This window comes from Lepisosteus platostomus, chromosome 1 (genome assembly GCF_059453375.1).
Source record: "Lepisosteus platostomus isolate fLepPlt1 chromosome 1, fLepPlt1.hap1, whole genome shotgun sequence".
NCBI classification, from domain to species: Eukaryota; Metazoa; Chordata; class Actinopteri; order Semionotiformes; family Lepisosteidae; genus Lepisosteus; species Lepisosteus platostomus.
Genome location: NC_142611.1, coordinates 62627649 through 62910084, shown reverse-complemented (window position 1 = coordinate 62910084; position 282436 = coordinate 62627649). Strand labels below are relative to the sequence as shown.

The following is a 282436-nucleotide window of genomic DNA, read 5'->3' as shown; positions in this document are numbered from 1 at the left end:
TTTTCCTGGGGCGTATGGCCAGAGTGGTGCTGTGTCCCAGGCCGGAATTGCCAATTGGGTTTTCCAGCAATGGAGTTGAGGTTCATATCCCAGATTCATCCTGGAAGCAGGGCTTGTTTTTTTAAGTGGTGGGGTGTATCTCTGGCCACTTCTGTTGACATGCGTGAACCGCAGTTGGGTGGGGGGGGTGACTTTATTTTACATGGGAAAGGGGCACAGTTGGGTTTAGAGATTCAACAGGCTGGTCCTGTCTAAGTTATTTTTCCATTTCAAGTTTTAGGGTCAATTGTCCCCCCCCTTCTCTCCCCCACAAGTTACTAGAGGTGGGAGGGTGTTTCCTCCCAGTTCTTCAGCGTTTTCCCACTGGAGTCATTTCATTCTGGAGCTGTGTGGGTGGCCCCTGTGACCTTTGACTTCAGGAAGTGATTTGCACAGACTTGGGTTCTTTGGGCATACACTGGATTCTTCCTGAGAGGTGCTGGCTAGCGAGAGGTTTTTGGGGTTTGGAATGAAAACTTTTCCCCCCTTTTTTACAGGAGGGACAAATTGCAAAAAAGGGAGGGGGGGGGGGAATGTCAACCTTTCATTGTAGCATTCAGCTCCTAGCATCTGCTAATGTCAAGCCAATGGCTGTACATATCCTGTTTTCTAATCTTTGTAGAACTTCTGGAAGAATGTTGGGAAGAAACGTGAACAATAAATTGTGTGATTTGATGTAAAATAGCTTAATCTAATTTATTAATAAACTATCTGGTTAAATGTTGCTATTTTGGTTTGTTTTACATGTACATTTGTAATTGTTTTTATTTTTGGAATCTATTTTTTAAATGGACATTTAAAAAAGCCATTTTTCCTGTCACTTTATTTTAATAAAGCCTGCCTTGTTCAAAATCGGCTGATACTACCATTTTTTTTAATCGGTGCGGGGGGGGGGGGTTGTGCCTCAGCCTTTGCTTGGTCCTGGGTGTTTCCGCTGTAGACCAGCGGTTCCCACTGGTGACCCACTCACCTGCTGGGTTTTGTTCCAGCTGAGCCCTCCGTTACACACTCGAGCCCTCCTTTGACCTCATACCAATATTAATATGAATTTTGTTCCCAGCTCTTAAACGCGTTTTGCAGGGGAAATAAAATCCCAGACTTGCGACTAGAAACAAAATATCCAATTGAAGTAGGTTCTTGGGTCATTTCTAAGATCTATTATGTACTGAAGGTGGCGTGGGGCACATGCAGGTGGGTGTGTGCCTCCACATGCTGATGCAGCGGTGTACTTGAACTTCATCAGTGCGAGAAGTCAAGAGCTAATAAATCGGAGGACCTGATCCAGGTGTTGATGGAGGAAGGATGGGATGTAGGCTTGAAAAAGGCCTGGGTGTCTTGTTCCATTTTTCTCAGCCTTTGCAAGCTGGGTTTCTGATTCTTCAGACATGCTCAAGAGTAGTTCAAGTACATAGCTGCACCAGCATGTGCAGGCTATAAAGGAACAGGTAAAGGTTTCTTCAATGCCAAAAGGGAGACAACGTTTCGGTGCCGTACCTGAAGAAGGCTCCATAGCCAAATCCGTTTTTTTTTAGCATGGAATAAATCTTCAACGTGTTCCTTTGCATGCTAAAGACTAGTTGGGTGCTTCCTGGGTGTAAGGGAATGGCCTGTCCTGATTGTCTTCTGTTCCAAGTCTAACGTTTCCTGACTTCAGTAGCCTGAGCAGGGCCCCGACTTAATTCCTCACTATCCTTGACGATCATTCAGCATTAACGCCAATGGGCACCTGAGTGTACAAACTTCTGGGAAATGCATCGGAAATGGAGACCAGGAGGCACTCTACACAAAGAGTGGTGGGGGTATTGAACACGCTGCTCTCTCATGTTGAAGCAGATACCTTGAATTCCTTCAAGAAACAGCCATTGAAGATCCTCTAATCAATGACCGCTACTGTCTACCAGAAGAGCAAGTGTAGCACGTTCCCCCTCTGTAAAAAGATAAGCCTTTTGTCATGATTGGAGGACGTGGGAGTCATTTTTTTTTTTTATGGAAGTCAGGTTATTGGCTTCAATGTAGCTGTTCCATACTCCTGCCACCCTTTGTGCGAAGCGCCATCATGCTCACTTTTAAAAGCACTACCCAGTCACTTTCACTTGTGTCCTTAGATCCTCATTTCACTGCTGATGCTGAAGAAGCCCATTGTCTTGGTGGGTTTTGATGATAACCGAACAGTAACTGTTCACCGGTGGTGTCTGCCATTCAATGGGCAGGAGAGTTCAAGCCTCATACTGGCACAGCTGTGACTTGTTGGTGTGCCGTGGCTGCAGGCCTGGACAAGACGCTGGCCGGTGTTTTCAGGATCTCTCTCTCCAGAGCAAACTATACTCCAGCGTTTCTCCCCAGATCGGCGCCCATTGTATCCCTACGAACTCCGGCTGCGAGAGCGTCGTTTGTTTCTACTGCCTCGGGCCGCTCCGGCCACCAGCTCGCCTGGCTTCTGCGCTCCTCTCCGATACGCTTCCAGCAGCTTGAATAGAGCGACTGTTTGACAGTTCTGAAAGCCTGGAGGAGGCTCATGGCCCTCTCTGCTTTGAAAGCTTGTTCTCTGTGCCCACTGCAAGAGACCTGTGTGCCTCTCCGCTGGCGGTATCATTAACGCCACCGTTTCGAACGCTCCTACAAAATACACCCTTTCATCCGTTCGTCCTGTACGTACGTTCCTTCTGGTGACCTTTAACCTTTAAGGGTGCAGTTTCCCTCATTCTCATTCCGATCGATTACTTTGGTCTTTTGCGTTTCAGGTCTCTACCCTCTGTCCTCTGCTTGAAAGAGCAAAGTTGTGCGTGTGCGTTTGTGTGTGGAGGGGGGGGTAACGGTGTGCTTCCCTCTCTATTTAAAACTCCTCCCCCATCATAGAGAAGACACTCACCAGCGTCGCTCGGTGGCATGGGGAAGGCCTCAGACAGCTGTCTGAAGACGCAACATCTGGACAGGAGCAGTCTCGGAGCTGCCTTCACCGCCCGGGAGCGGCTCATTCCCCGCCGGAGTGTGGGGCTGGGATTGACGCGGAGAGGAGGGCGCCTGGCCAAGCACAGCTCCCAAGGAATGTCACCTCTCGCCTCCACTGGAGACGGGAGACGCACATTCCTGAGGCCTCAAGGAGACTTCCTGATGCAGGGTTCCAGGTTAGCGCTTTCTGGAACCTGCTGGTGTTACTCGCGCCAGAGACTGTAGTAGTTGTGCTGTTAGTATTTTTTTTACACTATAGACTTAGACTTGGCAGTGCTAAGGACAGTTAATAGGTGCACATGTGGGAGGCAGGAATAAATGTATTTCTGCATATTTCTCGTGACTGTAGAATGAACTGAAGGAAACTAGACTCCCTTCCTGAAGCTGTAGATCCAGTTCAGATGTTGGCAGAGAGCTCACCCAGACACAAACAACACAGAAATGTGCATGTGCCCAAATTGAGATCAAAGTCTCGTCTGCAACATGCAGATCATTTTGGTTGGTTTTAATTCCAAGAGCAGGGCAGGTGGTATAAACGCAGTGGCTCAAACTGCTGAGCAGGAGGAGTCATCTCCCTTTTCCACAGTCAACTGGGATGACCATGTATACCCTGCTGTAAATCCATCCATTTTCTAACTGCTTCATCCAGTTCAGTGTCACTGGGGAGCCTATCTCCCAAGCAACGGGCACAAGGCAGGATACACCCTGGATGGGACGCCAGTCTTATCGCCGGGCAGACTCGCAGACACTCACACTCAAGTCAGTTAACCTGCCAGCGTGTCTTTGGACTGTGGGAGGAAACCAGAGCACCCGGAGGGAATCCATTTGAACACAGAGAGAACATGCAAACTCCACACGGACTGGACCCAGAAAGGGAGCCCAGGACCCCATTGCTGTAAGACACTGAGCCACCGTGCTGCCCTATTTGTATATGTTTTAACATCTAAGAGGCAAGCACATACAGCAGGCCCTGCCAGTCGTCCTGCTGAGGCAGTGAGTGTGAACTCCCCTGTGCGGGCTCCCACCTCCAGGCGCTGGGGTCTGGCCAGACCACTGCTCCACACTGCACATGCCTGCAGTCTCCACAAATTAGGCCAACATCTGGAAGGGCGCAAAGAGCAAATTGCTCTCTGAGCCGTGGGTGCCCCCTGCAGCCTCGGGGCTGCGTCGAGACAGGCGGGATTCGGATCGGAGCGGCAGAACTGTCTGTCCGTCCGTCCGTCCGTCCGTCCGTCCTCGAACCGCTTTTGCCAATGCGGCATCGCGGGGAAGCCGGGGGCCTATCCCAGCCTGCACCAGGCGCAAGACAGGGTACACCCTTGACGGTACCCCCAGTCCATCACAGGGCACAAGAGTGACAAAACCTTCCGTGGGTAATGTTGCATGTGTCCTGTCCTGTATCCAAAGCCGGGCTTGGAATTCCTCTGTGCAGACAGTGGTATGGATCATGGGAATGAATATTAATGAGCTCTTGCAGATATCTGCACCGTAGGTAGGTTAAAACCATCAGAAATTATTTTTCTCTACTTCATTGGGCTTTATAAGGAGGGGCATCATCACGGGGCCTGTGTGTCCGAACGGGGGATTAAACAAGGGTGGGCCGTGCACAGTGCACAGTGCCTCTTTCTAAACCAATGTAGGAGCAGGCGGCATGGTGACGAAGGGGTCAGCACTGCTGCGGTCCTGGGTTCGATTCCTGGGGTGCTGTCTGTGTGGAGTCTGCATGTTCTCACCGTGTTCATGTGGGTTTCCCTCTGGTTCTCTGATCTCCTCTCGTAGTGCAAAGCTCGTATGTTAATTGGCTTCTAGGAAAACTGGCCCTGGTCTGTGTGTGTTCTGTGATGGACTGGTGTCCTGTCCAGGGTGTGCCCTGCCTTGTGCCTGTTGCTTGGTGCGGTACTCAGGCCTCCCCATTGACCCTGAATTGGAAAAAGCAGAAAGAAAATGGATGGACAGATGGAATAGAGGAGCTTGTTCCTCATCTCATCAGTCTATGCAGGTTCAGCCCTCTGGACTGAGCAAGAAACAGGCAACAATGCGCCTAATTTTGTCCAGGGGCATAATATCTGCATGAGGGGTGAATATTAATCACACACTAATATATGCACACATTCTGGGCTATCTCACAAATGATTACGAATCGTCCACTTTTCCACCCTGTTCTTCAAAAGCAGATCTAAGGGTTTTGCGTTTCAGCCAGGGTTTTAAATCTGGTTTCAGTGCAGTGACTAACGATTCTCCAGCGTTTTCCATTACTGAGGCGAACTATAGTGACGGAGGCGGTCGGTATTTTTGGAAGGAATCTACACAATGAGAAAAATTCGGGGTCTGGATCAATAAATCATGTGGATATAGAGGAGAAACTATACTAGAGTAAAAGTGAAATGCTAGGTTTTTGGAAACTCCTTCACCTATGTGCTAGCTAACAGTCATGTACACTTCGGTTTATAATCTTTAAATTACCTTTGTGCACAGGTTTTACTGACTTGGTTCACGGTTTCTAATTCAGAATGAAACGGGTGTAAACATAGCTTGCCCGTGGTTTTCCATGTTTCTGAAAGGAAAGATTGTTCGTATATTTTTCATTACATATCTCCGTAAACTGATACAGTTTTCCTCTTTAAATGATAACGTCTGTCTCCGTCCATGTGTGAATTAAATAAAGACCTCAGGGCAAACACCGACACAAATAAGCACATTTAAAAATCAGACTTTTGACACATTAAGCAATGATGATGAATTGTTTTTGACTGCCTGCTTTTTTTTTCCCAGGCGCCCGTGGTAAGGAGATGTAATCCAATTTTTTTTGTGAGAAACGAGGCATATAATTTTACACATGCCGCAGCGTCCCAGGCAAATGCTGTTCTGGTTAGAGCGATCGAGCCTGCAGCTTAGCGAAAAGATAAATAAATTAAATAAAATAAGATCACACCGCTCTTTTCAAGCCGCACAGCTCCTGCCCCCTCGTTGCTAGGTAACCGAGCGCAGGCCCGCGCGCAGCCGCCTTCCTAATTACCTCGCGCAGACAGAGCTGGATCGGCTTTGTCGTTAAGTTTCGCGCAAGAAACCCAGCACTGTCGCTGGTGCTTTTCCCATCCCCGTGTCCTGTCTGTTAAAGCCGACAGCCCGCCGTCACCAAGGAGGAAACCAGCGCGTTCGGGCCTATTTTGGGCCACAGAATACCTTGCACTTTGCTTCTGTAGTTCAGAGATACGGACATTCTCGTGTACCCTATGTTTTTCAGTGGGACTGTACAGATCACGTAGGCTTGCACCATGGAACTAACGAAAAACAAGGGTTTTTGATATCAGCCACGGCAGTGAAGGAACTGAGAACTGCCCCTACAATAGAGAGCGCTGGACAAAAGATGTGTCCTCTGTAGTTTTCACAAGTGCCGTTGTCATGCACGCAAATATTCGCTATGCTTTTGCTTACAACATACTGCGCGCAGACGACACGGAAGCCCCACTGTCTCAAATAGTTAAATGCTAGGAAATCGGAACTTGTATGCACACAAAAAAACCTTAAAAAGCACTGGTCTTTGTGGCGTTAAAACCTTTCTTGTGTGTGTGTGTGTTGGGGAGGGGGTGGTGAATCTGAGACAGCAGGCAATGTCTTTAACACACGAGTGCGCGAGATGCTGCAATGCTCAGGATTCCGAACAGCTATGTAGCCCGTGCCAGTCCCCCCCCACTCCCGCCCTCATCTGCGGTTGCCAGGCAACAGCACACAATGCAGAGCCGGCAGAGATCCGGTGCGCTTCGTGTGACAATGGCGCAGCCCGAGGGCCCGGGACGCCGTGTTCTCGCTGAACAGACCGTGAGACGCACAGTCTGGCCGCCTCCCCTGTATCGGCAAAGCGACGCAGGCGGAGCGGGGCCAGGACTGCACGCCTCTGGGGGGCTCCTCAGCTGCAACGGCTTCCTTATAGAACCCGCCGCCGCCATGAGTGTGGTGTTTGTTAATTATTGGGGTTTTTTGAACACCTGCAGGCGAGAGGCGTGTGTTGCTGGTTCCCCACCTGACTCCAGCGAAACCCCAAGACTACATGACAACGGAATACGTGCGGCCCCCCGTGCATTGCTGCAAAAGAGATTGTTCGTCCAAATCCAGGAATGATCACACCAGGATCCTCTGCGCCCTGCCGGGTTGCTGCGGGGCACTGCGAGCACGTCACGTCACGGGCACGGCCAGCGATCAGCCGGGCTGCTGGTGTAGGTCGTCCCACGCGCGGGAGGGAAACCGGCTCGTGCTTAAGTTGTATTTTCTCTGACTTTAATGAACAGGTCCCCCTGGCTGCAGATCCTCTTCTAACCCTAACCCTAACCCTACCCCCCCCCCCACACACACACACAAGACTCACAACACTGAGCTTAACACACAAACACGCGGCAGCGCTGTCCGATCACTTTTGGGCCGCTTTATAGGAGACAGCGAGACGAATAGCAAGCGGTTTGGGGGCGGTGTGGAGGTGCCCACTGGTTTCCTGTACGACCAGCATCACTGTTTTGATCAGAGCAGGCACGTGAAGAAATCTGAGTCTCCGGTTTCAGTCACATTCCGGTCTCACGCTCTTGCCCAGCACACTAGCAGACGAGACCCCCCCACAAACACACTCTCTCCTGCGACCACCCCCAGACTCACTGCTGTACAGGGCACGCCGTTCAATAAACACTGGAAATAAACACTGGAAATGCTTGTTACTGTAGTGAGAGAGCTCAGCAGCCTCACATTTCTTAGTCACCTCTGTTAAATCTGATATCGTTAGACGTGTCCCTGCAGGTAGAACTGGATTTTATATCGCATTACTACGCTAAGATGGGTTACTTCACACGACATCACACGACATGCGCACGGTGCCACGCGCACCGCAGAACAGCACGCGCAGCCTGACCCGGAGCGCCAGGTCCGCGGTTTCTCACAAGCGCGCGAGAGGCGCAGAAAAGGTGATCTTACTGAAGCAGGAAGCGATGGGAAGTGGAGGGGGGCTCTGATTTTTTTTTTGCTTTGTTTTTCAAACCTCGACACTGTTTCTGCCTGCTCCAGCAGCACTTTTTTGGTGGGGTTTTGGTGCAGAAGCATGATTGTCATGGCAACGGCTGCTCCGTCCTCCTGCATCTGTACCGCGTGCCTACATGCCTGTGTTATCTTTCGCGCCCCCGGTTATTGACATATCTGAAAGTGTCGCTCTATAATAACCCACTGGTGGAGGTTCGCCAGGGTGTGTGTCTGGCACGCTCTCACCCTGCTGGTGCTGTGTATCAGCTTTGTGTTGTGGTGCTTTCCCACATTTCTCCTCTTGAGCTGTCACTGGAAAGAATACTAGGAACCCCGGCCTGTGTGCGCAGCTGGGACAGGCTGTGGCCTGAGGGATTCCTCAGGGATCTGAAGTGTCCAGCGCCCCATCCCATCCCACTCCTGAAGCAGGACGACCGTCAGCTGGGGGTGAGAGGAGGGAGGTGGTGTGTGGGGACTGAACTGGACAGGTCCACTGGTTCCACTGGTTTCCAGCAGGAGGGAGGTCAGGGGATTGTTCTGGCCAGGGAAGGTGATGGGAGTCTGTCTCCTGCTCCTCCAGCCCAACCCCACACACACACACTGCCCCCTACTGGGGGGGGGGGGGGTCTGTTAATTGGACTGGAGGGTTCCTAATTTAGTGGCCAGTGGGTGTACTGTATATATCTATAAAGGATGTGTGTCAGTATGAGTGCGTGCAAGCTCTTTGTGATGAACTGGGCTGGTGGTGGGAGGGTACCGTGTTGTTGAAACCATGTTGTTGAAACCGAGTGATACCCTGGTTTCTTTCGAGTAGCAGCTGGGTGAGATCCTCTGATGAATTAACTGTTAATGACCGAACCTAATGACCAGCTTGGATGACCTGTAGTCAGACACTGTTCGAGAGAGGGCGGGTCCGACTGGACTCCCAGAATCCCGCTCCGCCCTGTCTCCAGACCCCAGCACTAGGGTAATTCCAGAGGGACGTGCCTAGGTGACATTTCCCCCGGCCCCTCAGAGGGACTTGAGCAGGTCACGCCACTTTAACACACTTCACAGTTTTCATCCCTGCAGTCACGTTTCTTGGATTAACCCTTTCATTTCAATTCAGTCATACTTTCACCCTGATCTCAATGGACATTCCTACAAAGTACTATATTTCCATCCTGATCTAACTGGGCTTTACTGCACTGTACCATGATTGTACCCTGTTTTCACTGGACTTCACTGCAGTGTACTCTGATTTTACAATATATCACTGGGATTTGCTGCTCTGTACTCTGATTTTATCCTGACGTTACTGGACTTTACTGCTCCGTGCTATGTTTTTACCCTCATATCACTGGGTTTTGCTGCACAGTAGTGCGATTTTACCATGATATAATTGGGCTTTACTGCACTGAACTGTGATTTTAGAACTCGTAACACGTTGGTTAGATAAAATCTACCTTTTTAAAGCTCATGCTGACTCTTCTCTAGGATATTATTACAGTGAGTGTTTATTTCTGTACAGACATTCCTATAGTTTAGTTCTGATAATTGTTTCCATTATCCGACATGTGGTCAAAGTCAGACTCATTGCTCTATAATTGCTGGATTCAGTCTTCTTGCTGCTGACACTCCTGCAGGTCTTTCCCTTTGTGAAAGAAAATAATGAGTTAATGTGGGCTTGTTCAGTCCTGAGAGCTGATCTCCAGTCCTGGAGAGCCCCCAGTCGAGCTGGTTCCCAGTCCTGGTCCTGGGGACCCCCACACCTTCCCAGCTCTCGGTTACGCAATCGAACCCGTGACCGATCTAATAAGACAACGCAGTACCATTTTCCCTTGTCCAGGTCTGGAACATGTTGAGAGGATGCCTTTTAGCAATGGGATTTCATGACTCCCAAGCTTTTGGGTCGGAAAAACACGATCGTGCAAAGATTCCAGTTCGGCAGCTCGTTAGTTCAATGAAGGCTTGGATGAGGTAATTACTCTGGGCGGGAATGAAAACAAGCAGCTGTGTGTGGGGGGGAGCCGGTTCCCAGCATCAGGAGTGGGGACCCCTGACGTAGCCATCAGCCCATGGAGCCAGCAGCCATGTCACTCTGCAGCTCACAGCTGGCAGCCCTCTGCAGCTCAGCAGGTGTGAGCCTGGTCAGTACCTGGATGGGAGACCTCCTGGGAAAAACTAAGGTTGCTGCTGGAAGAGGTGTTAGTGGGGCCAGCAGGGGGCGCTCACCCTGCGGTCTATGTGGGTCCAGCTTCTGGGAAAACTGGCCCTGGTGTGAGTGTATCTAAGAGCTCCCTGCAACGCTTGTCCTGGATGAATCGGTTGGAAAAAGGATGGATGGATCACAGTCCCAAAGGTTGAAGTGTGTTTGGGATCTCCTCCCCCAGCTCTCCCAGGGCTCCCCCTGAAGAGGCACAGAGAAGGCGAGTTGTGCGGATCGCCGCTGAGCACGAACACAGCAGCCGCCAGTGCTGCTCACCCTGCACAGCGCTCGGGGCACCCCAACAGGGATCCTGGCAAAACAGGCCCTCTCCCGAGGATTTCCCTCCTGTTTCCTGGTTCATACCAGGGATTGGATCTCTCCCTCCATGTCGGAGGCTCCCTGTCCCTCTGCGCCACTGCTGCCGGATTAGGATGAGGCCGGGAAATCAGGATATGAACAGGTGTGCTAGCGCTCCCATGAAACTGGCTTGTGTTTTGTCACGCTTGTGCCACCGGAGAGTGTGGGGCAGCGACAGTCTCCGTCTGCGGCGTGTGATGAATTATTTCCATTATGGAAATGGCAGACAGCGTCTGAGGGATTAAGGTTAGGCCGCAGTAAATCAAAGCTGGGGAAACACGTAATGCACATTAAAAGCTGCTGTTCTGAGAGATTTAATCTCGCCCTTAACATGTATGAAACTGGCGCGGGCCCCCGTGCCAGACCAGAGCGCTCACCCTTGTCCAGCTCTATGGTATACAGTGCCTTTCCAGAGCAAACACTGCCTAACAGAGCTGTACAAGGTCGGAGAGGAAAGCGAGGCTGTGAAACGGGAGTCTGGGTTCTGAAATGAATCTCATTTTCCTTTATTTACTAGCCCTCTGCAACTACAGAGTTATCTGTCTGGACACAGGTGAGATCTCTGTGGAAGTGCACTGAGAACCGAGGAGGACGTCTTTACACAAAGGGTTGTGGGAGTCTGGAACAAGTCCACATCAAATAACGCCAAACTCCCGAACGGAATGACCCCACTCTCGTGTTTGACCTCTCTTCTGTTCTGTCTGCCTTGTCCCTTAAATGAGAAAGAGGACCGAAGGCGTTGTGCAGAAGTGGACATCATAGCCCTCCTTCAGCTCTGCCGTGAGCCGTCCAGCTTCATGCGCCAGTCCGCTGCTTTTAACCTGCTGGTCTCCGGCCACAGCCGAAGGAGAGCTCCTCCCATCTCTCTGTCCCCCCGCCGGCAGGCCCCTGCGCCTCTCCGCCCCCCGCGGGGCTCGGCGCGCGCCCCCAGCCCGCGGCTCTCGGCCGCCCTGCCGCCCGCTCCTGCACCTGTTCGGCCACGGGAAGGCCGGTGGAGGGGGAAAACGGGAATCAGCCGCACAATGGGAAGCAGGAGGTCGAAAGCCCATCAGGAAACGCACAAGGAATTAACACCCCACCCCCAGAGAAAAGCCATACACAGATACTACACTGAGGATACCCCCCCCACCCCTCCCTTTCCTCCCAGCTGCCATGGTATCCACAGAAATATAACAACTGGGATTTTCTTGAGCGCTGGCGGGTTGTTGGTGTGCAAACCAGCTGTTTGAAAAGAATAACCATAACCCCCCCCCCCCCGAAAAAAGAGCCCCCCTTAATCTGATTCATTATCCGAGCCCAGCTGACTTCAGGGGGCTGTTGACAGGGTGTTCTGCGTCTTCCAATCCATCCATCCACTTCCTGGAAGCATGAATGCATGTGTCCATGCACAGCCTGCTGTCAATCCATCCAGTCCACGTCCTGTCCCCTTCTTCCTGCTGGAGCCTGTCCTGGCAAGCAGCAGGCGCAAGACAGGATACACCCGGAGCTGGACGCCAGTCCACCCTCAATGGGCAGGCAGGAGCACACACTCACACCCAGAGGCCGAAAATTAGTCACGAGCTGATGTCTGGTAGGGTAGAGCAACCAACTAATTTCAATCAGCTCGACACAGGTTACAGTGCAATAGACAATATCGACACCCAATTCCTCGGTGAACAGCCCCGTTTCAAACACAGGAGGCTGAGACATTGATCTCCACACTGCTATGAGATACTATAATAGAATGAACACAGTTCACACCTGCTATTCTACAGCACTGTTAGACCACTACTGGCCAATATATTAGAAACCCCCGGACTGCCCCCCCCCAGCAGGGGGCAGTGTGTGTGTGTGGTTGGGCTGGAGGAGCAACAGACGGACTCCCATCACCTTCTCTGGCCAGAACGATCCCCTGACCTCACCCCTACTGGAAACCAGTGGAACCATGGCCTGCCCCAGCTGTTCAAGCTGTTCCTGCTGCTCATAGCGGCCACACACAATATTGGCAATATTGGTGGGGGATCTTAATATTTTGGTCAGTGATTGCTTGTAGCCAGAGATGAGGACAATATGCGTACATTCAGGAATTACAAAATGAAAGGTCAAGGCTCAGTAAGATGGCTCGGATCTCGATAGGGTGGGATGTGGATTAAAGTCAGCATGGGATGAGAGCTGGTTACAAGTTGATTTCACATTATTGGCGTGGGCACAGAAACAGAGATACGGACTGTATCTCCACCCCCGTCTGGACACAGGGCGCCGGCTCACAAAGTGTTAAACCCCAGGAGAGGGGACAGGGACGGGGAGGCAGGGGTGAGGAGGGGGGGTTGGACCGGAGGGGCAGCAGGGAGGAGGATGGGGGGGGCCGGTGCCCCAGGACCGATGCACTTCTGGAAGACTGAGTGCAGAATCGGGCCACAGAGATGGCGAAGGCACAGGGTCTCCCCTTGCAAGCGGGACCGCTAATGAGAAACATGCCTGTGCAAATACTCAGCGTAATTAAAATGGAAAAATACAACCCCCCCCCCCTCCCTTAGTGCCCCTTAGTGAGGGGCAGCATCTTCATCAGTATCCCAGCTTTTTCATTTTTAATTAATGGGCCATTCTCACTGCAAATGCACAAAAGAAGCCAAGGTTTTTTTAACGGCATGCTTTTTATTTTCTGATTCCTGTGCAGCGTGAATCGACAGACAGGTGGTGGGTGTGTGTGTGTGTGTGTGTGTGTGTGTGTGTGTGTGTGTGTGTGTGTGTGTGTGTGTGTGTGTGTGTGTGTGTGTGTGTGTGTGTCGTCATCCCTGTTGCTCAGAGCAGCGATTCGGGGCTGCCTCAGCCCCATGGCCAGAAACAGACATACACAGAGCAGGAGGGGACTGTGGGGGACCAGATGGCTCTAGGGTGCCTTAAGGACACAGCAGATGTCCCAGGATCCTGCACCACTGTGAGCCAAGAGAGAGCCTCCCCACGTCCTGAAAACAGACAATATGATTTTACTGATGCACGGAGGTTGCCCAGGCAGCACTACTCCATCAATCTGCTTCTTCCAGTTCTCCCAGCAAGCAATGGGCACAAGGCAGGGTACACCAGTCCATGACAGGGCACACACAGACACAGACACACACACTCACACCAGGGCCTGTTTTCCAAGAAGCCAATTAACCCGCCAGCGTGTGTTTGGACTGTGGAAGGAATCCTGCACAAACACAACGAAAACTTATAAACTCCACGCAGACAGCACCCCAAGTCCGGAAATTAAACTCAGGGCCTCAGCGTGAGGCAACAATGCGGACCACTGTGCCACCATGCCACCCTACAGTACTACTCATTTCACTGAAGCTTTTAGCTAAATCAGCCTACATTTTCACCAATTTACAGAGCTGGATATATTACTGGAATGATTTTGGTGATGTACTTTGGTCACGGGTACAACAGCAGCATGCTCACCTGGGATTTGAACCCACAACCTTCCTTATACAAATCTGGAATAGGAGCCCATAATCTGGTGCTTTGAAATGGTTAACTGAGTCTTTTACACAGACAGAAACAGGGTTTTTTTTTCAGCTGTTTCTGCCTTATCTGTGCTATAACTCAGCAGCCGGTAAAAGAAGGCCCCGGCACGTCACCCATAGAGTGTACACGACCTTGGAGGTCAGACAGGAGACCAGACAGATGAATGAAGGTTGTTAGGTGGAGGAAGAGACAGATAATAAGTCAGACAGGTACTGAGGTGCCAAGCCATGTAGAGCCTTATAGGTGAGCATGAGGATTTTGAAGTCAACTAGAAAGCTGACAGGAAGCCAGTGTGAGGGTTCCAGGACAGGAGTAATGTGATCACTTGCAAGCCACCTGGTCAGGATTCTGGCCGCTGAGTTCTGAACATATTGGAGTTTTTTCAGTGTGGATTGAGATACCCCAGCTGGTAGGATTGAAGGATTTCTTTAGGACGCAGACTCTAAATGAGAACAGCAGTCTTTAACATGTACTCAGGAGACGTGCCCAAGCCCTTGAGGAGCCCATAGACAGAACCAGGGGGGTGGACTATCTCCTGAGAGCTGCAAGCGCGAGAAGCATGCTGCAGAGAAGGTATTAGTTCTAATTAAGATTCCTTGTTAAAGGTGCTAGGGATCAGGAAGGAGTAGATGGGGGGGCTGATTTAATTGGAAACTGGGAGGTGACCTGTTTATCTAATTACCACGGGCCTTGCGTCTACCATTTGTTTCATACCTAGCTGTTTGTGGGGGGTCGATGGAAGTGCAGACCTGTGTTATCTGGGGACAGGAGGGAGAGAGGGAGACAGTTTCGTCTGTCTGTCCCAAAGGGGAGCAAATACTACCTGCTGGGTCATGTGCTGGGGTGTGGAAGGAGTGTCTTTTTTCTGTGTCTGTTATAGTGGTAGTTGGGTGTTTTTTATGTGTACCCCTGTCCCTTCCTTTGTCCTGTGCCCAGTCTCCTCTCCTCCAAACTGTCTCTCCTCTTCTCCTCCAGACTGTCTCTCCTCCAGTCTTCCTCTCCTACAGTCTCTCTTCCTCACCTTTAGTCTCTCCTCCTCTCCTCCAAACTGTCTCTCCTTCGGTCTCTCCTCCTCTCCTCCAGTCTCTCCTCCTCTCCTCCAAACTGTTTCTCCTTCAGTCTCTCCTCTTCTCCTCCAGTCTCTTCTCCTCTCCTCCAGTCTCTCCCCGAGTCTCTGCTCCTCTGAGAATTAAGGGGGGATCGGGACAGTCCCTGTGAATAATGACAATAAAATCACAAGCCACCTTTGAAGTATATTTGTCCAGTTTTCAGAATGTGAATGACAGCAGTGTGTGTGTGCACTGAAGGATTGTGCATGAGGGTTTCTATGCTGGAGTTCTTCCATGCTGGAGTAATTGCGTAATAAAGAGCTGCGTAGTGTTACAGATCCATGTTTCTCGGACTTACTCGTTCCTGAATGACATTAACATTCAGCTCATGCCTCCTGTGCCCCTACCCTCCCTGCCCAGAGCCGACTCCATTTCATTCAGCTGCACTGCTGCTAATACCAACCCTTGTTCCCCAATTAGCACATCTGAATAGCATCCAGACACACAGAGGTGAGGAAAGCCTGCTTAATACATTGTTGGTATTCAAGATAGACACCTCATTTACGGCCATGGGCCTTTTTTAATTTATTTTTATGTCTTTGCCTTTTCTTGATGAGATTTTCTGATTTCATCCATTAAAAAGACAGGAGGCGGCTCATATTACCCTGTTCCAGTCCTGAGGCACTGGGTTTAGACGAGTGACATTCAGCATTAAAGTTCTGCTAACTACCTAACATCGTAAGAAAGGTTACAAATGACAGAAGGCGTTTCAGACCCATCTGGTTCATTTTCTGGCTAGTAGGTAATTGACCTGAGGATCTCCTCTCATCTTAAAGGAGCACAGGGAACTTACTTCCAGCACATGGCCAGGCAGGTTGTTCCAGACAACCTCCATTCTTTGTGTAAAGAACCACCTGTCGTTCTGAGTTGCTGTCTAGGTGTCACTGGTGTCCTTACCCTTCTGTTTCACTGATACTCAAGAAGACCGCAGAGTTGACTTTGTCAGGGCCTTTAAGGGTGTTGAATACCCCAGTTCCCCTCATAGTCTCTCTGTCTAAGACTAAAAATAGTCAGTTTTTTTGGCCCGTCAGAGCAGAACATTCCTTTGAGTCCAACAGTATGAATACCATCAGGCTCTGGAGATCTGCTTATCTTAGCTGCATCTAAAACCTATTACACTTCTGGCTCTTCAACGCTATAATGTTTTCATACAGGCTTGGTAAATCCTTTGGTAACACAAACGTTTAATAAATTAACCACTTCTATTTAATAGTTTAAAAGTGTTCATTTATTATCTGTTCAAAATAATATTTAATGAAATGCTACCAGTACCTGACTGCAGTAACAACTAAATGGCGAAAGCTCCACCTTGTGGCCAATCCTGCAACCTTCAATATTATATTTTTTCCCAACATTTTTTCAATTATTTTTAATTATAATTTTTTTATACCGTGCCTTTTGATCCAGGGCATTCTCAAGGCACCGCCTTCTTTTATTCTCCCAGATGGGAAATTTGCTTTGCAGGCAGCTCTGACCCCCAGCTTCTCTCCCTGTCTGTGTCTGTGTGTCTCAGGGAGAGCAAGCTGGGGTCTGCTAAAAGACCAATTCCCAATACAAGAAATTGTATATGGCCAATAAAGTGATCTTATCTTATGAGAGGCATAACCCAGTACACGATACATTTAACACAACATGAACCCATTTACACATAAAAAAAACATATGAACAGTACGATAAAACTGTGTATTTTTCCATGATACATTGAGTGGTACATTTAGCGCCTTGAGAAGCCACCTTTAAAGGCGCTATATAAAATAAAGTTTATTATTATTATTGAAAAAATTAGAGTGGGAGTTAAAGGCCACTGAAAACATAGTAGTTTGAATGTGAGTTTCTTTTCTTCTCAGCATGGAATAAACCCTTATTTGTTCCTGTGTAGAATTATTATGATCATATCTGGGCTGGCATGCAGGCACAGCGGTTTGCATTGCTGCCTTGCAGCGCTGGGGCCCTGGGTTCAATTCCTGAACCCATGTTGAGTCTGCATGTTCTCCCACAGTCCAAAGACATGCTGGTTAATTGGCTTCTGGGAAGACTGGTGTGGGTGTGGGTGTGGGGGTGTGTGTGTGTGTCAGTGTGTGCCCTGTGGTGGACTGGTGTCGTACCTTGCACCGGTTGCCTGCCAGCTGGATGGGCCTCGGCTCCCCTGCAACTCTATAGTGATGAAGTGGATTGAAAATGGATGTGTGGAATACAGCTGCAGATACGGTATATTGCCTTCTAATTCACTTAGAGGTTACTTGCAGTAGACTGTAATTAATGTACTGCTGAACGTGATAAATAGTAAGAAATAGATTTGATCCTGATTACAATGGTTTAATTATCACTGTTCTGGCTTTGTAATTATATTGATAATACGTGTGTACTACAGTACGATACCCATATGATTAGAGGGCTTAAATAATGTCCTTGTAAGATGACGACACATGTAGAGAGTCTTCTGGGAATTGTTGTCCATAACTCCGTAGCTTCCTGTAGGACTCTCGCCTAGAACACTACAGCTCCCAGAATTCATTGTTCGAAGCAGGCGCATTTCCGCTTTCGCAGAACATGGCGGCTTGGTAGAAACGAAGTGAGTTCGGTGATCAGAGAGGATTGGAATATTTGAGAAGGTAAGGGTATCTGTTTTATCAACTTCTCCGGCTACTGGGTTACTATTAATAGCCTGTAACCCAAATCATGGAAAATATACTAATTTATTTTTTAGAAATACTGTTTAGACGTAGAGCCCCGTTTCGTTGTGTTTCCATTTTGTTTTGCAGACGTGCTGTGTTCGCATTAGAATTGAGTGAATCCGCCGTGTTTTACTTCAGAATTAAACGAAGACTGTCGTTGTTTCATGTTTACATGCAGGTCTGCGTTTGTACAACTCGCCATCGAGCTTTGACACTATTGCTTTTTAATTTTTAAATCCACGGTGTCGTAAACTTTTTTACTGTAAGTCCCGAACTTTGACTCGGTATCAGTCTGACTTTCTGGAGGGCCCGGTGTGTGCTCCATTTCCTTTTTCTTTTCGAGCAGCGACACTTATTGTTTTCTTACACAGGCAAAAATCAGGTGTTACACGAGGGCTTTTACAGCTAATAACTGAGAACAGTTCATTAAAGGGCCATTTATTTATAAATAAAACTTCAGATGCAAGTTCCAGGTTAGAGCTACGTGAAAATCACGTGGAAGTGCATTTTAAACCGAGAACAGGAGGCATTGCTGTACATAAATAGTGGTGGGGGTGGGCATGCTGTTGGAGCCGATACCCTGGCTTCTTTCAAGAAACTGCTGGATGGGAAACTCAGATTAATGACCTCCTGAGCGGCTGCGGTGCCTCTCCTCTTGTTTGTAATGATCTTACAGGTCTTGGCCTGGTGCAGTTAAACAATCCGGTCAGCTGTGTAACAGAGAGTCCCGGCTGGGTTTAGACACCTCTGCTCCAGACATGTCTGCGGGCTGTCTGGTGCTCTGTGACTTTAATCGCAGGCTGTTTCAGTGTGAGGCATGAACACAGAGGACCACCCGGTCGTGGACCGCAACAACATTGATTTATCCAACAACACCCTCCCTTCCACTATAAGCCCTGTGTCTCGTCAGTGGCTAAGCCCCTGTGATGGCCACTGCTGTCCAGCACAAGACAGCGGGCTCTGCAGGAGCGGATCGACTCCCCTGCTCTGGACTGCGGCCGGGTTCTCCTTTGGCTAATGGGGGTGGGGGGAGTCAGCTCCCCCCACTGAGTGAGTCCTCTGATCCCGAACTCAGGGGAGCTGGAGGCGCCCCTCTTCCCCCAACTCTGACTGTGCCCAGCCTGCCTGAAAGCCACTTCCGACGGCCAGTAGGAAACACACTGAGATCTCTGATTTAACTGGCCTGCAGAGCAGAGGCCAGTTACAGGCCTGACGGGTGGAAGCAGCCCATCCCTGAAAGGATCTCCTCTAGGGTCCCACCCCTTCTCCACCATGGGGGCTCAGATCGGGGTCCCCTCCACCATCACTGAGGGCTGGTTGGGGACCCCTTGAGCTGCCCGCAGTGCCTGATGCACCTGTGTGTTCATTGCCCCCAGCCCGACCCAGCTGACAGATGGCCGGAGATTCCTCGGACAAGAAGGAGGGAGAGTCCTCGGGGCCGAAGGACAGGGAGAAGAAACGCAGCCGATCTCGCTCCCGGGAGCGCGACCGGGACCGCAAGGCCTCGCCGGCCAAGGAGCGCAAGCGCCACCGCTCCCGGGACCGGAAGAGATCCCGGAGCCGCTCCAAATCCGCGGACAGGTGGGCGGGCTGCTTTTATTCTGAACTCGTCAGGATCGCCAGTCGATCACAGGTGTGATCTTGTAAGGGGACTGGCTCTACCTGAGCATGTTCACAAATGCACGTTCACTTATCCAGATAGGGTATTTTACTGTTCTGATATTCATTTTCAGAAGGTTTTAGACTTTTATTTTCACTTGGCTAATGTGGGTTACTGTGTGTAAATAAAAATGAAGCAAGCCTAATTTAATTTGTTTTTATTTTCAGAAAAGGTACAAATTCTGACAGGGGGTGGTGACTTTCTATTCCCACTGTAACTCTCTCTCGGACATGGAAACAGATTTTCTTCCTCAGGCCTCTGAGCTTTTTAAAGGTGGACAGAACCGTATCGACACATTTCAATAAAGGAACAACAGGTGGAACCAGAAGGAACAAGTAATAGGTTTATACCATGGTGAAAAGTCTTTTTCTGACACCTGATGAAGGCTCCACGGCCGAAATGTGTTTTCTTTCTTCTCTTTTCAGCGTGGGATAAACCTATTACTTGTTCCTTTGCAGCCTGCGCATTTCAATAAATCTTTTATTCAGGTCTTCTGTTGAATGTGCCTTAACGTACTACTTTATCTGTCGTATGGTTAAATCTGAGCTACAAATGGCAACAGGTTGGAGGAAATAGTGAAGCTCAGGAGCAATTCAACGTGCTCTACAAGCAGGGGGCTCTCAGGAAGACTTGCAGCAGTGTGGGGGTGTGACCTCCCCCCTGTCTTCCCTCTGTGCCCCCAGGTGTAACAGTGTGAAGTGTAGGAAAGCGCTTATCCTCGCAGCAGTTTAGTTTCTGAATAATGTCAACGAATTGTTTAGAGAAGTTGTGTTCCTTGTGATTTGTGTGCACGGTAAGATTCTGCTGTTGGAAGATGCAGTTTTTGCACGCTGTGTGGCGGCAGGTGTCTTGTGTTCTCTGGCACCAGCGCCCTGAGCTGCGATTTCTGTTGCAGCAGACTGCTCTCTACCGCGCCACTTCACTGATTCCCATTCCCTCCTGTTCCCAGGATCCGGGATTTCTGCCGGCCTCAGTGCTCAGTCCAAGAGCATGCTTCAGCCTCAGTTTTCACTCCACCTCTGCTGTGTTTGTTGCCTTGGCATTTGTGCTTCTCTCCTGGATTTGCCTCGCCTGTTTTTTGTCTGGGCTGCTTGCCCAGTGTTTGTGTTGCCCAGACTCTGTACTGTGCCTGTCTCGGCTCTGCCTCAGTCACCACAGTCACACGACCTCTCTGTTGGTGATGGTTATGTTGGATCATGCTGTGAAACGTCCCCCCCCCCAGGGGATACTAATAAAGTTTGAAATTGAATGTAAAGCTGGATACAGGACACGGAAGCGCTCCGCCTGGGAAATGGCTGCATGTTGATTTGTTTTTGCCCACCCTGCAGAGAGCGCCGCCAAAAGGACAAGGAGAGGGACAAGGACAGAGAGAGGGATAAGGACCGTGATCGGAGCAGGAAGGACAGGGACAAGGATGGCCACCGAAGAGACAAGGATCGCAGAAGATCCAGGTGAGCGCAGGCCGGGGACGCCGAGAGGGCTCCCGTTGCACAGCACTCGGATCCGTACCGGGGGTTTACTAGCAGCAGACTGGACTGACGGAGGGGACAGGCTGTTCACACATCTGAATGTGCAGTTTGCTCTTGGATAAGTCTTGGATATGAAACACTGCTTTTGGTTTGCATGCAAGAACCCTGCAGTGGGTAAAACCCAGTATGGATCAGACTGCTATGGAACGATAGTTGCTTCAGTACTCCAGCACAGGAGTTGCTGAGCAGTGGCTTGAAGTGGCCGTGGAGTGGGGATAACAGTGCTCTCCATTTACAGGCCTCTTAGAGCCTTTCCTCTCTAGTCTTCAGTAGTGTGGGTCAAGAGAGTCATCACTGCTGTTTGCTCCCGGGCAGGATCTAAGCACCCACACGCACAAGGGTTTTTGGCAGGATAGGACTTTTGTTTCTCACAATCCCTGTGAAGTCCGGGGTTCAATTCTGGACCTGGTTTGCTATCTGTGTGGAGTTTGCATGTTCTTCCCAGGTTCCCTTGAGTTTCCTCTGTGCTCTGTTTCCTCCCCCAGTCCAAAGACATGCTGGTGGGTTAATTGGCTTCTGGGAAAGTTGGCCCTGGTGCGAGTGTGTGTATGTGTGTGTGTCCTGTGATGGACTGGCGTCCTGTCCAGGGTGTAGCCTGCCTTGCACCTTTTTCCTTGCTGGGACAGGCTCTGGCTCCCCCGCGACCCTGAATTGGAAGAATGGTTAAAATATGGATGGGTGCTGCTGTATACTGGGGGTAGGCCACTTCCTTCCCTGGGGTGTCATTTTCATGTTCAGTACTGATCCGCTTGTTTTCCAGATCTTAACGTGTGAGACGTTCTGGATAACAACATTAAATATGAATAATAACACAGCACCGCCTTTTCGCTGCATGGATGTAACAATGCAAAATGTAATAAGATAGATTTGAAACACGTGGTCACATGGAGAGCCCTGTGTGCCACAGTGGGCTCTATCCCATCATTCTCCTGGTGCTTTGGCGGTGGGCTGACTTTATCAATGCTGGTGTCAGGCCCGTTCTTTCAACCCGTTCCTCTTCTTCAGAAGCATGTCTCCCAAGTCCAGAGACAACCGGCTCAAGAGGGACAAGGACTTGAAGAAGGAGGAGGAAGAGGAGGAGAAGAAGAAGAAGGAAAAGGTGGGAATCGCTTGCTGAGCAGGAGACAACACAGTTTATGTCCTGGTATGGGACTGGGGGGTTATGGCTGAATGTCCTCCAGGTCTCTAGGGGGCGCCCTACCCTTGAGCCCACGGGTGACTCCCTTGCCCGTCTGCACTGACAACGGCCGGTTCTCTGTCCCCCCAGGCTCAGCCGCTGTCCCTAGAGGAGCTCCTGGCCAAGAAGAAAGCAGAGGAGGAGGCAGAAGCCAAGGTGAGGAGGAACACGCTCATGTACCTGACTTCCCAAGCATGGTCCTGCCTGCAGGAACATAAAAGCCTCCCGGTTTCCCCACAACCTGTGTTGTAGTCTTGCCCCCACGCACGCCTGCGTCTCCCCACCCCGCTGGGCGTCGAGAAGCGTGTCTCTCGCGTGCACCTGCACACGCGTGTTCAGCTCTCGTGTTTTTTTGCTATTTTTAAATCTAAGGAATCAAATCGCAGAATTAATAAGAGTGTATTCTACTATTCAGGGTGTTTAACTTCATTTGAATTGTTATCCATGCTGTTGTATTTGTACTATTCAAGGGAAGAATTTGCGCTTGATGTGGCCGATGGTGGGTGTTGAGCAGATCCTGGGAGCCTGTCCCCCGTGTCCCCCATACGCTCGCGAATTTGCGAACTGCGAGGCTTTACAGGATGTTTTTTCCTTCCTGTTTTTGTTCTCTCGAATTCTCCTGCCCTCCCCGCCCCACGCCCCAGCCCAAGTTCCTGTCCCGGGCGGAGAGGGAGGCGGAGGCCCTGCGCCGGAGGGAGCTTGAGGTGGAGGAGCGGCGCCGGATAATAGACGACGAGAGGAGGAAGAGGAGGGTGTTCCAGGACATTGGGAGGAAGATGCTGGGTGAGGCTCCTGGGGTCTTCCCCTCTTACATCCATATTTCACACCTGCCTGAGTCTGCACCACGTTTTCAGTCCTGTTATTACACTGACACACAGACTGGGGGAGCTGAACTCTTACCGCACTGACACACACACACACACACACACACACACACACACACACACACACTTGGGGAGCTGAGCTCTTACCGCACTGACACACACACACACACACACACACACACACACACTTGGGGAGCTGAGCTCTTACCGCACTGACACACACACACACACACACACACACACACACACACACACACACTTGGGGAGCTGAGCTCTTACCGCACTGACACACACACACACACACACACTTGGGGAGCTGAGCTCTTACCGCACTGACACACACACACACACACACACACACACACACTTGGGGAGCTGAGCTCTTACCGCACTGACACACACACACACACACACACACACACACACACACACTGGGGGAGCCGAGCTCTTGCCTCACTGATGCCCCTGAGAAGCAATCTCACCACAGCAGCGCACTGGGCTGCACTGTGCCACATGGGAAATCTGTGGAATCGCGGCGTTGGCGCCCCAGTGCTCCGCGCGCACCCCTGTTTCACCACCGTGCTACGACCTGTATCGGCCAGCAGCTCTGTGAGGGCGTCGGGTCGCCCGGGCGTGGAGGGCTGTCTGTCTAGCCTGCCTGTGCCTGTCTGTCCGTCCGCAGAAGACCCTCAGGAGAGAGAGCGGCGCGAACGGCGGGAGAGGATGGAGAGGGAGAACAACGGCACGGAGGAAGACGACGGCCGACAGAAGATCCGCGAGGAGAAAGACAAGGGCAAGGAGCTGCAGGCCATCAAGGTCAGTCCCGGTCCGGAATCCGGTCTCCCGGGTCTGGGTTCCACCCTGCGTCCTGAGCGACCTGCGAAATATTCACCCAGCTGGCCCAATTAAGCCCTGTCCCCAGGCAGTCGCAGCAGGCGAAGGGTTAAGAGTTGGCGCTGTCCTTCAGCTCTGGCTGCGTGCCTGTGGCCCTGGGGTCTGGCGTCCCCGTGTCTCCTGGGATTGGGCTCCTGCGGGCCCCCAGGGCAGGGCTCGGTTTTGATCGGCGGTGTGTGTCTGCCTGTGTGACAGGAGCGGTACCTCGGCGGGATCAAGAAGCGCCGGCGCACGCGCCACCTGAACGACAGGAAGTTTGTGTTCGAGTGGGACGCCTCCGAGGACACCTCCATCGACTACAACCCCCTGTAAGGGCTCGCGGGGGCTGGGGGAGCTCCCGGGAACCGCGGCTGTGATGAGTGATGAGTGGTGTAACGGGGTGTGATGGTGTGGTGGGAGTCTGGCGAGGTGTGATGGGGTGTGACTCTGTGATAGGGGTGTGATGCGGTGGGACGAGGGTGTGGCTGTGTGTGGTAGCGGTGGGACGAGGGTGTGGCTGTGTGTGGTAGGGGTGGGACGAGGGTGTGGCTGTGTGTGGTAGGGGTGGGGCGAGGGTGTGGCTGTGTGTGGTAGGGGTGGGACGAGGGTGTGGCTGTGTGTGGTAGCGGTGGGACGAGGGTGTGGCTGTGTGTGGTAGGGGTGGGACGAGGGTGTGGCTGTGTGTGGTAGCGGTGGGACGAGGGTGTGGCTGTGTGTGGTAGGGGTGGGGCGAGGGTGTGGCTGTGTGTGGTAGGGGTGGGGCGAGGGTGTGGCTGTGTGTGGTAGGGGTGGGGCGAGGGTGTGGCTGTGTGGTGGGGTTTGAGAGGAGTGTGACTGTGATAGGGGTGTAATGGGGTGTGACTGGTGGGGTTTGAGGGGTGTGTGACTGATAGGGGTGTAATGGGGTGTGACTGGTGGGGTTTGAGGGGAGTGTGACTGAAAGGGGTGTAACGTGGTGGGGCGAGGGTGTGGCTGTGTGTGGTAGGGGTGGGGCGAGGGTGTGGCTGTGTGTGGTAGGGGTGGGGCGAGGGTGTGGCTGTGTGTGGTAGGGGTGGGGCGAGGGTGTGGCTGTGTGTGGTAGGGGTGGGGCGAGGGTGTGGTGGGGATGTAACAGGGCTTGAGTTTGACAGTGTGAGCTTTGCCCCCTCTGCCCCGCTGGCTCTCAGGTACAAGGAGAGGCACCAGGTGCAGCTGTACGGCCGCGGCTTCATCGCCGGCATCGACCTGAAGCAGCAGAAGAGGGAGCAATCGCGCTTCTACGGCGACCTGATGGAGAAGAGGCGCACTCTGGAGGAGAAGGAGCAGGAAGAGTGAGTGGAGCGCACACTTGCACACACCTGATGTCCACACTGCGCTTTCCACCTGATGTTCACTGACCTTGCTGTGATCCCTCCCCCTCTCGTGTCTTCTCTCCTGTTTCTGTTCTTCGCTTCTCTCTCTTCATTATCCCCCTTTCCAAACTCCCCTCTCTCTCTCTCTCTCCCCCCCTCCCCCTGTAGGCTGCGCCTGAAGAAGCTGCGGAAGAAGGAGGCCAAGCAGCGCTGGGACGACCGGCACTGGTCCCAGAAGAAGCTGGAGGAGATGACGGACAGGGATTGGCGCATCTTCCGCGAGGACTACAGCATCACCACCAAGGGCGGCAAGATCCCCAACCCCATCCGCAACTGGAAGGAGTACGACCTGCCGCCCCACATCCTGGAGGTCATCGACAAGTGCGGCTACAAGGTGGGCCCCCGGACCCCAGCCGGCCCGTTTAGAGCGAAGGAGCGGTGTGGAGCCCGTTGAGGAGTGGCTAACCGATCCAGCTGCTTCTCAAAGGACAAGGGGATATCGGCCTCAGCAGCGTGGCGGGATAACTTGTTCCAGACTCCCGCCACCCCCTGCGTGAATACATCCCTGCTGATCTCCGTTATAAGCGCACGTGCCTGTAGTTTGTTTTCGTTAGGCTCTTCGCTACGTCAAGTGTGATGGGTATCGGTCTGCTGAAACGTGCCCTCCTGCTCCTTGCTGCATACAGTGTACAGTGTGCTGCCCCCACAGCTTCTCTCTGTCCAGCTGGGCAGCTCAGCACATCAGTTTCCACAGTTCCGGTGAACACGTGCTGTCCCGGTCTCTTTGCCGGTCTTCCCCAGCTTCCAGTTTAACGTTTTCCGTGCGCTCTGATTCCAGGAGCCCACGCCCATCCAGAGACAGGCCATCCCCATCGGCCTGCAGAACCGGGACATCATCGGAGTCGCCGAGACCGGCAGCGGGAAGACGGCTGCCTTCCTCATTCCCCTGCTGGTCTGGATCACCACGCTGCCCAAGATTGACCGGTGAGAGACAGAGCGCCCCCTGCTGGACCTCTTTCGCCAGGGCTTCCTCATCTTGCTCCTGCCCACCATTACCTCTTGTCATTTGTCATTCAAGACCTAATTCTTACTCTATTGAGCTAAACGAGCAGTCAAACTGGGAGATTTGAAGTTTATGAAAGCATTTAATAGAAGCAACTTGAAAACGTTCAGGTAGCAGGACATATTCTGAGATCTTTTGCTCATACCTGCCCATGGCTTATACTGAACGGCACTGCAAACTTTCAGTAGAACCTGCGTTGTAATTAGCCTGCTACACAATTGAACAGTTCAGGAGTTTTAATGTAACAAATATCCTCAAGGGGGATTGGATTGCAAGGATTGTAGATCAGTTTTCATGAAGCTGTCTTCCCTTGCAGAGGGGAATGGGCGCCCTCAGTCCACACAGGCCTGTGCCAGTTTCATGGTGACAGTGGGGGGGAGGGTGCCCTCAGTCCACACAGGCCTGTGACAGTGGGGGGGAGGGTGCCCTCAGTCTACACAGGCCTGTGCCAGTTTCAGGGTGACAGTGGGGGGGAGGGCGCCCTCAGTCCACACAGGCCTGTGCCAGTTTCAGGGTGACGGTGGGGGGGAGGGCGCCCTCTGTCCACACAGGCCTGTGCCAGTTTCAGGGTGACAGTGGGGGGGGGGGCGCCCTCAGTCCACGCAGGCCTGTGCCAGTTTCGGGGAGGTCAAAGGGCATTACTGAGGGTGATGTTCCTGCTCTCTCAGGATCGAGGACTCGGACCAGGGCCCGTACGCAGTGATCCTGGCGCCGACCCGTGAGCTGGCCCAGCAGATCGAAGAGGAGACTATCAAGTTCGGGAAGCCGCTGGGAATCCGCACGGTGGCAGTGATCGGTGGGATATCCCGCGAGGATCAGGGCTTCCGCCTGCGCATGGGCTGCGAGGTGAGGGCCGGGCAGGGGGGAGAGGGGCTCCCGTTGCACAGCAGTTTGATCCTTTTCGGGTTCGGGATCAGTGCTTTAGTGCCATAACAACCAGTTTGCATTGAATTTGGCTTGGTAAGCTCATGCCACTACATGACATCAATACAAATACTCAACACAAAGCCAGTAATAAACAGCATAAAGTAAAGAACAGTGAGACCTGATAAAATAACAATGAGCTGTTCAGGCTTCTCCCAGCCTCTGGGTAGGGACTCGGTTGCACTGTCCTGACACCCGGCAGTCCCAGTCTTGAGTGATCTGAGCTGCCTGCCAGAGGAGAGGAGAGTAAACAGGTTGTGCAGGGTGGGAAGTGTCCTGGGGGTTTTGGTCTAGAAAAACGGAGAGTCCACAGTGGGAAGGTGGCATCCTGCGATTTCGGAGGCGATGTACACTGCTCTTGATACACAGGACCTGCTGCTTCTTGTTCTGGGCCGAAGGGTTGCCGAACCACACAGTGACAGAGAAGGTCAAAACAGTTCTGTAAGAGAGGGCCATTACTCCCTGTGATACTCCAGACTTCTTTTACTGCTCAGAAAGAGCATTCTCTGGTATTGACCTGCCATGTTCGAGTGTGGGAGATGGTGATGCCCAGCAACTTGTAATTCTCCACCACTTCTCCAGCAAGACCATTAATGTTAGTGTCGAGAGAGCTCCCTTGCTGAGTCTGAAGGCCATCACACCAGTCAACTCGTTCAGCTCTTCATTCCTGTCTGCCGGCTCATCGTTGTTTGTGATGAGTCCTGTAAGAGTAGAAGCTGCAGCAGAAAAGCAGCCTGTCTGCTTTGCGGGCGAAACGGGCTGCAGTGGTTTGTGTTCTCCGATGGGCTTGACGTGTGGTTTGGCCTGCAGATTGTGATTGCCACACCTGGGCGACTGATCGACGTTCTGGAGAACCGGTACCTGGTTCTGAGCCGCTGTACGTACGTGGTTCTGGATGAGGCCGACCGCATGATTGACATGGGCTTCGAGCCGGACGTGCAGAAGATCCTGGAGTACATCCCCGTGACCAATCAGAAGCCGGACACCGACGAGGCCGAGGACCCGGAGAAGATGATGATGAACTTCGAGTCTGGAAAACACAAGTACCGACAGGTAAGGTGTACACCTGGCATAGTGTCCACTGGGTAGACACATTGGGCCAATGTACAGGCGGTGGGGGCACTGCGCGCACTCACCTGGCACAGCCCTCAACGCAAGAGCAGAGCAGTGATGCTGCTTTTGACAAAGTACTGTGTTCAGGCAGCTGCGCTAATCAGCACCGCTCTTTTTGTCCCAGACGGTGATGTTCACAGCCACCATGCCCCCGGCGGTAGAGCGGTTAGCGCGCAGCTACCTGCGGCGCCCTGCGGTGGTCTACATCGGCTCTGCAGGCAAACCGCACGAGAGGGTGGAGCAGAAGGTCCTGCTGATGTCGGAGGGAGAGAAGAGGTGAGCAGACGGTCACTGTGGCTCCCGATTTGCTTGAATTAATCGTTGCAGCGACAGTGACGTTTATGAGCCAGTAGAGATCAGGGCTGTGATCACAGCGTCGCTTACAGCAGGGATCTAAGTGCTCTCTTAATCCTCAGGTGGAATTTTAACTTAAATGTCCCCATAATGTTGTCTTTCAGTGCTCATGGACAGCAGCTGAACACGCTGAAGCCTGTACCCCAGTGTTGGGGAAAGGATCCATATTTAGTACTGGAATCGGTGTCTGTGCACTAGTGAGGGGGAGGGATCCATATTTAGTACTGGAATCAGTGCACTAGTGAGGAAAGTGGTTCCACTTGCAAACCTGAGTGTTCAGCTGGGGTCATGTGCTGTATTTCTGAGTCCCCCCTGCTCTGGATTTTACAGGAAGAAGCTGCTGGAGGTCCTGTCCAGGGGCTTCGATCCGCCCATCATCATCTTCGTCAACCAGAAGAAGGGCTGCGATGTGCTGGCCAAGTCTCTGGAGAAGATGGGGGTAAGATATTTCCTGGCGACCCGGCTTCTGCCCCGTGAGTCTTTGCCAACTCCCCAAACCCCCCCGCCCCCCACTGACGCCTGTGTGTCTCCTCTCCCCCCCGCAGTACAATGCCTGCACACTGCACGGCGGCAAGGGCCAGGAGCAGAGAGAGTTCGCCCTGTCCAACCTCAAGGCCGGCGCCAAGGACATCCTGGTGGCCACCGACGTGGCAGGAAGAGGCATCGACATCCACGACGTGTCCATGGTCGTCAACTACGACATGGCCAAGAACATCGAAGGTCAGCTCCTTGCTCCCTCCTCCTCCTCGATGGAGGCTCCTTTTTCTTAACCCGAAACTGATTTCTGGCAGCAGGAAATCATTACAGTCCCTTTGAAAAGTTGACTATTAAGGGACAAGTGACCTGTTTGAAGGCCAATTAACTAATTAAGTGTCCTTGAAGTGTGAAGTGGAAGAAATTGGGAGATTGGGAGTCCTGCATTGTCCACTTGTCTCTGGTGACCTGGTTCCCAGGAGGAGGCGCTGACTGAATCCCTGTGATTTCTCTCTCTCCTCCCAGATTATATCCATCGTATCGGCAGGACGGGGCGTGCCGGGAAGAGCGGCATAGCCATGACCTTCCTGACGAAGGAGGACGCGACCGTCTTCTACGACCTGAAGCAGGCCATCCTGGAGAGCCCCGTGTCCACCTGCCCCCCCGAGCTGGCCAACCACCCCGATGCCCAGCACAAGCCAGGCACCATCCTCACCAAGAAGAGGAGAGAGGAGACCATCTTCGCCTGAGCGCTCCTGCTCCTCATTGTCTGCTCTTTCCCTGTCCCTCTGCCTGCTCCTCTCCCCTCTCCTCCCTTTCCCCCTCTTCCTCTGTCTCCTCTACTCCTCTTTCCCTGTCCCTCTGTCTGCTCCTCTCCCCTCTCCTCCTGTTCCCCCTCTTCCTCTTTCCCTGTCCCTCTGCCTTCTCCTCTCCCCACTCCTCCTGTTCCCCCTCTCCCTCTGTCTCCTCTACTCCTCTTTCCCTGTCCCTCTGTCTGCTCCTGTTCCCCCTCTTCCTCTTTCCCTGTCCCTCTGCCTGCTCCTCTCCCCTCTCCTCCTGTTCCCCCTCTCCCTCTGTCTCCTCTACTCCTCTTTCCCTGTCCCTCTGCCTGCTCCTCTCCCCTGTCCTCCTGTCTCTTCCTCCCCCCCCCCCCCCTCTCTGCCTCTGTCCCCTCGGCGTGTTCGTCTCTCTGCCTCCTCCCTCCTGTTCTCCACCTCCATCCCACTCCCCTGCCAGGCTGCCGTTCCCCCAGCACTGCTGATCCTGCCAGTGACCAGTTAACCAATCGGGGCACTGATCTTCACTCCTGCTCCCGGAGAGCCGCTGCGTCTCCTGGTTTTCATTCCAGCCAGGAATCTGACCGACACGATGGGGTTCTCGTGTTCGCTTCGCAGGCCTTTGTGCAGACTGTCCAGGCCGGCAGCTGTCCAGCGATTTTCATTTTATTTCAGCATCTTCCCTCTGGTTTTCATTCCTGCTCCCTGTCATTCCCACCCCCTGCTTTCCTTCCGGATAAAAAAAGACTAGTGCAGTTTCTGGGACGGCATTTCTCAAGCCACGCTCTGCCCGTGATGCCGAGACAGCTGGGATCGGTGTCTATTCAGGGAGTCGGGAGCCGGAACGGACTTTGAACTGACTGCTTGCCCCAGTCTGGGCAGTTCATGACTCGGTAACGCTGCTCTGTGCGTCTCCCCTAGAGGGCAGTGTTTCTGACGCGGCGTGCGTCTGCGCACGGGGACGCATTTCAGAGCAGCTCCTCTCGTCTCGAACCCTGACGGTGGCGTACCCCAAGGTCGTCGCGCATTCAGGTATCTGAAACCTTTGAGTAAATCTGTGATAAACTTGGAATCACCGGAGAAACCGTTCTGCTACATCCTCCTGTAGTTGTTTTTTTTATTAATAACTTTTTTATCTCTCCACAAGGAGAGTGATTGTATATAAATAGCACAGTAGCCTGTTGAGATGTGACATTAAAACTGAAACCTGTCAGTTTTTTACCAAATACTACAGTGTGTGAACATTTTTCTCCACCTCCTGCTCCTGTTGTCTCCTGGTTCTTTTCTTGACCGTTTTATTGAACTGTTTGCCATTTAGGCCTTGTCAGTGGTTTCCAATACTTTTTTTTTATTTTTGATGGCAAAGTACATATAAAAACAGTGCTTCTTACACAAGACCCCTGACTTCTTAAGACTGTAAAACACATGTTAAAATGTTCTAGTTATTTGAATTAAAGTTTCCATTCTGTCTTACAGGGAGTGTTCTTCTGAAATGTGAACTGAAAGAGACTCGGATTCACAAAGTAACAATATTAAGAGATTAAGAGGAATTTCTGTACCTGAAGCTACCTCTGAAAAACATTCCCCCCCATGTTTGAAACACATCTTGGCAAGCCTGTGTCTGGTCAGTGGACTTATGGATAGCCTTTTTATGAAATCCAGATTTCTGCTATACTGTAAGTGGTGTTAATGGACTGGTAGGTGGTCCTCTTGCCTTTGGACCAAAAGTCCTAGACCAGTACCACAGTATTGATATTCACACCTGTAGAAGTCTCCACAGATGAAATATGTCTTATTTCATTGTAGCATGGAATAAACCTTTACCTGTTTCAATACCACAGTATGGTCATTGAAGATCCCAGGCCAGTGAAAGCTTAGGGGTGTTGACCCTGGTGTCCTGCCTAATTAAAGTCTGTCCCCCCTCCAGCTCCCCCTTCACCCCCTGGGGCAGCAGTGCGTCTCTCCTGCCCTGAGCTGCTGTGCAGTGGGGCTGCTCTTCGGCGGGGAGAGGCAGTGGGGCCCTCCTATGAGTGAAGCACTCAGTAATGTAAATGCAAGGAATTGTGAAAATGAGACGCATAGCTCCACAACACCCTCTGTCCCTGGCTTTGTTCTCCGTATTGGAACTGATGAGTACTAGATTAATATGGGCGAGTGTCATATTGGTTTTGGCAAGTGCTGTATTCATAAGCATGACTACTGTATGAATATGGGTGTGTACTATGTTAATATAGATGTGTACTGGGTTTGTGCGGGTGAGTACTGTATTCATACAGGTAAGTGTATTTACTCTAAGCTCCTTCTCTCAGTGTTGAAAAGGCTAATTCCTAAAGAGTATTTTACGATTGTGGCTGACCTTTGCTCCTGGAAAACATCCCAGTTTTCCAGAATTCAGAATCTGACAAAGTCCAAAAGTTGAACTCTTGCCCTGTGCAGGAGCGAGAGATGATGCACGGTTTGACATTTGTATAAAAATAAAAGAAAGGCTCTTGCTGGTGTAGACGACAGAGCAGCTGCAGAGCTCCGGGGCATCGCAGCAGTCCGGCAGAGCAGCTGTTGGTCCTGGCGCCTAAGAAATCAAGAATAAGGCTTCAATAATAAAATGTACATAAAATGTTATGTTTTTATTGATATTTTAATTTCTATTTAAATAGAAAGGCATTCTATACAGCATCAGGCAGGATATATATATATATTTTTCGAAAATACAGAAGGAAGGGGGCGTGGCACTAGTCACGCTAGCACATCTGGCGTGCTCAGTGGGTACATTTAGTGCATTATTGCATTACAAAGCAGACATCAGAAAAAGAAAATAGTGCAATTCCTTTCATATACCTACACTAATGAGAGAAATTCTCTGTCTTCTAAGTTTGTTTTCTTTTACTTTTAGGCTTTGTATTGCATACAGAATGCTAGTATCGTTCGATTAAAAATGAGACGCATTAAAGCAACTGGAATATTAAAAATTGTGCTTCAGAGGAGATTAAAACATCACCCGGGCTGTTTTTCGCTCTTGAAATATTGGTCCACTGGGAGACGGAAGTGGATCGCGGAAGATCCGGGACAGAACTGAAGATTTTGCACTTTTTGGTCAAAGCACCGAACTCCCCAGTTGGGTTCAAGGCTTGAAAACAATGGCGGCTTTACGAAGACCAATTAGACCAATTAGACCAATTAACTCAACACTCGACTCTGTTAACAAAGCGATCCGGGTCGACTCGAGTCTCGCTGTGGGACAGGGAGTTTCATGGGCTGGAATGCTTACTCGCATCTGCCGTTCCATTTCCGGTTTTACACGAAAGAGCCCCCCATCATTTGGCAGGTGCATTAAACAATAGTTTAAGAGATTTACGTTTGAAAATGCAGTTTTGTACGCTCTGCGTATTGTGTATAAAAACAGGGTAAGAATACAAACTCCGTAATATAATAATCTTAATTTTCAGAATTCGTTACTAAAGTATATCTGAACCATATCAACAATCGGTTATCATGCAACACTTGCATAGGGAGGAAATTTCAGTTCATGCTGTGAGTTCTTCAAAAACACTGGACGCGGGATGAGACGGGTTTGCAAACGGACGCTGCTCGAGCCGAGAGTGAGAAGGTGCAGCTCAGTAGCGGAGGGGGGACGCGCGTCCCCCCCCGCCGGGGCCGCGCCGCGCACGCACGCGTCTGCGTGCGCGCCTGCAGCTTGGAGACCGTGGGATGGCTCCGGTAGTGGCGTTCCTGGGGGGATGAGCTCTGGCTTGGGCTGATCAGGCAGACTCTGGCCCTCTTTAAACTACGGACAAGACACACCCCCCCCCCCCCCCCCGTTCTGTTGTTTTAAAAGCAATCCCTGACATTGACCCTGTAATGACAAAACGTGGGCTGAACGTGTGTCGGGCTGGACAGCTGTCCTCTGCTTCACTTTCGGCAGTGAGGGGGCAAACTTCGCCCTCAAGGCCGAGGAAAACGGGAGGCGTGATTCCGCTCCAGCCCGGCGACGCGACCAGCGGTGGACCTCAGACCTAACGGGCTCAGAGACGGGGTTCCGCGCGGACAAGGGACATGCTGGGGGTCTCTGGGTGACTGTACGTGGGGGGCACAACCCCCCCAAGCGGGCTTGTGATCTGCGCGGCGGCGGCGGCGTGTCTTGGGTCCGAATGAGCCCTTGCTCTCGGGAGGAGCCAGCCCTCGGGTGCTCAGGCGAGCCTGACTCGCCGGAACCGCCTCGCGGGTCTTAAAGTCGCCCGGCTCGGGAAACGCTGCGGTGTCAAAGCCCCACGAGGAGCTAACACAGTTAAACGAGTGTGAGCCAAACTTCTGGGTCATCCGAGGAGCGGGCTCCTCGCTCTGTCCCTGCGCTCTGGAGCCCAGCCCGCTGGCTGTCTCTGCAGGGCCGCGCGACAGCCAGGGGCTCCAAAAACAAGGAACCATTCCTTTGTGATCCAATGAACAGCTGATTAGTTCGAATAAGTCATTCAGAGACCCTCTCCGGCCCTCAGGGACCAGAGCTGTCTCAGTTGACCAGCTGGCTTGCCTGACCGCTCAGTAACTCGCGGGTGCCCCCCAGTCTCCAAGAACAGGGGACCTGCAGGGCTGACCGGACTGGGGCCCCCGCGGGACCCGGGTTTGAACAGCTCTCTCTGAACAGGAACTGGCCCGGCTCATTCCTCTCTTCTGTGGAAGGGTCGAAGAGAGACAGAGGAACTGCTGGATTTCAGACTCTGAGGCCCAGGGCTGGGCAGCCCTGCTTCTAGAAGGAGACCCTGGCTCTGGTCCCTGATCCGAACTGAGGCCCGCGTGCAGACGGTGTCCTGGTGAGCTGTGATCACGATTCAACATGGCAGTGGTGTAGCGGGGTGGGGCAGGGCTGCGTTTGTCTATTAAACACGGGAATATGAGAATACAGGAGTCCAGGGGAACTTGGCTTGAGCTCGTGCGATGGATGTGTCACTCAGGAGCCTCACGTTCCTAAAAGCCACGGCAGCGCTGACGCCCGATCGGCTAACCTCCACACCGCAAGACGCCATGTGTTTCAGAAAGCGCTCCGCTAGGTGGCTTCAGAAATGACTTTCTCCTTCTGTCACTAAACAGTTCAAGCAGGAGCTCTGCACCTTTGTAGGAACGGCAGCAGCTGTGCACACGAGGCTGGGTGGTGGTGCACTGCTGAAGGCGACAGCAGACCCAGCTGGGGTGCTGACTCAGGGGCCCTGAGAGTCTGCAGCCCCTGGTCCTGGAACGCCTCAGTTCTTATTCCAGCTGAGCTGCAAATGACTTAACAGGATCAATCGGTCAGTTAATTAAAAGCAGTTAACATGCTTACTCATTGTAAGTGTCCTTGATCTTATTAAAGTCCATCTATAGCAATTCTGGACTGTGGCAGCTCAGGAGCAGGGTTACAGTGCCCTGGTAGTAAGGGGCGCCCCCTGTAGTGTTTTTTGTGCAAGGAGCTTATATGTTACTTGACCTGGATTAAGCCTGCTGCCACCTAGTGGAGCTTTGTGAAACTGGCCCTTTCATAGCCGTTAAACGTGTAAAATACAGGAAAATGGTGTAAAACCAGGGCTGCTCAAACTGTAGTCCTTCCACTCCACTCCAGTACATGGATAGAATCTGCACCTTGCCCTGTTGATCCTGCTAATCCATCCACCCATATCTAACCGCTTCATCCATTACAAGGTTGCAAGGGAGCTGGAGCCTATCCCAGCAAGCAATGTGTGCAAGGCGGGGTACACCCGGGATAGGACACCAGTCCATCACAGGGCACACACAGGCATAGACACAGACTCGCACTCGCACAAAAGCCAATTTTCCCAGAAGCTAAGTAACATACCAGCTTGTCTTTGGACCGTGGAGCACCTGGAGAAAACACACACAAACATGGGGAGAACATACCGACTCCACACAGACAGCACCCCAGGAATTAAGTGCTAACCACTGAAATCACCATGCCACCCTCTGATTCTGCTGATTCCCAAATAATTAAGGAGCTGTGTGGAGGACTGGAAGCTCTGCATGTTGACTAACCTGGATATACAACCGACAAAATAGAACATTTTACAGCTTCAACTCTTCAAAAACACTAGCAGCCCTTCTCTGGTGTAGATCATTTTCTGTAAAACCTTACAACAGAATCATTCCTTTGTAGGAATGGCTGCTTTGCTTTTAAAACAAGCCAGAGTATCATGTAGATCAAAATAACAAATATGCAAGCAAAAATAAACTGGGCTATTTCATATGTACAAGTTCCTCAGATTCATGAATTATGGACGGGAAAGAAAACATAGGAAATTTCCTTACTCATTGATTTGTTCTTCTAACTTAAATGTGCAAACTTATACTAAAATTGTTCTAATTAAATATTATTTCTAATACATACATGCAATGCTAAAAGACACCAGGTTCTGGGGTTTAAGGCCAGCAAGATCAAACTATCTCAGATTCTGCACTTAAAAACAGTCTGAACTTCTGCTTATCCGGAGTGACTGTCCTTATGTGTTCCTGGCTCTCGAAGACCTGGTTTGGAGACCCTGGGCTGGCCGTACTGGGGCTCCCCCAGACTAGGGCTGGGGACCCCTGTGATGACCAGACTGGGGCTCCCCCAGACCAGGGCTGGAGACCTCTGTGATGACCGGACTGGGGCTCCCCCAGACCAGGGCTGGGGACCTCTGTGATGACCGGACTGGGGCACTCCCAGACTAGGGCTGGGGACCCCTGTGATGACTGGACTGGGGCTCCCCCAGACCAGGGCTGGGGATCCCTGTACTGACCAGACTGGGGCACTCCCAGACTAGGGCTGGGGACCCCTGTGATGACCGGACTGGGGCTCTGCAGGACCAGGGCTGGGAAACCCTGTGGTGACCAGACCAGACTGGGACTCTGCAGGACCAGGGTTTGAGACCTCTGCTTTAAGACCATTTGCATATTAATACATGAGCACCATCAATCTTAAACAACTGCAGGACTGCAGCTGATCAAATCAATAATGGTGTACAATTATTAATAACATTTTCAATAATCTTGTCCTGGCTGCTCGTAAACAGAACATTAACCTTGATTACAATTAAAACGACAAGCAGAATTAGTTACTACAAAAGTTGCTACAAAAGAATTAGACTCCCACTGCACAGCATGTCAATCCATTCCAGGCTTTAATACTTGTGGGGTTCTCAACCTATTGAGCCCACAGAAGAAAATCTGTATTCAAAATGAATCTCACGTCACGCTTATCTGCTGACACTTTCACTGTCCACAGGCAGTGTCTGAAGAAGAAGCAGCTCGTTCTCATCTTGGATCAAAGTGCTCTGCCTTGGGATTCTAATTGCTGCTGCTGGCCACTGATGGAGGCTGGGGCAGGTGATGCTGGCTGCCTTTGAAAAGAGTGAAAAAACTAAGATTGGTGCCGCAGAACTGGAAAGATTTTTTTTGCTTGAGTAGCTCAGCTATGCATGGTGTCATTCATAAGAGGGAAAAAATGCTGTTGAAACAGGCTCACAATCTATAAGAAAGAAAGGAAAAACGTATTCCTGCTTTTTAAACAAGTGCAGGAGTTAGCAGGCATATGTGCAAAACTAAACTCACCCTTTCTGAACTAAAGGCAGGCGTTGTCTGGGCCGAGCACCAGCCATCCTTTATGCTATAGTAATGTCTGTGTCTCTTCTGCCCACAAGATACCGGAGCAGAACACCCATCCTAATGTTAAAAGTTACGGTAACTGCTGTTCAAGCTGACTTGGACACCTGCTGATCAGTTTCCTGGAGCAATCAGGATGGAGGAACTTGTTCATTCTGTGTGCATTAATTCTAAAAAACGAAAGCTGCCTCAGATCGCTTCATATGGTTACAGGGGGTGAGAGGTGGGCTTCGCTTCAGCCTTTGAGAAAAGAAGGGGAGGAGGCGAAGGTTGGTTTATGAATGCCCTGTACTTTACATGCAGGTCTGAATGCGTTTTAAAAGGTGAAGAAGATTTCAAATGAAGTGCTTACATGCTTTGGATAGCTGAGCAAGTTGGATCCCTTTGAGGGGCTGTTGTATTATTTTATGTGCAAAAACCTGAACTTTAAAAATGATGAAGCTCACCTCTGATTGCCCACATATCTGTGCATAAGCTGTGGCTTGTATGGTTGCCTCCGTGAGTCAATACTGTATGATTCTACAAACACCTGGGAGGGGGCTTCTCGTCTTAAAAAGGGGGGGCACTGTAGTTGAGAATGGGGTAACCTGAGGCTGTAGGGAGCTGTTGCCCAGCTCTGCCGCCTGGGGATGTGTAAGTGGTCTGCAGCTGGTGGCCGTGGAGAAGAGGTGAACTGATCGGTTGGTCAGTGCTCCGCTAAAGATCAGGCAGGGCCGTGGAGCGCATCGGAAAGGAATGGAAGACCCACGATTCCGTACTCCTGCCTCATTCCCAGGGGGAGGGGGTGCAGCCCTGCTCCCGAGGGGCCACAGCTCATCCCGGCCGAGCCTGGCACGGCTTCACCGAATCGGAGCGAGGCTTCCAGGCCGCAGTGCACGCCTCTCCTGTCCCGGATTACTCACATTCCCAGCTTTCCCCGCTTCCTCGGCAGGTGGTCAACAATGGGGACAGTGAAACCTGGATTTTCCTTACGGGACTGTGGCACTCCTGGAGCGGGGCTGCAGGCCCTGCCCTGGCAGGGGTACCCCCTCCCGCCCCTCGACCTCCCCTCCCTGGGCCTCAGTAGCTGTCGCGGGGCCAGGGCCTGGGGCGCTGGCGGCTGTGGCCCCCGTTGTGGCTCTGGTCGGCGTCGCGCTGCAGCAGCAGGCGGTCCTGAGACTCGTGCCCGTTGGCGCTGTGCAGGCCGGCGCCGTTGCTGCGGTGTGGCTTGCAGAGGTCCTGGTAGGCGCGGTCGTGGCCCCGGCTGTACTCCTGCTGCTCCGGCGGTCGCAGGCCCCCCCCGCCCCAGGCCGGGCCCCGGGACGCCGTGTCGCTGGCCTCGTCGGAATGCATCAGGCTGTCCAGCTCCACAGAGGAGTGCGCCCCCTCCAGGTCTTCCCCACGGTCTCCCCCCGCCAGCAGCTGCCGGCCCTGAGAGAGAGAGAGATTCGTTTTCCCTTGAGAAGTCATATTTGTGCTCTTCCCACCCGAAGCGCCTGTCGTGTGTTTTTTCATGTCTCCACTCACAGCTGCAGTACGCTCCCTGTGACCTCACCCAGGGGAGGAAGAGGAAGTGCAGGCAGACTGACCCCGCCCACTTCTGAGTCACATGTCACAGGGAGCACCGCCCCCCTGCTGGAGGATCAGCTCACTGATTGGAGGAGAGGCGCGTCCCTTGCCGATAGTACTGCCAGTATCCGGGACGAGCAGGGGTCACCGAGAGCCGAGAGGGTCCTGGCTGATGAGTCTCAACCTCTCCTCAGCCTGTAGTGCACCTCATTTGGAGGAATCCGGGTCACAGTTTGCTAGTAACATGGCCAGGCTCGAACCCATGATCACAGATCTCAGAGTTCAGTGAGCACCTTTACAGGTTGAGCCATACTGTACATATACCTCTGGTTTTGGGAAGCAAAAGCCATTCTGTCTATGGAATCATTGGGATCATCTTGGAACAGAGTGCTTCTTTTAAAGCAGATGGCCAAGCATCATTTTTGCAGGTGCGCTTGTGATCTGTTACAGTATTCACAAAGCATGAACTTTTCTGGATAGTTTAAAGTTTTTTTCCCATCACAGAGCTTAGGTCAAGCTTAGGCCAAAATATTGGGAACCCCGCAGGGAACAGTGTGTCGGGCCTCTGCGAACAGCACAAGGCTTACAGATCTCCACAGCCGATCCCATTCCTCTCTCCTGGAAAGTTCACCTTCAGCTGGGGTCGTGAGGAGGGTGGTAGTGTGTGGGGACTGAACTGGACAGGTCCACTGGTTCCAGTGGTTTCCAACAGGGGTGAGGTCAGGGGATTGTTCTGGCCAGGGAAGGTGATGGGAGTCTGTCTCCTGCTCCTCCAGCCCAACCCCACACACACACAAACACACTGCCCCCTGCTGGGAAGGTCCGTTGATTAGACTGATGAGATTCCTAATATTTTAGCCAGTTAGCCAGTATCCTTTTTTAGAGCGTATTTGTCAGGCCCCACACTATGTGCTAAAATCAAACCTGACTGTGTTTAAGCATGTTGCTTTCTGTTGCAGTTGTCAAAGTCTGAATGAGAGTCTCACTTAATGAACTAGCTATTACTATGTTATGCTGTGCTTTGTGAATCTAAACAAATCAGCACATTCACACCCCACCCAGTGTCTACAACAGGGGTCTCCAGCCCTGTTCCTGGGGAGCCCCAGCCCACCTGGTGTTGAAATAACCAACTTCTAAAAACCCCAAATAATAAGTAACTGTGATTAATTATAAACAGGTCATTTGATAATTTAACTGGAAACTAAAATCTGACGGAGTTAATTAATAAATTATTATGCCTAATCGAAAATAACGTGTTTCTACAGCCTTTGCCAGAAAATTGTCCATGAAGTTGATTTCATCAATTTCATCATCATCAATTTCCCTACAGGATTAATAAAGTATTATCTATCTATCTATTTCGGATGACTTATAAGACTCACTGTATTAGAGCTCTTGAGGTCCCCTTGAACTCCTGGAGACCCCTGATCAATAAGGACAGGTGGAGAAAAGGAGGTACAGCTGGGAGACAGATATGGGGTGCAGCTCTTTACAGGAGTGGGTGCGGACCAGTGGAAGTGTTCTCCTTGCACAGAATGTTGCTTTTTTGGGGTGCGGTAAAGGAGGAAGGGTATGTTACGAGTGAAGTTGTTTTGGAAAGGGGGTGAGGTGGGTGGTGTTGGGGTGGGTTGGGGTAGTGGGGGAGCCCATGAATTAGTCTGCATACTCACCCCATTACATAAATGATTATTCGATTAATTCCTGTGTCTCAGAGAACTGCAAAGATTTGAGGCAGCAATGAGTCAGGAGTCAGAGCATTGAAAACCAGTTCAAAAGACAGTAACAAGAACTCAACAGGAGAGGGCGCTGTACAGCCATGACAATACGGGGAGAAAGAGTATACAATGACATTAGCCACCAAACAGGATTAACTATCACCAGCAACAGTGAATAAGTGCTCCTAATATGAGCTTTGTTTTCCATTTCATAACAAACTAGAGTACTGAGGGGTGAACACGCATTTCAGACTTGCAACAGTTGGCACTTCTTTGCACTAAGAGCTACGGGAGTCTGGAATGAGCTGCCCGGACTTTTTGTTGAAGCAGGCACTGGCTTCCTTAAAGAAACAGCTGGCTGAATGCTAGCGAATAGAAGGGCTACACTTGGGTGTAACGTGCGTAGGACCTCCAGATGCACGATTAGTCAATGAAAACCCCTTCTCTGGATCCGGTCATGTCTGCTGCTGTGGGCTCTCTGTAGCTGTCAGCGTCAGTCTCGGCGCACGCGGTCGTACCTGGAGGCTAGAGATGGCGGAGGGTGGGGTCATCAGGTTTTGCTCCAGCAGGGGGTTCATGGGGGCAGAGCCCGGCATGTGTGTGGCACGCCAGTAGACCTCCAGGTACTCAGCCAGGTGCTCACAGGCGTCTTCCAGCTGGTTCTCATCCAGGATCACATCAAACATTTCCTGGTGGGACAGGAGGTAGGGGGCGAGTAGGAGATAGGCCCACACCGTATGAGCTGGACAGGATGAACTGCCCTGTAATTGGGCTTGGTCACGGCTAAAGACAGATATTGAAGAGTAAAAGTTGGAAGGTCTATTGCACCGGAGCCACAGGTGCAGGACCCCTCTGCATGTGCTCAGGAGAGCCTGAGACTCAGGGATGGGCATCCTGACCCTGGTGTACTGATGCTGTACTCCTAACCCTGGAGCCATGCAGTTTTGCCCACTGCGTCCTGTTGCCCACGCATCACCGCGACGACAGCGAGGATGTGCAGGTAGGCACCTTGTATCCGAACGCTGTTTGACATGCTAGCGGCCCTGCGGTGCTGGACGCTCCTCCCGGACAGCACCGCCAGCCTGCAGGCAAGCAGGAAGTCGCGGGAGTGAGGATTTCACCGGGGCCTGACAGAACCCAGCCAGCGGTCGGCCATTCGCGGAACCCCTGATCAACCCCTGATCTCAAGCAGACTTTAGTGTGAGGAAATAGATCTCAATTCATTTAGGACAGAGATCAGGGAACTCATCTTTATTCGAAGAGGAGAGGGTGGCTAGAATAGGATCCCTAGCTAAGTTGTTGAGGTGCAGGAAGATTTCTGGGCACTTCTAATAAATGTGTGGACAAAAGCTTAGATTAACTTCACTACTGAACTACCAACTGGCCTCCTCTCTTCTGCTGACCCTTCTTGTGTTCTTTTGCTATAAGGTGTGAATGTCATCCATCTATCCATTCATTTGCTCACTTCTTCCAATTCAGGGTCACAGGGGAGCTGGAGCCTATCCCAGCAAGCAAGGCAGGGTACACCCTGGACAGGACGCCAGTCCATCACGGGACACACACAGACACACACTCTCACACCAGGGCGAGTTTTCCCAGAAGTCATTTAACCCACCAGCATGTCTTTGGACTGTGGGGAAAAACCAAAGACCCTGGAGGAAAGCCGCACAAACAGGGACAACACACAAACTCCACACAGAAAGCACCCCAGGGCCAGAATTGAACAGAATTAGCAATGCTCACCACTGCGGCACCATCCTGCTCGTGAATGTCATCGTGAATGTTTTCTTTATTACAAGGACCCCCTAGTTGTGCACAGCCCAGGTGAAGGTACTCTGTGTCCGCTGCCCACCTGTGGTGTCCCGGATGGGCGTGTGGTGCTGTGGGTCTGGCCAGGGGCGGGTACTCACCGGGGGGCACTGAGCCAGCTTGTCCGCTGCCATCAACTGCACGTTGAGGTGCTTGCTCTGCGACTTCCCGCGAGACTTGACCAGCCTCTGCAGGACCTGGCGAGAGGCAGGAAGAGAGCACCGTCGAGCTCCAGCGTTCGGCAGCGTGTCAGGAAAGCAGCTGTTTGCTACTTGTTACTCCCTTGATTTTGACTTTGAGAGGGGGGGGAGAGGAGAGACCCCACTGGGACACAAACACAGCATGCACTGGAATGCCCCCATGCCCTAAAAAGATGGCACATTCCCACTTCCTTCTGAATCAGAGCTACTTCCAATCCTACTGCGGGAAGGAAACTCAGTAGGACGGCAGCCCAGGGTGTGATCTCCTGTCACAGCCTAAGGAACAGGCACTGAGCCTCTCAAATAATACTACAATGTCATATAGTCCCGAATATATGTCTGTGTTCACCAGTCGTTGTTGCTTTGGCTGCGCCGTAGCTCACTGTTCAAGCTAGTAAAGGCCTTCGAAAGCGAGAGACGTGAGAGAAGTGACAGGGGGGAGAGAGAATGAGCAGTAGGACAGGATGAGCTGGAAAGAAAAAGAAAAAGTAGGAATCATAGGGAGAGGAGGAGAGGAAAGGGGAAAGAAAGGGAGGAGATTGTATTGGAAGGAGGGATGAATGGGACCAAGTTGAACTGCAGAGTGACAGACAGAGAGTGAGCGTGTTGCTGACCGGCCACCTACCTTCGGAGAGGAGACCTTGACATAGACGATGATGGGCGCCAGTGAGGTCTTGGCCAGCTGCGCAGGGTGGTTAATAGTGTCTGCATCCAGGACCACCAGCTGCAGCGTCTTGGCCAGCTCGAATATCCGCTCGATCTCGCTCTGCACCTCCGCTGCGCCGGGCACAGGACAGCAGAAACAGTCACATACAGAGACTCCAGTCCACGAGGGGACAAGGGTCTAGCAGGAGCTGTTCAACAAGCAGCCAACTGAGACCTGAAAGATGAGTAATTCGAGTTCTGGCCCAAATAATTAGTTCAATTTATTCATTGAAATAATAGTATGCTGAAGGTGAAATATTCATTTCAGCTGTCTGCTCTAGGGACCAGGGACCAGTCCAGCAAGTTCTAGGGGTCTCATTAAATCATCACCTGCATTAGGACACTTGTGCTCCAACACAAATGATGCACTACACCGGCACCGTGTGAGTGAACTGTTGTGCATCCTTTTTCCCAGATCATTTTGTGGCTTTGGGAAAAGGAATGACCTGGGATGTCAGGGGATCTCATTCAGATGGAATGGGTGGGAACATTAGAAAATTCAACCATCAGAAAGCCACTAATCCTTCAAAGGGTTATGGAAAGTCAGGTACTGTCCTAGACACGCAGTGCAGAATTGCAGTTAATTGCAGTACTCTAATCTACATGTGTCTGGAAAGCGCAAATAACCTGGAGCAACAGGAAAAAAAACCTTTCCAACACAGGGTGTAAACTCGCTTTATCCAGTAGAGGGTCATGGGGGGAGCTGGAGCCTATCCCAGTTAGCAATAAGTGCAAAGCAGGATACACTCTGGACGGGACGCCAGTCCATCTCAGGACACACATAAACACAGACACGGACCAACTCATACCAGTTTTTCCAGAAGCGAATTGACCTACCAGTACCTTTTTGGACTGTGGGAGTTAACCAGAGCACCACATAAACCTGAGGAGAACATGCAAACTCCACGCAGATAGTCCCCTAACCCAGCAGTGGGCGCTGTGTACTTAGTCAGCAGCCCTGTACTCGGTCTCCTCCGTCACTCACCCAGGCTGGAGCGGGTATTCGATCTCTCCATGATGGCTCTCTTGTTCAGGACGGACCTCTTGGCCAAGGACAGGTCAGCCGTCACCCGTGTGATGGATATCCTGCAGGGTCATGAGTTGGAAAGGTGGGTGAGTGGGCATTTGGTTTCTGTGACCAAGAGTGTAAAAGCAAACTGGACACAGCAATCTACAGTACTGTAGCTGGGAAACTACACTGAACCTTGAATCCAGGCAGTTCCTGAGCTGTATAACTAGACTCAATGAGAAGGAGCTGCCAGCATGGGAGATCATTGCAGTATTAAAGGGGATCTTTTCAGATGTTTCTAGAAAGCAGCTCATTTATTTTGTTATCGTTAGAGTGTTCCCAGTGTTCCCTGCGCCTCCATCAATGTCTCTGCTGCCTTTATCTCATGTCAGCCGGGTCTGCAGTTTCTGAGTGTCAATGCATCTGTCTTCCTACAGTACTGAGATCCAGTGATCCAATTTGTCGTGAGGTTTTGTTACGGTTTGTTTTCGTTTTAAATCGTAACTCAGGGCTCTCGTGTCCTGTTCCTGGAGGACATGGTGTCTCTGGATTTTGTTCTGAACTGAGTATTCAACTACACAAGGAACCTAAGTATTTTCTTAAGAACCATCCCCTAGATGTCTAATTAAGGGCACAATTTTCCCAAAAGCCAATTGACCTACCAGTATGTCTCTGGACTGTGGGAGGAAACCCACACTAACACAGAGAGAACATGCAGACTCCACACATATGGCAGCCCAGGTCAGGAAGTGAACCCAGGGCCCCAGTGCTGTGAAGCAGTGATTGCTAACCGCTGTGCAACTGTGCCACCGCGACTGGTGTCCCTTGCTAATCCTTATCTGCATCCATTATCCTGGTGGCCGTATGGAAATCTTAAAATTAAAGACCTAGACATGGCTTTAAATCAGGCCAAACGTGAATGACCTGTTCATTTAAGTCATTAAGGGTCTAGGCAGGAAAGGAATCCTGAAGACACACTGAACCACCCCCAAGCTCCCCCTCACTGGGGATCACAGCTCAGTGACTCACCTTCCATCGAACCTGTGCTTCAGGAAGTCGAACAAGGCTTTCTGCATCATATCGGTGACCTGCAGGGAGGGGAGAGCGCCGGGCGTGACTGGGGGATTTCCGATGTCCTGCGCAGCAAGGTCTGCTGCTGAGCAAGAGCTCTCAAAAGGAAACACACTGCAGCTGTCCTGGTGCTGAGCTCTGGCTGCTCGGCATTGTTTTCATTTCAGTTCTGGGTTAAGTGATGTAGGAGGGAGACATTATGTTAACCTGTGTTTTAAAACCAGTATAATATAAAGAGGCTTTGATTTCTGTTTTGTGATACTGTATATATATATATTTGTGGGTAAAAGCATTAAAAAAAATCAAATATCTGAATATGCAGCCAGTTTCCCAACAAACCATAAGTGTCCACAAGTTAATTTTTGTTGCACAAGTTTCTTAGCATTGTCCAGCCAGACATTTTCTAATCCGCTTTATCCTGTTCAGGGTCCGTGGGGAGCTGGAGCTGGTCGGGAATCAGTCCGTCACAGGGCACATATAGAAACACTCACACCAGGGCCAGTCTTCCCAGATGCTAATGACCCTGCCAGCTTGTCTTTGGACTGTGGGAAGAAACTGCAGGATCTAGCTGAAATCCATACAAACACAAGGAGGACATCTGAGCTCCACACAGAGAGTACCCCAGGTCTCCAATTAAAGACAAAGGCCGGCAGCAGTGGACAATACAGTGTCTGTCTATTCATCTATCCCAGTGCCCCAGCACTGAGGGGGTAGCAGAGCTAACCAATATGCTGCTTGTTCTAAGCACTGTGCCACACAGAGAATTACTCCCACTTTGCGGACAGCAGTGCTGTAGCTAACTAGGCTTACGGAAACCTCAAATAGCAAGCTGGAAAGTTGCAGGTTATATCAGCTTTTAGATCAGGTTGGTTGAGAACAGAGTTGAAATATTGATTGCTGAAATGCAGCCACAGGAGAGCGGTGGATTGTCTCCCATGCTTTGAACTGAGAATTGAGGATATTCCTTCCTGTCTCCCAGGGCAGTCGGAAGACGTGACGCAAGACTTTGGAAAATCTCCAAATCCCATTCTGAACTCATTACATTAATATTTTAAGCCGCAGAAGCTAATGTCTTGGAAGAGCACTTCTGCCAGTCCCAGGAAGAAAATTAAACAGGGCCGAGAGATGGGATGAAGCTGAACTGTTCACATCTTGCCAAGGTGAAAAAGTCACTGAGGAGCACTCTGAGCTGGAAGGATGATGGTGAAGACCCTTTCAAACGCTCCAGTCTGAGCGCAGCACTGGGCAGCGTGCTCCTTCACTGGCACGGGCTCTTTGCTGAGCACCAGCAGAAATACCCCATATACTGTCTTACCGGGCCTGTGTCTGCGTGCCGAAGACCCAGCGGGTCGGTGCTGTAATACCGGGCCTGTGTCTGCGTGCCGAAGACCCAGCGGGTCGGTGCTGTAATACGGCCGGTGCTGTAATACCGGGCCTGTGTCTGCGTGCCGAAGACCCAGTGGGTCGGTGCTGTAATACTGGGCCTGTGTCTGCGTGCCAACGCCCCCAGCGAGCCGGTGCTGTAATACTGGGCCGGTGCTGTAATACCGAGCCGGTGCTGTAATGATGGGCCGGTGCTGTAATACCGGGCCGGTGCTGTAACACCGAGCCGGTGCTGTAATACCGGGCCGGTGCTGTAACACCGAGCCGGTGCTGTAATAATGGGCCGGTGCAGTAATACCGAGCCGGTGCTGTTATGATGGGCCGGTGCTGTAATACCGGGCCGGTGCTGTAATGATGGGCCAGTGCTGTAATACCGAGCCGGTGCTGTAATAATGGGCCGGTGCTGTAATACCGAGCCGGTGCAGTAATACCGAGCCGGTGCTGTAATAATGGGCCGGTGCAGTAATACCGAGCCGGTGCTGTAATAATGGGCAGGTGCTGTAATACCGGGCCGGTGCAGTAATACCGGGCCGGTGCAGTAATGTCTGCATGCCGACGCCCCAGCGACCTGCTGGTCTTTAACGTCTTTGTTCTCTCGGATTCTCACCTCGTATCCTTTCAACGAAGGTCCTACCAGGACCACCGGCCTCATGGAAGGGACCACATCATAGGGAGGCACGTGCTCCGCCTGTCGGGAGAACATGGGGACACTGAAAGCTGAGCCACCTGTGTTCATCACCTCTGATGGCACACACCTCAGTCCTCTAGCGCAATCGGACTCATCTGAGACTACTAATCTCGTATGTACTGTATGTGGCTGGTGCCTGGAGAATATACTGTTGAAGCAGTGTTGCATTTGTGTGATTGTCGCGGTTCCGCGCGGCTCGTGCCCTCCGCCACCTGTTTCGTCCCACAGCACCTGGGGCACGAACCCGGGTCTCCGGCGTAACGCAACAGGGAACCAGCCGCATGAGCTAAAGGAGACCCCCCCCAGCCCAGGCAGCTGAGGTCCCTGCTACGCGCAGTGAGGGCGATGGCGTCACCGTATCCGAACTAGCTCCGCTACATATGCTATCAGCAGCTTCAGATTCAAGCCTGATGGAGCTGAAAACATTTTTCTTACATCACTTTACCTTACGTCCTGACAGAGCGCTCATCATAGGGATAAACTCAGGGGTGTCTAGTTCTGGTCCTGGGGGGTCAGTGTGTCTGCAGGGTGTCCAGTCCTGGTCCTGGGGGGTCAGTGTGTCTGCAGGGTGTCCAGTCCTGGTCCTGGGGGGGTCAGTGTGTCTGCAGGGTGTCCAGTCCTGGTCCCGGGGGGGTCAGTGTGTCTGCAGGGTGTCCAGTCCTGGTCCTGGGGGGGTCAGTGTGTCTGCAGGGTGTCCAGTCCTTGTCCTGGGGGGTCAGTGTGTCTGCGGGTTGTCCACTCCCGGTCCCGGAGGGCTTGTGTTAAAATCAGTTTATTAGTAGCTTAACTGCACATATTAAACCATTCCTCCAACCTCTTGAGGTGCTGCTGCTTTAAAGAGACCTACAGACAATAGTCCTGCAGGATTGGATACCCCTGGGTTAAGATGTTCATTAAAGTCTGAAGTGTCGGTCAAACAGTTTGGTGCAAACACCTCTTAATATTCCACCTCGAAGACTAATATAGGGCTTAGCGAAAGTTCCACCTAAAGCTTCTTGTATACTAGTTTAGCCATTTTATTTTCTCAGCTGCTGGTTAGTATAGAAAAGAAATCAGTTATTGAGAAATGCACAGCTTCCTTGCTTATTTTTGACTTCATGAGCAGAATTATTATGATGAGAATGTGAGACAAGCAGACACCTCTGTGACTACTCGTTTTGGTGCCTTGTGAAATGAAATAGATTGAGTGGGTGCTGAGCAAATGCCTGTTCTGAAACACAACGGAAGGCCAGTGGATTCTGGGATCGCTGTGCTAGCCTGGCATCTGTGGAGCGATGTAGTGTTACACATGGACAAGGCTGATTCTCGGCTCCTATTCGACATGAAGCAGCCTCCCTGCCTGACAGTATGGATTATGAGCACTTCTGAATGCACATGCATGCTTCTCTCTCAGAAGTTGGTGAGTCAGCACTGTAACTGTTCTGCCTCTACGGTCTGAAAAGAGGGATGATACAAGTTTGATCTGAAGTTCATTCATGCAAAATTAAAAATAGATATCAGGCTGGGCACAGAAATACAAACCAGAGTTGGACATTAATGGCAGTAAACTTGCCAGGGGAGAGAAGACATGCCATAGTAACCGTAAGAAACCAAGCTCTCCCCCAAGGATCACAGGAGGGAAGGCTGGGGAGACTCAGGACACATTCTGCTAAGATCCTGAGCTCACTAGGCGACTATGAAAAGCACAGGTCCGGTTCAGTTCAGTGCAGTGCGTTCTAAACAGCCCGAGAACGTCGGCGCTCTGTTTGGCTCATGCTCGGTGCGAGAGGACCGTTTAGCAGGCCTACCTGTTTCTGCTTCTGTTTGGCTTTTGGGAAAGAGAGGAAACAAATCAGTGAGCACCTTGTACAGGGCGCCATCGCCACAGCCGCCCCTCGCATTGTGCACCTCGACCGGCCCGCCCACATGCACAGGGCGGTGCTGTGCTCGGCAGTCCCAGTAGCTCGGCATAAGCTAACCCCATATCTGTCACGTCTCCGGCGGCTACTGCAGATCACCATCCGTACCGGCTACCAATTCAGGTTCAGGGTGGCAGTGCATGAGAACGCCAGTTAAATACCGAGGCGACCGAGGTGAGATTTTTGTCTGCAAAAGAATCTTTGACATTTTTGGGGCTCATTTTTTTCAGCCAGGGTCTGGGTACAGAGGGGTCACAGCTGCCCCCCTCACCCTTCCCCAGACACCGCTCTCGGGGGTTTCAAGTTCATTCTAAGATGCCGGGAATCTCCTCACCTGCGGAAGGGGGCGTGGACCTCCAGCCTCCAGACACCATGTCTCCCAGACTGGAGGAGGAATTCCCTCCAGTTTTCCTGCAGGGGAAGCAGTTAAGTGGTGAATCAGGAAATCCAGTCTGGATTTGCAACAATTTCCAAGCAGGTGGCATGGGGGGACAGTGGTTTGCATTACTGCCTCAAAGCTGTGGGTTCAGGTCTGGACGTGGGATGCTATGTGTGTGGAGTTTGGATGATCTCCCCGTATTTGTGTGGGTTTCCTCCAGCTGCTCCCCACAGTCCAAAGACATGCTGGTGGGTTAATTGGCTTAAGGGGGAGGGAAGGTGGACTGTGCAGAGGGACATGACTCAGACCAGTGTGTTCCCAGGGGACCCCGCTAGCTGAAAAACACTCAAGGCAACTCAAACCTGTTCCCTGTAGTGCTTGGCATCCCCATTAATTATGGGAACAACTGGCTACTGGCACAGTCTTGTCTTCAATACTGAAGCAGTACTGTCATGTCAGCAGGACTGAGCCGTCAGGCAGTCATGATCAAGCAATCACTGGTCCACGTAGGAGTCATCCCTAAATTTACTTTAATATTGACTTTTACTTGGGTGACACAGTGACACAGTGGTTAGCAGTGCTGAGGTCAGGGGTTTAATTCCAGACCTGGGGGTGCTGTCTGTGTGGAGTTTGCATGTTCCCCTGTGTTCATGTGGGTTTCCCCTGGGTGCAGTCAAAAGATATGCTGGTAGGTTAATTGGATTCTTCATAAATTGGCCCTGGTGTGAGTGTGGGTGTGAGTGTGCCTGTGTTGTTTGTGTCTGTCTGCCCCGCCATGGGCTGGCGGCCCATCCAGAGTGTACTCCTTGCTTGCTAATAGGCTCTAGCTTCCCCGTAACACTGAATTGGAAGAAGTGGTTAGAAAATAGATGGACAGATAAAATCCCTTTTGCCTAAACAGCTTGGGGTCTGTACTTTGAATTCAAATTTGAATCAATACATTTTCCCAAGATTATGCACACACATTATTGCAACAGCTATCGGTAAGTTATCTAGGGGAAGCCTCAGTTGAGGTTGAGTGGCATGTAACAGTAATACACCTGTACTCTACCTCTGCTTCTGTTCCTGCTTCAGCCTCATTGCTTCCAGTCGTAGAGGGCTGGGGATGAAGGTGATGTCGGCACCTTCCTTCACCAGCCGCCCGATCCACCAGTCATTGTTATATTTCTATAACACACAGAAAGTCACAGCACTGACACTCCCTCACTGTAACACTGCAGTGACACACAGTCACAGCACTGACACTCCCTCTCTGTAACACTGCAGTGACACACAGTCAAAGCTCTGACACTCCCTCTCTGTAACACTGCAGTGACACACAGTCACAGCTCTGACACTCCCTCACTGTAACACTGCAGTGATCTACAGTCACAGCTCTGACACTCCCTCACTGTAACACTGCAGTGATATACAGTCAAAGCTCTGACACTCCCTCACTGTAACACTGCAGTGACACACAGTCACAGCTCTGACACTCCCTCACTGTAACACTGCAGTGATCTACAGTCACAGCTCTGACACTCCCTCTCTGTAACACTGCAGTGACACACAGTCAAAGCTCTGACACTCCCTCTCTGTAACACTGCAGTGACACACAGTCACAGCTCTGACACTCCCTCACTGTAACACTGCAGTGATCTACAGTCACAGCTCTGACACTCCTTCACTGTAACACTGCAGTGATATACAGTCACAGCTCTGACACTCCCTCACTGTAACACTGCAGTGACACACAGTCACAGCTCTGACACTCCCTCACTGTAACACTGCAGTGACACACAGTCACAGCTCTGACACTCCCTCACTGTAACACTGCAGTGATCTACAGTCAAAGCTCTGACACTCCCTCACTGTAACACTGCAGTGATACACAGTCACAGCTCTGACACTCCCTCACTGTAACACTGCAGTGACACACAGTCACAGCTCTGACACTCCCTCACTGTAACACTGCAGTGACACACAGTCACAGCTCTGACACTCCCTCACTGGAACACTGCAGTGACACACAGTCACAGCTCTGACACTCCCTCACTGGAACACTGCAGTGACACACAGTCACAGCTCTGACACTCCCTCACTGTAACACTGCAGTGACACACAGTCACAGCTCTGACACTCCCTCTCTGTAACACTGCAGTGATCTACAGTCACAGCTCTGACACTCCCTCTCTGTAACACTGCAGTGACACACAGTCACAGCTCTGACACTCCCTCACTGTAACACTGCAGTGACACACAGTCACAGCTCTGACACTCCCTCACTGTAACACTGCAGTGACACACAGTCACAGCTCTGACACTCCCTCTGTGTAACACTGCAGTGATCTACAGTCACAGCTCTGACACTCCCTCTCTGTAACACTGCAGTGACACACAGTCACAGCTCTGACACTCCCTCACTGTAACACTGCAGTGATCTACAGTCACAGCTCTGACACTCCCTCACTGTAACACTGCAGTGATATACAGTCAAAGCTCTGACACTCCCTCACTGTAACACTGCAGTGACACACAGTCACAGCTCTGACACTCCCTCACTGTAACACTGCAGTGATCTACAGTCACAGCTCTGACACTCCCTCACTGTAACACTGCAGTGATATACAGTCAAAGCTCTGACACTCCCTCTCTGTAACACTGCAGTGACACACAGTCACAGCTCTGACACTCCCTCACTGTAACACTGCAGTGATCTACAGTCACAGCTCTGACACTCCCTCACTGTAACACTGCAGTGATATACAGTCAAAGCTCTGACACTCCCTCACTGTAACACTGCAGTGACACACAGTCACAGCTCTGACACTCCCTCACTGTAACACTGCAGTGATCTACAGTCACAGCTCTGACACTCCCTCACTGTAACACTGCAGTGATATACAGTCAAAGCTCTGACACTCCCTCACTGTAACACTGCAGTGACACACAGTCACAGCTCTGACACTCCCTCACTGTAACACTGCAGTGATCTACAGTCACAGCTCTGACACTCGCTCACTGTAACACTGCAGTGATATACAGTCAAAGCTCTGACACTCCCTCACTGTAACACTGCAGTGACACACAGTCACAGCTCTGACACTCCCTCACTGTAACACTGCAGTGATCTACAGTCACAGCTCTGACACTCCCTCACTGTAACACTGCAGTGACACACAGTCACAGCTCTGACACTCCCTCACTGTAACACTGCAGTGACACACAGTCACAGCTCTGACACTCCCTCACTGTAACACTGCAGTGATCTACAGTCACAGCTCTGACACTCCCTCACTGTAACACTGCAGTGATACACAGTCACAGCTCTGACACTCCCTCACTGTAACACTGCAGTGACACACAGTCACAGCTCTGACACTCCCTCACTGTAACACTGCAGTGACACACAGTCACAGCTCTGACACTCCCTCACTGGAACACTGCAGTGACACACAGTCACAGCTCTGACACTCCCTCACTGGAACACTGCAGTGACACACAGTCACAGCTCTGACACTCCCTCACTGTAACACTGCAGTGACACACAGTCACAGCTCTGACACTCCCTCTCTGTAACACTGCAGTGATCTACAGTCACAGCTCTGACACTCCCTCTCTGTAACACTGCAGTGACACACAGTCACAGCTCTGACACTCCCTCACTGTAACACTGCAGTGACACACAGTCACAGCTCTGACACTCCCTCACTGTAACACTGCAGTGACACACAGTCACAGCTCTGACACTCCCTCTGTGTAACACTGCAGTGATCTACAGTCACAGCTCTGACACTCCCTCTCTGTAACACTGCAGTGACACACAGTCACAGCTCTGACACTCCCTCACTGTAACACTGCAGTGATCTACAGTCACAGCTCTGACACTCCCTCACTGTAACACTGCAGTGATATACAGTCAAAGCTCTGACACTCCCTCACTGTAACACTGCAGTGACACACAGTCACAGCTCTGACACTCCCTCACTGTAACACTGCAGTGATCTACAGTCACAGCTCTGACACTCCCTCACTGTAACACTGCAGTGATATACAGTCAAAGCTCTGACACTCCCTCACTGTAACACTGCAGTGACACACAGTCACAGCTCTGACACTCCCTCACTGTAACACTGCAGTGATCTACAGTCACAGCTCTGACACTCCCTCACTGTAACACTGCAGTGACACACAGTCACAGCTCTGACACTCCCTCACTGTAACACTGCAGTGACACACAGTCACAGCTCTGACACTCCCTCACTGTAACACTGCAGTGATCTACAGTCACAGCTCTGACACTCCCTCACTGTAACACTGCAGTGATACACAGTCACAGCTCTGACACTCCCTCACTGTAACACTGCAGTGACACACAGTCACAGCTCTGACACTCCCTCACTGGAACACTGCAGTGACACACAGTCACAGCTCTGACACTCCCTCACTGGAACACTGCAGTGACACACAGTCACAGCTCTGACACTCCCTCACTGGAACACTGCAGTGACACACAGTCACAGCTCTGACACTCCCTCACTGTAACACTGCAGTGACACACAGTCACAGCTCTGACACTCCCTCTCTGTAACACTGCAGTGATCTACAGTCACAGCTCTGACACTCCCTCTCTGTAACACTGCAGTGACACACAGTCACAGCTCTGACACTCCCTCACTGTAACACTGCAGTGACACACAGTCACAGCTCTGACACTCCCTCTGTGTAACACTGCAGTGATCTACAGTCACAGCTCTGACACTCCCTCTCTGTAACACTGCAGTGACACACAGTCACAGCTCTGACACACCTTCACTGTAACACTGCAGTGATATATAGTCATAACTCTGACATGCTCTCTCTGTAACACTGCAGCCACACAGTCACAGCTCTGACACTCCCTCTCTGTAACACTGCAGTGACACACAGTCACAGCTCTGACACTCCCTCACTGTAAAACTGCAGTGACACACAGTCACAGCTCTGACACTCCCTCACTGTAACACTGCAGTGACACACAGTCACAGCTCTGACATTCCCTCACTGTAACATTGCAGCATCACACAGTCACAGCTCTGACACTCCCTCTCTGTAACACTGCAGCCACACAGTCACAGCTCTGACACTCCCTCTCTGTAACACTGCAGTGACACACAGTCACAGCTCTGACACTCCCTCTCTGTAACACTGCAGTGATCTACAGTCACAGCTCTGACACTCCCTCTCTGTAACACTGCAGTGACACACAGTCACAGCTCTGACACTCCCTCACTGTAACATTGCAGTGACACACAGTCACAGCTCTGACACACAGTCACAGCTCTGACACTCCCTCACTGTAACACTGCAGTGACACACAGTCACAGCTCTGACACTCCTTCACTGTAACACTGCAGCGTCACACAGTCACAGCTCTGACACTCCATCACTGTAACACTGCAGTGATCTACAGTCACAGCTCTGACACTCCCTCTCTGTAACACTGCAGTGACACACAGTCACAGCTCTGACACTCCCTCACTGTAACACTGCAGTGACACACAGTCACAGCTCTGACACTCCCTCACTGTAAAACTGCAGTGACACACAGTCACAGCTCTGACACTCCCTCACTGTAACACTGCAGTGACACACAGTCACAGCTCTGACATTCCCTCACTGTAACATTGCAGCATCACACAGTCACAGCTCTGACACTCCCTCTCTGTAACACTGCAGCCACACAGTCACAGCTCTGACACTCCCTCTCTGTAACACTGCAGTGACACACAGTCACAGCTCTGACACTCCCTCTCTGTAACACTGCAGTGATCTACAGTCACAGCTCTGACACTCCCTCTCTGTAACACTGCAGTGACACACAGTCACAGCTCTGACACTCCCTCACTGTAACATTGCAGTGACACACAGTCACAGCTCTGACACACAGTCACAGCTCTGACACTCCCTCACTGTAACACTGCAGTGACACACAGTCACAGCTCTGACACACAGTCACAGCTCTGACACTCCCTCACTGTAACACTGCAGTGACACACAGTCACAGCTCTGACACTCCTTCACTGTAACACTGCAGCGTCACACAGTCACAGCTCTGACACTCCCTCACTGTAACACTGCAGTGATATACAGTCACAGCTCTGACACTCCCTCACTGTAACACTGCAGTGACACACAGTCACAGCTCTGACACTCCCTCTCTGTAACACTGCAGTGACACACAGTCACAGCTCTGACACTCCCTCTCTGTAACACTGCAGTGAGCTACAGTCACAGCTCTGACACTCCCTCTCTGTAACACTGCAGTGACACACAGTCACAGCTCTGACACTCCCTCTCTGTAACACTGCAGTGACACACAGTCACAGCTCTGACACTCCCTCACTGTAACACTGCAGTGACACACAGTCACAGCTCTGACACTCCCTCTCTGTAATACTGCAGTGACACAGTCACAGCTCTGACATGCCCTCTCTGTAACACTGCAGTGACACACAGTCACAGCTCTGACACTCCCTCTCTGTAACACTGCAGTGATCTACAGTCACAGCTCTGACACTCAATTCAATTCAATTCAATTCAAGGTGCTTTATTAGCATGACCGATGGGTACAATCAGTGTTGCCAAAGCAAATAAAAATAATTAAATTAACATAGAACAAAACAAAAAATAGAAGTAAAATAAAATCTACAGACATGTTACAGACATTTACAACAAAGACATATTATATAATATCGACATATACTGTAGGCGGCTGGAGCATTATTGGGAGACGGACTCACTGTTCCTCAGGCTGTGACAGGAGATCACATACTGGGCTGCCAGATCAACTGAGTTCCCTCCTCCCTCTCCCAGTAGGATTGGGACCTGTTGTGGTTTTGGCAGGTGTGGGAACTCTGGGATTAGATTTCTGAATTTCGGGAAGAATGTTTCTCTAATCCCAGAGTATCTGTCACAGTGCAGTAGGAAGTGCACCTCTGTCTCTATTTCTCCCTGCTGGCAGTGGGAGCACAGCCTGTCCTCTCTGGGCAGCCAGGTCTGCCTGTGTCGCCCAGTTTCTATGGCCAGGTTGTGGTCACTGAGCCTGTACTTCGTCAGGGTCTGTTTCTGTTTGTTATTTTTTATTTTGGTCAAATATTCAGCTAGTGTGTATTGTCTGTTTAAGGTTCTGTAGCATTCCAGTTTATGTTGTGTTTGTGTGTGTGTGTCCCAGTGTGTGAGATATTGCTGTTTGATCTGTGCTGTGATGTGGTTGAGTCTGGGTTGTGGTGCTCTAGCAGTGCTGTCCTGAGGCTGGTTAGTGTTGGTGTGGCTCAGGTCGGTGAGCCTCAGGACCAGCTGGCTCAGGGGGCTCTGTTTTGGGCTCAGCTCTTGGCTGAGCAGGGCTTTGTGGTGGTAGGAATTTTGGTCACTGTTTTTTAGGTGTAGCCAATACTTTAATATTCTTTTCTGTATGTTTATCAATAGTGGGTACTGGCCTAATTCGGCCCTGCACCCGTTGTTAGGAGTTTTTCTCTGCACACGGAGGATGATTCTACAGATCTCCATGTGCAGAGTTTCTGTGGGGTGTTTGTCCCATTGGGTGTAATCCTGGTCTGTGAGGGGACCCCAAACTTCACTGCCGTATAGGGCAATGGGTTGGATTACACTTTCAAATATTTGGAGCCAGATTCTTGTTGGTGGGTTGATGTTGAAGAGGATGTTGAAGAGACACTCCCTCTCTGTAACACTGCAGTGACACACAGTCACAGCTCTGACACACCTTCACTGTAACACTACAGTGATATATAGTCATAACTCTGACATGCTCTCTCTGTAACACTGCAGCCACACAGTCACAGCTCTGACACTCCCTCTCTGTAACACTGCAGTGACACAAAGTCACAGCTCTGACACTCCCTCTCTGTAACACTGCAGTGACACACAGTCACAGCTGACACTCCCTCACTGTAACACTGCAGTGACACACAGTCACAGCTCTGACATTCCCTCACTGTAACATTGCAGCATCACACAGTCACAGCTCTGACACTCCCTCTCTGTAACACTGCAGCCACACAGTCACAGCTCTGACACTCCCTCACTGTAACACTGCAGTGACACACAGTCACAGCTCTGACACTCCCTCTCTGTAACACTGCAGTGACACACAGTCACAGCTCTGACACTCCCTCTCTGTAACACTGCAGTGATCTACAGTCACAGCTCTGACACTCCTTCACTGTAACACTGCAGTGATATACAGTCACAGCTCTGACATGCCCTCACTGTAACACTGCAGTGACACACAGTCACAGCTCTGACACTCCTTCACTGTAACACTGCAGTGACACACAGTCACAGCTCTGACACTCCTTCACTGTAACACTGCAGTGATATACAGTCACAGCTCTGACATGCCCTCTCTGTAACACTGCAGCCACACAATCACAGCTCTGACATTCCCTCTCTGTAACACTGCAGTGACACACAATCACAGCTCTGACACTCCCTCACCCTCTCCTTTTGAAACAGCATAGTGGATCCTATGCCCCTGAATCCCATCCTTCTGATCCAGAATTCCCATTCCTTTTGAACCAAAATACAGTATCCTGCCCTCCAACCCTCTCACCTCTTTAATGTGTAGAAAGTCTTTGGCTTCGAAGTTGATAGCAGCACCTTGGACAGGACAGTCTTCATCTAAAGCCCCACAGTAACTGACATTCGTTTTCACAGCAAATGCTACTGGTTTAGTCTGAAGAAGATACAACAAACACACAGGCCACTCTCTCATCTTGTTGTGGGTTTTGCATAGCTTCTGATTGACAAAGTGCTTAAACATCAGGCATCGACACATCGGGTCTGGTTCAATGGGTGAGGCTTTACTCTGCTTTGTAAGACTGCCTGTGACACCAGACTCAGAAGCAGTATGAGTGGTCTGCAAAGAGAGACTGCAAGAAGGCTGAGTGGAGAAACTCATGATTTTTTTAAATCACTACGTTTTTAAATTGAAACCCAACCAGTCAGATGTAGCCGGTGTGACACTTTGCTGTTCGGCAGTGACTGTGATCAACACTAGCCCACAGACACCCAGCAAGGGCAGGGGCTGCAGTTTGCCGGGAGAAACACAGTGAGTCCTGATTGGCTAATCCCACCCGCGCATTTGGCTAGAGGCGTGACCCAGGCTGGAACATCTGGACACATCTGCCAGCTTTTAATCTTCCTACTCACAGATATTCGGATCAACAAGACTGGTTGCGTTAAAAAGTGCTAATGGACTGGCCATCTGAGAGGCTTTCTCCTAGGGCTGTGCTGGGCTAACCTCCAGCCTGTGTTGACAGCAGTAGCCCTTGCCCTGCACCTGCAATTGTGTGAGATTGCCCTGGGGATGTGTGGACACAAGGTGAGGGACACTTGTCCCACTGCAGGTATTCCTGGCAGCCTACATACTGTAGACAGGCTATTTCCTCAGGAGACAAGCTGACAAGCCTTAACGTTACTTTAACTTTTTTAACAGCTCTTATATTTAAAACAGACCTGTTTTTGTAAATGCAGAGTTCGGGTCGTACTTTGTTCTTTAAATCTCAGAAAAAAGAACAACTTCTAGACAGTTTTGCATATACACACAAAAACTTAAAAATGTCGAAACGGAAATCCAACATCCCAAAAAAGTTTTAATATGCATTAATAAGTAACCATGTTTAGCAGCATCAAAAAAATCCAATACAGGTGAAGTGCTGTCTTTTTTGGCACCTTACCATGCCTCAGGTCAATGATATTTCTGAGCCAGAAGAAGAGAAAGCATATATTGCAGGGGCAGCCAAACACAGGATCTTCCTATCATGACTGCGATACAGCCAGCTGTTTAATACTTAATTGAGTCAATTAGGATGTTGATCGGACAATTAAAGACCCGGATGTCCACAAATCCTTTACTAGAATGAACTGGATAGTCCTCTTTCTGACCACTCCAGTATACCAGATTGTTGTGTAGGAGGCATATAGACGGACACTGGTCTCAACCAATGCTTTGCATAGCTGTTGCATCAGAAACCTGTAGTCAGTTGTGTAAAAGCACCTGTATGAAACACAGATCCTTTCTCCTTAACTATAGTGTGCTCACTTACAAAACACCGCAATGGAACTGGCGGTGCTTTCTTGCAGCAGGTCACTGTTCTGCGAGATCAGCAGGAGGGACTGCAGGCTCACCTTGGCTCTCTCGAGCTGCAGCAGGGCCTGGCGCTCGGCTTCACGCCGATACGCCTCCCGGTCCTCCTCCAGGGACAGGTCGGAATCCGAGGGTCTACTCGTGTACGAATCGGCTGACCCCTGCGGAGAGAGGGAACGGAGAGGGGGGGGTCACTCCGCCCCCTGCTGAGAGCCCGGTAATCACACCGCGTCACGGCACAGAGGGAGGGCCACAGCGTTCGTCTCTACCCTGTGTTAGTCTGTTCCTTTGATCCGGGCAAGCCTGCGCTGGTCTCAGCCGTTAACGATTCGTTGTTGTGAAATTCCCCCAGGAGCACCTGTTTCTCGAGCAAGTATCGCGCTGCTCTACTCAAAGCCCCCCAACATGACACAATCCCGAGTTTACAAGAGGCGGTCAGTGTTGCCTCAGTTTTCTGCCTGGTGTTGTGCCACATACTACCAGCATTGCCTCTGTGTGGGGGCCCTTAACTGGCAATGGCTCTGTGTTAAGTATCCAAAGCCTCTCAGCACAACGTCCAGAGATCACCCATCCCTGCCTGGGACTGAGCCACAGAGAGAGACTTCAGTGCCTAGAGCCCCCCCAGAGAAAACATTCATGATTGATAGAGAGCAGACAGATCAGGTACACAGCTGACAATCCTGTGCACTCACAGCACTCATCTTGACATGGGACGCAGACGAGAGTGAGCCACCGGGCTCCCCCAAATACAAAACCGGTGTTTTTCCTAATTGTAATGAATGATAATGCTGTAGTTTCCTAAGGTGTTCAATTTCAGTTTCTTTTGCATTGCCATTTAGTCCACTGTCCAATCCCAGTCTTCTAAGTACTCTGCTGTGTCCGGTACCAGCACTTACATCAGAAAGGGCAGAATTCCACTATGGGTCAGTTTTGTTCCTACTGTATATATCTGTGCATTGTGGGGTGCAGTGTAGAAAGATTAAAATATCCCCAAGATTTGTAATGTATGGAGGTTTTTAGCTGTAAAAACATTAATTTACTCTAGAAATGTTAGCATTTTTTACATTTTCTTAAACATTAAACAAATCATTAAATCCAAATTTGGACACACTGTCTAGATGCATATTACAAACGCAATGCGTAATGCTGATGTTTTAATGGACTTTTCCTTCTGCTTGGTGGGAAGCCACCTTGAAATAACATTAAACAGATTACAAACGAGGGGAGTGCATTAGACCCATCTTGTTCGCTGGATTGCTATCCAAGGATCTCATTCCTTGAAAGATCACAACAGGAATCAACTTCTTCATCATGGCAGTGCATGCCTCCACCACCCATTGTGTAAAAGAGGTGCTTCCAGTTCCCAATTCTGAATGCACAGCCTCTTCATTTTAATTTGCGATTCCAGGTCTTTGTTTCACTGATGGTTCTGTAGAAATCTGTTATTCAAGTCCCCTAGACTGCATGTTCTTCCCCTGTTAATGTTCGTTTCCTCCCACAGTCCAAACATGTGCTGGGAGGTACATTGGTTTCTAGGAAAACTGGCCCTGGTGTGTGTGTCTGTGTGTGCCCCGTGACGGACTGGTGTCTTGCCCAGGGTGTACCCTGCCTTGAGTCTGTTGCATGCTGGGATAGGCTCCGGCGACCCTGCGACCCTGAACTGGAAGAAGCAATGAGAAAATGGATGGAACAAATATTCCCCAATATTCTTTTAAGAGGCACTGGAAGGGAGGATGAGTGTTTCTAGCCTGTTCTGCGGAGTCCGAATGGTGAGAATTGTTGGGGTGCTGTATTTGCAGCTTGCTTTAAGATATACAGCCGTACTGTATATCTCGCACATTTCTCTCAGGCACCCCTCTGTCTTTGTGGGTCTTTTCACTGCACAAGCTCCCTGTTCTGCAGCTTTGAGCCCTCCCCCAGTCCCTCGGTGAGCCAGCCTTTCACCTTCGCCAACTCTCATTCCAGTAACGCAGGCGGCAAATAGCTTTCTAATGGATTTCCAGGAGCTGGGAAACCTGATAGCTGCTCTAGGGTGCCGGAGGCAGACTCGCCTCACTCCGGTGCTGGTAACCTGAGTCACCGGGCGCAATGAAGACCTTTTAAAATGGGCTCCCAATCGCCGATCGATACTTTCCAGGAGAGCTAAAAGGCCTCAGGGGACAATCGGGCTGCAGTGCTCCAGCCCTGTTCTTTTTGGCTTCTTGTGTGTGTGTGTGTGTGTGTGTGTGTGTGTGTGTGTGTGTGTGTGTGTGTGTGTGTGTGTGTGTGTGTGTGTGTGTGTGTTCTCTTGAAAGAATAGTCTGGGAGGAAAGCCCAAACGCACTCGAGGTCCTGAAGGAGACGAGGCCGTTTCTCCCAGTGACCAGCGCCGAATGCTTCTCGATTCGGGGGTCCTGAGCGGACGGTTTCTGAAAGATCCGCAGGAGCTCCGCTTTGACGTTCCGTTCCGGACAGGTAAGCAGCACTGTTACACACATGCAAGGATATGTGCAGGGACCCACTTCCACCCCCACTGCAGTGCTGTCCCACCTGGGAGACGCGCTGCAGCCCCACTGCACAGCAGCTCAGGGCAGGAGAGAGACGCTGCTGCTCCAGGGGGATTACGAGGGGACAGATTGTACAGGACCAGAGTGTGATTGAGGAAAGACACTGGGGCAAACACCCCTACTCTTCCAAGCAAGATCTTTAGTCATGATTAGTGACCAAGTAGCCAGGACCTGAACATAATGTCTGATCTGAAAGAGGGCGTCTCATACGTCACAGTTCCTGCTCACTGGGGAGCATGTCCTTATGCTGGCTGTGCGGCACTATGCTTCCCAGTAAAATGCCCAGCAGTGCAAACAGGTACAGATGAAAGTCAAGTTGGAATACTACAAGAATTCAGCCAAGTAAAGTAATGATACCTTCCCTTCTCAAATCCCTGCATCTGTCTCCCGAGTTCCTTTCAGACACATCTGGGTCAGGTGGAACCTATGGGAGACTGTAAGCAGATAAAACTGCCCCCGGTCTAGATAACTTATTCATGTCCTGCGCGCCGGTGCCCCCTGGCACCCGCTGGTCTCTCTGCACCGCAGTGAACAGTGCCAGCTTCAAACAGTGCGCCAGGGCCGGGGGACTCGCTAATACTGCATCTGCACTTTTTCTCTGGTTTGTTTTGAAGGCAAAGACCAAGAAATAAAATGTTGTGCCTGTCTTGACAGTTTACATGGAAGGCCTCCAATCCTGGTCCTAAAGAGCCACTTTGTGTGCTTTGTGTGTTTTCCAGGTCAGACACACCAGAATCAGGATTGGACAGCGCTGGTTCAGTCCCTGGAATTTGGATGGTAAAATTGTAAAAAGCCACGGTTTCCTGTTTTGATCAGTGCATGTCCCGAGTCAATCAATTTGCATATTTTGTTTACCATTCTCTAGCTTAGTCCTGGGAGGCCATTCTCTAGAAACCCAGCCATGAGCATCTTTTATCCAGCCCAGTATTACTTAGTCCTGTTGGCTCTGTCCTGAGGAGCCCTGTAGCCCCACCACTGTGCCCACAGCCTACAGAGCCCTATAGCCCAGGTGCTGTGCCCACAGTCCTACAGAGCCCTATAGCCCAGGTGCTGTGCCCACAGTCCTACAGAGCCCTATAGCCCAGGTGCTGTGCCCTCAGTCCTACAGAGCCCTATAGCCCAGGTGCTGTGCCCACAGTCCTACAGAGCCCTATAGCCCAGGTGCTGTGCCCACAGTCCTATAGAGCCCTATAGCCCAGGTGCTGTGCCCTCAGTCCTGCAGAGCCCTGTAGCCCAGGTGCTATGTCCTCAGTCCTGCAGAGCCCTGTAGCCCAGGTGCTGTGCCCTCAGTCCTGCGGAGCCCTGTAGCCCAGGTGCTGTGCCCTCAGTCCTGCGGAGCCCTGTAGCCCAGGTGCTGTGCCCTCAGTCCTGCAGAGCCCTGTAGCCCAGGTGCTGTATCCTCAGTCCTACACAGCCCTGTAGCCCAGGTGCTGTGCCCTCAGTCCTGCAGAGCCCTGTAGCCCAGGTGCTGTGCCCTCAGTCCTGCAGAGCCCTGTAGCCCAGGTGCTGTGCCCTCAGTCCTGCGGAGCCCTGTAGCCCAGGTGCTGTGCCCTCAGTCCTGCAGAGCCCTGTAGCCCAGGTGCTGTGCCCTCAGTCCTGCAGAGCCCTGTAGCCCAGGTGCTGTGCCCTCAGTCCTGCGGAGCCCTGTAGCCCAGGTGCTGTGCCCTCAGTCCTGCGGAGCTTGGTGAAATCTGTTCTGTTGTGTACAGATGATAACTCCTATCATGGCAGATGAATTGCAGTTCACACCCACACATGCCTAAATATAGCATACTGCTGCTTCTTCTCTTCTCCTCTTCCCTCGCTCCCCTTCCTTTATCACTGGTGCGTTTCTCCCCATTTCATCATCTCATCTCCCAATGTGGTGCAAAGTCTCTGTCTTGAAAAATCTGGTGCAGATGCTGATTTTTTAATACCAAGACAAGACTGCAGCTGCTTGTACAGGAAAATGCCATAGAAGATCCTTATAAAGCAAAGAAGTATGTTTGCATCATTGAAAAGCAAACACTTCCCTCCCCCCACCCACAGAAAATGCAGAATTGTCCAATTTTCTTGTTGGTTTTGTGTTAGACACTTGACATACTTATTTGTTTTGAATACTTATATTCCATTTGGTAAGGAACTGGAGTGAAAGTGGCACAAAACCAGGCACAAAAAGGAGTAATCTGAAACCATGCCAGTGCCCTCCACTAGCATACTGTTCAGCTTACGCGCAATGAAGGGTCTGACATAGACGCTCAAGTGAAAGTGTCAAGACTGCTCACACTGATACGGCAGGATGCCTAAGCTTGTTTTCACCCCTCTGGACTTTCTGAGTCCTTGGCCTGACCAATCTAGAAATAAAACAACCACAAAACAGCACAGCAGATTATGACTTACAGACAAGCGTTTCAAATCTAACTTTTCCCTCGGGCTCAGTGGGCAAGTTCACTTGTCACGGCAACAAGACCTAAAAGGAGCTCTTCCAACCGGCACATTGGCTGGAATGGATTTCGTGGTCAGAAATGAGTGCAGGCTTGTGGGGGAGCCCGAGCCTATCCTGTTGCTTACCAAAGCAGGGCACACGCCCTGGACAGCACGCCAGCCCATCACAGGCAACACACACTCACACCAGGGACAGCTCCACTACCAGTAAGTGTTTGGAAAGTGGGGGGACACCAGAGCACCTGAAGGAAACCCATGTGAACATGGGGAAAACACAGACTCCACCCAGGTGACATGCCAGGTCTGGATTTGAACCCGGGGCCCCAGCACTGCAAGGCAGCTATGCAGACCACTGCGCCGCTGTAACACCCCAGAACTGACCAGTCCTCCTTTAAATGCATTTTCATTTCTAGGAGGGCTGCAATGCAGACCCTGAGGAACAGGGGAGCCCCTGGCGCAGTTGGGGAGGTGCGCCTCCTTGCTATATTTGGTTCTTCGAACGAACAGAACCCTAATTCTGTCAGCTCTCCACAAGAGGAATGCTCAAACCAACGGTGTTGGAAAGTAGGAACAGAGAGCAGAGCAGACCCCCCAAAGGAGAGAAAAAGAGTTGATTTGCCATTTGAAATCTTAGTGAACCAATCCAGAGTTTCCCTTAAAGAACTGTTGAAATGCCAGACCTCTAGGTGAGCGTCCAGGTCAGGACCTGCGCTTTACGCACAAACCTTAGTGGATTCATCCAGAGGACGCCCATTCAGGGCACAAAGCCCAAGCAGAACGATGTACGGCGGTGGCTACCAGACTGCTCCTTTTTGTGCCTCGTGTTGTACCCATTTCATTCCCACCCTGGACTCCTCTTTTACTGAATCTGGTTGAAGTATGGAATTTCTGGAAACAAAAAGATCTCCGACCCAGTGTGAAAAGGTTTTAAAGACACCCCATGTAAAATATTGCCTTAGTAAAAGAATTGCAATTGAATTGATTAGGAAGCTGCAATGGACACTCTTAGCTAAGCCAGTAAATATGAGCTCAATTAACTGACAGCAGGAACAGGAACCAGAGGAACCGGAGAACCCCCTGTCCCTTAGGAAAAAAATCCCTGCCATCTGCCACCCCAGTTCCCGAGTCCTCTCGTTGTCATGCTGCCTCCCATATCGATTCCAAACTAATTATAAGAATAGGAAAAAAACATTTCTGAGGTCTTTTAGGTTTCATTGCAAGCTACCTGTAAAATCTGGAGGACCAGGCCCTCAAGGACTGGAGCTGCCCACCCCTGTTCCAGGACCTCGTGTCAAGACGCTATCATTCCAATGAATCCATCACAGGACTTTGTCCCAACCGGTATTTCAATCTCTGATTGCTTAATTGACGCTGACGCTGACAATTGTGCTGTTTTAGAATCAGCCCAGAATACAATACTTCACTCCAGCTCAGGTTAACCACCTAAACAGACTCTTTGCTGGCTTAATCACATTGCTTTCACTGCTGCTCTGAGCCCTGCAGAAGTTGGTCCTTTAAAGACACCCGGGACAGCAGTAGACACGCTGCCCCCCCCCGACCAGGAATGGCTGGCCCTGGTTATATCACAGGATGGATTCAAATCTAAGGGCACTGTCCCTCCCCATAGCGATGAAAACGTGAGCTTTGTGAGTTTCTGGGATATGAGGACCAGAAAGAGGACGCGAGAGAAAGAGATAAGAGCGCACAGCCTGCACTCCCGCTACACAACGCCAGCGGAATCCTTATCAACAACTTCTCCAAGCCAGATGCTTGAGTAAGCCCCCCTTCCTCAATTTCCCCGTCTCCTCCTGTTTTAAATTCCTCAGAACGCCCATCCACGCCGCGGATCGCCTCTGCAGAGATATGAATCAATGCAGTTTTTAAACGATGCTGTCAAGCCGCGCTCCAGTTAAGTGGGTCCCTCATTACCTCCCGTCGCCCCCTCCTCAGAAGCACTCCCCGTTCCCACGGGCGCGCTCGCAGCTCGCTGCCTGCACGGCTTACGCAGCTGCAGTCCCACGAGGAAGAGAGGCTGTGGAAAGGTGTCCTCCCGGCGTGCCGGGCGCTGCGCTCCCCTCTCCTCCTTCCTCCCGGGAAGGATCCCAGCTCCGTCCCCCAGCACCCGCGGCTGACTCACCGGCGCCAAATCTTCCAATCCATGGAGATGCAGGTCTTCGTACATAGGGGTCCGAGGGGGCGGAGAGAGAGAGGGGGGCGGGCGGCCGTGCCCGTGGCCGTGGCTACCGCGTTTTGGGCAAACGGGGAGAGCACACGCGCGTGCGTACACCCACTCGCATCAGGAGGGGAAGGAGAGCGGCGCTGGGCAGGGATTTTTCTCTCCTTTCAAAAAAATAATAAATCAAGTCAAATCAAATTCCCAGGGTCTTAACTTTAACAGTGAGGGGTAGTATCCGGCCGGGGAGCGGCGGAAAGAGAGCGGAGATCCGTGGGCGAGCGCCGTCAGGTCTTCTCTCCGAGTTAACCGTTTGTGGCGCGTCGGAGTGGAGTCATCGTAGACGGGAGAGCAGTTTCGTGTTTGATTAATGAGCCGAGAGCCGATAGGATGGCTGTGCGAGTGTGTGTTGTTTCTCGGTCCGCAAGAATCCTGGAACAAAAGCCTTCCTTTCTCCCGCTCCCCTCCCAGGCGCGCACACCCCGCCCGTGGCCGGGGGGTCCCGAGGAGGCGCTACTCCGGGCCTCAGACAGAGCTGGACCAGCAGGTGTGGGGCTGTGCGCGTTTTTACTCTGTGCTTCATTTATTGAGTTCGCGAGGGCCCGCAGGTAATCTCTCTGGTCAATAAGTCTAGTAATTAATGACAGACATTTCATATATAACATGCCATATTTATTCATTGCAGGGAGAAGGCATTACTGTGTTCCTAGCACAATAATTATTCTGTGTCATCTATTCAAAAACAATTCAATGCATAACGGAGCATGACATTCTCTAAAAATAAGTGATGACTGCTGTATGACACATTAGAAAGATTTCCTAGTCTTTCTTCCTGATAGGAACCATATCACCCTGCACCTCACAGCTGACATCCCACTGAAACGCAGCAGGTGTGAGCCTGGTCAGTAACTGGATGGGACTCCTGGGAGAAACTAAGGTTGCTGCTGGAAGAGGTGTTAGTGGGGCCAGTAGGGGGCGCTCACCCTGCGGTCTGTGTGGGTCTGTATGGTGACTGATAGCTGGTGTGTGGTGAGCGTTCTGGCGCACTGTGGCTGCTGTTGTAACATCCAGGTGGGGCAGCACAGTGGTGGTGATGGAGGGGAGTCCTCATTACCTGTAAAGCGCTTTGAGTGGAGTGTCCAGAAAAGCGCTATATAAGCATAAGGAATTTTTATTATTAGACTCCTAGGCTCAAGGGAGTGCCCTACACCTGGAAGGAACTGAACCCCTTTAGTCTTTGAAGGAGACCACAGGGAACTCATTAAAATCTCCTCAGAGGGTTTCAAGAAAATAAACCCAAAGGACTTCTTCAGGATCAACAGTGAAACACGAACCAGAGGACACAAGTGGGCACTGTGAGGAAGTGCTCTGAAAACAGAGCGTAGGAAGCACTTATTTACACAAAGAGTGGTGGGAGACTGAAACAAGATACCCAGCCATGTTGTTGAAGATGAAAACAAACTGATAGCAAACCCAGTGGCCTGCTCCCCCAGTATCATTCACCCTGCTTTCTCTGGACCAGGGATGATCATCCCGATTTCTACTGAAAAGCATCACAATGACAAAACCGTGGCCAGCTAAGGGTTCTGCGGGCTGGGTCTTGAAAAGAAAGAACTGAGAAAGAGAGACGGGGGAAAGAGTGGTTTGATCAGACAGTGCTGCAGCTGTTTCCCTGCACGCCGTGGCAGGAGCAGAGCGTCGTCTCAGTAAAGCACCACTGGAACCGTGCAAACGATGGCACACCAGAGCAGATGGGTAGTGTAAGCAGGGTAAAACTATGGAAAAATGTGCCAAAGAACTGCAGATTTGCCACAGCGAGCCTTCGCTAAGATGGATTCAAGAGTCTGTCTCAAATGAAGCCACTCTAGTTACATAGTCAGCGGGTCCTCTCATCACCACATCATCTCCTACCACAAACAACCTAGACCTGAGCGCTTTCATTGTCCTGCGGGACAGGATCAGTGTCCCAGGACAGTCCGCACAGCACCCTCTCCCCCTCCACTGGCCTGGCAGCCTGGCCATGATTGGTGCTTTTAGCCAGTCAGATGATAGGAGAGTGGGGGAAGGCTAATGGGCAACTGTAGTTCCTTATATACCTTTATAGGTTCTTAAATACCACTGCAGGTCCTTTACACCACTGCAGGTCCTTATATAGCATCATAGGTCCTTATAAACCACCACAGGTCCTTATACCACTGTTAGTCCTTATATACCATTATACGTTCTTGCATACCACTGTGGGTCCTTATATACCTATATAGGTCCTTATATACCACAGCTGGTCATTATATAGCACTGTTGGTCATTATGTACAATTATACGCCCTTATATACCATTATAGATCCTTATATACTACTGTAGGGTCTTACATACCATTGTAAGTCCTTGTATACCACCATTATACCACATTAGGTTCTTATATACCACTGTAGGTCCTTGAATAACATGTACGTACTGTGTAAGTTCATACACACTCCTGTAGGTCTTTATAAACCACAGTAGGTCTTTATGTATCACTACAAGTCCTTACATAATGCTGTTTGTCTTTATGTACACTGTAGGTCCTTATATACCTTCGTACATCCTTATCTGTGACTGATGTGCTGAGGAGACCTAAATCCTCAAGAGTCAGTGGTGCCTGAGAGCTGAGCAGATCACTAGAAGTCAAATTTAATTTGTTTTTTAAATTAAATATAGCTGTAAAAATAATGAATAAGAATAAAGCCATAACCTACAAAGCAGTGCTACAAAATGACAAGAATTTAGCACAGTTTGGGATCTGACGAATGACAAATAGGTTTCATGCTGTCTAAAGGCTATACAAATACTTCCACGTGTTAAAGCTAACTCAAAAACTTGTCAAAATGTTATACATTTCATACACCACAGGTAATAGAAAATGTTTGTTTTTTCTGTTATAATATAGAGAATAAGAAACATTTTTCTGTTGATATATTTTACCATGCAGTGTTCCATACAAAATGACTTCCTCTCTTTCCCTTTCAACTGAAAGAAAGTAATTAACACAAACTATTAGAATCCACTGAAATGTCCATAAAAGTCTAACCATCCATCTTCTAACAGTTTAACCCCATTCAAGGTCACTGGGGAGCCGGACCCTAACCTGGAAGGCAATAAGAACAAGGCAGGATGCACACTGGACACCAGTCCAGCACAGGGAACACACCGACACAAACGCACACTCACACCAGGGCCAGTTTTCCCAGAAGACAATTAACCCGCTAGCATGTCTCTGGACGGTGGGAGGAAACCGGAGGACATAGAGGAAACCTGCACAAACACAGGAGAACATACAAACTCCACACAGATATCACCCCTGGTCCAGGATGGAGCCCAGGGCCCCAGCACTGTGCCACCCTCTGAAAATGTCCATGAACAGAATTTCTCTTCAGATGAAATTCCATGGTGGTACACCGTCTGGCCAGCAGGGGCGCAGCAGAGTCACGGTGGGTACTGAGTGATTCCTGGAATTCTTGAACACAGGAAGTGTATTTATTCCATGGTAACGTTTTCATGCAGGATGAGATAAGAATTTGCAATTGCATGTGAGAAATAAACCTTTGCCCACCCTACAATACGTTTTCCGAGCTTCTCTTACATGCAAAAACATGGTCAGATTTTCTGAACTCCAAATACAGTGCAACACTTTGCTCTCCTGTCCCCCAACCGCACGGTTTAAGTGCAAGTGATAAACTGTAAGAATAAACTTACATTTCTGTACTTAAAGGGAGAGTATTTTTTTTATACCTGAAAAACCTGAAACAGATCCTACATTCCATCACCAAACAAGAGTGCAGAAAAAGGGACAGAGCAGCAGCTCATTAACATGAGGAAGAAAATCTGCAGAGCCTCAGCGGGGGCTGTCCAGCGTGCCTCCAGGTTTTCGTTCCAACCCACTTCTTAACAATCAGCTCTTTACAGGGCTCCTGGCACCACTTTAACAACAACTTCCTGCTCTTCAGGTTCCACTGCCTTCAAGAGATCCCCCAAAAAACCCAGAGACCACAGCTGTTCGGACTGAGGATGGATTATCCCTAACCTCAGCCTTAACCAAAGCGAGAGGCCATGTGGGCCAGAGTCCGGACCCCCAGTACTGCGAAATCACCAGCTCTTAAACGGACATGTGTGTTCGGCTACTCTCTCTGCCAGGCAAGGGCTTTCAGCTGCACAGCGAAGGCAACGATCATAGAACACCCCTGATCTTTTCAAGAATTTGGCAACGGCACGCCTCTTCCTGACATGGTGGTGTCCAGATCTCTTCGGCACGACTGCACTTCTGTGACAACCTGCAGCCATCGTGTTAAAGTAGCCTCCCTCTGTTCTCACGCGTGGCAGCGGGTGCCTGTTCTCGAGCCGTGCAACGCAGGCGAGCAGCCCGGCTCCGGCCGCCCTGCCTCTATGGCGGTCCGTGGGACGCGGAGGAAACCCGCTGGGATCGTCTTACCTCCTGCTTCTCTCTAACACCTGCCATTGTCGAACCCTGACCAAGCGGTCCACCTAGCTCCACTGAGACCTCTCCCGCTTCCCAGGATCGCAGCTCTTTGGACGGCGGAGAGAGAGTGAGAGCGAGGGGGAGGGGGCTGGCAGGAGAGAGGGGGGGAGAGAGAGGGAGTGGGAAGAGAGTGAAAAGGGGGGAAGCGGAGGAGAGGAAAAAGGAGAAACAGACTGAGGCAGAGGAGGAGGAGAGCCGCGACGGGAGAGAGAGTGAGGGTCCGGGGAAGGCGGCCCTACCTCGCTGAGCAGGAATGTGGCGCTGGAGTCGGAGACGGACATGGAGGGCAGTGCTCGCTCTCCAGGAGCCAGCCATGCCAGAGAGCTTGCTCTCTTCGCCCAGCCCGTCTTTATGAGCTGAGCAGAGCAGCTGCTGGAGTGGGCTTAAGTGCTCCATAACGATGTTACCGTATTGCGTTACAGAGACAGTTCCCATGCTGTGTTAACTGCCATTTCCGATGCATAATTAATGCTCAAACTCTCTGCTCCGCAGAGACTCCCAGAGCTCCATCCTCCTTCTCACTCCCTCTGTTGACCCCTCTGTCTCTGTCTGGCACACAGGAGTGGGAAGATGCAATGGCCCATCCACTGTTCCCAGCTCATCTGTCTGTTTAGGTGCAGCACAGGTTTTCCGGTAATGCCTTCGGAGGGATCGGATCCAACTCCCGTGAGGAGTCGTGAGGAGCCCATTTGATCCATCCCAGGTTTTACCAGCAGTACAGCAAGGACCTCAGCTACCGCAGAACCCAGAAGAACTGCCCTGTACACCACGCACCCTGGTAAAAGTTAGTTTTCTCTTGATTTAAAGACACTTAGACTATGCCGTCGGCTAGCCATGACTTGCCGCATTCAACGCCTCTATTAAGATTTAACATGACTTCAGAAAGCAAAAGAATTATCACCTTCAAAATGTAAAAAAAAAATATATATATACAAGGTATAAAAAAAGTGCAGTCAAGACTGAGTGCAGGAGGAACGCCTTTACACAAAGGGTGGTGGGGTGTGGAACAAGCTGCCCTTGCCATGTGTTGAAACTGATACCCTGTAATTCTTCAAGACGTGGCTGGACAAACCCTGTGTAATACGCAGCCACTGACCCAGAGAGTCAGTGTTAACGCCCAGTTTTTATTCTGGATCTCCCCCTGTTCAGAGGCCTCTGGCCATTTGAATGCCTTTATTTGTGAGCAGCACTCAGCTTGCCCTTTGAAGAGAGACAGTGAGACGGGGCGGGTGAGAGTAGTACTAAGTGCACTGCACAGTAATGACTTTTACTGACACCTCCAGGCCTATAGATCTTCCTCTTTTTCTTCTGAAGAGATGCACACACACTGGCATGCCTGCAGACATGCACAAACCGTCTATGGCTTCCTGATTTCTAAGGTTTGAAATCTCAGCCTAAAGGGGTTTACTTTGTACGTGAAGGAAGGAGATGGGAGGAGAGGAGCAATGTTCATCTGCGTTCAATGTTATTGCGGCAAGTGCTGACTACGGGCAGAGAGAGCAACTCCAGGACCCGCTGTGAGACTAAGACACGAGGACACGAGGACACTACACTAAAAAGTAGTGTGTTTAGCACTGGAATTAGGGGACACATAAGGGTCATAAAAGGGTCTGGAACAAATTGCCTGCCCATGTCAGTGAAGCTCATTCTATCCTATAACAAATACAAGATTATAAAAAAGAGAGAAGGCCATTCATCCCATATGAACATCTGGCCACTTCTTGAAACAAGCCAGGGTATCGACTTCAGCTGCATGGCTGCGTAGCATGTTCCACTCTCCCACCACCCTTAGTGTAAAGAAGTGCCTGCGGTTCTCAGTTTTAAATCCAACTCTCTGTAGTTTCACATTGTGTATTCTGGTTTGTATTTCACTGTCGATTCTGAAGAAGTCCACTGGGTTGACTCTGCCTTTAAGGATTTTGAATACTTTATTCAAGACTAAAGAGACACAATTGCTCCAGCCTGTCAGTATAGGACACTCCCTGCAGACGAAAGAGACTCAGTTCCTTTAGCCTGTCAGTGCAGGACACTCCCTTCAGACTAAAGAGACTCAGTTCCTTTAGCCTGTCAGTGCAGGACACTCCCTTCAGACTAAAGAGACTCAGTTCCTTCAGCCTGTCAGTGCAGGACACTCCCTTCAGACTAAAGAGACTCTACACGAAACCTACACGAACACGAGAAGAACATGCAAACTGAACACAGATAGCACCCAAGGTCCAGAACTGTACCCGGACCCCAGTGCTGCGAGGCAGTCATGCTAACCACTGAGCCACCCACTTCTAGCTCAGTGATACCTATGGTGTGTTTAGTTTATGTTTTTTGCTATCTGCACATAACAACCTGCACTCACCTGAATCCTTCAAACTGTTAAGAACCAAACGACAAAAGAGGTGAAATCTGCTCCTCCCACTTCACTTTCCAAACCTTCCTTCATGAAATCATGCCAGATTGTGGTTCTGGTGACACAACAGCTGCCAGACTCCTGTCCTTTCCAGCTGAGGCCCCTGCTGGCCTCTGTTCCTCTATCAATCCTAAACCATGAAAACAAGCATGCAGGACCAGGCCAGCTGTCCAAGCCACAGCACTGAAATGCCTTAGAGAAACTCGGTTCACTGGCCAGCCCTTCAGCCTTCTTCTTGCATGTTTACTAGGAGGTACCGTTACAAAAGCAGGGCCAAATGTTACCAAGTGAAGGGCACTTGCTTCAGCCCCAGAATGCGCTGTACTAAGTCCAGAGCAGTGATATATTTTCTATAATATATAGAAGATCACTTTATTAGCCATATACAATTTCTTGTATTAGGAATTTGTCTTTTCACATACCCCAGCTTGCTCTCCATGAGACACACAGACAGGGAGAGAAGCTTGGGGTCAGAGCGCAGGGTCAGCCATTGTACAGCACCCCTGGAGCAGTTGGGGTTAAGGGCCTTGCTCAGGGGCCCAGCGGAGTAGGATTCCCCTGCCAGCCGTGGGATACAAACCGGCAACCTTCCAGTCACAGGCGCAGATCCTGTGACAGAATCTGCACACAGGTTTTACTGGCCACAGTAAAACCAGTACAAAGACATGTCACTATAATCCAGGAAATCCTATTGGAAAATCACTGCATGGTCAGATCCTGATAATAGGTATCCCCACTGCTACCGTGTGAGAAGAATAGGAGGGATGAGGAACAAAGGATGGAGACAGGCAGAGGGAGTGGGATGGAGTGAGAAGGAGGGATGGGACCACGGGATGGGGGGTGTGGACAATCAGACAGTCTGAAGATAGGGAACAAGTCAGACAGGGAGAGATGGAGGGATAGCAGAGAGGGCAGGAAAAGGGGAGAAGGATGAGCCCAGGGGATAGGAGACAGATAGGAGAGAGGAGAGAGGGATGAGCCCAGGGGATAGGACACAGATAGGAGGAGAGGAGGGAGGAGAGAGGGATGTGCCCAGGAAATAGGAGACCGATAGGAGAGAGAAGAGAGGGATGAACCCAGGGGATAGGAGACAGATAGGAGAGGAGAGATGAATCAACCCAGGGGATAGGAGACAGATAGGAGAGGAGAGGGGGCCAAGGGAGGACACAGGACAGAAAGGGGAGAGAGGACAAGGGGGAGACAAACATCCAGCAGAGAGAGTGAGCGCACCAGGTGGAAAGATGGCAGAGAGGATAGAGGCAGAGGGAATAAAGGTGGGGTTTGTGTGCTGGAGATGACAAATGTTCTTCACTTGCTAAATTTAGCCTCCTACTCTGAGTTCTCCTCTGCGGTGGAGAGGATCTCAGACATGGACCAGTTATAGTCTCCTGACATTTAGGGAGAGAGACAGTGCACCAGGCTCTCATGGGAAGGAGGAAAAAGTCCTAAACCCTGTAAGTCCTGTTTGTTGTTACAGACTTATAGACACTAACAAATATACTTGCATTTATCCACACACCCTTCTCTCTTGGTTACCCTAAATTAACTTATTATTTAATCACCCATTTATTATTTACTGAATATGACAAAAATAGCTGTCACATTGTAGATTTAAGATGAACAATATAATTAGCTATAAAGGCAACGTCTAATCTGCCTTTTAAAAAAAGAATGTTTAATTAAAAAGACAGTTCTATTGAAGGAGTTAATTATTAATTCATTTAGCTGACATTTTTTCCAATGCAGCTTCTATTTGTGCCTATTAATTCAGCTGATTATTTTAGTGGAGCAATCTGAGTAAAGTACTGTGCTCAAGAGCTCACCAGCTGTACCCCGTCTGAGAGTCACACAGGCAGGACCTCTGACCACTTCTCCACAATATAATCAGGGAGTAAAAACCACAAACCTAGCTTTGAAAATGTAGACTATAATAATACTTTAATATGATAAAAAGGGTAGTTTTAATTTCTTTAATTTAACAAAATAATAATAGCAGACCTAAAAGTTGGGGAATGTGGACTCCTGCACTTACGGATAAAAAAATTATATCAGTTTTGAAAATGTGACAAGAGAATAGAGACAGAGAGAGTGAACAGCAGAACTGGAGAGTAAGAGTGAGGGGGGGAGTGAACAGGGGAGCGTGAGAGTGAGTGGGAGAGTGAACAGCAGAGATGGAGAGAGTGAGGGCGAGAGTGAACAGGAGAGATGGAGTGAGAGAGTGAGAGGAAGAGTAAACAGCAGAGCTGGAGAGAGAGTGAGGGGGAGAGTGAACAGCAGAGCTGGAGGGTGAGAGAGTGAGAGGAAGAGTGAACAGGAGAGCTGGAGAGAGTGAGGGGGGGGAGTGAACAGCAGAGCTGGAGGGTGAGAGAGTGAGAGGAAGAGTGAACAGCAGAGCTGGAGAGAGAGTGAGGGGAGAGTGAACAGCAGAGCTGGAGGGTGAGAGAGTGAGAGGAAGATTGAACAGCAGAGCTGGAGAGAGAGTGAGGGGGAGAGTGAACAGCAGAGCTGGAGGGTGAGAGAGTGAGAGGAAGAGTGAACAGGAGTGCTGGAGAGAGTGAGGGGGGAGTGAACAGGAGATCTGGAAAGAGTGAGAGGAAGAGTGAACAGCAGAGCTGTAGAGAGATTGAGGGGGGAGTGAAGAGGAGAGCTGGAGGGTGAGAGAGTGAGAGGAAGAGTGAACAGGAGTGCTGGAGAGAGTGAGGGGGGAGTGAACAGCAGAGCTGGAGGGTGAGAGAGTGAGAGGAAGAGTGAACAGCAGAGCTGGAGAGAGTGAGGGGGGGAGTGAACAGGAGATCTGGAAAGAGTGAGAGGAAGAGTGAACAGCAGAGCTGGAGAGAGAGTGGAGGTGAGAGTGAACAGGAGATCTGGAAAGAGTGAGAGGAAGAGTGAACAGCAGAGCTGGAGAGAGAGTGGAGGTGAGAGTGAACAGGAGAGCTGGAGGGTGAGAGAGTGAGAGGAAGAGTGAACAGGAGAGCTGGAGAGAGAGTGAGAGGAAGAGTGAACAGCAGAGCTGGAAAGAGAGTGAGGGGGAGAGTGAACAGCAGAGCTGGAGAGAGTGAGAGGAAGAGTGAACAGGAGAGCTGGAGAGAGAGTGAGAGGAAGAGTGAACAGCAGAGCTGGAGAGAGAGTGAGGGGGAGAGTGAACAGCAGAGCTGGAGGGTGAGAGAGTGAGAGGAAGAGTGAACAGGAGAGCTGGAGAGAGAGTGAGAGGAAGAGTGAACAGCAGAGCTGGAAAGAGAGTGAGGGGGAGAGTGAACAGCAGAGCTGGAGAGAGTGAGAGGAAGAGTGAACAGTAGAGCTGGAGAGAGAGTGAGAGGAAGAGTGAACAGCAGAGCTGGAGAGAGAGTGAGAGGAAGAGTGAACAGCAGAGCTGGAGAGAGAGTGGAGGTGAGAGTGAACAGGAGATCTGGAAAGAGTGAGAGGAAGAGTGAACAGCAGAGCTGGAGAGAGAGTGGAGGTGAGAGTGAACAGGAGAGCTGGAGGGTGAGAGAGTGAGAGGAAGAGTGAACAGGAGAGCTGGAGAGAGTGAGAGGAAGAGTGAACAGCAGAGCTGGAGAGAGAGTGAGGGGGAGAGTGAACAGGAGAGCTGGAGAGAGAGTGAGAGGAAGAGTGAACAGCAGAGCTGGAGAGAGAGTGAGGGGGAGAGTGAACAGGAGAGCTGGAGAGAGAGTGAGAGGAAGAGTGAACAGGAGAGCTGGAGAGAGTGAGGGGAGAGTGAACAGCAGAGCTGGAGGGTGAGAGAGTGAGAGGAAGAGTGAACAGCAGAGCTGGAGAGAGAGTGAGGGGGAGAGTGAACAGCAGAGCTGGAGGGTGAGAGAGTGAGAGGAATAGTGAACAGGAGTGCTGGAGAGAGTGAGGGGGGAGTGAACAGCTGAGCTGGAGAGAGTGAGAGGAAGAGTGAACAGCAGAGCTGGAGAGAGAGTGAGAGGAAGAGTGAACAGCAGAGCTGGAGAGAGTGAGGGGGAGAGTGAACAGGAGAGCTGGAGAGAGTGAGAGGAAGAGTGAACAGGAGAGCTGGAGAGAGTGAGAGGAAGAGTGAACAGCAGAGCTGGAGAGAGAGTGAGGGGGAGAGTGAACAGGAGAGCTGGAGGGTGAGAGAGTGAGAGGAAGAGTGAACAGGAGAGCTGGAGAGAGTGAGAGGAAGAGTGAACAGGAGAGCTGGAGAGAGTGAGAGGAAGAGTGAACAGCAGAGCTGGAGAGAGAGTGAGGGGGAGAGTGAACAGGAGAGCTGGAGAGAGAGTGAGGGGGAGAGTGAACAGGAGAGCTGGAGAGAGAGTGAGGGGGAGAGTGAATAGCAGAGCTGGAGAGAGAGTGAGAGGAAGAGTGAATAGCAGAGCTGGAGAGAGAGTGAGAGGAAGATTGAACATGAGAGCTGGAGAGAGAGTGAACAGCTGAGCTGGAGAGAGCATGGGGGGTTGACAAAGAGAGAAGGCACACAGGCAGACTCGATGTTTCCTTTGTGCGCTGGAGTCTCTCTGACTCTCTCCCTGTCTGAGGTACACGTGTGCTGTCTCGTCACATCTGATCAGAGCTGTGCAGCCCACCGAGGCATCAGTGCCCCCCCACCCTCACTAGCTTGCAGGACTGGGCTGTGAGTGCTTTCAAACTCATGCAGTATTTAACACTGCAGCCAGCAGATCCAGCAACCTCCCTCTGCCACACTGCAAACCCAGCCTATTTCACCTGTGCCACACACCAAAGCTGCTGGCCAGGTACTCCCAGCAGTGTCAGGAGTGATTAGCACTCCCAGTAGTGTCAGCATCAGGAGTGATTTACACTCTCAACAATGTCAGGGGTGATTAATACTCCCAATAGTGTCAGCAGTGATAAGCACTCCCAGCAGTGTCAGAAGTGTTTAGCAGCAGTAGTTTCTGTGACAGTATGAATATCAGTATCATGAAAATGAACATGTATCCAAATTATGGTTCTAAAAAAAAGATATTTCGTTCCAGAAGGACGTATTAAGTACAGTAGATGGGTTAATACCTGGGTTAAGATGATGATGGATCCTTGCATGTATATAGCGCCCTGCATCTCATCTTTAATCTGCATGCATTTCACGTTAAATCAAAACCGACGCATCACTGTCTGCTCCGTCTCCTTGTAGTTCATATTGTTAATAATGAACTTTAACACACTGATATTTTAATATTTCGTTCTGGAACAAGCAAAATCTGGTATTAAGAAAGGCCGAGCCACATCTTGTCTCGTAAACCCAGATTTAAAAACAAATATTTACTTTTCAATTCCCATGTAAAGCTCTAAAAACCTTGCTGCCCACTCACTGCCCCTCGGACACAGAACAGAAAACGATAACAGACCCAGCCTGACCTACTGTACATCAGGAGACCTCCCGCGTTCCTGAATTCTCGTTTGCCGCCTGACCTGTATTCGCCTCCTCAGCGCGCCGGCTCTGCGGGAACTGGGGATCTCTCTCGTGTCTGGCGGCGGCTCTGCCTACTCAGTCGGGGAGAGCTGGTGCCTCGGCTGGCGGACCCGGAGTGCGTCCCGCGCGGCGGCTGGGAGGGAAGTGCGCGCCTGGCGAGCCGTGCCCCCCCCCGACGGAGGCGCCTTGTCCCTGCTGCTGCCGCGCCTGTGAGCTGCACTGTGGCGTCACGATCGCGCCCTGTCTATCCCCTCTGCCTGCCTGCTGTCTGTCACACCAGGGCGGGAGGAGGGGGAACTGGAGCGCCAGGGGAGGGCCGGAAAAAGACAAAACCCTCTAAGTGCCCTCCGAGGGAGTCAGTGAGCGAAAGGATATATATACATCCCGCTCACTTTGCGCAACCAAGCCTCTTTAGAGCAGGGATGTTGATTTTAAATTAATCAATGACTGAACACAGCCTTGTGTCCTAGGATATCAGACGTCAGAAGTCACAAAAGAGCGGCCCGTTTGGTAGTGAGCAGATAATGCATCCAAATCATTAAGCACCGGCAATTCTAAATGTACAAGAAGAAACTGGGAGAGTCTTTGGGACTGGCGAGGAGGGGAACTCGAGGTGAAGAGTTCATTTGGGGTGTGTGTGGTTTTGTTCGGGTCTCTATACTGGGAGTCAGGTACATTCCCACTCATGGGTTCAGAATGTGAAGGACGCGTCTAGCAGCACACTCATATTCCTGGCTTGGAGATCTCAAACCCCCAGGAGACCCAGAGTCGATACCGGAGCCCGTCCACAGCTGTGTAGCCATGGTGGAGCCACACAACTGTCCAGGTATTTCCCTGCACTTTGCAGTGCGACTCACCAAAAAATGACTGAATTCACTTTATTTTCTGCCTTTGTCTTCCTCCAGCCTCTGCCCACAAACCCTGGAGGCTTACTAAATCGACACATTAGACAGGCCTGCTATTGCCACCAGTGATGCTCCACAGGCACACACACCAACTTTCAGGTTTCGTGTGAGGCCACTTGCCCGAGCCTTCCTTGCCAGCACATTGAGGAAAGGGACCAGTCTGCAGCTACATGCGAATGAACTTGAAATGGAATGCACTTTGGACAGGCTGGTATATTCTAGGCAGTGCAGTGGTCATTACTGCTGCCTTGCAGAGCAGGGGCCTCAGGTTCAATTCTGGACCTGGGGTGATATCCGTGTAGAGTTTGTACGTTCTTCCCGTGTTCTCCTGGGTTTCCCCAGGTGCTCCGTTTTTTTCCCGATCCGAAGACTTAATCGGCTTTTGCGAAAACTGTCCCTGACGTGTGTGTGTTTGTGTCTGTGTGTGCTCTGTGACGGACTGGTGTCCCACCCAGTTTGGATCCCTGAATTGGAAGAAGTGGTTAGAACATTTTCGGATGGTATATTCTATTAACTTGGCAGGGCACTGCAACATCTTGCTGTGCCACTGCGATCACTGGTCTGAGAGCCATAGGCAAATCGAGCAGTAAAGTGAGCGCCCAGGAGCCCAGTGTCCCGTTTCCTGCCTCACAGCTGTGCTTTTTTGGAATGAGGCTAAGAAGCTATTCTACAGCTTTTCCCATCCCAGGACACGGTACAGGACACTGGTCCTTGTGGGCAACACAAGGTTCCCAGTATTTATTACAACCCCAGTCTTAAATTACCTAAATAAAACAGTTATTGGCTTAGTTTTAGAAGACCAATATGATGGCAAGACAGTGAATGAAGAGGCGTCTTTGTTGTGCACAAAACTGAATAAATGGAGTTACCTGTAGCAACATGATAAATTAAACAATTAAGGGCCAATTAAGTCATTAATGGTCAAACAAAGAGCCATTTAAGTCCTATAAAAGTGTTCAATCAGCTGGGTTCCACTGCAGCCGAAGACAGGATAGAGGAACTCCACACTGCCTAGAGCCCGGGTGCGAGGAGAGGAGAAATATAGAAATGAAGCACCAGAACAGCTGCCTGCCCACTGATGGACTGACTGCTCAGCGCTGTGTGCTACTCACCCTCTAACGACAGCGCGGTTTGAGACTGCGGTGGATTTCGGCTTTATAATTTATGAGGCCTTAATGCAAGGAGCAAGCAAGGGGAGGGAGGCATCCATCCGTGCTGAGAACACGAACACTTGGAATAAATAAAACATGAAGGAGGGGAGAGGGCGGGACTGGGAAGTTAAAGGCAGAGCTGCAGTATCAGAAACTGTCCATCCATTTGCCTTCCTGTCCGCCTGTCCAGCACACATCTACCTGTCTGCCTCTCTGCTCCTCTGGTCTCATTTGTCTGCCCACAGCATGTCCATCCTTCCATTTTCTAAATGTTTCTTCCAATTCAGGGTCAGGGGGGGGCCGGAGCCTATCCCAGCAAGCAACAGGCACAAGGCAGGGTATCCTGGACAGGACTCATGTCCGTTGCAGTGGAAGATACACAGAGAAAGACGCCCGTAGCGCATATACATGGCAAACCCACAGCTTTACTGTGGTCTTCCTCTCCAATTGTTTCCTGATTTAATTTGGATTTGCTGTGCTTTCCATGATGTGAAGTACAACGCTCATAGCAGTTTCCAGTGCTAACTCAAGGTATCAGAGTCCAGCAGCGGGAATGCTATAACAGACAAGGCATCCAAAGGAAAATCTGCAATAGACAGCAGTACAGTATGTTCATGCACAGTTATGGTAACCTCTAGTTAGTCCACTACCCCGTAATCCATCCATCCATTTTCTAACCTCTTCCAATTCAGGGTCAGGGGGAAGCCGGAGCCTATCCCAGCAAGCAACAGGCGCAAGGCAGGGTACACCCTGGATGGGATGCGTCCATCACTGATGACCCAATAATATATACACAAAATAAATGCAGACTACAGAATAGAGATGACTAAAATAACCAGATTCCGTATTGGGCTCAGAAGCTGTCCTGCTGCTATCTTACACGCACACACATGTGAAGATGACAGGGTGCATTTGGGTGTGTGCTGAAGTGAGTTACTATGTTGAACACCACGTGTCTCACAAGCTCAACACTGCCTGGTGTCAACGTGTGAGGGGCGCACGGACAAACCGAGCAGCGCTGCAGTCGGGGAGAGAGAGGGACGGAGGAGCGGGCGTGCGCGTGCAGAAGAGATAAAAGGTGTGCTCTTCCCATGATGCCTTCATCTCCACTGTGTGCTTTAAGCGCTGTATCGCTAATTCAACTGCTTCATTCTGCAGCCGCGGCACTGGTGATGCTCCACCAGTTTGTGCCTCATTGTTATTTTCACCTCCTGGCACCCGCACAATTAGCACATGGCCGGCCGATCTGGGTAAGAGCATCTACGGAGCCAATACATAAGAGGCAAAACAGAAAGTAACACGGGAACACATGCCGTATTTGAAGTACCTGTCATAAAACTAGATCTGGTGCTCTTACAAAAATCTCCTACCGGGCACAGAAAAGGCGAAGATTTCTACCTGCCTTCGGGTTCATAAATCCCGTCCTGTTGAGGAACAGACATGCTGAGCTTTACATGCACAACACCCACTGCTCACACGCCAGCCCTCTCAGGAGAGCCAAGCCACAGCCCCTCTGCCGAGCCGGGCGGCTCCGGGAGCGAGCCAGCGGGCACGATCGCTCAGTCAGACCCCGGACCCACTCCCAGCGTCACTCGAGCCAGCTTAGGCCGCCTCACGTGTCTCTGCGCAAGCCCCGGAGACCGCGCGGCCCATGTGCGCGGACACAGGTTCAATTTTTAATGTGCTCGTTCTTGCATTCCTCCCTGGGAAACCTCTGCAGGTCCCGGACGCCGCGCCCCCACCCCCCTCCCTTGAAATAAGAAGCCAACTGACCTCGTTAAGCAACAGGACGCTGGAATTGGACAGCGACATCGGTCACAGGGCGGTCTCGCCGTGATCTGCGCTCGGGTTCGAGAGGAGTGCTCTTCTTTAGGGAGCTCAACAAGCTAAGCGTCGTCTCTGTCGTCTCCTTGGCATGGCTGGCGGAGCCGGGGTCCGCAGAATATGGCACCGAGTCACCGGATCGGCATGTGCAGAACTACGGCTGCTACTGCTGTCGCCCAGGCGAAACTTAAATCCCCCTCTGGTCTTAAAATAAGATTACACAACAGCGAAGACCCAGAGCTGAGTAAGGTTAAGATGACAGGAGTAGAGTACAGAGCGAGCTTCCCTTTGTAATTAATAATTTATCCACCCCTCTATTTTCCACACCGTCCCTGAGGATGAGTGAGAGGGGGAGAGAGGCGAAGATGGTTCAGTCTTGGCCGTCTTGGCTGGTCTGACGGTGGGAGAGCGTCAAGAGGGACCGTCTATAAACACCTCTCAGCAGCAGCACGCAAAGCAGAGCTGTGGTCTGCGCCATTAAAATAGGAGCCATCAGTAAAAATGATTTGATTTGAAACGAATGTCTTCTTACGCGTTGTGTTCCCTCTGCAGTGGTGAGTCATTTTGTGATTGAGGGATCCCCCTCCCCCCGAGCGATGAAAACACTGAAAAGCATCACTGCTGTCTGTACAAACATTGCATATCTGGAAATTAGCTAAGCAACTCAGCGCTGTAAGGGTTGCAAAAAGGGAAGGTATGTAGCACCATCCGAACACTTTCTAACCTCTTCATCCAATTTTAGGATTGCAGGGGAGCTGGAGCCTATCCCAGCAAGCAACAGGCACAAGGCAGGATACACCTTGGACAGGACGCCAGTCCATCACAGGGCCCACACACCCCAAATTCCCCCAAACCAATTAACCTACCAGCATGTCTTTTGACTGTGGGAGGAAATCCATACAAACACTGGAAGAACATACAAACTCCAAGCTGACAGCATCCCAGGGACTCGGAGCTGCAACTGTACCACCATGCTACCCAGACATGTAATTACAGTAATTAAAAAGTGGACTACCAGTTCTGTTAGGTGTCAGCCTGCTGTTCTGAGTGGAGAGGTGTGTGAGCACAGCCCAGCACCCACTGCAATAGCCTAGAACATGGTGTGTTCATTCATTACCGAGCTAAAATTGGCCAAATTGGCCAGCATCTCGCAACTTTCTCTGTTCTGCATGATTTCAGTGTGACCCCACAATCACTCAGGAGCAGCGGTTTTCCAGGACTACAACTGGACAGCCCTGTCTGTCAGTCTTGTATTATTAGAAACGCTGTCGAAGGCAAAAAGAAAATGTAGACGACAAATGATCGAGCTTGTCTGCCTGTCTATCTAGCCAGCTAGCCATCCAGTTTCCTGACAGTCTGCCTGGAGGTTTTGAGGATTAGTGTAGCTCTTTGACCTGGCTCTCTGTTCCCCAGGTTTAGCGTGCCCTTCGTCCGACAGGTGTGCTTGTTCTACTGGAATCGGCACACCTGCAGGCTGACTGCAGCGGGGGCAGCCTTCAGGCTGCTTCCCTTCCTCCCAGACACTGAGAAGCCCCAACGCCGAGCAATAGACCGTATCGACGAGCAAGTCTTGTTTATTGCTTTGTTGATTGTATCTTTACGGCCGCTAATCGGATTCAGCTGACAGCTGCAAAGAGTGCTCTTGCGTTTTGCTGAGCGTGGATATGGATTTGTACATATGCAGTGCAGCTGGTGTATTTGTCGACGCACTGAGCCCCACCACACTTAAAATGGCCAGCCCTGACATTGAGATCATCCAGCTGCAACACAGTATCCAGCACTCTGTGTACAAGACACACAGCAGTAAACTTGGCCTTGTGCACCCTGCAGGGCCTGATACGGATGATCATGCAGAAGGTTGATGTTCATACCCCAGTTGTGTGTGAAATACTGTAGAGAAACCTGGAGCCAGACATACAGATATAAAATATGCTGTACTATAAATGATGAGTGACCTGTTCCTTACTGTAACTGAAATGAACAGGTTGTTGACAGCCTGTTTATTTCTATAGAATGAAAAGAGAGAAGAGGTCTCACCTTGGCGATCTCTGTTTCCCATGGAAGCATTGTTTAAGCTTACGCTAGCAGCCATATCACCCTGCAACTCACAACTGGCAGCCCACTGAAGCTCAGCTGGTGTGAGCCTGGTCAGTACCTGGATAGGAGACCTCCTGGGAAAAACTGAGGTTTCTGCTGGAAGAGGTGTTAGTGGGGCCAGCAGGGGGCGCTCATTCTGCGGTCCATGTGGGTCCTAATGCCCCAGTATAGTGACGGGGACACTATACTGTAAACAGGCGCCGTCCTACGGATGAGATGTAAAACCGAGGTCCTGACTCTCTGTGGTCATTAAAAATCCCTGGGGCGTTTCTCAAAAAGAGTAGGGGTGTAACCCCGGCGTCCTGGCCAAATCTCCCATTGGCCCTTACCAATCATGGCCTCCTAATAATCCCCATCTATGAATTGGCTACATCACTCTGCTCTCCTCCCCACTAATAGCTGATGTGTGGTGAGCGTTCTGGCGCACTATGGCTGCCGTCGCATCATCCAGGTGGGGCTGCACATTGGTGGTGGTGGAGGGGATCCCCATTACCTGTAAAGCGCTCTGAGTGGAGTGTCCAGAAAAAGTGCTATATAAGTGTAAGCAATTATTAATTATTATTATACTCATTATTTATTTGTGTCTCTGTCTGCTGAGATGGGGAAGATTGTCTTAATATGTATTCCTTATTGATGTTCACCACAGTAAAGCATTTGCTATGGCTTCATATTGCCTATACCATCCCTGAATCCATCCATTTTCTAACCGCCTCATCAATTCAGGGTTGTGTGGCAGGATACACCTTGGACAGGACGCAAGTCTATCACAGGGAAGACTCACAGACACTCACACTCACGCCAGGGCCAATTTTCCCAGAATCCAATTAATCTACCAGTATACCATTGGACTGTGGGAGGAAACCAGAGCACCTGGAGGAAACCCACACAAACGGAACATACAAACTCCGTGCAGACAGCACCTCAGAAACTGAACCTAGCACTGCGAGGCACCAATACTAACCACTGGGCCACCATGCCACCCTTCTGCCTGTAGAATATCTCGTTATTGTCTGCTGTGCTTTTCCCGTGATTTGACTGTGTTTTATTACGCTTCACTCTGTTCTTCTCCATTTCCCAGCCATAGTCTCCTTTCCTCTCTGGTGTGAGTCCCTGTCCGACTTTCACAGGGTGACGTCAGTCAGCACCTGGATGGTTGAGCACGTTTCTGCTTTTCTCTCGTGTTTCATGTAGGAACTTTTGAGTCGGCCCCCAAGGCAAGAGGAGAGGTTTTGTGCGTGTGTTTGAGACGGGAGTAATGGTGTCCCTGTAAACATCAGCCCAGCCAGGCAGAAAGCCCCCTCGGGGAACGTCTCCGAGTGCCGGATCACAGCTCCCCAGCAGATACAGCTCGGCGATAGAGCGCGGGGTGGATGAATCTCCGAAGTACGGAACCCTTTTAAGAAGCATGTCTCTTCCAGAGGAAAAAGAAAAACTCCATTATGATGAACTAATAGTGAAGGACGAAGCCTCAGTCCTTCCTACAGAGTACTGTTGCCCACACCGCTGTGATTCTGGCTGCAGTAGGAAGGGATTCTCAACACCAATGCAATATTTTTCTTTCATCATACTGGATGTGCAAGTTTCTAACTTCTTAATGGCTTCATGTTGGGTGAAATGTATTGTGTTCTGGGTTATGTCCTTTACCTGCCTGCAAAGCAAATTCACCATCTGGAACAATAAGGGAAGTGCGCTAGGGACAACAACATCCAGGAACTGAATGCTTTGCGAGCGCCTGGGATGCCTGGTGAGATAGGTTCACAGGCAGCCTCCCAGCCACAAGACGAGGTGGCTCGAGCCCCATTCAGACGGAGTGGACCGATGGGGTGCGGGAGGGATGCTTGTGACGAATGCGAAGGGAGGCGTTGAGTTAGAAATATGTATCTGTGTACTGTAGATGGTGACTAGGTGGACAGCTGTGTGAGTCTGACTCGTCGTTGTTTTCCCTCCCAAACCCCGATGAATAACTTCCATCAAGTACACACGGGATGATCGTAGGCCCAGCTGTTCTGCCAACCCGGGGTGCAGAGCCAAAACTGTGCGGCTCTGTGGCAGAGACTGTCAGTCCCTCCTCTGCACAAGCTTTGCACCAAGGTACACTTCTCATTCGCTTTATTCATTTATTTTTCACTTCCTTCGCAAACTTCGCATCAGTGTCTACTTTGCATTTACTGTGCTGATTTATTCCCGATTTCCTTCTCAAGCCTTGCACCAATGTCTACTTCTCATCTTCTTTACTCATTTCATTCTCGTTTACAGTACTTCTCAAGCTTTGCACCAACGTCTCCTCGCTTTCTTATTAACTCCTGAAGTCTATACGTATTCTCTTACCCCACAAACAAATACAGAATATGAACAGAAAGTTTCTTACCACTTTTACAGCCTTTGCCAATTTAAACGTAACACTGAACACAGTCCTTTACACTTCAGAACGAAGAGGGAAAACAGAATGGCATCTGTGAACACAGATCAGAAGTATCCAGTTTTTAACACGTAATATCTCTGGTGCAAACATCTCACGGTTCGAGCCTCCTGCTCTCTGCCATTGACCCTCTGTGGCCCACCCCCCACCATAGCCCTCACCCTAACCTTCCTTGTGCTCTGTCCCTTGGACGAGCTGTGGAAGATTACTCCTGCTCCTAGCAGGATTCATTTCAGTAGTGTTTCTGTCCAGCCTCTACAAACAGAGGTTGGCAAAGCAAGCCATGTGTGTGATGGATTGTGTCTCTCACCCCCTCCACTGCCAGTTCACACTTCTCCCAACTGGGAGAAACCTCCGTGTCCCCAGGTGTAATACTAACAGACACCGGAAATCTTTAATCCCCACTGCGATATCTCTTTCAAACATCGTGTGGAACAACCTTCTCCCTCAACTTGCTGTGACACTGTTTCACAGACGTCTCTGCTGGTACAATGTAGTCTGTCATGGTGTTGTTGTGTTGGGAGTGTGCTGTAAAACTAATTTCCCCAGTGGAAATTCCCATTGTCCCATTGTCCCATAGGAAGAGCTTGGCTGATCTCAAATAGACGTTTTGACTTAACTCTTATATGTCTAGAAAACGCCATTTCAGTTCTTCCCCAGAATTATATATTTTAAAAAATGGAAAAACTAAGATGGGACAATGGGACAACAGAGCTTGAAGTGAATTGAATCCTTCTTTGGATGTACTATATCCAGTACCATGTTGCGTGGGAGCTGGAGTCTGTCCTGGCAAGCAGCGGGCACAAGACAGGATAAGACGAGCCCATCACTCGGCACACACACACTCACACCAGGGCCAGTTGTCCCAGGAGCGCATCAGCCTACTAGCGTGTGTTTGAACTGTGGGAGGAAATCGGAACACCTGGAGGAAACTCAAGGTGAATACGGGGAGAACCCCAGGGATTGAACTCAGGACCCGATAGAGCAGCAAGTCCTCTCCAGTGTGCCGTGTGCTACAGGGACCACCTGAGTCCAGACCAGTCACAGCAGGAGCGCCCCCTCAGCGCGGGGCTGTGAGCAGCTCAGTGGACTGCTGTGATGCAGTCAGGCGCCACATGGTTAAACGCCTGCGAAGGTGGGGGACGAAGGCGGGTGTGCCTGTCCGAGTGACGCACGCGCTGCGGACACAGAGAGGACGTGTCAGGTCAGAAGGCTGCGGCGAGAGGGAGAAGGGCAAGGGAGAGACGGAGGCTGCGCTCCGCCCGGAAAAGGACCTCGGGTCCCGAAGCAGGGAGAGGAGGAGGAGTGCGCCAGCCGGCTCTGTTTTCACTGATCAGGAGCTGTGTCAGCACCCGGCTCGGATCGGTGCCGCCTCTCTCCTCTCGCTTTTTATAGACGCTATTGATTATTCGGAAGCGGGACACCAGCCATGTCAGCGGAAGCCGGGGGGGCGGGGGGAGTCAGTCTCACGTTTCCAGGCCGTGCGGTGCTGAAGGGCTGCTGGGAGGCCTGGGGGCGGGAGTGAACTCTGGTGTCCTGTTTCTGCCCACTGGGCCTCCTTGCTCCGGGCTGGGCTGTATTGTGTGTCTGCTTTGGGCCAGAGCGTTTTGAAGAAAGCACAAAGCGTTTCCTTGCAGGTCTGGGCCATCCAGCAGGACTGGCCAGACCCCCCCCCCCGGCCCCCCGAGCAGAGGAGACGGCGCTGCCCTCCTCTCTGTGTCCGCACACACACGGCACAGGTAAAGAAACGTGGTAAAGGAAGTGCAGGCACCATGGTGAAAGTGTGTGTGTGTTTACCTGTCCAAGAATGTCAAACATATGAACAGTTACAAACAAGAAGAGGCCATCCAGTCGTTTTGGGAGTGAGTAGCTAATTGATCTGAGGATCCCATCCAGCTGCTGCTAGAAGGAAACCAGGGTAATCGGCTTCAACGGCATGGCTGGACACCTCGTTCCACACTCCTGCCACCCATTGTGTAAAGAGGTGCCCCCCCCCCCCCTTCTCTGTTTTTAAATGTATTTCCTTGTCGTTTCCAACTGTGTCCTCTGGCTTGTGTTTCACCGCTGATACTGAAGACGTCTGCTGGCCTGACTTTGTCAGTGCCCTTTGAGAAATTTGAATATTTGGATCACATCCCCTCAGAGTGTTCTCTATTCAAGACTAAAAACGTCCAGGTCCTGTGTTCTGTCTGCGTGGGTCATTCTTCTGAACCAAGAAGAGTATCTGCTTGTTCTGCTCTGGACTCATTCCAGATCAGCGGTGAACTTTTTGGAATGTGGTAACTAAAAACTGTACAAACTCTAAAGAATTTCTCTCTATCGCATTATACTATTTTAACACATCATCTCTTGATTTAAATTCTGCACTTTTAACTATAAATATTCTCACATTTTATTCGCCTTTTTTAATTTTTTTTTGCTACACTGTCTGGAAGATATGAATGACATGTTAACTTAGACACCCAAATCTTTACCATAACTGACCCTTTCAATCTCCATGTTTCCCATTGTGTATTTATAGATAAAAATGTAGTTACACCACAGTGGTACAGTAGTCAGCATTGCTGCCTTGCAGAGCTGGGGTCCCTGGTTCAATTTCTGAGGTGCAATCTGTATGTTCTCCCTGTGTGTCTGTGGGTTTCCTCCCACAGCCCTAAGCAATGCTGTTGTTGGTTTAATTGGCTCCTGGGAAAACTGGAGCTGGAGTGAGTGTGTGTGTCCATGTGTGCCCTGCAATAGTCTGGTGTCCTGACCAGGGTGTATCCTGCCTTGAACCCCTTGCATGCTGGGATAGGCTCCGTCTCCCCCCGTGCCTCTGAACTGGAAGAAGTGGTTAAAAGATAGATGGATGTTGTTGCTACAAGCATGGAATATTCAGCACTTGTCTACATTAAACTTGTCATCTGTTTATCTTAGGCCTGTCACGCCAGACTGATCTAGGGATGTTTACAGCCTGCGCCTGAACCAGAACACGACCCGCCTGCCTTTCCACAAGCTCTTCTCCCCCCGGTGGCCATTCCTGGAGCAGTCCGCTCGGCCGCACGACACTACTTTGAAGAAATTAGCTGTGTGATCATGTCTTGTAAACAATTCTAGACCCAGGCTAGAAACATTGTGAACTGACAACTCCTTGATTACAAGAATGATTACAGAGAGGTGTGCACTACTGTTTACAGTGTCATTCTCTTGTACACATAAAACAGATTAGAGAGCATAGTTATAATACAGATGATTAGAAATAGGGGCGGCACAGCGCAGTGGATGAGACAGGCTGTGGGCTCGAGTCCCTGCTATAGGGCCTGCTGTTGTACCTTGAGTGAGGCGCACTACCCCACTTGTTCCAGTCCACCCAGCTGTAAAAGTGGGGACCAATGGCTGGGAGGTAATCTGCTTACACTGGCGTCCCATTTGGGAAGGGGGAGAGAGCCGCATGCTCTCCAGTCCGCTTCAGGAGCTCTGGCCCAGTGAGCAGCTGTGGCTCTGGTCAGGACTTTGCCTTCTGGTGTTATGTATAAAACGTTATACCAGTGTTTACTGCCTGTGATCAATGATGCTGCTGCATAGACATAAATATCTGCTCTTCACTGACCTCTACAGGCCACCCGCGGGACTAAACAAAATTCCCAGCTTATGTGTTAATGAGATGGTGATCCAAGCTCGTGGCTGCCACCTGCTGGCAGTTGTCTTATCAACTATAAACTGTATACAACGTTAGGTCATTACTAAGACAAAATATTGGAGAGGATCTGAGACTAAAGTTCTAAAGTGTTGTTTTTCAGCTGTGTGCTTTGCTGTGCGTGCCTCCGGAATGGGATCCTGTCATTGATAACCCTTCTTCTAAACTTGCAGTGATGGAGACTTCAATGTGATGAAAAGATAGAGCTGCAGAGCAATACATGTCCAACTCGAAATCTTCAAAAATGAGACCTCCAGGGCACGAGCATGTAATGTGGATTGAGAATGGTCTAAGAAAGGAGATCTGTGAAGACTGATTAAACACAACAGGAACTTAACAGGTATCACGAACACTGCTACTGTCAGAAAACAGTCCTGCTACACCCTGACTCCATGGAACTAGTCCAACGCTAACACTGAACAAAGCTCCCACCTAGTGGACAATCGAGGTATTGCAGAATTGATCTCTTGCCTCATTGCAACAAGTGTATAACGTATATGCTTGCAGCTGATAAGGTGCCTACTACTTCATTTATGTTTTTATTTTCTTGCCTTGTTATTGTCTTGTCTCTGCAGTACTTGTCAAGGTAACTAGATCAGACTTCGCCTCACGCAGGGAACCACACAGAAGCAGCAGAGCCACACTGCAGGCCGGTACAACAGGGATGCTCCAGCACCATTTAAATACATGCAGCCACATTCAGAATTCAATCTATGGCCAAGCCAGCAAAACTGAAACAAGCTTGTGCACTAAGGTATAGTGCCGTCTGTCCACGGTGGAGCTTTTAGTCTCCTTAATTAAAACGGGCACAAAATCTCAGCCTGCTATCACAGCGTTCCCAGAACCCATGTGACACGCCTAACAGGATCTGGAGTAAGCAGCAGCAAGGACGCCCATAGGAGCGACACTGTCGGACTCCCCCTGAGCCTGTAACATGCCAAGACATCACCCAGCCCGACCACAGCCACCAGTTCACGGTTCGAACAGGCCGGCCCCCGAGGATCAGCCCTGGATATGTTTAAAAGCAGAGCGCCTGTCTGCGGGAGCCCTGGCTCTTAATTTCGGCTCACCAGGGCCCGAGGGGATGCCAATCTTGGGGTGGAGCTCTATTCTGAGTAGAGCTGTCTCCTGTGGGCCGGGGCTGTAGCCCAGGGAGTGAGAGAGCCCTGTGTGTCCCTGTGGGCTCTCCGGAGGGCCTGTGTACCACAGCTGCCCTGAACTGCGCTGTGCCTTCTCACATCCCTGCAGGGCTTTCTCTGAAGTCTGCTTGCCACGCCAGGAGAACGCGTCCTAGGTACCGGCCCTGCCAGAGGACCAGCAGCTGGAGGTGCCTGATGCCAGCTCTCCTGCCGGACACTGTGCTTACAGCCTGCTCCCCCAAAATACTGCCCCCCGGCCCCAGCACCACCCCCTGCAAGGCCCTTCCAGCTGCCAGGCCGGAGCGGCGGGGCGCTGGGGGAGTGGACTCTGCCCCCCAGCACCACAGCCGTGTACTGAACTGGCCAACGTGGAGAAACATCACAGAGCGCGGTCAGGAAAAACTAGTGCCTGGCCAGGATTTATCACTCGCTACACCAGCGAAGCACATCGGCCACTGGAGCTCTGTTGGGACGTAGAAATGTTGAAAAACTTCTCAACAGTTTCGTTTCTTTCTCAGCAGCTGAAGAATGATGTTCTCCTTTCTTCTTTATTGCTTTCACGCCTTGGCTACGACACAGAAACTTTCCTTTCCTTTCCTTTCAAGTCATGTATTTGTACAACATAGCTCAGCCTCGCTCTCCAATGGCCTCAGGTCCTCGGCAGGTTTCCCCAGTTGAAACCGGGCAACCGGTCTCTCAGCTGCGGCAGGTCTGCCCTGGGCTCCTGTCACACCTCGGCCTGCACACGGGCCGCAGCGTCGCTGGCCGGCTCTTACCTGCCTCTTGATGAAGCTGGAGGTGGTGTCGGAGGAGGTGCTGCCATCCGAGCGCTTGAAGCGACTCTTCTTCTTGGGCAACTTCCTGGGCAGCTGTGGGCAGGGGAACGGCATGAGGAAGAGGGAGAGGGGTGTGTTAGCACTCTTACTGCTGCTGCAGCTGCTGCTATTACTGCTGCTGCTGCTATTACTGCTACTGCTGCTATTACTGCTACTGCAGCTATTACTACTGCTATTACTGCTACTGCTATTACTGCTACTGCTGCTATTACTACTGCTATTACTGCTACTGCTGCTATTACTGCTACTACTACTATTACTGCTACTGCTGCTATTACTGCTACTGCTATTACTGCTGCAGCTATTACTGCTACTGCTACTATTACTGCTGCAGCTACTATTACTACTGCAGCTATTTCTACTGCTATTACTGCTACTGCTGCTATTACTGCTACTGCTGCTATTACTGCTGATGCTACTATTACTACTGCAGCTATTACTACTGCTATTACTGCTACTGCTGCTATTACTGCTACTGCTACTTTTACTGCTGCAGCTATTACTGCTACTGTTGCCATTACTGCTACTATTACTGCTACTGCAATTATTACTGCTACTATTACTGCTACTGCTACTATTACTGCTACTGCAATTATTACTCCCGCTGCTACTATTAATCTGCTGCTGCTAGTGCCATTACTGCTGCTACTACTATTACTGCTGCTATCATTGCTGTTTTACTGATGACAATACTGCTGCTACTGCTACTATTACTGCTGCTTTACTGATGACAATACTGCTGCTACTGCTACTATTACTGCTGTTTCACTGATGACATTACTGCTGCTTTACTGATGACTACTGCTGCTACTGCTACTATTACTGCTGCTTTACTGATGACAATACTGCTGCTTTACTGATTACTACTGCTGCTGCTACTAATACTACTGCTACTGCTACTATTACTGCTGCTTTACTGATGACAATACTGCTACTATTACTGCTGTTTTACTGATGACATTACTGCTGCTTTACTGATTACTACTGCTGCTGCTGCTACTATTACTGCTGCTTTACTGATGACAATACTGCTGCTACTGCTACTAATACTGCTGCTACTGCTACTATTACTGCTGCTTTACTGATGACAATACTGTCTGTTGGTTTCATTCTACAACATTATGTGAAGCGGTTCTTCCCGTTTGGTTTGAGTTTGGTTGATATCCGGCAAGCGGGAGATAGGGAGCAGACTAACAGAGGAGCACGGATGAAGAAAGAGACGAGGCAGACAGCAGACACAGGGACTGTGAAGTTCTGCTCTGAGCGCACAGTTCAGGCTCACTCTGTGAGACAGCTAATGCAGAAAGCACAGGCCTCTGGTGGAATTCACCGCAGCTCCTGTCTCCCTGTCTCCCCTATCCCCCTATCCCGCTGCCTGTGGAGGCAGGGGCGGTGCTGGGGCAGGAGAGGCCGCAGAGGCACAGGTGAGTCCGGCCCGGCCCTCAGACACGTGACCCGGCGCGCTCGGCGAGGTAAGACGGAACAGGAGGTCCGGCTCCCGGCCAGAGTCTGACAGCGCCGAGCTCCGGTACCCCTCTGTGGAAATAACCGCGAAAAGACCGGCGCCAGCGCAGCGAGCGAGTGGGGCTGGGGGAGGCATGGCCCGCCGGCGGCTGCAGATCGACGGGGGAACGAGCCTTTGAAATGACATTCACAGCCCATTTCCCCGCAGCGCGGATCGAACAGAAGCGCCGCGCTGTGCCGCCCCGTCCTGCAGCCGATAACCCAGCTGTGCCGCCTGTGGGCTTCACTGGCGCTGCGGACTGCGGGGAGAGCCGAGCGCCCGCCCGCGTTTCCATGGCAACGGGGGGACCTGGGCGCCGCGGGCCGGAGCTGTTTTCATGATCCGCGTTAGCCAAATCTCCCCCACCCTCCCACGGGAAATGGAAAACGAGGAGATGACTACCTACGTTTGTCATCCTCACCTGGAAATAATGCGGCTGGGAGCCGGTGTCGGCGCCGGGCGCGGGAGCCGCGGAGGAGACCGACATGTTCGCTCGCACCATGGACTCACAGGGCGCGGGCAGGGGCTCGCTCGCGGGCTCCGGCGAGCGGCGCGGGAGGCGGACGCGGCGCGGCGGCCGGAGCGCACGCGGGCAGGCGGAGGAGCGAGGGGAGCCTCATGGTGCGCGGGGCGACGGCGCGAGGAGCATGCGGGCTGTGTCCGCGGCGTGCCGCGCGCCGCGAGGAAGACGGAGGAAACGACTGCAGGCGAGAAATAAACAAAACCGAGATGTTTCCGTTGTGTGGACAAAATGACGCCGCTTTTTTTCTCTTTCTCAGGCCATTGCTCGTGTTGTCGTTGGAAGGCACATCGCCTGTTTCTTGTTGGAAGCGCCGTCTCCCCCCCTCTCTGTCTCTCCCTCTCTCTCGCTCTCCCTCCCTGTCTCTCTCTCTCTCTCCTCTCTGTCCCCCCCCTCTCTCTCCCTGTCTCCCTCTCCCTCCCAGTCTCTCCCTGTCTCTCTCCCTCCCTCTCTCCCTCTCTCTCCCTGTCTTCCTCTCTCTCTTCCTCCCTGCCTTTCTCCGTCTCTGTCCCTGTCTCTCTCTCCGTCTCTCCCTGTCTCTCTCCCTCTATCTCCCTGTCTCCCTGTCTCTCTCTCTTTATCTCTCCCTCTCTCTCCCTGTCTTCCTGTCTCTCTCTCTTTATCTCTCCCTCTCTCTCCCTGTCTTCCTCTCTCTCTTCCTCCCTGCCTTTCTCCGTCTCTGTCCCTGTCTCTCTCTCCGTCTCTCCCTGTCTCTCTCCCTCTATCTCCCTGTCTCCCTGTCTCTCTCTCTTGATCTCTCCCTCTCTCTCCCTGTCTTCCTGTCTCTCTCTCTTGATCTCTCCCTCTCTCTCCCTGTCTTCCTGTCTCTCTCTCTTTATCTCTCCCTCTCTCTCCCTGTCTCCCCCTCTCTCTCTCCCTGTCTCCCTCCCTCTGTCTCTTCTTTGTCTATCCTCTCTCTGTCTCTCTCCTCTCCCCTCATACTCTTTCCCTTTTTTTGTCTGTTTAATTGTCCCTTTCTCGCCATTTCTCAGTTCAATTGAAAAGCACTTTATTGACCTGATTGATCCATTACAGTATGGCGAGAGCACAGTAACAGACAGCATACAATTGCAACAGGGAATTAGCAGCCACAGGTTTAACAGCACTACCCACACGACAGCATGATATACAGCAGCACCACCCATAGATTTCAATATTAACCAACTTCCAGAAGTTGCTGCAAACACAAAGGCACTGCAGCCCCACTATTACTCCGAACCAGCGGACACTTTGCAGATAATTAAAACTGATTAAACAACCCAATTAACAGGGCAGACATACAAACAAATTAGTGAAGACCCTCCCTTTCTCCCAATCTCTCTTTCTCCACCCCGTGTCCCTCTCTGTGCCCTGTGCTGAGGGGGCAGTGTGATGTGTCCCTCTGTGCCCTGCGCTGTGGGGGCAGTGTGATGTGTCCACCCTGTGTCCCTCTGTGCCCTGCGCTGTGGGGGCAGTGTGATGTGTCCACCCTGTGTCCCTCTGTGCCCTGCGCTGAGGGGGCAGTGTGATGTGTCCACCCCGTGTCCCTCTGTGCCCTGCGCTGTGGGGGCAGTGTGATGTGTCCACCCCGTGTCCCTCTGTGCCCTGCGCTGTGGGGGCAGTGTGATGTGTCCACCCTGTGTCCCTCTGTGCCCTGCGCTGTGGGGGCAGTGTGATGTGTCCACCCTGTGTCCCTCTGTGCCCTGTGCTGAGGGGGCAGTGTGATGTGTCCACCCCGTGTCCCTCTGTGCCCTGCGCTGTGGGGGCAGTGTGATGTGTCCACCCCGTGTCCCTCTGTGCCCCGTGCTGAGGGGGCAGTGTGATGTGTCCACCCTGTGTCCCTCTGTGCCCTGTGCTGAGGGGGCAGTGTGATGTGTCCACCCCGTGTCCCTCTGTGCCCTGTGCTGAGGGGGCAGTGTGATGTGTCCACCCTGTGTCCCTCTGTGCCCTGCGCTGTGGGGGCAGTGTGATGTGTCCACCCTGTGTCCCTCTGTGCCCTGCGCTGTGGGGGCAGTGTGATGTGTCCACCCTGTGTCCCTCTGTGCCCCGTGCTGAGGGGGCAGTGTGATGTCTCCACCCTGTGTCCCTCTGTGCCCTGTGTTGTTGGGGCAATTTAGTGTCTCCACTGTGTCCCCCTGTTCCCTGTGCTGTGGGGACAGTGTAGTGTGTCCACCCTGTGTCCCTCTCTGTGCCCTGTGCTGAGCGGGCAGTGTGATGTGTCCACCCTGTGTCTCTCTGTCCCCTGTGCTGAGGGGGCCTACCACTTACACTGAGGTAGCCAGTGACCCTCTAGGCTAGAGATCACAGCTATAAATGTATTCATGAACTCACGCATACGTCATTCTTTCTCTTCACCGGTTAGCTTGTTAAAGTGGATTTAATTTAGCTAGCATTCTCCATCCAAAACAGCAAATCACCATCTTTTTGGAGAACACTGGTTTTATTTGTCGGTAATAACTGTGTATTTAGCAATCTCATCCTAACAGGTGGGAGGTGTTGTTGCCGTAAGTTGAACAGAAGTATCAATATTTCACTGCCTATTTCTGCAACTAAAGTACACGTCCGTTACTGTGCTGTGTCGGGAAGATGGCCATACTTCATCTGACCACCAGAGGGAGCACGATGACAAGAAACTTCATCACGTGTGCAGGGCAGCGACAAACTCGAGAGTGCGGCATCTGGGCCGGCTTTGCCCGCTGCTCGCCGCAGCCGGGCTGGTACACGCAGAAACATTTCCGCGCTGCGTGTCCCGCCAGCGCGATGCAGCGAGTAAATGGGACTCCCACTTAGCCCCTAGGTGCACATGTGAGTCGCTCCAGGCTTGGGAGGGGGGGTCTGTGTCATCCATGATTTCCTGCTACCCTCTGTCTCACTGGCCTCCCTGCATTGTTCCCCATCCCTGGAATTGTGCTGCTCCCCAGTGCTGGTGTCAGGCTGCAGTCTCCTCGGCGAGCTGTAATAAACCGTAGTCAGACAGAGAGCTGCAGTCTGCTGTGGTTTTTCAGCGCTGAAAGTCTCTTGATGTTCCCCGGCTTTGTGGATCTGGGCCAGGCGGTGAGAGCCTGAGCAGAAACACAGCCGGAGAGAACAGGGGGCCACACGGAGGTGAGACCCCAAGAGAAAGAACCGGATTCTTACCAGAGCACCTCGGTGTCACGGCTCGAGAGAGGTCACACACGAGCAAACCGCCCGACTCGATCGGAGGATCTCCACCCCCTGGTTCTTGAAACAAACCAGGGTACTGGCTTCAATAGCATAGCTGGGAAGCTCGATCCACACCCCCACCACCCTTTGTGTAAAGAAGTGCCTCCTGTTCACCCTTCCATTCATTTTCTAACTGCTACTTCCAACATGGGGTCACGGGGGAGGCAAGAAACAGGAGCAGTGTAAGACACACGCAGGACAGGCTGCCTTCTGTTCTTGGGTTTAAATGCGTGTCACATGGTTTCTACTTAAGTCCTCTGGTTTGTGCTTCACTGTTCATTTTGCTGTAATCTACTTGGACCATCGATTCCACTGAGGATTCTGAGCACTTGTATCAGTTCCTGTCATAGTTTTCTCTGATCCACAATAAAGAGACTCAGTTCCTTCATCCTGTCAGTGCAGGACACCCCCTTCAGACTAAAGAGACTCAGTTCCTCCTGCCTGTTCAGTATGGGACACTCCCTTCAGACTAAAGAGACAGTTCCTCCTGCCTGTCAATGCGGGACACCCCCTTCAGACTAAAGAGACTCAGTTCCTTCAGCCTGTCAATGTAGTTCATTCCCTCAGGCCCTGGAATATATCGGGTTATGTTTTGCTGGTCTGATTCAAGAGCAGCAAAATCTTTTTGTGATATTTTGAACAAATTGTAAACAACATACTATCAAGATTCATGGTCATTTCTAATTTGTGCTGTGTGAGTTCGGACCTCACAGACTAAACTCTGTCATGGGAATAGTCTGGAGTTTCCAGGGCAGACTGTGGGTCACTGTGAGTCTCACCAGGAATCAGTGGTTTTCTGATAAAGTAGGGACAAGTTTTCAGTGCATCAAACAAGCTTTTACCAATTAGTAGTCAAGCAATCAATACATTTACCTTACTTGTCAGCTTCCGTCAGATAAATGTTTTTCAAGAAACATGATCAATTAATCATTAATCATTTCTTAGTGACTGATCTATCACAACTCAGAGTTTGACTGGAACAGTTATTAACTCCTGGTGGGCTCCAATCCATTTTGCGTTACAAAGTGTTGAAAATGTTAGAAAACCCCTCCACCCTTTCCCCATCAGATAACGTGTTAGGCGTCTGTGAGCAGATGTCGGCTGAGGGATTCCTCAGGGATCTGATTTTTCCACAGCCCAGTCCCATCCCAATCCTGCAGCAGGACAGCCTTCAGCTGGGGGGTTAGAGGAGGGCGGTGGTGTGTGGGGACTGAACTGGACAGGTCCACTGGTTCCACTGGTTTCCACCAGGAGTGAGATCAGGGGATTTTTCTGGTCAGGGAAGGTGATGGGAGTCTGTGTCCTGTTCCTCCAGCCCAACCCCACACACCGCCCCCTACTGGAAGGGTCTGTTAATTACGGGGCTCCTAATGTATTGTGCGTGTGCTCGGGCTGGAGGAGCAGACTTCCACCTGGCCAGAACAACCCCAGACCTCACTCCTGAGTGCGCCCAGAACAGGCAGGCGTGAGGATCCCAGTCCTGACCCGCAGGACTTTAAAAACCAGGGTTTGATACCAGGAGGGTCCTCGTTGCTAGTTCAGAAAGCAGAGGACGCTGAGCTTCTGCTCTGTCCTTCGCTGGAGATGTCAGACCAAGAACCACTGACTCATTAGCCCTGTGACTTATTATCATTATTGTTATTAATACTCGGCTGTTTAAAACACTAATATTTATTCTCCCAGAATGTGTCGACACAGGGAATGCCTCATGTGCCAGCGGAGAGTCTGCCTGTGCGTGTCTGTGTTGTGATTTAGGCGCTGCTGTGTTTGGTCGCAGGGGAGGAGCTGGACTGCGGGGGGGGGGGGGGGGGGGCGGCTCAGGCACAGCTGAAGACTTGGACACCCGGGACAGGTTCACTGGAGCCAGCTCTCCAGAGGAGACCATGATGCTGTGAAAGCTGGTGTGCTCTTGTATCTGTGTGAGTGACAGGTCAGAGTGGAAGAGAGAATTGTATGCAGTAGGTTACTGAGAAAGAGGTTAAACAAAAAGGTTGGGGGGTTGGTACCCCATGGGCAGCACGGTGGCACAGTGGTGCTCACAGCACTGGGGCTCTGGGTTCAATTCCGGACCTGGGGAGCTGTGTGTGTGGAGTTTGCATGTTCTCCCCATGTTCACCTGGGTTTCCTCTGGGTGCTCCAGTTTCCTCCCACAGTCCAAAGACAAGATGGCAGGTTTATTAGCTTCTGGCTCTGGTGTGTGTCTGTATCTATATGTGTGCTGTGATGGACTGGCGTCCTGTCCAGGCTGTACCCTGCCTTGCGCCCGTTGCGTGCTGGGATAGGCTCCAGCTCTCCGCTACCCTGTACCGGATAAAGCGGATTAGAAAGCGAATGGATGGTTTGGTACCCCAAGGGAGAAGAGGGAGGCCATGGTCGAATCCCATGAAGTTCCACAGGGGGGCGTTGCAGACTCAGCTGGTGGATAGGGTGACCCAGCTGTTTCTGTGGCCAGCCGGTGCTGGGAAAAGTTCATAAATCAGCCCCCCCCCCCGTGGTTACCCCACAGGATGATTTAAAGGTGCTTGAACAAGAGCTGGAATCATTCACGGCCAGCCCAGGCCACAGCAGCAGAGCACGCGGGCCGGCCTGAAGAGCAGACCCCACTCTTCCTCCTCTCCGCTGGAGGAGCCCTGGGCAGCGGAAGAGAATCAGACGCAGAAACAAACGCGTGTGGCTCGTGCAGAGGAGATCCTGAGCTTGCGTGTGACTTTAAATACACCTAGCCCTCAGCTACAGCAGTGTGTGTTTATTTAACCACTTTACACTCTTTTCCAAAACAGAAAGGCTCTGATAGCTTCCTCTTTGAGGGAATCTGTCTCTACAGGTATTGCTTAGGCGGGCCTTCTGATAAGAAAGGTCTTTTTTTTTTTTCCTGGTGTGCGTGGGTTATATATATTTTTCCCCTCCTTCACCTTTCATGGTTGCCGTAGCGACTCTGTTTACACAGCAATTTTTACTTATCGGGCTGATTGACAGGCTGGGACCCATTGCCTTCACGGTGGGGTGGCGTTGCCAGGCAACGCCAGCGGAGTGGCCAATGAGGGACGTGCAGGGCGGGGCGTTGCGAGCTAATTGGTGCGGTTCAGGAATGTGGTCTGGCCCTCCGATACACCACAGGGGACCCAGCGGAAACTCCACGGGTGTGAGTGACCTTGCTCACAGAGAGAACGAGCACACAACGTGTAGGCTGGCTTACAGACTGGACGGGGGAAGGCAATGCACTTCTCACACATGTAGAAGTATTGTTGGATAGAGAGAGGTTGTAATCCAGAGTTCCAGGACACTCTGGACCTTCACTCATGGCTGCAGCACTGGGAGCTGCTGTATGCGTGAGACTTTCATTGAAGGAGAAAGTTCTCCCCTCCAGAGAGAGAACGGCAGCGAGCTTCTGACACCGTTTGGACTATTCCATTCCACCTGGGGACGCGACGCTACTCTCACCTTTACCTTCAGCTCAGTTTGCTCTCTGGGTCTTTGCCACGCGAAGTCCCTTCTGTGCTGTTGACAGAAAACAGTGCTGCCTGAACCACATGATTCAGTGTGTTGAGCGGCACGGTGGCACTGGCGAGGCTGGCGCTGCTGCCTTGCCACGCTGGGCCCTGGGGTCTGCTCCAGACCTGGGGTGCTGACTGCATGTTCTCCCCGCCTTTCGGTGCGTTTCCCAGAGTGCTCTGGCTTGCTCCCACAGCCCAGAGGCATGCTGGGAGGTTAATTGGATTCTGGGAAAACAGTTCCCTGTTAACACCCTCTCACTCCTCTCAGCCCCCGCTCACTAGTGAGACGTCCTCTTCGGCTTTCTCTGGTGCGCGCTACAGCTCCTGACCTGACCCTTTTGGCTACCTGACCTGGTTCTTTTGCCTCGACTACAACTTTTGCTTTTGGGATTTGGATGCCAATTGGTTGCAATCACCTTCAGTCTCAGCGCTGCATAGAGTCCATCCTGGTGCTCCTACCGCCATCTCTGACAGCCCAAAACAAGGCGTCTTCCAAATACCATTAAGAGCATAAGAATGTTTAGTGGAGGCAATTCATCCCATTTAGAGAGTTTGGTTTTTCAGTAGCTAATTGATTCCATGACCTAAGCCAGTTATTTATTGAAAGGAACCAGGTATCAGCTTCAGCAACATGGCTGAACAGGGCCAGCTTGTTCCACACTCTCACCACCCTCTGTGTATAGAAGAGCCTCCTGTTCTTGGTTGTAAATGCACTTATGTATTCTGGTTTGCGTTTCATTTTTGATTATGGAGAAGTCCACTGGATAGGCTCTCTCTTAAGATTTTGAATTTTTATAGCAGGTCCCCTTGTAGTCGTCTCTGTTCAAGACTAAAGAGACTCAGTTCCTTCAGCCTGTCAGTGCAGGACACTCACTTTAGGCCCCAAAAGGATCTGTTTGCATTTATATAGGGAAAAAAGAAGTTTCCTATAACATGATGATCAAAACTGTACACAATACTAATTATACTGGACTCTAGATCATCGATTTATACAAAGAGCAGTGGTCCTAGTACTGATCCCTGTGGTACTCAACACTCCCCTAATGACAGCCCCCCCCCCCCCCATTCTGAGCATTCTCCCCTTATCTGTACTGTCCATTCATCAGTTCTTAACCCGAGCACATGCATAAAACTAAAACATGTTGCTCTAGGAGGACTGTGAATGATGATGAAACAAATCTCATCAACTTAGAAATAGTGGAGACATGTCCGAGGACATTTGGTTGATGATGGGAGATGAACCAGAGTACATTGCTGGCACAGGAGGGGCGGGCGCTGCCAGGTGTGCTGTTGGGGGTGACTGTGGCTGTTTGCAAGGGGCTGTCTGACCTTTGTGGCTTGGCTGGGGTGCAGTTGAAGTGGTAGATGGTTACTTTCAGTCATGCCACAACCATGTAATGAATACTTCATTGCTTCTTTGATCCTGATTTTCCAAAGAAACCCTCTTACTGAAAGTCTCCTTCCTGTAGGAGCCACAGAGCTGTCCCCTCTACCCCTGTTCCTCATCCCCCTCAGCACCTCTTTGTAGGATTCTGGAGATGTTTGAAGGCTCCAGCATGAATGAGGTGCATCTTTTACGGCAAGAAATTGAAAAGAATGCAGAAAAAGAGGAAATAGTCCCAGTTGGGCCAGAAATTAGATTAGTGAGTTTAACTGAGCTTGGTGATTTGGAGCCCCATCATGTGTGTTTCATGTGCATACTGTATGTCTAAGCTTGTGTGACTGTGCAGGTCATGATGTCTCATCTTGTGTGTGTTTATATGTGTGTTTTTGTAGACATTTGTGTGTGTGTTTGTTTGTACACATCTCTGCAGGTCAAAATGTCTCTTCTCGTGTGTGTTTATGTGTGCGTGCAGAAGGTTGCGTGCATGCGTGTGTGTGCAGACCACGATGTCTCTTCTTGTGTGGGTTTATGTGTGTGAGTGTGTGCAGGCTTTGCAGCTGTGCAGGCCAGGTTGTCTCTTCTTGCTTGTGTGTGTGTCTCCGGTGGCGTGTGGGAGTGTGGGATCTCCCTGTGTCTGTGCACACAGGGCAGGGATGAGGCATCCTCTCTGTGCAGGGGTGTCTTGCGTGTGTCAAACAAACACGCAGGCTCCCTCCTTGGACCAACACAGCAACCTGAAGGACAGGCCAGACCAGGCCAGCAGCAGCTGAGCGCTGAGCAAACAGCGCTGTTTGCTCTGCCCTCTGGACGCTGTGCCTAGCGCTCCACCCCAGGACAGCCACAGAGAGTGTCTCCTCCACTCCGAAATTCCCTCCTTGCGTCTGCAAACAGACCCCCAGACCTGATCACACACAAAGAAAAACAGATTTAGAGCGAGACCAGGTCACAAATGGTGGTGGGAGAGGGGAACAAGCTTCCCAGCCATGTTCTTGAAGCTGACACCTTGGCTTCTTTCAAAACACAGCTAGGTGAGATCCTGGGATCAATTCACTACCAATTACCAATGGGCTAAATGGCTCCTCTGGTATCCTTAAACAAATGGCACAAGAACACCTGGGTTTCTTGACAAAACTGAAGGCTTTTACACCTCGTTATTGGGGGTGATGTATTGCCGTGCCCTTTTACAGGGGTACACTGTATTACTTTGAAACGCCCCCAGGGGTCGGTTCCTGACCCCCCTCGATTGAGAGAAACCATATAATCTAATCAACCAGGATTCTATATACCACCCTGTCCCCATTGATAGTGGACGTCCAGCCCCTTCTGTAAACCTGCTACATGTACACGGAGGAACACATTTCCCTGGGAAATGTGCCAGAGGGAAGGAAGATGGGGAACACTCAATCAGGGACCACCACTATCAAGAAACCCTGGAGTCGGGCCCTGTAACGGAAACTGCGAGCCGTCCCTGCAGCACTTCAGCTCTCCTGTCTGGGAACAGGAATGGGTTTGCATCGTAATGACCCAAAATGTCTATTTTATAGCAACGCTGTAAAGTGCTATTTATAGAGACGGTGTAAATCTACTGGTGTCAGCAGTGGGGCGGCAGGCTGATATAAGAACCGGGCACGATCACGGACATGAACTCAGCCTGAGGTCACGGCGCAAGAACAGGAAGTACTTCTGCACACATCGCTGGGCGGGGCTGTTCAGACCAGTGTGCTCATATCAGCCACCATCCCTGGATCACCTGAGTGTCTCACGTCCGCGCTCTCAGGCTGCCCCACGACACTCCTCGGGCCTCTCTGGTGAGAACTGGCGTCAGGGTTCGAGCTGGGGGTCGGGACTGGGGTCAGGGTTTGATGTGGGTGTTAGGACTGGGGTCAGGGTTCGAGCTGGGGGTCGGGACTGGGGTCAGGGTTTGATGTAGGTGGTGGGACGGGTCAGGGTTCGAGCTGGGGGTTAGGACTGGGGTCAGGGTTTGATGTAGGTGTTGGGACTGGGGTCAGGGTTTGATGTAGGTGTCAGGACTGGGGTCAGGGTTCGAGCAGGGTTTTATGATCAAGGTTTGTGTTAAGGCTGGGGTCAGGGTTAGGAGAGTTAGTCTGGGAGTAGAATTAGAGTTAAGATCAGGAGTTTTCAATGGCCGTTTTTCAGGATGAATCTTTGGATGTCTGCTTGTAACCTTGACGGGGCGGTTTGTTTAGACATCTGTGAATATTGTAGAAGAAGCTCCTATTTTCCACCCAGGACTGTCTGTTCCGCGTTCCTGCCTGTGAGCTTGCCTTTGTGGCCCATTGTTTAACTTTCTGTTCCGCGATGTTGCCTTTCTTGACTTATCAGGAGGAGCGGAGTCTGATTTCAAGGTCAGCGCCGCGTGCTAAAAATAATGGCTTCAGCACATTTGCCGTGCAAAAGGCAGCCCTGTTGCCTGTGTCTCTGGAGCACAGATATCTCGTGATGATCAACAGAGGGGGCAGAAGAGCTCGTTCTGCACTGCGCCTGCAAAACCCCTCTCTCTCACACTGACACAGTGTGGCCACAGGTACCGAAACAACAGCGCATAGAAATGCCACAGGCTGATAATCCGTGGAGAATCAGACATGCAGGTACTATATATCCAGCTGAAGAAGGCTCCACAGCCGAAACACTGTGTCTCTTTTCTTTTCAGCATGGAAGAAAGCTATTCCTTTGATGGTACGATATGCAGCCCCTTTACTGATGCCCATGTCTTGATCACTAGTGCTTCTCCCTAAATCCTCCTCTGTATCTGGCTCTGCAGGGTATTGTAGTGCAGTCTGGTCCGGACAGTCAGAAACCTCTCCTGGTTGCTTGTGTGATGAGGTGCTGCTGTCATACTGTACTTGACCAGGGGATGGACCATAATGCCATTCTGTTTCAGACCAGGACCAGGGCTGGAGACCCCTGGACTGACTGGACTGGGGCTCCCCTGGACCAGGGCTGGAGACCCCTGGACTGACTGGACTGGGGCTCCCCAGGACCAGGGCTGGAGACCCCTGGACTGACTGGACTGGGGCTCCCCTGGACCAGGGCTGGAGACCCCTGGACTGACTGGACTGGGGCTCCCCAGGACTGTAACCCTCCCGCACAGCTGTGGATCTGTGGAACAATTAAGAGACCAAGAGCACCAGTTGGACAGTTGGGGAGACATACTGGGGAGACTTGGGGTGTTTAGATCTGTAAAAATAGCCCTTTCATCCAGGCCTGGGCCCCCAGTTCCGTCCCAGGACAGCCCAGTCCTGCTGCACCTTGTTCCACTCACACTTGCTACCTGTCTGAATTCTGAATGGTTTGACTGGAAATCTTCAACTGTTTTTACATCCACAGCTGATCAGGTGTAGCGGAGCTAGTGTGGTGACGTCAGCGCCCTCACTGCGCGTAGCAGGGACCTCAGCTGCCTGGGCTGGGGGGGGTCTCCTTTAGCTCATGCGGCTGGTTCCCTGTTGCGGTTCGTGCCCCAGGTGTGGGGGGCGGCAGGGGGCACGACCCCGCGCGGAACTGTGACTGTCACACAGGCATTACTGATGAAACAGCTGTTTGGAGGCAAATTCCCACATGTTGAGAGATGGTAAAACAATCGATGAGATTGAGTTCATCCAATTAATATGCCAATGAAGGGGTCCGTTTTGTGTGTGGGGGTCTTTGGGACCCTGGTGTTGGGAACCTTTAAATTGTTTTGACGGACCTTTATTGTTGAAGTTATTGAAGTGTGTATTCACTGATCAATCAAGCTGATCGATAGAGAGAGCGTTTTGAAACTCTTACTCCGGATTTCCGGACTCTCGCTCTCTTCACTGGGGGCAAGAACAGGAAAATGGGATCGATAATGATGAATCCGTCGTCAACCGAGAAACATCAAGGACCTGAAAGACGTTTAGGACCCGTGTGCGTGTGCGTGTGCCCAAGTTCGCGTGGGAGCGGGTGGTGCACGCTGTCACAGCACAGCCTCGCGCGGACGCACTCCCGAGTGGGCGCTCCGTTCGGGGGACCTGCGCCGTCGCGGACACGGGTGACGTGACCCACAGACCGAGCCGGCCCGGCCGGACGCGCGTCTGAAACCACCTCGCTGCACATCCAGTGCGTGTCGACGCGGAACGAGGAATAAATCGGCGGACTGAGCCACGTCTCACCCCCGGCCAGCGTGCGGAGTGACCGTGGCGACGGGCTGTCGGTCAGTCAACGGAACCAGGAGGAAGGACGGTGCGGTTTGCGGCGTGAACCGAGCACTGGAGCCGGCGAAGAGACTCGGGTTTTAACCAGGCACGAAGATCCTGGAAGATGTATTGATATTCATAATCCGTATCCGGGGTAAAGGCTGTGTGTGGGGTTTTCTTTTTCTCTGCCGGACAACAAGAGGAGAAAAACCCGGGCTGGAGCCGCCGGCCTGCGGGGCACAGGGCGGGCGAGCGCTCGGGGAGATAAATGAACTCGTATCGCTCGCTCGGCGCTCTGCGAGCCGGGACCGACCTCTAGGGGCAGGCGCGGCGGCTGGAGAGAGAGGGGGAGAGACGAGAGAGAGAGAGAGTCGAGAGCGAGAGAGCTTGGATGTGACGGGCGCTCCAGCGGGCAGGGAAGGGAGAACAGGCGGAAAAACGGAGGCGGACGGAGGGGCTGTTTGTGTCGCGAGTCCCCCGGACCCCTCGCCCCGATGCACGCGACACGACGTCACCTCTCAGCCGGACGCTCGCCTTAGGAAGAGCGGCGAGTCCCGGGAGCGCGGCGGCGTTCATTTTTTTGGGGTTTCTGGACTAAGGGAGGATTATCATCACAGCTGTACGCGGTATTAAAAAAACCCCATGGTGAGTCAGTTTGTCCCTCTCCCCCCTCAGAGTGTGTTGCGTGCTGCAGATATTCGCCTGTGCATGATCAATGCGTGCCTTTCTGAGCGCTGCCCAGGTCGTGTTGTTGTTTTGATAGGATCGGATTTTGTGTGTTTTTTGGGGGGGGTGTCGCAGGGGCAGGGGGGAGGAATCGGCGCTGTGCTCCAGTCCGGTCCGAGCCCTCTTCCGCCGAGTCTCCTCTGTGCTGTTTCCACCCCCCCCCTCTCCCGATGGCCAGTGTCTGCCCGCCTGGTCCACTTCGCTGGAATGCGGGCTCGTGGGGCATTGTTCCGCGCGCGGTGGACGTGAGTGCGCGGCGGGGCTCCCGGCTCGCTCGCGCGCTGGCTGCGGGGGCGGTTCGGGGACCCCCGCGCGCCCGGGGGGAGGCGGGGGGACCAGCCCGGCGGCTCGCACTCATCCTGGTCCCCGGCGAGGCGCACTCGCGGCCGTGTCATGTACGTGATGTTTCAGACATGTGTGCCACGTAGGGCCGTTTTGAAGGTGGACTGGTGCTGCCGTGTGTCGCTCTCCCTGCTCAGGAGTCGTGGCCGGCTCCAGCTCAAGGAAACGGTACCGGAGGCAGGAGGCAGGGGGAGCGGGGAGCGGGCCGTCAGTGTCACCCGCTGCACCGTCAGTGACCCGCCGGCCGACGGGACACGGTAAAAAGGTCGGAGCCGCCGCCGAGTCCCGTTTGCCTCCGGGACCTGCGGGCGATGCGCCGCGCTGGAATGCGACCAGCCCGGCCGTGGAGAGGAGTGACAGCGGCGTGTTTCTGTCCCCCCCCCACCCCTCCAACATATTGTTTGTTTCCTGCCGGCTGATGTGACGCCGAAAACGCGCTCTCCCGTGCCCGCAGCGTGGCGGTGTGCCGTGTTCCGGCGGCCCCGCACTGTCACTGTCACTGTGCCGACAGGGTCACCGCTGTTGCTGTGTTGTGAGGAGCGGAACGCCCCGGCCGTAGTTATGTAATGCCAGCGCGTGGACGAGTTTATTGGCTGTGTGGACCTCCTGTCAGCGAGTGCGCCGTTCGCACCAGTCATGTGAAACGATATGCTAGGCATTGACAGCGTGATTTGCAGCCCCTGCAGATAAGATCTTGGAACAAGCCAGCCCCAAAATGCAGCGTCTGTGGGACTGTTGTCACGGCACCGCTGCGCCAGTGGTGAGTTTTCTAACGCAGCGCCTGAAAATGGAAGCTCGCGTCCGGGGCCGAGCTCGAGAGCAGCAGGCTTGCAGCGCGTGCGGAGCGCTGGTCGAGTTATGTAACGCCCGCGTGCCTCGGACCGACCCAATCCAGTCCAACTGTACGAGATTTGCACGACAACAGCAAAAAAAACCACGAAATGTAACACATACACATTTTCTAAGCGTAGATGGTTCCCGAGAAAAGGAAAACAAACAGAAGGCGTTGTGAGATGCGAGGTGGGGGATACCGCGAGCCCGTTCGTGTTGCAGGGGGTCGCAGTTTGAAACGGCGCCCGTGGAGTCTCTCTCCCCCACGGGCGAACTTCGGGGGAGCGCGCGCCGTGGGGCCCCGCGGTCTTGTCCTGATCAGGAGAAATTAGCGTCTTCTCGTGCTCTGCCGTAATAGCTCGTGTTCCCGCGTGTTATTGTCTCCTGTCTGAATGGCGGAGGATGAGGATGTGTAAGTATATATTATTTCTCTCCTGGCCGGGCGCCCGGGCCGGTGGGAACAGTCTCTGAGAGAGTCCGATTTCACGATGTGTCTGTCGGGGCAGGGCCGGGGGGGTGAGGAAATCTATTTTTGCTTCAACAACACGAGATGTTTCCGAACTGGGCCACAGCTGGCCGGCTCGGGCTGTCGGCAGCGCTGCCCAGAGGGTGACGCCAGGCCCGGGCTCGCTGGGGTGTCCTGCTGGGGGGGTGTTGGGGTGTCTTGCTGGGGTGCTGCAGACCCAGAAGGCGGTTGAGATGCGGCTGGTGGCCCCAGACCGGGGAAGGAGTGTTGAATATTGCCACCTGACTGCTGCCTGTCAATAAGGCAGATACCCCTGTCCATCCTGGGGCAGATATGGGTTCAGATCAGCTGTACAGATGGTAGATACCCCCACAGGCGGGCCGTCCCGGGGGCAGAAAGGGGCTCATACGAGCTATACAGTTGCAGATACCCCCGCAGGCGGGCCATCCCGGGGGCAGATAGGGGCTCAATTGAGCTGTACAGGGGGTAGATACCCCTACAGGCGGGCCGTCCCGGGGGCAGAAAGGGGCTCAGACGAGCTGTACAGTTGCAGATACCCCCACAGGCGGGCCGTTCCGGAGGCAGACAGAAGCTGCAGCATGTCCTAGTCCTGCTGAAAGCAGCCCAAACTCTCGTCCTCCGCGAGACAGGGATCCTGCCGTGTCCAGCCCTCTCCAGCTGCAGCCCCAGAGGAGGTGTGCCCACCCGGACCAGGACCCAGGCCGAGACCAGTGACCTCGTCCTGTTCGGCTTCTCTGCTCTGTCCTATTTTCTGGGGGCGGGAGGGGGCTGTGCTTTCGCTGTCTTTCGGCTTTCAGATATGAGCAAGTAAACATCTGACTCAGAGGAAGCTGAGGGAACCACGCGCCATTTAATCTCTGAGACCACACACCGCCCCTGCGGCCTGCGTTCAGGAGGGCTTCCATTGTCGTGGGCAGTTTGTGTGAAACAGGGAACGCCGAGAATGACACAAACACGGGGTTTCAGCCTCGCAGGTTTCGCAGATGTCTTGAGTCAGCGGCTGGACATCGCCTGCCTCTGGCTTAATTGAGCCTGTAATTGGTTCAAGTTCATTAACTGCCAGTTCAAAATGTATTTAGAGCTCAGCCCTCCTGGCTCTCCAACAGCCCGGCTCCCTGTTCAGTTTCCAAGGCGAGGGGATGGGATAGAAGGAGCTGCCTTTACACGAAGAGCGGTGGGTGCGTGCAGCGCGTCCTTAAGCCGGACTGTGGAAGGGGAGCAGCTCTTGTGTCCAAGTTTACAGCTGAGTCTCTGGAGGGTGTGACACGTTATTGACGCCGGTACTCTGGTTTCCCTCAAGAAACAGGATGAGATCATCAGATTAACTGACCTATTACAGCTCAATCTATTACCAGCGACCAGACGGGCTCCTGGGTGATATAGGGGTCAGCGTGCCACCAAACAGTTGACCAGGGTTCCATCCTGACTGACGCTTTGTCAGAAGCTTAGAACAGTGAAACGTGAGCCAGAGTTCACAAGTGGAAACTGCGGAGGTGCATTTAAAACTCTTTACACAAAGCGTGGTGGGAGCGTGGAACAAGCTCCTGAGCTGTGGTGTTGGAGCCGAAACCCTGGTTTCTTTCAAGACACAGCTGGACGAGATCCTGTTCCAATTAGCTGCTGACTACCTAACAGGCTGGACAGGCTGAATGGACTCCTCTTGTTAATGCCCTGTCTTGTGTCCTGAGAGTGTGTTCAGCAGGGTACCATGACAGAGGGGGGCAGTGCGCTAGGACTGCAGGGGTCCTAGTGACGTGGGATCAGCAATATGTCTGTGTTGCTGTCTGTGTGGAGTTTGCATGTTCTCCCTGTGATAATGTGGGGGTCCTCCCACAGTCCAAAGGTGTTGTTTGTAGGTTAATTGGCTTCTGGGAAAACTGGCTGTGGTTTCTGTGTGTGTCTATGAGGGACTGGTGTCCCATCCAGGGTGTACCCTGCCTTGTGTGTGTTACGTGCTGGGATAGGCTCCTGTTTCCTCGCAACCTTGTAATGGATGAAGTGGTTAGAAATGGATGGATCAGTGGAATTTCATCATATTTTTTATAGTAGCTAATTTTGCACATTGTACTTCTGGGGGTTGTGCCCAGTGTATCTTTATTAGTGTTTCGAGTTAGTGTACTGTATAAAAATGTTATAAAGCACCAAAACACTACATGCCTACAGACCATACAACGACAGTGCCTAGACTGCATGCTGGTTTAAACTGCAGTATTGCAGGAATGGAGCTGTGCAGTGCAGTTTGTGAAATATGGTGTTTACACAGTACCATTTAATTAGAGCAATATTGTTTCTTCATGCTGTAAGACATTGTTTGGGAGGATAGACCTGTGACCCCCTAAGAATATTGAAAGATGGATTATGGGTTGATGAATTGTCAAAGATCTAATCATCATCATAAAAAAGTAAGGTGATTGATGTAATTAATCTTTTATTTTCTAATTTGGCAAAAAGAAAATTAGGAACCTCACAGTCCAATTAACAGACCCCCGTGTGTGTGTGGGGGGGGGTTGGGCTGGAGGAGCAGGAGACAGACTTCCAGCACATTCCCTGGTCAGAACAATCCCCAGACCTCACTCCTGCTGGAAACCAGTGGAACCAGCGGACCTGTCCAGTTCAGTCCCCACACACCACCACCCCCCCTCACACCCCCAGCCGAAGGCCGTCCTGCTGCAGGAGTGGGATGGGACGGGCCTGCGATGGTCCCTGTGCAACACCTCACTTTGAGGTCCTGCACATTATTTCAGGGGTGGTTCCTAATATTCTGGCCCATGTAGATCAAACAACAGAACGCCAGCAGCCAATCCGATGTGCTGTAGAAGCACAGCAGATCTCCAGTGGCTCGTTGCCTTAAAGGGGAGCCCCAGCTGGGTTGGGATCGAGGTCGGGGTTCAGGCTGGAGTTCGAGGTTGTGGTCAGTGTTGGGGTGGGTGTCAGGGTTCAGGTCAGGGTAGGGGTCGGGGTTTGGGTACAGGGTCGGGGTTTGGGTTCAGGGACAGGGTTGGGGTTTGGGAGACAGGGTCGGGGTTGGGGTTCAGGGACAGGGTTGGGGTTTGGGTACAGGGTCGGGGTTTGGGTGGGGCTGGGGGACAGAATCAGTGTTTGGGAGACAGGGCTGGGGTGCGGGTGGGGCTCGGGGTCATGATCAGGGTGTAGAGGCTGCGCCGGGGTCTGACGCTGCTCCTCTCTGCCCTCGTCCTCAGCGCCAGGGGCCCAGCGGACAGACGCAGTAGGAACTCTCCCGGCCCTCAGGCTGCTCTGCTCTGGGCACAGCCCTTCCAGCCCCTCGCAGCCGCCTCTCCCTGCGCCCCCAGGTGGATAGATGAGCTGTCCAGCAGCGGCCAGCCGGGTTGGGACACAGGCCGGGACCCAGACAGGTGAGAGCAAGAGGCCGTAGATCCCCGTCTCCGGGTTGTGTTCTGGGAAAGCACATGATTGGAATCTGAATCGCAGGAAGGCGCAGTGGTGAGCAGTGCTGCCTCAAAGCGCCGGGGCCCTGGGGTCAGTTCTGGGGTGCTGTCTGTGTGGAGTCTGCGTGGTCTCCCAGTGTAAGTGTGGGTTTCCTCCCACAGTCCAGAGACGTGCTGGTGGGTTAATTGGCTCTGGTGTGAGAGTGTGTGTGTCTGTGATGGACTGGTGTCCCCTCCAGGGGGTAGCCTGCCCTGAGCCCATTGCTTGCTGGGATAGGCTCCAGCTCCCCCCGTGACCCCGATGAGAAGAAGTGGCTGGGGTGGGTCTGTTCAGCCGTGCTCCTGCGGGGTGCTGACTCCCCCCCCTGCCCCTGTCCCGTCCCTCTTGCCCCCCTGCAGGATGTCGTGGTTCAGTGGCTTCCTAGTCGCCAGGGTGGACGACCGCAAGACCGCGTGGGGGGAGCGCAATGGCAAGAAGTCCAAGCGGAAAGCCGCCGGCTCCTCGCTGTGCGGACCCCGCTACATGAGCTGCCTGCGGGACCCCGAGGCCATGGAGCCCCCCGCCCAGGCCCCCCACCACCATCACCGCGGCAACAACCGGGCCGCCGGGGGCGGCGGCGTGGGAGGGGCCGGGGGCGTGGCCTCCGGCGGGGGCGGGGGCAGCTTCGGCCTGCGCTGCGGCTGGCAGGAGGACCACTACGGCAAGAAAGGAGGGGAGGTGGGGCTGAAGTCGGTGGACCTGGGGTTCGAGGACGGGGAGGCGAAGGGGAGGAAAGGAGGGGACGCGGAGGACGGCGCGGGCGGCGCCGGGGGCGCGCTGACGGCGGCGGACTGCTGGCAGAGGGTGGCGCGGGTCTTCCAGTCCAAGAAGTTCCAGTCGGCCAAGCTGGAGCGGCTGTACCAGCGGTACTTCTTCCGGCTGAACCAGAGCAGCCTGACCATGCTGATGGGCGTGCTGGTGATCGTGTGCGGCGTCATGCTGGCCTTCCACTGCGTGCAGGGCCCCCCCGACGTGGCCTACGCCTCCGTGCTGGCCGTGGCCATGGCGCTCTTCCTGGCGCTCATGGTGGTCTGCAACCGCAACGGCTTCCACCAGGACTACATGTGGATCGTCAGCTACCTGGTCATCGCCGTGCTCTTCGTGGTGCAGGTCTTCGGCGTGCTGAGGGTGGAGCCGCGCTCCGCCTCCGAGGGCATCTGGTGGTCCGTGTTCTTCATCTACATCATCTACACCCTGCTGCCGGTGCGCATGAGGGCGGCCGTGCTGAGCGGGGTGGTGCTCTCCTCCATCCACATGCTCACCGCCTGGAGGCTCAACCTGGAGGACAGCTTCCTGTGGAGACAGGTAGGAGAGCAGAGCTGGTGATCGACCGGGCTCGAGTCCGTTTTTCCCGCGTTTAATCCGCCCTGTTGACCAGACCCCGCCGTTCCGAGCTTGGCTGGATCGGAAGCCCGGAGGCTGTCTGTGGCTTCCCAGCAGCAGGCTTGCGGCCCACACATTAAACCCTTGTGGCTGCCCGGGGGGGGGCCACATGAGCCGGGTGTGCTGTTGCCTTCACGTAAAAGGAATAGACGCAGTTAAGAGTTAAGCGAGATTCTGGCAAAAGCAGAGCAGAGCGCAGTATCTCACAGGAGCAGCCGAACGGGGAAGCCGGGGGAGGGGGTGTGGTGCAGGTTGGTCTTGGGGAGTCCACAGACTGTGTAGACGTCTCTAGCCGCTGTCACTTTTCCCTCATGCTGGATATGTGTGACCGGGCTGGGTGGCCAGGGTGAGTCCTGAGAGATGGCCAGGCTTGTGTTGTGGTGTGGTTGGTGTGTGTTGTAGGATGTGTGTGGTGTGATGTGTGTGTGTGTTATGTTGTGGTGTGGTGTGTGATGCATGCCTGTGTATGTGTTGTAGGATGCATGCGTTGTGGTGTGGTGTGTTGTGTGAGTGTTATGTTGTGGTGTAGTGTGTGTGTTATGGTGTATTGTGTGTGTGTTGTAGGATATATGTGTGTAGTATGTGTGTTGTAGGATGTGTATGTGTGTGTCGTGCTGTGGTGTTTGTGTTGAAGGATGTGTGTGTGTTATAGGATATGAGTTGTGGTGTGTGTGTTGTAGGATGGTTGTGTGTTGTAGGATGTGTGTGGTGCGTGTGTTTTATGATGTGGTAGGATGTGTGTGTTGTGTTGTGCTGTGTGTTGCAGGATGTGTTTGTGGTGTTCTGCTGTGCATTGCAGGATGTGTGTGGTGTTCTGCTGTGTGTTGCAGGATGTGTGTGTGGTGTTGTGCTGTGTGTTGTAGGATGTGTGTGGTGTTGTGCTGTGTGTTGTAGGATGTGTGTGGTGTTGTGCTGTGTGTTGCAGGATGTGTGTGTGGTGTTGTGGTGTGTGTTGCAGGATGTGTGTGTGGTGTTGTGCTGTGTGTTGTAGGATGTGTGTGGTGTTGTGCTGTGTGTTGTAGGATGTGTGGTGTTCTGTGTGTTGCAGGATGTGTGTGTGGTGTTGTGCTGTGTGTTGTAGGATGTGTGTGGTGTTGTGGTGTGTGTTGTAGGATGTGTGTGGTGTTGTGCTGTGTGTTGTAGGATGTGTGTGGTGTTCTGCTGTGTGTTGCAGGATGTGTGTGTGGTGTTGTGCTGTGTGTTGTAGGATGTGTGTGGTGTTGTGCTGTGTTGTAGGATGTGTGTGTGTGGTGTTATGCTGTGTGTTGTAGGATGTGTGTGGTGTTCTGCTGTGTGTTGCAGGATGTGTGTGTGTGGTGTTGTGCTGTGTTTTGTAGGATGTGTGTGGTGTTGTGCTGTGTGTTGCAGGATGTGTGTGTGGTGTTGTGGTGTGTGTTGCAGGATGTGTGTGTGGTGTTGTGCTGTGTGTTGTAGGATGTGTGTGGTGTTGTGCTGTGTGTTGCATGATGTGTGGTGTTCTGCTGTGTGTTGTAGGATGTGTGTGTGTGGTGTTCTGTGTGTTGTAGGATGTGTGTGGTGTTGTGGTGTGTGTTGTAGGATGTGTGTGGTGTTGTGCTGTGTGTTGCAGGATGTGTGTGGTGTTCTGCTGTGTGTTGTAGGATGTGTGTGTGTGGTGTTCTGCTGTGTGTTGTAGGATGTGTGTGGTGTTGTGGTGTGTGTTGTAGGATGTGTGAGTGTGGTGTTCTGCTGTGTGTTGCAGGATGTGTGTGTGTGGTGTTCTGCTGTGTGTTGCAGGATGTGTGTGGTATTCTGCTGTGTGTTGCAGGATGTGTGTGGTGCTGTGTGTGTTGTAGGATGTGTGTGTGTGGTGTTGTGCTGTGTGTTGTAGTATGTGTGTGGTGTTGTGCTGTGTGTTGCAGGATGTGTGTGTGGTGTTGTGCTGTGTGTTGCAGGATGTGTGTGGTGTTATGCTGTGTGTTGCAGGATGTGTGTGTGTGGTGTGTGGCCAGCGCTTGCTCAAGGTCAGTGTGAGCAGGACTCCCCTGTCTGTGTGTCAGGCTCATGTCATCTCGCTGGCACAAGGGGCACACTGTCCTGCTGGGGGGGCGGCTGGGCTGCACTGGAGGAAGACTAGGGAGGGGGAGGGAAGAAAGAGAGGAAAGGGAGAAGGAATGGGTTTGTTTCTTCCTGTTACCCCCTCCTCCACACACACACACACACACACACACGGACTCTGGAGAGGGTTTAATTTCATTAACTCCACGAGCGCTCGGCCTCCGCTGCTCCCTTTCCTCCCGAGAAGCTCCAGGCCTGAAACTGGGGGAGGTGAGAGGCAGTGGCCCAGGGCACTCTGCTCTGTCCCGGGGCAGTGGGAATGCAGAAGGGAGAGGGGGCACACCGCCAGTCTGCCCACAGCTGTGTAGGGACTGTGTGGGCCTGCCGTTTGTCATTGTCTTTGTGTGTTTGCATTCTTGTCTTTGACTTTGTGTGTCATTTTCAGTGTGCGTTTGTTCTGTATGTGTATTTATACTTGTGTGCGCATGTGCCAGTTGTCTTTATCTACATGTGTGCAACCTTGTGTGTGTATCTGTCAGTGTCTGTGCATGTGTTGGTGTTTTTGCGTGTTTGTGTGGCTGTGTGAACATGCTTGTGTGTATTGATCTGTATCAGTGTATCTGTATCAGTGTTGGCGTGTGTCTTTGTGTATTGGTCTGTGTCTCTGTGTGTGTCTTTTTGTGTATCATTGTATCTGTGAGTGTGTCTGTGTGTCAGTCTCTGTGTGTGTCCGTGTGTCTCAGTGTGTCTCTTTGCGTCAGTGTGTGTTTCTGTGTGTATCAGTGTGTCTCTGTGTGTCAGTTTGTTTCAGTGTGTCTCTGTGTGTGTCACTGTGCCTGTATGTCTCTGTGTGTGTCTGTCAGCTGTGTCTCATTGTGTCTCTGTGTGTCACTGCATTTCTGTGTGTATCAGATGTGTGTGCCAGTGTGTGTCTGTGTGTGTGTATCAGCTGTGTGTGAGCCTCAGGGGGTCGGGATGGAGCTGCCGGCGGGGGGGATGGTGGTGCTGAAGGCCGGCAGTGGAGCACAGAGGGAAGGAAGTCCTGGTCAATGACAGCCATTTCCTCAGTGTAAACACACAGCCAGCAGCCACCCCTCCCCCAGGCACGCCCACCCTCCTCCCTGCTCACTCCTGGCCCCCACAGGCTCCACGTGTGCCATTGTCACCTCCCCTTCCCAGGACCCCAGCCCCCCGAGCAAAGGGCAGGCAGCGGTGGAATACTGAAGCCTTGTTTAACATGAGCAAAGAGCACTGCTCACACTGGAGCTCCAGTATTAGTGCTGTTTAACATGAGCAAAGAGCACTGCTCACACTGGAGCTCCGGTATTAGTGCTGTTTAACATGAGCAAAGAGCACTGCTCACACTGGAGCTCCGGTATTAGTGCTGTTTAACATGAGCAAAGAGCACTGCTCACACTGGAGCTCCGGTATTAGTGCTGTTTAACATGAGCAAAGAGCACTGCTCACACTGGAGCTCCGGTATTAGTGCTGTTTAACATGAGCAAAGAGCACTGCTCACACTGGAGCTCCGGTATTAGTGCTGTTTAACATGAGCAAAGAGCACTGCTCACACTGGAGCTCCGGTATTAGTGCTGTTTAACATGAGCAAAGAGCACTGCTCACACTGGAGCTCCGGTATTAGTGCTGTTTAACATGAGCAAAGAGCACTGCTCACACTGGAGCTCCGGTAGTGCTGTTTAACATGAGCAAAGAGCACTGCTCACACTGGAGCTCCGGTATTAGTGCTGTTTAACATGAGCAAAGAGCACTGCTCACACTGGTGCTCCGGTATTAGTGCTGTTTAACATGAGCAAAGAGCACTGCTCACACTGGAGCTCCGGTATTAGTGCTGTTTAACATGAGCAAAGAGCACTGCTCACACTGGAGCTCCGGTATTAGTGCTGTTTAACATGAGCAAAGAGCACTGCTCACACTGGAGCTCCGGTATTAGTGCTGTTTAACATGAGTATTAGTATTAGTGTTTAGTGTTTAGTGTTTAGCTCTAATTAGTGTATTAGAGCTCCAGTATTAGTACTGTTTAACATGAGCAAAGAGCACTGTTTTAACATGAGCAAAGAGCACTGCTCATATTCTTTCTGGCGTCTGTCCCATCAGTAGCTGCTGCAGCAAAAACGCTTTTGCGTTTAACGCCATGTTGAAGAGGATAGACAGGACCATGAGTATCCACACACTGTGGCATATTCTTATTCTTATGATTTTTGGGTTGGGACACTAGCCTATTGCAGGGCACATAGACACACACTCATACTAGGGCCAATTATCCCAGAAGTCAGATGTCCTGCCAGCATGTCTTTGGACTGTGTGAGGACACCGGAGCACCTGGAGGAAACTTGTGTAAACACAGGGAGAACATGCAAACTCCACACAGATATTGCACCCTGCTCTGATGATTCGATTTTCGCCTTAGAATCGGATGAGCAGTTCATGAAACATAATGCTTGGACTATCCAGTCGGGTAGTGTCCTGCTCTCTGAAACAAACCCTGTATCTGTAGTTCCCTTGTAAGAGTGCAGCCTAGGCGCTGGTGATGTTTTTCTGTGAAACCCTGTGATCAGGGTTTGCTTATCAGCCCCAGTCTTCACTCATTGAAGACCAGTTGGGCCAGTTTGTGGTCTACATGTGGGCTTCCCCTTTGCAGATGACATGTGTGCCATTCCGAAGCGCAACGATCGCCTCTCGCAGACCGGTCCATTCATGTAGAAAAGAGGGGGGGGGGGGGTTGAAATTTGTTCCCATGAGTTACTGAGCTGCCATGGTAGTTGAAGGTAAACAGATCTAAGTGTTTAAATATATTCTTAGGGGGAATTCTCTGTGTATTCTGTGGTTTCGAGTGTGTAAGATGGTGTGAGGAGTGTTAAATCCTAAGTTAGGTAACCCCCCCTAACAGAAAGTGGAGTAATCTGGCTTTCTTGGAAAGGGAGTCAGATTCCTAGCAGGTCCTGAGCATTTAAGCTGAGTCTCTGATATTATTGTGTGGCCTGTTTGCCTATTTGCTTATCAGATGCAGTCTTTTGGATGTTGGCCTGCAGTCTGCTGTGAACTTTCCCATAGGCCTGTCAAGCCTGGTTTGAGCCAGGAGCTGATGTGTAAAAAGAGCCCTCAGATACAGATATATAGCCAATGGCGGCTCTGCCCCTTGGGAGCTGGGGCTCAGTGAGGGAGTGAGGCGGGCGAGATTCGGCGATGTCCTGTAACTCGATGTCGATAGTCCCTTTGCCGTGTTCATGGCTGGGGGCTGGGGAGAGGGGGGTTTGTCTGACAGCCCCTGCGGTGTGCCCTCTTCCCAGGCTGCGTGCTCACTCGAGAGCCCGGGCTGCGGTGGGCTGCCGCAGGGGCAGGCCCGGCGGGTCCCCCTCCCGGCTCAGGGTGTGGCGGGCAGCGCTGTTATTCCGGCGGGCGGAGGTCTCTGTCTTGTGCGCGGTGCTCTCCGTGTCCCCTGCCTTTGGCTCCCTTCCTCCAGACAGAGAATCCAGAGGAGCAGCTTGATTGGCTTGGAGGTTTTGGGAGCGATTGTGCGGATCATCCCTCCGATGAGAGTTGGGATTAAACCCAAGCCGCTCAGCAGACACTCCTCGGCCTAAGAACATTAGCAGCTTGGCAGGGGCTAATGGCTCTGCTAATGACTGTGGCTGTATTTAAGATCCTTTTCTCAACTTGTTTTTGGTTTTATTCGAAGACCTGCCCAGTTTGCACTCTCCAGTTGTCGTTAAGACTGTGGCTGCTGTGACCACTCCCGCCCTGCAGGGGGAGCTTGAGAAGGGGACGGCACGCTTCGCTGACATGCCCACCCACCAGGGACACTCGTCTCTATTCCTGTACAGTCTGTCCCCCCTCCCGCTCCCCCTTCAGCCCCCTGGAGCGGCAGTGTCTCTCTCCTCCCCTGAGCTGCTGGGTGTCTCCCAGGTGGAGCTGCTGTTTCAGCACCCTGAGCCTGTCCGTCCTGTACCCAGAACCTGTACCGCTTCTGTGTTCGTCAGCAATCAGACTCGCATTGTTGTCTCTCTACTCCATCTCACATGGGAACGCTGTGCCAATTGCCAGGGCTGGAAAAGTTACTTTGGAAAAGTTACCCATTGCAATTCTGATTTACTTGTGTAAGGGATTACTTTTTAAATGAATACAACTGGGGGAAATTGCTTTTAAGGGCAGCACATCCAGGTTTTCCTGCTTCTTCCCACAGTCCAAAGACATGCTGGTGGGTTAACTGGCTTCTGGGAAACCTGGCCCTGGTGTGAGTGTGTGTTTGTGTCTGTGTGTGTGTCCTGTATAGGGTGTATATTGCCTTGCACCTGCTTACTGGGATAGGCTCCTGCTCCCCCGCCACCCTGAATTGGAAAAAAATGTCATAAAATAGATGGATGGAATTGTTTTTTTTTGTGGTATGAAATTACTTTATACAGTAACAATACCCAAACTACATAGATCACTATAACCAATTTATTTTAGCATGGTTTCCCTATAACACAAACAGTAAACCCCTCAAGGAAAGAAGGGTTTCACCTGAAAGTGTCCTGAGACAGTTCATTGTCTGATTGCAGTGTCTGCTGCTCATTCAGCTACAGTATGTTGTCCAGGGATTCAGTTATGTTTATGTGGATTGGAAGAACTGGCTTCCCTTTTATTCAAATAACATTACCTCTGGCAGGAGGTTATGGAGCGGTGAACAAGAGGAGGAGTTTCACAGGTTGGTCTGTGTTTTGAGTCTACCTGGGCTTCAGTTTTGAATGTTGTATCGCGTGTATGTGGTGTCCAAACATTTGCATAACCACAGTCCTGGCATCGGTGCATCAGCTGCCGGTTACATTTAGAAAGCATTTGCACGAATACAGACCTACAGAGTGAAGTCCGCTGGCTCGTGAGTACCTCTGGAATGCTCTGTGTTTCTCCTTGGCTGAGGGGAATTACAAATTCAGAAGTTGTTTGAAATTGCGTGCAATGTAGGGAGTGTGATCTTGAAGCTGCTGACACCAGCCTTTCCCAGATACCTGAGTGTCCAATTTCAGTGCGCTACTTACTATGTCCATCTGTGCATTCATGGTTTTTCCTAATGTTCTTGCGACAGATCTGGGGTAGGCTCCTGCAGATGGCATGCTTCTGCATGAGCATCTGTGTCAGGCCCTGCCTGGTTTGTGTTGCTTTAATGCTGAGCCTCATTAACCGTTTTGGTGATCGTGAGCTGCTCACTAGTGCTGGTTGTGTTTCCGGTGGGGGGAATGTAGTGTTCAGTGAGCTTACTGTGCGGTGTCTCCTGCCTCCTACTGGGCTGGGCACTAGAGGGTCAATTTCGGACGGGTGCTGCTGTGGTTTTCGGTGCTCGATAAAGACAAATCTGCATGCCACCCGGGACGCGAGGCTCTTGGTCCTCAAGGCCATGTGGCTGGATGTGGGTGAGGGGCGCAGGAACTGTGGGTGTCGTGTGGCTGGAGAGACATGGCCCTGTCGGCTGTGCTGTTTAATTTGACTCCTGGGATCTAGATCTCCCCAGAGGTGGGCCGGCTCTCCCACTGTGGCGCTGTTTCCCCGGAATCGGACCCACGGGCTGTGTTCTGGAGGGGCAGGGGGAGATGGCGGGAACAATGGCCCTCTTTGTGCTGTCCCTGAACCAGGGCAGTGGTGGGGGGGCACCCAGGAACCTCGCCAGGGAGAGTGTGAAATAGCAGCAAGGAGAACACTGTGCCCTCTCTGTGTGAGCGTGTGTCTGCCTCTCTGTCTCCTGCCCCCTGTCCCTCTCTCTCTCTGTCCCTGTTTGTCCCTATCTGTTCCTGTCCCTCTCTGTCCCTCTGTCTCCTGCCCTCTGTCCCACTCTCTCTCTCTGTCTCTGTTTGTCCCTCTCTGTTCCTGTCCCTCTCTGTCCCTCTGTCTCTCTACCCCTCTCTCCCTCTCTGTCCCTCTGTCTCTCTTCCCCTCTGTCCCTCTCTGTCCCTCTCTCTCCCTCTCTGTCCCTCTCTTTCCCTCTCTGTCCCTCTCTCTCGCTCTCTGTTCCAGTCCCTCTGTCTCTCCCTCTCTGTCCCTCTCTCTCTCTCCCTCTCTGTCCCTCTGTCTCTCTGCCCCTCTGTCCCTCTCTCTCCCTCTCTGTCCCTCTGTCCCTCTCTCTCCCTCTCTCTTGCTCTCTGCCCCTCTCTCCCACTGAGAGATCCAGGCTTTCCCTCCCCCTCTCTTGCATTCTCAGCTCTGTCTTCTGGTTGTCTGCCTTCTCCTGTTCTCTTCTGTAGTTCATCAGCTGAACAACCGAGAGCCCTGGCAGGTATCGAAACACACCTCTCCTGCCGTTCGAGTCAAATTCAAGCAGCTTTATAGGCATGACCGATGAATTAGTGTTGCTAAAGCGTATACAATCAATGCAGCATTTACAGACACAAACATTATTGGACATTTACAGACATCGCTTCAAATTATGGAGAGACAGCCTCACTCTCAGTTCCTCAGGCTGCGACAGGAGATCACATACTGGGCTGCCAGTTCCCTCCTCCTTCTCCCAGTAGGATTGGGAGCTGTTCTGAATCTGGTGGGAGTGGGAATTCTGGGATCAGGCTTGTTATTTTAGGGACGATTGTTTGTCTGGTCCCAGAGTTTTTCTCCCAGTGCCACACAGTGCTGATCAGATGAACGTGTGAACGTGTTTCACTCCAGCAGGCAGTGTAATCAAGCCCAGCTCTCCTCCTCCTGGAGTGGGCAGCGCGTGTGTGTGAGACACTCTGAGGGAGCTGCAGGTTGCAGTGCAGACACAGGTGCTCCTCAGCTCGTGGACTGACGCAGGAGAGACAGAAATAGGCGTTGATCCTGTGCGGATTACTGATGTGAAGCAGGGCTCCTGATTTTCAGCCTCTCCCCAGGGCTCCCTGCCATCTCCCAGGGCTCCAGTTTAAAAAAGTCTAGCTGGTCACTGGCGATTCTGGGTAGCTAAGCGACCCTGTGGCCACAGCTCAGTCTCCCCAGTATGCGCTCATGTGTGCCCTGCAGCGATTTCCAGCTTTCCAGTTGTGTACAATACAGTTGTCATTAACTGTAAGTTGCCTTGGCTAAATGAATGAAGACGGCACACATGCTTAGATGTGCAGATGGTTTCTTGGAAACCGAAAACAAGCTGGTATTATCTAAGAGCGTCTGTTTTTGCGGCTCAAGGCGATGGCTTCAACAAACTCCTTATTCAGGCCGGCTCGTTGTGATCTGTGCCAATTAGCCGCCTGTTTCCTCTTATCGGGAAGCTCTTGCAAAAAATTGCATTGCAGGGGGAAGCTGAGAGTGTTCCAGCTGGGACATCACGCTCTTTCTCCCGAAATTCAAACTCTTTTTCTGGTTTTTTTCCATTGCCCTTGGATTTCTCAGTGCAGTGGTTAGCACTGCTGCCAGTGCGAGCATTTAGTTCCAGACCCGAGGCACTGTTTAATGTCTACTGTCTGGAGTTTGCAAGTTTTCCCTGTGTTTGAGTGCGTTTCCTCCGGGTGCTCTGGTTTCCTCCTACAGTCCAAAGGCATGCTGGCCCTGGTGTGAGTGTGTGTGTCTGTGTGATGTGTGCCCTGCGATGGACTGGCGTGCCATCCGGGGTGTATCCTGCCTTGCACCTGTTGCTTTCTGGGGTAGCCTCCGGTTCCCCTGCAACCCTGAATTGGATGAAGCTGTTAGGAAGCGGATGTCTGATTGCACTGATTCAGCCAGCCTCACGTGAAAAAAATCCACCAGTCATGTGAGCGTCTGTGTCAGGTCCTGTAGCTGGGTGGCAGGGCTGGGTTACCCTCTGTCGATACATTAAATGCATTAATGATAAAACAAACACACATGATAACACGCAATAAAAGGACCATGACTTAGACTGAGCAGCTGAGGTGGGATTAGTAGACCAGGGAGCTCTTGGCTTTCTGTGACTAGCAGTGACATCATTGGGAATCATGCCTCTCCTCCAATCAGCTGTCGCTCTCCTGTTAGTTGCCGGGGAGCTCACTGTGTGGCAAGAGGCTCTTGCAGGCGGGTGTGTCAGAGGGTGTGTCCACCCCCTTTTCATTCTGCCCTCAGAACAGGGGTCGAGCGCCGCACAGACATTGAAACCCATTGCATTCATTAGTGCTCTGTTGATGCCTGTGAAAGTAGCATTTGTGCTGCTTTTGTTCCCAAGACACAATATATAGTGCCTGTTTGGGTGGAGTAAGGACACTCGGACCCCCTCCAGCAGCGCAGGAGAACCAAAGCAGTCTCATTCGTTAGCGCTCTGCTGGTGCTGGTTTGTGCCATTGACAGTCGCGTCCTGATTTTGTTTCTGAAGAACAGTGCCTTCTTTCTCGAGGAGTCAGATGACGTTGGTCCCGTAAAAATACACACAGATCAGCACCCCTAGATCGCTCAGCTGTGATCTTCTGGTCAATTGAAAGCAGCATTCTGTGTTTAGCTGATCTCTGATATATTAACTTGACCTCCATATCAGACCTCTTCTTCTGCTGTAGGGATGCTGAGAGAGGTCACAACCCCCCCCCCCCCCAAAAAAAAGGAGCTATATCTGGAGGGCAAAAGCACCTCGGATTCTACTTTCAATGGGACAAACCTTCACTAGCAGAGCACCAGGGAATGAGATGAGTCCGCTTCTCCTGCGCCACTTGGGGATGCTGAGTGAGTGAGGTCATGACCCCCCCGAAAAAGGCGCTATATTTCGGGAACAAAAGCAGAAAAAATGCTACTTTCAACAGCACAAAGCAGCAGAAACGGAGCGTTAACAAATGCAGGGGGTTTCGTTGTGCTGTTTGTAGGGGGGCCAGGGTCACGGCTGAGGGGGCATCACCCCACGCTCAGGCATAAAGAGGCAAAGGCGATTCTCACCCCAGCATGGGGCGTGTCGACATGCGGAGGGCACAAGACAGTGTTTGTGCCTTCACACGATGCTAAGGGCGACTTATACAAGTGTTACAAGACGAACGAGGCCTTTGGTCAGAATCTGCAGCCCAGACCTGGGATGAAAGGCTTTGAACTGGAGAGATAAAAGAGCTGCCTCTCTCTCTGCCCCCTGGCCCTCTCTGACGTTCTGAAAGTAACAGGGTGCTGGCAAGATGTGGAGTTTCTGGCAGGCTCTTTCAAGACCATGTGTTTTGTATCAGGCCTTCCGCAATTTTAGGAGGATCCTCTGGCTATGGGAACTGTTTGGCCAGTTAAGTGTTTTGCTGGGGACTGTTTTTCCTGTGTGCACAGCCCTCGTTCGGACACTCCTTAGTAATGAGAGGGGAAAGTACGCCTCAGAGTCACCGTGATGCTGTTTAAGGTTTTTACGGCTACCCCCTTTCAAAACAAGTGCAACCATGTTGCAAGCCTCCGTTTTTTAAAATGTGTTTTTTTTTTTTGTGTTGGTGCTTTTTTCGTCTTGACTGTAGCACGAGATGTCGTGGACAATGCCCAGTGTAGTAGAAAGAGCAACAGCGGCAAGGGCTTGTGCGGCATTAGAACATGAAACTGCAGGCAGGAAGTCTGGGGGACACAAATCAGTGTGACACCAGGCGGTTGTCTACTGTCCTGTAGTACTGTAGTGTGACATCAGCAGAGTTGAGCCTGATGTTGTGTTCTTTGAAGTGGGCGGGTACGTACAAGAATCAGTCTAGTTCATTTGAGGGGTAGGTCTGCATAAGCTAAGAATCAGAACCTGGTTGCACAACTGTGCCTCCTCTCCCCTTAACGAGGCTCCAGACTGGAGTATTAAATAGGGCTCCTCTGCCCTTAACGAGGCTCCAGACCCCAGTATTAAATAGGGCTCCTCCCCCCTCAACGAGGCTCCAGACCCCAGTATTAAATACAGCTCCTCTCCCCTTAACGAGGCTCCAGACCCCAGTATTAAATACAGCTCCTCTCCCCTTAACGAGGCTCCAGACCCCAGTATTAAATACAGCTCCTCTCCCCTCAACGAGGCTCCAGACCCCAGTATTAAATACAGCTCCTCTCCCCTTAACGAGGCTCCAGACCCCAGTATTAAATACGGCTCCTCTCCCCTTAACGAGGCTCCAGACCCCAGTATTAAATACAGCTCCTCTCCTTTTAACGAGGCTCCAGACCCCAGTATTAAATACGGCCCCTCTCCTTTTAACGAGGGTCCAGACCCCAAAAAATGTGTTGACGAGCCACACGAGTCCTACGTGAGCCTCCCAGACTGACTCCCCTCTTTCCTTTCCCGGCGTGTGTGAATCCGCCCGGACACTGTCTCAGGGGAAGCGCTGTGACTCGCTCCACGGTTCCGGGCTTCGTTTCTCTGGCCTGCGCGAGGGCAAGCCGGCGGCCATGCCCCGGGTCTCCCCAGGGTCCCGCAGGAGAGAGGGGGCGGCTGGTGGGAGTTGGCACGCAGCTGGCGCTCCGGAGTCCGAGGCTTCAGAGTCCAGTGTCTGCGGAGAGAGGGATCAGCCCGGCTGTCTGTCTGGCGACACCAGTTACTGTTTTGATGTTTTGTTTTTCCTTCTGTGCCCTGTGGGCCGATGGATTTGTTCCTTAAATATCCCGCTTGCGGTTTTTCTGCGAAGGCTCACGTCATGTTTTTTCCCTCTTATCTGGTGTGTGACAGGGATGGGGTCCGACTCTCTCGCTCTCTCTGTCCTCTTGTTCTTTCTCCTCTCGCTTCTCTGCTTCTCCCTCCTTCTTCTCCCCCTCACGGCTACCCTGAGGTCAGTGTTGCGTGGTCCTAGTGCCCCTGTCTCTCCCTCTTAGTGTGCGTAGGCCAGATGTTTTGAGTTCATGTGTTCTGTATCAGGTATTCTGCGGTCCCCCCCTAAACTCCCTCCCCCTCAGATCCCTTTGCTCTGGGAACCAGTATGACCAGTTACGTGTTGCCTTGGGGACCGTTTTCTTGTGTGCACAGCCGTGGTTGAGACACTGGGCAGTCATCTGGTGAGCCTAGACGTGACCTGTTGTGCACAAGTCTTGGACAGTCAGCGTCCTTCCACACAGCTCTGCTCCTGCTCACTGTGTGGCAAGAGGCTCTTGCAGGCGGGTGTGTCAGAGGGTGTGTCCACCCCCTTTTCATTCTGCCCTCAGAACAGGGGTCGAGCGCCGCACAGACATTGAAACCCATTGCATTCATTAGTGCTCTGTTGATGCCTGTGAAAGTAGCATTTGTGCTGCTTTTGTTCCCAAGACACAATATATAGTGCCTGTTTGGGTGGAGTAAGGGAAGTTTCTTCTCCCTGCAGAGGCCCAGGTCTGTTCTGATCTATTGAACCTGCAGCCGCTGTGTTTCAGTCCAGCAGCTGATCCTGACGCCTCTGTGTCCTGTCATATAAAAAGTGTCCTTTCAGCTCTGTGGGGTTGAGGAGCTCCTGCTGACTGACCAGGAGCCCCTGACAGCCGGTCACCACGCTGGACCGGTCAGTGTGACAGCAGCCCCTACAGCCCTTCCTGCTGGCCGCTCGTGTCCGGCTGTCCTTGAGCTGCCAGACGGTGCTTGAGAGACGCTGGTCAGAGAGACTTGAAGGTGCTGAATGACTCCTCACCCAGCCTGAGCTGCATCAGCCCCAGTCACAGGACTGAGAACAGATCCAGCACCAGCGGGGGCCTGGAGAGAATTCCTGGTGCTTGAACACACTTGCAGTGTAACTGATTGTGCTGAACTTGTGCAAGACCTCTGCACAGCTGTGTAAATAGGCTGCAACATATTTACATGCAGTGTGAAATGAAGCCCTTTCCTGGCAAGAATGGAATCCACATGAAGCAGATCATGGGAATTAGGTTTTCTGGGATGTCTTGCTTGGAATGAGATGAGCAGAGACCAGAATGTACTTTCAGAAACCCAGTATTGTGTACAGACCACTTTTGATCTGTAGTCTAGTCCCAGATAGGATCTGGTCTTAAATGTAGTACTAAGAGAAATTAGAGGATCGTGAGAGGAGATTGAATTCAATGGGCAGTATGGTTGCATAGTGATAAGCTTTGTACTGTGCACGTGGGAGGAATGTGAAAGCACGAATGTGCTCTGGATTCCTCCCACGGTCCAAAGTCCATCCATCCATTTCCTCAGCCTTTTTTCCAGCTCAGGGCTGTGGGGGAGCTGGAGCCTATCCTGGCATGCAAGGAGTGCAAGACAAGATACGCCCTGGACAGGACAGCAGGCCATCGCAGACACACAGACACACACTCACACCAGGGCCAGTTTCCCTAAAAGCCAGGTAACTACCAGCACGCCTTTGGACTGTGGGAAGAACCCAGAGCTCCACACAGATAGGACCCTAGGTCCAGAAGTGATCCCCGCGCAGCGGGACAGCAGTGCCGTCCACTGCACCACGGTGCTGCACTTTCCACATAACAAGTGGAATTTTTTTTAATGAACAAAATTGAAACGCCCACCCAAAGGCGTCACCTGCAAGCCTGCAAGAGTCGGGCTCCCCCTGCCGGTCTCTGCCCCCGGCCTGTGACCCCTGACCCCGGATCGCGCGGCTGTGCTGCGGGCCGTCGGCGGTCTCCTGCTCTTTCCTTCCGGCCAGGTGGACCCCTGACTATGCGTGCGCCTGAGGCTCCGGAGAGACAGGGCTGGTGATCTAATCAGGAGCGTGTGTGTGTGTGTGTGTGTGTGTGTGTGTGCCCGCACGTGCACACCAGGTCAGGAGACAGCTTACGTAAGTGTCCTGTGTAACCGAACCCTGAGCCCCGCCGTGTGTTTGTTCAGCTCCTCTCGCGTGTCACTCTATCTATCGATCAGGAGCGGCTACGCAAGACGAGCCAGCCCCTCTCTCTCCCCCTGGTGTTTCTAGTTTGTGAGCGCTGTGCACGGACACACAGAGAGAGAGCAGCGCTAGCAGCTGATTCCTGAAGGGCGCAGGTCCCCAGTCCCAGTCAGGATCGCAGATCACTCAGTGGTTCTGGTATTTTAGTGCTGCCGTTAGAACTCCGGTATTGATTGTGCTCATGATGTGACACATACTGTTAACGGAACATGATCCAGAAGGTTAGGGGAGCAGCAGTACAGCATCTGCATGGTTGAACACGTACAGAGCAGAAGAACTGACTGGTGTTTCGCAAAAAGCGTCTGTTTGGGGGGGGGGATTCTGGGAGTCTGAAACAGGTTGAAATCAGGCCACTGACTGCAGAGGCAGTGCTCGATGTGTTCAGACCCTGCGAGGGAGTGTGACGAGGGAAATCATTAGAGCCGTTGCACACGGTTGGCCTGTTTGGTAGCTAGTAGCAGAGTGGCCTGCGGGTCTCATCCAGATACTTCTTGAATGAAGCCAGGGTATCGGCTTTAAACAACATTGCTGGGTACCCTGTTCCACACCCACACCACTCTTTGTGTAAAGCCCTTTATCCTGGTTCTCAGATTTAGACGGCTGCCTGTCTAAAAATGGACCCAGGCGCCTGTGCGCTGTGGGGCTGGAACTAAAGGAGAGACAGCCCTCTAGTACAAAATGCTAAATGAGTGAGAGGATAAAAACATCACCCCTGTCATTCTCTCTCCTGGAGCTTCTGCGGAAGAAAACATCGAATGAACAGTTCAGCAGCAGCTCCGTGAAATTCGGAAAAGTTGCTCATGGCGGTGCTCATCGGGCGTGTTTTGTGGGCTCCGTCTCTTGTTCTTGTATGTTTGGGAACTGCATGAAGTCACACGGGAAGTGTTAAGACTGATATCTCAGTAGGAAGCGCTGCCTGTCTGCTCATTTCTTCCCTGGAGGAACAGCTGGCGGATTTCTGTTCATGTAAGACGCCAGCTGTGCTCAACTGAGATTCACTTCACGATAGGTACAAAAGTGAGATGGTCCGAGGGTCCATCTTTACCCAAACCACCCAGAAGTGTGCCACTCCATTAAAATAGTTAAGGCAGAGACTGAGTCAGAGGGTAGATTGTTATCAGATACACACAGGCCATATTTGTCTTTAGTCAAGTGTCTTATGATTCCCACAATGCTTTGTGCCCTTAACTAGGTACGCCCGGACTGACAAGAATTATGTAACCATCTCAGTATTTTTTTTTTCTTTTTTTGACTGGGAAAAAAAAAAGAAAATTAGACTGGAGATGATTGTATGTCTGTATACAACCGCTGCCTGGAAATAAAATTGCACAGGGGCACGAATCTCCATTCTCTCCAAACGAAAGCCTGTGCAGTGGACTGGGTGATATTCATCCTGGTCTCTTGGGGCAGCTGTGCATCCTTACCAAAACACCCCCCCAGAATGTGGAGCGTTCTATCTCCAGCCTTCCTCCGGGGGCTGAAGCCCAGCCAGTCACCACTCAGGTGAAGCCAGCATCAGCCAATCAGCAGCTGTCTGGGCCTGATGCCTCCTGGGAACAATTCTATGATGGGAAGACTGTTCGGCCAATCAGAGTCGTTTATTTTGTTAAGCACTAGGGCTTGGCGTGTGCAAGACACTGTTAGGCTTCAATAGGAGTACATTTTCCTGTAACTAGAGTGTTTCCATGAGGCTGCCTGTTTGCGACATCTTTAAACTCAAGGATCCCATAAAGGGAAATTTGAGGGGTAGTGCAACTGAACACTGGACCTTATTGCATACAATATTATTATTGTTGTGGGGGCATGATCCTTTGAAAAGGACATTGAGCTGAATAGGCTGTACTGCTTTGTGCAGCACCCTTTACTAAGGTATGGTTAAGGGAGAATTAAATTTTCGGAGGATTACATAAACCATTTATGTCAAAACAAACTGGTGGTGAGTCTGAAAGAGCGGATAATAATAATAATAATTGCTTACACTTATATAGCACTTTTCTGGACACTCCACTCAAAGCGCTTTACAGGTAATGGGGATCCCCTCCACCACCACTAATCTGCAGCCCCACCTGGATGATGCGACGGCAGCCATAGTGCACCAGAACGCTCACCACACACCAGCTCTCAGTGGGGAGGAGAGCAGAGTAATGTAGCCAGTTCATAGAGGGGGATTGTTAGGAGGCCATGATTGGTAAGGGCCAATGGGAAATTTGGCCAGGACACCGGGGTTTCACCCCTACTCTTTTCAAGAAACGCCCTGGGATTTTTAATGACCACAGAGAGTCAGGACCTCGGTTTTACGTCTCATCCGAAGGACGGATGAGCCACTGACCCTGATGTTCTGCAAGGACAGGGCTCTGTGTGTGTCAGCACCGGTGACACTGGCGCGTGCAGGGCGTGCGCTTTCACACCGGAGCGAGTGGGGGTGTGTGCCGGCGTGGCATGTGAAACTCGTTGGCCGGTGCTACCCCTCCAGTGGTTGCCATGACAGCGAGGGGCAGGGGGTGTGGGCCAACGCAAATTGAAACGGGCAAGGTAAAGATCCACAGATTGAAATTCCCGCTCAGTATTGTCTGTCTTGTGGAGTTTCTGTCACAGTTTTTGTCGCGGTGTAGATGGGACTAAGCTCTGTAGTGCTGTAGGTCACACTGATTGAATAGTAGATTATCGATTATCAAAAACACATGACATTCGCGTCACACGGGCAGCACCCTGCAGGGGTTGGCATTGCTGCCGAGCGGCGCTGGGGTCCTGGGTTCAGTTCCTGGGGTGCTGTCCGTGTGGAGTTTGCATGTTCTGCTCAGGTTCGTGTGGGTTTCCTCCAGGTGCTCCAGTTTCCTTTCACAGTGCAGAAACATGCTGGGAAGCTGGCAGGCCCTGGTGTGAGTGTGTGTGTCTGTGTGTGTGTGCCCTGTGATGGACTGGTCTCCTGTTTCTTGCTGGGATAGGCTCCTGCTCCTTCGAGACCCTGTTTTGGATAAAGTGTTTTGAAAATAGATGGATGGAATTGTATCACATTTCTACAATATTTTCTAACATTGTACTTCTGGGGGTTGTGCCCAGTGTATCTTTATTAGTGTTTCGAGTTAGTGTACTGTATAAAAATGTTATAAAGCACCAAAACACTACATGCCTACAGACCATACAACGACAGTGCCTAGACTGCATGCTGGTTTAAACTGCAGTATTGCAGGAACGGAGCTGTGCAGGGCAGCTCAGCTTGTTTCAGTACAGTATCCATTTAGTGAGAAATAAGATATTGTTTCTTCATGCTGTAAGACGTCGTTTGGCAGGATCGGCCTGTAACAGGTGGTGAATGTTGGAAGATGGGTCGCTGGATTATCATAAAAAAAACTCATATAAAAATCAGGACGATCGATATAATCTTTAACTGTTGGGTTTAGTCGGTTTCAGTTTCAGTCTGTGCTCTGCTGCCCCCACGGTCCTCCTGTCCCCAGGCCCGGACTGGAGCAGCTCTGACCCTCGGGGCGCGGCAGGCTGCGGTCGGGGGGGTGGGGCCAAGCTGTGGCGAGAGCGAGCGCCGGGTGGGAAGGCCGTGCTCATCAGGCGGTGGCAGCTGTGTGGCGGAGGCCTTATCAGCGAGCCTGCAGGCGGGCTGTGAAGTGTCTGCGCGGCTGGGGGAGACCCCGCAGCGCAGCACTGCCCCAGGCCCACCAGGAAAACTCCAGCTGACCCAGGAATGCAGGGAGGGGACTCTGACAAGAGGGGCTCTAACTGCAGAGTCTCCAACTAGAGAACCTGTAACTGCAGTGCCACGAACTGCAAAGCCTTAGTCTGGGTTTGAGAATTAAGGTATGTCCTGCTCGTGGAGCGATTAATAAAGCCTGTGAGTTTGAGAATTAAGGAGTGACCTGCTCGTGGAGTGATTAATAAAGCCAGTGAGTTTGAGAATTAAGGAGTGACCTGCTCGTGGAGGGATTAATAAAGCCCGTGAGTTTGAGAATTAAGGAGTGACCTGCTCGTGGAGCGATTAATAAAGCCCGTGAGTTTGAGAATTAAGGAGTGACCTGCTCGTGGAGGGATTAATAAAGCCCGTGAGTTTGAGAATTAAGGAGTGACCTGCTCGTGGAGCGATTAATAAAGCCCGTGAGTTTGAGAATTAAGGAGTGACCTGCTCGTGGAGGGATTAATAAAGCCAGTGAGTTTGAGAATTAAGGAGTGACCTGCTCGTGGAGCGATTAATAAAGCCCGTGAGTTTGAGAATTAAGGAGTGACCTGCTCGTGGAGCGATTAATAAAGCCTGTGAGTTTGAGAATTAAGGAGTGACCTGCTCGTGGAGCGATTAATAAAGCCTGTGAGTTTGAGAATTAAGGAGTGACCTGCTCGAGGAGCGATTAATAAAGCCCGTGAGTTTGAGAATTAAGGAGTGACCTGCTCGTGGAGCGATTAATAAAGCCTGTGAGTTTGAGAATTAAGGAGTGACCTGCTCGTGCAGGGATTAATAAAGCCTGTGAGTTTGAGAATTAAGGAGTGACCTGCTCTTGGAGTGATTAATAAAGCCTGTGAGTTTGAGAATTAAGGAGTGACCTGCTCGAGGAGCGACTAATAAAGCCTGTGAGTTTGAGAATTAAGGAGTGACCTGCTCGAGGAGCGATTAATAAAGCCTGTGAGTTTGAGAATTAAGGAGTGACCTGCTCGAGGAGCGATTAATAAAGCCTGTGAGTTTGAGAATTAAGGAGTGACCTGCTCGAGGAGCGATTAATAAAGCCTGTGAGTTTGAGAATTAAGGAGTGACCTGCTTGTGGAGGGATTAATAAAGCCTGTGAGTTTGAGAATTAAGGAGTGACCTGCTCGAGGAGCGATTAATAAAGCCCGTGAGTTTGAGAATTAAGGAGTGACCTGCTCGTGGAGCGATTAATAAAGCCTGTGAGTTTGAGAATTAAGGAGTGACCTGCTCGTGCAGGGATTAATAAAGCCTGTGAGTTTGAGAATTAAGGAGTGACCTGCTCTTGGAGTGATTAATAAAGCCTGTGAGTTTGAGAATTAAGGAGTGACCTGCTCGAGGAGCGATTAATAAAGCCTGTGAGTTTGAGAATTAAGGAGTGACCTGCTCGAGGAGCGATTAATAAAGCCTGTGAGTTTGAGAATTAAGGAGTGACCTGCTCGAGGAGCGATTAATAAAGCCTGTGAGTTTGAGAATTAAGGAGTGACCTGCTCGAGGAGCGATTAATAAAGCCTGTGAGTTTGAGAATTAAGGAGTGACCTGCTTGTGGAGGGATTAATAAAGCCTGTGAGTTTGAGAATTAAGGAGTGACCTGCTCGAGGAGCGATTAATAAAGCCTGTGAGTTTGAGAATTAAGGAGTGACCTGCTTGTGGAGGGATTAATAAAGCCTGTGAGTTTGAGAATTAAGGAGTGACCTGCTCGTGGAGCGATTAATAAAGCCTGTGAGTTTGAGAATTAAGGAGTGAGCTGCTCGAGGAGCGATTAATAAAGCCTGTGAGATCAGCCCAATTGGTGTTGGGTTTGTTGGGACTGGTGAACTGACATGCTGCCTTCTTAGCGGGATGCGTCTTCACAACCTGTGCCGTTATTGTTTTCTTGACCCTTTGTCAGCCCCGCAAGCGAGTCAGACCCCTCGTGCTGTGAACGAATAAGACCATGAGAGTTTCCAGCTGCTCTGTTTCATTCTTTCTGCCTACTCAGTGCCTTTTTTTAGCGCTTCTGTTTTCAGATCCTGCCTGGGAACAGGGCAGATTCTGGGGTGAAGAGGGGGTGAGGGGCAGGCAGGTGCTGTCGGTGGGTGTTTCCCCCGGCTTGTTGTGCACAGCCCCGTGCCCGGCGGCGTGCCAGGGCCGCCGGCTCTCGAGGGTTTGGCTTTGTGGCTGGCCACTCCTGCACCTGCGCGAGATCAACAAAAACCAGGAGAGCAGAAGAGGCTGCGCTGGCGACCCCTGCTTTTGTGTTCCCCGAGCGTTAAAGGCTCATTTTGACGTGTGCACCCCTTTCCGCGTGGCGCGGCTGATCGCCAGTTTCCCATTGCCCTGTTCGGGTCATATCTGGACCCGGTGTGCCATACAGGAGTGTTAGGGTGTTCAGATAAATCCTAAATCAGGGGGTTCCAGCCTGTTCTGGCTGGGGTGACCCCATTTTTTAATCATGCCCCGCCTGTATACATACAGTGCCTACAGAAAGTCTACATGTGTTTCTACTCCAAAGTAGCACCAAAGATTGTGGTGTAACAGACCGAAATCAACACCCATTCAATCAGACTTTATTTTACCTGTATTTACACTGTCACGATCAGTTCTTTCCGGGCCTTATGCAGGGGACACGATCCGGATTTGTGAGGAAACACTGGGGAAAAAGTCATGCAGGAGAGGGTATGGAGACAGGGGCGTGTCCAAGGAGTGCAGGTGTCCAGGGGAAGTGAGTCCAGGGCGAACTATCCATATAGTAAATCCAAACGGGTCATCCAAGACAGAGGCTAAAGTCCATGGCCAGGGGGATAAGGAACAGGAACCGGGTCAGAACCGGCGGGGGGAATCAGGAACAGAAGGTTAAAACCATAACGGAGCCAGACGCAGCAGGACCTCGGGTTCTCACGAAACGGGATTCAATGAGGAACCTCGGTTGACGTCTACGTCTGGCTTTTAAGGTGGAACTAAAGAGGGGCTGGAATAAGGAACAGGTGTGGGGAATGAGGAAGAGCAAGGAAGGGCTGGAGCGCCCTTAAGAGGAGGAGTAGCGATCGTGACATACACACTGCGTCACACAGCCTCCAGGTGGAAAACAAATGCTCCGGCATTCTGCAGAGTCATTACGACATGGGCTGGAGAGGTGTCCACATGCCTGAGTAACAGCAGTTGTCAATGAGCTGGGTATAACCAGTTGCCTTCTAATCAGCACGCTAATCAGCCTCTGCCAGTGCTCATCTGGAGTCATTCTGGTGATTTCCATTGGCACTGCAGCGCTCCAGTTGAAACAGAATTTTGGGGATTGTTGAAGATGGGTATCTATTCATTTTTCGGGGACCCCCTCAGCGGTGACAGAGATCCTCCAGGTCGGTTCAAACCCTGGGCTCTGCGGTTTGTCTTCTGATGTGCTGGTCTGGGGCAGGGGTGATGGTTCAGGCACTTTTAATCTCAGGCGTGTTCATTGTCTCAGCACAGCTTTGTTGGATGAGCGAGTGTTCAGTGAACGCAAGAACATAAGAAAGGTCACAACACAAGGAGACCATTTGGCCCTTCTGGCATGTATTCGGCCTACATAATCTCACATATTCTATTATCGTATCTAGTATTCGGCCCAATTAGTAGCTAATTGATCTGAGGACCTCAGCCCCCTGTTTCTCGAGAGAAGCCAGGGCTTCGACAAATGGGCTGGGTAGCTTGTTCCACCCTCACACAACCCTTTGTGTAGAGTAGTGCCTCCTGTTCTTTGTATATAGTTTTCACCTCTGTCCTGGAGTCTGTGGATGTCTGTGCAGGGCCACACTTTGCCGTCACTGTGAGGACCAGACGCTGCACAAGTCTGTACCTGATGTTCATTTGTGGTCACCCCTCAGCAAGCCTTTCCTTGTGGATCCACCGGAATTCGCATGGTACTTGCTGAAGGAAAACAGAAACTACTTCCATTTAATATAGGAGAATAATTGTGCCCCTTTCCAATGAATCAGCTTGGCTGTTTAAGGACAGAATTTTCAGGGTTTCTCTGTTTGGGACAGGGCGTTCCTGCTAGACTTTTAAACACGCTTGGTGTTAGAGGAGTATTTCTGCTCGCTGCTGTCCTTGGTGTCCCTCAGAGATGACCTGGCTTTCTCTGATTATTTTCGTGCTGAAGCTGGTGTGGGCGCGCGTGTGTGCGTACGTGTCTGGGTGTTGTTAGCAGGACCCCCAGCTTCGCAGCCAGGCGCCATGTTTGCCAATCCCACAATGCCCTGCTCCCTCAGTTGGCAGCACTGCATCCGTAGGCAGCTGCTCTCCCCTGCCCTCTCTCTCCGGTCGCTAGGCAACGGAGCCGCAATCTCCTGGTGACTCTTAGCAATGGCATGCAGGCAGCACAGCGAGCTTTTCAGTGCGCTCACTGGCCGATAACGCAAGCAGGCGGCCACCAGCCACTTGCACGGGCCCTGCCTGTCCAGCGAACAAAAGACAGCTGTCATCGGCTCGACAACAACTCGAGTGCAGCGTTGTAACACTGACCTCACTGGTCACAAGTGTGGCTGCCCGGGAAACCAAGCCCGTTTGAGTGGTGGGAGAGGCCAGTTTGTGATGTTCAAAAGCCCAGCACCGTGTGTGCAGTATCCTTGTGCCTTTATTTATTCTGTCCTCATCTACGATCCATGCTTGGCTGTACTTCACCTTCATAATTTACTTCGCCGTTGTGAGGAATCACAGCAAAGCTGTTGTAAAGACAGCACTGCGTGACCTTTATATGATCACTTTATTGGCCATATACAATTTCTTGTATTAGGAATGTGTCTTTTCACATACCCCAGCTTGCTCTCCATGAGACACACAGACAGGGAGAGAAGCTTGGGGTCAGAGCGCAGGGCCAGCCATTTATACAGCACCCCTGGAGCAGCTGGGGTTAAGGGCCTTGCTCAGGGGCCCAACGGAGTAGGATTCCTCTGCCGGCTGCGGGATTTGATCCGGCAACCTTCCAGCCACAGGCACAGATCCTTAGCCCCAGAGCCACCGCTCTGCCCTTTGCAAGAAGGGCTAGATATTTCACGGAGGAGTAAAAACAAAACTGCGCTGTGAAGATGATCAGGGTGATCAGGGCAGTTTGATCCACTCCGGTCTTTACCCACTTCTCATCCCGTCAGGATAAAGGGCATAGGAAGAGAATACAGTTGGTTTCAGGGTTAAGTCACGTCTTTCAAGCCTGTGTGAGATCTGAAGATCAAAGGGTATCCTCTGATCAGGTCACGGGCAGTCAGAACCGAGTCAAGAGAACAGAGCCTGAAGTCCCCTCCTCCCTGGGCCCTACATTCGACACGAGGGCTCTTGGGCAGTAAAACCTGGAGTGGCTCAGACTGCTGTGCAGCGGGAGTGTGAGAAGCTTCCTCAGTGTCGGGGGCTGTCGAGTGGGAAAACTGGGAGAGAAGGTCTTCAGTTAAGGAGTCAGACCAGGAGTGAAGCCAAGAATAGGAAGGAAACGAGCTCTCAGGCCATCAGCCCTGCCGAACAGCTTTACCAGGGTCATAATTCCCTCTTGCCTGGGGTCTGTGTTGTGTCTCTCCTAGTACGGGGCCTGTCAAACCCCCATCCCTCTTTCTGCCTCTCCGCCTTAATTCGCCGTTCTCTGTTAAAAATAGCCACTTCTTCCAGTTTCTTACCTTATAAGCCAATGTTTAAATGATTGTCTTCACCCATAAAAAACAAAAAAAGGCTTTCTTATTAAGGAAGAGTTTAGCCCTATCCCTTATTTAACATAAAAACAAAACCATTAAGAACCATCCATCCATTTTGTAACCACTTTTTCCAGTTCAGGGCTGTGGGGGAGCTGTTGCCTATCTCAGAAAGATAGAGGCAGAGTACACCCTGGACAGGACACCAGTCTGTCGCTGGGCAGACACACAACCATACATGTACACAGATCAGGGCCAGTTTTCCCAGAAGCCAATTCACCTACTAGCATGTGTTTGGACTGTGGGAAGAAACCAGAGCACCTGGTGGAAGCCCACTGAGAACATGCAAACTCCACACAGACAGCACCCCAGGAATTGAACCCAGGGCCCCAGTGCTGTGAGGCAGCAATGCCAACCCCTGCGCCACGTCTCCCCAAACTCCCTGTCTCCCCGAGTCTTCAGAGAGATGAGTGGGGGCCGAGATCTGAAGATCAGAGGGTGTCCTCTGATCGCGTCACGGGCAGTCACGTCAGAAGAACAAAGAGTACATCAGTGCCGTACGAAACACGTCCGAAATCGCTCTTGGGCATTGAGGATCTGTAGGTGATCAGCTGAGCCAGAACATGCCTGAAAGCTCTCCCAGCTAGTGCGTAATCTGTTACTGAACCTTTAATTATTAATTACTATTGTTACTTTGCAAGGGCACTTAGCTAACTAAGATTAGAATGCGACTTCTATACCCCTCACTTGAATACGCACTTATGGTATTCGTCGTCTGCAATCCTCTTAATTGCCACAGCCCTTCTAATAAGATAAGATCACTTTATGAGCCATATACAATTTCTTGCATTAGTAATTTGTCTTTTCACATACCCCAGCTTGCTCTCCATGAGACACACAGACAGGGAGAGAACCTGGGGGTCAGAGCGCAGGGTCAGCCATTTATACAGCACCCCTGGAGCAGTTGGGGGTAAGGGCTCAGGGGCCCAGGAAAGTAGGATTCCTCTGCAGGCTGCAGGATTTGAACCAGCAACCTTCCAGCCACAGGCACAGATCCTTAGCCACAGTGCCAGCGCTCCAAGAATGGAATGGCTTTCATGGGATGGTACTTTTGTTGCCACAGATCTGTTTCTCTGGGATGGGTAGGGGCGAACTGTCTGTAAAGATGTTTTGGGATTCAGATAAGGTCTCACAGTTGGGGCAGTGGACTCCTCGGTCGAGTAAAAAAAAAAAGCATTCAGGATCCGGTTTGCTCAGAAGCTGTGCAGGGAGGGCTGTTACACTCCTATTGCAAAGCAGTTCCTAGGCCGGTCCAGAATTTCCCACCTGCTAGGGTCTGATATGCTTATAGATCAGCCCCTGTTGCAGGAGTTCTACCCTATTTGAGTAAATTCTCTTACTGCGCTGCAAAAAAATAAAATCTTGGCAGTCTGCTTAGTTTAAGCAAAACACATTTCTGAATATGAAAATAATCAGATTATTATTTATTAATGTAATCACTAGTCCAAAGAGAAGACATTTCCTGTTGTTGGAAAAAATTGATTCATGAAAGGTATCCAACTTCAAGGGAACCGGTTTTGTGTGGTTTACCTGTTTGGACATCAAATGTTTCTGGTGCCGTTTTGCTTAACTGATCATTCCTGGCTGAGTGCTTGAACAACAGTCGCTCGAGTGCATCCCAGTCAGTCTCCTCGTTAGCGAGAGAGTTGATGAAGTGATTGAACCTGTTGATTGTCGAGCCCGGTGAAGAACACAGAAAAGGGAAAAGAATGGGTGAAGAGACCAGACTGGTCAAGGGACAGTGCTCGGACACAGGACGGGTCAGTGCACTGTCCCTCACGCCAGAGCCCTGGCCTCTTTAGCCATGAATCCAGGTTTTGTGTCGTCTCTAAAGGACAGCAGCAGGGGTGATGGAAATACGTTGTTGTGTACACCAGACCGCTTAAAGGAGAGGTCTCACTATTGAAATGTCCAGTCGCTACAGAACCTAACTGTATGGTGTTACATTGATCAACTCTTAGGACCTCACTCCCTGTCCTTCCTCTCAGGCGCGGTACTATCGCTATGATGCAGTACTGTCACTATGATGCAGTAGGGACACTGTGATACAGTACTGTCGCTATGATGCAGTACTGTCGCTATGATGCAGTAGGGACACTGTGATACAGTACTGTCGCTATGATGCAGTAGGGACACTGTGATACAGTACTGTCGCTATGATGCAGTAGGGACACTGTGATACAGTACTGTTGCTATGATGCAGTCGAGACACTGTGACACAGTACTGTCACTCAGGCGCAGTCGAGATACTGTGATACAGTACTGTCACTATGATGCAGTTGGCACACTGATACAGTACTGTCACTATGATGCAGTCAGGACACTGTGACACAGTACTGTCACTCAGGCACAGTACTGTCACTATGATGCAGTCGGGACACTGTGACACAGTACTGTCACTCAGGCGCAGTCGGGATACTGTGATACAGTACTGTCACTATGATGCAGTCAGGACATTGTGATGCAGTACTGTGACTATGATGCAGTAGGGACACTGTGATACAGTACTGTCGGTATGATGCAGTCGAGACACTGTGACACAGTACTGTCACTCAGGCGCAGTCGGGATACTGTGATACAGTACTGTCACTATGATGCAGTTGGCACACTGATACAGTACTGTCACTATGATGCAGTCAGGACACTGTGACACAGTACTGTCACTCAGGCACAGTACTGTCGCTATGATGCAGTCGAGACACTGTGACACAGTACTGTCACTCAGGCGCAGTCGGGATACTGTGATACAGTACTGTCACTATGATGCAGTCAGGACACTGTGACACAATACTGTCACTCAGGCGCGGTACTGTCACTATGATGCAGTTGGCACACTGATACAGTACTGTCGCTATGATGCAGTCGGGACACTGTGACACAGTACTGTCACTCAGGCGCAGTCGAGATACTGTGATACAGTACTGTCACTATGATGCAGTCAGGACATTGTGATGCAGTACTGTCGCTATGATGCAGTAGGGACACCACTGTGATGCAGTACTGTTGATGTGGTGCAGTAGGGACACTGTGACGCAGTACTGTTGATGTGGTGCAGTAGGGACACTGTGATGCAGTACTGTTGATATGATACAGTAGGGACACCACTGTGATGCAGTACTGTTGATATGGTGCAGTAGGGACACTGTGATACAGTACTGTCACTATGATGCAGTACTGTCACTATGATGCAGTTGGCACGCTGTGATACAGTACTGTCACTATGATGCAGTCGGGACATTGTGATGCAGTACTGTCACTATGATTCAGTCGGGACACTGATGCAGTACTGTCACTCAGACGCAGTACTGTCTCTCTGGTGCAGTCGGGACACTATGACGCAGTCCTGTTGCTATGATGCAGTCGGGACACTGTGATGCAGTACTGTCACTCAGACACAGTACTGTCGCTATGATGCAGTAGGGACACCACTGTGATGCAGTAATGTTGATATGATGCAGAAGGGACATTGTGATGCAGTACTGTTGATATGATGCAGAAGGGACGTTGTGATGCAGTACTGTCGCTATGATGCAGTTGGGATACTGTGATGCAGTACTGTCACTCAGACACAGTACTGTCGCTATGATGCAGTAGGGACACCACTGTGATGCAGTAATGTTGATATGATGCAGTCGGGACACTGTGATGTTGTACTGTCACTATGATGCAGTCGGGAAACTGATGCAGTACTGTCTTTCTGGTGCAGTCGGGACACTGACGCAGTACTGTGTCTCTGGTGCAGTCGGGAAACTGTGACACAGTACTGTCTCTGGTGCAGTCGGGACACTGTGACGCAGTATTGTCTCTCTGGTGCCGTCGGGACACTGTGACGCAGTACTGTCTCTCTGGTGCCGTCGGGACACTGTGACGCAGTACTGTGTCTCTGGTGCAGTCGGGACACTGTGACGCAGTACTGTCTCTGGTGCCGTCGGGACACTGTGACGCAGTACTGTCTCTCTGGTGCCGTCGGGAAACTGTGACACAGTACTGTCTCTGGTGCAGTCGGGACACTGTGACGCAGTACTGTCTCTGGTGCAGTCGGGACACTGTGACGCAGTACTGTCTCTCTGGTGCCGTCGGGACACTGTGACGCAGTACTGTCTCTCTGGTGCCGTCGGGACACTGTGACGCAGTACTGTCTCTCTGATGCAGTCGGGACACTGTGACGCAGTACTGTCTCTCTGGTGCCGTCGGGACACTGTGACGCAGTACTGTCTCTCTGGTGCAGTCGGGACACTGTGACGCAGTACTGTCTCTCTGGTGCAGTCGGGACACTGTGACGCAGTACTGTCTCTCTGGTGCCGTCGGGACACTGTGACGCAGTACTGTGTCTCTGGTGCAGTCGGGAAACTGTGACACAGTACTGTCTCTGGTGCAGTCGGGACACTGTGACGCAGTACTGTCTCTGGTGCAGTCGGGACACTGTGACGCAGTACTGTCTCTCTGGTGCCGTCGGGACACTGTGACGCAGTACTGTCTCTCTGGTGCCGTCAGGACACTGTGACGCAGTACTGTCTCTCTGGTGCAGTCGGGACACTGTGACGCAGTACTGTCTCTCTGGTGCAGTCGGGACACTGTGACGCAGTACTGTCTCTCTGGTGCAGTCGGTTTTGTGTGGTGCAGGAGGGTCTTAAGGGGCTGAGGATTGTAATCACTGTGCTCTGCGACACAGCAGCCCACAGCTTGGGCTGCCCTCTGAAGATGAGTCCGGCCAGGCTGCTGCTGTATCACTGGGCCCCACCAGCCGGCAGCTCGTCCTGCGCGTCACTGTGCTCCTGGTGGAAGATAATGGCTCCTCTCCTTTCAGCTGGCTGCCTTTTTGTTCCTGCTTCCCACGTGTTGAAAGGTGGTTGTCGAGAGTCGAGGTTTGAGCAGCAGCACTCCAGATGCAAACAGATGTGTGCAGCCGTAGTGGGGGCTGTTCTGGCACACCCTCCTCCCTCCCTCTCTCAGGCACTAAGATCTGCTCATGGCTCTGGGCTCCTGGATGTGATTCTAGCTTGAGGTCACACCAGAGCAAGTGTCACGCCCAGCGGCTCAGACAGGCCTGATTCACAGCAGTCTGATCCACTCCAGGCCTTACCTGTGGAGATTTCAGGCTGCACAGACAGACCCGGGGGACTCGGATACCTCTAAACCCAGCTGCGTCTCGGACTCATTCGTGCGGGTTGTACAAGAGGCCTGCAACAGCTAAAACCTGGAGTGGGTGAGACAGCTACTTGACTCTGCTGTACAGAGAGCTGTAAGCACGGTGCTTGTTTTGGTAGAAAAAGACGAGGCGGCACGTTTCAGTTTCTGCAAGAAGGAGAAGAGACTCTTGGTTGTTTGTAACTGGGGCAGGAATCCCAGCTCAACGTTAAGCCCCGTCCGTGTGAAAGTTTTCGGTTCTGTGCTGCCAGAACTCCAGAGAGGGCTGTTGTCCCTTTCTTCCTTTTCTTTTTTGCTTCTGCCCAGGTCAGAGTCATGTCATTTTCCCAGGCTAGGGGGGTGGGGTCATGTGACCAGAACATCATCTTCCTCCCCCCCTGTGGCAGGTCAGTGAGATCCAGAGAGAGGGGGTTCTCTTGGCGGTGTTACATGTTACAGGGGGCTGACTGCTGGCGCGGGGGGCCCCGGAGGGCTGGGAGTTTGGGGGGGGAGGGTCAGCGAGCGCTGTAAGAGTTTCCTGGCTGAGCTTCCGCTGGAGTGCACGGCCCAGGGCTGCAGCCTGCAGGCCCGTCATGTGAGGGGACGGCCATACAGCAGCCAGGCGGCTCCACCCCAGCTGTGCACCTTACTGTACCCCAGCTCAGGGCGAGAAACCCCAGCTCTTGCATTCCCCTGCAACTCAGAATTGGGCTCTCAGTTTATTGATGTGATCAATATCATCAGCATGGTCAATTAAGCAATTAATACTCAGTTTAGTAACTGTAGTGTTGGGAGGGTCCTGGTCCTGGGGGGGGGTCAGTGTGTCTGCGGGGTGTCCAGTCCCGGTCCTGGGGGGTCAGTGTGTCTGCAGGGTGTCCAGTCCCGGTCCTGGGGGGTCAGTGTGTCTGCGGGGTGTCCAGTCCCGGTCCTGGGGGGGGTCAGTGTGTCTGCGGGGTGTCCAGTCCCGGTCCTGGGGGGGTCAGTGTGTCTGCGGGGTGTCCAGTGTCGGTCCTGGGGGTCAGTGTGTCTGCGGGGTGTCCAGTCCCGGTCCTGGGGGGGTCAGTGTGTCTGCGGGGTGTCCAGTCCTGGTCCTGGGGGGGTCAGTGTGTCTGCAGGGTGTCCAGTCCTGGTCCTGGGGGGGGTCAGTGTGTCTGCAGGGTGTCCAGTCCTGGTCCTGCAGGGTGTGCAGTCCTGTTCCTGGAGGTCAGTATGTCCAGGTGAAGATCTGGTGGGTAGGGCTCCATGGATTGAGGGCACTTATTGTAGACCTGTAATGCCATTTCCTCCAGGATGTGGATAGTCCACCCCTAGGCACATCTCCAGAAGTGGGGTGATGGTCAGGAGGGCTGCGAGAACAGAGCTCAGAGATCCCTGTGTTAAGAAGCGTTTCCTTACTCTGTGCGCACAAGTCTGGGCGCAGTTGGCAAGGGCACAGCCAGGCGCAGGGCTGGGATTGGCTCTGGCGGCTGGGCGTGTCCACAGGTGGTGCCAGGCTGAGCCTCACACAGCCCATGAAGGCAGTGGCGTTAGCCGATTAAAAAACTAGGTTTCCTTCCATCGAGAAACGGAATCAGGAAATGTACGAGAGACAAAACCTTTTCCTTTATCATGCTCTTTTCAGAACGTCCCTTCCAAGATAGATATTCTCTGTCTTTCAGGAGCGAGAATGTGCTCAGCACAGCTGGATGCAATTTGCAAATGGCTAGAACAGAAAGCTGGCAGCCAGCAGGCCAAACTGCACTATAAATAATTCTGTAGTGGGACGAGTCGGAAGTTCTGGCTTCCCTGGAAACTGCAGGCCTGGACTGCTCGGCTGACCCTTCACCTTGTCGGGACGTCATTTACACGAAACGATCCAAAGAGCTCGTGATGCAAGACGCAGTCCTCTGGACAACAAGAGTGAAAACATATTTTAATGGCGTAGTCTGATCGGAAGGGTTGTGAGATCTTGAAGTAATGGGCTGAAAGAGCAGCACACCTGGAGTACAAGAGTGTCAGCTGGCATACTGCTTAACGGGCCCCCCAATTGAAAGATAAGCTGCTTAGTTGGACCTAATTATTTTTACCTCTTATAAAGGCACAGGTTTCAAGTCGGCTCCATGTTTTTCCATAAGTGAAACCCACTAAGATGTCATTAGCTGCAAGCGATTAGGAGAATGATCTAATTAAAGGAATCGCTCGTTCAGAAGGCTTCTGGGTAGACGACCGCAGCAGCATGCTGCTCTGAGCCTGCTCATTGCCTTGTCATTGTATTGCTGCTGTATCTGCTGTTATTCCAGTGTCCCGCTGCTCAAATGGCTGTCTCTTTGCAGCCATCCAGCCAGCTTCTAACAGCTTAATCCAGTACAGGGTCACAGGGGAGCTTGAGCCTATCCCAGCAAGCCCCGGGAACGAAGCAGGGTACACCCTGGTCGGGACACCAGTCTTATCACAGTGCACACAGACACACCCACAAGGGCCAGTTTTCTCATACGCCAGTTAGCCCACCAGTTTGTTTTTGGAAACCCACACAAACGGAGGGAGCGCATACAAACTCCAAACAGACAGCACCCCGGGAATCGAACCCGGGGCCCCAGCGCTGTGAAGCAGCAATGCTAACCCCTGCGTCATCATGTCACCCCCTTTTTGCAACCAGTTTTAACAACACACGGCTCTGCAACAGCCCTTCAAAACCCATCACTGCCATGCGCATTCCCTGGAGGGGTCAGTGCTCCTGGACCACAAGTCTGAGACCTGGTTCTGTTGGGGGGTGTAGGTGTGGAGTCGGTGAGCTCCATCTCCAGCAAGAGACCAGGTTCCCTCCTCTTCCTCGGTACAGCATGTAAGCGGACCTGCTCAGTGGCTGTAGCCGTGAGGGCCAGCAGGGTGCTGTTCTGCCCCGGAGGCAGGCAGGGTGCTGTTCTGCCCTGGGCTGGTGCCTCTCTCCCTCGCCCTAGCGGCCGCCAGCTGTGCTCAGTGTCTGTGCCCCGAGAGGAAGCTGAGCCCACCGTGTGCCAGCGAGCAGTGGGGCCACAGCCCCGCTGGGGAAGGGAGGGGCAGAGCTGTCCAGGGGCTGTCACTGTCTCACTGCTGCTGCCTGGTCCACTGCTGCACTGTCCTCTGTTCTGTCTCTGTCCCTCACTTCCAGTCCCTCTCACTCTCTGTCCCTCACTTCCACTCCTCTCCCTCTCCCTCCCCCTCAGGCTCAGGCTCAGTCTGTCTCTCTGTCTCTTCAGCTCAGTGCCAATGCCCTGATATTCCTGTGCACCAATATCATTGGGATCTGTACCCACTACCCTGCCGAGGTGTCGCAGCGCCAGGCCTTCCAGGAGACGCGGGGCTACATCCAGGCCCGGCTGCACCTGCAGAGGGAGAACCAGCAGCAGGTAACTGCCCCGGGGCTCCTCGGGGCTTAACTGGGCTACATCAGGGCTATAACTGGGCTATTCCTGGGCTACATCAGGGCTACATCTGGGCTATTCCTGGGCTACATCAGGGCTATAACTGGGCTACATTGGGGCTGTAACTGGGCTACATCAGGGCTTAACTGGGCTATTCCTGGGCTACATCAGGGCTATAACTGGGCTATTCCTGGGCTACATCAGGGCTACATCTGGGCTATTCCTGGGCTACACTGGGGCTGTAACTGGGCTATTCCTGGGTTACATCAGGGCTATAACTGGGCTATTCCTGGGCTACATCGGGGCTATAACTGGGCTACATTGGGGCTGTAACTGGGCTACATCAGGGCTTAACTGGGCTATTCCTGGGCTACATCGGGGCTATAACTGGGCTATTCCTGGGCTACATTGGGGCTGTAACTGGGCTACACTTGAGCTTCACCAGCGGACCAGACTGCTACCTGTAAATGTATAAGCACGTACAGATTTCTGTCAGACAGTATATTTCAATGTATATGTGGAGTGGAAAGAGTGCACACATGCCCCGCAGAGTCGGAGAGGGAGCTGGGGCCTGTCTGTATCCCGTTCCGGTGGGGAATGTCCCCTTTTGATGCGGGAGAGAGAGTGTTACTGACAGCAGCTCGCATCCCTCTCTCCCAGGAACGCCTGCTGCTCTCCGTGTTGCCAAGGCACGTTGCCATGGAGATGAAGGCTGACATCAATGCCAAGAAGGAAGACATGATGTTTCACAAAATTTACATCCAGAAGCACGACAACGTCAGGTAAACTGGAGTCTCCCCGGACAACCGTGTAGAGCCAGGGGTGGGGTTCCTTTGCCTCTTTTGGCAACATGCGAGAGGCACAACACCAAGCACCAAAGGGAGCAGGCCCAAACACGCCGGTGTTGGACAGAGGCCTGCTAGCGGCCTGTGTGCATTGCCATGGTAACGGCCCCGCTCGGCCCTCCTGGAACAGGCGTGCCTGTGGAGGGGCTCCCCTGTTCCCCGCCGCCTGCGGAATGACAGGGACACGAAAGCTGGGCCTTGAGGGCGGCTGTCTGCTGACGTGCCTGAGAGCGGCAGCGAGACACGGCCCCCAGGCCCACAGGAAGCCGAGTCGCCCGTCTCGCGTGGCCATCGAGGCGACTCGCAGCAGCGTTTCCCACCGCGTAATCTAGACCCCACACAGCAGGGCCCTTCTTATGGGTAATAATGTTTTTAATTTTAGAATCAGTGTTTTTTTTTGTTCCCATATATAAATACTTATCCCCCTATTTCAGAGCAGTCGGTCGATCGTTATCCCGAGTGTTTCCCAGCCCAGGGCCTGGATGTCCAGCGCGTGGGCGCCCCCTGCTGTCTGCTGTCTGACAGTGGCCAGAGGTGGTGTGTCTGTCAGAGCACACAGCAGCTCTTTCCTGCTTACTATAGGGGATAATCTTTGCATCTCTTTTCCTCTCCTCCCTCTCTTTTCTTTCATTTATCCTTCTGTCTCTCTCTTTCTCCGTCTACTATCCATCCTTTTCTCTTCTTCTATCTTTCTCTCTTCTCTCTCTCTCCTTTACCCCTCTCTTTCCTTTATCACTCTCACCTCTATCCTTCTCTTTCTCCTCTGTCTCTTTCCTCTATCCCTCTCTGCTGTATCTATCCCTCTCTCTCCTCTCTCTTTCTCTCTGCATCCCTCTTTCTCCTGTTTCTCCTCAGTCCCTCTCTCTATCCTTCTCTTTCTCCTGTCTCTCTTCTCTGTCTCTCTCTCCTCTATCCCTCTCTCTCTCCTCTATCCCTCTCTCCTCTCTCCTCTATCCCTCTCTCTGCTTTATCCCTCTCTCCTCTCCTCTCTCTGCTCTGTCCCTCTCTCTGCTCTATCCCTCTCTCCTCTATCCCTCTCTCTCCTCTCTCCTCTATCCCTCTCTCTCTCCTCTATCCCTCTCTCTCTCCTCTATCCCTCTCTCTCCTCTCTCCTCTTCCCTCTCTCTCTGCTCTATCCCTCTCTGCTCTCTCCCTCTCTCTAGTCTGGGTGTGGACCAGGCTCAGGCAGCAGGGGCCCCTGGGAGAAGGCTGAGAGTGCAGATGGGCTAATTAACGTGTGAGAAGGAATAGATAATTAACCTGAGCTGAAGATGGCCCCTCAAGGGTGCAGCCGAGTTTCAATTACAGCACCACTTCCGAGGGGCTCTGCGTGCCCGTCCCCGCCCTCCGGAGAGCACGGCACGACCCAGGGACACACAGCTCTCCGGCACAGCGCACTGGTTTCCCTGCCTTCCTCCGGAGTCTGGCCCTGCCTGATGAGCGACAGCCTGGCAGGACCTGTCTTGTGCCTGTTGCTTCTGTCCCTGGGGGCTCATTTCTGATGGTCTGACTCCTCTAACTGCTTGAAGCTTTTTTTCCAGCTGATTCAACTTCGTTCAAACCCCCTTCGTCTGTCTGGTAGGGAACTAGGCAATTCACTCGCTGACCTGCCTCGGCTTGTGTTTAGAGCTCAGGTTCCAGGCGACATTGGCCCCGGGCCCCTTCCTGTCCGGGACCAGCGCGCCTGCGAGGCGTCTGGCGGTGCTCGATGGTTTGATGAAATATCCCTGGTATCTGTCTTCCGGCCAGCATCCTGTTTGCGGACATCGAGGGCTTCACCAGCCTGGCCTCCCAGTGCACGGCGCAGGAGCTGGTCATGACGCTGAACGAGCTGTTCGCCCGCTTCGACAAGCTGGCCTCGGTGAGTGCCCGGCCCTCGTTCGGCCAGCCCCGCTCCCAGATCTCCCTGGTCCGTGCGGCTGGGTGGTCGGCCCACTGAGAAAATACAGTTCTTTCAGGGCCCTATGCAGACAACACGGGGAAAGAGGCATGCTGGGGGCTGGATGGAAAACAGGGGGCGTGTCCACAGTGCGCTGGTGTTCGGGGGAGGTGTGGCCGAGGCGAACAGTCCAAGGGAGTCAGAGGCAAATCCATAGTGAAGCAAAAGCCAGCCAGCAGCCATATCACCCTGCAACTCACAACTGGCAACCCACTGAAGCTCAGCAGGTGTGAGCCTGGTCAGTACCTGGATGGGAGACCTCCTGGGAAAAACTAAGGTTGCTGCTGGAAGAGGTGTTAGTGGGGCCAGCAGGGGGCGCTCACCCTGTGGTCCACGTGGGTCCTAATGCCCCAGTATAGTGATGGGGACACTATACTGTAAACAGGCGCCGTCCTTTGGATGAGATATAAAACTGAGGTCCTGACTCTCTGTGGTCATTAAAAATCCCAGGGCGTTTCTTGAAAAGAGTAGGGGTGAAACCCCGGTGTCCTGGCCAAATTTCCCATTGGCCCTTACCAATCATGGCCTCCTAACAATCCCCCTCTATGAACTGGCTACATTACTCTGCTCTCCTCCCCACTGATAGCTGGTGTGTGGTGAGCGTTCTGTCGAACTATGGCTGCCGTCGCATCATCCAGGTGGGGCTGCACATTGGTGGTGGTGGAGTGGATCCCCATTACCTGTAAAGTGCTTTGAGTGGAGTGTCCAGAAAAGCGCTATATAAGTGTAAGCAATTATTATTATTATTAAAAGTTTTAAAAGAGTTAAAAACGGGAGCGGGATCCGGCGGAGGGTCCCTGATCCCGGACCCAGATAGTCAGGACGCCGTAGTGAAGCCTATGCCGCCGAGTCGCTCCTGGACTCGCGGGTAGGCGGGCTTCCCGGCGTCCATGTTCCAGAGCTGAGCCCCGAAAGGCAGGAACGTCTGGATTATAAAACACAGGGGGGCCGGGACCGGAGGCAGGTGCTGGAGATGAGTAGAAACAAGGTAGGGCTGGAGCGTCCTGAAGAGGAGGGGTTTACGATCGTGACAGTCCGAGTGTAAGAGCGTCAAGGCTCCTGCAGGGGAAGTGGGTTTGAAAGCTCTGAGACGCACGGGCCTGTCGCTGTGTCGGCATGATGCTAGCACAACGACAGCACTGCGACATGGTGCACATGGGAGCCGGTCCTGACTCCCGTGTAGTGTGTATTTAGGACCCTGTGCCGACGGTATGATCCGGAAGTGACTGGAGGAGGGCTACGGGGAAGACACGGAGAGCAGTGGATGGGAGGGCAGGCGGGGGGGGGCGGTGCCGACGGCGGTCCGGGTGCGAGGGGGGGCGCAGGCGAACAAGTCCAGTGGGAGTCCAAGAGGGACAAAAACGGGGAGCAGTCCGAAGTCCAGGGAGCCGGGAGATCAATCCGAGACGCAGACAGGGATGCAGGAACAGGGGAAATGAGACCGTAACGGAGCAAGGCGCTCCGAGCCCCGGCCTCAGATGGTCAGGACTCCTGGGGATAGGGCCTGGGCCCTCTGGCTGCTCCTGAGCCTGCCGATACTGAGCCCCGAGCTTAGCAGGCACGTCACTTCTATAGTGACGGGTTAAACAGGTAGTAATGAAACTAGTAATAAAAGGTCGGAGCGCCCTCTACAGGAGGGATGACGACCGTGACACACGGGGCCAGTTATTAATCATCTTGTATCCGGACATATTCCTTGTCCCGTCTGGTTTCAATCATTTATAAGTAAGTCATGCAGCACTTTCCATAGAGTTATTGCAAATTCAGTATTGACGGGGGCCCCTGCTGAATAAATTATAATAATTGGGCTTTGAAACTTTGAAACTTTGAAAAAAGAACTTTTTAAAATGTGCCAAAATAGACTTTCTTATTAGAACATATTCATATGATGTTTTCTGCACAAGATAATTTAATATCTTCCCTTTATTGCCCAATTATTTATTGTATTTGAGATTTGACTTCTCCGGGGATCAATACACTGATATTGATATAGACTTGTGCTTTTTGATCCAATCCTCTTAGATGTGTGAAATATGTTCTTAGAATGACAGTTGTGGTTCCAAGCCCATCTTGTGTGCTTGTTTCTTGCTTGGCATGCTAAATAAGAAGTTGCCGCTTTATATAAGCCTGTCCATTTAGAACAGTCTTAATTGCAAAATAAATAGGGGTAAAACTTAGTATGACGAGACGAAACAGAAATAAACTCGAGAAATCCTCTTAAACTTAATGGATTTTAAAAATGAATAAAACTAAAACCTTAATTTAATTATAATTTATTATTTTATACTTATAACCCTTAATTATACAAATAAATGAAACAGGCACAACTAAAATGTGACTCAAACTAATTCTGCTTTAGTTGAATAATAGTGTTTTAAAATAATAACCCCCGTGTTTCACTCAGGGACTAACATATTATTCAGGGAAATGGGAAATGGAACTGACTTCGGCAGTGGGTGTTTGTGTTTTTATTGAGGTTGTGGGTGTTCACAAGGGGAGGGGCCTCTGTGATAAAAGGCAGAGGTCAAGCTCTGGGGGTCAGTCTTCAGTGGGGAGCTGAAAGAGGAAGGTGGCTCTGTTGAGGGGCAGCTGGCTGCTCTCTGCTATTTAAATAAACTGCGGCCTGTCGGGCTTTCTGATGGTGGACGGCTTCATTTCTGGAAGCTGCTTGGTCGTGGTCTCAACAGCCTGTACTGTGGGAGGGTTGCACGGTCACACCCTCCCTCTCTCCCCCTCTCCCCCTCTCCCCCTCTCCAGGAGAATCACTGCCTGCGGATCAAGATCCTCGGAGACTGCTATTACTGTGTGTCCGGGCTTCCCGAGCCGCGCGCGGACCACGCCCACTGCTGCGTGGAGATGGGCGTGGACATGATCGAGGCGATCTCGTGAGTCCCCTGTGTGCCGGTTCAAGAGGCGCCAGCTCGTTCCCTCAATTACATCTGTAATGACGCCGCTGTGACCAAATGAGCCGCCTCTCTATTTGTGTGGTCTTGTCATCGTGAAGCCCACTCTGCAGAAGGAAGTGCCCCATGTATACGATACAGTATAATAATACACTATAGTTTATTACCATATACTTGTACACTGGAATCCTTAATCGCGCTGATCTCTCGGGACATACACAGTACAACAGGCAACACCGCACAATGTAGACAGCAGGAACAAAAAACCCATGGTAGACCATGCAAAATGTGCGTAGTGCAGCTGTGTGCTTCTGCTGAGGATGGTTGTGCCTGTCCCAGGCTGGTGCGCGAGGTCACGGGGGTCAATGTGAACATGCGCGTGGGGATCCACAGCGGCCGCGTGCACTGCGGGGTGCTGGGATTGCGCAAGTGGCAGTTCGACGTGTGGTCCAACGACGTGACGCTGGCCAATCAGATGGAGGCAGGAGGGAAAGCTGGGTAAGTGGGAGGAGACAGGTGAGCGGGTGAGGGGGAGGAGAGGGGGGTGGGTGAGGGGGAGGGGAGAGAGGGGCGGGTGAGGGAGGAGAGAGAGGGGTGGGTGAGGGAGGAGAGAGGCTGGTGGGTGAGGGGGAGGAGAGAGAGGGGTGGGTGAGGGAGGAGAGAGAGGGGTGGGTGAGGGAGGAGAGAGAGGAGTGGGTGAGGGAGAGGAGACAGTGGGTGAGTGGATGGAGAGAGGCGGGCGGGTGAGGGGGAGGAGACAGTGGGTGAGTGGATGGAGAGAGGCTGGTGGGTGAGGGAGAGGAGACAGTGGGTGAGTGGATGGAGAGAGGTGGGCGGGTGAGGGGGAGGAGAGAGGCGGGCGGGTGAGGGGGAGGAGAGAGGCTGGCGGGTGAGGGGAGGAGAGAGGCTGGCGGGTGAGGGGGAGGAGAGAGGCTGGCGGGTGAGGGGGAGGAGAGAGGCTGGCGGGTGAGGGGGAGGAGAGAGGCTGGCGGGTGAGGGGGAGGAGAGAGGCTGGCGGGTGAGGGGAGGAGAGAGGCTGGCGGGTGAGGGGGAGGAGAGAGGCTGGCGGGTGAGGGGAGGAGAGAGGCTGGCGGGTGAGGGGGAGGAGAGAGGCGGGTGGGTGAGGGAGGAGAGAGAGGGGTGGGTGAGGGGGAGGAGAGAGGCGGGCGGGTGAGAGGGAGGAGACAGTGGGTGAGTGGATGGAGAGAGGCGGGTGGATGAGGGAGGAGAGAGGCTGGCGGGTGAGGGGGAGGAGACAGTGGGTGAGTGGATGGAGAGAGGGGGGTGGGTGAGGGGGAGGAGACAGTGGGTGAGTGGATGGAGAGAGGCTGGCGGGTGAGAGGGAGGAGACAGTGGGTGCGCAGGTGCACAGGCACACAGACAGGTGGATGCTCAGGCTGTCTGCCCTCTTGTCCATCTGACCGCCTCCTCTGTCCATGTGCCCAGGCGGATCCACATCACCAGGGCCACCCTGCAGTACCTGAACGGGGACTATGAGGTGGAGCCTGGCTTTGGGGGCGAGAGGAACGCCTACCTGAAGGAGAACAGCATCGAGACCTTCCTCATCCTGGGCTGCAGCCAGAAACGGGTCCGTGTCCCTTCCCACCCTGCCACTCTTTCCTCTCTTGTCTTGGCGTGTCCTTGTCCCAGGACGAGTTATGTCATCTGCTCTGCTGGGGCTGGGGTCTGGAAGAAGGGGCTTTGGAGAGACCTGAGGTCATGTCAGCTGGAGGACTGTGTGCTTCAGTAGTCAGTGTGCAATTCCTTAATACCCCTGCACCAGGCTGTGGAGGATTACTCTCCTCCTGACGGCGAGCAGGGGACGAGAGTGCCCCCGGGACGTCCCGGCAGAGCGCGGGGGACGAGAGTGCCCGTGGGAGAGCGGGGGGGACGAGAGTGCCCGCAGGACGTCCTGACAGAGCGGGGGGGACGAGAGTGCCCGCGGGAGAGCGGGGGGGACGGGCGGGGTCTAGGGTCTGTGCGCTGTGTCCCTCCCCGTCAGTGATGGTGTCCTGCTGTGTGTGGCCTGGCAGAGCGCGGGGAGGGTCTAGGGTCTGTGCGCTGTGTCCCTCCCCGTCAGTGATGGTGTGTCCTGCTGTGTGTGGCATGCAGAAGGACGAGAAGGCGGTGATGGCGAAGATGCAGCGTGCCCGTGCCAGCTCCAGCGAAGGGCTGGTGCCACGCTGGGTGCCCGAGCGCTCCTTCTCCCGCACCAAGGACTCCAAGGTCTTCAGGCAGATGGTGAGTGCAGCTCGGACCCATCACACCCCTCTCTGTTTCTGCTTTCCTGCTCTTTATTTCCTCTCGCCCTCTACCTCCTCTCTCTCTCTGTCTTTTCACCTCCTGTCTCTCTCCTGTCTCTCTGTCTCTTCTCCTTCCTGTCTCTGTCACTTCCCCCTGTATCTCTCTCTCTGTGTCTCTTCTCCCTGTCTCTCTCTGTCTCTTCTCCCTGTGTCTCTCTCCCTCTTCCCCTCCTGTCTCTCTCTCTGTCTCTTCTCCCTGTGTCTCTCTCTCTCTTCCCCTCCTGTCTCTCTCTCTGTCTCTTCTCCCTGTGTCTCTCTCTCTCTTCCCCTCCTGTCTCTCTCTGTGTCTCTTCTCCCTGTGTCTCTCTCTCTCTTCCCCTCCTGTCTCTCTCTCTGTCTCTTCTCCCTGTGTCTCTCTCTCTCTTCCCCTCCTGTCTCTCTCTGTGTCTCTTCTCCCTGTGTCTCTCTCTCTCTTCCCCTCCTGTCTCTCTCTCTGTCTCTTTTCCCTGTGTCTCTCTCTCTTCCCCTCCTGTCTCTCTCTCTGTCTCTTTTCCCTGTGTCTCTCTCTTCCCCTCCTGTCTCTCTCTCTGTCTCTTCTCCCTGTGTCTCTCTCTCTCTTCCCCTCCTGTCTCTTTTCTCCTGTCTCTCTGTTTCTTCTCCCTCCCGTCTCTCTCCCTGTGTCTCTTCTCCTTCCAGTCTCTCTCTCTTTCCCTCCTGCCTCTCTCTCAGTTCAATTCAAGGTGCTTTATTAGCATGACCGATGGGTACAGTCAGTGTTGCCAAAGCAAATAAAAATAATAAAATTAACATGAAACAAAAAGTAAAATCTACAGACATTTACAACAAAGACATATCACAAACATTTACATATACTGTAGACAGACAGAGCATTATTGGGAGACAGACTCACTGTTCCTCAGGCTGTGACAGGAGATCACATACTGGGTTGCCAGTTCAACTGAGTTCCCTCCTCTGTCTCCCAGTAGGATTGGGACCCGTTGTGATTCTGGCAGGTGTGGGAATTCTGGGTTTAGCTGTGTAAATTTGGGAAGAACGTTTCTCTAATCCCAGAGTATCTGTCACAGTGCAGTAGGAAGTGCACCTCTGTCTCTATTTCTCCCCGCTGGCAGTGGGAGCACAGCCTGTCCTCTCTGTGTCGCCCAGTTTCTATGGCCAGGCTGTGGTCACTGAGCCTGTACTTCGTCAGGGTCCGTTTCTTTTTGCTGTTTCTTATCTTGGTTAAATATTCGGCTAGTGTTTATTGTCTGTTTAGGGTTCTGTAGCATTCCAGTTTATGTTGCGTTTGTGTGTGTATCCCAGTGTGTGAGATATTGCTGTTTGATCTGTGCTGTGATGTGGTTGAGTCTGAGTTGTGGTGCTCTAGCAGTGCTGTCCTGAGGCTGGCTGGTGTCGGTGTGGATTGGGTCAGTGAGCCTCAGGATCAGCTGGCTCAGGGGGCTCTGTTTTGGGCTCAGCTCTTGGTTCAGCAGGGCTTTGTGGTGGAAGGAATTTTGGTCTCTATTCTGTATGTTTATCAATAGTGGGTACTGGCCTAATTCGGCCCTGCACACGTTGTTAGTTGTTTTTCTCTGCACACGGAGGATGTTTCTACAGATCTCCATGTGCAGAGTTTCTGTGGGGTGTTTGTCCCATTGAGTGTACTCCTGGTCTGTAGGGGGACCCCACACTTCACTGCCGTATAGGACAATGGGTTGGATTACACTTTGAAATATTTGGAGCTAGAATCTTGTTGGTGGGTTGATGTTGAAGAGCCTCCTTCTTATTGCGAAGAAAGCCCTGAGTGCCTTCTCTCTCAGTGCCTTCACTGCCAGGTCAAAACTCCCAGAAGAGCTGATAGTGAGACCGAGATATGTGTAGCTGGATGTGTGCTCCAATGTGTTGTTGTTCAGTGTGAATTTGTACCTGTTTCCCTGAGGTCTGGCTTTCTTCTGGAAAACCATAACTCTGGTCTTGTCCAGATTGACTGTCAGCGCCCAGGTCTGACAGTACTGCTCCAGCAGTGCAGGTTCTGCTGCAGCCCCTGTTCTCTCTCTCTTCCCCTTCTGTCTATCTCTCTTTCTCTTCCCCCTGTGTCTCTCTCTCTTTCCCTCCTGTCACTCTCTGTCTCTTCTCCCTGTGTCCCTCTCTCTTTCCCTCCTGTCTCTCTCTCTTCCTCTCCCGTCTCTCTGTCTCTTCCCCCTGTGTCTCTCTCTCTTCCCCTCCTGTCTCTCTTTCTCTTCCCCCTGTGTCTCTCTCTTTCCCTCCTGTCACTCTCTGTCTCTTCTCCCTGTGTCTCTCTCTCTTTCCCTCCTGTCACTCTCTCTTCCTCTCCTGTCTCTCTCTGTCTCTTCCCCCTGTGTCTCTCTCCCTATGTCTCCCTCCAGAGCCAGAGGAGGTGAGTGTCGAGAGTCGAGTGATTCTGTTTTAATTAAAGCCTCAGAGCTGTCTCTCTGTCTCTGGGATTAAGCGCAGGCCTCTCCTGGGGTTACTGCGTTACCAGATACGACGTGTGTGTGAATTGTCAGTGTGGTTCTAATGAATAATACTGCACGCTTGTTTCTCTGTACTAATCTCTTTCCCTGTCTCTCTCCCTTTCTTTCTGTTTTGATTCAGGGCATTGATGAAACGTCAAGCAAGGACAAGTAAGTTTTCTCTTTCAGACAGGAGTGAGAGGGAAGGGAGGGGAGAGGACATCGGGTGATCAGAAATCTGGTGCCTCTGCTGCTGTCTGGTGAGGGGGGTGTCATTGAGCTTCATGTAGCGTGAGGAAGAGGGTGTTGCTCTCCGGAGGGGGTGGGTAGGAATAGCCATGGGCTCTTTGGGGAGAGAGGATGAGGTCACCTGGGGTTTGAAGGCCAGATTGCACTATCCTGGCCAGTGTCAGGCAGGGCACACCCTGTACGGGACACCAGTCCATCACAGGACACACACAGAAACAGATACAGACGCACGTACACACTCACACCAGGGCCAGTTTTCCCAGAAGGCAGTTAACCCACCAGTATGTCTGTGGACGGTGGAAGGAAACCAGAGCACCTGGAGGAAACCCACAGGAACATGGAAAGAACATGCAAACTCCACACAGACTGCATCCCAGGAATTGAACCCTGGGCCCCAGCGTTGCGAGGCAGCAATGCCAACCACTGCGCCACCTGGCTGCCCTGCTACCCAGATATTAGAGGAAATAATTTTATGTAAGCAGATCCTGCACATCCAGCCTTCCTCAGAGCTACAGAATACGTAAAAGTGAGCAATCCCACAACCCTGTTGGGCTCCGGGGTTCCCCTGACCCGCTGTGGCGTCATCCCCCCCCAGCCGCTGCACCCAGGAGGCCATGAACCCCGAGGACGAGGTGGATGAATTTTTGGGGCGCGCCATCGACGCGCGGAGCATCGACCAGCTGCGCAAGGACCACGTCAGGAAGTTCCTGCTCGTCTTCCAGACCTCCGACCTGGAGAAGAAGGTAAGGGCGGGGGGGCAGTGTGACTTCAGGTTCGACTGTGGGGCAGCCTGGAGTTCCTGCAGCAGTGGTGCCAGACGATTCTGTAGGGGCTGCTGTCTGCTATGTAACGTTAGATCTGTTTTTAAGGTAGCGTCGTTTTGTAAGTCTCTGTGTGTGTAGAAATCCAGCGACTTGGGTGTGAAACAGAGTTCTTGGAAATCAGACAATAAAGACTGGAGCATCCCTTACTAACGCCACAGTGTGCAGTCCGCAGTCTGCAAGGGGGCGCAGAGAGCCCTCCTGGGCTTAAAGGGAAGGCAGACTGGGCAGGACTGGGGAGCTGGATCTCGGCCTCCAGTGTTAATGGCGGATGCTCCATGCAGGATTGCTGTGTGATTGAAGGCTGTGCATTAGCAGGTAGACAAACACCTGTTAATGATGAAGCTCCTGAAACCGTGTGTGACATTTCAGTTCTGTAAAGATTACCTTTGTCTCATGGAAATCTGTGTGGACGGTGCAGTAATAAAGCTTAAGTGTCTGATTTCAAAGAAATCTGTGTCAATACTGACCCCGGTCCCGGAGAACCACAGTCCAGCAGGTCTCAATACTGACCCCTGGAGATCAACAGTCCAGCGGGTCTCAGTACTGACCCTGGTCCTGGAGAACCACAGTCCAGCAGGTCTCAATACTGACCCTGGTCCTGGAGAACCACAGTCCAGCGGGTCTCAGTACTGACCCTGGTCCTGGAGAACCACAGTCCAGCAGGTCTCAATACTGACCCTGGTCCTGGAGAACCACAGTCCAGCGGGTCTCAATACTGACCCTGGTCCTGGAGAACCACAGTCCAGCGGGTCTCAATACTGCTCACCATGAAGTCATCATCTTGTGAAGACTGGAAATTGTGTGTTTTGATCAGCTTAGTGAGTTAACTGGTTCAGTTCTGTCAGGGTGCTGGGATTTTCTTGTGAAGTGATCTCTGAAGCGCTTCACTGACCAGATCACCTCCCTCAGAGGTCAAAGAGAAAGCCGAAGAGAGATTAGAAGCTGCCGAGTCATGGTCTTGCCTGCTGGACCTGGGCTCCCCAGGACCCTGGGATGTGGTCTCAAGACTGGGACTGTGTGGGTCAGCAGGGACAGAGGCCCAGGAGCCCAGGAGCACAAGACTCACTGCCTGTCTCTCTGCCCGCAGTATTCCAAGAAGGTGGACGACCGATTCGGGGGCTACGTGGCCTGCACCCTCCTCGTCTTCTGTTTCATATCCTTCGTCCAGATCGTCATCTTTCCTCAGTGAGTCCCTGTGCGACACCAGAGCCCGGGGCTCTGGAGGACGTTTGTTCGAAGGCGCGGCCCCGTGCGCCCGTGTCCTGTGAAACCTGGTTGCGGGAGGCCCAGGCGTTGCCAGCCGGAGTCTCCGGCGGCGCTAGCCGACTGTGACTGGTAGTGCTGGCGCACAGTGGGCTCAGCGCCACCAGGTTTGCGGAGACGTGCCTCACTCCGGCAGGCAGCAGCCACCCTCCCGCTAGGGGTGCGGTAGAGCAGACAGTGCCAGTTTCACGGTTTCCACGCCGGGGCGGGTCTGAGGTGATTGCCTGCCCCGGAGCAGATCTGTCTGGTGGCCCGTTGGGGTGGTGGACTGGGGTCACCCCGACAGACGGCAGTGCGCGGGGATGAGGGGGGCGGGGAGGCCCTGCTGCTGTCCTTCACACGGCTCCTCTCTCTCCTGCAGTACACCCCTCATGTTGGGCATCTACATCAGCATCTTCATCATCCTCGCCAACATCCTCTTCATCTGTGCCATCTACTCCTGCATTAAGGTGAGTGCTGGCTCGTCCCCTCCCCCTAGGTATTGCTCCATCTATTTCTGACCCCCCTCAGTGCAGTGTTAATGTACTGTAGTGTCCAGTCAGTGTGTCTGTATTAACCCCTCTCTCAGTGCAGTGTTAGTGTACTGTAGTGTCCAGTCAGTCAGTGTGTGTGTATTAACCCCTCTCTCTCAATGCAGTGTTAATGTACTGTAGTGTCCAGTCAGTGTGTGTGTATTAACCCCTCTCTCTCAGTGCAGTGTTAATGTACTGTAGTGTCCACTCAGTCAGTGTGTGTGTATTAACCCCTCTCTCTCAGTGCAGTGTTAGTGTACTGTAGTGTCAAGTCAGTCAGTGTGTGTGTATTAACCCCTCTCTCTCAGTGCAGTGTTAGTGTACTGTAGTGTCCAGTCAGTCAGTGTGTGTGTATTAACCCCTCTCTCAGTGCAGTGTTAATGTACTGTAGTGTCCAGTCAGTCAGTGTGTCTGTATTAACCCCTCTCTCTCAGTGCAGTGTTAATGTACTGTAGTGTCCAGTCAGTCAGTGTGTCTGTATTAACCCCTCTCTCAGTGCAGTGTTAGTGTACTGTAGTGTCCAGTCAGTCAGTGTGTGTGTATTAACCCCTCTCTCTCAATGCAGTGTTAATGTACTGTAGTGTCCAGTCAGTGTGTGTGTATTAACCCCTCTCTCTCAGTGCAGTGTTAGTGTACTGTAGTATCCAGTCAGTCAGTGTGTCTGTATGAACCCCTCTCTCTCAGTGCAGTGTTAATGTACTGTTGTGTCCAGTCAGTGTGTGTGTATTAACCCCTCTCTCTCAGTGCAGTGTTATTGTACTGTAGTGTCCAGTCAGTCAGTGTGTCTGTATTAACCCCTCTCTCTCAGTGCAGTGTTAGTGTACTGTAGTGTCCAGTCAGTGTGTGTGTATTAACCCCTCTCTCAGTGCAGTGTTAATGTACTGTAGTGTCCAGTCAGTCAGTGTGTCTGTATTAACCCCTCTCTCAGTGCAGTGTTAGTGTACTGTAGTGTCCAGTCAGTCAGTGTGTGTGTATTAACCCCTCTCTCTCAGTGCAGTGTTAATGTACTGTATTGTCCAGTCAGCGTGTCTGTATTAACCCCTCTCTCAGTGCAGTGTTAATGTACTGTAGTGTCCAGTCAGTCAGTGTGTCTGTATTAACCCCTCTCTCAGTGCAGTGTTAATGTACTGTAGTGTCCAGTCAGTCAGTGTGTGTGTATTAACCCCTCTCTCTCAGTGCAGTGTTATTGTACTGTAGTGTCCAGTCAGTCAGTGTGTGTGTATTAACCCCTCTCTCTCAGTGCAGTGTTAATGTACTGTTGTGTCCAGTCAGTGTGTGTGTATTAACCCCTCTCTCTCAGTGCAGTGTTAGTGTACTGTAGTGTCCACTCAGTCAGTGTGTGTGTATTAACCCCTCTCTCTCAGTGCAGTGTTAGTGTACTGTAGTGTCAAGTCAGTCAGTGTGTGTGTATTAACCCCTCTCTCTCAGTGCAGTGTTAGTGTACTGTAGTGTCCAGTCAGTCAGTGTGTGTGTATTAACCCCTCTCTCAGTGCAGTGTTAATGTACTGTAGTGTCCAGTCAGTCAGTGTGTGTGTATTAACCCCTCTCTCTCAATGCAGTGTTAATGTACTGTAGTGTCCAGTCAGTCAGTGTGTGTGTATTAACCCCTCTCTCTCAGTGCAGTGTTAATGTACTGTAGTGTCCAGTCAGTCAGTGTGTGTGTATTAACCCCTCTCTCTCAGTGCAGTGTTAATGTACTGGAGTGTCCAGTCAGTGTGTGTGTATTAACCCCTCTCTCTCAGTGCAGTGTTAATGAACTGCAGTGTCCAGTCAGTGTGTCTGTATTAACCCCTCTCTCTCAGTGCAGTGTTAATGTACTGTAGTGTCCAGTCAGTCAGTGTGTCTGTATTAAACCCTCTCTCTCAGTGCAGTGTTAATGTACTGTAGTGTCCAGTCAGTCAGTGTGTGTGTATTAACCCCTCTCTCAGTGCAGTGTTAATGTACTGTAGTGTCCAGTCAGTCAGTGTGTCTGTATTAACCCCTCTCTCTCAGTGCAGTGTTAATGTACTGTAGTGTCCAGTCAGTGTGTGTGTATTAACCCCTCTCTCTCAGTGCAGTGTTAATGAACTGCAGTGTCCAGTCAGTGTGTCTGTATTAACCCCTCTCTCTCAGTGCAGTGTTAATGTACTGTAGTGTCCAGTCAGTCAGTGTGTCTGTATTAAACCCTCTCTCTCAGTGCAGTGTTAATGTACTGTAGTGTCCAGTCAGTCAGTGTGTCTGTATTAACCCCTCTCTCTCAGTGCAGTGTTAATGAACTGCAGTGTCCAGTCAGTGTGTCTGTATTAACCCCTCTCTCTCAGTGCAGTGTTAATGAACTGCAGTGTCCAGTCAGTGTGTCTGTATTAACCCCTCTCTCTCTCAGTTATTCCCGGCCGCCATGCAGACAGTGTCGAAGAAGATTGTACAGTCTCGCACCAACAGCACGCTGGTGGGAGTCTTCACCATCATTCTGGTCTTCATCTCTGCCTTTGTCAACATGGTAATGCCTCACTTTTCAGCCTAGCATACAAAGGTCCTGCCCCCTCAGATCGCCCTACCAAATTACTTGACAGTAATATGTTCGTTGTGAGTGACCTGCCCTGTCCAAAGTATTGGGAATTACTCATCATGAAGTATTTCCCATGATTCTTCAGCACCATAAGTGTGAGCTCTGTTATTGGAAAGAGAGCTGGAGAGTGTAACCTCACAAGTGGCATAACTGTCAGTGCATCTGGTGCTTTTCTGAAGGCAACAGCAGACCTGGCTAATGTATACCTTGAGACAGCCTCGAGGGTTTACTGGTCACAAGAAGCTACTGAATCCCGGATTGTGTTGTGAGACAACTACCAATCTGGCCTGTATTTCCACAGACATCTGTGTACATATAGTAGAACTGAAGTCCCACTGCTGCATCTGGAATTGCCCTAGAGATGGAGCAAGGATATGGGTATTCTCTAGTTTTGTGGCAGGACTGCATGTGGGTTAGGAAATGCCTTTAAAAATAAGTGATGTCAGTGGCGCAGTGGCTAACATTGCTGGTAGGCTACTAGGCTTCGGGGAAAATTGTCCCTGGTGCGAGTCTCTGTGTGTATCTGTGTGTGCCCTGCCAAGGACTGGTGTCCTGTCCAGGGTGTACCTTGTGCCCATTGCCTGCTGGGATAGGCCCCGGCTCACCGGCGACCCTGTATTGGACAAAGCAGTTAGAAAATGGATGGATGGAGTGGAGAGATGAGCTTTCTGCACACTGTTACCTCACTCTGTGAGGATAATATAGTGCACGCTGTCTCACACAGCACAGGCACACCTCTGAACTCCTGTCTGAGTGGAAGAATCATGGCGGATTCTAATAAGGACACTGGAAGGGGCTATTCCAGCAGGATGGCCTTGCTGTGTGGCAGAGGTAGCACAGGAAATGGTCACGGGGGATTGGGGTGCGGAAATCAGCCTTAATATGTCCTTGCATTTCCAAAGCTGGGAAAATCCGGCTGGGCCAGGCGCTCTCGCTGGGTGTTTCTCTGGCCCTTCAGTCAGACTCCCAGCGTGTCGAGAGCTCCTGTTCTGTCTCGCTGTTCGCAGTTCGCCTGCAGCAGGGAGAGCTTGCCGGAGTGCGTGGCGCAGAGCCTCAACACCACCGTCGACCAGGTGGGCCTGTGCCACATCCGCAACCTCACCCTGTCGGCCGGGGAGGGGCTGGTGCTGTGCCCGGGGGATGCCCCGCCCTGTATCTTCCCCGAGGTGAGTGTGTGGCGGGCTGGGGGTCGGGGGTCGGGGGTCGTGTATGCAGGTGCTTTGAATCCTTTCAGTCTGTCCTTCCTGTCTCCTGTCTGTGTGCACTGGCCAGTCTCTCTAACTCTGTATTTCAGCTGTGTTCAGCATTGTCTTGCTATGTTCAGGAATGCTTTTCTCTCAGTATTTTAGCTACAGTGTGCTATGTTCAGTATTGTCTGTCTTTGTCCAGTATTGCAGCTACAGAGTGCTGTGTTCAGCATTGCTTCACTATGTATTGTCTCACTGTGTTCAGTAATGCTGATTTCTCAGTATTTTAGCTACAGTGTGCTGTGTCCAGTATTGTCTTGCTGTGTTCAGGACTTCAGCTACAGTGTGCTGTGTTCAGGATTGTCTCGCTGTGTGTTCAGTATTTCAGCCACAGTGTGCTATGTCCAGTATTGTCTAGCTGTGTTCAGGACTTCAGCTACAGTGTGCTGTGTACAGTATTGTCTTGCTGTGTTCGGGACTTCAGCCACAGTGTGCTGTGTTCAGCATTGTCTCGATGTGTCCGGTATTGACTCGCTGTGTTCAGGACTTCAGCTAAAGTGTGCTGTGTACAGTATTGTCTTGCTGTGTTCAGTATTTCAGCTACAGTGTGCTGTGTCCAGTAGTGTCTCGGTGTGTTCAGTAATTCAGCTACAGTGTGCTGTGTCCAGTAGTGTCTCGGTGTGTTCAATATTTCATCTACAGTGTGCTGTGTCCAGTAGTGTCTCGCTGTGTTCAGTATTTCAGCTACAGTGTGCTCCTCACCCTGCTGGCGTGCTCGGTGTTCCTGCAAATCAGCAGCATTGGGAAGCTGGCGCTGATGCTGCTGATCCAGTTGGCGTACCTGGTCATCGTGGAGTGGCCCGAGGTGGCCCTGTTTGACAACGCCGACCTGTTCGTCACCGCCAACGCACTGTGAGTCGTCCAGCTTGCCTGTCCCGACCCCAGCCTTGCAGTCGCCCCTCATCGTCACCTAGTCTTTATCTCACCCTGCTATTCCCTCTCAGCCTTGCACTGCTGGCCTGGTTTACGCTAATAGCCCCCCTGATCGGACCGCTCTCACAGTTCTTGCTCCATTGTATTCCCACCCTATTTGGACCTGTTAATAGTATGCTCACCAGCCCACCAGACACGCCCACCTGCAGACAAGGCCATCTGCCTTGCCCACCTGCAGACACGCCCACTTACAGACAGGCCCCACATGATATGCCCACCCATGGACACACCCCTGACACGCCCACCTGTAGACACGCCCCTGACCCGTCCTCTTGCTGATATGCCCACCTGACACGCCCACCTACAGACATGCCTCCTGACCTCTGACTCTTGCTGATATGCTCATCGGAGCCGTTCACCATTCCACATGCCTGGAGCTCCACTGCGCTGTCCTGCTGGAGCAGGAGAGCAGCTGGCCTGACTCGTGTCCACCAGCTTGGGGAATCGTGGTCCCAGTCACCTGCCCAGTCTGAGCCTGGGCCATGACCTGTGACCTCCTCTCAGGATGCTCTCTCCCCATTGCCCCTGGCACTTCTCATTCCACCATTCACCCCGAATTCTTCCTCTTGCCTCTTGCCATGCTCTTTGGCACGCCCCCTCGCGCCCTCTTTCCCTGTTCTGGTTCAGACTCGTGCTTAATCTGCCCTTTTGCCTTTTTTTTCCCCAGACATTGGAATGACACAGAGCAGTGGTAAGTTGACAGTTTTCCACCTGCTCGGTTCAGTTAACCGTTGTCCAGTAGTCTTGCCCTGCTTGTCAGTAACAGATACTCATTATTGCTTTTTTCTCTTTGCCCAGGTCGTCCACCAACGAGACAGACCAATGGTAAGTGCTCTTTCTGTCTACCTGTGTCCCTGTCTGTCTGTGTCCCTGCCTGTCTGGTTGTGTCCTTGCCTGTCTGTCTGTCTCTCTGCCTGTCTGTGTCCCTGCCTGTCTGTCTGTATCCCTGTCTGTCTGTGTCCTTGCCTGTCTGTCTGTTTCTCTGCCTGTCTGTGTCCCTGCCTGTCTGTGTCCTTGCCTGTCTGTCTGTCTCTCTGCCTGTCTGTGTCCTTGCCTGCCTGTCTGTCTCTCTGCCTGTCTGTCTGTCTGTCTCTCTGCCTGTCTGTGTCCTTGCCTGTCTGTCTCTCTGCCTGCCTGTCTGTCTCTCTGCCAGTGTAAGGAGACTCGTGTTCAGCAGCAGCAGTAGTGCAGGACACAGCTCTGCTCCAGGACCAGTGGCTGAGCTCAGCTGAGCAAGCCCTGGTCAGCTCTCAGGCCCTTCATGGTGTCTTCTGCACCTGCCCTCGTTAGTGACCCGTCTGAGGTTCTTACAGAGGACGTCCTCTGCCCTGCGAGCTGCGACTGCCCCAGGGGCGCCAGCAGGCCGGTCCCTCTGTTTCCTCCTTGTGTGGTTTGAGGTGCTTTGGAGAGGACACAGCACACTAACCTATGAGCGTGGCTCGTCCTGGTCACATCCCGCAGACCAGCGCCGCGCTAACTTCCGAGGCTGGAGTTACCAGGGCCTCCCTGGCGCCCCCTGCCTGTCTTAGAGCGCCAGAACAGCCCCTCCTCCTCCTCCGGCGGGTGACCGCTGTCAAAGGGCAGCTACAGAAGGGCAGGACACGAGCACGTTTTGGACAGGCTCCTGCTCGGCTGCAGCGCTGATGGGACGGCAACTCTCTTGTTCGAAGGGTGTGGGGGAGTGGGCACTAGAGGTCACCCCTCTGTCTCGCCTAACGAGCTCCCCTTTTCCAGAGGGGCAGCGGGGTCACACCTCCCTTCCAGAGCTTCAGAGCAGGTCAGGCGCCGCTGGACGTTGGGGATTTGAGATGGACCGACTGTGTGACTTGTGCGTCTGTGTGTGTGTAAACAGTAGCTGGGACAACATGACCAAGGTGCCACTGAAGCTGATGACCCCGGTCATCCTGACGGTGTTCGTCCTGGCGCTGTACCTTCACGCCCAGCAGGTGGAGTCCACCGCGCGGCTGGACTTCCTGTGGAAACTGCAGGTAGGTCCTGGTGCTGTGCACGGCGCCCCCAGCTGGCGGGGTGTGGTATACATCCAGAGACGGGCACTTGTCCTCAACAGCTACAGTCTACACTGTCTAGCACCGTAGAACAGGGGGGTCTGGTTTTGGAACCAACAGATGAACCCCCGTCCTCTCTTCCACCTCACCCAGTTAGACGTTTATAATATCAGCCTGACCAAATCAGAACAGATCTGATCACTCCAGGCTGAAAGAGCCCAGTAGGGTCCTGCAGTCCCATTCTGTCTCCTCTTCTTGCTCCAGCTGGACCGGATAATTTTTAAGTTGGCGTGATGTCCAGGTCTTTATACTAACATCCTGGTTCTCCCAGTGAAGCCTGCAGGTCTGTGGCTCTAAAGGGAAACACCAGCCCTTCCTGTGTTAGTCTGAACTGTGTACATTTGAGTAGGATCGGGTTGCCATGACCACACCAACCCTACCACTCCCCCTCCCCTCTGTTCTGTTGTTGCCATGACCACACCAACCCTACCACTCCCCCTCCCCTCTGTTCTGTTGTTGCCATGACCACACCAACCCTACCACTCCCCCTCCCCTCTGTTCTGTTGTTGCCATGACCACACTGACCCTACCACTCCCCCTCCCCTCTGTTCTGTTGTTGCCATGACCACACACACCCTACCACACCCCCTGCTCTCGCTTCTGTGGTTGCCATGACCACACCAACCCTACCACACCCTCCCCTCTGTTTTGTGGTTGCCAGGCGACGGAGGAGAAGGAGGAGATGGAGGAGCTGCAGGCCTACAACCGCAGGCTGCTCCACAACATCCTGCCCAAAGACGTAGCCGCCCACTTCCTGGCGCGGGAGAGGCGCAACGACGAGCTGTACTACCAGTCCTGCGAGTGCGTGGCCGTCATGTTCGCCTCCATCAGCAACTTCTCCGAGTTCTACGTGGAGCTGGAGGCCAACAACGAGGGCGTGGAGTGCCTGCGGCTGCTGAACGAGATCATCGCCGACTTCGACGAGGTAACCGGCGCCTGTCGTTCGCCGAGAGGGCTTTAACACACTGGTTGGGCACCACCGGTGCAGCAAACTGTAATAGGTTGGAGAAAATATTGACCATCCATTCGCTTTCTAACGACATTATCCAGTATGGCCTTGATTGCCTGTTCACTGCACCAGGTCCGATTCATTTCCTTAGTGCTGTCTGTGTGGAGTCTGCATGTTCTCCCTGTGTTCATGTGGGTTTCCTCCCACAGTCCAGAGACATGCTGGTAAATGAATTGGCTTCTGGGACAGTTAGCCCTGGTGTGAGTGTGTGTGTCTGTGTCTATGTGTGTGTGTGTGCCCTGTGCTGGACCCCAGCTTCAGCCTGTTGCTTGCTGGGACAGTCTGCAGTGGTTCGAAAATGGATGGCTGGTGCATTTAAACAGGGGGGCACTGTGATTAAAGGGTAATAGTTCCAGGCTTGAGAGGGCTGACGGGAAGGTCTGCGGTGCTCCCCAGAGACCTGCCAGCTCCCAGCCTGACTTAGTGACCCAGTCCCTCCATAACCCTCCCCCCCCGCCCCGCAGATCATCAGCGAGGAGCGGTACCGGCAGCTGGAGAAGATCAAGACCATCGGCAGCACCTACATGGCGGCCTCGGGCCTCAACGACTCCACCTACGACAAGGAGGGCAAGTCGCACATCACGGCTCTGGCCGACTACGCCATGCGGCTCATGGAGCAGATGAAGTACATCAACGAACATTCCTTCAACAACTTCCAGATGAAAATCGGTAGGGAGAGAGCCGGGCCCCGGGCGGTTCTGCCCCTGGTCCTGTCGCTGCTCAGTTGGGCTCGTTGATCTGGATCCGACTGCTTTGTCGTGCCTTAGTTGCTGATGAAACGTACTCCTTGATCCACCAGGCCTAACTGGGCCCGGCCATGCCCCCGCTACAGGTGCGGGGCTGTTTACAACCGACTTTGTGCAGCGCTGCAGATGTGATCTCACTCGAACTTTACACGATTGTTAATTGGCCAATTAATTCACTGATTCGATTATGTGATCAAGCAGTTGGTTGTAGCGATAGGTCCTGTTCATTGTTCATTGTGGTATATATCACTGGCATTGATGTTCTGTAGTTGAGGCTCTTTTTGATAGAGTATTTACTCTGCCATTGACCCCTCTTGCTCGGGGCGCTGAAGGGTTATTGTCCGCAGTGTCAGATTCTGTCTGCGTTGGGCACTGTTCAGCAGGCCCAGCGTGGAGCAGACGTGTACACAGACTACTTCAGTGCCGTTTGTCCTTGTATTCTCACTGTGCAGGGCTGAACATCGGGCCCGTGGTGGCGGGGGTGATCGGGGCGCGGAAGCCGCAGTACGACATCTGGGGCAACACAGTGAACGTGGCCAGCCGCATGGACAGCACCGGGGTGCCCGACCGCATCCAGGTACCCCCGATGCACTTCACATCCGAATCCCAAATCCCTGCAGCTTCTCGTCATGCGGCTAAATTGCCCAATTGAGGGCTCACGGGGATGGTGCCGCCGAATGGATCTGGAGGGGTTACGGGTTCGTGAAATCTCCTGAGCTCCAGAAATCCAGAAAGGGACAGTGGCGGCCGGGGAAGGGGTGAGGGTCTACAGCCCCCAGTCTTCTGAAAGCGCGCTGCAGTCTGCGGGCTTGCCCTGAGCCGACTCTGCTGACCGCAGGCTGTCCTCTGGTGGCTGAGCAAAATTCTACAATTTGCATTTCCAGTTGTGTTGTGAGGGCTCCACCTGCTGGTGGCATTGGGCCATTGCACATTTTGACACTGAGCTCCTGGATGGGGCTGCCGGGCAGTGGGGAGGGTCAGAAGCACTGATCATGGGGAAGGAAAGTCGTCCGGGTTACGTGCCTCCTCTGTACTGTCTGTATGCTGTATGAAATAAATGATGCATAAGAGCCCGTCTGAAAGCTCAAGCCTCTTTGTTTCTGCCTGTACCCGCAGGTGACCACCGACCTGTACCAGGTGCTGGTGGGGAAAGGCTACCAGCTGGAGTGCCGCGGCGTGGTCAAGGTGAAGGGGAAGGGCGAGATGACCACATACTTCTTGAACGACGGCCCCCAGAACAGTTAGCAGTGAGCAGGGAGGGGAGGGGGCGGGGAGGCGGCGCAGCGGACCGCTGAGGAGAACCCCGATCACTTGAACAAAGAGGCCTTGAAAGCGTTCGGGACGGCCCAGAAGGAAACATGAAATATTTCTGTTTTTTTGGTGTGCGTTTGTCCCATTTTTGTCGGCACAAATTGAAGGAAGACTCTGGGGGGGGGGTTAAGCCTCCATCACTTGAGGCTACTTGAAAGGTGCAAAATCGTCTTTTTATAAACGAGGCTTTTTCGCCTTGGAAGGAAGGACTGGACCACAAGTCTTTTGTGTCTCCATCACGTTCGCAGTTCCAGGACAGTTCTCAACACAGGTACTTGTATTTTTGGGTCAGTCTCTACATTATTTATTTATCTTCAGGAAAGTTTTTTTTTAAAATCTACAAACTCCTACAAATGTGTGTATTGTTCAAAACAAACAACAAAAACAACAACCAAAGAACGGAATATTTAACCTGAGGAGCTTGAGAAACATCGGCTTCATTTTCACCTCTGCTGAATAATCGCTCTTTAATCTGGTAATCAAAATTGTTTTTTGGTGTTTGTTCTGCAAACCCCTCTTTGCTCAATTTTGTTTTTCTTGTGTTTTATTTATTTTAGGTTTTGTCTTTAGAAACTGACCAAGTAATAACCACTTGATATTCTTCTTTGGGTCAAAGAAAAATTATTTTTAATTATTTGTGTTCTGATGGGCTCTTGAGGATGAAGGAAGTCTGTTGTTTCTTGTTTTGTTTTTCTTTTCCTTGAAACAGAAAGATGTATGTACATCAGAAACACCTTTCAACTTGCTTTTCACACTGTTAAGCCGTTGCGGCCTGCTAGGCCCCGATTCAACAAAGAAGCCTGGGACTCGATTTTATTTCCCACCCCGCAACTCCTCCCAAGGCCTCCTGGACACGATGTGCGGGACTCTGCCCAGGCGCAGTCCTTCAAGTACACAGGAGCAGAGCCTGCGGCATTTGTTTATACGTGCTATCAGTGACCTTTTCTTCTTCTCTTTGCAAAGAAGTATTTTTGGTACAAAACTAAAACAGGAAAAAAAAACCCACAAACACTTGAGAGAAGCGAAGACTCCCGTCTTCTGTCCTCTGAACTGTTCTATTGCATCGGACACCGCGGTACCAGACAGTATATAACCTTCTGATTCTTATAGAGAAGACATTTTTTTAAGAAAAGAAAAAATATACATAAATATATATAAATATATTATGACTGAATACTGTGCTTTATAATCTTCAAGGGGCGTAACTCTTTTCACTGTGAGGTTTATATGATACAACACCAAGTTGCTCTCTAGCCAAACTTCCTACTCTGAAGCATGACTGATTGTGGTAACTCTACATTTGTTTCTTCCTAGTTTTCCATGTTGGGTATTTTTATCACCTCTATTAACCTTTTAATTGTTATTAATGTTATTATTATTACTGTTATGATTACTCCATTCCAACTTAAAGCATCAAAGACCAGAACGCCCCCGGCGAAAGACGGGGTGTCGCCCTCGCCCTCCTCGGTGGCCCCTGGGAGGAGTGTGGGGTGCCTGTCCGTCTCGCCCTCCCGGGAGGCTGAACAGACTCGGCCAGGAACAATCAAGGAGACACTTCCTGTCAGAGAGGAAGTGGATGGCGCGTGTGTATAGCGGGACACCCCAAACCATATTATCCCTACCCCTGGGGGCCCCGTAAAGATGCGGCCCTGCGATTAGCGATGCACGGGTCTGAACGTTTTCCCCCGGTCGAGCCTGCGCGCTCATTCTGCTCTTTTGCCCTTGCTGTCGCACCTCACTGTGGCCAATCGGGGTATTGCTGTCCTGGGATGGGGTGGCACAGTGAATGCACAGCCGCAGAGCAGGGCGCAAACGAGGACAGATGATGTCCGATGTGGAAGAGTACAGTTTGTGCGCCTGTGTGTAGGGGCGGAGGTTTAAGATGGTGCGAAAGGCCTGGGGGCCACTGTCCGGTGGTTTAGACAGGTCACGGTAAATCAGCACCACCTTTAACAGGATTTGAAAGGAGGGTTAAATTAGTCCGTTTGTGCTGATCGCGCCTCATACTAGTATCTAACCAGGGATGAAGGTAAACCAGGAGGCCCTGTGACCCCAGACACAGCTGCAGGATCCTGGGTTTGATTCCCAGTGCTTGCCTGTACAAAGTTTGCATGTTCTTCCTGTGATCACACGGGTCTTTTGCAGGTGCGCTGGTCACCTCCCCTCTCCCAGAGACCCATGGTCTGGGTTTGAGCGGTTGCTCAGTCCCTCCCCCCCTCACTGCTGTGCCCTGTCAAGAGTGGCTTTCGTGCTTTTGGGCTTTGGTGGAACTTGAATGCAGCTGATCTTGAATTGTCTGTCTAATTCAGTGGTTTGTTATTACTGTTACGATTATTCCATTCCAAATGAAAGGATCAAAGACCAGTACATCTAAGGCAGGAATCTCCAACCCTGCTCCTGGGGAGCCCCAGTCCTGCAGGATCTGGGGGTCACCATTAAACCACCCGTGTCTAAAGAATATGGGATCAATTCCCTTGTGATCAATTAAACAGGTGATTAGTTGAAAAAAGTTATTTAGCAATCATGCGGAACTAAACTCTTATATTATCTTCAGCCTTCAAGGACTAGAATTCCCTTATCAGATTACTTGTCTGATTCATCAGCGGATCACAGGTGATCTATACATCTAATAGGCTGAGGTTCCACAGAGCCAGGATTGGGGACCCCTGCTCTAAGCTAGCCCACAGGACACTGGCCATCACGCCTTAATGTTAGTATTTTGGTTGGGATGGAGTGAATGGGGATTTCTGCTAAAACCCAAGGGACTCTGTGCATTTTACTGTAGTGCCACCTAGTGTTCAACGAGTTGAGTTCCCACGAATTTCAAGACAAGACGAGAGGTTTGGCATTTCTATACAGAAACAGTCATATGATGAAATAAGACAATGAGAAAAAAAATAAAAAAGATGTTTTTCCCCCTTGAAAAAAAAGGGTTGGTTTGTGTAGTCTGTTTGGGTGTATCTTATTTAAAAAGTGAAGAAAACTCACGGGAAGCCAAATTCATCATGTTCTTCTGTGCCGGCTGAAGTGGATTCTGGGATATTTACTATACATCAGTAGACAGGTATTAACTTAAGGACAGCAGTCTAAGTCATGAGTGTCGCATAGGTTTTCATGAATCTTTTTGTTTGGTATCAGAAAAGAATTGGAATACAGATTGAGAACCCAAATATAAGGGTCTGTTTCATTCTTTGAAAGGATTGCTTAACGTTTTGGAAGGGTCATTTGCTGGGAAAAGTGACATACAAATCAACACAACAGGTAGATATGCTGAAAAATTCTCCCAGGGTTCCTTGGTAGAAAACCAAGAGTCATCAGACGTCTCCTGTGACACTAAGACTCCTGGCTTAGTTATCCCACGCCTGTAAGGAACAAGTCTCAACCTAGAGATTCTACACGTACAATCAAAAAGCTTCCTTTTGGTAATTGTGCAGGGCCTGACAGAGATGCTTGCTTATTCAGATGGTTGGTATTGACACTATAGACTAACAGGCCCCAGAGAAGCATGATGCCCTGGAGGCAAATCAGGATTTCAGAGCCGAGTGGAGACGAGTTAATCAATGCCAAACATTGCAGAATGTAGATGGTTAATTAAAGTGCCGCCCTGATACGATGACAAGTGTGACAGAACCTGGGAAAACTAGAATGCACCTGTAAAATGTTTTAATTAAACACTGCTCTAATTTGCACGGCCTCTCCTGATTTAAACACTATCAACAATCTGTTGCAGGACTAGTGCACAACCGGTTGAACGCTGGTTTAATTGTGAGAGAGAAGACTGTGTTCATTAATGAAACACAGGAACTTGAAGTAGAGAAAGTAGTGAAAGGTAAGCATTGAAGGAGACATTGTGATTTTTAATGATGTCATTGCTGGCAGGATGCCTCAGGGTAAGTCACGGAATTGCAGCAGTTGTTGCCTTCAGGCCCAGAGCTGAGTCTGAGTCCCGATCCGTTTCGAGAAGTTTGCATTGTTCGGGACCAGGACCGTTAAAGAGGTGGCAAGGCTGCATCATGGGCACTTCAAAGTTAAAATACTTAAAATAGTGCTCTTCCTATACCCCCGGCAACAGTAGATCCTTCTCATTCTGCTAGGAGTTAGCCAACAGCGTTTAAAACTACTGTCCTGCTGCTCTGTTCTTCACACACACCTAGACAAGGGCTATCTGTGTCCGGCCTGGTGTGCTCTGGTTTTTATTCCTACCTGTGTAGTGCATTCTTATTTTTCTTAGATAGGAATAGCGAGTTTTAGTTTTTTTCAAAGTTGCTTATTCAAGACATTCACTTAAAGGTATACTTAGATTCAATACAGTGTAAGTTAAGGTGTTTTGAGACCTGGATGAATCTCACTTTGTGAAAATAATACTAAGGGAATGTCTTTCTATAAAGGAACAAGTAATAGGAGCCCTCACACCTGAAGAAGGCTCCACGGCCGAAACGTGTTTTCTTTCTTCTTTTTTTTCAGCATGGAATAAACCTATTACTTGTTCCTTTGCAGCCCACGCATGCTGATGCAGCTAACCACCTGAACTGCCATGTCTTTGTATATGCTAGTATGGCCCTCTTGATGTCGTACTTGAACTTCATGTCATACCTTCTCTTTCCTCTAGAGGGCAGCAGTGGCTCTTCCTTTTGTTTTCTATGAGGGTGTGTGCGCGGTGGCGCAGTGGGTAGCATTGCAGTGTGTTTGCATGGGTTTTTGTCCAGGTGCTCTGATTTCCTCCCACAGTCCAGGTTTTATTAGTTTTAACCAGGGCACCCAGCTCGAACACGTGGAGAACATACAAACTCCACACAGACAGCACCCCAGGACTAGAATTAAACTCGGAGCCCCAGCACTGTGTAGCAGCAATGCTGGCCACTGTGCTGCCATGCCACTATTTGCAAGAACATGATTAATGAATTGGAGAGCACCATGTTCAAACAGCTTTAAGGGAGTAAAACGGCAGTTGCTTTAAGTGCACACTGCCAGAGCACAGAGATTTGACTATGTTGAGGACTAAGGGAAAGAAGAAAACGTGAAGAAGCAGGGAGTCAGAAACAGGGTCTAAATGTCAAGGAAGGGGTGTCACTGTCACCAGCGAAGTCAGACAGGCTGCAGGAGGTGGGGTGCAATGAGAGAACGGGCACAACAGACTTCAGGACAGGAAGAGGTGTGGTTGCTGAGGTGCGAGACACAGGAAGCTGCCTTCTGAGAGTCTGACTCATCGTCTGAATATGTTCCGCAACACCTGCGACTGGTCAAGCAAAGTGAAAACCGCTGGTGGGTGTTGGTGTGTCTATCACAGCGGATCGGAGCCTGGGAGTGACTCTCCCAGCGATCCGAAGAAGCAGAGGGAAAGCAGCCGATCGAGCTGAGACAAGACCATCCCTGTCTTGAGTAATCAAGCATTCCTCCCAGGCCTGAAAGTGATTGGTTAACCCAAACTCTATTTCTGTGTATACTACTATTTTACTGGTGCAATGGGGAAGGCAAACAGATAGTCCTTGTTCAATCTAAAGCCCCTTCCGGACTTGAGTGTGACGGGTCTCCCCTTGAGGGTTTCAGTCTTTTCTGAAACCAGCAAGATATTTGAAAAATGTACATATATCTGATGCATTTGTTCTTAAGATCACAAGAAAGGGTACAAACCAGAGGAAGTCACTCAGCCTATCTAGTCTGTTTGGTAATGGGCTCTTTTATTAAAATGCACCTTAATTTTTCCAGTTTCCAATTAAGACGGGAAACTCTTGAGCTTTTGAACCAAACACAGGGATTGCCCATTCTGGTCCTCCAAACCAGCAGGCTGGCAGTGGAGGGTTCTGGGTGGCTCTGGGTTCTGCAGTTGTGGGTCTGGGGGTCTCCAGGCGTTGGGGGGGTGGTCAGTGTAGGCTGAACTCCCGATGGGTCATGGACATGCTCTTCACAAACCTGAACAGGACGACAGAGACGGAGAGCACGGCGGGGTGCAGGTCAGAGGGGCGCGGCGATACCCTGTTTCGGGGGAAAAATCAGAACCGAACGAGCGCTCCCACCAGCCCTTGCGTACTTCGTCATCTCGCTGTGTCTCTGCGGGAAGCGTCGTACCCGGGTCCACGGCTCGCTGCCCTCGCTGCCTGGCTGACCGCTCCCCGACAGCCACCAGCCATAGCGCTGGCTGTCCGTCAGGGGCGCCCGGGAAATCTGGTTAGGGGCTTCGGAGAGACAGCAGAGAGTCAGACCCTCCCTCCCACTGCAGTACTGTCCGTCAGCCCCCTCCCACTCCCCCCTCATACTTTCTCCTTTATCAGGTTCAGGGCAGTGGGGGAGCTGGGGCCTGTCCAGGCAAGGGACAGGCAGGGTACACCCTGGAAGGGACGCCAGTCCATCGCAGGGCCCACACACGCACACACACACTCGTACCAGGACCAAGTTCCCAGAAGCGAAGTAACCTACCAGCATGTCTTTAGACTACAGGAGGAAACCCCCGTGAACCATGGGGAGAACATGCAAACTCCACACAGACAGCACCCCAGAAATTGAACCCGGGGCCCCAACACTGCAAGGCAACCATGCTGGCCACCGCACCACCCAAATTGCTCTTGGGGGGGCCCCCGATTTCCATCTTTTGGAAGCAGATAGCACGACACAAGAAGGGGGGGAGGTTAGGGGCGCAGCCTACATCTTGGCGTCTGTGCCCGCCTGACCAGCTCCTGGTATCTCTCCTGGCTCCCGCGGTGCAGCTCGCAGCTGAGGGCCTGGCGCGGCGCCGGGTGGACTGGGGGGAGCGTGGTACCCCGCTGGCTCCCGCCCACGCCGTCGCCCTCTGCAGACACAGCCACACCCACAGAGGTCACAGGTCACATGGAGCAGAAGACGGCTTACTGTCCGATAACGATGTAGATAACTTCCTGGCCAAAATATTAGACCACCACCCCCAAGGAGAAATGAGTTGAAGATCTGAGAGCAGCTGGGACAGGCTGTGGCCTGAGGGACTCCTCGGGCATGAGAAGTGTCCACAGCCCCATCCCATCCCACTCCTGCAGCAGGACGGACTTCCTTCCTTCCTGGGTGAGAGGAGGGAGGTGGTGTGTGGGGACAGAACTGGACAGGTCCACTGGTTCCACTGGTTTCCAGCAGGAGTGAGGTGCTGGAAGTCTGTCTCCTGCTCCTCCAACCCAACCCCCCCCCCCCCACACACACACACTGCCCCCTGCTGGGGGGGTCTGTTCTTAGTATTAGGTAGCTCCTGGTATTTTGTCCAGCGAGTGTGAACATGAACGGCACTGCTAGGGGGACTGTACAAACTGTCTCCCAATCACACATTCTGCATCTAGAATGACAAGGCTGAAGCCAGGGGCGGCTCGCTCTGCGACCTGACTATTTTCTCCGCCTGTTCAGCGGCCCCTGCTCGGCGAGCACTAGAGCACCGCTAGCAGGCTCTCCGTGCTCCTGTCTGCTGACGTCACCCGCCTCGCACCCTGGGCAGCTCAAAGCTTCGCGTGGTCACACCGCGGCTGTGCACATTGACAGTCCTGTTCAGTGTGTTTAAACCACAACGATTCATAGCGGTCTCTCTCTCTCACAGATTCTCTCACGATACTGTACGGACGAACTCACACGAGTGAAGCTTTCCTACATCAGACTACGTGTATCATAGTAATCCAATCAGAAAGCGCCGCGGAATAACGCGATTAAATGTCCGGTACAGCACAGTATTTTAATTTGCTTTGATCGTCTTATCATGTTAAGTTGATTTACCCTGATCATACTGTGTTTTCTGCAGCTGTGACAGACGCCTGGATCCAAATGGGTCCTGATATCCCAGAAATGTTATGCCAAAAAAGGTCATTTTTGTGCTGTCGGTACCAGAGCTCGGGTGCGAGTGTAAAGCTGCAGCCAGTTCCTGGAATTCTCGCGCACCGTTTACCACGTAGCTATAGCAACAGACACCGGCCCACTGCTTGATTGACGTTGGTGTGGACCAATCACTGAGCCGGATTGTGCGCGTGCGTGACGGCTGGGTAGTTCTGGACTTTTTTTTTATTGTATTTTTTTGGTAGTTCTGGACTGTGTGCTTCCTGAAGTTCGGGGAAATCAATTTTCTATTGTAACAGCAAGTGTTTAAGTCACTGCTATTGTTTAAATGACGAATTTCCGAAATGACCTTTAACTCACTCTGGCTTTGATCAAAACAGAGAATAATTCCTGATGTTTGCAAATGTACAGACTGTACTTTTTATTTTTACAAATGTATGTACATTTGATGTACAAATTATATACAAGTACTTCGAAAACGTCGTGTTTCCGCGTGTTTGCCCGAGTCTGCTCGTCCGGGTGGTCTGGTCGGTTTTGTCGCTCGCTTTACAGTGCAAGAATGCAGAAAGAGGGGGGAAACTCTTCTCCTTGTGCAAAGCAAAACGCTCAGGGTTGGCGCAGTCTCTAGCTTCCCGATCCAGTCACGGCCGCTAGAGGCGATGTGCAGTGCGCGATGCCCAGTCGGGTATATACTTGGACACAGATAAGGACCGTTCGTACGGAGGCCTAATTAAGGTAGTAACCCCGTCAGCCGTGATATCGAGCACGTGACACAACGCCGAGCACGAAAGGGAGCAGATATAAACACCACGAGTGGCCGGAAGCATGGCCTTGCCGGGGACCTCTGCAGGCACGCAAATCTCACCCCCCCCCCCCCCCGGGGCCACACAGCCCGAACCCAGATTATCAGAAAGGGGGATTCCCAACACCGCCACGAGCCCGTCCTGACGTCACCTCCCCCGTCACGACCGTACCTAAAATCTCTCCACCTCGTTTGCTTAACAAATCACTTCCGACTGCTAACGTTCGGATTGCCCGGGCGAATGTGTGCTTTGCAGAGGTGCTGGAGGAAGAGCTGAAAAACGGGTGGCGGCGGAGCCGAGGGCGCCCTGGGGCAGAGAGCCGTGGCCGAGGGGCAGGCAGGCACAGGGGGTGGCCTGAATGCGGTCATCGCAAAGACAAACATCCGTGTGCTGCCGGATCTGGCTCTCTAACCGCACGCCGGCGCACCTGAATACATTTTAGGAGAGACTCGGGTTTCAGGTGCGCCGCCTGTGACGGCTGACACGTTCCTCGTGTGTCTGAATTGTGAGTTGCTATATTTACAAGAGGAAAAGGCGGGGAGAAGTGAAGGGGCAATAAAATAAAAGCAGGTGATTCCTTCAAGGTTTTGCAGTTGCCCATTTTATTGCGCGTCCCAGGTGTTTCTAGTCGCTATGCTCCGTCTCCTGCTAGCCGTGCACTAAGATAGCCGGCCTCTTGTGCCTCCAGCGTGAAACACGCTCCCTTCGAATTCCTCCAGGGGCGATGTAGTTTTACAACGCCCCCAAAAGGCACCGGGCAGGGGCTGCGCGTTGGAGTCGACACTCGCTGTCAGAGAGTGTAAGAGATTGGTCTCGGCGTCCCCGGGCCTCAGCGTGGTAGAGGCGAGCGCGGGTGCGGCCTTGATCCCATTCACAGCCAGTAAATCTGACCACCAGAGCGACTAGATTCTGACATCGGAGACACTCCTCCATCTTTAATTCATGCCCATCGGGTGGATGGGACTCGTTAACTGTACCGAGGCCTTTGTGACCTTTAATTAAATGAAGAAGGAAATGTTCTCCGCACTCCTCTGCTAATCGGATACGATGACGACACCCGATTCCTAGGCTACATTCAAAGAACATCACCCACTTAACCAAATAATGCATCAAACCTAGACAATTAAGATCGGTTGCAGGAGCTCTCTTTATTGTAACTTATTTATACTAGATTGGGTTAAAGTATAAGGGAAGCAAGCTGCATGTTGTTATTATTATTGATATTATTAATAATAATAATAATGATGGCGGGGGCCTTAGGACCCGGGAGAACACTGAGTTAATAATTGCACCTGTTGCGAAGCCGGGCGGGTGAGCTGCACTGCAGACAGGAACAGCTCGCCTCCTCCGGCTTGACACTTGAAGAAATCGAAAGTCGCCGGCACCCCCGCGGTCCCTCATCGCCAGTACGAGAGCAGGTGACGCCCCGTGCACTGTCCTGCCCCCCCGATACCCGTGAAGGGAGAACTGCCCCCCCGCCTCGGGACCGGCTGTGGGAGCGGCTTACAGGTAAATCGGGCTCTAGCGACGTCTTCATCAGCGCGCGATCGTGTCAGGGTCGGCTCCGCTTCCGCGCGTGTGCGCAGCTCCTTCCGCCCCACAGCCCCGGGGCTGAAGACAACCTGCTCCCAGTCAAGAAGTCGAGGACTCCGGCCGCCGGCCAACTTCTCCGAATTTCCGCTTTGCGGGGCTTCGGCCCGAAGGTGCGTGACTCCCTGTCCTGGGGTGGGGGGTATAACTGTATCCCACACGTAAGAGTGGTGAGCCGTGATACAGTCTGAGTGGTTCATGAAAACGAGTGTTTGTACTAAAACGCGAAGTGTTTCGGGTGGCCCGCGGAGAGCTCCCGAGGTACCGGCGCCTCGGTTAAGTGGCGGCAGCGATGAGCTCGGCCGCCTCGACTCCAGGAAGAGAAATCTGGAACTGGGCGATCGCGGGGGTGACGCGTGGGTCTCGAGGCTCTCTCGAGCCCTTCGCGCTGGCTCGCGGCCGCGTGCTGTCCGCCGGGCGGGCAGGTTGAGCGAGGCCCCTGATATCCCGGCTCTTCCAGCGCCTTGGAAGCGATCGATCACATCGATCACGATCAGGTGGCGCTGGGAAAGTGAGGCGCAGCGCCTTGAACTCGTCGTCTTGGCACAGTAAAAACGCCGTAATTGATCATTCTACTCTTTGAGGCGTCTTATAATTTTGCTGCGCTCGGCGGGGGGGTTGTATTTTTAGCTTGCGCTTCGCTTTTTTTCTTTTTCTTCATTTAAAAACGAATTTCCTGTTCGTGCGTGGAGGCTAGTGCTGAGTGCTGACGCGAGCTGTGTGGCGTTATAAATGAGGTGTTTTCGTTAGAAGACGAACACCTTGCGGCGGCAGGCTGCCCCGGAGAGATCGACTGGGAGTTCAGTGAACTGGATCTGAATGAAGATCCGCCAGCGACCGTGCGAGCTACACGGATCTCCTGGAGCGCGTCTCCAGCCTCTCGGAATGTAGTTCAGCGAACAGGAGTCGAGAAGCAACTCGACCTGTGCCCCCCCCTCCTCCAGAAATAAACAGACGCTCAAACACCCTGTCCCTTAAGACAAACAAACACCCGAAGAGCTGTAGAAGATCCCATACAGCCCGCGGAAGAATGTGATTCACGTTTCGGATCCGACCCTTGTCAGCGCACGACATCGGAGCCGAATTTCTCACTTTGAAAACCCACCAGAAGCGCCCGGTTCGGGTCGGGAGGTGCAGCGGGTACACCTTGGATGCGTGTCCCGGACGTATCCGGTTTGATTGTGTTATCAGCACGTCAGCAAAAGGCCGAAGGTGTTGTTTCGGGCTGATATCCCAGCAGGCAGAAAGGTATTCAAGGCGCGATCCCACTTTGTAGAGGAATTCGTGTGGGTGAAGTGGTGTAACTGAGGGTACCTGCTTGTGTTTCTGAGAAAAGACGGAGGTTTGTTTGTTTGTTTGTGTGTGTGGGGGGTTCGAGGCCCATGTATTATCCGTCGTTTTTCGAGCGCTGCGGCTCCTTTGTATCCCGTGGAAGTCCCTGGGGCTGAAGTTAAATGTTTTCGTGGTCTCCTTTTCGATTAAGCAGTTCGGACCCGGGGCCAGGAGCGGGCGGGGCACGCCTCCGGAAACGCGCTGAGAGACAGCTGGCGGCCGCTCGCTGTCAGGTCACAGAGCGGGCCCGGTCGTTTGTCCCTGAAGCGCCGCGGACGCGCTTCGTCGGGACTGTTGTGTCGGCTGACCTCGCGGCCGTGGCCACGCGCCGGGCCGCACGCGGCGCTTGGGCAGCACCTGCCGGCCGGGCCGCTCGGAAGCTCGCGCTCCGCCGGCGTTCTCAACCCTTTGCCAGCCCGCTCCGCCCTCTGCTGTTGAATCGGTCTGTTGGGTCGATAGGGCAGAAGAAGAGGGAGAATAGAAATAATTCTAGTTATTCTAGGGGATGTGCATGTAAAACTACCAACAGGAGCCACCTATTTTTACATTAAGGGTGGTGGGAGTGTGGTACAAGCTGCCCAACCATGTTGTTCAAGCCTGTACACTGGCATCTTTCAAGAAATGGCTGGGTGAGATTCTCCAATTAGGACTGGAGGCATTACTTTACACAGAGGGTGGTGGGAGTGTGGAACAAGCTCCCCAGTCATGCTGTGTATTAACATTTGCTCCCGCAGTCCGGAATGAAGAGGGTTCTTCAGTTACATTTTATTTGATTGAAAAGCCTGAGAAACTAAACAGAACAGTGCTGTTTACTGTCAGCAAAGCACACACCTGTAGCTGGGTCACATGCCCATGTCTTCCCAAAGCAACAGGGCAGCCAGGGAGACAGCGTGTCTTTAACTGCCCCAGGGGAGAGCCTCTGGAGCCGGCTGTGGATTGGCTGGTGTGCGGAACGCCAGCTAACCAGGTGGGAAAACGACATCCCCTTGCGATCTGTGTGAGCAGAGCTTTGTTTTTCCAGGATTTCCGGCGCGTTACTTATTAAACAGGGACAGTGACGGGGAAAGTGCTGAGAAACTGGTCTCTGTTGTTGTGTGCTCTGGTGTGGGCAGAGACAGGAAAGGCATGAATGGCCCTGCAGGAACTATGCTAGCGCTGGGGCACAGGCTCAGCAGAGAGTACAGGCTCGGCAGAGAGCGCCCCGCCTGTACTGCGCTGGGGCACAGGCTCGGCAGAGAGCGCCCTGCCTGTACTGCGCTGGGGCACAGGCTCGGCAGAGAGCGCCCTGCCTGTACTGCGCTGGGGCACAGGCTCGGCAGAGAGTACAGGCTCGATAATTGATAATAATAACAATCGTTAGAATAAGAATATGCCGCAGTGTGTGGATACAGTGTGTTTTTGCTGCAGCAGCTACTGATGGGACAGGCTGAAACTGAGTGTTGATCCTAAGAATATAAATGTGTCAATCGAGAAGAACAGTTAACAGTCTGGCCAGATAGACTCCAGCTCCCCAGCAACCCTGAATGGGATAAAGTGGTTGATAGTTAAGTGTGGGTGGGAAGATGTGGGAATTCTGCAGCCTGTGTTATCTGCTCTCGCTCCTGGTGTCACTGCTGTTATTAATCTGGTTATTAATTTCCTTCCTCCCAGCCTCACGCTAGGAGACCGTATTCTTCGGTCCAGTCCGGTCCAGTGTGGTTCCTCTCCGCGACGCAGCTACCAGGGATGAGGCTGTTTCTACGGCGACGCACCTCCCTTCTGAAGCTGGCTGTACTGGGGGGGGCCATCTTCCTCATCACCCTGGTCATTCTGTACCGGGACGTGGGAGGCGGGACTTCCTCCCAGGAGCCCTGGCTGAGGGAGCTGGCCGAAAGGAAGGAGCGGATGATTGACATGATGATGGGCGCCGTCAACAACCTGCGCGACTCCATTCCGCGGTTCCAGATCCGCGCCCCCCAGCCGGAGGAGGAGCGCACGGCCCGCCCTGGGGAGGCCGAGCGCTGCGCTCCCGGGTTCTACAGCCAGGCCGAGCTGAAGCCTGTTCTGCCACGTCCGCCGCAGGACCCTAGCGCCCTGGGGGCCGATGGGAAGGCCTTCCAGATGCAGGGGCTCTCCAAAGAAGAGGAGAAGGAGAAGGAGGAGGGCATGCAGAGACACTGCTTCAACCAGTTCGCCAGCGATCGCATCTCGCTGCATCGCAGCCTGGGGGAGGACACGAGGCCTCTGGAGTGAGTGCAAATCCTGCTCTCTGACCCTCTCTGCTGAGTCTGTCCTCCAGCACCGGCGCAGTTCCTGCAGGGCGCTCTCTGCCGAGCCTGTGCCCCAGGGCAGTACAGGCGGGGCGCTCTCTGCCGAGCCTGTGCCCCAGCGCAGTACAGGCGGGGCGCTCTCTGCCGAGCCTGTGCCCCAGCGCAGTACAGGCGGGGCGCTCTCTGCCGAGTCTGTGCCCCAGCGCAGTACAGGCGGGGCGCTCTCTGCCGAGTCTGTGCCCCAGCGCAGTACAGGCGGGGCGCTCTCTGCCGTGTCTGTGCCCCAGCGCAGTACAGGCGGGGCGCTCTCTGCCGTGTCTGTGCCCCAGCGCAGTACAGGCGGGGCGCTCTCTGCCGAGCCTGTGCCCCAGCGCAGTTCCTGCAGGGCGCTCTCTGCCGAGCCTGTGCCCCAGCGCAGTTCCTGCAGGGCGCTCTCTGCCGAGCCTGTGCCCCAGCGCAGTACAGGCAGGGCGCTCTCTGCCGAGCCTGTGCCCCAGCGCAGTACAGGCAGGGCGCTCTCTGCCGAGCCTGTGCCCCAGGGCAGTACAGACAGGGCGCTCTCTGCCGAGCCTGTGCCCCAGCGCTAGTATAGTTCCTCTAGGGCATTCATATTTCTGCCCACACCAGAGCACACAACAACAGAGACCAGTTTCTCAGCACTTTCCCCGTCACTGTCCCTGTTTAATAAGTAACGCGCCGGAAATCCTGGAAAAACAAAGCTCTGCTCACACAGATCGCAAGGGGATGTCGTTTTCCCACCCGGTTAGCCGGCGTTCCGCACACCAGCCAAACCACAGCCGGGTATGAGAACCAGACAGCTGCACCTGAGGGTGTGTGCTTTAGCTTTCTGATCCTATTCAGCATATTCCTGCTGATTTTTCAGGCTGTAGATTTAAATAAAATGTAAATTGATAACAAGATGGCATGGTGGCGCAGGGGTCAGCATTGCTGCCTCGCAGTGCTGGGGCTCTGGGTTCGATTCCAGACCTGGGGTGCTGTCTGTGTGGAGTTTGCATGTTCTCCCTGAGTTCACATGGGTTTCCTCCAGTTGCTCCAGTTTCTGCCCACAGTGCAAAAGACCTGTTGTTGGGAAAACTGGTCCTGGTGTGAGTGTGTATCTGTGTGTGTGAGATGGACTGGTGTCCAGGCTGTACCCTGCCTTGTGCCTGTTGCTTGCTGGGATAGGCTCCGGCTCCCCCCTGACCCTGAACTGGACAAAGCAGTCTAGAGAGCGGACGTGTGGACAACCGAGTCCATTGACCTCCCTGGTTGTTTAAAGAAAGAGGTCGCCATCAATGCCCTTCATGCTGCTGCTGCTGCTGCTCGACTGTGCCCGCCCCCCATAACCCGGCGTCTCCTCCCGGCAGGTGTGTGGAGCGCAAGTTCCGCCGCTGCCCGCCGCTGCCCAGCACCAGCGTGATCATCGTGTTCCACAACGAGGCCTGGTCCACCCTGCTGCGCACCGTCTACAGCGTCCTGCACAGCTCTCCCGCCGCGCTGCTGAAGGAGGTCATCCTGGTGGACGACGCCAGCACCGCAGGTCAGCTTCCCATCGCGCCGCCGCCCGCTGGGTGCTCCCGACTCCCGACGGCCGGAGTCGGCGTGCAGAGGCGTGTGAGCCCGCAGCCTAGACTCCAGAGGCTTACCATTAATGAGCGTCAAGTATTCCACCGACACCTGCCAGCTTAGAATTGCGCAACCGATGGCGGCATGCAAGTGGCTGCCTGTCGCCGTCTGCGTTTCTCAAGGCTGAGCTGGGAGTGAGTCAGTTCGGCACGAGAGCTTAGCTCTGCGCCGGGGCTGGTCCGCGGCGGACCACGGGAATCGCGGAGCAGCGTGGCGGAGAGATCCTGCAGGAGGCGGAGGGTCCGCCGCGCCCGATCTCGCTGTCGGAAACAGCAGGCAGACCCTGGGGTCGCCCCCTCTTGCTGACCCTTGATTGGCTTGAGCTCAGGGTGGCTTTCCAGTAACGGGGTGTGGGGTGGGGTGGGGGAACCCCTGAGCTCCTGAACCCCTATCAGCAGTCAGTGGAACCTGGTGAACGGGAGACCCCCGGGGTTCAGACTTGCTTGAGGCAGAGGGAGGGACAGGGGACCGGGAGGAACTGGCTGCACTCTGCTCTTGGGACATTTTTAATGAGGTCCTGTGTGCAATAAGGCGAGCAAACAGCGCAGGATATTACCTCTAATGAGGAAAAGGAGTGACTGTGTGATAGTATTATTAGTTTAATATGTTTTATGATCGAGTTATTGGTAGCCCTTTAATCATGGATGGAAACACTGCTTCTGTTGGTGTGTTGAAGATCCGCTCCACGTGCACGGCTGGTCACTGCGAACGCCTGGGATATTTAACCCCTGAGTGTCTGCGCTCTGCTCTCCGAGGCCCGCTCACCAGCGAGCTGTGAGAGGCGAGTGTCCAGTGGGCTGCGTTCATTTCCTTGGCTGACACTTTTCTAAAAACTGGGACCATTGCACGGACGCTTTTACCCGGATCAGGCATGAATCGACCGAAATGAACTTGGGGTGGATCCTAGCTTCAGAGGCAGCGGATCACACTGGATCATGTCAAAGACCTGCTGGATTTCTGGATGTGAGTGGAATGGAGCTTGACTTGGATACTGGAAGAGTCACTTCACATCTGCACAGAATACTGCCTGCCTGCTGTATAATCCAATCAAAACCAGGTGTCTGTACTCCCATCAAGACTTCCTCTTTGTGCAACAAAAAGGCGCCCCGAGGAATTGTGGGAATGGACATGCGCCAGTCTCGTTTTTAGCGCCCCCTCATGGCAGGAGCCATAGCTCATCTTCAGTGCCGACTCTTATTTTCTCCTGTACAAGAGGCATCCTCAGATGACATGCCCACAGGATGACTGGGTGGGTTTTGCCCAGACTGGCTGCTGGTAAAACAGAGCTGCTCTCTGTGGGCGTGGTACGCTGAAAACTGTATAACCGTTTCCTATATAGCGGCTTTCATTACACAAAAGCAGTAGAGATGCCCATACAAAGAGCCTCCTGTTTCTTAAAAGCAGTTAGTTCAATCAGGGGCCTCGGTGAGCTGAGTGAAGCACCAGCTGGGCTGGCAGGAGAAGCAGAAGACACGGGGGACCAGACCAGGCCTGGGAGCTGGCTGGCTGTGGTCATGAGTGGCCTAGGCAGTCTCTGAAGAAACTTGACAGCTCGGTTACAGCAAGTTGAAGCGAACACGCCAGCAGACTCTGCAAGTCAAGATGGCTTGACAAGACAAGATGTCATTTTCTCACCATTGTACTCATTGGGTCGCTCGTAGCTTCTTAAAATGAGCTAGGGTTATAGCCTTTGACATCCAGGCCAGTTAGCTTGTTCCAGACTCCCATAACCCTTTGTGTAAAGTCCTGCGCGCCCCCCCCCCCCCCCCACCCCCTCCCCGTTCTCTTTTTCCATAAAGGACTGTGAGTAATAGGTAGTGATGATGGCTCTATATTTAGTTTTTCCAACATTTTCTTACTTCCTGCATTGCTCTGTGAACATGTCACTACGTTGGGACGGTATAAGTCGTCTTCCTTCCTCCTTGATGCGTTTGTGCTCCCAAGCCTTCTAGGAATTTCCTGTGGGCATCAGCATGTGCAAGCCTATGATCTGTTTCAAGACCCGACTTATAGGACCATCCGAGCTGGTCCAGGCAAGGAGAATACTGAGGAAGCGCTGCATTATGAATGAGAGTTGCTAGAGGTGTAAAGAAGGATGTCTACAGCTGGGGGGGGGGAGTAAGTGAGATGGAATAAGTAAAGAGGGTAAAGGTCTACGTCATGGTGTGTGGTGTGTGTGTGTGTGGTTTTAGTGTGTATGCTCAGAGCACGGAGAGTATGAATTCACCGGCTGATCTAAATCAGTCATGACCAAATTACTTTTAATTTTCCAATGTGACATAGGCTTTCTCTTTCCAGTGATATATGTTCTATTCGTATCTTTAGCCATTGCTGTGATGAGTGCAGTGAGTACGGGGGAGGTACTACTGCTTTGCTCTGGGCAGTAGAATGGTGAAAGATCTCTAGCAAACCTAGAGAAGGGGATAGAGGAATGCGGTTTTTCAAAAGCAATTATATTTTTGTGACCAGTTCCTGCCAGAACTGCTGAACTGGTGGGCAGAGCCAGATGGCATGGAAGTGATTATCGGTAGTGTATACAGTACATATACAGTAGTTTGTATGCATATATCTGAATCAGTGATTCCCAATTTGTCCAACTTGTCCAGTTTTATATGTGTTCTCATAGTAAAATAGTTGTGTATTAGTATTGCTAGTTTCATTAAAAGTATTCGTGCAGACTTGTGTGCAGAAATACTCCTAACTGTACTAACAGAGAGCTCTCTTTCCTGTTTATTGGTTGGAAGTAAGACAGTTGAATCGGTGTGAAACAGAAGTTTGTACAGTTTTTTAAATTCATACATTTTTTAAATTTGGAGAGTTGAATTGTCTATATCCTTTTTTGTTGTTGTTGTTGAATTTTTCAGTTGAAAAGATTGTATATATTGTTTTTCCTCAGTATCATCTCTCTGGACCAGAGATAACGTAATGTATGCAAATTTACAACCACAGCTGTGTTTCTTCAGAAGCGTGTTTGGCGTGTTTGTGTGGATTTCCCACTGTCACTTACTCAGTTCTTAGTTTCTCACGTTGTGGTCAGATGAGTCTCCGCAGGGAGGGAGTATCAGGTCTGATCCAGCAGAGTTTGACATGTTTGGACTTAAAAGCAGAAGCAAGGTTTAGAAATAGTGCAAGCAGAGAGCTGCATCAGCAGGCGTAGGCTGCGAAGGAACCAGTAGAGGTTTATTCCAGGCTGAAATGAGAAGAAAGGAAATGCAATGTTTTGGCTGTGGAGCCTTCTTTGGGTGTGACACAGCCAAAATGTTGTGTTTCATTTCTTCTGTTTTCAGCATGGAATAAACCTTTACTTGCTTAGAAATTGTCCCTTACAGTGTGAGAGGGTTTGTGCATCAATAAGATATCTTCAGGAGCACAAAGACATAAATCCACAGAGTTTTAGTTCACTTTCCTGGTCCTTAAAAGCATTTGAAAGTGCGTGTGTGGCTCAGAGCTGAGATTGTGATTTTAGTTTCTTGAAATTATCAGGCTGTTCTGGCGGATTTTAATCACGTTATTTCTGCTCTTCTACAGTACTTTAAATGCCCAAGCGCTGTGCAGGTGGGGAGAGACCCACCTCCCCAGCTGGGCTAGTACTGGGTACTGGGCTGATGTGTCTGGAGTTCCTACTGATCGCTCAGTTTTAACCCTTCCAGATCACCTGAAGAGCCAGCTGGAGGATTACGTGAAGCAGCTGGGGATCGTGCACGTGGTGCGGCAGCTGGAGAGGAAGGGGTTAATCACGGCCAGGCTGCTGGGGGCGCAGCGGGCCACGGGCGAGGTGCTCACCTTCCTGGATGCCCACTGTGAGTCAAAAATGAATACCTCTCTCCGGCAGGGAATGGAATAGTCCATCTGCTCTGGGGCTTGAACTGTACTTCTGCACAGGTCACTACCAAAATGTCTATGGGAGGTGCATTTATTCATTCATCCAGTTTCTATCAGCATCTACCAATTAAAGTTTGTGGGGAAGCTGGTGCCTATCCCAGAAAGCAACAGGCGCAAGGCAGGGTACACCCTGGACAGGATACCAGTGCATTGCAGGACACACACACACACACACACACACACACACACACACACACACACACACACACACACACACACACACACACACCAGGGGAAAGTTTTCCAGAAGTCATTTCACCTACCAGCATGTCTTTGGACTGTGGGAGGAAACCAGAGCACCTGGAAAAAAACATGCAAAGACGTGTAGAACCTGCAAACTCCACACAGATGGCACCCCAAGTCTGAAATTGAACCCAGGGCCCCAGTGTCATGAGTCAGCAATGTGCTGTTTGGAGCTATATGTTATAATTCATTTATTGAGGATACAATCTCTAATTAATTCTTAAGATTTTTTTTAAAGCATCATACTAGAAATGCTGCAGGATGGGCAGAAACAGTTGGCGTATGGTTTAATCGGCTGGACTGGATCTCCAATCACAGCGACACTGGTGGGCAAATCTGCAGCAGGGCGTGTACTGTATGATGCAGGTCTTGGAAGGCCACAGCCTAGTAGGTCTGATGATCTAATGGAGCTCTTCAGTAGTCATCACGGTGATGGTTTGCATTTATATAGTGATTTTCATCCTTAGGAACCTCAAAGTGCTTCATATTTCCCTTCAGGATCAATAAAGTCTTCTCTCTATAAATATGATTGACCCATTTCATGCACCAGTGAATTGCAGCCCTGCTTGAATGACGCACTGCAGAGCAGATTGGGGGGTAGGAGAGAGATGCACTGTGCTGAGCTGCTCCTGATAAATCGATGACTAGATCAAACAGCTCTGTTTAGGAGCTCTGATGGAACAAAACCCTGCAGATACCCCAGGACTGGAGTTGTCCACCCCTGTCTGACCCTGAAAGGGTCCCCAAGGCTAGGCTAGGCTGTGTGTGTTTGGTGGCTAGGTTTTTGCTGGAGTCTCAACCTGCCCTGCACAACGTACTGTGCAAGAAATCCTAAAATAATCCAGGAGGGTGTGATGTCAGTGCACGTAGCTGTCAAAGCTGCTCCCCGAGATCAAACTGCTTTAACACCCACAGGCAGGAAGTGAAAGTGCGGGGAGGGGTGTGAACCCACTCGTGAGTCCTGCAGGGACGTGGGAAAGTGAGGCCCCCCCCTGGTGTGGCGGTGTGCCCCGCTTGTGACAACCCCCCCCCCACTGTCCCGCAGGCGAGTGTTTCCACGGCTGGCTGGAGCCGCTGCTGGCGCGGATCGCCGAGGAGCCCACGGCCGTGGTGAGCCCCGACATCACCACCATCGACCTCAACACCTTCCAGTTCGGCAAGCCCTCCCCCAGCACGCGGGCCCACAACCGGGGCAACTTCGACTGGAGCCTGGGCTTCGGCTGGGAGGCCATCCCCGAGCACGAGCGGAGGCGGCGCAAGGACGAGACCTACCCCGTCAAGTGAGAGAGCCTCCACTCCTCTGCTGTTACCCACCATTCCCCAGCCCTCACTGTGACCTACCAGCATTCGAGCTCCCCCTGCTGTGACCCCGCCATCTCCCCTTGCTGTGACCCCGCCATCTCCCCTTGCTGTGACCCCGCCATCTCCCCCTGCTGTGACCCCTCAATCCCCCCGCCACCTCCCCCTGCTGTGACCTCGCCACCTCCCCCTGCTGTGAACCCTCAATCCCCCCTCAATCTCCCCCTGCTGTGACCCCTCAGCCTCCCTTCTGTGACCCCGCCATCCCCCCCTCAGTCTCCCTTCTGTGACCCCGCCATCACCCCCTGCTGTGACCCCGCCATCACCCCCTGCTGTGACCCCGCCATCACCCCCTGCTGTGACCCCGCCTCTCCCCCTGCTGTGACCCCTCAATCCCCCCGCCTCTCCCCCTGCTGTGACCCCTCAATCCCCCCGCCATCTCCCCTTGCTGTGACCCCTCAGCCTCCCTTCTGTGACCCCGCCATCCCCCCCTCAGTCTCCCTTCTGTGACCCCGCCATCCCCCTGCTGTATCTCTTCAGTCTCCCTGCTGTGACCCTCAGTCTCCCGGCTGGAGGGTTAATTACATTGCCGGATGAGATGTTTGAACAGCTAGCATGTTTCCCTAACTTTATCAGTGTGTCAGAGCAGTAATATATTTCAGTTCCCAGGGCTTTATTGGCATGACCCATGAATTACAGTGGCACCAAAGAGGATTAAATTAATATAACATTTACAGTACAAACATATTACAAGACATTTATGGACAATAAGGGCTATAAAACACATACAGCCTTATTGAGAGAGAGAGAGACTCTCTCTCCGTTCCTCAAGCTGTGACGAGAGATCCCTGTCTATTGAGTTTCTTCCACAGTTGGAGTGGAAGCTGTTCGGATTCTGGCAAGAGTGGGAATTCTGGGATTTAGATGCATATACTCTCCCAAATTCTGCAACGGCCACAGGACTGAAAACAGCCATCAGTAAGGCCAGTCAAGCTACTGATTGGTTCAATTGACAGTTCAGGTACGGTATCTCTGCAGGACCAGGAGTGTGGATGTGGTCATGTTTGCAGTGGGCTGGTGTGAAACCATGATCACAGGGCTGAGGTCTGTTGTCAGCTGTAGAGCAGGGAGACTGGGCTGTGCCCATGGGGTGCTGGGAGGAGATGTCACCTCTTTGTCCGGGTGTGTTCGCAGGACCCCCACCTTCGCCGGCGGACTCTTCTCCATCTCCAAGTCCTACTTTGAGCACATCGGCACCTATGACGAGCAGATGGAGATCTGGGGTGGGGAGAATGTGGAGATGTCCTTCAGGGTGAGTGCTTGCGGTTGTCACAGTGTACAAACCCAGTTTCTCCAGTTAGTTTGCCATATCGACATTCTTTCTTCCCCGATTGAACAGCTTCAGTAGCAGTTCTGTATCACAGGTGGTGCCGTGAGTCTGCCAATGGACATAGTTGCTTCATTCCCTAGACGACATTTAAGAGAGGGAGTCTGCAGAAATCTGCTGGTCTAGGGGTATCAAGAGTATCATAAGAGATGTGTACTAGCCCCAGAGAATGCAGTTCTCAAGAGCACTGTCTGGTCATTATTAGATTAAATGCTGTTCGGGTACAGGTGCTAGAAAGAGGACTAGACACACTGAACCCCCCAGGACCAGGACTGGACACCCTGCAGACACACTGAACCCCCCAGGACCAGGACTGGACACCCTGCAGACACACTGAACCCCCCAGGACCGGGACTGGACACCCTGCAGACACACTGACCCCCCAGGACCGGGACTGGACACCCTGCAGACACACTGACCCCCCAGGACCAGGACTGGACACCCTGCAGACACACTGAACCCCCCAGGACCAGGACTGGACACCCTGCAGACACACTGACCCCCCCAGGACCAGGACTGGACACCCTGCAGACACACTGACCCCCCCCAGGACCAGGACTGGACACCCTGCAGACACACTGAACCCCCCAGGACCAGGACTGGACACCCTGCAGACACACTGAACCCCCCAGGACCAGGACTGGACACCCTGCAGACACACTGACCCCCCAGGACCAGGACTGGACACCCTGCAGACACACTGAACCCCCCAGGACCGGGACTGGACACCCTGCAGACACACTGACCCCCCAGGACCAGGACTGGACACCCTGCAGACACACTGAACCCCCCAGGACCAGGACTGGACACCCTGCAGACACACTGACCCCCCCAGGACCAGGACTGGACACCCTGCAGACACACTGACCCCCCCCAGGACCAGGACTGGACACCCCGCAGACACACTGAACCCCCAGGACTGGACACCCTGCAGACACACTGAACCCCCCAGGACCAGGACTGGACACCCTGCAGACACACTGACCCCCCCAGGACCAGGACTGGACACCCTGCAGACACACTGACCCCCCCCAGGACCAGGACTGGACACCCTGCAGACACACTGAACCCCCAGGACTGGACACCCTGCAGACACACTGAACCCCCCAGGACCAGGACTGGACACCCTGCAGACACACTGACCCTCCCAGGACCAGGACTGGACACCCTGCAGACACACTGAACCCCCCAGGACCAGGACTGGACACCCTGCAGACACACTGAACCCCCCAGGACCGGGGCTGGACACCCTGCAGACACACTGACCCTCCCAGGACCAGGACTGGACACCCTGCAGACACACTGAACCCCCAGGACCAGGACTGGACACCCTGCAGACACACTGACCCTCCCAGGACCAGGACTGGACACCCTGCAGACACACTGAACCCCCAGGACCAGGACTGGACACCCTGCAGACACACTGAACCCCCAGGACCAGGACTGGACACCCTGCAGACACACTGAACCCCCCAGGACCAGGACTGGACACCCTGCAGACACACTGAACCCCCCAGGACCGGGACTGGACACCCTGCAGACACACTGAACCCCCCAGGACCGGGACTGGACACCCTGCAGACACACTGAACCCCCCAGGACTGGGACTGGACACCCTGCAGACACACTGAACCCCCCAGGACTGGGACTGGACACCCTGCAGACACACTGACCCCCCAGGACCGGGACTGGACACCCTGCAGACACACTGACCCCCCAGGACCGGGACTGGACACCCTGCAGACACACTGACCCCCCCAGGACCAGGGCTGGACACCCCGCAGGCACACTGACCCCCCCCAGGACTGGACACCCTGCAGACACACTGACCCCCCCAGGCCCAGGATGTAGCCCTCTGTGTTGTGGAGTTGAGGATGACCTGTGTCATGGTCCCCTGCTGTCTCGTCCGCTCCAGGTGTGGCAGTGTGGTGGCCAGCTTGAGATCATCCCGTGCTCTGTGGTGGGACACGTGTTTCGCACCAAGAGCCCGCACACCTTCCCCAAGGGCACGCAGGTCATCACGCGCAACCAGGTGAGGCTGGCCGAAGTCTGGATGGACGGCTACAAGGAGATCTTCTACCGTCGCAACCAGAACGCCGCCAAAATGGCCAAAGAGGTGAGCTGAGCCGCTTGGTCGCACAGGAGGCACCTACAAACCCTAAAGGTCCTATGAAAACATTTGACTGTTTTATTTGTATGACAACTAGTACAAATATCTTTTCTTGAATAAATATACGCTATGTAAAAAACACAGGCTCTCTGAAAAAAATCCAGCCATCCATTTCCTAACCACTTCATCCAGTTCAGGGTCGTGGGAGAGCTGGAGCCTATCCCAGCAAGCAGGGCAGGGTACACCCTGGACAGGACGCCAGTCCATTGCAGGGCACACAGAAAGACACGCACACTCACACCAGGGCCAGTTTTCCAGACGCCAGTAACGCTACCAGCAAGTATGAGGACTGTGGGAGGAAACCCAAGTGAACACGGGAAGAACATACAAACTCCACACAGACAGGACCCCAGGTCTGGAATTAGACCTAGGGCCCCAGCAACCATGCTGACCACTGCACTACAGTGCTGCACTTGGAGAATACATTCTTAGGACCCACCTAGCCATAGAAACTGATACACCGCAGACAGTGCTTCCTCCCAAGGACCTACGATGCAGTGGGGCCCAGGGCCTTCAATGCCCTCTCTCCGGCCCTGGGCTCCTGCTCCTGCTAATCCAGGCTGGGCACGTGACTTTGGCACCCCAGGCACTGGAGAAGTGCAGTGCTCTTCAGCAGGCCGGGTGTAACCGTCAGCCCTCTGCCTCTGCCTGTGCGTCTGCGTCAGGCCCTGCACGGTGATCTTGCGCTCACTCCCTCTCCTCCTCTTCCGCCCCTGCAGCACGCCTTCGGCGACATCTCAGAGCGGCTGGAGCTGAGAGAGAGGCTGCAGTGCAAGAACTTCACCTGGTACCTGAACACGGTCTACCCCGAGGCCTTCGTCCCCGACCTCAGCCCAGCGCTGTTCGGAGCGGTAAGGCGCCTGGCGGAGGGCGAGGGGCAGGACCCCCAGGCCGCCTCCGAAACACTGCTGTTTCAAAGAGTATTTCAGACAGGATGAGCTTCGCAGGTCTTTCAGGACCACAGGTGCCTAAAAGTGATACCCTGACCCCCCAGGACCGGGACTGGACACCCCGCAGACACACTGACCCCCCAGGACCGGGACTGGACACCCCGCAGACACACTGACCCCCCAGGACCGGGACTGGACACCCCGCAGACACACTGACCCCCCCAGGACCAGGACTGGACACCCCGCAGACACACTGACCCCCCCAGGACCAGGACTGGACACCCCGCAGACACACTGACCCCCCCAGGACCAGGACTGGACACCCCGCAGACACACTGTCCCCCCCAGGACCAGGGCTGGACACCCTGCAGACACACTGACCCCCCAGGACCAGGGCTGGACACCCTGCAGACACACTGACCCCCCAGGACCAGACCTGGACAGCTCTTGGTCTACACATTTTACACTATGGCCCTTCCAGATCTTTCCAACATGGGGTTCTGCAGCAGCCAGAGCCTTAATTGTTCAGTTGCTGCAGCAGCAGAGTCAGTCTGGCGATGAGAGATGCGGTGGAGGAGCTCCTGCCCTGCACACTCTTGGGCTGGGTGTGTCCAGTCTCCGAGGGCTGCGGTCCTGCAGGGTTCACGCATACTCAGGGCTGGACGTGCTGGCCGTCTGTCCAGCAGTGACCCCCCCAGGTGCCGGGAGATGGGAGTGACTTGCCCGACCCTGCGAGTGGGCTTGTGCGTGAGGGTGCCAGGGTGCCAGTGTGCTTGTCTCCCCTGTGCAGGTGAAGAACTTGGGCACGGAGAGCTGTCTGGACGTGGGCGAGAACAACCAGGGTGGCAAACCTCTCATCATGTACACCTGCCATGGCATGGGCGGCAACCAGGTACTGCTGGACTCCTCCTCCTGCTCTGCTGGGTGGGGGGCCGACGCTGCCCGGGACAGCGGGCTCCAGGAGCTCAGGCTGCAGCAGTCAGGCGATGGGGCTCCTGATGCGAAGGGCAGTAGGTTGTGGGCTGGGGGGTTACTTTGTTGGTGTGCAAACGTCGCACGGGCACGGTGGCATGCGGAGTGTCTATGAGGGCAGCTTTGCCAACAGAGGGGCCCGCTGGACCTGAGACCTGGGAGCGTAACTCTTCCAGAACATGTTGAGCAATTTCCACTCTGGAAGGACTGGGGGACACAATGGGAACCCAGCAGTAACAGCACAAACAGGAGGCCCCTTACACAGCGTAGTGTGGGGTGGTGGCACAGACTCCCCGTCTTTACACAGAGAGAAGTGGGGGTGACAGACTCCCCTTCTTTACACGGAGAGTGGGGGGGTGGCACAGACTCCCTGTCTTTACACAGAGAGTAGTGGAGGGTGGGGGCACGGGCTCTCTTTCTACCTGCTTGCAGCCACTCTGTGTGATCCTTTCGGTCACTGGTCCATTGGAATTCATGGCTCGTTAAAGGGGAATTGCAGTTCCAATTTCTCCGACCGGTCATTAAATCTCCTTAACAAACTAAATTAATTGACGCTATTGAAAGTTTTGTGAAAGCACTGTATGGTCCCATTTTGTCGCTAACCGTCGGTCTTGCCACTGGCGAGAGCGAGAGTTTGCACGTATTGCGCCAGAGCCGCCCTTCCTGCTCACTAGTCACTGTAGTGACTCATGTAAGGTGGCGTACGCCAGTACAGGACGTGCAGCAGAGATTTCAGTGCAGAAATGTTCCTCCGTGATCTGCATGCAGAGTTGACAAGTAGTATTTGTCTGTCAGGCCGCCTCGAAGCCAAAGGCAGTATTTCTGCTGGAGCGAGAGATGTATCCACAAAGGAACAAGTAATAGGTTTATTCCATGCTGAAAAAAACACCCCTCTGCACCCATTCTGACTTCACACCTCTTGATTGGCCTCTCTTTCTGTCCCCTGCTCCCGCCTCTCACTCCTCCTCCCTCCCAACCTTTGTTCTCCCGCTACTTTACCTTTGCCTACTGCCCTGTCTCTCTCACACCTGAAGAAGGCTCCACGGCCGAAACGTTGTGTTCTCTTTCTTCTTTTTTTCAGCAGGGAAAAAACCTATTACTTGTTCCTTTGCAGCCTACGCATGCTGACGCAGCTCCCTGACGTATCCACAAGCCTGCTTGTTCACGACGTCACAGGGCCGCAGCACCTGCCTCGTTCTGAATTGTAGCACGTGGCGCTCGCTGCTCGTACCCGGACATGGTCTATTTTGTGATGTAAATTGGAGGTTTTACCCGTTGCTGCGTACATCTTGCTCTCACCGTGGCTTGAAATGCGCTCGGCAGCGCCGGTTCTTTCTGACCCTGAAGCTGGACCGTGTCTGCGGTCCCCTGGGGGCCTCTCTGTGACCCCTGTCCTCTTGCTGTCCTGCAGTACTTCGAGTACACCTCCCACAAGGAGCTGCGCCACAACATCGGCAGGCAGCTGTGCGTGCACGGCGCGGGGGGGCCCGTGCGGGTCGAGGAGTGCCAGCTGAAGGGGCGCGGCACCAGCGTGGCGCCTGAGCAGCTCTGGGTGCTCACCCCGGTAAGGAGCACCTCGCTTCACGGGAGCACGGGGGAGCCCCTCCTCCCGCTGGGAGCCCCGGAATAGGTTACGGATCGGGCCTGGTTCTGGGTGGCCGTTCCAGCTCAGCCCTTCATGGATCCTGCAGACACACTGACCCCCCCAGGACCAGGACTGGACACCCTGCAGACACACTGACCCCCCCAGGACCAGGACTGGACACCCTGCAGACACACTGACCCCCCCAGGACCAGGACTGGACACCCTGCAGACACACTGACCCCCCAGGACCAGGACTGGACACCCTGCAGACACACTGACCCCCCAGGACCAGGACTGGACACCCTGCAGACACACTGACCCCCCAGGACCAGGACTGGACACCCTGCAGACACACTGACCCCCCCAGGACCAGGACCGGACACCCTGCAGACACACTGCCCCCCCCTCCAGTTTGTAAAAAAAAATATTTTTACAAAGGTTCGTAAGCGATGTTAAGAGCTCAGAAAGATGAGTAGAGATCTTACTCAGTTCTGATCAGGCTGGGTTTATAATGGGACTCTCTCTTTTCTAACAGTGCTGATTGATACTGTACCAGTGAGACAGAGGGTTTCGCTGGCTGTGTCCATAATTACTAGACCAGTGCGTTAAGAGGGGGTGCAGGGGTGCGGAGCAGGGGTGCAGGGGTGTGAGGGTCGCAGGGGTGCAGGGGTGCAGGGGTGTGAGGGTCGCAGGGGTGCAGGGGTGTGAGGGTCGCAGGGGAGCAGGGGTGACAGGAGTGCAGAGTAGGGGTGCAGGGGAGAAGGGGTGCAGAGCAGGGGTGCAGGGGAGTCAGGGGTGCAGGGGAGGAGGGGTGCAGGGGGGAAGGGGTGTCAGAGGTGAAGGGGAGTGCAGTTTCGCAGTGTCGTTCTGGATGAGTGAGTGACGTCTGGGTGTCCCCCCGCAGGACAAGTTTATCAGAAACCCCGCCTCTGGCCTGTGCCTGACCCTCCTGAACAGCCAGCCCAGCCTGGGCCAGTGTGACCCCAGCCAGCCCAGCCAGCGGTGGGCCTTCAGCTGATGAGCCGTCTCCACGCACGCCCCCCGCTCCCGCGCCTCCCCCCCGCCCCCCCGTCTCCGGGGCACCTCCCGGAGGGGCGACCGGGCTCGAGCAGACGGGCTGGCATCGCCACGTCTCCCTATCCTCTGCCGTTCAAACAGAAGCGCATGGGCGCTGAACTGATGGCTTGATCTCCTGCAACAGCAGTGAACGCCGAGCAGACCCTGGGATAGCGGGATCAACGCTGGAAAGGGAGGCGCAGGCCCATGAGGATCCTGTCCACGCGGGCTTGAAAGGGAGACCCCGAGGGCCGACCTCCCCCTTTCCTTTTCTACCTCGTGCCTTGATTCTAGTCTGTTTTCTACACCCCAGACAAATTTCTGTCAAGCAATAATAAGAGTTTTAGATGGTTTTTGTGTGAGAATCAGTCTTCATTCTGGTGTCCTCTGCAGTAAATTGATTGCCGGGATTTGATGGCTGATGTCTTCATGTGCGGTTTTTGAAGCCACGCGCAGAAGACGCAGAGATGCTCGGCCTCCTCTCTCTCGCAGACTCCGGAGGGAACCAGCAGGAGGCTTGAGATGACACAGCTCAATGGAGGCACCTGCTGGTCAGGACAAGGAATTGTGCCCTGGGAACCATGTACAGTACATTGATCCTATGTCAAGAACAGGCTACCTCTCTTTAAAACGGGTGACCAGCCCTGCTGCTGTTGAGCCACAGTCCAGGAGGCCTTTAGGATGGCCGTTGTGTGACCCATTTTTACAGACAGGGATTACAGATGCGATTTAATCTTTTTGAATGAGGTAATGAGTTCAGTTAGGTCAGGAACAGACTGCTGTGGTTGTCGGGACCTACAACCTACTACGATTTCACGGCTGCAGACACTGATGGTTTAATGGTGAAGTATAACTCCTGCTGGCCTGGGCCCCTGAGTTCGAATAATAAAAGCTACAAGGGGCTAACCTGCTCCTGACCTCATTTCAAATAAATGGCACAGACTGATTTCAAACACAGGGCTAGTACGGTCATCTGTTTCTCGTGGGCAAGGGGCTGTGCACTAGGCCGGGCGGGGTCTGTTGAGTGGGATGGGGCGATCGAAGCCGATGGCCTGAGGGCGGTTCAATCTGTTGTGGTTTCCTGCTGTTGCCCAGTGGATACACGTGATCTTACCTGTTTGGGAGAAAGAGGAAAAACTGTTGGAGGCCTTCTTGTTGGCACCCTAGGTCCCTCTTTCCCAGACTGACTGGTCTGGGGTTCTCCTGCACCAGCGTTACTGGAGTTATTCTGCCTCCACTTTATAGTAGGGGTCTCCAGCCCTGGCCCTGGTTAGCCCCTGCCTCGTCACTCCAGGGGTCTCCAGCTGGTCCTGGAGAGACCCAATCCCGTCTAGTTCTGATACCTGCTGGCTCCTTGCTGGAAGCAGAAGTTGTCAGTGTATATTCACCTCTTGTGGAAAATCTTACCCAGCCAAACAAGAAATAAGCACAGATAAGTGGGAAAATCAGAATTGTGCCCCCTGTGGGGCTGGAAGACCGCCTGCTCAATTAGGCCAAACGTCTATCAAAGTGAAACTCTTGCTGGAAGGTGGCTCGTAGTGAACATCCTGCTGCATCATAAAGAAAGAGCTTGTGGAGCAGGAGCCTGAAGTCTGTGTTGTGCAGATGCTTTAATCTGAGGTGCTGTGGATCAGGGCCCAGGGCTCAGATCGTATCAGAACTCTGGGTTTAAATCCAGGCTGGAGCATTGCTGGGGTACCTTGGGGTGTGGCATTTACCTATTGCCCAGTACCATGTGACTATCCACAGATCTACCCTTTGAAAGAAAATTAAGTTAATTAACAATCATCTTTTTTTTTTCAGGTAGAGCGGAATGGCAGCTGGTTTTAACCTCAGTTACTCTCTTAATTACTTAACTGAACAAGCAAGTAACTTGTTGGAGAGTTGTCTGGGTCTTGATAACTATAGAAATTGCTTCATTTTCTCATGAGCACTCTGTTATAATTGTTTTAAATGTAATACTTCTAGCCCAGTGTTGAAGTGTATTGCGTTCAGGGGTCCTATTCCTGGCACAAACAGATTGGTTTTTATTTCAGTTGATCCTAATTACCTGAAGCCTCAATTGGACTCGCATGTTGCCTGATGGGAACTTTTTCTGTGCCATTGAATGTTTGGAATTTTGTGAAATGCAGAAGCGAGAAGTCAGACCATAGCCAACATCATTAAAAGCTGGAAACAGTCGAACAGTTCAAATCAAGGCTACTAAATCAATAATGTTATAACTCTTGGGAAAAGAGCTGGATTATAATACCCAGGATTGGAGGATGGGGAAACACTGTTCTAATTATTAAATGAATGCTTTGAGTTATCAAGGGTAAAGGATCCAACCACCCATTTCTAAAAGATTCTTCTAATGCAGGGTGATGGGAGAAAACATAGCATCTCCCAGCAAGCAATGGGTGAGGGCAGGGTACACCCTAGACAGAACACCAGTCCATGGCAGGCCAGACATAGCCAAACAGCAGCTTTGCCTCAGGGCCAGTTTTCCCAGAAGCCAGTTAAGCTACCTGGATGTTGGAGCATCTGGAGGAAACCCACACCAATCCCAGAATAGTATGCAATCTTCATGCACCTAGCACCCCAGGAACTGAACCCAGGGCCCTAGCACTGAGGCAGCCATGCCAACCAATCCACCCCCATCCTAACCAGTGCAAAGAAAAATCTTTAAGCAAAATTAGGTTAATTGATGAATTGAGTAGACAGATCGAGAAAAACCCCAACCCCTAACCCTTGGCTGATACCACTTCCTACAGGTGTCAGAGGTGCATTTCGATTAACACCTGCTGGAGTCCTGAAAGACAGCTGCAGGAAAGAGACCCTGCAGACAGCAGCTATAGTGCAGCTTCCTGCAGAAACAGATTAAAAAACAGCAAAAGAACCACACCAGCTTTGGGAAGGAAAATGTTTTTTTTATTGCAGATGGAAAGGAAAAGTCAGTGATAGAAGTATTTATACAAATGAAGCAGCTTAAAAGATAGGACACATGCACTTTTAAAACCACCGTGATCTGTGACGATACCCAGTATGCACACACACGCCACCCTCCTGACTGTGCTCATTTCAGTTTGCTCACAGACTTGCACAGGACAATGTGTTGGGACGTGACGTGAAGATCTCTTCAAACACCAACTCTAAAAGCAACATGCTGTTCTCAAAATAGAACCAACAGTGACTGAAATCTTCTTTTCCAATACAGGTTGCTCTCCACCCCCCCAAAGTCATTTTTTTAGAAAAGAAGACTTATCAAAACATTCACATTGGAGCTCAAGGGGGTGAAAAACTTTTGGGGTTTCCTTGTACATCACAACCAAAAATACCTTTTTTCCCCTTCCATGATGTAGGGTTTTAGTGTGATGATTGAAAAAATAAAGTGGGAAGATGTGGCATATTTAAAAAAAACATTTTTCTTTATCAAAACTCTTTGATAATTTTATTAAAAAAAAAACTTTTCAGTATCATTTTAAAGTGCTTAAGAGCAGTCTCCTTAAGAATGAACATTAAAATATCTAGTAGTTCAGGTGGGTAGCTGCAACAGGCTGCAGAGGAACAAGTAATAGGTTTATTCCAGGCTGGAAGAGAAGAAGGCTGCACGGCCGAAACGTTGCGTTTTATTTCTTCTCTTTTCAGCCTGGAATCAACCTATTACTTGTTCCATTAAAACATCTAATACCACTGATTTTTTATTTATTTTTAAACATCTGTCTCTCAATACATCGCTACCATTACAGAGGAGATTCAGAATACTCACTGGACCAGGTTAACATAGTGTAGTGAAAAGTGTTTCTCATTCTGGGAGTTTGCTGGGGTTGCTGTTTAAGCAAGAAGACCACCCACTTACTGACATTCGTGGTCTTCGACTAAGGCTCGGGAGAACTCCAGGCTTTTGTGCTTCTAGAATTCGGTGGTTGGTGTTCAGGTTTAGATAACGGGTTTAGTTAAGTGAAACTAAAAGAACTGTTTTCCTCAGCTCTACAGTAAAAACAGGAACCCCCCTGTCCTCACTTATGGGTTTGCTGTGGACATCTGCGCCCTAATGTCCCAGAGGATGTCAGCCTGTCCTGTCATCAAGGGTTATAGTGCCTTCCTGTTTCCTGCCTAGACATGAGCTTTATGCATCTTAAATTCATCCAATTCTGCAGCTTTGGAAAATATTATGGAGTTTGTGGATTTGAAGAATTACAGCTGGCCATAGCTGTACAGTAACGCAAGTCCTGATCGTTAACTCAATCGGATCCTATGAGGAAAACAAGTCCCAGAAGGCTTTGCAAGAACCGAACCAGAACCTCATTACGCAACCTTCCAGAGGAGGCCAATCTTATCGCCAATCATACAAGTCTTGGGAACGGAAACTGAAACTGATCGACTAAAAAGCAAAAATCACACTTTGGACTTCACTGTCCCAATACCTTTAGAGGGCACTGTATATAACGCATCATCATTGTATATAATCTTAATGCATATCACACTTCATACCCCAAGGATCTAATTTAAAATATCATGAAACAAGCATATAGATAAGAGAGTATATGTAAAACTGACTAAACTTGAAAACCATTCCAGTACACACAGCTATTCAGCCAGCCCCCACTAGAGAGGTGTGGGCATGAGGGAATATCTCAATTTTAGTGCACAATGTAAAAAAAAAAACCTGGTGATAAAGAGATGAATGCTAAAAATAAAAAGTCTTTTGACACCTGAGAAATACCATCATTGTAGAAAACAGACCCACTTCGTCCCTAGACAAACGGATTAAAACCAGACAGGTGCAATACGCAGGCTGGCCAGCAGGGAGCATTGTTCAGCAACTTCACACGTCCTCTGTGTCAGTGGTTTCAACTGCCTTTGCAGGGCCCTTATGAAATCGGGTCACTCAGCATCTGTTATAACAATTGAATCTCTTGGTGCATCGGGAAACCTATAAGAAAATAACTGCAACAAACTAAAAAAAAAAAGTTATGCGCAAGAGGCTACTGGAGATTGGCACAGTAAACTCACAAGACTGCTGGTTAGTAGGAAATGGCAAGATATGGAGAGATGCAGTGCTGTTTCTGAAGCTGGAGTAAATTAAGGCCAACCACTATCTCACACTGGTAAATCCTGAGGTGTGATATGCAATATTAGTGGATTTGCTTTAATGGAATCACGAGCCGGGGAAACGGACAAGGATTTCTCCGCCTGGCAGTTCCAGACCCAATCCAGGCCCGGTTCCAGCTGCACGGCCCTTGGACCCCAGCCGACACCGAGACGCTGCGCAGTTTCCGCCGGGTTTGGGGGCCGGCTGCCCGTAAACCGCCGGCTCCTCCCAGAGCCCTGCAGCTGGCCACGCCGGAACTGGATGGGACTGCTCCGCAGCGGCAGGCTGTGTGGGTCTCGGGGAGCATCCTGCCCAGCCGGGGGCGAGGCCGGGGAGGGGGGAGGGGGGGGCGTGCCCTCACGGGTGCATCAAGGCCGCCTGCTCGTGAGCGAACAAGAAGTTTGAGAGGCTGGACACGTGGTCGGAGGCGAGGAGGCAGCTTGTCTCGTCCAGGCTGCCGTCCCCGGCCATGAAGGGGTCGGCCATCAGGAAGGTGCAGTCGGGCAGCCCGATGCCCGGGTCCACCTGCGGGCTGGGCGCCCCGGTACCTTCCACCTGCACCGGGTGGTCCGGGAGGCTGAGCGTTTGGTCAAACATCAGAACGTCAGAGGGGGTCAAGCCAGCAGCTGCAGGAGAGACAGAGCGAGGAGGAGGGGGGCTTCAGCAACATGTCCCCTTCACTCGAGACAGGACACTCGCTTCCTAACTCCCCACCCCTGGCAAAAACCCCACTGCAGCCTGCTTGGAGCCATGTCTGGCTGCACTGTCAAGGCCAGCAGTTACACAACCACAACCCTGGGGTCCTGGGTTCAATATCTGGTAATTAGCACCTGGACTTGATCTGGAGAATCACCCAGAGAGGAGTAGACAGACTCAGGCTAAGCCCAGGAGGGAGAGCAGAACTGCAACTCACCGTCCGCGTCGCCATTCTTTACGTCACAAAGAGGGCTCATTGCGCTCATAGGCGCCACGCCTTCCGGATACACAGCAGGGTCTTGTGGAGTGTCTGTTGTGTCCACAGAAGGCTGAGCTTCTACTGTGTTCCTGAAGCGACCAATAATAAAAGAGCAGTTTTACCCATCAGGCCTACAGCCTCATCTTTCAAACCCAGGGACATTAAGTTGAGCTCCTTCATCGCACTGTGAAAGTGCCATCTTCACCAGCAGTAGCCGTTCATTTTGAAGATGTTTCACTGCAGAGGAACACCAAGCCTCTGACTACACCTAGGCAACTGATGACTCGGCACTAAGCAGGGCTTCCCCCCTGCCCATGCATTTGCCATGACTCGGCACGTCTCTCCATCGCCATGTTTGGTTCTAATTCTCTGGAGACATCTGAGCCTCAGCTTCAGTCCACCTGGATCAGAAGGACTGTACATCCCATAGTACTGATTCACCAGGGGATTGATTTAGGTATAGGAATCTGAATCTGAATCCTAGTTCACTAACGAAACAATGATAATGTAGGAATAAGAAGCTATCCAGCTGGTGGAAATCGGACCTGGAGCAGAGTTGAACCTACCTCCACTCACACCTTCTGAAAGAAGGCACACATGGTTAAAATGAAGACATACGTTTGTTTCTATCACGACAACAAGAAGTGTAGTTCACATATCTAGTTCTACTGGCCGAAATATTAGTTATCACAAGTTAAATGAAAATTCCCCTCTAGCGGGGTTGGGCTGGAGGACCAGGAGACAGACTTCCATCACCTTCCCTGGCCAGAAAAATCCCCTGATCTCACTCCTGGTGGAAACCAGTGGAACCAGTGCACCTGTCCGGTTCAGTCCCCACACACCACCACCCTCCTCACACCCCCAGCTGAAGGCCATCCTGCTGCAGGAATGGGATGGGATTGGGCTGCAGATAGATCAGATCCCGGAGGAATCCGTGTGGAATCCAATTTCACAGAGAGCTAATATGTAGGTCAGAAAGGGTTTCTAACATTTGGGCCAGAGAGAAGCCTTAAACACATTTGCACAAACTATACAGAACTAAAAACATCACTTACTCTGAAGAGACGAAGACCAGCTTGTGTTTGAGGTAGTCTTTATAACTTTTCTCATCTGGAACAAAAATGTGGACAAATGCTTTTACCCACTCCAAACACCAGTATACACACACACAATCACATACCCCATGTCTAAAGAGTTTCCAAAGCACTGCAAACCTTCAGAACTACACAAATTATCAGGTTTTGCCAATATATGCATTTTTTTAAAATACGTATGTAGGAGGGCAAGAAATATTTCACAATCACTTTAACATATTAAGAAGTCACTTATTGAAAAACACAGCACTGGAAATCCCAGTTGCATATATTGTATAGATTTGTTTAAGTCTCGGAGGCTTTCACATTGCGTTCTTCATTGCCACCTCAATCTCAGCTCATGCTGTCCTCTCTAACTGGAGCATGGGGGAGAGGGTCATATTTTGTCAAGTGTCAAGATCTGCATTCCACTGATTTTAAAAGCGTCCCTTTCCAGTGCGCCTGCTTTCTCGATAAGAGGATAAAAATGCTGCATCCTGTCTGGGGGAGCTTGATCGCAGGGACCTCTCCCAGAAAGAGCCCTGACTCTGCTCCCAGTATGACGCACAAACGCCAGCTGATTCAACACAGAGCCAATGGATGGACACTTTTCCTACTGTATGTATCCTCGCGAAACTAACCCAGAAGTCCAGACCTGAGCTTATCCCCGCTTCTGTAATGTTAAGCGGGACACCAGTCTGTCACGGGGCTACCCGCCACCATGCTCCCTGCCACTGCAGCTTGACGTGACTGGGAAGGGGGGGGAATGTGTACCCAAGAGGTACCGCAGTTTCTATAGGGGGCACGTTAACCTCTCCCCAATCTTCCACTTGTGAGTTCAGAGCCCCACTGTACATACAGTTGCACTGCGTCTCACCACCCCTCCCCGCCACCCCCCCCCAAGGCCCAATCCCTTACCTGTGTTACTGTGCGAGTAGTATTTCCCAAATGCCTCGTCCTTGGGAATGTTGGGATACAGGTACTTCAAAGGGTTTTCAGGTACGTTTTCTGCCACCAGGATCTGGAAATTCCGGATGATCTCAGGCAAGGGGATCTGTTTGAGGTCTTCCCTGGTGAAGGGCTGTACAGAGCGCACACTGGGCTTCCCTGAGAGACACAGACACAAGGCGATTACAGATAACAGATGTGTGTTGCAATGTCTGCAAAATTCTTAGGAACCCCAAGTCTAATGAACAGACCCCAGTAGGGGGCAGTATGGGGGGTTGGGCTGGAGGAGCAGGAGACAGACTCCCATCACCTTCCCTGGCCAGAACGATCCCCAGACCTCACTCCTACTGGAAACCACTGGAACCAGTGGACCTGTCCAGTTCAGTCCCCACACACCATCACCCTCAGAAGTACCTGCGGATACTTCAGATCCCAGTGGAATCCATAAGGATGTTCTCAGAGACACCTCATGTGAGGTGGTTCCCAATATTACTGTAACATTTGGGGGGACAACAACACGTGTTTGGGTATTGGGGTGTCACATTTTATTCAGAAAATATTAACAAGAATATGATGGGCAGCACGATGGCGCAGTGGTTAGTAGCACTGCTGCCTCAGAGCGCTGGGGCCCTGGGTTCAATTCTGGACATGAGGTGCTACCTGTGTGGAGTCTGCATGTTCTCCCCAAGTTGTGTGGGTTTCCTCCCACAGTCCAAAGACATGCTGGTAGGGCGATTGTAAGGGTGTGTGTGTGTGGACTGAGAGGGACTAGCGTCCCATCCAGGGTGTACCCTGTCTTGCACCTGTCCCCTACAACCCTGAATTGGATGAACTGGTTAGAAAACAGCTGGGCTGATGTATTTTTTGGACACTATACATACACACATTCAAGAAGAGATCTTTGGTACACTGGTACAGTTAACATGCATATAAGAGTCAAATGTTTTCACAGGCCCTTTAGGTCTTGTAGGTGCCTCCTCTGTGCCTGTTGGATAATACAACCCTGTGTGAATGGGGGTCCCAGGAGGTGACGGCTCAGCTCACCTCTTAGGCCCTTTTGGCACCATGAAAGGTTAGAAAATGGATGGATGAAAATGTTAAATGCAATCTGATGAGAGGGGGTAAAGATGGAAAGCAAGAGCTTCTGGGCTGGAGAATTGGAATCATTTATTGTTCTGGCTAGAAATCATCAGCACTTCCCACAAGGAACCGGGCCAAGAGTTCCAATTGTCCTAGGACAGGAAAGCCTTCTTTCCAGCAAGCCCCCCTCAGGGAATTACCACAGTGTGTAACCCAGTCGTACACACACTGCGCTCCCAGATCACTGCCTGCATTTTGAGCTACCTTTAGTAATGCATGTCTAGAGACAAGAAAGCAGATGCATTCTAGGAGTCAAGAGAATGTCCCACACTGACAGGCTGAAGGAACAGATAATCTGTAGTCTGAAGGAAGATTCCTGCATTGACAAGCTGAGGGAACTAAGTCTCTTTAGTCTGAAGGGAGTGTCCTGCACTGACAGGCTGAAGGAACTGAGTCTCTAGTCTGAAGTCTCTTTAGTCTGACTGGTTCCGGGATTGGGTGAGATTATAGGATCAATTAGCTATGAACTATCTTATGGACAAGATGGGCCAAACAGCTCCTGTCAACTATATCTATTCCAATGAATAATGATGCTGCTGGGGACTGAATTTGGTCAATGGGTGTGATGAGGCTGACAGCTCCCTGGGACTCTGCAGAGGATCCTAATATGACAAACGATAAGGACTTGAAAATGGGTAAGCTTACAGTTCAGCACAGCAAAGAACCTCCCTGTCCCCAAATATGAATAACACAAGGGGTTGCATTAGCGGTAGAGAAGGGGAAGATGTGGTGATTGAAGTATACACTGCAATGCATGCTGGGAAGGCAGGCTGAATGGCTAAGGGGGCAGGAGTTACATCAAAGGCAAGAGCTGGGTGATGACCACTCTCCTAGGCCTTCATTGCCAACTGCTTGTGCGGGGAGATCCATGGGACTGCCCTGTGCTCCCCCTCCTTCTGGTGCCCACCCCCCCTCTGCAGCTCCCCCCCTCATGCCCTGAGGGCTCACCTTCAACAGAGTACTCCACCCAGGAGAAGGTGATGGCGCCGTCCCTGGAGCTCTCACTGAAGCGCAGCAGGAAGGTACCGTCCTGCTTCTTCTTCAGCAGCACCTTCTCACTTCCTTTGCTCACAAAACCCATGATGTATCTGCAGTGACACAGGGGGAGACTGTCAGTGAGCACCCCTCCTCACACCGCAGAGCTTCACCTATCCTGCAGAGGGCCGACTTGTCAGTGTGAGGTCTTCTCTCAACACACAGCTACATCTCCATCTTCTGCTCCTATTAGTACTCCTGCTCCTATTTGTACTGCTTCCACTACTACTGCTATTTGTGCTCCTGCAGCTATCAATACTCCTTTTCCCATTAGTACTCCTGCAGCTATTAATACCCCTGTTCCCATTAGTACTCCTGCTCCCACTCCTACAGCTATCTGCACTCCTGTAGCTTTTAATACTCCTACAGCTATCTGCACTCCTGCAGCTATTAATACTCCTGCAGCTATCTGCACTCCTGCAGCTATTAATACTCCTGCAGCTATCTGCACTCCTGCTCCCACTCCTGCAGCTATTAATACTCCTACAGCTATCTGCACTCCTGCTCCCACTCCTGCAGCTATCTGCACTCCTGCAGCTACAGTGGTGTGAAAAAGTGTTTGCCCCCTTCCTGATTTCTTATTTTTTTGCATGTTTGTCACACTGAAATGTTTCAGATCATCAAACAAATTGAAATATTAGACAAAGATAACACAAGGAAACACAAAATGCAGTTTTTAAATGAAGGTTTTTATTATTAAGGGAAAAAAAAAAGCTGAGTTCAATTTCTCTAGCCACACCTGTTCTCAATCAAGAAATCACTTAAATAGGACCTGCCTGACAAAGTGAAGTAGACCAAAAGATCCTCAAAAGCTAGACATCATGCTGCAATCCAAAGAAATTCAGGAACAAATGAGAAACAGAGTAATTGAGATTTATCAGTCTGGAAAAGGTTATGAAGCCATTTCCAAAGCTTTGGGACTCCAGTGAACCACAGTGAGGGCCATTATCCACAAATGGCGAAAACATGGAACAGTGGTGAACCTTCCCAGGAGTCGCCGGCCGACCAAAATTACCCCAAGAGCGCAGTGACAAAAAAACCCACAACAACATCCAAAGAATTGCAGGCTTCACTTGCCTCAGTTAAGGTCAGTGTTCATGATTCCACCATAAGAAAGAGACTGGCCTGCATGGCAGAGTTTCAAGACGAAAACCACTGCTGAGCAAAAAGAACATAAAGGCTCGTCTCAGTTTTGCCAGAAAACATCTTGATGATCCCCAAGACTTTTGGGAAAATACTTTGTGGACTGACGAAACAAAAGTTGAACTTTTTGGAAGGTGTGTTTCCCATTACATCTGGCGTAAAAGTAACACAGCATTTCAGAAAAGGAACATCATACCAACAGTAAAATATGGTGGTGGTAGTGTGATGGTCTGGGGCTGTTTTGCTGCTTCAGGACCTAGAAGACTTGCTGTGGTAAATGGAACCATGAATTCTGCTGTCTACCAAAAAAGCCTGAAGGAGAATGTCCGGCCATCTGTTCGTGACCTCAAGCTGAAGCGCACTTGGGTTCTGCAGCAGGACAATGATCCAAAACACAACAGCAAGTCCACCTCTGAATGGCTTAAGAAAAACAAAAGGAAGACTTTGGAGTGGCCTAGTCAAAGTCCTGACCTGAATCCGATTGAGATGTTGTGGCATGACCTTAAAAAAGCGGTTAAGGCTCGAAAACCCTCCAATGTGGCTGAATTACAACAATTCTGCAAAGATGAGTGGGCCAAAATTCCTCCACAGCGCTGTAAAAGACTCATTGCCAGTTATCGCAAACGCTTGATTGCAGTTGTTGCTGCTAAGGGTGGCCCAGCCAGTTATAAGGTTTAGGGGGCAATCACTTTTTCACACAGGGCGATGTAGGTTTAGTTGTTTTTTTTCCCTTAATAATAAAAACCTTCATTTAAAAACTGCATTTTGTGTTTCCTTGTGTTATCTTTGTCTAATATTTCAATTTGTTTGATGATCTGAAACATTTCAGTGTGGCAAACATGGAAAAAAAAAAGAAATCAGGAAGGGGGAAAACACTTTTTCACACCACTGTAGCTGCAGGAGTGCAGCTATTAATACTCCTGCTCCCACTCCTGCAGCTATTAATACTCCTGCTCCTATTAGTACTTCTGCTCCCACTCCTGCAGCTTTTAATACTCCTGCAGCTATCTGTACTCCTGCTGCTCCCACTCCTGCAGCTATCTGTACTCCTGCTCTTATTAGTACTCCTGCAGCTATTAATACTGCTGCTCCCACTACTGCAGCTATTAATACTCCTGCTCCTATTAGTACGTCTGCGCCCACTACTGCAGCTATTAATACTCCTGCTCCTATTAGTACTTCTGCGCCCACTACTGCAGCTATTAATACTCCTGCTCCTATTAGCACTCCTGCAGCTATCTGCACTCCTGCTCCTATTAGCACTCCTGCTCCCACTCCTGCAGCTATCTGCACTCCTGCTCCTATTAAAATTCCTGCTCCCACTCCTGCAGCTATTAATACTCCCGCAGCTATTAATACTCCCGCAGCTATCTGTACTCCTGCTGCTCCCACTCCTGCAGCTATCTGTACTCCTGCTCTTATTAGTACTCCTGCGCCCACTACTGCTGCTCTTATATCTAGTATTTGTGTAGTTAAACTTCTATCATGTTCTCTGCCCACTCCTGTGACTCTGTGACCTAGCGACCTACCCGTCCTTCCACAGTTTCTCCAGGAAGTTCTTCACCAGCACCAGGATACCATCGAACCACAGCCAGAAGGAGAAGCCCAGACCAGGCAAGTTCTCCTGCAAAGAAAGAGCAGATTCCTCAGCTCAGGGACACAGCCACAGAGCACAAAAAAAAACAAACATCAACCTTCTCTCTGCCTTTATCAAAACCAGAAAACACGCTGGAGAAGATGGCAGATCGTTCCACCCTCTCCTGTGGTAAGGGTCTCCGAGTACCACAGCATTTTGGAATTGCTCTGCTGCTGTTTGACCTCCTCCCCAGCAGGGGGAGAAGCTCCTCCTTCCCCTCTCTAGCTCCGTGGCTCCTTACAAAAGAGACTTCTGCACTTTGTACTTCCTGAGTGGCTTCCCTGGCTCTCCTGCCTCCTCCCCTCTCCCAGCTTTTGTTCTTCTGTGCTATTTAATCTTTGCTGTCTGCCCTGTCTTTCTCAAGAAGGCTTCATAGCTGAAATGTTTTCTCTCTTCTCTTTTCAGCATGGAATAAACCTTTTACTTGTTCCTTTGAATATTCACACTGATCTCCTGTGCAAGTGGCTTTGGAAGACGCATTCAGGGCAATCAAAGATGGCACTGTGTTCAATTATTTCATTAGTCAGGACTAATGTAAAATATAAAAATCATTAGACTGGGCTTCCACACAGGTCTGAGAGTGTTACATGTGTCCATTTGAGGAAACCTAAAAATAGAACTGCAGCAAAGCCCACTGAGGTCAGGGTTAAAGCACAGTCCAGTGCAGTATAGCCCAGTGAGATCAGGGTAGAAACAACACATAGCAGCAAAGCCCAGTGAAACTGTGGTAGAAGCAGAGAACAGAGTAGTAAAGCTCAGGGAGAACAGTGTAGAAATACAACACAGAGTAGCAAAGCTCATTGAGATTAATAGTAATAATGTAGCAAATTATACATTCTGTTGGAAAACATGGCAGACTAATGGGCAGAGCGGTGGCTCTGCGGCTAAGGATCCGCGCCTGTGTCTGGAAGGTTGCCGGTTCAAATCCCGCAGCCGGCAGAGGAATCCTACTCTGTTGGGCCCCTGAGCAAGGCCATAAACCCCAACTTCTCCAGGGGCGCTGTACAATGGCTGACCCTGCGCTCTGACCACAAGCTTCTCTCCCTGTCTGTGTGTCTGTGTCTCAGGGAGAGCAAGCTGGGGTATGCGAAAAGTTGAATTCCTAATGCAAGAAATTGTATAGTGCTAATAAAGCAACATTATTATTAATATTATCATTATTAGACTGAAGTGAAAACACAGTAAAACCACAGGAAGGCTGCTTAGTTGGGAATATGGAGTTAGGGATTGCTGATCCGGGTCCCGACTGAGTAGAGCTGTTCAGCAGAGGAAGCAGGATGTCAGAAACGAAACAGAAGACTTCACACCTTGGAGAACCTCGCCCAGGTGACCCTGAAGGAGTCGTAGTTCTGCTGCTTCCCTGCAGGCGACAAGATGTCAGGTCAGTCAACCGGCTACTCAGCAAGTCAGGACTGATGCAAGCCTGCGTACCACGCATGCAAGGCACAGAACAAAAGCTGCACTAAGAATACGGGCTCTAGTGCAGGTTAGGATCACTTTGTAGTAAGGGAAAAAAATACCTTAAAAGTTCATTATTCTTAACTGAAACACTTGTTTCAGTTAATAATAATAAAAGCTTTCAGACTGATGGTCCTTTTTTCTCTCGAAAACCACTCAAAGTGCCCCCTATCACAGGTGACAGGAATTACAGAGAGGCGGCTGTGGCTGTGAAAAGGAGCCCTCTGGTGGGTGGGCCTGTCACAGGGGGCGTCTGCCTGTCTATCCTGCCGGACAGCAGCCAGACATACATTAAGTTTCACTGGGTAGCTAAATCACAGTAGAATGAAAAAGCATCTTGGCCGCCGAGCCACTGTCAGGTGAAGGTTCACCTTCTCTGTTCAGCTATGTTTCCAGTTTTAAGTGTGGAATGAAGTTTGACTTGTCCTATTACAAATGTATTGTATCATGTGACGTCTGGCTCAGGCTGCTCTAAAAAAAAAGTACAGACATACAAACACAGCTGTAAGGTACAAACCAGGGCTCTTCTATTTACAGTGGAGGAACAAAAAAAATCTAAAAATAAAAAACACAACAAAAAGTGATTTCATCAGTCCCTCTCCAACACACTGAGCAGATAACCTATGGAAAAAAAACTGTCTTTCTCCTAGACTTCACACAAACTCTTCTAAAAATTTCAAACTTGGATCACTGTTCCTGGTCTCTTGATCTGCTGCCAGAAAGATGAGATTTCTTCCTCCTGGCGATTCTGCACACAGAGGGTCCGCCCTCATTTCCCAGACAGCCGATAACCAGGAAGAGGATTTCTGGATCAGATGTCCACTGGGCCTGAATATACTTAACTTTTTAGAGTATTTGAACTCGCACACAGTTCAGGTAACTGTGGGTAGAGGACAAAGCTCTTTTTTGAGAATGCTCATGTGCGACCTGTGCAATACATTTTTATTTATATTGTGCAATACAACTTTTTGTGTGCTGTTCTGTTCTGGTTTGTTCTTTGTGTGTTCTGGACTGTGAGTAACTCTTCTTAGTGCACTTCTCACTGTACTGATTGTTTGTATTATTATTATTGTACCATTCGTTACGCTGTTGCTGTGTTGTCTGTGTTAAGCTGCTGTTGCACTGCAATTTCCCTCACGGGATCAATAAAGTATCTAAAGAGTCCCCCTCACGACACACCTGCCCAGCAGAGGCATACGCACCAAAGAGCTTCCGCGCAATCATGCCGAGCTGGTCTGAGTCGAGCCCCCTCTTTGTCATCGACAGGAACTGCCAGCTCAGCATCTCCGCCAGCTGAGGCCAGGTCGCGCTCGAGGAGCTGTTGAAGAATTCTATGTTCTGGCAAAACGGGGGAAACAACAGGGACTTAGGCGCTTCCTTGAACAGGTGACGGGCACCACCCCAAGACCCCTGGACGGGGTGTTACAACTCAAAGGTTTCAGCAGAGGAGCAGAGCAAAACAGAGATGTGTTTCCGAGTGACTCAGAAAACCCACCGATATTTTTAATGACGTCCATCACAATCACACGTGGATGCTACAATGATTTCTAAGACTTCAGATGTTTCCGATAGGGGCAGGTTATGTTCCCTTTCACATCTTACCAGATCCTCCCAGCCTGCAATCTACAGAACTGGAAAGAAATGTATACAGCCTCTGCCACAGCAGGTTGATTCATTCCAAGTTTTACCGCAAACTGCTGGCTTTTACAGCGGAGTAAAGCAAGAGTTCACAAATTTGAACTAATAGGCTCAAAAACCAAGAAGGGCTTGAGATCTCCAGCACCTGGTGTTGTCTTGGATACAAGAACCCAGCACAGGAAGGTCCTGGGGAGGATTACACTGTTCTGCAATGGGAGCCCAATTTCCATTGGCACTAGGGACGCAAAAACCTAAATTCAGGAGCAGGAACTCATTCAGAATGAAATGTGCAAATAATATTTTTTAGCAAAATACCTCATTTCTTTTGTCATCTTACCTTAGGGTCAGTGCACAGCATGTTAAACCACAGGACTGAAGCCCATCCATTCTGCTGCTGACTGGCGCCGGAGATGATGACCACAGGCAGCGTGGAGGTCTGTGGGGCACAGCGGGACAGTGGGCATCAGAGAGCCGAACACCTGCCTCTAGGAATCGCCTGCGTCTGCCTTTTGCAAGGGCAGGCTGGCTGAAAAACATTGCTGCGCCAGGTGAGGTTCCAGGGTTTCAGAGAACATTTGCTAAATCAAACCAAGTTCCAATCCTTCTGGGGGACAAATCAACCCCCGGATTATCCAGTGATTATCCCAGGTTCCCAAAGTGTCAAAATGCTACAAATGATGATGATGGGGAACGAGAGGAAGATGTGGGAGAGGCAGGCTTACCACCAGCCTCACAGACACGCCGCACCACTCGAAATGCGTCTCAAAGCTGATGATGTGGAGCTCCTCTGTGACACTCAGCGTGCCCTGCAGTGAGAGAGGCCAGACAGGAACAGTGGCTCAGCAGTGAAAGGATTAGACCGAAGGAGCGGACCAGGAGAGTGCAAGCGGAAGAGAACTGGGACTCACATCATTCATCCCCTTGCCTCCGTTGCCTGCCTTCTGCTCCTTCAGCGTCTGCGGGATGAGAGGACAGACGTGAGGTCAGACTGGCCAACAGGAAGAGCTGCGTAGTGCTGGAGACAAGACAACTGGACAGGGCGCCGGACAGAAATGGGACAGAGTGCCAGGAAGGTACTGTATGTACCCCAGACAAGATGCCAGGTGGGATTGGAAAGGGTGCCAGGCAGAGCTACATCCTGGACAGGTCCCCGGACAGGATCTGTACGGAGTACCAGACTGGAAGGTTCCCCCAACAGGGTCCCAGAGGGAGTCTCAAAGTATGTCAGGCAGAGGTACGCTCACCTGTTCACAGTTATAGCGATGATTAAGAGATGATACAAAAACCCAGAAAATGATTTGTTCTGGTGCTATAAAATGGGGGCCTATTCTCATGACAGGTGAAGTCACGAGAGAAATGAGCTGGGATGATCCAGTGTAGGTTTAAACTCTGTCCTGATTTGGCAGGTTTCAGGAGACAGGAAACCATGGAGAGTTGGGAATCCCAGAGTCTGGTTTGCTATTCTGTTTTCCAGTAGCTCCAGACTTACTCACCAGGTGTCGGAAGTCTGCCACCATACCCCCGTTAGTGCACTCAGCCATGTTCAGAGCTTTGCTGCTGTTCCCCAACACATTAAACCGGCGATACCTGAAGAAACAGTTTCATAAGACTGGAGGACTACAAGTCTGCCCTTTCCCCTTCTCCTCCACATTTAGTCCTGGAGCCCGACCCCTCCTTCTCCATATTTAATCCCGAAACCCATTTCCTTCATATTTTAATCCTGAAACCTGTCTCTTCCACCCCCATATTTATTACTGGAGTCTGGACCCTCTTATTCAGGGATAAACAACATGATTTGTCAGCCTAATGTGTGACAGAGTGCCGATAAAATTGCAACTAGAAATTAAATACACGAGTGGTTTTCAGCCAAACATCCAATTGGCTGGTTAGACATATGATCATCTGCTGTGAAGAACTGTAGATTTAACCCATTCTTTGCGTGGAAGTCAAAATATGACAACAGACTCACCCTTTCACTGGTTGAGCATCCCTGCGAACAGACGGAAAGAGTCATGTTAGCAGGGATGCAGGAGAGGGAAGGAGAGTGCACACAAAATCGAGAGGGAGAAAGTGTGAAGGCAATAGTGCACGGAGAACCTGCGGCAGGGCGAGCGTGCACGGAGGGCGAGCGTGCACAAGAGAGAGAGATGACTGCACAGGGAAGACTGTGCAGGTGTGTGACCTCACCGGTCAATCGCCACAGTTACTTTCATGGAGTGGTTCAGCTCTGGCACTTTGACGAGAAGTCTGTCCATCAAGAAAACAAAACCAAGATTAAAGCTTTGTATTTAACAATAATGCAAAACTCTGCTCAGTCTTAGACTACAGGAGAGAAAGCAGCAGAATTCATCAACATCTTCGTTCATCAATTATCATCCATTTTTATTTCGGGACTTAAAAGTATACTCAGAGCACCAGCCTGATATTATAATACCAAAGTCCCGCTGGTGCCTCAACACCACCAGTGACACTAACAAGGGACAACCCTCTAACAGCACCCTGTGGCGGACACACTAACCTGGTCTTGACCGAGAACTGCACGTTGGTCCGCAGCACCAGGGGACCCTTGCCTTGGGGCATAGAGGGCTGCGTCTCCACAATGAAGGCGCTGGGACAAGAGAAGGAGAGATTAGACAGAGGAGGGGAGAGAGCTAGAGGGAATTTGAATTTGAAATTTGAGAGCAGGGAAGAGAGAGGGAGAGTTTGGCACTGCTGAGCCCAGGGAAGAGCCCGTCTCTCAATAATGTTGAACTTGAACTTTATTGCCATATGTAACCGGTACTGGTACAATGGAATTCTTACTTACCGAAAGTCACTCGTTTGTAAAACAAGTGTAAAAAACAAGACAAAGTCCAAACAGTGCATCAAGACAATGTACAAACAAACAATAGACAATGTGCAAGTAAACATGCAGTTTGAATGTAAACAATACAGACGTGTAAACAATGACTGGAGACGTACAATAAATAAATTACAATGAGGTAGATGGTGATGGTGTAGGTGTGGTCCGAGGGGGATGGCTAAATGTGTTCGCCAGTCTCACTGCTTGTGGATAGAAGCTATTGAAGAATCTAGTGGTAAGTGACCGTATGCTCTTATATCTCTTGTCTGAGGGCAGTGGGGTGAAGAGCTCATGCCCTGGGTGGTGACTGTCCTCTGTGATGGCCAGAATTCTACCACGGCAGCGGTCCTCATAGAGCTGTTGAATCTCGGTGAGACCGCAGCCGATGATCTTCTGGGCCATATTGACCATTCTCTGCAGTGCCTTTTTTTCTCGCGAAGAGGTGTTGCCATACCACACGGTGATCCCGTTGGTGAGGACGCTCTCGATAGTGCAGCGGTAGAAGTTCACCAACACATGTATTGGCATCCCCCATCGCTTGAGGCACCTCAAGAAATAAAGGCGCTGCTGAGCCTTCTTCATGATAGAGTCAGTGTTCACAGTCCAGGTTAGATCTTTAGAGATGTGAATTCCCAAAAACCTAAAGCTGGTGACTGTTTCCACTTCCGTTCCATCAATACTGAGTGGGCTGTGAGTGTGTGGCCTGTGTCTCCGAAAGTCCACTATTAGCTCTTTCGTTTTCTTTATGTTCAAGTCCAGGTTATTGCTATGACACCACCTAAGCAGCTGTACAACTTCATCCCTGTAAGTGGACTCGTCATCATCACTGATCAGTTCTACTGTACGTGTTGTATGTAAATGTCCTGTGATGTATTGATTGTATCTGCTTTGGTAACACTGTAATATACTAGTCATGCCAATAAAGCTGTTTGAATGTTGAATTTGAATCTGAAGAGAGAGAAGGAGGGAGAGAGTTAGAGAGAGGGGAACCTAGATGGAGCCATACTGTCAGACCTGGGCCCTAACAGTCAATCTGGACCAGAGTCATAGTTTTCCAGAAGAAAGCAAGACATCAGGGAAACAAGTACCACTTCACACTTAACAACAACACATTGGAGCACACATATCTCGGTCTCACCATCAGCTCTTCTGGGAGTTTTGACCTGGCAGTGAAGGCACTGAGAGAGAAGGCACACAGGGCTTTCTACGCAATAAGGAGGCTCTTCAACATCAACCCACCAAAAAGATTCTGGCTCCAAATATTTCAAAGTGTAATCCAACCCATTGCCCTATACATCAGTGAAGTGTGAGGTCCCATTTAGTGTAATCCTGATCTGTGAGTAGACAAACACCCCACAGAAACTCTTCACATGGAGTTCTATAGAAGAGAAAAACTCCTGTGAAAAACTATGTGGAGAAAAACTCCTAACAGCGCATGCAGTGCTGAATTAGGCCAATACCCACTATTGATAAATATACAGAAGAGAGTAATAAAGTATTGGCTACACCTAAAAAGCAGCGACCAAAAATCCTACCACTAGAAGGCCCTTTGAGCCAAGAGCCGAGCCCAACAAAGAGCCCTTTGAGCCAGCTGGTCCTGAGGCTCACTGGCCCAAGCCAGACCGACACCAGCCAGCCTCAGGACAGCACTGCTAGAGCACCACAACTCAGAGCCAACCACAGCACAGCACAGATCAAACAGTAATATCTCTCACACACACCATAAACTGGAATGCTACAGAACCTTAAATAGACAATACACATTAGCCGAATATTTGACCAAGATAAAAAACAGCAAAAAGAAACTGACCCTGACCAAAGTGACCAGGGTGACCAAAGCCTGGCCATAGAAACTGGACATAGACAGACCTGGCTGCCCAGAGAGGACAGGCTGTGCTCCCACTGCCAGCGGGGAGAAATAGAGACAGAAGTGCACTTCCTACTGCAATATTCTGGGATTAGACATTCTTCCCCAAATTAAAAAAAATGAATCCCAGAATTTCAACACCTGCCAGAATCACAACAGCTCCCAATTCTACTGGGAGAGGGGAGGAGGGAACTCAGTTGAACTGGCAGCCCAGTGATCTCCTGTCACAGCCTGAGGAACAGTGAGGCTGTCTCCCAATAATGCTCCATATGGTTACATGTAAAGATCTTATGATGGTCTTTATTGTAAATGTTTTGTTTTATGTTAATTGTATTTGTTCTGCTTTATCAACACTGATGTTACTCATTGGTCATGCCAATAAAGCACCTATAATTGAACTGAGAGGGGGAGAACGAGGGGAAGAGAAATGAGGTAGAAGGAGAGAAGAGGGAAGTGGGGGAGAGAGAGGGAGAGACAGAGAGAGCACAGCAATCCTACAGACCCACAGCAGACCTCGGCTCACACTAGGCCAGCACTTCGACAGATGCCAAGTGTATCCCATCTCTCTGCCTGTGAGGCCACACAACAAACTCACAGCACACAGCAAACTCTCTTCTCGGATGACAGAGATGGTTTTTGGCATGTGTACGAGCTCTGTACTCCTAGGTGGAAGACTGGTGGTTCAGACGGTCTCTACGGACACCGATGTACCCACGAGTCCATTCCCCCACCCTGCTGCACACAAAGGTATCAGCACTGCTCCGGGGGAAGAGAGGAACCACCACCGAACATCACAGAAACCAGGACAGGTGTCCCGCTGCTGGGCCTCTGGGCTCAAGCATGCCATTGACGTTTTTGAAAGGAACTGTTAGTGCCGATACCTTGCAGGTAAGTCATTAGCACAACCTCACATGGCCCACAGACAGGAATCTGTCTTTGGAAGGTGGGAGGAAGCCTTCGCAAACTTGGGGAGAACATGCATACTCCACACAGAAGGTGCTCCAGTCCACAACTGAACGTAGAGTTGAGGCATCACCATGCTGCCATGCAGCCTTTAATGATTCTAGTGCCCAAACATGGGCGCTGGCAGTGGCCCTATGCGCTCACCTCTTGAGCAGCTCATTGAGCAGGGTGTCCCCTCTCTTCTGCAGGGCAGGTTTCTTGGTCTTGAAGGGGTCGCCCTCGTAGGTCACCTTGCCCATCAGCTCCTCCAGCTTCTTGAGGAGTTTCCTCAGCTGGAACAGGCTCTCGGCCTCCACTGTGAACCTGCACATACGCACACACATCAACACACAGGACATAAGACAGGGGCTCCTCTCTATTCCAAGGCTTGCTTTTGGCTACAGAGCAGCTAATCGGCAGTTTGGGTCCAGAACAGAAAGAATCTTTTATTTCTCAATATGGAAAAATCATTTAGCTTCTTTTTTTTTTAACTTGGAAACTGAACAACAATTCCTAATATGTTGCACTGGAGCAAAAAAAGTGAAAGTCCTTCTGTTTGGTGTTCGGACAAAACAGTACTCATAATTCAATGCATATTTTTTTTTATATTCCAAGCCGATTACTTTTAATCTACAAGCTCCCATGTAAGGGATTACTCTTTTAAATTGGATGAGGGTGGACATTGCTAATGGTTTAAATTGTGATCCATTACTTTACGTGCTAGCTGCTCGCACCCTGCAGAGATCACTGTATGCCCGCCGACTGATCTAAAGGGATGACGGACGGCTTTTTAAGTGAGTTTTCCACCCCGGGCCGGGCGTACCAGCGCTCCAGCTGCTGTAGGCACACGCTGTCGGGCGCCCCGATGCACGCCTTCTGCTGGCGCCGCCGCCACGCCGGCAGCTCCTCCCCCACCAGCGAGTTCAACACCTCCTCCGCCAGATCCAGGACACTGCTCATCCGTCCCAGCAGGGCCTGGGCAGGGCAGGGAGGAGGAGGGAGAAAAGGAGCAGGGATAGGAGGAAGAGTGAGAAATGGGAAAGGCAGGGGGTCAGGAGAAAGACGACAGATGAGCTGGATCTCTAGGGTGGGGGACCCCAGCTTCTCCATCCAAGAGCTGCCTCCGGGTAAGGCCCCAGATACAGGTTGAAACTCAGTCTAAACCCCTGTCTGTCAGAAAGAGCATCCTGTTCAATTACAAAACTGGTCAGCCTCTAGTTGAAAGACATCGTTCCAAGTCACCAGTCCCACCCCACACTCTCAGGTCCTCTACACAACATAATTCCAACACCACAAGTGTCAGAGTAACTCAGTTCTTTAATTGATAATCAGTAGGCCCAATATAGCAATTAAGACACTGGTTGTATCAGAGTTCTGGAATGGAGCTGACCGGAAGAAGTCCAAACCAGGTGAGTGCAGAGGCCAGTCCCATCTCCACCGCAGGTCTTCATTCAATTAAGCAATTAAGGACAGGACACTGACAAGTGGACGAGCAGAGTCAAGGACTAGCCCCCCGATCTGGTCTTTAGTATCTCACAGTGCCCTCCCAAACCCCAGCCTACCTTCCTGGAGGTGTCCAGTCGATTGAGCAGCTCCTGCAGAATCCGCATTTCCTCTTTCTTCTCCTTCTCGTTAGCGTTGCCTGGAAGAAGAAGATAAGATCACTTTATTGGTCATATACAATTTCTTGCATTAAGAATTTGTCTTTTCGCATACCCCAGCTTGCTCTCTCTGAGACACAGACAGGGAGAGAAGCTTGGGGTCAGAGCGCAGGTTCAGTCAGTTATATGGCGCCCCTGGAGCAGCTGGGGTTAAGGGTCTTGCTCAAGGGCCCAGTGGAGTAGGATTCCTCTGCCGGCCGCGGGATACAAACCGGCAACCTTCCAGCCACAGGCGCAGATCCTCAGCCACAGAGCCACTACACCGCCCAGTAGCCACACCCCAAGCAGCAATTACAACCACAGATCTCAGCCAAGACAACCCCGGGCCCCCCTCTCCTTTCCCCATCGTGCCCGAAACCCAGCCCACGATTTCTGAGAAACAGCACGCACAGAGTGACACCAAATCTCCAGCTTTGGCACTGAGGAGCTAAAGAAGCCATTGAGAACACCAATCCAGCATGTCTAGAATATACTGACCGAGCCCTGCCTTAATGTGAGCCTGAGTCTTCAAGCCCAGGGGTGTCCAGACCTGGTCCTGAAGGTCCTGGTGGGTCTGCAAGGTTTTCCTTCCAGCTTAGCTCAGAACTCATTCAGCTCATTAGTGGCTTAAATGGACCAATTGAACAGCTTCTCCCAACTCTTCAGGTGCTGCTGCTTTAAAGAGACCTGGACACCCTGCAGACACACTGACCCCCCAGGACCAGGACTGAACACCCTGCAGACACACTGACCCCCCCACAGGACCAGGACTGAACACCCTGCAGACACACTGACCCCCCCACAGGACCAGGACTGAACACCCTGCAGACACACTGATCCTCCCCCCCCCCCCCCCAGGACCAGGACTGGACACCCTGCAGCACCAGACCTGGACTTGGTGTCAAGGCAGACAGCAGAAACACAGACTATGAGCTTGGGCTTCGATGCTTTGATCAACAACGTCCAGTGTTGCAAATAAAATCATCCACAAGTTGCATGTGCACAGCTGCCGCTGGGAGAGGCCCATTTCCACACACTGATCGCTTCCTCCTTCAGACTCACCCGAGGGATTTTGCAAGCAGGCCATACAACACTGGCAGGCACAGTCCTGACAAGAGCAGTCCTGACAGGAGCCCTGTGACAGTCCCACTGCTGTACAGAGGCATGAGTGTGCGCTGTGCTTACACCTTCCAGCCTGGACTCAACAGATCTCAGGAGCTCAGCTAAACAGGACATGGTCATTACTGGGAAGAGGGATGTCTGGTAAAAACCAGGTGGCTGCTGTAACTGGCAATGGCGAACCAGAAGGGGTATTCTTCCATCTCACTCAGAATTCCCAAATCAAATAACTCTCCCTTATAAGAAACTGCCCTGTGACTCAGGCTCCTTTCCTCTTGAAGAACGTTAAGCTTTGAAAGTTTTTTAACATGAGGTCCTGCACTCTCAAACTGAAATTTCACCCTTTTCAAGTAACCTAACACTCCTAGACATTTCCTTTGGGAATGTCAGTAAATATTTGTGTGTATATATACAATTTGAAGTCCTTTTTCCCCTTCCTAGTGCAACAGCCTTCTCTAAGTCAGCACTATGATTGAATGATAACAAGCAGGATCAATACTGCAATTAAGATACTCTTGCACTGCGACCCTGCAGCCTCGACAGAAAAGGCAATTTCAACAAAATACCGAGCAGAAAACAGAGGAGGCACAAACCACTCCTGGTGCTACACTGGCTGGGTGCATCATTGCAGAGTCAGATGCTTGACATTTATAACAGAGGAGTGGAACCACTGTGGGCCAAGTACAGTTAGCTGGGGGAGGACATGGAAGGTATTCATTGTGATTTGGCAGGGCTTTCTAACCCCAGATGGGAATTTGGCACTGCACTGGAACACACTGATGTCGCGCCTTTCAAATGGCGGAACGGGATAATGAATCCAAGTGTTGAAGAGAAAAGCGCAGGAGGGGAAGAAAGAGATATAAAGACTTCAAGGTCAGAGACTCACCCTCCATCATGTGTGTCTTATATTTGAAGTCAAACTCATCCTGCTGGTCCTCAAGTGACTTCACATGGTGTTCCATCTCCTAGACACACACGCACAACACACATGGGAGAGAGGTCATCAGTAATACAGCCTGTCGTGACCTCCCTGAGGCGGGACGAGGAAGGCCACTTTCAATAACCAAGATGTCAAGGGAAGAGCACACAGGGAGTAGTCACGGAGACCCAGAGAAACACACTGGTAAGGAACAGAACGCTTTGTACTGCAAGTAACTGAACAAAGCTGGACAGAGACTTGACAGGAGGGATCAGGGCTTGGTGAACACTGAGTATTAATCCCCTTGGCAGGAATCACAAATTTGAAACTGGGTGAGGAACAAGCCTTTAGCAGTGGCTACATGGAGTCCAGACTGGAAGCATAGAGCAAAAGTTGGGTTCGAAGATACAAGTCCTGTTTATCCCAGGGATGCCAAGACAGGAGCACTTTAGAGAAGCCAGTAAGATTCAGCCAGCTTGAGGGAGACCAGGGCACCAGAAGATGCACGCAAACCGGGGGTGAATATGCAAACTCCACACAAGGCTTTCAAGTCTGGAATTTGACCCCAGACTGTAGGCCCGTGTGGCAAACACAGAAACAGCCACGTCACCAATATCCTGTTTGCCCTGCTGTAATCCTTTGCTCTGGAAGTCAGCCAGAATGTAAATAAAGAGTTCCAGTACCAGATCTGTGATCTGTTAGTACCCTGCGGCTCCTTAACACAAGAGCGTCCAGTGTTTTAGGATATTTAGAATCCTTTTTCCTAGTTGACCCTGGCCAGCAACCCGCCAACAGTACAGCGTCCACATGCTTCCTTTGGAAAAACGCCAAGGTCCTGCCCCCTCAGACTGAGGGTTAATTGTGCATCTGCTGGCATCTCTGTCAATGGTAAACGGAGTAAATGATTTCTCCCAGCACTCGCCAGCCTTGTACAGCTGACCAAGGAGACTGGAGGGAGGGGAACTTGCTCAAGGATGGGGGTTAGCAGTGAGGTTTCTCTGCAAGTCAGTGGGGATGCTATACCAGGAACCTCCTAGTAACACGTTCTCATGTTCTACATCTTAACCACTGGACCAGCAGGCCTCCCTCTGACTTCCAGAGGACACTGGGCCCTGCCCCCCAGAATTCCAGGGTCATGTGACCCAACATCCCGGCAGCCCAGATGCGCACACAGTATCCACCATGGAACAAGTAATAGGTTTATTCCATGCTGAAAAAAAGAAGAAAGAGAACACAACGTTTCGGCCGTGGAGCCTTCTTCAGGTGTCACGGCTTTCCTCGTCAAAGCACAGAGGGAGCATTATGACTGACACCTGAAGAAGGCTCCACGGCCGAAACGTTGTGTTCTCTTTCTTCTTTTTTTCAGCATGGAATAAACCTATTACTTGTTCCTTTGCAGCCTACGCATGCTGACGCAGCTACCCACCTGAACCTGTATCCACCATGTATGTATCCTCCATCCCGGCAGCCCAGATGTGCCACATGTATCCTGCATCCCGGCAGTCCACACTTTTTACAGCTCCTGCCATGTGCCTCTGCCAATGTTTCCGTCCCACTGCCATATCACGCACAGACCATCCCCCATTTCCGATTCCCACAGCGCCAGGCAGCAGCTCCTGGGCTGAACTGGAGCCTCGCTTCCAGTATGGATGTAGTCTGGCTAAACTACGGCCGTAAAAATAACTACAATTGCCCCCCCCAACACCCCTATCTCCCCTGCAACACCAAGGAGAAAGAAACAGTGCAGGAGCTGGAGCAGGAGCTAAGCCAACACAGAAATCAGACACTGAGGCTGAAAGAGGAAAGACAGAACAGGCAGATGGGGACAGAGACGTGACAGGAAGTCATGGGCTTGCCTGCACTTTGCCACGGAGCTCCTCGATCTTCCTGTCCAGACACCTCTGGCTGTCCGTCTCCATAGGGTTCTGCTGGACCTGCAGCAGCTGCACCTGAGAGGAGAGACCGGGTCAAACTGGGTCACCGCGGCGGTGGGGGTGAGCCCAGAGGCCTTCTGCAAAACAGGAGCTTGACGATCCTTGAAAACCATGTGAACCCTTTTTTCTTCCTAAGACACTGACAACATGTAGGACGCAGCCTGACACCATGTCTCAAACAGAAAAATGAAGGCTTTGCAATATCCCAGCACGGAAGGTAATAAAAATCCCATCCTGGATCGTGGATCACTCTAGATGCTTTATTATTTTTAATGCCCCAGCAGTACAGGTCTCGTATAGCCAATAGTTCACTGATTATTAGCCACTACCACCGACACTTACACTGTATATTTTTTATGGAACAAGTAATAGGTTTATTTCATGCTAAAAATAAGATAGAAAACAACATTTCGGCCGTGGAGCCTTCTTCAGGTGTGAGCCACACACCTGCTCACAACAGAAGGCTTCACAGCCAAAAAGTTGCGTTTTCTTTCTTCTTTTTTCCAGTCTGGAATAAACCTATTACTTGTTCCTTTGCAGCCTACGCATGCTGTTGCAGCTACCCACCTGCACATTTTTTATTATTGTATATCGTTAAATCCCTATTGTATTGCATACTGGGAAGCACGGTCTTCACAAGACTCGCCTGCCATTTTTATTTACTGCTGTCCTCCCCTGTCTGCACACTGAGAGAACAAGTGTGATGAAGAATTGCATTGTTCCCGTTAAAAACGGCAAATCAACATCGAACATGAAGGCAGGTTCAAAACAAGCAAAGGATTTCTTGCACTGGAAACAAACTGATCCCTGAAACTAGAGGGAACTGAGCTTTATCTTAAACACGATGCACAGCCTGCACATCTTCCTGTGTACAAAGCAAGACGCCAAAAGGATTTACAGGTCGCTGGAGTTCATGGTAGAGAAATGTTAGAAATAAAATGAATAATTCCTGACTACAAACAACAGTTTGCAGTCATAACCGTTACTTGCAGTACAACAAAGCAGCAGTCTGCTGTCGGAGAGAGAAACCCAACCCAAGGGAAAGAGCAAGCAGACATGAGCAGAAGAGAGAGGAGTACAACAGTGTACACTGTGAGGACAGGGCGTAGTCAGGAACAAAGCAAAGTTCAAAACCAAGTAAACACAGCAGGAAGACACCAAGGGGGCTCAAAAGGCAAAGCAGAGGATGAAGTAAAGTCAGGAATCCAAGAATCAGAGGAACCAGAGACAAAACACTCAGGAGGCTGCAAGCAAACTCTATATGAGAGCACAGGGTGCAGTCAGACCAGAGCTTCAATAACAACCACCACCAGAGACCAGCGTGGTCATAAACTGGCCCCAGGTGGCCCAGGTCTCCTGTCTGATTAAATATCCATGGCAACCGGCACTGACTGACAGGTGAGTGGAGGTGTGACTGGTGCCATGGCAATGCTAGCCCTCTAGCTGGGGACGAGCCTGAAACTTGCCTCCCAGAAATTCGGGGTGAGGGCTTGGCGTGGGGCTTCTGTGCGCACCGCAACGGCGATTCCAGACATCCATTCCTACTCGCCACTGCCACAAAGGAGAGAATCCTTTGCCCGAGGGGCATGGGAGTGGGCGCCCAGGGTGAGCATGGGCTTCAGTGCCACTCTGCCTTGAAAAGGCAGATCTCCGCCGTCTCCGTCATCAAACTGGACTCCAGCGGGATGAGATGACAGGCCACCCCCCACCCAACTCGAGGCCCAGGGCCAAGAACAACGAGTTTCCCGACACCTGAAATTAAACTCTGCCAAGCGAGAGGCGGAATCTGTCTCGCTGCAGGTGCTACATTCCTGCACAGACCAACTGTCCTCGCGTCAGACTTTTAAAAAATATATATTGCTGCATTATTACTCTTTGTCTTGCGAAGAAACAAAGAAATCCAAGACAGCTGGCAGACAACAAAACCACGTCACTGCCACAACTGTTGTGCAAGCCCTGGGAGTTAAACCTTTTCCCCAAGCGACCCCGTGTGTGAAGACAGAATTCTGCCTGCAGCAGGACCTCACTGCCAGCTAGCTAACACCATGCGTCTGCTTGATCAGCGAACCCATACGGCCAGAGCTGCGCTGATATGCCTGAAGAGCTCCTTTATCAGCAGCTAAAACCCGAGTTTCTCTCCCTTTTAGTGGTTCCACGGTTTAACCGTCACCACTCTGGACTCCAAATCCAGCGATCCGAGTTTCTCCCCTTTTTATGTGGCTCACCATGATAAGCAGTCAGCACCCTGTAATCAGACTGTCCCAGTTCAGCTCAACACTCACCTGGAGCTACAGAGCAAAACTGTGACAGTCCCACAGAACAGAACCATCAGCGAGAGGCTACAGCGGGGCCCCTCTCTCCTCGGGACTCGAGCCACTCCAGGACTGAATGGGCATCGAGCCAGCAGAGCCTGGATTGGACAACACTACGACAGACCCCCATCAGCTGTTCCCTTATCCTGCTGCACAAGGGTTACTCTTCTACAGCTGTGGATGATTACAGCTCAATATTCAACATACTGACCTCCAGAATTCAGTTCTTATCCAAGCACATACTGATATCAAATATAACTCACCTATAGTACTCTTAACGTATAAATATCTGAATGTTGAGCATGCCTAATGAGACTGATTAATGAGTTTGTATAAACCGGTGGTATACAAAATGCATAATCCTGGTTTTTGTAACTCTTGATATCTGCTGTAGTATGATCACTCTCACGTAACAAGCTGCCGTTAGTATCTAGCCAGACATTCACTCTTATTTACCTTAAATGCTTCTATGTTCACGTTTTATGTATTAACAAATGTATAACATGTATTTTGAGTCTGCGTGCAGACTGCTTGTTCTTGTCGATTGAGTCCTGAAAACCAAGGTAAGCTCAGACTACATACTGTTACAAATAACACACAGTAAATTCACAACTCCTACAAGTGCGAAAGATTTTAAGTATCACTGCAAGTTGGCTTATGAAGAAACAAAAAAATTCAAGATTCTACTGGATGAAATCTCTGTGGACAGGTTAGCTACGAACTACTGAACAGCCTCTGGTCATTTACAACCTTATTCATTTCAGCACAGCTCTGTGTAATAAAAATGCCATAAAACACAGCACAATTACTGATTAACCAGGGGGCGCCCTGTCTTTTCTCTTATCGCCAGACCACTGGCACTGACCAGGGGGTCGAAGTTCACGATCTGAAACCAGCAAGACACCAGCCAGATGCCCTCTTCTCCCAGATCAGTCCCGGTCGAACCTGTGACATACCCGATCGGTGTCGAGTGCTTAAAAGGAGGACGTCGGACACAGTGGGGTGAGGGAGGGGATTTGGGGAGAGACCTGACAGCCCCTCACCACATCCTGGGACTGGTGTGGGGTGTGGAACCTGAATCAAGGACCGCTTTTAGGGGATTTTTTTTTTGCAGACCATTAGCGGCACTGGTTGGCATGCGGCAGAAATAAAGGACATTGATGCCCTGGAAAGAGCTCACAGAGGTGGAACAGGAATCATCTGTAGTCCAAACTAAAGAAAGTCAGACTAAACCGAATCTCTTTTGCAAACGGCACACACAAAAAACAACCTCTTAGTCTTTCCAGTTCTCCCAGCCAAACTGATTTCTTCCTGCTGTTTCAGGAAGTAGGGCAGGAAGTCGGCTTCAGCAGTGTGGCTGGGCTGCTTGTCCCCTTTGGGTGAAGGTGTCTCCCCCTGTTTTTGTCATTTTTCACAAACTGCACGGGGATTTCTTCAGATTCCAACGCCCGCTGAGGGAGGATATCTTTGAGCGACTGCTTCCGCAAAAACGGGGACCCAAAAAGAAATTAAGCAGAGCCGATTTCACAATAAGAACTCCGGAGTCACGTCGGAAACACACGGACGGCTGTGCTCAAGCCGACTCCCTGAGAGCTTACAACCGGATTTCGGGACGACATGGCTAGTGATTACCCAAATCAGCAGGACAGGGCAGAAGGAAAGCCTCCTGCCTGAGCCCTTCTGAGCTCAGGAGGTCTTACCTGTTCAGCCAGCAGGGCAGACTGAAGGATTTCCTGCTCCTTTTCCAGAAACCACTGGATGACTTTGGCCAAGTAACACGGATCCTCCTGAAAACCCTGTTTAAAAAAAAAATAGCTGGAGTCCTGTTTTGGTTCGAGACAGCACAAGGGCACAGAAATAGCTGGAGTCCTGCTCCGGTACGGGACAGCACAAGGACACAGACACAGCTGGGGTGCTGTGTTTCTCTCCTCTGAAATGCCTGATGCTGTAGAATTAACCTGCTTTTCATGTTGAGAACACACACGAACCTGCGGACACACTGACCCCCCAGGACCAGGACTGGACACCCTGCAGACACACTGACCCCCCAGGACCAGGACTGGACACCCTGCAGACACACTGACCCCCCCAGGACCAGGACTGGACACCCTGCAGACACACTGACCCCCTCCAGGACCAGGACTGGACACCCTGCAGACACACCGACCCCCCAGGACCAGGATTGGACACCCTGAAGACACACTGACCCCCCAGGACCAGGACTGGACACCCTACAGACACACTGACCCCCCCACAGGACCAGGACTGGACACCCTGAAGACACACTGACCCCCCCACAGGACCAGGACTGGACACCCTGAAGACACACTGACCCCCCCACAGGACCGGGACCGGACACCCTGCAGACACACTGACCTCCCAGGACCGGGACCGGACACCCTGCAGACACACTGACCCCCCCCACAGGACCAGGACTGGACACCCTGAAGACACACTGACCCCCCCACAGGACCAGGACTGGACACCCTGCAGACACACTGACCCCCCCAGGACCAGGACTGAGTACAGGGGTATCATTGTACAGTAGAATAAAGGGGGTGCTGTGTATGACGGGCAAGCTTACATGTGTACCCCTGCTGTAGAGAGGAGAGGAGGGAGCAGTGCAGAGAAGAGGGGTGTGGCAGGGAAGGGGGCGAGTATTCTGACCTGGAAGTTCTGCTTGAAGCGGCGGAAGTTGCGCTGCAGGAGGAAGGTGTCGGTCTCCTGGAGGAAGCGGCTGTGCTGGTTATCCAGGTTCTCCAGCAGGACCTGGAAGAGGACACTGGCCACGGAGGGGTCCTGCATCGCTCTGACCCTGGAGACGGGAGAGAGAGGAGATGTGGGCTGAGACACCAGAACACAGCATACTAGTCGTGCCGGGGCACGATGGGGCACACAGCGCCAGCAGAACCCCCCCCCCGGGTGACAGGCTTCAATGCACAGAGCCGCCAGCCGCCGATCAATGCTGAGATCGCTGGCGCACAGAAGAGAACGCACTGTACCGGCCAGCTTTCACACGCTTTTCTAAAAAAAAACAAAACAAAAAAACAACTCCATTGTCACATCCCGAAACAAGTGCGTTTCCTCTTCAACGCCAAAGGCTCACTTGCGCTGGGCTGTGCCAAGGCCTCGGGCCTGAAATCACTCTTTAACAAGAAGAGGCCCGTGTCAAAATCGGTCTCCGTGCTCGCTAACGAAGAGGGATTCCCACACGTCCTGTTCCCAGTTGGGGCTGTCGGAAAGGCGGCATGACTCAGACACTCACCCCGAGCGCCAGACAGCACAGTCACTCGCCCACAGGGTGCCGACTGCTCATCTAACAGTCTAGTCACGTGAAAAAGCATAAATCTGTCCTCATTAATGGTAAGAAATCGAAAAATATATTTTATGTTCCCTCCTTTTCAGAAAAGCCTTTACTTAACTGCTTCCATTCTTCACCCCTCTGCTCTTCTTAATACCATCTTCCACGGTCTCCTCTATTGTTATTGTTGTATTGTTGTAATTATAATTGTGTCCTGTCTTGTGAAATTTTCTTATTTATTGTTGTAGTCTTCTTATTTATTGTTATTGTCATCCTGTAAAGCGCTTTGAGAAGCCACCTTTAAAGGCGCTATATAAAATAAAGTTTATTATTATTATTATTATTCATTATGTGGCTATTAGCTTTGCGGCGACGTGTGATCATGCCTCTGAAAACAGAAGTCCATTGAGGTGCAGATACTGGGGTCTGTTTGTTGTTGTTGTTGTTGTTGTTGTTTTTTTAAGAGCTTTACTGGGAGTTTTCTGAATCACCTTTTTCCAAAATACACAGCTACCGTTAAGATTGCTAGCTGGTGGGACACTTTTTTTTTAACTCAAATGTCAAGTACTTTTGATTTGGATTTATGATAGGTTGTTAAATGACAAATCAACTCAATTATGGTTAACTTTCCATAGCTGTTAGCTGACTTTAGTCATGGATGACATTTTTTTACTCCTTTATGAGCACAATCCTGTGCTGAACTCTTAAACACACACTGAGGGGAACAAAAAGCATGTTAAAGCATGTAGCCCTGCTTTAACCCTTCATTTACTTGAGCCTACAGTAATAATAATAATAATAATAATAATAATTGCTTACACTTATATAGCACTTTTCTGGACACTCCACTCAAAGCACTTTACAGGTAATGGGGACTCTCCTCCACCACCACCAATGTGATGATGATGGGGATGATGTGACAGCAGCCATAGTTCGACAGAACGCTCACCACACACCAGCTACCAGTGGGGATGAGAGCAGAGTAATGTAGCCAATTCATAGAGGGGGGATTATTAGGAGGCCATGATTAGTAAGGGCCAATTGGAAATTTGGCCAGGACACCGGGGTTACACCCCTACTCTTTTTGAGAAGCGCCCTGGGATTTTTAATGACCACAGAGAGTCAGGACCTCAGTTTTACGTCTCATCCGAAGGATGGCGCCTGTTTACAGTATAGTGTCCCCGTCACTATACTGGGGCATTAGGACCCACATGGACCGCAGGGTGAGCGCCCCCTGCTGGCCCCACTAACAGTACTTGAGTAGCAGAAGCCCGTGAGCTCAGACTGTGGCCCAGCAGGGTACACTAGTCAGAGCTCGATCTGGGGCTCCTCATCAGAGGGTTGGGGTTCAGGTATCACAGCCACTCCCCATCTACTCCAATATCCTATAAACCCTCATGATCTAACATATAGGGGACTTGCGTTTGGCCAAGTGTGCGTTTGTCCTGCAGGCTTGTGCGCTGTAACATTGCCGACTGATGAAGAAAATTCATTCTGGAGAGAGCGTCAAGCCGGCTCCGCCATCTAATCCCCTTTGCGGCCCGTCTTGACTTGAGCGGTACCCCTGCTCACCAGTCCTGGGTCTCTATCCAGTGGGCCAGGTAGTGCCGGACATCCATGGGGAACTCATCCTGGCCGTACAGCTCGTCCAACCGCTGGAGGTACACAGAGTCCAGGCGCTGCAGCTTCTCCCACTGCGTCATCCTGCAAGGGACATGACAGACTGGTCACACATTCCCGGGAAACACTTTGCCCTCCCCACGGGATGCTCCACTCAAAGCTCTTTACAGGTAATGGGGAATCTCCTCCACCACCGCCAACATGCAGCCCCACCTGGATGATGCCACGGCAGCCATAGTGTGCCAGAACGCTCCCCACACATCAGCTATCGGTGTGGAGGAGAGCAGAGTGATGAAGCCAGTTCATAGATGGAGATTATTAGGAGGCTGTGATTGGTAAAGGCCAGGAGGCAATTTGGCTAGTACACTAGGGTTAACACCCCTACTCTGAGAAACGCCCTGGGATCTTTAATGGCCACAGAGAGTCAGGACCTCGGTTTTATGTCTCATCTGAAGGACAGTGCCTTTTTACAGTTTAGTGTCCCCGTCACTATACTGGCTGCCAGTTGTGAGTTGCAGGGTGACATGGCTGCTGGCTCAATTGCTGGGCCAGCGGGCTTTACTGGTCACAACTGCATCGTTGATATCTGCAGACCTGCAGCAACTAATCAGGGGATTCACTGAATTAAGTAGCCGACCCGACAGATCATTTGGTGGGGGAAATAATCAGAACAGAAAATGAAGACCGATCTCGGTGGTGGAGGAGAGAGTTCAGTTAATTAAGCGACAAATGTAAAGCGTTTCTTAACCTTTGACAAAACACATCTACTGTACAACTAACCCTGGACTGGGAGCCTTGCTCACAGACTACGTGAACATAAGAACGCAAGACAAGTCCAACAGAAAAAGAGGAAGCTAATTGAGGCCATCCGACCCATCTAACCCATTTGCTACTTATCAGCTACTTGATCTGGGACCTCACCTGGCAATTTCTTGAAAGAAACCAGGCCATCGGCTTCAACAACAGGCTGGGAAGCTCGTCCCACATTCCTACCACCCTCCGTGCACAGATGTTTAAATGCATTTCCCCGTAGGTCCCACCTGTACTTTTTGTTTTGTTTCACCGCTGATTTGGAAGAGGCCTAAGACTCGGTGCTGCTGACCAGAGGGATGAGGGTTCAAATCCCGGATGCTGTGCATCTGAAGGAGGTGGTTGACACCCTAGCAAGCTCAGCCATGTGTTTTGGTGCCTGTTCACATCTAAAAAGGTAGGCAGCTAGACATCTGCCTAGCTGCTTTAGATAAAACCGAAAAACCAAATTAAATAACATTCTCCTTTGCTCCCAGAGAACTTCTTAATTAGGTTTTTTTCTCATTAGCAAGGTTGATGTGTTTGCAATGAGAACCGCAGCATGACGGACTGCAGGCTACGGCTCTGGGAAAACATATTCCATTGCTCGGATGCGGTTTCCTGGAAAAGCGAAATCTCAGCAACGCCCTGGATAAACCGCTGTACCGTCCCTCGGTGGCCAGAAATGAAAAAGGAACCGAAACGGCTGACAGGGAAATAAGATAAAGGAACAGCAGTGGTTCTCCTGTGCTGCATCTCCCTCCGTTGTACACGAGCGCCGCCAGCGATAACAGCAAACTGCCACCCGTGGGTGGGATTGATGGGTCATTAATACTGGGATCTGACCCTGAAGCATTCCTCTGCAGCTCCAGGGTGGCGGTGGTGGGATCGGACGGATCCTCCTGGCACAAGGCTGGCCGACTGAACAGAATCGCCGTCTCACAGAACCGAGAGGCCTTTCTGCTAACCTCACTCCAGGAGCTGGGAGGGCGCCGGGCCAGCGCGTGCGTGCCCAGCCACGATCCCGCCGGCACAATGGCACGAGAAAACAGTTTGTTTTTCTGAAAATCAGGTCGGAGGGTGGGGGTGGGGAGGGAGGGCAGAAACAGAAAGAGAGACGGCAGCCGAGGACGCAGGAAGGGTGTTACCCCTGCTGTGCCAGGCCTAGCCTCCAAATCGGGCATCACCAGCTGCAGGTGTTCCCACAGCCACGGGCAACAACCGCTCCTCCAAGCCCCACCCTCCCTCTGGATTTGCATAATGCCTTGACTGTCAATTATTTTGCAATCAAATCACCTGCCGATGAGGGATACAAACTTGTACGATCGCCTGGGATCTGGGCACCGATACTGGCAGGAGGAGTGTCAACACTGCTGTCCTGCTGGGGGGGGGGGGGGGGTGTCAGTCAGTGCCAGAGGATGACGTACCCAGACACCCCAGCGTCTGCGTCCGGCACGCAGAGACAAGCCCACGAGCCACTGAGCCGGGAAACTGCGGAGCGAGACGAGGCAGGACACCGCAGTAGGGACCTAAGTTCCTGGAAAGTGAAACTTAAAATTCTTGGGAGGAATTCTTCAGGATCAGATCGCAGTATTAATGACCCATCAATCCCACCCACGAGTGGCAGTTTGCTGTTATCTGAGCAAGGGCTTTCATTTCTAACTGCTTACCCAATTCAAGCTCGCGGGGGAGCTGGAGCCCAACCCAGCAAGTAACAGGCGCCAGGCAGAGTACATCCTGGACGGGACACCAGTCCATCACTGCGCAGACTATGGAAACATGAACACAGGGAACTCCACACAGACAGCATCCCTGGTCAGAAATCGAACCCAGGGCCCCAGCACTGCATGGCAGCAAAGCTAAACACTGCGCCACCATGCTGCACAGTAACAAAACAGCTCAATCTCAAATAAATCTTGCCAAGGCTGAGTGCGGAAACAAGGGAAGAGCTCAAACCGCAATTACCAACAGTGCTCAGGTGGTTAGGGAACTAGGGTAACAACCACCCAGGAGAGAAAAAAGGTCAAAGCAGGAAGAGAAAGTGGCTTTTTAACACACATGTCTAACAGTCATCCAGACGCAGAGCCACTTCCTGATCACGATCATCATAGCTGTCGTGGCTCAGGACTGCTTATAAAGAATGTAGGGAGACCGAAGATGCAACAGGCAAAGTCACACAAGTGTATTTTATTTCTTGACTTTAGTTCAGCATTTGATACAAATCCACAGAGTGTCCTGCTGAAGGACTGACAGGCTGAAGGAACTGAGTCTTTTTAGTCTTAAGGAACTGGGTCTCTTTACTCTGAAGGGAGAGTCCCACGCTGACAGGCTGATGGAACTGAGTCCCTTTAATCCTGAACAGAAAGGACTGCGAAATGACCAGATCAAAATATTCAGAACCCTCAAAGACAAAGCTAGCCCAGCAGACTTGTTCAGTACCAAGAGCAAAACATGAGCCAGAGGATATGAGTGGAAACTACAAAGGGAAGAACATTTAAAACCGAGAAGAGGATGTTCTTCCTTACATAAAGGGTGATTTGAGGGTAGAACAATCACTCCAGTCATGTTGAGGAAGCCGATTCCGGGGCTTTTTTCAGGAACAAATTGGGTGAGATCATGATGATGTATCTACTATCATCCCAACAGGGCAGATAACTACAGGGAAGCGCAATGGGAAGAAAGCAATGGGTTCACCACAAAGTTTTATTTGGTTCGAATAGCATCAAACACATGACCAGCGGGGTGGCGCAGTGGTCAGAATGGCCATCTTGCAGCGCTGCGGTCCTGGGTTCAATTCCGCACATGGGGTGCTGTCTGTATGTTCTCCCCCAGGTGCTCCCACTTCCTCCCATAGTCCTGCAACCCTCTATTAACATGCAGTGCTGGTAGCTCAACACGTCAATAGGAAAATTGGCCCTGGTGTGTCTGTGTGTCTGTGTGTCTGTGTGTCTGTGTGTCTGTGTGTCTGTGTGTCTGTGTGTCTGTGTGTCTGTGTGTCTGTGTGTCTGCTGGAATAGGCTGCAGTTCCCCTGCAACCCTGAACTGGACAAGCAGTTAATGAAAGTTATGGTGATGATCCTACTGGTCTTCCATTCCATAGCTGGACAGGATACGGGGATCAACTAGCTGCCACCCTCTGATTTGTAACCTCTCTTTTGTATAAAGCACCAGTAAGATCTACAGAAACTCATCTTGACAGGGCATTTGAAAAGTCCAGTTCTCAGCAGGAGAAACCCAACATTTTCAACAGCTTCAGAAAACCCCCACAGCCTGTCACCACCACACAGCACAGCATCACACAGCTCTCCCATAATTACATGACTTTCGCCCTCAGCGTTTTGCATGAGCAATGCTTTCGTGAGCAATGCCGCCAACAGGTATTTTCAGTGAACTCTTTGCTTAAGTGCCTGATGACAGGGCGCTCTGTTATTGGCTGGAGAGAAAACAAGCAGCAGGAGGACACTGGCACGCCAATGGATGCTTTGCAACACGCCTGCCCGTGTGTTATTAAACACAGCTCCGGTAGGGCTGCCAGTCAGCTAACAATTTCACTATGAGAAAGCCTTGTTTAGGAAAGTGATGTCTCAGTAAAGGGAACACCGGTCCTGGAGGGATGAACGGTGCTCCGATTTTTGTTCCAAATGATCTCTGAATTATTTAACTGAACACACCACCTGTTTAACTGATCACAGATCAATTGTTCCAGGACTAAAGAAACTAAAGACTAAGCAGCGAGTTTTGAAACCTGTTGGACTGGGTCTCTCCAGGACCAGAGCTCGACACGCCCAGAGTATCTGGACTGGGACCAGGGTTCAAGACTCCCAGACTGACTGAACTGGGTCTCTCCAGGAACAAGGTTCGAGACCCCTGTACTGACTGGACCAGGGTTCGATACTCCAAGATGGACTGGACTGGGGTTCTCCAGGACCAGGGTTCAAGACTCCCGGACTGACTGGACTGGGACTCCTGGACAATGAAAATGCTTGCACTGTTAATAACTGCAGATTGCAATACAAATCAAATACCAATTTAATACAAATTAAACTAAAACCCTGTGCTGAAACTGGTCTCTCCGTGCCACCTTCCAGCACCACAGCAAACTCCTGTGACCTCCAGTCACACTGCTCTGTGGGGTGGTTTAAGGTCAGAAGGTTCATTTGAGTTTATTTACCGATGAGGCCTGCCAGCTGATCGTCTAATCTGATGACCTACCCGATACCTCAAGATAAGGAGAGGGGATATTATACAGCCACAAATAAGAGTCCCTTCATTAATGAGGGGTGGGTGGGGAAGCCATTTACAAAAAAAAGGATAGCATGTGATTCTTGCAAGATCAGTCTTCACAGAAATACAGGAAATGGACTGATAAAAACAGCAACACTGGCTCCCCACGCCTTCAGCCCTTCGGCACCCGATCAAGACATTGTGTGCATATCCTCTCGCAACCGCCGACGTGCGAGCGCAGGGACAGGACAGGAGCCGCCAGCTGGGGGGGGGGCGGGGGAACAGTGCCATTGAACATTTCACAATCTCTCCCCTGCAGATCTCCCACAGACAGGCACATAAACAACTTTTGCAAAGAGAGGGGGGTGGCTATTAGGCCCATCCAGCAACTTTTGTTTTAACTCCACAAGGAGGTAAGATCATTCTAGGGAGAGTGAAGAAGGTGGTTCCTTTGAAAACATACACTGTAGGGCTGCTATAACACATCAATTTCCCTTCGGGATCAATAAAGTCTTATCTATTTCTAGCCCATTACAGCTACTAGTTACTTCTGCGAGGGAGGAGTTTATGAAGTATTACATCACATCCAATAACCACATATCCAATTCAGGGTTGAGCAGGAACTGGAGCCTAGCCCAGGAAGCCCTGGGCACAAAGCAGGGCACACACACCAGGGCCAGTTTCCCAGAAGCCAATTAATACACCAGAATGTCTCTGGACTGTGGGAGGAACCCACGTAAAACAGAAACAGAGAGAGACCATGCAAACTCCACACAGACAGCACCCCAGGCATTGAACTCAGGGCCCCAGAGCTGTGGGGCAGCAATGCCTCACAGCACCACTGTGCCTCCCCATGTTTTTGTGGAAGATGGGCAAAACTACTTTCAGAGGGAATTAACTACTTTACAAAGACACTGTATACACCTGACTAATCACTGTAAATCTCGCCGGACGAAAGTATTCTCCCCACAGGTTCCTGTTCCATTTTAAAAATTAGTCCCTCATACCAGTAAGCTTTACCTTTAATGGATTTCTTTCGAAAAGTAGCTTCCTCAACACTCTTGGGGACGAGACGAACAAAATCGACACAGTCAACTTAGGCAAGTCAAACTCTGAACTATATTGTTGATGCCGGAAGATCTGTTCTGAGAATTCACAAGTGGTAAAACAGTCCTCCCCCAACGTCGGTGACAAACCACCAGCTGAGAGATAGAATTGAATTGAATAGTCGGACTTTTTACACTGACCTGACCCTATCACAAACGGGCGGAATGAAGAGTGACGATACACAGGTAAACCAAATGCAGGCAGAAAGAAAAACATCGCGAAACCGAACACGCGTGGCGCGACTGCAGCGTCGCCTGTGGAGGCGGTTATTCTAAGTAGTCCCTAAGGTTTGTCGCGAAAACAACAAAACAAAAACATACTAGAGGAAAGCGGCTGCCTCTCTCAAATATTTCCAAAAAGCATTCAATTTCACTCGCTTGAAACGCGAGTGTTTTTGTCACAGCTCACGTGCGCCGTGCAGATGGACCCCGCCGTACAAGACACTGGAATTAAACAGTTCGCCTGCAGAGACACGCAGCGGGTCATTTCTTCGTAGAATAAACTGTGTTTGAGCCACGACGAGAGACATAAAGACGGGATACTTGCCTGAACCCGGGCAGTTGCTCTAACTTCCTGGTGCAGTGCGGTTTATTTGTGTCTTCCTCCTGGCTGGACACTAACGCTGTTTAATTTCAGTTATAATATCAGGCGAACGACGCAGGATGATATAAACAGTTTCTACACACACTGCAGAAACATGAGGACGCCGCGAATCGCGACTAATATTAACCGACACTTGAACTTGACCAACTCACTCGCACGTTCTCCCCTGCCTCGAACAAGCGAGTAATTCAACCTCCCCCTGGCGAAAAAATAGAAACATTGATGGGCACATTAAACCCCACCTTATCTGTAGGAGGTTTCCGGTGTCAATTAAGTGTATGAGAAACCGGCGCCATTGTGGCGCCTATCCGGAGTTAATCTTAGCGTGTAAAGCTAATATAAATTCTGAGCCAAAATGGCGGCGACTAAGGCTGCGTCTTTCAGTTAAGACGCAGAACACATTGGTGTAGTTACATCTTCACCACCCCGCCCAACCGCAGTAGCGCCACGCCTTCTCCAGTTGCTCATTGGTCACATGTGAGCTGTCAAACTCCCCGGCTGCGGCCGATGTGGATCGCGGTTTGGCTGACGTGCCTGTCAGTCTAAGGCGGGAGCCTGAGTTGGACGTATGCAGCAGAGGGTGGCGAAACCAATTAGAAGAACGGCGGCTTCAGCTGCCACCGGCTGAGATCAGCTGATTTACGAGAAATGACGTAAGGAAAGCGGAGGAGCTGCGTTGTCTCAAAGGGAGGAAGGCGCTGAGATTTAAACGCAGAGTTTGGTCTGGTTCACGAGCGCAACAGCACAACACACTGACACTTCAACTTCATTTAAACTTTGTTTGTTACATAACCAATCCCGGTGTCCAGTCCTGGTCCTGGGGGGATCAGTGTGTCTGCGGGGTGTCCAGTCCTGGTCCTGGGGGGGTCAGTGTGTCTGCAGGGTGTCCAGTCCTGGTCCTGGGGTATCAGTGTGTCTGCGGGGTGTCCAGTCCTGGTCCTGGGGGGTCAGTGTGTCTGCAGGGTGTTCAGTCCTGGTCCTGCGGGGATCGGTGTGTCTGCAGAGTGTCCAGTCCTGGTCCTGGGGGGTCAGTGTGTCTGCAGGGTGTCCAGTCCTGGTCCTGTGGGGTCAGTGTGTCTGCAGGGTGTCCAGTCCAGGTCCTGGGGGGATCAGTGTGTCTGCAGGATGTCCAGGTCCCTTCACAGCAGCAGTACTTGAGGAGCTCGGAGAAGCTGTTCAGCTGGTCCAGTTAACCCACTGATAATGATTTAGCTCATGGAGAGCTGAAATGAAAGCCTGCAGACACAGCAGTCTCACAAGGACCAGAACTGCAGACCAGAACTGGGACAGACAGCAAAGTATCAATGATCCCACCAGTTTATACAAGGTAGCAGGTTTGGATGAGCCAAATAATAACCTGAAAACTCACCATCCCGAACATGGGGTGGGAGACTGTTCCATAAGCTGGGTGCCCTGTGACTACAGGCTTCACCGCCAACTGTTATTTTATTAATGCGTGGAATATGAAGAAGACCTGCATTCTGTGATCTAAGCTGTCAACTTGGATTGTGTACATTAATAAGTTCCATTAGATAGACAGGTGCCTGACCTCAGAGAGCCTTATAAGTAGAAGGATTTTGAAGTCTGCCCTGTACCTGACAGGAAGCCAATGAAGAGAGCTAAGTATGGGGGTTATATGGTCGTACGTTCTGCTCCAGGAGCAATTCTAGCTGCTGCATTCTGAATCCGCTGTAAGGTGTTGAAGGAGTGATGGGTACTCCCTGATAGTAGGGCACTGCAGTAGTCTAACCTGCTGTATACAAGAGCATGTATTAATTTCTCTGTGTCTTGAGGGGAGAGAAACTGCCTTAGTTTAGCAATATTTCTTAACTGTAGGAGGAATGTTTTCGATACTGTTTTAACATGAGAGTTAAATGAGAGCCTTGTGTCTAATATGTTGCCTAGGTTGTGTGCTGAGTCTTTGAGGCAAATTTTTAAATCCTCTGAGTTAAGTGCTGAAGTTATAGTAGTCCTATCAGTATTGTTGCCTCCAAACAACAGAACCTCAGTTTTATCAGAGTTGAGTAACAAAAAGGTTGCACACATCCAAGTCTTTACTTCATTAAAGCAATTAACTAAAGTGATAATAGACGAGTTGTCATTGGGTATAAAACGAAATGTATCATATCAGCATCAGCATAGAAATCAGCATATGAATGAAAGTTAATATTATGTTTTCGTATTATCCTACATAGCGGCAGCATGTACAGAGAGAACAATATTGGTCCCAGCACTGATCCCTGTGGTACCCCAAATTGGTGACATTGACAAAGCAGCACAATTATTAGATATTTGAACATAATGAAAACAATTAGTTAAATATGAACTAAACCACATAAGGACGGTTCCACATAAGCCAACCTCAAACTCAAGCCTGCGTAACAAAACAGAGTGGTCAACCGTGTCCAAAGCAGCACTAAGATCTAGAAGCACAAGCACTGTTGCACTCCTTGCGTCAGTAGCTAACAGAATATCATTTACAACTCTTGTTGATGCAGTTTCAGTGCTGTGGCGTAGGCGGAAACCAGACTGGAATTTCTCAAGTATATTATTTGAGTCCAGATACGATAGCAGTTGGGCCACAACTATTCTCTCAAGAACTTTAGATAGAAATGGGACGTTTGAGACAGGCTGTAGTTGTTAAGAGCCTGTGGATCCAAATTTGGCTTCTTAATGAGCGGTCTAACAACTGCTACCTTAAATTGATCAGGTACAAGGCCTGATGCAAGAGCCATGTTCATCATACTAATTATAGCTCCTGCCAGTACTCTGAGGGAATCTTCGACTAGCTGAGTGGGGATGGGATCTAGCGGACAGGTGGTTGACTTTGTCTCAATAATTAATTTCTTGAGTCCTTGTTCATTAACTAATTGAAAAACACTACAGAGGTGCGCATACTGTCTCTGTACCAGACTTCTTTGCAGCTTATTTGATTGTGTTTGAAGTCTGATGGTGCTAATTCTATTGTTAAAGAAGTTCATGAAATCGTCACTACTAAAGTTAGATGGTGCTATAGAACGGTTCTTATTTGTAAGATTAGCTATTTTCTTAAATAGGTAGTGGGGGTTATTTTTATTGCTTTCTATAAGTTCAGAGTAGCAAACTGAACAAGCTCTATATAGGGCTTTCTTGTATTGCTGTAGGCTATCAGTCCATACTGACTTGAAAACGTGTAGACTAGTAGACCTCCACTTGCGCTCTAGTTTGCGGCACTCCTGTTTAAGAGATCATGAGTGATCAGTATACCGTGGAGAGTGTCTAGCAGCTTTGACTACCTTAGTCTTTAACTAGGAGGGTGGGCAGGAGAACCAGTCACAGGAGAGCCTGGAAAACCGGAGCACCAGAATTCCTGGGCCGGTTGCAGCACCGTCTTCCTGGCAGAGGCGTGGACAACCAAGCAGCCGGGTGGGGGCTTCAGGAAAAGCATGAATGAAGGCGTGTGTTGCCCTCACTGCTGACGGGGTATCTCCAATAGAAGGGGTGTGCGGGACAGGGGGCGCAGGACACACCCAGGGTTTGTCAGGGGGAGGTGGTTCAGGGAGGTCTTCCACCAGAGGGACAGGTGAGTGAGCCCCAGAGGGTGAAGGTCATCCTGTTTGTTCACTCTTGCTCGCGGTTCTGGGATGATCTCAGCTGGAGCTTCACTAAGTGGAGTAGAGATATGCTCTTCCTGACCAGTGGAATGTGTGAACAACTACGACAACAACCCACACGTTCCCTGTGGATACACCCTGGACTGTACCATTTTCCACTCCCCTCCCAGGACTGTATCATTTATCTTCACCCCCCCCCCCACGGACTGTACCACTTTCCACTCCCCAACCCTCCCACCCCCCCATTTCTCCTGTTTTCCACTCACCCCTGTGTCAGTGGCACTCAAAAAGAGGAGAGAGGGCAGAGATAAGGCAGCATTTTTCACACACCGGTCTATAAACACAAACATTTATTCAACTGAGTTAGAAGATTGATGGAACAGAGAAGGATAGTGACAGCAGTAACTAGAGAAAATCCTAATGCAATTAAAAAAAGATGCAGTACAGCATGTGGTAAGTCTGAGAGCGTGCAATTTGCTACCGAGAAGACGGAGAGGGATCTACAATACAGCCTGCTTTACAGGTCTCCCACCAGATGGCCAGCTGTTACAGCACACGGTCGGTCGAACCCAGCACACGAGTTGTTTGCTAACATGATCACCCGCAGTGCGGTGGTACAGGGCGCTGTTTCAGACTTCCTGTCCCTCCCGCTGGAAAGTGTGTCCCGCCACCCCCGTGCCAGGAGACAGACGGAGGCTGGGAGAGGCAGCGCCGGCGGCTCGGTTCAGACGGGCTAGTCGACGGCAGTGGCCGGCGTCCGGTAGTCCTGCTCGAACACGAGGTCCTGCCCCTGCTTCATGCGGTTCAGGAGGTACCTGATGCCCGCCTTCACCCCCGTCTTGAGGCCGGAGCCCAGGGCGTACCCCGCGATCCCCACGGTGCCCCCGGACACGGCGATGAGAGCGTCGGTGCCCAGGTCGACCGCGGACAGGAGCGCCCTCTCCCGCGCGGTGTGGGAGCAGTTGACGGAGGCGTAGTAGGCGGCGGTGCCCAGGCCGTACAGCGTGCTGACGGCGGGGATCCAGCCCACCACGCTGTAGACGCGCTCCTCCGTCTCGTGGGCGCACTCTACGCCCGGGCTGCGCCGGCCGCGCCGGCCCGGGGTCCCCCCGTCCCCCACTCCCTCCTCTTCCTCCGCGGGGGCGCCGGCGCAGTCCTGGATCCAGGACTCGGAGTCGGCGGAGGGGACGATCCGGCTGCCTCTCCGCAGCACGGCGGCGAAGCGCCCCGAGCCCTCGCGCCCGGACACCCCGGCGCACCGGGGGCCCAGCCTGCAGCACTCCTGCATGGCGTCGCCCGGCCCGCCCAGCCGCGGGCCGGCCGCCTCCTGCCCCAGCAGCAGGGTCCCGGTCAGCCTGAGCCAGCCCTGGCACTGCCGCGCCCCCGCCCGCAGCACGGCCTGCAGGCGCCGCCAGTCGCGCCCCTCGCCGGGGCTCCTCTCCATCAGCTCCGCCAGCTGCAGGAGCAGCTCGTGGGTGTCGCCCACCCCGAAGGCCTGGTACAGCCCCAGCACCAGGGCCTGGGCCTCCCGGGGGCAGCCCAGCACGGCCAGGGCGGGCACCAGGGAGAGGCTGACCAGCTGCCGGGGGAAGACGGAAGAGGAAGAGGAAGAGCCGGCGTCTTCAGAGAGAGGGGCCACCATGTCCGCGCAGCTGAGGTTCCCCCGGGACGCTGGGGCGGCCAGCCGGTGCCGGAGCGTCCCCGAGAGGGCGTCCACCATGCGCCGGGCGGAAAGCGCCCGGAATTCCCCCTGGAAGGAGTGGGAGCCTCCGGCAGGGGACACTCCTGGCTGATTGCCCCCTCCCTCCCCCTCCTCCTCCCCCTCGGCTTTGGACGGGGCTCCAGCCCGCAGGGAAGCCGATCGCCCCTCGTCCCCCTCCTCCTGCTCCGCCTCCTCCGCCGGGACTGCCCGCACGGCGCGCGGGGGAGCGGGCAGGGTCAGCGCCTGGCAGAGGAAGGCGTCGCTCAGCAGCAGCTGGCACAGTGTCAGCCACGTCAGCTTGGGGGTCATGGTCCGGGTCCGAGCCAGCTGGCGCACAGGGGAGGAGAGAGCACAGGAGGCAAGTTTCAGCGGGACATCTGCTCTGCGTGCCAGGCCGGCACGACAGCTACAGGAGCACGTTTCCAGCTCTTTAAATCCTTTTCTCAAGCCCTTAGATTAAATCACTCAAGAATACCTCATCAACCCCCCCCACCCCCCCGCCAACGCAAATCTCAGAATCGCAAACACTTTCGACCTCTCGGGATCACAGAGAAAGTCAAAAGGACACAGAAATGTGGCTCTTTCTAACCTGGGTTCCTGGTTTTCTCCTCACTTTATTCCTCTGTTCTTGTGTCGGTGCCTTGTCCCTGAGCCAGGGCCCCACCTGTGTCGTTCTGCGGGTGCTGTGGGCAGAGCTGGTCCGGGGCCGAGGCGTTCAGGACCCTCGCTCGCTGTGGGCAGGGCTGGTCCCGGGCTGAGGTGTTCAGGACCCTCGCTCGCTGTGGGCAGGGCTGGTCCCGGGCTGAGGTGTTCAGGACCCTCGCTCGCTCGTCTGTGGGTCTGTGGGGCAGAGGCCCCTCTCGATGGCCTCAGAGCCCGCTGGCAGGGCGCACGTTAGGAAACTGTCAGCGATCGGGGGAGTGCACTGCGCTTGGCTTGTTTACTTAGTGCCTTTCCCCGTCCAGAGACACTCCTGTTTTTTACTTTTGTTCTGTGTTTTTAACTTTGAGCCATTCCCCATGAATGCAATCCCAGACTGGAGTTGCCACTTGGGATCTTAAATTTCAGGAATGTCCGCAAACGTATTCCGGCACCCCCTGCCCCCACGCTGCCTTTACTAGAGAGAGGGGGGGAGAGGGGGGTCCGTCTGTGCTGTTTTCTTTCTTCTCTGGGGCTCCCGGGGCTGAGAGATGAATCACAGATTCTCCAGATAAATTATTGCCATTCTTTCAGGGACCAAGGAGAGCCCCCACACCCCACCCCTCCTCTTCCCTAACTCTCCTCTCTGCCAGCTGGCACAGCCAGGGGGACCGGCCTGGTATATTGATTAACTCACAGGGAGCCAGAGCTCTCTCAAGCTTCGTCCCCCAGCTCACGAGAACGAGGGTGGCTTTGCTCTGACCCAGATTCTCCCTCTTCCGCGCCAAGAGCCGGGATCTGGACAGTGTGCAGACCAGGCAGCTTCGAACCACAATGTGTGTGCGAGGTTAGGTCACTGGGTCTGACAACAACTGCATTACCACATACTGAGCAGATTTTACTCCCGTCTAGAAACACTGGGATGCAAATCAGATTCCCATTCTGTGTTTAACATTGGAATTTACCTCCATTTCACGTTTTGCGAGCTGCCCATTCCTGTGTAAAGAGCAGAAACAAAGAAGGAAAGCAATGTGACAGATGTTACTTCCACGTGTCTTGTTAAACTGACTCCAAATAAACACACACATTGATCTATGCACTGTACATTACCCTGAGCAGCTGGTAAAGCCTGGAGTGGATCTCCCTGCTCTGCAGTGGGAGTCCTAGGTGTTTCTTGGCTTACTTTCTGAAACTCCACTGCTGTATTTGTGGATTTTCTCCAGACTTGCTCTCCAGCTATCTTTCACTGAACTACAGCTTCACTTACTTTTCATTTGCCCATAATTGGTAGGATCCTTTACCACACCTCTCAATGACAGGTATGCCGAAAAACGTGCGGAATTTAGGAATCTAGGGAAGGCATAAAAACAGCTATATTTCTTCAGTCTAAAACAATAGTTTAGACTCCATAGTCTAAAACAATGGAGAGCCAGTTGGAGATTTGATCCAACTGTATAAGCTCTTAGAGTATAGTCAGGACACCGCCTGTTTACCATATAATCGGTTCACAATTGCAGACTAAACAGGAATGCATGTGGGATGGACAATAGGAAATGCTTCTTTACACAAAGAGTTGTGGGTGTCTGAAACAGGCTTCCTAGCCAGGTGGTTGAGACCTAATCTCCGGATTCTTTCCAGAAACAGCCGTATGAATTAGCTGTTAAATGACCTCTCCTCTGCAGCTTCTCCTGTTCAAATGCTGCGGGATTCACTGTGTTCCACATCACATCGCTTATACCACATCACACTAATACCGCAGCAACACTGCAGTAAGTGTTTACTGGGACTGCCAGTTGACAGGAATGTGAAAGCTGGATACAGGCACTCCAGGCTTTGTTCTGTCCTATAAAATGTGCTTTTGTACCTTAGCTTGTCAGAATTGTAGACTATTTTCAGACTCTGTTTCTGTGGTTGTGGTTGTGTGGGTGTTCTGCCAATGTGCTCTGGGATGATAACGACAGCACATGCAGTACAGCGATCCACACCCGGACCCAGCAGTCTCATCTGTGTTCCTCATCGCAGCCCGGCCAGGTCTGCAGGAGGGCAGCGCGGGGATCCAAAGGGTAGCAGACCATGCTTGCATTGCCGAGGCAGGCGCAGGGCTTGAGAAAAGGGGAACACTATAATAATAAACTATTGTATATAGTTCCTTTCAAGATGGCTTCTCAAAGCGCTTTACTGAACGACAACAGCAATACAAAAATAAAAATACAAAAAAATAAAATGAAAATACAAAACATGCACAATGAGGATACACTATGAGAGGAAGTCCTGAATACAGCTGGTGCAGAGGGGTAAAGAACAGAACCAGTTAAGTAAAGGAATCAGAACAATTCCACAAAGAATGTTTGATTTTTATTGAAGGCTTTGGCATAGTTGATCCTTCAGATTTCTACAAAACGAACAGCAAACCAAAAACAAAAAGAAGGGGAATTTAATGGGGGAATGCATTTAATTCCGAAAACAGAAGACACACTTCTCTACGCAAAGAGAGGTAGGGGTCTGGAACGAACTACCCAGCCCCAGCCATGGGGTCAAAGCTAATACGCTAGCTCTGGGGTGTGCAGTCCTTGAGCTGAGGGAATGACACATCAGTGTGTTTTCTTTAACGCATCAGCAGCAGAAAGTTGTAAACCAGTCTAAATAAGCCAGTAATGAGCTGATTTCGCGGGTTAACAGCCGGTCTGGAGTGAAATTCCTGCAGGACCACAGCTGACCGTGCCTGCACAGTCTGTTTTCAAAACACACCCAAAGGAGATCCTTAGATCAATTATTTCCTAAGAACCAACCAAACCAGTTGGGCCAATTTTGACATCTTTGACTCCTTACAATTCTTCTTTTGAAGTTAAAGGCTTTATGTCTCTGCCAGGGAAAACACCTTCTGTGACAGCAGGATTGAAAAAGTACATTGTTCCAAAAAGATACAATTCATTTAGTTTGGGATAATTACATAATGATGTCCATAATTATAACATTATTACGTCTGTTACACCGTGGCAGAGGCACAGAAAGGTGAAATTCCTATAGATATTGAGCACCAAACCGAATTTTAAAATTCCTGATGAGTTATTGTTGTAGTTATTATGAAGCAAGATCTGTTCCGACTGACACGCCTCCGAGGAAACCAAATTAAATTTCTAGAACAGATCCACAAGGGAAAGGTCTGTTCCAGTCTCGACCACAAGGGGGCTTCATTTACCGAGTGCATACCTGATCTGCTCATCGGAAAAAAGCTCTGGAGAACTTGAAAAGGGTTATTTTGATTCCACAGTCCGAGCCTGTGGAAATATCCTACTGAAAGATACATTTTGCACGCAAGAAAACCGGGCTGCGGATCCGTGTAATACGTCAATAAATACAGGAGGGGGATCGAGAGAGGGTCTAGCGTCTTACAAACTTTGGATAATAATAATAATAATAATAAACTTTATTTTATATAGCGCCTTTAAAGGTGGCTTCTCAAAGCGCTTTACAGGATGACAATAACAATAAATAAGAAGACTACAACAATAAATAAGAAAATTTCACAAGACAGGACACAATTATAATTACAACAATACAACAATAACAATAGAGGAGACCGTGGAAGATGGTATTAAGAAGAGCAGAGGGGTGAAGAATGGAACCAGTTAAGTAAAGGCTTTTCTGAAGAAGAAGGTTTTGAGTCTGGATTTGAAGGAGTTTAGAGAAGGTGACTCTCTAATATGCTTGGGCAAAGAGTTCCAGAGCTTGGGGGCATAGCAGGAGAAGGCCCTGTCACCCATACAATGTAGACGGGCTTGGGGGACAGTAAGGAGGGCAGAATTTGAAGAGCGGAGGTTGCGAGGTGGGGAGTAGGGCGATAAAAGTTCAGACAGGTATTGAGGTGCCCAGCCATGTAAAGCCTTGTAGGTGAGCATGAGGATTTTAAAGTCTACGCGGAATTTGACCGGAAGCCAGTGCAAGGACTCCAGGATAGGAGTAATGTGAACACTTGCACTAGACCTGGTCAGGATTCTGGCTGCTGAATTTTGGACATACTGCAGCTTGTTCAGAGTAGATTTAGATACCCCAGGGAGCAGAGCATTGCAGTAGTCAATTCGAGAGAATACAAATATGTTGATCAGCTTTTCAGCCACAGTTAATGATAGCATAGGGCGTAGTCTTCCGATATTTCTAAGGTGAAAAAAAGATGTTTTGACAGTATGCTGTACATGTGGGTCGAATGTTAAGCCAGAATCGAATATAACCCCAAGGTTTTTCAATTTTGATTGGAGCTCAAGTACAGAGCCATCTACAGACAGGGTTACAGGACTGGCTTTGCGAAGTTGATGGGGGGTACCAATAAGCATGACTTCAGTCTTGTCACAGTTAAGATGAAGGAAGTTTTGAGTCATCCAAATTTTTATGTCAGAGATGCAATTAGATAGAATAGAGACAGCCACATCAGTGTCGGGTTTGGTATGGATGTATATTTGAGTATCGTCAGCGTAAAAATGAAAGCTGAGGCCATGTGATCTTAAAAGCTGACCAAGTGGGAACATGTAAATGCTGAAGAGCAAGGGGCCCAGTATTGAGCCCTGGGGGACACCAGACTTGACAAGACCAATTTCAGACCTGTAACCATTGAGAGAGACAAAGTGACAGCGATCAGTGAGGTAAGACTTAAACCATTTGAGGGCAGTGTCAGAGACTCCAAACACAGTCTCGAGACGAGAAAGCAAGATGTTATGGTCAACAGTGTCAAAGGCAGCACTGAGATCAAGAAGGATGAGTATGGAAAGAGAACCAGAATCAGAAGCTATTAGGAGATCATTGGTGACTTTGACTAGGGCGGTTTCTGTGCTGTGAAGTTGACGGAAGCCAGATTGGAGGGGTTCGAAAAGGTTATTTGTCATGAGGTGGTTATGTAACTGAAGTGTGACAGCACGTTCTAGAATTTTAGAGAGAAAGGGTAAGTTGGAGATGGGGCGAAAGTTGTTAAGATTGTCGAGAGCCATGTTAGGCTTCTTTGGCACGGGACTAACAGCAGCAGTTTTGAGGACCGTTGGTACAATGCCGGTGCTCAAGGATTCATGTATTATATTGAGGACAATGGGACAGAGAGAAGAGAAACAGGACTGGAATAAAGTGGTGGGAATGGGATCTAAAATAGATGTGGTGGGTTTCATGCGCGTAACTAGTTTGTTTAGGGATGCTGAGTCAAGAAGAGAGAAGCTGGAGAGACGGGAACCAGAGAAGTTGGATGAGGAGGGAGGAGGTGTGGAAATTATATCCGTAGTGGAGAGAATGTGATGCCGGATGTTGTCAATCTTAGAACTAATAGATAGAAAGCGAGAGGTGAGGAATCAAACAGTGAATAAAATACCTCGTAGTAGTATAAGCGTGTGTGTGCGGCAGATAACCGAATTGGTTTTGAAGCAAGAGGAGTCTTTCTCGTTGTAAAGGGTTTCTCTTACGAGCCGCCGGGGGAGGTCTCGGTCCGGCCACGCCCCCCTGGGCACTGCTCCCGTCCACGTGCCCATTGGCACGCGAGTGCCGTCCGGCTGTTCTCTTCGCACCTCGTGCTTCAACACCCACCCCTCCGTTTCTGCAGCCAGGCCAGCCCGGGAGGCGACGGAGACAGCTCTGTGTTCCCTCAGGGCGCACTTTCTGCTGCACCGTGAGAAAATACTCTGGAATAACACAAACATTTTCCCCTAAAATAACAAATCTAATCCCAGAATTTCCACTCCTGCCAGAATCAGTACAGCTCCCAATCCTACTGGGAGAGGGGGGGAGGGAACTCAATTGAGCTGGTAGCAGACAGTGAGCTTTTCTATTAACAATTTATCATGTATAAAGTGATCTCTGTAAAAGTTCAATAACGTGTTTAAACTGTAAAATGTGCTGCGTTAATTGTATCTACTTTGGCGACCCTGTAACTCAGTGGTCATGCCAATAAAGCTCTCTGAAAAATAAAGTGGGCGACAGTCTAACCCCACCCTTCCTCGTGGAGAGAGGTGTCGTTGTTACAGTGGGCGTGGTTAACCTCCTCCTCCTGTAACTACAGCATCAGTGCGTTAGAGACGTGAATGGTTATCAATGATATATAGATGGAGATATTACTGATCCCCTTATAGAACTTCCAGATGGAAAATGACATCATAATTCAATATGGCAAGAGTGACTCCCACTGCTCCACACCCGCTGGATGTCCAGTATATCAGTGCCCTGGCCCGCTTCCAGCTCTTAAATTACTTACCAGTGGAAATTACTGGAAAAGGCCTGGATCCAATCAGCGAACTGCAGGGCAGTACATCTCAATTAAGAGCGGGGCAGGCTGTGTGGGCCTCATTAGTTTAATTTTCATTTGATTAGTCATCACAGCCATGCATCTCTGCCAGCCACAGACTGCGGGTTTTTTTTTTGCTCACATGGTTCTCCAACGCGTACGGAATCCAGAGAAGAACAGCGATGAGTGAAGGTTCTGTCACTGAAGGACAGACACGATGCTTCTGCCTGCGGATCCCGTATTGCTGCTTTCCCACTCGGATTTCTGGAGTTGACCCACTCTGTGCTTCCACCTTACCGTATCTCTCCAGAAGAGGGCGCCACAGAGCACAGGTTCAGTGCCACAGACACCTGGCTAGAGGGTCATGGGCCCAGTCCTCACTGCAGATACTGAGGCTGTATCCTTGAGTGTGCAGTGTGCAGCTGTGCCCCAGCTGATCCAGTGCCCCCCCCGCTATGTAAACTGGTACCAGCAGAGCTTGAAGCAGGGGGAGCCCTGTGATGAGACCAGTATGTCATTCAGAGAGCCATGGGCTCCCAGTTCACTGCACACCAAGGACAGGGAAAGAAATGCCAGGACAGTGAACAACCAGGCTTAAGAATAAACTTCTTGCCTTTCCAGAAAGAAAAACAGACACATACTGTACTCACTCACAACAGTACTATCAATGACACAACAGTCCCTTTGTTAATATATAGAGCCATTCTCAAAGCAATTTACAATTAAACAATCCGAAGAGATAGGAATAGACTAATTAATACAGAAAATGTAATCATGTCACTTACAACCCTGTCTGATATCCGTCTTTGTCTGGGGGAGACGGGGGTGTTGTTGTTAGCCTGTATATTACGATTCATTCCAGGAGTTCTGCTGAAAATAGAACCACAATTCTATTCCCTGTGTCCTTGGACTTCAGCTGAGGACAGCAGTATCTTGGCAGAACGTGTGCCGTTTTTAGTCAGGATTGTGTCTGTTTCTCCTCGGGCTCGGCGTCCATCGCAGTTCCCAGCTGGGGTGGCGACCTGCGCACTTTCCTGTCCTGCGTGACTGCCCAGATCTCCTTCTGCTGAGGAAAACAGACACTGGAGCGAGACTCCACCCCAGCCCACATCTACTTGCTTTGTGTTAGTCTGTTTCAGCACAGAGGCATCTTCGCATGTTGCACGGCTACACAATCTGCAGACTAGAACTGAAAAATGGTCTAAGACATGTGCAGCTGAAAAGATACGTATTGCAACCTACTAATAATAATCTGAAATCCAGACTATTTGCAAACTAAATGAGTGCAATGAATAGCAATGATTAGACTATTGCCAGTGCTACGTCACTGTATTGTATGTGTTCATCTTCCTGAGTGGCCCACTGCAGGCAGCAGACAAGCACAACACAAGCAGGGCATTCTTCCCAGGGCCAGGCATGAAGCAACGAGCTGGGGAAACATTTCAGGGATGCACAGGTATCAGCACCTTTGTGCAGCTCTAATTTCCTTCCCCGCCGTGTTTCCTGGCAGGTGCAGCTGGAGAAACGTCCCCCTGCTGTAACCCTGGGCAAAATTCATCCTGCCAGCCATATTCTAACTGGCTCCTCCATTTCAGAGTCATGGGGGACCCAGAGCCTAGCTGACAAACAAGGGGCGCAAGGCGGGGTACACTCTGGACGGGGTGCCAGTCCATCACAGGGCGCACACAGACACAGGTATGCACACACACACACTCACACCAGCGTCAATTGTCCCAGAAGCCAGTTAACGTGCCAGCCTGTGGACTATGGGAGGAAGCCCAGAGAAACGCAGGGAGAACATACAAGGGAACTGAAATAGCCAGGGGAAATTGTGGTGGGGGGGATCAGAGGCAAAGTCATGTCAACCCTGAGGCCCCCCCCCGAGGGTAAGGCTGTCTGAGACTTCTGGGTGAAGTTTTCGGCCTGGGGGGGGGGAGGAGGATCGGTCCCTTATCCTTGAGAAGTCCACAAAAAACAGCAATGCCGTGTCAGATGAGCCACGTCACCGTTGCTGCGGAACTCCAGCAAAAATCGGTTCTGAATCAAATTAAATCTAATTTGAAAGGGTCAGGCGGAGAGGGGCAGCGATGTCAGAGAGCAGTGACTCAGGGCTCACCGTCACGCAGGCCCAGGGTCAGCGCAAGATTGAGACGTTCCCTTCCGTGAGATCCTTCATCTGCGTCCCGATGAGCCAGAGACCTGGAAGAAAAGAGCGCACCCGAGCGAACAGCTCCCCCACAGAGGCGTCGTGCCGAGCTCCTCGTCGGCCCCCTCCTTCGCGGGCAGGACCGCAGCTCTGTGTGGGCTCAGGTGCGACAGGGAGATGGGTTAATTAGCCTCGTTTCAGGGGCTGCGCGCTGATGAATTGCAAATGGAGAAAGAGGGAGCGCGCTTTTGAAAGAATTCCCCGAACTGCTTTGAAAACGCTCAGCCAGGCAGGCGCTCGTCAAGGAGACCGCTTTGTCCTGCAGAACACGGCAAGTTACACAAGGAGAAGCGGAGATGGAAGAGAGAACAGAAGCTCCTGTTTGCTCTGCTGCGTTTCCGGAGAGCCAAAGGGCCCAGGTGTTGGATGTTCGGTTCCTCAAGGTATGGAGCAACTCGACCACTCGGGCCAGTTCCAGGAGGTCATTTGGAGTGAAGGCTCTGGAACTGACTTACGGGCACGCGGGCTTTTCCAACTGAAATGCAACAGCCTGCTTTCCTTGAAAGGTCTGATACGTTTGTAACCTTGGGTTGATCCTAGAAAAAGAGGTTGTGCTTCTCCGCTTAGCAAACTGTCCCGTCTTCATTCAGCTCCACTGAAGCTAAAATACTGACTCATAGTATTATGCTGTAGAATTACTGTAGTAAAATCCATACAAAGTGGCTCGGTGGTGCAGTGGCCAGCATTGCTGTCTCGCAGCTGGGTTCATTTCCTGGGGTGCTGTCTGTGTGGAGTTTGCATGTTCTCCCTGTGCTCAAATGAGTTTCCTCCAGGTGCTCCAGTTTCCTCCCACAGTCCAAAGACATGCTGGCAGGTTAATTGGCTGCTGGGAAAATTGACCCTGGTGTGGGTGTGTGTGTCAATGTCTGCTCTGTGATGGACTGGTGTCCCGTACCAGGCACATCCTGCCTTGCACCCATTGCATGCTGAGATAGACTCTGCAACCCTGTACTGGATAAAGTGGTGAGAAAGTGGGTGGACAGTCCCTACTACAGATGCACTACTCAGAGCCTAAGAGTTGTGGTTCTAGAATCAATTAAACAATTAAGGATCAATCAGGCAACTAAAGGATCAGAAGAGTCAAGGTCACCCAATGCAGCTGGGCTCGAAAGAGACCGAGAAATGAAATTCTTCTTGTAGACACCATTCCAGTGAGCCCTTAATGTGATCCTTAATGCAGATTATAATGCTCCATTTCTGGGAACTGCTCTGTCCAGATTCCCATCTCTCCTGTCCGTGGCTCCAGCAGGTGCTTCAGAGTTTTGGATATGAAGGCCCCTCCCCCTCCCCAATTAAGGACCACGCCTCCTCCAGAGTGAACAGCCCCGCCCTTCTCCCAAGGGCGCGCGGAGAGCGTGAGATTTACCGCAGGTCACCAGGTGAAACTTGGCCCGGATGTCCCCTTTAGTCTAAAGAGAGTGTCCTGCACTGACAGCATGTAGGAGAATCCGCTCTGCTCTGCCCTGTTACACCCTCCCGAGACTTCTTCAGGGTCTGTAAGGTCTGCAGGCGGCTGAAGATCTGTTTGAAGTGCTCTTCAAGCTGGGCAGGTGATGCATTGCCCGGTTTCCAAAGCCTGCATTGGTGCAGGCCCAGACACACACGCGCAGGTGATCCCTCTCTCTCCCGCTGCCGTCTCTCTCGTCCATCTTTGTCCCGGAACGGTACGATGTCGCCTGGTGCACTTGACCGGCAGGCTTGTAAAACCTCTCTCCAGCACCAGCACAAATACGGACAGCAGGGCCGCGTTCAGACACAGGTGTGTGTTAGTCTCACCTCTCCGCTCCATTAAGCTGATGAATAGCAATTTCCATCCACCCAGCCTTTTATTTTCTGTGCTAAATCAGTACAAACAGTAGGAAATCTGGAGAACACATTGTAAAAGATTCTAAAGACCCGAAAGCGAAACTTGGGCACAGGAGCCACTCAGATCACATCACATCACTGTTAATAACTACTTATCCATTTCAGGGTCCCGGTGACTCAGAGTCTGTCCTGGAAAGCACTGAGTACACAGCAGGATACACCCTGGACAGGACGCCCGTCTATCTCAGGACACACACAGACACTCACACACTCACACCAGGGCCAGCTTTCCCAGAAGCCAATTAACCTGCCAGCATGTCTCTGGACTGCGGGAGGAAATCCGTGTGAACACAGGGAGAACATACAAACTCCTTACAGACAGCACCCCTGGAATTGAACCCATGGCCCCAGCACTGAGAGGCAGCGATGTTGACCACTGCTACCGAGAGGCCTAGAAGGGATTAAACTAGGCGCCCTGAGCCCCAGAGCCATTCTTTCAAGTGTTTTATACTGCTTTGCCGCGGTACACCTCAGTGACCACGAGAGGGAGCACTTTCAGCCCGCTTTGCTTTTCTTTAACATATTTTGAAGGGAAATTTAAAGAAACGCCTGTGACAAACCCAACCACCTCCTTAATAAAGGCCAGAGGGAAGGGGGTCAGTGGTTCCCTCTGGAGAGGGGGGCAATAAGGGAAATTAAAGTGAAATACAATGGAGCTGAAGAGGGTCTTTTATCATAGTGATGGACTGTGCTCCATACACCTAAGATCACGTGGGTCTGCTCTTTTTTTCCTTTCTCATGCAAGGAGGGCTTGACAGTCCCAGCACTGGTCTAGAGACTGGCTGCTTTTTATTTAACCTGTAACCTGATTGGAAGGATCTAATATTTTGATAACTTAGTTTCTGGGAAAAGTGACCCTGGTGTGACTGCGTGTCTGTGTGCCCTGCGATAGACTGGCGTCCTGTCCAGGGTGTACACTGCCTTGTACCCGTGGCCTGCCACCATAGGCTCTAGCACCCCCTGCAGCCCTGAACTGGATCAAGCGGATATAAAATGGATGAATGGAATATCCAACTGCGTTGATTACAATCTCTCACTGCATGGTGATCGAGAGGGGTTGTCGGTGGCTTGGCTTTCAGACGTGCTCAGAGAAGAGCTCACAAAGTCTGACAGGCCTGCAGCTTGCATGACAATCAAAGTGTTTGAATAACGGAGCCCGATGCTGTGCTGGAAGTAGAGGCGGTCCGGGGACCTCAGGGAGTCTTGGTCAGCTGAGGGTCCTTTGGATTACACAGCACAGCAGGCAGAACAGGAAGTCACGAGATAGATAAGGACAGGTTAACAACAGGTGAGCTGCAAGACAGGCTGGTGCAGATGGATTCTGAATGCCTGGCACATCTGTACAGGGTGGTACATTGGGAAAGGCTCTCCCAGCCCGTCCTGGGCCTCACACTCCCTGACGCCCTGCAGCTCGGAAAATGACACCGGCTACAAAGCCGGAATGTGAGCCCTATGGAAGGAGAGAGGAAGGAGATGGAGACTTCGCACTCCTCCGAATTGATGCATGGCTTCAATAGCTGCCACGGCCCCGCCTGCCTGCAGGGCGCTCAGATCAGCCACGCTCCGGCTCTTTAAACAAAACCTACCAAATTAATAAAGCTGAGCCGGGTTTGTTACATCCTCCCCAGCGCCTCTGGTCCTGGCGGCTGAGGGAAAGATCCTCTGTATCCCACGCGTCTCCGGCCTCAGGTGGGATAGAGGAGCTGTATCCCACGCGTCTCCGGCCTCAGGTGGGATAGAGGGGCTGTATCCCACTCGTCTCCGGCCTCAGGTGGGAAAGATCTGCTGGGAAGTGCATTTAAAACTGAGAACAGGAGACACATTGCTCTACACAAAGGGAGGTGGGGGTCTGAAACAAGCAACTCAGCCATGTTGTTGGCTGAAGCCTATATCCTGGACCAGGGTTTGAGCACAGCAGTGCCTGATTCCGGCCGGTGGAGACAGTATTCCGGACAATCCCGAGCCCTGACGCTGGAATGCTGTGCGCCTGTCAGATCGCTCGCCCGCTGGTGCTGGCAAAGGGAAAGGGCTGAGTTTGGACAGAGTCCGTTTGCAGCCGCTCGTTACACAGGAAGCAGGCTTAATAGAGACACTGCACTCCAACATCGGACACAGCTGCAATCCCAAAGGGACCACAGGGATGAGTGGAATATATTCCCACCTCCCTTTAAACAGCTGGATTGATCTAATTGTTTGTGTAATTTGGGAAAATGATTATTTAGCCCCCCTGGTCTTCATTACATAGCTGGAACACCTGAATGTCTGGTGCACTAGATAATAACGGTAATTAGCATTTAGCATCATTTAGCAGATGTGATTGTACAGAGCGACTGTACACAGGAGGGTGCAATTGGCACCAGGCCCTTGTCTGTGGGATGGGATCGGATCACCAGGTTCTAAAGGTATGAAGCGACTCCACTCTCCTCAATTAAACAGGTGATTTGTTAAATTAAGACATTAAGTGATCATTCAAATCCCATAACCCTATATCTGTGATGAGTTCACACACACACTCCCAAACCTGCGATGAGTTCACACACACACACCCCCAGACCTGTGATGAGTTCACATACACACCCCCAGACCTGCGATGCGTTCACACACACCCCCAGACCTGTGATGAGTTCACACACACACACCCAGACCTGCGATGAGTTCACACACACACCCAGACCTGTGATGAGTTCACACACACCCCCAGACCTGTGATGAGTTCACACACACACCCAGACCTGCGATGCGTTCACACACACACCCAGACCTGCGATGCGTTCACACACACACAGACCTGTGATGAGTTCACACACACACAGACACACACACCCAGACCTGTGATGAGTTCACACAAACACATCTTCACTCGGAATAAATAAGATGATATATTTACAGAGAGCAGACCTGGAACAGAAACTGGCAGATTCTGCAGAACTTGGAGTCTAGTCCTGTTCAGTCCTGGAGGGCCAGCACAGGTATTCTAAATCTGTTTAAAGTGCCAACATCTGGAGACCTGGGAGAAGGTGTTAAATTTGTCCAATTAAGCCAACAATGAACTAAGAGTTGTCGTGATGGTGCAGTGGTCAGCAGTGCTGCCTTGCAGCACTGGGGCTCTGGGCTCAATTCCTGGGGTGCTCTCTGGGTGGAGTCTGCATGTTTTTCTTGCGTCCACGTGGGTTTCCTCCCACAGTCCAAAGACATGCTGGTAGGTTAATTGACTGCTGGGAATATTGGCCCTTCTATGAGTGTCTGTGTCTTTGTACCTACCCTGTGATGGAACGTTGTCCTGTCCAGAGTGTATCCTGCCTTGCGCTCCTTGCTTACGGGATAGGCTCTGGCTCCGAAGAAAATGGATGGATTGGAATGAAGAAATCTGCACACATTCAGGCTCTCCAGGATCAGGACTGTCCATCCTGTTCTAGATCAGTTCTGTTTCATCCAGCTGTCAGACTGTTTAATTGATAACTAGCAGGATCATCAAAACAACTGATGCTCAGGTTGCAGGAAAACAGGTTTCAAGAGGCCGTGCAGTTACCCAGTGTTTCCTGCAAGCGCAGAGAAAGTTAATGTAACACTTTAAAGTAATAGCCAGCCATGCACCATCTTTAACTCAGCTAATTACTTTGATCAAAGAGCCAGCACGCTTCTTCTGCAATTCCTCAGCTTTCTCAAGGCCTTGTCACACCGAGAGAGGGCATCGTTAAAAACCTCGTCAACAATAACGAGCAAGGCTCGTTAAGGCTGCTCGTGCCCCCGCCGGGCGAATCAATCAGCCGCAGGTGACACATCGGTTACCGGCACGCGATCCTGAGGCTGGTTCTCTCCTCCCCGCCGCCTCCAGCTATATTTCCAGTCCTCTGAATGATCCCTGTCAATTCCCTGACACCACAACAACATAATTAACTCTGCATGTTCTTCATGGACAGCCATTGAAAATGAGTACTGGTGCTGACTGCGCCCCAATCGAATGCGTTTGCTTTCTGTCTTCAGCAATGCTGAAGGTAAAACCTGGGCTGGATCAAGCAGCTGTGCAAAGGGAGTCTGATATGCAACCAGACCCATCCAGCTGTTCAACGTATCCCAATAGACTTGCAGCTATAATTGCAAACACTTCCTTATGCAATCAACAAATTTTAGTTATTGATTTTTCTTTGCAGTTTTTGCTGACAACTTTCACCTATAAAAGTGTTCAGAAAGCGCATTCACCTTTGCAATTAAAATATTCACTTTAAAACAACAGGTAGACATTGTTTGTCTTTCAACACAATGGGGCATCTTTGAAGGGGTTGTAAATCCCTCCAGGTGTGTAGAAAACGCATGTCAGTGTGGGACATTCCCTTCAGACTAAAGAGACTCAGTTCCTTCAGCCTGTCAGTGCAGGACACTCCCTTCAAACTGAAGAGATTCAGTTCCTTTAGCCTGTGGGTGCAAGACACTCCCTTCAAACTGAAGAGACTCAGTTCCTTCAGCCTCTGGGTGCAGGACCCTCCCTTCAGACCTGGGTTGCATTTGGATGAGATGCATCAGGTGATAAGCCTAAATTGTGGGCTCCACCTGTGCCTTAAACGGACTTAAACTGAGTCATTTTGGCATCTTGTCTTGTAAAGACAAGAAACAAATAGTCTTCCTTTCCTTACTGTGCAGGAGAAGCAGAGCCACACTGTTGTTGTTCTAACTGGAACATTGTTTTCTGAAGGATCCAATTACAAGCTGTGTATTAAAGATGGCACCCAATTTACCACCAGCTTGTCTCAAGATGAGCGCCACAATTTTTTTGGAGTGCAGCAGTTCGGAGATAATTTATTTGAGTGCAGGAGAGCGCTTATTTCTCTCGTCGTGTTCCAGGAACAGACAAAGAGGCAAGTAAACACAACAGCCTGCTTTCATCAGAAATGCCATTCTGTGTGGCAGGAGAAAGGGAAAGCTGGAGAGCTGAGGACAGGAGTCATTCAGGGCGCACCTGGGACCCAGGTGGGGCTGCGAGGAACACTGTGTCTGTGTGAGCTGAGGCGGACGTCCTGCGTGCGTCACTTCCAGAACCCCAGGGTGACAGAGGGGCTGTGAGAAGGAGAAAGAGACAGGGGAGGGAGGGGACCCCACTGCCTGACCCTATCAGGGATTTTGCTCTGGTGGCAGCCAAGCAGTGCTTCAGCAACATGGGTAGGTGGCTTGTCCCAGACTTCCAGAGCCCCTAAAAACCTTCAGGACCACGAGTCGCAAAACCATCTCAACATTGTGTTTTGGGGTGTCCTTTAAAGAGCCCTCTGCAAAAAGGCTCAAAATCGATCCCCTGCTGGCACAGATAGCGGGAATCATATTCTGGGCACTAAGTGTCTATAAACCATAGTAAAAAAATTGAATTTCACTAAAACTCCCAGAATTCACAGAATACTAGTGGATCCCCGGGAATGGAGCTAGGATGTATGAGAACCAGCTCTTTCCAGATTCAGCACTCAGTTCTGAAACAAATGCCTATTCTTGTTGTCGTAATCACGGTGATGTTGTGCGCACTAGGTTGTCGTGACAACACCTTCTAATTTGTCCCAAGAATTAGGATGGTCAGCTCTATTATTATGACAAATGAGGATGTCATTGCTATTTCAGTTGTATTTTCAATCAGGAGGCCCTTCATGTCCACGAGGTGTCTTCAAGCCTGGTTGCTGCTTCAAAGGAACCTTATAAGAGCTGCTGTCCACCACAGGCAGCCCTGCATCACCCCCGAACCCCAGCACATAGCTGCAGGTTTCCAGGCATGGTCTCAAGGCTCCAGCAGCATGGCTCAGGAGCAAGGCTGGAGCTGAGACCCCAGGCAGGAGGGAAATGATACCCCATCTATCTGCATTTCCAAGACTACTGCACTCAGGTCACTCAGGTCTTAATTTAAATGGATTGCAATCCAGTCCAGACCAGTTTGTACCAAACTGATTTGATCTACACCAGTCCACACCAAACCAATGTGATCTAGCACAGTCCAGGTCAATCCCATTTGATCTAGTACAGAGCAGACCAATCTAATGTGATCAAGTACAGCCCAGACCAATACAGTCCAATCATTTTTGGTTCAAGTCCAGTTGAAATCAAGCTCATTTAATCCAGTATAGTCAATACAGTCCAGTCTAGATCAGTACAGATTAATACAGTCCAGATCAGTACAGATTAATACAGTCCAGATCAGTACAGATCAAACTGAACGCACCAGTACAGATCAATCTGATTTATTCTGTACTAGTAATCTAGTTGAGACCAAAACCAGTCTGCAGTACTTCAGTACAGGGCAGTATAATCAATTTAGATCAATCTGACCTTGACCATCGGAGACCAGTCTAGATCAATTTAATACAATCTACATTAGCGTCCGCCAGCCCATGGCAGGCTCCGGCCATGCCAGCAGAACGGAAACCCACAAAGTCCAGCCCCTCCTAAGTGGTCTGTCTGTGCAGGCAGTCCGAGCGCCCCAGACAGCCTGGGAAGCCGTCCAGCCGCGATCCAGACCCACCAGCTCTACAGAGCTGCCTCTGCCCCAAGAGACTCCTCCACTAGATTAAACAAATCCATAACGCTTGCGCTGCACGAGCAGGCATCACTGACAACAGGCCTCTTCAGGGGGAAGCCCAGGCAATCAGACTGGTTTCCTCTGGCAGCAGAGAGGCAGCCAGGAACTGGCACTGACAACTTGAACAGCCCACAGGGGGCCGGGGCGCTCAGGGGGGAATCACGAAGACGGCAGGCAAATCACTCGCCATCGTGCACAATCGTCCAGTCCACAGGGACCTGGCTATTCCTCAGAACAGCAGGACTAGCACTTGGTATGAGTGTAACTCATGCCTTGACTTGCACAGTTTATTGCACTTAATAACATACAGTAGTGAGTATCCTGTACAGGGCAGCTAACATTCACTTTGGCATCTGTGTATCCAAACTGTGCACAAACAGTCGTGCTTTATATCCGATGCCATGTCACCGCGTGGGCACTGACACTGCGATCCACAGCAGGTTTCTCCCCAGAGACTGCCGTCTTTTCTCCTCTCGCTGACAAAAATATCTTGCAACTCCTCAGCAAGAATAAGGACCAGAGCTGAAGAGACAAGATAACAGTGAAGATCACACACACACAAAGACAGGAAAATAGTGAGGATCACACACACGCAGGATAGTGGGGAGTATTTCACACACAAACTGGTCCTCCAGTGGGGAGAATAACACACACAGGACAGTGGTGAGGATCACACACACGGAGATATTCACACACACAGTCAAACAGTGGGGCTCCTCCTGACAGTGACAGGACTCAAACAGGCAGGCAGACACACTCACACGCTGGAGCCTGTATAAAGTCTCAATCAGTGGCACTAATGCATTATGTAAAAGCTGACAACTGCTCGGCTCAATCCCAGCATGCCCTTGGTTGACCCCCGTTATGCAGCAATTTTCTGTTAAATATTGTCTATTAGTGCACGGAGGCACGGCGGAGGCCTGTAATCACGGGGAGCGCTGATGGGAGTCGCAGATCAGCTCTCAGGTCCACGGTACGAGAACGAAACACCGTCTCCTAGGAATCGTCCCTGAGACGAAGGAGAAAAAAAAAAGAAAATCGAACGGATCAAAGCCGTAGCTGGCAACAGATTCTTAAAGGGAAAAGGGAATTTTAAAATGAACGATGCTGGGTGGCCCAGAGGCTGAGGACCACAGCATGATGCTGGGAGGGTCCCCCGTTTGAACTTGGTTGTCTCTTTTGAGGGATTTACTAAACCTGTCTGTTCCCTATTCACCCTGACACCCCATCCACCCCGATTCCCCATTCACCCCAACACCCCATCCACCATGTTACCCCATCTACCCTAATACCCCATCCACTCTGAGCCACATCCACCTTAATGCCTCATTCACCCTGAACTCCATCCACACTGATACCCCATCTACCCTGAGCCCCTATTCACCCTGATATCCCACCCACCCTGAGCCCCTATTCACCCTGATACCCATCTACCCTGAGCCCCTCTTCACCCCGATGCTCCATCTACCCTAAAACCCCATCTGCCCTGAGCCCCTCTTCACCCTGATACCCCATCCATCCTGAGCCCCTGTTCACCCCGATGCTCCATCCACCCTGATACCCCATCTACCCTGAGCCCCTCTTCACCCTGATACCCCATCTACCCTGAGCCCCTCTTCACCCTGATACCCCATCTGCCCTGAGCCCCTCTTCACCCTGATACCCCACCCACAGCCTCTGCAGCAGCAGCTGGGGGCACGGTTCGCCCGCGTGTCTCTGGCAGCTCCTGTGGAGGAGAGTGGCTGTGAAAGGACTGTGTTCAGCTCCGTTACCAACGCAGAAGGAGCTGCCACTGGCCCTGAACAGAGCAGGGCCGGCCCTCAGGGGTCACTCAGAGCGCAGTCTGGTCTCGGTGCGGTACGTTTCTTGCGATGGAAGCACCTGGTAAATAATTATTACCGATTCTGGGGCAGCGCTAGCGAAGGGGGCCACTGCCCTGTCTGATGTGAAGTGGCGGGTGGGGATCTCAGAGCTTCAGATCAGGCTAGACCCTAAACCTCCAGCAGCTGCCACTAGCCGACGCCCCGTTATTAGTTTATTAAAAGATGGGGGGAGGGGGGCTGCCGCCTGCAGGCGTTTCGTAATCTGTCCCCGTCTCGGGCATCATTACCTGGCAGAGGTGTGGGGCCGACCGGCGCCTGACAGAGCACCTGTCTGATTGATTGAGCGGCGTCAGAGAGCGAGCCCAGAGCTGCTGCACTCGGCTAATGGCCGACAGCTGAATCTCATCACCAGCTGAAGACGCCCCCCTCATCACACCATCACAGCCAAGAATGCCCCCCCCCACACACACACACACACTTCCTTCCCCGCAGCCCCCAAACATCAGACAGAAAAACTTCGGTCCTCCAGCCCCCGCGGCACTTTCGCCTGATCTTCATCCTGCGTTTTCATCTTCCCTCTCCAGCAGGGCTCGATGATGGAGTGCTTGAAGGCAGGAGCATGATTGCTGCCTGCAAAGAAACCTGGAGCTGCACCTAAAAAGCCCCTTGCAGAGACAGCTCTCGGAGAGCTCAATGGAGGAGGAGGAGGAGGAGGAGGCGGTGGGAGATGAAGACAATAGGGGCTGAAACTGTCTCTAGCTACTTCTCTTGTAGCGCTGAGGGCTGAGCTGTCAGGGAACAGTCAATTAAACACCTGCCTGATCAATATCTGCCACCCTGGACTGCTGTGATATGCTGAGGCTCAGGTGTACTGCTAGCGAGGCCAGGGTGTGTTAAAAGCTGTATTGTTTGTCAGGCCAGTATGTGTTCAAAGCTGTAGTGCTTTTGAGACCAGTGTGTATGTGTTAAAAGCTGTATTGCTTGTGTGGCCTGTGTGTGTGTTAAAAGTGGCCTTGTCATTCTCCTGACATGTCCACCATTATACAGTGGCGTTACAGCAGGTTTGCAGCGTTTGCAGAAAGCAGATTCCGGCAGAGCTTGACACTGCCTGGCCAGATCTACTGCCGGAGGCTCCTCATTAATTAACTTGGGGGCTGTCAGGTCAGGACCGAGGCGCGCTCATTACCAGATTCACCTGGACCCTCTGAGCACACTACAAACACAACAAGGCTGTCAAACCCACGCTTGCAGTGTGCTTTACTATGCACTAAAAAAGGGAAAGACTAAATGTTCAAGCATTTATGGGCTGGGGAAGCATCTCAGCATTGTGCAGGGCTTCAGGTGAACAGATAGGCTTCAAAGCATCGTGCAACTCCAAATTGCTTCCCCACTGCACTTCCTTAAACTCAGGTTGCAGGTAAGTCCTCTTTGTGCAATGGAGATTTGGCAATACCTCAGCGTGGGCCGTCTAGGAAGCAATATGGAGATTATGAGCAGGTCACAGAAGCAACAGAAAGAACAGGAAGAGGGATACGATCCGTAAAAGTTAACAGTGCCTGTAAGACTCTGAAACACCGGAGGGAGAACGTTTGTGTCCTGGTATACTGTACTGTATACTGTAAGTGCAAAGTTTCAGCAAGAGCAGCTGTTAACTGCCACAGGCCTGTTTTAACAAGCTCTTTTACCAGCCTGTTCAAAGGGGGTAGCAGGAGGGCCTCCAGTCGCTCTAATTCAATTAATCTCAAGGCTGCGTGACAGTGCGCGTTTTGTTCTCTCTGCACCAGCGAGGCTGAACTCACTCAAGGCTGATCTGAATTCACGGCTTGCTTGCTTGTTCATGCCGTCTTCCGCGCACGATCCGCCCCCTCTGCGCGTGGCGGGGGGTCACGGTCTCGGCCCTAGCGGTATTCTCTGGGTCGATGACGACACTCGGAGGAGAAAGGAGAAAATAAATTCAGGGTGATGTTGCATGGGTGGAAAAGTAAACAAAATACTAAAAATCCATCCATCCATTTTCTAACGCCGTCTCCCAGTTCAGAGTTGCAGGGGAGCCGGAGCCTATCCCAGCAAGCTACAGGCACAAGATGGGGTACACCCTGGACAGGAAGCAGTTCGTCGCAGGACACACACACACTCACACCAGCCAGTTAACCAGCATGTCCTTGGACTGTGGGAGGAAACTGGAGACCCCAGAGAAAATCCACACAAACATGGGGAAACATACAACAGCATTTGTTGTTCAATGTACACATACAGCTCAGGAACCCCCTATGCCCTTATTGTGTCTCAGTGTGTATGTGTGTGTCTGTGTGCAGGTTGGTATGTCTGTGTTTCTGTTTGTGTCTCTGGGCATGTGGGTTTGTCTATAGGTGTCTCTCTATGTGTGTCTGTGCATGTGGGTTTGTCTCTCTGTGTGTTTCTCTGTGCATGTGGGTGTGTCTCTGTGTGTGTCTGTGCATGTGGGTGTGTCTCTCTATGTGTGTCTGTGCATGTGGGTTTGTCTCTCTGTGTGTTTCTCTGTACATGTGGGTGTGTCTCTGTGTGTGTCTGTGCATGTGGGTGTGTCTCTCTATGTGTGTCTGTGCATGTGGGTTTGTCTCTCTGTGTGTTTCTCTGTACATGTGGGTGTGTCTCTCTGTGTGTGTCTGTGCATGTGGGTGTGTCTCTCTATGTGTGTCTGTGCATGTGGGTTTGTCTCTCTGTGTGTTTCTCTGTGTATGTGGGTGTGTCTCTCTGTGTGTGTCTGTGCATGTGGGTTTGTCTCTCTGTGTGTTTCTCTGTACATGTGGGTGTGTCTCTCTGTGTGTGTCTGTGCATGTGGGTTTGTCTCTCTGTGTGTTTCTCTGTACATGTGGGTGTGTCTCTCTGTGTGTGTCTGTGCATGTGGGCGTGTCTCTCTGTGTGTGTCTGTGCATGTGGGTTTGTCTCTCTGTGTGTTTCTCTGTGCATGTGGGTGTGTCTCTGTGTGTGTCTGTGCATGTGGGCGTGTCTCTCTGTGTGTGTCTGTGCATGTGGGTTTGTCTCTCTGTGTGTTTCTCTGTGCATGTGGGTGTGTCTCTCTGTGTGTGTCTGTGCTTGTGGGTGTGTGTCTCTGTTGGTGTGTCTGTGTTTGCACATGTGTGTCTGTGTTTGTGTGTCTCATGTATGTACATGTGCATCTGTGTGTATATGTGTGTGTTTATGTGTCAGTGTGTGAGCGTGCGTACAATATGCGTTTCTGTGTGCAAGGATGTGTGTGTGCATGTCTGCGTGTACATACAGTATGTATGTTTGTGTATGGGTGTGTGTAGTTGTCTACCTGCCCTGTGGACAGAAGCCTGTGAGGAATCAAAGGCTCAGTGTGTGCTCAGGGGAGCAATTTCAAACTCTTACTAAACCAATTTCAGCTCTGCCACTTGAGGAGTGGTACAGGAGCCACTTACCCCGTCCTGGCTCCTGGCTCTGCGCTGCAGCAGATGAGATCTCCATCCGCCCGTATCTCGCTCTGGACAACTCATCGGAGTAGGAACGGAGAGAGAGAGGCATTACAGATAGGAGGACGTGATGCTGCACATTAGTGACTCAGCTGCTGCTATAACTTTCTTCTTTATAGCCTCTTCTTTTTTCCCGAAAATGAGATGATAAGGCAATTTTCAGCAACAGTTTTCAAGGACTTCATTCGGAGGCAAGTTTCAAAAAGATCGGTCTTAGGAGCTTCATTTGTGAGCTTATCAAGAGCTCATCACAGTTTTATGTCTGTGTGCACCAGGTACTGTAAAGTCCGGATCAGAGCTGAAAAAACAGACAAGAAAAATGAAGGTAATTTTAAGCCTCAAAAGTGGTGAATCAGTCCAGAGAAGAGCAGGCGTTCTGTAAATCAGAGGAATATGCTATTGGTTGTTGAAGCTATATTTATTGATCACTGATTAATCAGTTCTGAAACATGCTCCTGTACAGGGCAGCAGCCATGTCAGGCTCTGACATCCCAGTCTCACCAGCTCTCTGTGTAGCTGGTAATATCTCACCTATTGATCAGCCTCCAAGAGGTCTCCTTCATGTGACGTCTCCCATCCCAAGAAACAGAGACCAAATACTTCCAACTACCCACAGTTTCTCTTCCAGATTTTCTTTTTTTGTTGATTTAATACATTTGTGAAAGTATTTTCAGAAACATAAAAGGACAGAAGTACAGGCAGCCAAAACAGCCTTTTGTAGTTTAATATCAAACCGGTTCCCAGTCACCAGTTGTGTCCTTAAGTCTCTGGTTGCAGTGACTCCTCCTGTCCTGTAGGGGGAGCTTGTGGAGGAGAGGACACACCCACCTGCCAGAGACATTCATCTCTGAGCTTGTAAACTCCTCTCCCTGAGCTGCTGTGCAACAGGGCTGCTCTTCAGTAGGGGACGAAGCCAGCCCCCTCCTATACATGAAGTGCAGAGATCCTCTGAGATGAAAGGCGCTATATACAGCAGGAAGTATTATATCAAGTGCAAAGAGCCTGACAGGAGAGATAGTGCCAACTGGAGGAGAAGGACTGTCTCTCACTGACATCACTTCCTGGCACCCAGGAAGCTGTTCTTCCAGGATCTGAGAGCACCCTGGCTGACTCTTCCCAGCCCCACCCCTCAGCTACACTCAGCCAATAGCGTAACACTGCTTCCAAACCAGTCTCAGTTATCCTGGATACAGTTATTCAGGGACATAGAAATCACCCTTCTGTCTACTGAGAGCCACTCAGGATCCCTAAATAACTATTTTCAATAGCTGAAGCAGCAAGAAATCAGAGGGTAGAAGGAACAATTATCCTAGCGATTACTGGGTTTGTGTTTTCTGGAAGACAGGAGGGTTAGAAAGACTCTGACTTGAGTGATTGTCCCTTAAACACTGAGCAACAGCTGCTAGTTTCCGTCATCCATTAATCAGCATGGAGTGGAGTGATGTGAACAAGCTTCAGCGGGCGGGACAACAGAGAGAGTGAAGACAGGAATTCTTCGCCAAAAGCTGTCCTCTGTGTTTTCTGAAGAAAAAACGAGTCCTAATCATTTCCTTCTGTTAAGTGATGGCAGCCCAGAGTCTATCCTGGAAACCTAGGACAAGGCAGGGTACGGATATACACCCTGGACAGGACACCAGTCCATCTTTGGGCACACTCACCCTGGACTGGAAACTAGTCCAACTCTGGGCACACACACACCCTGGTCAGGACACCAGTCCAACTCTGGGCTGGGTGCACACACTCCGGACAGGACGCCAGTCCATCACTGGGCACAAGACAGAATAGCACTGTTGACTGGATGCTAGTCAGTCCATCTCAACAACAATATGGCTATACCACCAGCTGGAAGGAGGAGTGAAGCAGAAAGAACCTTCAAAAACACAATGACATCATACAAACTCCACATAGAAGGATCCCAACTTCCAAAATCGACCGCAACAATGAGAGGTGGTTATTCTTATCATTGGAATACCATGTCATTTTTTCTTATTCCAGGACTGTTTAACTGAAATTATCCCAGAAAACTGTTTTCATTTGATCAAATGAGACGAGAAATCCCAACAAGTAACAGGTGCATCTTCCCCAAACAGTATTTTTAAACTCCAGCTTGACAAGTCCTGCATTGAATGATCATCTGCAGTGAATAATTAATTAATAAGGTCCGAATCCAAGACGAACACACTGACAAAATAAAGATAAACATTCAGAACAGCTTGACACTGCAGACAGAGAATGAATTCATTTAGCTGCCACTGGCCGTGTTCTTCAATAGCAGCACAAATACAGCCCAGCTACACAGAGTGCCTGATCCTGCCCTGTGACCCACAGATGACCCTGCTCTGACCCCCACCACCAGAGAAGTTGTTGCCCTCGGAATTCTTGCACAGCTCCCCGAGTGTTCTGCTATTGGAAAAGTGTGACAAATCAGGAAGGACAGAATCACTCGTGCATGCCATTCGATATCTCTGTCGGCGTCCTGTTCACCCGCTCCCCGGCCTCTGGACCTGGGTCCAGGCTGGATAAACGTACAGGGCTGGGAGGAAAGAAGCACTGGATTCGGGGGTATAGGTGCTTTGGGCACCTTGCTATACACTGCAGGATGAATGTGTCCAGTCTCCACGTTTAGTGAGAAATACTGTGATACGAAGGGTAAAAGTCCAAGCCAAAGGTGGCGGCACACCTGAAAGTGACACAGGTGGACACACACTGAGATCTGAAAACAGGAGGCACTTGTTTACACAAAGGGTGGTGGGAGTCTGGGACAAGCTGAGCAGCCATGCGGTTGAGCCGATACATTATCTTCTCTCAAGAAGAAGCTGGATGAGACACTTGAATCAAGTAGTTACTAAATACCAAATGGGCCGGATGTTCCAAACTGTGTTAATGCTACCTTCTTAGGAGCCAGTTCAAACCCCAGGGTGACCTCTGTCATTACCTCTCTCTGTCTCTGTCTGTCCTGCTCCCTCACAGGTCCACTCTTCCCTTGCCTAGGCTTTTACTTGCCTGTGAAATACAGGGTTTCTGGGTATCTATATAGCTCCAGTACCTAGAGATCTGGAGGAAGATGGTAAAGTAGGCCGGTTTAGTCAATTAAATAAGTCACTGAGAGCAAACACACCTACCTACCACACCTACCTACATCATGACAGGGGCTGCTGTCGTATTAATTACAATTACTCTTCAGATGTGTGCCCATTTATATAGGTGGGCATGTTATTGGAGCAATCTGAGGAAGGCATATATTTTAATACACAGTATTATATTAGTACCTCATTCAATACAGCAGCTGTGCCACACCTAGGATTTGAGCACAGAGTCCCTGTGCACTGCTTCACACCTTTCTAATCGAGCTTTCTCTGCTGACCTTTCTCATTGAGGCTTTCTGGTGACAACAGCAATTGTAGGAGTCTCTCCCTTTTGGTTTTCCAGCACAGCCTGTCTCTGGGAGGAGGCGTTGGGGGGGGGAGGGGAGAGGGGTATTAAGCAGTGAGCTGAGCAGATGGCAGTTCCAGGTTTCCTGGGATCAAAGGCACAGCGCTCACCGGCTAAGGCGCTCCCGGACAGAAATGAGGAAAAAATGATCCCCCAGGATCAGATATAGCCACAACAGGGAGACAACCAGACAACTACACCACTATTTCCCCCCAAAAAAAGTGGACTAAGCGACCCATCCTCATTCCCAATTCCTTACTTTCTTCCAACTTAAGATCACATTTGTAACTAAATGAGCATGTGTACAAGGATCTCCTACATTTTCTCTTGTCCTGGCCCCTTCGCACTGGCGACCAGCAAGTTTCAAAAGATAACTTCAAGGCTTCCCAGTTTCCACAAGAAAGGTGTCTCAGGAGACACAGTAGATAGCCTTGCAGAGCACAAACAGCAGGATGAGAAAATAGAGATGAATTTTATAGGCTGAAGAAGATGATGTAATGAATGAACTCTTCCATGTTGTGCTGAACAAGGTGCTTGTTCTGTTTTTTTTTCCTTCCCTCATCCTCTTCTCCTTCTGCGCTCATGTAATAAGTCATTAATATATACATCCAGAAATGAGCCCCCTTTAGAAATAAAATCAGTTTTTGACCAGCCGGCAAGATTACACTGCTCCAGCAGCAGCATGCTGCGAGACACAAATTGCATTTTTATGCCTAGCTGCTGAAACAGACACAGATAGGTTTTTTGGGAGAGGTGGGAAGAGGGCAGGTAAAATTAAAGTGGTATTGAGATCCATGAGCACATTATCAGCAGCAAGGACTATGTGACCGGCTATGCAGACCCATACAGGAGCTGAGGCCGGGTCATTGCTGTAGTTCAGGAGGAGGTTCCTGGTTCAGACCCGTCTCCTGGCACTGTGTGCCGCCTCCCCTCCCCCCAGAGCACTGCAGCAGACAGGACACGCGTCCGGAGAGGCCCTGTCGGTTGTGGCTGTGCAGCTGCTCATGCTGGAGCCACAGATCACCCCCTCAGTCTCTGTAAGTCACTTTGGATAAAGGCATCAGCTAAATGACCAATCGTTATTATTAGATCAGACTGATAGATTAACCCTGTCATTCTTATTGGACACCCTAGGCACAATTTTCTCGATTTTCTCAACGAGGCCAAGCTGACACACTTTAAGGCACTCCGTGTGTAAGGCACTATATAAACACACGTTACCTGGTCGCCTGTCCTCCCTGGGTCCATTAATTGAATAGCTGCCACAGATGGGGCTTTCTCCTCGACGCTCTGGATGGCTCAGCTGTCTCTCCGGGACAGGATAGTGGCCCACTCGTGTTTCTCAGCGCTCACAGGAATCCTCACTCTGGGGGGGGGGATTACAGGGGAACAGGCCGTCTGACACCTCTTGAGCACGCACTCTTCTGTTTACTGCCCCCTTGGGCTCACTCGCTGTCAATACCCAGCTGACATCCCGCTCCGTCACGTCTCCAGGACCGGCAAGCCCGACAGTTTCCACCCGCGGGTGTCACGATTGTCATCCCTCCTCCTCAGGGCGCTCCGACTCTTTCGGAATTGAGTTGATTGCGTGCACCTGCCCCCTGTTTGTCTCACTATTTAAGCCTGGCGCTCTCGTTATTCCTGGCTCAGCACTGGGAGAGGGACGCCCGGAAGCCCGCCTACCAGCGGGTCCAGGAGAGACCCGACGGCATAGGCTTCATCACGGCGTCCTGACCGTCTGAGTCCGGGGTTCGGAGCGCCTGGCCTCGTTACCCTGGTTTTATTCCCGGTCCCTGTTCCAGATCCCGTTCCAGATTTTAACCCTGTCTTGTCTTGGATGGATTGCCCGGTTTTTGGACTTTGGACTGCACCCCTGGATTTCCTGTTTTGGACTTCCCTGGACTAGTTGCTTTCGCCACACCCCCCGAGCACAGGATCACCGCCGTCACCATCTGTCACCCCGTCCTGATCCTGCCATACCTTTCCCAGATGTCCTTCTCCACGTACTTCCGGATTATACCGTCTGCATAGGGTCCTGAACTACGCTTCACAGGAGCCTGGACTGGCTCCCATTACAACGGGCCCACATGTAACTCCAAACGCCTCAGCTGAGGAAAGGCGTCTGATTTGTGAAGTAGGGGCGGCGGGGGGGGGTCGATCTAAGCCACGAAAGCAGGCTATGACAGACAGCGAGGAGAACGACAGTGTGAGAGGGCCGCCCAGAGAGCCTCCAGCACATTTCCGGTGTTGCAGGAGGCCCCTGCTTCCCCAGAGCAAAGCCTATTCAGTTAACACTTGCTAGTTCATGTCCCAGCTTCCTGCAGGCTTCAGTAATGTCTGAGGAGGAACAGCCCTCCAGCCCTTCTCCTGCTACATCCCCTGACACACACAAGATGGTGACTGAAGCACGATTATTAGTAACGTAAACCTCCCTTGTGCTTTCTTATTGTTTCTGCCAAGACAAAGACCCTTTCAGAACAGGTATTACAGTCAAGCCTGTTAGATATCTGAGCTCGTTAGTGTCTGGAGCGCTGGACACCACAGCATGCTTAGCGTGAAAGTATTTGCCTGGCTGTTGGCCGGGCCCCAGGAGAAAAGCAAGTGTTTCACTGTAAATGTGCTCTGGGAGTCTCTTGTGCCGTGTTGCGCTGCAGCAGGGGGGCTGGGCACACGGGCAGGTGAAATTGCACAGGAGATGAGGGAGAAATTGCTGCTGCTTGTGGAGGAAGATTACAGCGTTAAGTGTGAGGATCCATCAGGGAGATGAGGCCGTGACAGAGTACAGGCTGAAGATTGCTCCACTGCAGTCTGTCCAATTGCTGGGTAACGTCCCTCTTTCCCTTCATCAATCTCCCCCCCTCTCCTTCCTCTGTCGCTCTTCTCTCCCTTGATGTCTTGTTCTCGGGCTCTGCAGTGTTTGTGTTACTGCTCTCCCTCTCCCCTGGCTCCTCCATCCCCCTCATCCCCCTCTTCCCCGTTCTCTCAACCCCTCGCTCCCCCTTTCCTCTCTTTCAGTCCCTCATTCTTCCCTCTTGCCCCCTCTCCCCGCAGCTCCACGCTCTGTTCCACCTCTCCATGCGGTGGAGGATGCTCACACAAGAGCCGGGGGTTGAACTTGCGCCCTGGGCCGGACTCAGTGAGTTCCACAAGTGGCTTTTCTACCTTTAAAGAGGGAAGGCAACAGCATTGTAGTGCCGCCCCCCCCACACACACACCAACCCCTGCCTATCTTACAATCCCCACCCAATGAATAGACTTGTACTGTAGACCCTGGGGTCACCCTAATTACCCCTTAGATCCTGCGTGTTGAGCAAAACTTTTTTCTAGTATTCCAAACACCCTTTTTTCTCTATTCTTCAAGGCTGTTGTCTATTCACCACAGCGCAAACTGTTTCTTATGGCAAATTGCCGATTCACAGCAAACAATGAGGAAGGCTTCTCGTTGCAGGCTTGAGAATAGCTGCTTTTGTCGGTTCCTCAGCTGGAGGGCATTGGAGTCACATTCAGAGTTCTTTCCTATAGCCTGCACAAAATGTAGGCACACATTCAGCTTCATGAACTCCTGAAGAAAAAGAATATCCTGTCTAAATACCGGAGCGTAACACAAAGCCTGGCTGGGCTCTTTATAGCAATATCATGAAAAACCATCTTATTGGAAGACGTTTTTTTTCTGCTTACAATGTCACGGTTAATAGAAATAAATGCACGCAGGCATGCACTTGCCTGGCTAACTGCAAGGACAAGGTCACCAAATGCAGCCGCTTGGCCCATTCCTGTCACTGTCAGCGGATGATGCAGGCTAGACTGGAACCCGCCATTTCTGAAGGACAAAGCAAAACCCAACCTCCCAAACGGCTCCCCCTGCTGGGATGTAGTTGCACCTACAGCCATTTGGACCCTCCTAAGAAAGAGCTTTTTTAAAACAAAAACACCAGAATATTCATCAAGTACTCACGGCACAACCAACACCAGAGACGGACTGCAAGCAAAGGCCAGGACATTCTGTTGTGGTAACCAGGGGTTTGCGATGAGACGTGCGGGCCTGTAGCCAGCTGTGCTGCCCCCCTTCTCCCACATAACAAACGGCTCAAGCTTTCCTGATGCCGGTGGGCGCAGGGGGGCTTTGACCTGCTCAGTGGCGAGACGCAAGAGAGAGCAAGAGTGTGTTAACGGCTAATGAACAGCTTAGCCGTCAAGCGTCCCTGAATGGCCTCCCGGCCCTCTGAATTAATGCCAGCACTCTCCGTTAGCCACCTGTCTCCAGGCCCACCCCTCCACGGAGCGAGGTTGAAAAAGGGGCACCTGGGCTGACCCCCGGTCGACCCCTGACCTCCAGATGTTCCTGTGATGGATCTAAATCCATCACGGGCTCGACTCAGACGCAGCTGGCGCTAACAGCAACGTGGGCGTTTATCTCATTACAGGAAAAGACAACTCTTGCTGCTTACAGAATAAACAGGATGTCTTTAGCTCATAAGCAGTGCTACTAAAAAAAGTACCTTTCAATTTTTTCCGATGGTCGTGTGTTCTTCTATTAATTTGGATTAAATGATTTCTTTTCGCAAATAACCAAGCATCCAATCCAAGGACAATCTGTCTCAGTCCGAGGCTCTGTTGTATCAAGTACATGTGGAAAGAGGATCCTGGTGCGTACTGAGGCTCTGGTGATCATGACATGAGCTGTCACGAAGCGTCAATTGCTCCAGCCAGGGAGTTTATTCCTGGGCTCCTCAGCTTTTGCACTAATCATTTCAATTACAGACCTTAGCTACCACCCTCTCCTCAATCAATCAGTTAAAAGCCGGGAGGATAAATAGAGCAACCAAGATGCTGGTGGTGTTATGCTGGAAGGTTCCTAATATTTTGGTGTGTGTAATAATCAAAGCAACCCTTTTGGCTAACACTATCTCCTCACTTCCTTTCCTCCTGAGCCCTTAATGAGCAAGCCAAGCTAATTAATTACTTAATTAATTAACCTTTGTCCTCACATCTTAGGCCGATGGAAAGAGACATCGAAACCCCGCTGGACTGTGCTGTCTTCTGGGATGTAAGCTCCACCCCGCTGACGGCAGCCGCACACAGGTGGTGTAGGAAGCTGTGGTGCGATTGTCAGTGCTCTGCTGCTTTGTGAGTGCAGATCCCTGTCACCTGCCTCTCTCGAGAGTTACACTGCCTGCTGTGCCCACCCAGGGCTCTGCGGGGGGTAAGCAGGAGGGCTGGTGGGTACTGAAGATCCGAATTAACACTGACATTATTCATTTATTCATTTCTTTTTTGTGTATCAAAGGGCCGGATCCCGTGGTCTGTGACTGAAGACCCCAGGAAAGGACCCCCGGGGGCTGTTTACTGATCCCGTTTCCTAGCATGAGTGACACACCGGCTGAGGAGGATGGGAGGTGGGGCACCGAGGGACTGGTCTTCACAACACGGGCAGTGCCCTGGCCCGGGCCCTCTGCTACAGGAGGCGAGCCGTGATACCTGCAGGTAAATACTTCTCAAAGGCCAGCCAGCAGGTCACGCAACCGAGGCAGGACTGGGAAGCCTGTGACAGTGAGGGCAGTGCAACAGATCAGATAACGAGCTCTCGGGGTTGAAAATGAGCTACCCACGCAGCACTAATGCCACTGGCCGCCCTGGCACAACCCCAGGGGAGCACGCCACCTGTCCGCGGCGGCGCCAAGCGTCAGTGAGAAGGCGCAGCTGGCCTTGTGCGGACGTGGTCGAAGGCCAGAAGAGTCCAGTGGAACTCTCCAGTTCAGCCCCAACACAATTAATCACGGCCTCGGCTTGAAGGGCATCCCGCTAGGACAGCAGGGCAGGATGGGGCTCACAGGCAGTCAGCACCTGGTGGCACACACGCACCATGTCCTGTTGCAGACGTGCTGGCTGCTTGCAGAGGCCTGATATGTCAAATTTGAGAAGGGGGGGGGGGGTAGGTGGTCCACATATTTTGGTCTGCACTGCTGACACACTATAGGCAGCTACTGGGGGGAGCACCAACATGCCCAGTCACCAGAGACTGGGCCTGACTCAGTTGCTCCATGAGGCTGATGTTTTATACCACAGCGTGAAATTTAAACAAATCCCTCATTTTTGTTTACCAACTTGCTTTCCGAGTTACGTGTGTGTTTGTGGGGGGGGCGGGGGGGGGAAGCTGCTCCATTTTTTCATTCTCCACACGCTCTATGCCTCTCGTCCTTGTTAGCGCCCGTCAACGCCCTGGGAAGCTCCGGTTAGATTGAGCAGGGATATGCGCACGCTCTCAGCGCGGGGGGGCGGAGGCAGGCAGGTCAGGATGAGCGTTCCGCCCTTGTGCGGAGACGCAGAGCAATCAAACCGCCGACAGATTGCAGGAGGAGGGGGCTGGTATGGAGCAGGTGAGGTGTTAACTACCGGTGAGAGCCCTCTCAGTCTCCCTCTTGGGAGACAGACTGAGTTATACCCAATTACAGCACTGCCTAACGTCTTCATATTGGTTTTTAAAAGACTGGGAACATAGAATCCAGGTTTCAAACCACTCCATGCAAATGACAAAGTCCAAACTGGCACAAACCAGGCTGATTCTGAAAACAGGCCGTTTCAGAGACTCAGACAACTCCATCTGAACTCTCTGAGCCCCTCCTTTCCTCTTTCATTTCTGAAATCCCCTCTCAGTCCTGTCGCAGTCATTATTTATGTGTTTTGTTTGCCTTACATCATCTCTCTTTGGCTCTCTGCATTTTCCAGCGCTTGTTTTATTAGCGACACTGCGGAGATGTTTTCCTAATGAGTCCTGAAAGCTGCGTTAGCCGATAATTGAAGAGAACTCTCCGTGGTGGAGGTACGCTGCAAGTCGGTCATTGACAGGCTCAGGTATGCCAGCAGGGGGAGCCTTCATCCAAAAGCAGTGACGGCTTCTCACCGTTGGCCAGGAGTGCGTGATCGATGGTGATTACCAACCCTCCGAGTTGCTAAAATCATTATGCCATTCTGCATCAACCAGTAGGGCAGTGTCTGTGGGGCGTCTTGCTGGAGCTTGTGAGGCGAATTATAAGAAGGACTGGGCTGAAATCAGAAGACAGGAGCCCTTTCTGTGAGTACGGGAGCATTTTTAATAAATGTTCTGACAGGCACAAGTGTTACAATTGAATACATACAATCTGTTTGCGACACGTATGCTCTGTCTCAGATCTCAGATTGCAGTCCAATGGGATATATCTTAACTTGAGTGATTGGGTTGAGGATTGCTTATTATAGAGAAAACAGGTGGTACAGATAAGGGGTGAATACTGAGATTGGGGTGATGTAAGTAGGGGAGTACCACTGGAGCATGTACTGGAACCACTGCCCTTTTTCTTAATTTAAAGTATCTACATTCTGGCTGGCGTGGTGGCACGGTGTTTAACATTGGTGTCTTGGAGCATTGAGGCCCTTGGTTAAATTCCTGGCGTGCTTTCTGTTTGGCTTTTGTATGTTCTCCTTAAATCATACTGGTATTTTAATTGGTTTGAGTGCGAGTGTGTGAGTGTGTGTTTGTGTTTGTATGTGCGCAGTGATAGACTGGCATCCTGTCTCGTCCGTATATTCCACATTGCTGGGATAGGCTTTGGCTCCCCTGTGACCCTGAAATGGATGAAGCAATTCTAAGATGGATGAATGAAAGTTATGAGACTTGCCAAGTTTGCAGAGAATACTTAGGAGGATTGCTAATTAGGAGGATTAGAAAACAGAACAACTGAGTCTCAGTAGTCTGACAGGCTGAAGGACCTGAGTCTCTTTAGTCTGAAGGGAGTGTCCTATACTGACAGGCTGAAGGAACTGAGTCTCTTCAGTCTCAAGGAAGTGTCCTATACTGACAGGCTGAAGGAACTGAGTCTCTTTAGTCTCAAGGAAGTGTCCCGCACTGACAGGCTGAAAAAACTGAGTCTCTTTAGTCTGAAGGGAATATCCTGCACTGACAGGCTGAAGGAACTGAACCTTATTAGTCTTGAGTCAATCCAGTGGAAAAGGAAAACATGGAACCCAGTGGAAACTACATGGAAGCACATTTAAAAATGGTAACAGGAGGCTTTCTTTTCTTTACCCAGAAGGTCTCAGACTTGAACCTCTAGTGTCCTGGCCTCAGAGTCCAGTCATGTGTGTCATCTGCTGTGTCAAGAGATTGACCCATCTGAAGAGTGTGTGGGTGGGGAGGTGTGCATTTTGAATGCCTTTGGACATGATGATGTCATCGTAAAAGTTTTATCTTGTATCATGGGGCTGGTTACAACTGTGAGCACTAAAATAAAGATCAAGGGTCACACATGAATTGAAGAACAGCTGTTTAAAAACTAGAAACTAGAGAAGCCCATTTACTGTCCAGCCATATCTTTGAAGATGATGAAGACAATACCCAACGGAATTGACATGAAGCATCTAGAAGGCATTATGGGTACTAACTAACCAAACGAGTCAAACTTCCTCTAACACAGAGACACTGCTTTTTTTATTAAACCCAGATCAAACCACCCACAGATTCTACCCAGAATGCTCTTCGCTTCCAAGGCAGACCCCTCCAGTCTGCCTCTCTCTGCTCACCTCCGTCAAAGTAACATCAATTCAACCTCACACAGGACTTTTCTGGTGTCTTCTGGATTCAATTATTCTCTGCCGCCGTCCCAGAGACATCTCTCTCATTCTCTCATTCCATTTCCTGCCCTCCGGCAGCTCGTCACAGTCACACCTCGTCTGGGACTCAGAAACCTTGAAGATGCACAGCAGGGCTACGTCAAAGACAACACTGAGGACGTCGTTCACAAATATAGCTCCCTGGTTCGCCAGCTTGTCACCTCCTTTTAGAGATAATCTATGGTAAAGGAGAAGCAATTTCAGCTCCCCCTGTTCACGAAACCTCTCTTCTCTCTATCTTTCACACTTAGGACACAAAGTGGCTGTCTGGGTAGCTGAGGCAAGCCTGCCGCCACTGAGACCGGAGCTCGGAGCAGGGAGCCTGAGCATTTGTGCGGCACAAGAACCGCACGGCGCGCGGCCGTGGTAATAACGACGCCTCAATCTGCCGAGTCTCTTTTCCCATTTCCTCTCATTTTGCGGGCGCGGTGCTCAAATTGGTTTGGAAATGAGCTCCCTGACCCCACTTGTCTCTGCCTCCCGCTTACGCTTCGCGGCCACGCATCTGGGGTCAGGAGCAATGAAAAAAACCATCAGGGTTTAGACAGCAAAAAAAGAAGCATTTGCATTCACATGCTTACAAGCTCGCGGCGCCCTGTCACATGAAAACGAGCATCTGCTGCGAGAAGATTACATGTACGACACAGCACCGAGCACAAGATAGAGCATGCACAAACACAGAGGTACATGAGAGCACCAGGAAAGATTACAAATGAGAGGAGGCCAGTCATATATTTTAATTGTTTGGCTGACAGTAGGGGAGCTCCTTCAGGCGCTCATTCAGCAGTTTCTCGAAAGATGTTTCGTCTTCAAGAACATGACTGGACAGCTTGGACTCCCACCACTCTTAGTGTAAAGATGTGCTTGCTCTTTCAAGTTTTATATATACACTTCCCTTTTCACTGTGTACTATAGCTCAGGCTTTGTGTGTAGGGCCTGATTCAGACAAATCCTGTGACACAGGAGGGTATTCCTGACAGAGGTTCTGAGACTCTGTAAACTTCCACTGTGAATACCTACCTACTACCATGTGATTTGTGCTGGGTGTTGTGCCTCGTGCATATTATTTCAGTACCAATCTCTGTACATTTCAGAGCCAACATCAGCCTAAATATAGGCCTTTCAGTAATGCAGCACAGAGTTACAAAGTGCCTAGCGAAGTGTCCACTGTCATTACAGAAGAAACGCCGCAGTTCTGTCGCCAGCAGTACAGATGCGTTTCTGGCAGACACATTTCATCAGACGGAAAACGAAGTGGGTAAAAATTGCCTCCTGCCTGGGAAAGGGGTAATAAAAATAGATCTGTTGCAGGAGCAGTGCTGTAATTGTTCCTCGTGGCCTCCAGCGGGCTGTGGTAGGCGATAA

At 51.3% G+C, this 282436-nt stretch overlaps 8 protein-coding genes and 1 long non-coding RNA gene across 25 annotated transcripts in view; 4 read left to right on the top strand and 5 right to left on the bottom strand.

Moving 5' to 3' along the window:
- The window catches only part of LOC148678396 (rho-related GTP-binding protein Rho6), a 12623-nt gene extending 11732 nt beyond the window's left edge, over positions 1-891 (top strand). For both annotated transcript variants that reach the window (XM_088633435.1, XM_088633436.1), the window contains exon 5: positions 1-891. This exon is cut by the window's left edge and continues 2118 nt beyond it. The gene's annotated coding sequence lies outside the window, so the exon portion shown is untranslated.
- Positions 892-13145: 12254 nt separating this feature from the next.
- On the bottom strand, positions 13146-17509 carry LOC148678395 (uncharacterized). Its single transcript, XR_015925381.1, has 2 exons — positions 17232-17509; positions 13146-15229 (listed from the first exon to the last, which is right to left on the bottom strand). It is a non-coding gene; the product is annotated as an uncharacterized LOC148678395 (long non-coding RNA).
- A 91-nt stretch (positions 17510-17600) lies between these two features.
- Positions 17601-31125, top strand: ddx23 (DEAD (Asp-Glu-Ala-Asp) box polypeptide 23). Of its 2 annotated transcripts, none has more exons than XM_088633426.1 (17): positions 17601-17738; positions 19178-19382; positions 20790-20912; positions 21999-22089; positions 22258-22323; positions 22812-22950; positions 23674-23807; positions 24081-24193; positions 25031-25174; positions 25364-25589; positions 26034-26179; positions 26927-27104; positions 27993-28235; positions 28420-28571; positions 28980-29088; positions 29195-29369; positions 29649-31125. In XM_088633426.1, the coding sequence occupies exons 2-17, from the start codon at positions 19195-19197 to the stop codon at positions 29870-29872; spliced, it is 2451 nt and encodes an 816-aa protein (XP_088489552.1). In that variant the 5' UTR covers positions 17601-17738; positions 19178-19194; the 3' UTR covers positions 29873-31125. The 2 variants fall into 2 exon arrangements, with proteins under 2 accessions (XP_088489552.1, XP_088489551.1); XM_088633425.1 differs by having other exon boundaries at positions 21996-22089.
- A 1379-nt stretch (positions 31126-32504) lies between these two features.
- cacnb3a (calcium voltage-gated channel auxiliary subunit beta 3a) lies at positions 32505-95596 on the bottom strand. Of its 9 annotated transcripts, none has more exons than XR_015938917.1 (15): positions 95448-95543; positions 93478-93570; positions 60089-60208; positions 58512-58634; positions 50973-51088; positions 49877-49953; positions 49432-49451; positions 47564-47644; positions 45532-45590; positions 44479-44579; positions 43414-43565; positions 42690-42785; positions 41298-41468; positions 37466-38926; positions 32505-37254 (listed from the first exon to the last, which is right to left on the bottom strand). XR_015938917.1 is itself a non-coding variant. In XM_088633434.1 (15 exons), the coding sequence occupies exons 1-14, from the start codon at positions 95541-95543 to the stop codon at positions 40751-40753; spliced, it is 1320 nt and encodes a 439-aa protein (XP_088489560.1). In that variant the 5' UTR covers positions 95544-95596; the 3' UTR covers positions 38839-38926; positions 40735-40750. The 9 variants fall into 9 exon arrangements, 7 of the variants coding, with proteins under 7 accessions (XP_088489554.1, XP_088489553.1, XP_088489558.1 ...); XR_015938923.1 differs by having other exon boundaries at positions 37963-38926; XM_088633434.1 differs by lacking the exon at positions 32505-37254 and adding an exon at positions 40735-40780 and having other exon boundaries at positions 38839-38926; positions 95463-95596.
- A 12400-nt stretch (positions 95597-107996) lies between these two features.
- Positions 107997-173642, top strand: adcy6a (adenylate cyclase 6a). 3 transcript variants are annotated; one of them, XM_088633424.1, is made up of 24 exons: positions 107997-108442; positions 113384-113557; positions 113990-114935; positions 147439-147588; positions 148264-148385; positions 150198-150309; positions 153145-153272; positions 153630-153788; positions 154737-154878; positions 155403-155531; positions 158147-158175; positions 158849-158996; positions 160165-160262; positions 160702-160789; positions 163215-163331; positions 164408-164566; positions 165324-165499; positions 166248-166271; positions 166379-166405; positions 167436-167568; positions 168308-168571; positions 169120-169324; positions 169854-169978; positions 170518-173642. In XM_088633424.1, the coding sequence occupies exons 3-24, from the start codon at positions 113991-113993 to the stop codon at positions 170644-170646; spliced, it is 3609 nt and encodes a 1202-aa protein (XP_088489550.1). In that variant the 5' UTR covers positions 107997-108442; positions 113384-113557; position 113990; the 3' UTR covers positions 170647-173642. The 3 variants fall into 3 exon arrangements, with proteins under 3 accessions (XP_088489550.1, XP_088489548.1, XP_088489549.1); XM_088633422.1 differs by having other exon boundaries at positions 108000-108442; positions 167433-167568; XM_088633423.1 differs by lacking the exon at positions 107997-108442 and adding an exon at positions 108942-109625 and having other exon boundaries at positions 167433-167568.
- A 2722-nt stretch (positions 173643-176364) lies between these two features.
- spmip11 (sperm microtubule inner protein 11) lies at positions 176365-178614 on the bottom strand. The gene is made up of 4 exons (XM_088633419.1): positions 178432-178614; positions 177353-177496; positions 176741-176885; positions 176365-176622 (listed from the first exon to the last, which is right to left on the bottom strand). The coding sequence occupies exons 1-4, from the start codon at positions 178520-178522 to the stop codon at positions 176574-176576; spliced, it is 429 nt and encodes a 142-aa protein (XP_088489545.1). The 5' UTR covers positions 178523-178614; the 3' UTR covers positions 176365-176573.
- Positions 178615-180521: 1907 nt separating this feature from the next.
- LOC148678390 (polypeptide N-acetylgalactosaminyltransferase 6-like) lies at positions 180522-200529 on the top strand. 4 transcript variants are annotated; one of them, XM_088633398.1, is made up of 11 exons: positions 180522-180800; positions 183864-184441; positions 185830-186002; positions 189739-189888; positions 191259-191493; positions 192707-192824; positions 194815-195015; positions 195789-195920; positions 196750-196851; positions 198343-198495; positions 199421-200529. In XM_088633398.1, exons 2-11 carry the CDS (start codon positions 183939-183941, stop codon positions 199532-199534), a joined length of 1881 nt encoding a protein of 626 aa, XP_088489524.1. In that variant the 5' UTR covers positions 180522-180800; positions 183864-183938; the 3' UTR covers positions 199535-200529. The 4 variants fall into 4 exon arrangements, with proteins under 4 accessions (XP_088489524.1, XP_088489527.1, XP_088489525.1 ...); XM_088633401.1 differs by lacking the exon at positions 180522-180800 and adding an exon at positions 180812-180994; XM_088633399.1 differs by lacking the exon at positions 180522-180800 and adding an exon at positions 181489-182129.
- A 1931-nt stretch (positions 200530-202460) lies between these two features.
- Positions 202461-241145, bottom strand: stat2 (signal transducer and activator of transcription 2). 2 transcript variants are annotated; one of them, XM_088633391.1, is made up of 24 exons: positions 240835-241145; positions 234121-234252; positions 231915-232062; positions 230948-231043; positions 226858-226950; positions 224969-225047; positions 222886-222965; positions 222147-222298; positions 221489-221647; positions 218191-218280; positions 217860-217919; positions 217642-217662; positions 217166-217259; positions 216581-216628; positions 216395-216478; positions 216010-216108; positions 215237-215372; positions 213884-213936; positions 212470-212564; positions 209711-209850; positions 207593-207781; positions 206657-206711; positions 205560-205690; positions 202461-205272 (listed from the first exon to the last, which is right to left on the bottom strand). In XM_088633391.1, exons 2-24 carry the CDS (start codon positions 234249-234251, stop codon positions 205004-205006), a joined length of 2502 nt encoding a protein of 833 aa, XP_088489517.1. In that variant the 5' UTR covers position 234252; positions 240835-241145; the 3' UTR covers positions 202461-205003. The 2 variants fall into 2 exon arrangements, with proteins under 2 accessions (XP_088489517.1, XP_088489518.1); XM_088633392.1 differs by lacking the exon at positions 240835-241145 and adding an exon at positions 236628-236801.
- Positions 241146-244817: 3672 nt separating this feature from the next.
- Positions 244818-247436, bottom strand: apof (apolipoprotein F). Its single transcript, XM_088633389.1, has 2 exons — positions 246776-247436; positions 244818-246513 (listed from the first exon to the last, which is right to left on the bottom strand). The coding sequence occupies exon 2, from the start codon at positions 246493-246495 to the stop codon at positions 245218-245220; it is 1278 nt and encodes a 425-aa protein (XP_088489515.1). The 5' UTR covers positions 246496-246513; positions 246776-247436; the 3' UTR covers positions 244818-245217.
- Between the last annotated feature and the right edge of the window lie 35000 nt (positions 247437-282436).

Excerpts from the sequence above, each read along its gene's own strand:
- ddx23 (XM_088633425.1), top strand. The coding sequence starts at position 19,195 with ATGGCCGGAGATTCCTCGGACAAGAAGGAGGGAGAGTCCTCGGGGCCG. Across the intron at positions 26,180-26,926 it reads ACGCTGCCCAAGATTGACCG|GATCGAGGACTCGGACCAGG; the intron begins GTGAGAGACAGA and ends CTGCTCTCTCAG. Across the intron at positions 27,105-27,992 it reads GCCTGCGCATGGGCTGCGAG|ATTGTGATTGCCACACCTGG; the intron begins GTGAGGGCCGGG and ends TTTGGCCTGCAG.
- cacnb3a (XM_088633427.1), bottom strand. The coding sequence starts at position 95,543 with ATGGTGCGAGCGAACATGTCGGTCTCCTCCGCGGCTCCCGCGCCCGGC. Across the intron at positions 49,954-50,972 it reads AAGCAGGAACAGAAGCAGAG|GAAAACTGGAGGGAATTCCT; the intron begins GTAGAGTACAGG and ends CTTCCCCTGCAG. Across the intron at positions 44,580-45,531 it reads AAGCACAGGTTCGATGGAAG|GATATCCATCACACGGGTGA; the intron begins GTGAGTCACTGA and ends ATGACCCTGCAG.
- adcy6a (XM_088633422.1), top strand. The coding sequence starts at position 113,991 with ATGTCGTGGTTCAGTGGCTTCCTAGTCGCCAGGGTGGACGACCGCAAG. Across the intron at positions 150,310-153,144 it reads GCTTCGACAAGCTGGCCTCG|GAGAATCACTGCCTGCGGAT; the intron begins GTGAGTGCCCGG and ends CCCCCTCTCCAG. Across the intron at positions 158,176-158,848 it reads GAAACGTCAAGCAAGGACAA|CCGCTGCACCCAGGAGGCCA; the intron begins GTAAGTTTTCTC and ends ATCCCCCCCCAG.
- spmip11 (XM_088633419.1), bottom strand. The coding sequence starts at position 178,522 with ATGACCTTTTTTGGCATAACATTTCTGGGATATCAGGACCCATTTGGA. Across the intron at positions 176,886-177,352 it reads GCGGGCACAGACGCCAAGAT|CCCCTAACCAGATTTCCCGG; the intron begins GTAGGCTGCGCC and ends GTCTCTCCGAAG. Across the intron at positions 176,623-176,740 it reads AGACACAGCGAGATGACGAA|GTTTGTGAAGAGCATGTCCA; the intron begins GTACGCAAGGGC and ends CGTCCTGTTCAG.
- LOC148678390 (XM_088633398.1), top strand. The coding sequence starts at position 183,939 with ATGAGGCTGTTTCTACGGCGACGCACCTCCCTTCTGAAGCTGGCTGTA. Across the intron at positions 184,442-185,829 it reads GAGGACACGAGGCCTCTGGA|GTGTGTGGAGCGCAAGTTCC; the intron begins GTGAGTGCAAAT and ends TCCTCCCGGCAG. Across the intron at positions 196,852-198,342 it reads ATGGCATGGGCGGCAACCAG|TACTTCGAGTACACCTCCCA; the intron begins GTACTGCTGGAC and ends GCTGTCCTGCAG.
- stat2 (XM_088633391.1), bottom strand. The coding sequence starts at position 234,251 with ATGACGCAGTGGGAGAAGCTGCAGCGCCTGGACTCTGTGTACCTCCAG. Across the intron at positions 221,648-222,146 it reads CTACAGCAGCTGGAGCGCTG|GTTCACAGTGGAGGCCGAGA; the intron begins GTACGCCCGGCC and ends GCGTATGTGCAG. Across the intron at positions 218,281-221,488 it reads CTCAATGAGCTGCTCAAGAG|CGCCTTCATTGTGGAGACGC; the intron begins GTGAGCGCATAG and ends CTCTTGTCCCAG.
- apof (XM_088633389.1), bottom strand. The coding sequence starts at position 246,495 with ATGACCCCCAAGCTGACGTGGCTGACACTGTGCCAGCTGCTGCTGAGC.